This window comes from Zootoca vivipara, chromosome 17 (genome assembly GCF_963506605.1).
Source record: "Zootoca vivipara chromosome 17, rZooViv1.1, whole genome shotgun sequence".
NCBI classification, from domain to species: domain Eukaryota; kingdom Metazoa; phylum Chordata; class Lepidosauria; order Squamata; family Lacertidae; genus Zootoca; species Zootoca vivipara.
In genome coordinates this window covers 18,063,682-18,304,763 of record NC_083292.1, presented here as the reverse complement: position 1 = coordinate 18,304,763, position 241,082 = coordinate 18,063,682, and the positions used below count along the sequence as shown (strand labels likewise).

General features: G+C 47.4%; 5 protein-coding genes across 7 annotated transcripts; 4 read left to right on the top strand and 1 right to left on the bottom strand.

Annotated features, from left to right (window-relative positions):
• The first annotated feature begins 1,021 nt into the window (after window positions 1-1,021).
• OSBP2 (oxysterol binding protein 2) lies at window positions 1,022-161,807 on the top strand. Its single transcript, XM_035097530.2, has 14 exons — window positions 1,022-1,568; window positions 27,847-28,055; window positions 95,293-95,543; window positions 135,967-136,159; window positions 136,836-136,959; window positions 138,380-138,446; window positions 139,311-139,460; window positions 145,561-145,806; window positions 146,919-147,039; window positions 148,477-148,580; window positions 149,592-149,687; window positions 152,724-152,911; window positions 155,541-155,761; window positions 159,047-161,807. The coding sequence occupies exons 1-14, from the start codon at window positions 1,255-1,257 to the stop codon at window positions 159,187-159,189; spliced, it is 2,427 nt and encodes an 808-aa protein (XP_034953421.1). The 5' UTR covers window positions 1,022-1,254; the 3' UTR covers window positions 159,190-161,807.
• A 4,473-nt stretch (window positions 161,808-166,280) lies between these two features.
• LOC132591376 (uncharacterized) lies at window positions 166,281-182,762 on the top strand. The gene is made up of 11 exons (XM_060269824.1): window positions 166,281-166,352; window positions 167,426-167,552; window positions 168,217-168,320; window positions 168,899-168,980; window positions 169,782-170,663; window positions 173,693-173,747; window positions 174,797-174,947; window positions 179,447-179,539; window positions 179,682-179,794; window positions 180,890-181,001; window positions 182,355-182,762. Exons 1-11 carry the CDS (start codon window positions 166,281-166,283, stop codon window positions 182,589-182,591), a joined length of 2,028 nt encoding a protein of 675 aa, XP_060125807.1. The 3' UTR covers window positions 182,592-182,762.
• Window positions 182,763-183,345: 583 nt separating this feature from the next.
• LOC118076189 (trichohyalin-like) lies at window positions 183,346-199,315 on the top strand. Its single transcript, XM_060269823.1, has 14 exons — window positions 183,346-183,382; window positions 183,433-183,725; window positions 184,373-184,435; window positions 186,905-187,000; window positions 187,965-188,045; window positions 188,699-188,881; window positions 191,785-191,904; window positions 192,616-192,821; window positions 193,764-193,902; window positions 194,404-194,487; window positions 195,974-196,170; window positions 196,271-196,349; window positions 196,977-197,186; window positions 198,073-199,315. Exons 1-14 carry the CDS (start codon window positions 183,346-183,348, stop codon window positions 198,130-198,132), a joined length of 1,848 nt encoding a protein of 615 aa, XP_060125806.1. The 3' UTR covers window positions 198,133-199,315.
• A 511-nt stretch (window positions 199,316-199,826) lies between these two features.
• On the bottom strand, window positions 199,827-203,970 carry LSM8 (LSM8 homolog, U6 small nuclear RNA associated). The gene is made up of 5 exons (XM_035099027.2): window positions 203,442-203,970; window positions 202,697-202,879; window positions 201,956-201,996; window positions 200,933-201,060; window positions 199,827-200,088 (listed from the first exon to the last, which is right to left on the bottom strand). Exons 2-5 carry the CDS (start codon window positions 202,725-202,727, stop codon window positions 199,998-200,000), a joined length of 291 nt encoding a protein of 96 aa, XP_034954918.1. The 5' UTR covers window positions 202,728-202,879; window positions 203,442-203,970; the 3' UTR covers window positions 199,827-199,997.
• Window positions 202,901-220,571, top strand: LOC118076345 (zinc finger protein 454). Of its 3 annotated transcripts, none has more exons than XM_035099024.2 (5): window positions 202,901-203,147; window positions 210,394-210,608; window positions 211,545-211,671; window positions 215,988-216,101; window positions 217,970-220,571. In XM_035099024.2, exons 2-5 carry the CDS (start codon window positions 210,579-210,581, stop codon window positions 219,457-219,459), a joined length of 1,761 nt encoding a protein of 586 aa, XP_034954915.2. In that variant the 5' UTR covers window positions 202,901-203,147; window positions 210,394-210,578; the 3' UTR covers window positions 219,460-220,571. The 3 variants fall into 3 exon arrangements, with proteins under 3 accessions (XP_034954915.2, XP_034954914.2, XP_060125313.1); XM_035099023.2 differs by lacking the exon at window positions 202,901-203,147 and adding an exon at window positions 204,055-204,404; XM_060269330.1 differs by lacking the exon at window positions 202,901-203,147 and adding an exon at window positions 209,425-209,583.
• Window positions 220,572-241,082: the final 20,511 nt, after the last annotated feature.

Genomic DNA, 241,082 nt, shown 5'->3' with positions numbered 1-241,082 from the left:
CAACCATGTTGCCGCACCTTTGTATCTTGAGGTTTTGTGATACCAATCCTGAACTGCTTGACAAGGCCACTAAGGCAGCTTAGTGTGATTTGTTATGACTTGTGAATATTAATAAATGAATTCACTATTATAAATATTCTTAGAAATAACTGATTTTTTTGGTTTTGTTTCACCAAACATTTTTTGAGAATTAATCTGATTTTATCCATCAGTGGGCAGTTATAAAAAGATAAATGTATAATATCTATCTATTAAAAAGTGCAGAAACGTGAAAAGTTGAAAGCAATAAATTTAGAGAAACATGTTCTACACTTATGCATTTTGTCAAATAAATTACTGCCTTCCACCAACACATGGTTTTGATCTCTTTCAAGCACATTTTTCAAATATTTGATGTACGTTCTTAGAATTGTTTAAAACATGTTACTTAATTCTTTGATTATAACTATTTTAAGCACAGTACTTCTCACGTGTGATGCATTCATATTTCTGACTTTTAAAACTTATATATTTATACAAACACCAGTTTTATTTTTATCAAAACATATTTTCTTAAGCCCGCTCCTCTCTTGCACCTCGTCTTTTCTAGATTGTAACCCTGAGGGCAGCGACTGTCTTGTTTTAACTGACTGGATTTAGGGCTCTTTATATATACCGTAAGTAAATGTGTAATAAATGACATATAACGAAATAAAAATTTGGTATAAGCTTTCCCCTGTGTCGTCCTGGCCACGTCGCCAGGCGAAGCTTTTGCCGCCCTGTCACCTGAGGCAACAGCGTGGCAAAATCCTCCACCTGGACATTGAACCGTTGAGCCTCGAGCAGCTTCCCGCCTTTTTTAAAAATTCTAATCAAGCGGCGTCCGCATTTCTATTCCTTGATTCGCGCCTTGCCGGCCCCGCCCCCTTTCCATTCCCCGCCCTCCGCCTTCCACACAACTCCCGCGAGAACTCCAAACCTCCGGCAGCCCGAGGAGCCTCGTAGACAAGGCACACGTGATCCGGGAGCCGTTCGGCGCCCTCGCCGTAGGAGAGGGAAAAGAAAAGAACGCGGGGCGCCGCTGTCGTAGCGGCCGCGTCACGTCGCTCCCTCGGGTGGGGTGGCGCGTCACATGGCCAGGAGCGGAGGGGCGCGGCCTGCCACCGTCACGTGTCGCGCGGCTCCGCCCCCTCGCTAGCCCTGGCGGCGGCGCGGAGGCAAAGCAGCCAGGAGGAGGAGCGGCCGGGCGCAGCCTCAGCGGCGGGAGCGTCGCCTATGGGGAAGGCAGCCGCGCCGCTGTGCAGCGCCGGCACCCGCGGGCTGGTCTCCCTGCTCAGCGCCGTCCCTTGCCTGGCCTGCAAGCAGCCACCTCGCCGCCCTCCTCCTCCCCCCGCCCTCCTCGTCGCCATGAGCCTGGCCGGCGCCACCACCCTCGAAGGGGCTCTGCCTTCCGCCCCCGCGACAACCCCGACCTCAGCCGGCCCCGGTCCCGACACGTACAAAGGCTGGCTCTTCAAGTGGACCAACTATCTGAAGGGCTACCAGCGTCGCTGGTTCGTGCTTAGCAACGGGCTGCTCAGCTACTACAGGTACCGTGGTGCACTTTTTTTGCCCGGGTCGGCGGGCATTCCTTTTGCTAAAGTTTGTGAGTGCGCGAACTTTAGGGGCAGTGTGGTAGTTGTTGAAGGGAGGGGGGCAGGCGCTTGTCGGGCGCGCGAGTACAGTACTGTGCTGCCGCAGACTAGGGGGTAGGAGAAGTGGATGTGCCCTGTTATTAGTAGTATTACGGTAACGCTGACAGTCTCTAACTCTGATGTATAGCACTCGAGAGACCGGGTCGTGGTCGTGTGACATGGGTGCTGTGCAGCTGCTGCGATAACTCAGATGATTTCCGAATACTGCTGCTGCTTCCACCCCCAATAACACACTAGCAACAACCCACCACCCAGAGTGTATCTGTGATCCTTAGTTCGATGGTAAAGCATCTGATTTGCGTGCAAAAAGTCCCAGGTTCAAACCCTGGCATGTGTAGGTAGGACTAGGAGAGTCTAAAATCCCGGAGAGTCACTGCCGGTCAGTGCAAACAGTACTGACTTAAATGAACCAACGTGTCTGACTCATAGAATCCTAGAATTGTAGAGTTGGAAGGGACCCCGAGGGTCATCTATTTCAACCCCCTGCAATGCAGGAATCAGTATAGTGAAAGGCCATAGCTCAATGGTAGAGCAGGTAGGGCTGGGAGAGCCCCCTTTCTGAAATCTTGGAGAGCTGCTGCCACTCAGTGTAGGCAGTTCTAAGCTGTGTGGGCCAATGACCTGACTCCCTATAAAGCTGCCTTCTATGATAGGGGAAGGGTTGTAGGCAGCTCACTGTTAGAGCATGTGCTTTGCAGGCAAAAGGTCCAAGGCTCAGTCCCCAGCAGCATCTCCAGATAGGTCTGAGGATGGCCCCTGACTGAAACCAAGAGTTGCTGTCAGTCAGTGTTGACAGGACAGAGCTAGGTGATCTGATGTAGTGTAAGGCAGGCTCCTATACCTTTTTGGGAAATTGTGTTAACGCTGCGAGTGTTTGCCTGCATGCTCAGCTGCTGTCTGAATTGTGACAAATGAAGGCTGGATTAGTGCGTTTCTACAAGCAGCATGTGGTAGTGTGTCCCACCACACTGTAAAACATGCCTTCAATGTAGGTCTCGTTGTCTGTTGAATTAGTAGCTGCAGTCAAAAGTACCAGTTGTGTCAGTGGAGGGATCATCCTGAAAATTCCTGGTGTTTTTAGAGCTTCAGGTGAAGGGGGCTTTGCAATAACAGTAACAAGAAGAAACTAGTTCCTGCCTGCAGGACTTTATGGTCTAAGCTTCAGCAGCTGGGAAAACAGGGAAGGGAGGGGAGTGGCAGTGTAACAAAACAAATAAAAGAAAAAAGGGGGGAGGATACAATGAGAACAGGGAAGAAAATAGTTAGCAATATCTTTGTGCTCAATTTCCAGAGAAAGGGTAATTTTTGTTTTTGCAAAAACAGGCTTACAAGAGATCTGTGGTACAAGGCTTTTTGGGTAAAAACTCACTTGGTAAGATGCACACAGAGGAAAAATGGGTTATAAACAATGGAGATAAAGACCATGAAATGCAGATGGTAGTGATAGTTCTCTCTCTGATAAGAATAGAAGGTTCTGCAGGTAATACTTTTGCCATGCTAATTTCTTGCCTAAGAAGAGAACTGCTTTCAAGTCTTGATTCGGTTTAGATTAACCTGATTTGCTAATGAGTACAGTCCTTCCTTGGTTATTGAACAGCTTAGTTCTTGAATGTTTTGGCTCCCGAATGCTGCAAACCCGGAAGTGAATATTTCAGTCTGCAAACTATTTTTGGAGGCTGAACGTCTGAGCAGCTTCCAATTGGCTTCAGGAGCTTCCTGCAGCCCATCAGAAGCCGCACTTTGGTTTCCGAATGTTTTGGAAGTGGAACGGATTCTGTTTGACTTCCAATGTACAACTGTACCGTACTACTTAAATCAGTTTAATGCTGTATGAATTTCTGAATTCTTGTAATCTGAAAGGTTAGGCTGGAAGCTGTGGGTCCAGCTTTTGGAAACTTGGTGGAGTTGTGGTCATTTCTACACTATGGTCTTCTAGGCCTTGAGTAGAAAGTTGCAATGGCTGGAAAGGGCTCTGGAATTGTTCTGTCTTCTTAGTGTGAGAAGAATAGGCACTCTTTTGTCAGATATAAGTATTTAAATACAAGTTTGTTTCCTGTTGGCACCAATGACGGCTGCTAGGCTTCTTATACAACAGGAAGATTGTCTTCCCAGATGCATGTTGGCAGTGGTTCTCCAAAAACATCTTGAATGAAGAATGCTGCTGCTAGTTTACTTTTGTGAAATAGCCAAGTGAGTATTGTACAGTACAGGCAAAGTCTGAAAGGAAATAAATAACAAATTATTGCTTAAATATTTATATCCCGGCCTTTCAGTTCATGTAGTGCTCTTGTGGCATCCTCAACAAATGTTAAAACCGAACAGAATCAATAAAATGGTCTGCGGTCTTTGGGTTCTCTGGATAACAGGCACAGGTAAGGTTGGCTAACGTTGTCAGGTGACTTTACTCCATCTTGAAGTTGCTGCTCAAGTCAACTTACTCATTTACTCATTGCTTTGCTTCATGTGTTAGCACTTTTGGATCAGTGGGTGGATAAATATGTTGCACTTTTCTTGGCAACAATCACAGATTCTGGATTCCCACCAAACCATCCACTTTATATTGTGAAATGACAGGTTTATTAACATAGCCCAGACATTTCAACCTGCTGCTTTTATTCAGGCTTTGCTTGGTGTGGAGCAGTGGCTTATTCTGTTGATACTTATATTTTTAGTACTGTGTTGTAAGCTTCCCTAAGCCTGTTGAATGGAATAAGCAGCATTTGTAAGATGACTGCATTGAACAGTTTTATAACTTCCTGCCTTCAGGTGGCTGGTTGCTTTTTCCATATACCACTAATGGCTCTTGTTTGTGATAGAAGTCAAGGGGAATTTGCATCCCTGCACCTCTATTTTGGGGTAGAAATAGTTCTTAACAGCTACACTCTTGAATGGCTATGGGTTGTATCTGATATTAGTCCTACTTAGATTATAGAACCATTGGAATCAATGAACTTTAGGACCAAAACAAATGCAACAGGTGAAGAAGCATACAGTGGTGCCTCGCTAGACGAATTTAATTCGTTCCACAGGTCTTTTCTTATAACGAAAAATTTGTCTAGCGAATCCCATAGGAATGCCTTGAATTTTTTTTGAATTTTTTTTTGCCCATAGGAACGCATTAATTGAATTTCAATGCATTCCTATGGGAAACCGCGATTCGCTACACGAATTTTTCGTAAAACGCATTCGTCAAGCGAGGCAACCTCCGCTCGAAAAATCCTTTCGTTAAGCGGAAATTTCGTTAAGCAGGGCATTCGTTAAGCGAGGCACCACTGTATCTTTTGTCAGGATTTTAGAGGTGGAGAAGAGATGTGATGCGTAAAGTTAGTTTTTAAGCATGATTCTGCTACTATATTATTTATCTAGGTATCTCACATGAATGTGGTTTTACTGATTGTATTTCTTTTACTGCTTTTGCACCTACCGGCAGTGTAATTTGTGAGAGCATAAGATTTTGGGGAATGTTTTCTGTCTGGTAGCTTTAGGGACACCCCTGCATCAATAACAGAATAAGAGCCCTGCTGGATCAGGCCAAAGGCCCATCTAGCCCTGTAACTTGTTTTTTTAGCGGCCAACCAGTTTCTCCTCTGGAAGCCCTGCTAGCAGGACCAAATTGTAATAGCTTTCTCCCAGCTTGGGATTCCCATGAATTAATTTCCCCATGAATTATTTGTTTCAGTGAATTCATGATCTTGCTTCTTTCATAGCTGAAGTGTTTAGGTCCAGGAACATGATAGATAAAAGCAATAAAAAGTTTTTATCAGAAAGAAATATACCAATTTACCTCTATCTAGCCTTTAATAACTTCTATTGATGCTTCAGGTGAAAATCCTCGCTCTCCAGGCAGGATTCCTAGAACACAGCACAAGCTTTCATACATATTGTGTCCTGCAGGGCTTTAATATGCTTTATAGAGAAAGTGTTCCTGGTCAACACTTCAGATGCATTGGAAATCAAAAACCTCTTGTACAGAACGGTGCCCCAAGCTATTTTCCCATTTAACACACACACTAGGTGAGAGAACACTGCTTTGCTGCTAATCAAATTGCCAGTATTAAATATTGAGACTGCATACTGGTTTGAGAATGACCTTTCCCTGAGCTGAGTAGCAAATGTAAACAGGTTTGTTTCCAAAGACTTGAGAATGTCATAATAGCATAAGAAGAGCTGTGTTGAATTAAGCCAGTGGCCCATCTAGTCCAGCATCCTGTTCTCACAGTGACATATGTGGGAAACCCACAAGCAGGACCTGGGAGCAACAGCCACACTCTTCCCACACCCTTAGTTTTTCCAGCAGCTGGCATTCAGAAACCAATTGCCTCTGGCTGTGGAGGCAGAGTATGCCGGTTGTAGCTAGTAGCCATAGTTGGCTGTATCCTCCCAAGTATTCTGTATTCCTCTTTTAAAGCTGCCCAAACTGGCGGCTGCCACTATTTATTGTGGGAGCTGATTCCATGGTTAAGCTAAGTGCTACGGGAAGTAGGACTTTCTTTTGCCTGTCCTGAATCTTCCAATGTTCAACTTCATTGGATATCCACCAGTTCTAGTGCTATGAGGCAGGAAGCAATACCTTTCTCTACCCACTTTCTCCATGCATAATTTTACACACTTCTGTTTTGCAGCTTCTTGCTCATCTTTTCTATAAATAAAAATGCCACAATCTTTCCTCATAGAGGAGTTTTTCTAGCCCCTTGATCATGTTGGTCTCCTTTTTCTGAATAGGCAGAACTAGAATAGGTAGCTAGCTAAGTAAGAAAACTGTAGGAGGCCCAGAGCATTTATTCATCTTTACATTTATACCTTTGCCTCCAAACAGCGCAAAATGGATATGTGCTTCTGACTCTCCATTTTATTTTCACAACAAACTTGTGAGGTGGATTAGGCTGAGAGACAATGGTGGCCCAGGATCACCCAGGTGGCTTTATGCCTCTGTGGGGAGTTGAATCCTTGTCTCCCAGTTCCTAGTGTGACATTCTAACCACTACGCCACACTTGGCAATATCTAGAGCTTTCATTTCTAAGCAGCAGTTAACACTGCTGAATTGCAGCTGTGTGTTCCTCTTTCCTGTGTGGCTTTCTGTTGTGCTTGCTGAAAACCTTAATTCAATAATGCTTTGGGACAAGCACCCTTCTTTGGGCAGCAGGGGTGGCAAACCTGTGGCTCCCAGGTGACGTTGGGAGCAAACATGGCCAAGGGCCAGGGGTGTTTGGTGTTGTAGTTCAGCAACAGGTTAGCCACAATGATTTACAGCAAATTTGGTGCGTGGGAGGTAGAGCACCTTGTTAACAAGGAAATGCAAAAGAGTGCAGACACAGTTTATTTAACCCAATAGACCAGCTGAAATATTTCACAGTGAAGTCAATATCTCTGCAACTGATGGAGATTTTCAGAAGTCTTTCCCACTGGCCAAATGCAGGTGGGACTCCTTTATTCTTGACACCTGTCGTGTCGTCGGTGAACAGTGAATCAGGTGAACAGAAAAAAGAGAGCCTAACTAGCCGTTATATTCTCACTCAAGGAGAGTGCCGCTACTCCTCTAGCTCACCCATAGCCTACATATTCCATGGAAAGTTTCATAATGCTTTCTATTTGGGTGGGTCTTCGAGTAGTAGGGTTGCTTACAGAACAGCATCTCACACAAGCACAATGTCAGTGAACTTAGCAGCATGATTTAGAGCTCAGATAGCCATCTGAAATGAGAACCCTGATAAGCGGCACGTTGACTTTGTCTGGAACTATTTTGCATAATTCATCTTAAGAAACGTCCTTCGTGCCAAGTGCAGTCCTTGAAGGAATCCTCCAGCTGTGCCTGGCCCCGCTTAGCTAATGTCCTCAAGTGCAGCTATATTTGCCTTTGCAAAAATTCAAGAATGTGCTTCGATAGTATTTATAGCGGACAACTTGCCAAATGTTGACAAGCAAGTACATGCACTCTGGCAGCATTGCAATATGTGCTTGATACTCTACAGAAAATTGAAACAAGACCTTGGTAGAAGTGTGCATTATTAATCTGGCAAAATCTGTGACATGGCAGCAAGAGAGCAGGCAAGTCCAAGTTGGTACAACCACAAATGAGAAACATAAGCCTGGGGTAGGCTGGGAGCATGAGTGTTTCATTATTATTATTATTATTATTTAAATTTATTGGTCATTTTTTAACCAAGGTAACTCAGAATGACTTACAATATATAAACAGTGAAACACGTATATTAAAACTGGCATAAAAGAAAAAGAAAAGAAAAATCTAAAAGACAACCTTATTTTTCAGATTCTGGTTTCATTTTGAAATCTGAAACCGTAAAGTGTTAATTGTAATATGGTAAGAATAGATTGAACTAGGAATTTTGATGGATGTGAAGAATGGTATGAAATTATTGTAAATGTTAGAGTAAGGTATGTAGATTATAAAAGAAAAGGAAAATAAAAAGGATAAGTTCAGACTAGGTTGAGAAGTCGCAGGGAAGGGGTGGGTGGGAGGGGGTTGTCGAGGGAAGGAAATAAGACAATTGTAATTCTGGTATGGTTGTAATTTCTGTTTTTATTGTTTGTGATGAATTGTAATCGTTGAAATATACAATAAAGCTTTTTTTTTTATTAAAAAAGACAACCTTATTTTTAAAGGCCAGGAGTAAAACTTGCTACCTGCTCAAGGAGGCCACAGCTAATTAAGAACTGAAGGCCCGCCGAAATAAAAATGCTTTTTGGCTGGCATCTATAGCTATGTAATTGTGGTGCCATCAGGCAAGCATCCCTTGGGGAGACCATTCCACCAACAGAGAGCCACCACTGAAAAGGCCCATACTCCTGTTGCCAATCCTAGGAGTGCAGGGGGCACTATATGATGATTGCAAGGTCTGGGCCAGTTCATATGGGGAGAGGTGGTCTTTGAGGTATAAGGTTTCAGAGGTGAAAACCAGCACTTCAGATTGGTCCCAGTGCAGTCAGGCTGGGATTGGTGTTATTTGCTCAGACCATCTTGCTCTGGTGAGCAACCTGACTGCTGAATTTTGCAGTGCTTTGGAAAAATAACAATAAAGAAAAGGGAGAGTTGAAGAACCACCATGGAGGAATATGTGCTGTAAGGAGAGGCTTCCCCGTGTTCTCCCCAGAAAACACGCCCTGGAATCGTTGGAGGTGGCTGGAGTGATGGATGTCCCCCTTCCAGGGAGCCGACATTTGGAGGTGAAGCCAAGAAGCCCCCTAAAGATACCAGAGTACTATTTTCATGTCTCCCCTGTAAGGTTAGCAACAGTGGCCATGCCTGAGGTGCATGGTGAGTAGTGTTCTTGGAGCCTGGATACTGAAGTAGCCATTAACATCTGTTCATATATATTTATTAAGCCCATTTATATGCAGCTCTTAATTTAGAAAATCATGAAGTGGTTCACAAATAATATAAAATGCACAATGGAAGAACATTTAAAAATAAAACAAACATCACTGACCTTAATACAGTAGCACAATAAAACATTTCCTACAGACTATTGGCTGATCGCCGAAGAATTGATGCTTTTGAATTATGGTGCTGGAGGAGACTCTTGAGAGTCCCATGGACTGCAAAAAGATCAAACCTATCCATTCTGAAGGAAATCAGCCCTGAGTGCTCACTGGAAGGACAGATCCTGGAGCTGAGGCTCCAAGACTTTGGCCACCTCATGAGAAGAGAAGACTCCCTGGAAAAGACCCTGATGTTGGGAAAGATGGAGGGCACAAGGAGAAGGGGACGACAGAGGACGAGATGGTTAACGACTAAACGACTAAACAACAACATTCTACAAATTGAAGGTTGCCTTAACCACCCAAGTAACTGGCCATCCAGAGGCAGGGAGGTCCGTAAAGAGGGCCCCACAACCAAGAAGGCCCGCAACCCGGGACATTTTCCTTAGGGATTTCCACCTAGAAAGGCCCTAAGAAGAACCTCCTCCCATGAACTACATTAGGAGTAGCCACTGCCGTGCCCTCCATATGTTCTGGGACTGTAACTCCCATCAACCCCAGCAAGCATGGCCCATTATCAGGGATGGTGGGAATTGCAGTCCAACGTTTGACAGGCACCATGTTGGCTATACTTGACCTAAATGGTGAGGCTGATGCACTCTGTTGTGTACCTTGGGACCCCAAGGTATTAGAATTTCATAAGCCAATGACAGAAACTGGAATGGGGCTCAGAGCAGAACTTGGAGCTTGGGTTTAGACAACACGATGAGCTATGGTTTTATGGTTTGTTGCTCCTGGTGCATGGCGACCTCACCTGGCGTAGGGGAGGTGCAAAGTGGGGGACTTTTGAGCATGTTGCTCATTTGTGTTTATACCATAGGTAAACTTTATCAATTGTTTAACATGACACGTGAACCAGGTCAGTGTTTAGTCGTAGCCGCTGACTACAAAGGCAGCCACTCTGCCTGAAATGTAGTCCTGGAAACCTCCCCATTTTGGTTTCATGTGACCAGCACTTTCCTGCCAGCTGGACTGAGAAACTACAAAGGGGCTTTGTTTGTAGACTAACAATCACAGAGATATTTTAACTGTTCAGTGCCTTGTAGTGTAATTTCTAATGCTGTACCCTTGCAAAGCAATCTTTCATTTGAAACCTGCAGCGTTGCTGACCTTTATTTCTTTAAATTAGGAGTAGTCACTGTGGTGCCCTCTAGATGTTGGGCTACGACTCCCATAATCTTCGGCCATTGGTCACACTGGCAGGGACTGATGAGAGTGGGAGTCCCGCCCTAGATCAGATGTGGTTGCAGCAGTCACGTATGGGGATGTTGTGATTTGCTGTGTCCGTCTTTACTTTGCAAGGCCTGTCACTGATGTGGCAGCATGAGCAATTGTTTACTGGGGAGCCTCACATCAGGAAGTGGCCTCCTTCCAAGAGTTGCAGTTCATGATCTCCTACTGTACAGCAGAATATTTATTACACGCATGAGCTCTATCCCCTTTTGAGCAGAATGAATGGTGGTTATGGTTCAGTTAGCATGGTGTTTTTAGAGACTGAGCTTCAGTTAGCATGGTGTTTTTAGAGACTGAGCTTCAAAGGGAAACTTTGCAAGGGTTACATTGCATTGTGAATTGAATGGAGTGTGTATTAATGTGTATTAGTTGGCTTACCAATGCTAGGGTGTCTGTATCAGAAAACTGTTCTGTGAGTTACCAGTGTTATGTAATGAAACAATAACAGTCTGTACTTTTCTGTATTTCATTTTCCCCTGACCTTGCTTTTTACCATGCCATCACCCAAGTATACATTTATTTATCTGCCTCTCAAGAGAGCGCTTCATGCAACTTATGAAAAAAGTGGACTGTTGTTCATGAAAGCTTATGCCTGGCATAACAAATGTGGTGCCTCTCTGGGTATTTTTGGAATGCTAACTCACATAACCCCCAGCCAACATGGCCAACTGCTTCTTCCATCAGTGATAATGGAAGATACGCAACAGCACTTGAGAGGACTTCCGGTTGACTACTGCTGGGTACTGCCATTATAAATTGGTTAGTCTTCAAGGTGCGGACAAGACTGTGTACAATTTTAGGTGCCTCTTATTCCCTTCTGTCTCTTAAGGCAAGGACTGTATTGCTTTTGTCCTTACCAGTTCCGTACTAAAATTCATATAAAAACATGTTGCCATAGCAACTGTAATTATACACCAGGAAACTTTGCAAGATGTTTCTATGTTGCATAACTTCAACAGGGGTAAATGGTGAACTCATTCATGGGAGTACTTAGAAACACTTTTGACCTTCTTCTGTCCCAGAGTTTTCTGGTTCATTATTATTAATCTTCCCAACATGATATACCTCTGCTCAGGGGCGTAACATACGAAGCAGGGCGTAAAATGCTGAGCATGTTTTAAAGAAAGATTTGCCTGTAAATGTGAGTAAAGTAAATGCATTAAAAGTGAGTAGTTATTGCAGTCCAGCAACATCTCCGGATGGATCATAGGTTCTCACGCCTGACTTAGGAATGCAGGAAGCTGTTTTTTGTTGAGTCAGATCATTGGTCCATCTAACTCAATATTTTCTGCACTGACGGGCAGCAGCTCTTTGTTTCAGATACAAGTTTCTTACAGCCCTACCTGGAAATTGAACCTGAGACCTTATGCATGCAAAACAGATGATCCACCACCGAACTGTGTTTCTTTTTAAACAAGGCTTCATGTTGCTTTGCTTTTATAATCATAGAATCATAGAGTTGGAAGGGACCCTGAGGATCATCTAGTCCAACCCCCTGCAATGCAGGAATATGGAGCTGTTCCTTACGAGGATTGAACCTGTGACCTTGGCATTATCGGCACCATGCTCTAACCAACGGAGCTAACCAATTTTTTTAAAAAATTGTAACTGTAGGCTGACTGATCCTGGTATTCTAGGATAGAAGCCAAAGAACAACAGCTGAGTGAATCATTCATATTTACAGAAATCCTCTCCAAGAACACCACAACAATTCATTGTAACTTAAAGAAAATTAAATTTCATTTTAACAGTGATTAAAAAAAAGGTAAAGGTACCCCTGACCAGTTCCAGTTGCGGATGACTCTGGGGTTGCGGCGCTCATCTCGCTCTATAGGGCGAGGGAGCTGGCATTTGTCTGCAGACCAGCATGTGGCCAGCATGACTAAGCCGCTTCAGGTGAAACCAGAGCAGCGCACAGAAACACTGTTTACCTTCCCGCAGGAGCGGTACCTATTTATCTACTTGCACTTTGACATGCTTTCGAACTGCTAGGTGGGCAGGAGCTGGGACCAAACAACGGGAGCTCACCCCGTTGCGGGGATTCGAACCACCGACCTTCTGATCGGCAAGCCCTAGGCTCAGTGATTTAGACCACAGCACTACCCGTGTCCCTCTTTAACAGTAATAGGTAACTTAAAACAACAATTGCTTATAAGCGTGTGTATGTTAGGGCGTTGGCAGTACTTGACCAAATAGCTTTTTCGACTCTTTTTCGACTTAGTTCAGTGGTTGGGGGGAAATTGAGGTAGTGCTGCATTGGTACCCAGTACCAACAATTTCATTTCTCTCTTTTTCTTGGTCTAAGAGGAAATTTGTTTTGTTTTGTTACTTTTGCCTTTGTAATCTTTTTGAAGAAGTGAAACAAAAGTAAAAAGAGGCTGGATTGCCGTCGGTCGGGGATTCTTTAGCTGTGATTTCTGCATTGCATGGGGTTGGACTAGATGACCCTTGGTGTCCCTTCCAACCTGACAATCTTACGATTCCATGATTTGGGCAAATAATTACTCAGTAATTACTTGGAAGTTTCATGAATCTGCCATGCATATATATATTTATGTCAGAGCTACCATCCTATTCCATTAACTTCATATTCATTGAAATTAGTTAGTCCTTTTGAGCAGTGTATTGAGTGGGTGGGATTAAGTTGGCAGTTCTGGAAAACAACCTTGTTAAGTGTTCCCAAAACAGTGGACTTTCTTGTTAGCTTAAGCATAGAAATAAAACACAAGCAGACTGAATTTCAAGAATGTCTGCGTGTGTTCTGTTCCTGGTGAAGAGCAGCTTTTTCAGCCGGAGGGCCGCATTCCCTCATGGGGAACATTCCAGGGGCCACGTGAAAATGATGAACAGAGTCGGGAGCTGAAGTGGGTTTGGCAATAGATGTGACACCTTTGTACAGTAGACTTTATTCCAGCCAGAGGCTTTTACTTAAGCACACATGCTCGTATGCACATATCCCTCCTTCCACCATCCAGGCAAGGTCAAAGGCCTGGAAACGATGCCTTATGAGGAACGGCTTAGGGAGCTGGGTATGTTTAGCCTGGAGAAGAGAAAGTGAAGGGGTGACATGATAGCCATGTTCAAATATATAAAAGGATGTCATATAGAGGTGGGAGAAAGGTTGTTTTCTGCTGCTCCAGAGAAGCGGACACGGAGCAATGGATTCAAACTACAAGAAAGAAGATTCCACCTAAACATTAGGAAGAACTTCCTGACAGTAAGAGCTGTTCGACAGTGGAATTTGGTACCAAGGAGTGTGGTGGAGTCTCCTTCTTTGGAGGTCTTTAAGCAGAGGCTTGACAGGCATATGTCAAGAATGCTTTGATGGTGTTTCCTGCTCAGCAGGGGGTTGGACTGGATGGCCCTTGTGGTCTCTTCCAACTCTACGATTCTATGATTCTAGGTGTTATCAAAGGCTATCCTTGAGGTGTGACCTAGTCAAATATGGGATATTAATTATACTTCTTTAGAATGTACAATGGCTGGAGGCAGTAATGTTTATGAACACCAGTTGCTGAAAACCAAAACGGGGTGGGGTGGGGAAATGCTCTTGTGCTCTGAGGGTTTCTCATAAACATTTGGTTATGTCGCTGTGAGAACAGGATGCTGGCCTGGATGTTCTTAGAAACAATGTTAAGTATTTTTTATACTTTCTAAATGGCTTTACTATTTCAGAGTTCATAGAAGATTTTTTTTTAGAAAAAACTTTTCCATTTTCCATTTTGTTTTTACCTTGTACTGTACTGGTAAAAATGGTTTATAAGTTTGTGAAGTGGCCTGTGAAGTGGGGGCACGAATGAAGAATGGCTAGGGTCAGATGTAGAGAGCTTGAGGTTTCCCACCTTTGTATTCTACACAGCATTACGGTTCTCTGCTCAGTGGCGTTTGCTTACTTGATTCCTTATTTCTGCATTGCCAGAAACCAAGATCAATAATCTGATTGATTTTGGCAGCTCTGCTGTTGTTTGGCAGCAAACTGCGCCTACACTGTGTCAAGTTCTATGTTCAGATGGGAGTTGTGGTCCAAAACATCTGGAGTGTGTGTGTGTGCGTGTGCGTTGATGGAGGAGGCTATTCTGTATTCTCGTACTGTGGAAGCTTCATTCTGAAACGAGTAGAGACGAGTGTGCAAGGAGGACACTGTGCAATTAGAACAGTGTGTCAGTGAATTAAGTTCACTTTGTTCCCTGCATATAAGTTCTGTGCTGTGTGAGGGTGGCAATAAGAGAACGGGCTCTTTCTTCCTGATTGTGGAATGCTCCCCCCCAAAGATGTTCACCTGGCGCCATCATTTTATGCCTTTAGGCAACAGGGGAAAACATTCCTCTTTACCCAATCCTATAGCTATTAAATAATCTATGGCCTGTAAAAGTGTGGAGGAGAGGACTGTTATTATGATGACTCTTTTTTTAGGCTGTCTGTCAGTATGCTTTTTATTATGTTTTATTATCATTGATGTTCTGTAATGTGTTTTTAATGTTGCACACTGCCCTGGAATCTTTGATAAAGGGTGGTATATAAATTGAATAAAGGCAGAAGATCCCAGCTTCAGTCCCTGGCTTCTGCAGGTAAGGTGGGGAGAGAATCTTCTCTGAATCCCTGGAGAGCCATTGCCATCCTTTTTAGACAGGTGTACCCTGTGGTCTGGGACTCTCAAGACTCTTGAGAGTCCCATGGACTGCAAGACGATCCAACCTATCCATTCTTAAGGAAATCAGCCCTGAGTGCTCACTGGAAGGACAGATCGTGAAGCTGAGGCTCCAATACTTTGGCCACCTCATGAGAAGAGAAGAATCCTTGGAAAAGACCCTGATGTTGGGAAAGATTGAGGGCACTAGGAGAAGGGGAAGACAGAGGACGAGATGGTTGGACAGTGTTCTCGAAGCTACGAACATGAGTTTGACCAAACTGCGGGAGGCAGTGCAAGACAGGAGTGCCTGGCGTGCTCTGGTCCATGGGGTCACGAAGAGTCAGACACGACTAAACGACTAAACAACAACAACACCCTGTGGTCTGACTTCTCAACCTGCATCACTGGGTTTTTGCCAAAGGCTTCGTGGAAGCTTCTGAGGAGGGATTTGAAGGAAAAGGGAGGTGATACCTGGAAGTGGAGGCTAAGGAAGCAACCAGGGCTGCAGCAGCAACTGTACTTGTGCATGGTCAAATTTAGGATGAGGCTGCTGAGGCATTGCTGTGGGAAAGGTGATTTGGGCAATGGAATGCTTACATCTGTGGGCATGGAGTCACTCATGAGAAATGTGGCAACTGGTTCCTCTTACCAGAACCCTCTTCTGATGCTGCTCTCAGGGCAGCATTATAAGGCATAGGTGGAGCTGAATGTTTCTGTACTGCCTCTAGGATCACAAAGTACATTTTTATGGGCTGCTGGCAGCACACCAACCCTTAACATCACCCGTGCATGCTAAGCGACGAGTCTTCATTGCCACATGTTGATTAAAAAGGGGGAAAAAGTCATAGATCAACATGCCCTTGTCTTAATTGTTCCTTATTTATGCAAGTTTTGAAGTTGCACTGGTGCTCAGGGTTTCTGCTTGGAAATGCTTTCCTCAACATTTACAGTGGTACCTCTACTTACGAATTTAATGCGTTCTGAACGCACATTTGTAAGTCGAAAAAATTTGTAAGTCGAATCCCATAGAAATGCATTGGGAGAAAAAATTCGTAAGTCGAAGCAACCCTATCTAAAAATTTGTAAGTAGAAACTGCACCCAAGATGGCGGATGGAGCTCCATTCGTAAGTAGAAACATTCGTAAGTAGAGGTACCACTGTATTCTTATTGAAGTCCTAGAGTATAGTCCCAATGACACAAAGGAACACCGCCTTGCTGAATCTAAGTAGGTCCAGGTCTAGTCAGTGCTTGGATGGATGATTGCCTGAAAACCATGTGTAGGCCGCCATGGATTCCATGATGGGAGAAAGACGGGTTATAAATGTAAGTGAGAAAATAAATACTTTTCGGGTGAATGGTGTAATATACAGTGGTACCTCTACTTACAAATTTAATGCGTTCCGAACGCACATTTGTAAGTCAAAAAAAAATTGTAAGTCGAATCCCATAGGAATGCATTGGGAGAAAAAATTCGTAAGTCGAAGCAACCCTATCTAAAAATTCGTAAGTAGAAAAAAATCCTATCTAAACCGCAACCAAGATGGCGGACGGAGCTCCGTTCGTAAGTAGAAACATTCGTAAGTAGAGGTACTACTGTAAATACTTTTTATGAACAAACAAGAAAGAAAATGGATGAAATTCATCCTACTTACCATACATTCTTCAAATTGGCCTGCAGCCAGATGTAATAGTAGTGAGGGCTCTTTTGGTCAACAGTAGATAGTGGGAGTTGTAGCCTCAAACAGCTGCAGGCCACTTGGTTGGGCAAGGCTACCTTAAACATTGTTCCTAATTTCCACTGCTTTTTGGAGACATTGGAAGGGGCAACATTTAGGGCATCTTCCCACAACTGGGTTCTCCTTCTGAGCTCTGGTGTACAGTACAGCAGTCCTTTGTATAGGAAACTTAATTTCATATTTGAAAGTCATGATCTGTCACTTTCCATTTAATAAACCAAGTACTTGAGATGAGACAAGAAGCTTAAGCCCAGAGCTCCTGTGCTATTGGATAACCTATTTCAAATACATTAACCTGAAGATGGGTTAAGAAAATTCTTTAGGACGAATATGCTACTGCCTGCATTTTGTTTGCGAGCAACGTTTATTTTTCATTTATAGCTCTGTCCCAGAATGGGACTTTTGTCGCTGTTGCAAAAGTGGTGATATTTTTATAACAGAAGGTTTCTGCAGGTGGGTTGCAAAATGGAAAAGGTGGTGCAGGGAAAGAGTGGATTTCTCGGAAGCATCCTAAAAGTAGCCAGTGCATTGATTGTTTTTTGTGAACTGCATGTAGAAGAGGCTAGTTGCCTCCCACCCCTTTCCCCCAAGAATGTTTTGTTCTCAAGTCTCCTGCTCTGCCCATTTTTATGACTTCGTTTTGTGACTGGACAGGTGGAATTTCCCTACCATAACGTTCTACACACATGTAGAGCTCAGGCATACAGTGGCTATGAATAAAAGGCCACGCTTAAGGGCAATTCTGCACTCATTTGAATGAACAGGAAATTCCTGTCTTCACTGAGATTATGAGGACAAAAGAGCTATCAGGGAGAAGTTGATTACCGTATTTTTCGCCCCATAAGACACACCTTTTCCCTCCTAAAAAGGAAGGGCAAATGTCTGTGCATCTTATGGAGCGAAGGCACTGGAGCGGCAGCGGGATCCCTCGGCTGCCGCCGCAGTCACAAGCAGAGGGATGCCTACAAGCAGAGGGATGCCTCTGCCACTGGAGCCATGGTTCACGGCTCTTGCTCCGCTGGCTTTACAGTGAGCCGGGAGGAGGGGTCCCTTCTGTGAGCTGTGCGCAGCTCCGCTCAAGCAAACCCTCAGTGAATTGGGGACTTCCCCTGCATGCAAAGACAGGTTCTGGCGGATTGAGCTGGCAAGACCTAGAGTGGTTCCAATGGTAAAGAAGACGGTTCCTGCACAGGGAACTGAGGGGCAGATGTGGCTTGTCCTCCTCTAGGAGAAGGCAAACTCTGACCTTAAATCTCCGCTGCCTTGTGGGATATCTTTGGGAGAAGAAGAGACCAAGGAGTAAACCCTACACCAATCCAGAATGGTATCCTTAAGACGGTTGGGTGACGCCATGTACGCCTCCTTCTGGCAACTCCTGTAGCCAAGCTGGTACCAAACGTATTGCTTTCCTTTCCTTTGGACCACATCAGCGAGGTCAAAAGGAGGGACCTCCATACACACTGCCCAGGCTTGCGCCCCAAGGAAATCACGTCTGTGCTGCTAATGCAGCGGTTTGACTTCACCCCCAGGGGAACACTCCACTGTCTCTTGAGACAAATGGATGCCAACAACTTTAAAATGCATGTGAAGTAATGTATACTTAGTAAAGCACTGGCCTTACAAAATTGCATTCCAGGAATAATTGCTGCGGGGTTAGGAATAGTTCAACCCCACCTCAAAGATACTTGGGCATGTAGGTGGGCCAGCTTTTATAATAAGCATGTTGTTGTTGTTTGTTTAGTCGTTTAGTTGTGTCCGACTCTTCGTGACCCCATGGACCAGAGCACGCCAGGCACTCCTGTCTTGCACTGCCTCCCGCAGTTTGGTCAAACTCATGTTCGTAGCTTCGAGAACACTGTCCAACCATCTCATCCTCTGTCGTCCCCTTCTCCTAGTGCCCTCCATCTTTCCCAACATCAGGGTCTTTTCCAAGGATTCTTCCCTTCTCATGAGGTGGCCAAAGTATTGGAGCCTCAGCTTCACGATCTGTCCTTCCAGTGAGCACTCAGGGCTGATTTCCTTAAGAATGGATAGGTTTGATCTTCTTGCACTCCATGGGACTCTCAAGAGTGTTTTTGTAACCCCCAGCCTGAACCAGTTGCCACCAGCTCATGCATTCTTTTTATTTGGTTTGATTTTACATAATGCTTGTCTTGTATTATATTGCCCCCTTCTGAACTCTGCCACTTATTGTAATAACAGTAGCAGTAGCAGTAGCAGCAGCAGCAGCAGCAGCAGCAGCAGCAGCAGCAGCAGCAGCAGCAGCAACAACAACACTTTTTATTAAGCAAAGAACCAAGTTGTGTTTGAATATCTCTGTTCACATATAATGATAAACCGTATCCTAGGAAAACTGACTGACTAGGCTGACTATGAATGAGCAGCATGCTACCTGCTCAAATCCTGACAAACTCTTATTTTCTGGGTTGGAAGGAAACAACAGCTGTGGATCCTTAGAAAAATAAGACTTAGAGTTGTCTTGCCCCCAAATGGCAACTAGGCATTCCGTTTTGTTGACCGTAACCTTGGTTTAAGGAGCCATTTCGTGTCCATCTTATATATATGAGTTTCTAACACTGGTAGTGAGGATGTTGTGATATCAGCTAAGCTTTCTGTTATATCTCCACTGTTGGAGGCAGTATGCCTCTGAATACCAGTTGTTGGGAATCACAAGCGGGGAGAGTGCTGTTGTGCTCAGACCCTGCTTCTGGGTCTCCCACATGTATCTGGGTGGCCACTGTAAAAACAGGATGTTGGACTAGATGAACCGTTGGCCTGATCCAGGAGGGCTGTTCTTACAGTGTTTTGTTCTGATTCATAGGCAGTCCGGTGCTCAAATATTGTTTGAGTAACCACACGGTACAATTTGTTTTTAGAGGTTGCGCCTGCATTTTTCATTGCACTTGGAGAGAGGGAAACTAGGACATGCATCGCCTGTTGATGTAAGTGTATCTGAGCACCTGGCTTCTCCTCAAAGGCTATTCATCATCCTACTCTGTGGCTCTGGAGACAAAAAGATGAGTTCCATGATGCAGCATTGCTTGGAGTCCTTGAGGCATCATGTGATGCGGCTTGATCAGAAACACGGCAAAGCACTCTGCCTTGGATGCGTGGGAGTCTCAGAGAGGCAGCGCTTGGGCTCAAGGCCACTTCGGGTTGCGTGTGGGGGGGACTGAGAGAATGAAGCCACACCAGAAGTTTCTGATTTGCCTAGGACCAATGGAAGAGGAATGACATATGTAGCACAGCTTCCAAGGATGGTGTATGGTGGGTCAGATGCTTGCTGAGTGTCTTCAGAAACTGTATTATTAGGACAGTAACAGAATCACAAAATCTACTCTCTTCTGCAAGACTTGAGATTTCTAGACATAGGTGCCAAGTTCCGGATTGAAAAATCCGGGATCAGCAGCGTCGCGGCACTGGAAGTCGCTTCTATGCACTTCCGGACATGCATAGAAGCGACTTCTGGCGCTGCGGACATTTTGGAAATGGGCACAGCAGCATCGGAAGTCGCTTCTACGCATGTCCGGAAGTGTGTAGAAGCGACTTCCGGTGCCGGCACGGCACCAGAGGAACATGGCCGCCGGCAGGAGCTCCGTAATCTGGGGGACTACGGGGTATTTTGCCATTCGGGACACCTGCAGGAAACGGTAAGAAAATATGGGGGTTTCCCGGGGAAAACGGGGTACTTGGCAGCTATGTTTCTAGAAGTCCTGAGATGTTTTGCTGGCTGTGGGCTGATGGGAGTTGTAGTCCAAAACATCTGGAGGGCAGTGTTCGCAAACTCCCATTGTTCTAGGAACATTTTGTGACCGGGAATTTCATTAGCATGAGCAGTTTCTGAGTTCTGGGTGCAGTACTATGCCTAAGATTTCAGATTAAAACTGCAGAGTGGAAGGAAAGGAGGACCTTTTTCTGCCTCCCCACTTCTATCTACTCTCTGAAGACTGGTGAAGAGCCCTTCTTAAGAATAATAAGGGGGTGGGCAGGGGAAGGACTAGTAGACTATGTGAAAAATGAACATAATATTTAAGCTGCAGTTTATTCATTTTCAGCTTTGTATTGTTATACAAAAGCATGCCTAGACAGTCCATTGCAGTGGTTATAAGCTAGATTTATGTTGCCATTTAGCACCTAGCTTTCATATCTCAGTTTCTTAACACTGCTGGAGGGTTCTAAGTTGGTGAAGGCTTCTCTAGGGAATAGCAGCATGGGGTGACATGCACCTGCATCAACTCTAGGCTGGGGTTCAAGCAGCCTTCAAGTGATCAGTGTTAGAAATTAGCCAGGCGCATTTTGCACCTGGCTATTGACCACTTGCAGCCAAATGAAGATGCCTGGGCGCCAGGATGGCTGCTGACATCTCCACCATCTGGAGGTGCGTGCCTGCAGATCATTGGATCTTGACTGTTTGCGCACACTAATACCACATCCTGCAGAATCCTATCAGTTATATTTTATCCGCACAATCGGAATGAATTTCAAGAAACAAAATGCTTTTTCTGTGCAGCCTGAGCGGGAGCAGTCACCATTAAAAAATAGAGGTGGAGTAGGTCAGTATACATGTGGACTGTCCCTGGACCAAGTGTCTTTAATTCTTTAAGTTCTCAAAGATCTTAAGTCTTCTGTACTAGCCACATGTTTAACTGAGAATCAATCACAGTCAGTCCATCATTTGATAAATAAGACTTTAGACCAGGGGTCCGCGGGCTAGATGCGCCCAATTGGCCTCCCAATCCGGCCCGTGATGACCCCCGCCGCCCGCTGCCGCCACCCGCTCTTACGGCACGCAGCGCGGTGGCGCTCTTCCAGGTCGGGAAAAAGCGCCGAAAATCGTTTGTGCGCATGCGTATGGGCCTCTCCCGACCCAGAAGAGGTCATTTCTCTCCCAACCCAGAAGATCGGCGCGGGGGGCACCGGCCCAAAGCCGGGTAAGTCTGGGGACCCCTGCTTTAGACTCATCCTACCACAAAATGGCAACAAGGCATTCTGCTTTGGCAAACTGTAACTTTGATTTAAGGAGCCATTTAGTGCCTAGCTAGTTTATACAGTAAGGTATACAGTATCTATCAGAGTTTCTAACACTGTTAGCGACATACATGTTCTGCTCTTGAACTGTTTTGTACCAGGGAAACGTTGTTGCACAATAGATTCTGCAATCTGTTGCTCAACAGGTTTCCGCTACTGCAGCTGTTGTATTGGATTTTTCGGCAGAATGTTAAAGCTCAGTCATCTGCTAGCACATGACACTGGTCTCCAGGAAATTTAAAAACCCAAAGAAATTTTGACCCTTAAAACACACACACACACACACACACGGCATATAGCCAGCTTCCTTGTAGGGTGGAGTTGCAAATCCTTTTTACATCCTTTAATGAATCAACTATATTGGCTTCAGAACAGCTTCGTAGACATCGGAAACAGATGAGATCACTTCCCCAAACTTGCGAATCAGCAAAATACAGTCTGTATTGTACATTGGTGTAGACATCGGAAAGGTATTCTCGTTTAAACATGGGGTGAATATTGGGATGAAAGGCCCCATTGCCTTGGCCCAAACGCAACAAGCATGCATTGGTCACTAGACAGACAAGTCATTAAGGGTATCTGGTAATTATACCTCAGTGTTGTGACCAGAAGATATGTGAGAGTAGTTGCAGTCACCCATTTCATACAAAACTTACTCTTTGGGATGCCTTCCTCTCAGGGTTTGGAATTAGCAGGGCACCAGGTGCATTTTGCACCTAAAGATTCTCCATTTGCAAGCACCTCAAACAGTCTGGGTGGCATTTTTTGCGCCTGGCTGACACTCAAGGATTACTGAAATGTATGTGCTTTGAAGCCTCGAAGTATATGCTAAGGATAGACAAAATGTTCAGGAGTTTAACAATAAAGAGTGAGAGTGCTTTGAAAATTGAAGTATGGTACCAATATTTTTTTATTGTAAACACCAAATTAAACATGTATTTACAATTTCTGTTAAAAGTGTGATATTCACAATGTGTCACTTATGTGAATTTCATATTAGTTCATGCTTATCAAAATAATAAAGAAAAAGCCCCCCCCCAAAAAAATGACGACTAGACATTCTTTTTTGGTGCCCACAATCCAAGTCCCAGAAGCCATTTGGCTCCTAGCTTTTCTATCCCAGTTTCTAACTGCTTACTGGTTTCGTGATCACCCTGAACCTTTTGGAGACAGTATGTCCTCAGGACTAAATGAGTCTTGGAATCGTGTGCTACCACCCACAGTGATTCGGTGGACAATTCTGTCCCTTTTAATTTTTCAAATTCTTTTGACTTTGTGTCCTCTTTGATGTACTGCACATGTGCTTCTATGCTCAAGAGATAAGTGTCCCACTGGTTTTCTCCACCCTAATAGGCTTCCATTATCCTAGCAGTGCACACTTCCAGACCAATTCCATTTTGCAGGTGGGATTAAAACTGTAGTCCAGCAAATTCAGGTTGCACAACATGGATTTGGTGCTCTTGTGCAACAAACATGTTTCCAAAAATAAGAAGCCAAAAAAAAAATCAATAAGGTATAACTTCTCTGCAAAATAAAATTGGAATGTCTGCTCAGACAGGGTTGGGAAGTGACCTTAATTAATCTTTACAAACAAGCATGCTCACTTAGACTAGATAAGGTTTCAGTTTATAGCTGAGGTGGCAATTAACAGTGTATGGAGTTCTTCACATAATTTTTATTTAACCAAGTGCTAAACATTAGGTGTTTAAAACAGTGTTCCATGTGTATTTTGCATTCTTTTCTCAATTCCTTATTTAGGTGCCCTCTTGCTAATATCCTTCTGTTAATACCAGCAAAAATGACGGAAGGTTGATGTTCAGTTCTAGCATTATCTTTGTGTGTGTGTGTGTGCCTACATAGTAATCCAGAACTGTCTCTCTCCCACTCCCTCCGTACATGCTTCTTAAGGATTATCTCATATTTGAGACTGGAAACTTGCCCATGTATTTTTTTATTATTCAGTCGTTGAGATGCTAACACTGAGTAGGAAAATCTGTGGAGATACTGGGCTATTCACTCCTGAAGGGCACCTTTACGGCTCTGTGCATAGCAGTAGATGGGGAAGTGTCTGCTGAGAGCACTCTGGGAGTGTCTGCTTGCAAGTAGGGAAAATAGATTTCCATGTTATCTTTAAAAGTGATCATTAAAAAAACAAACCTCCCTTTAAAAAAACCATCCCCTTTTGAGAGTAAAGGAGCTGGTCAATGTCCTCTGGAACGCAGTCCAGCCATTTTGGTTTGTTGAATTTATCCTCTGGGAATGTGCATGTGTCTGGAAGTAATTCACGAATGACTGATTTCCAAGCAAAGTCTTGAGCAAGACACGTGCAGCTTGCTGAACGCTGTGATCCACATTGGCAGCATTGTGAACTGTGCTCATTCTGTTTGTTCCAAGTTACACCCCCCCTTCAAACACAAGTTATCTGGGTAACTTAAAATAAAGCGTTAGAAACTTCTTAAAACAGCTAATACATTAAAATAAGCTAAAAACTGCAAGTTGCTGTTTAATTGAGATTAAACCGGCCAGCATGCTAAGACATTAAAAAGTCTGGTAAAATAAAGCAGGTTTTGCTTGGTGCTGGAAAATGCATTGGAGCAGGTGAGCTTCTTGGGGAGAGCATTCTGGAACTGGGGTGCCACTAGTTGGAAAGGCCTTGTTTCCAGTAGCACCTGCACCACACCCGGGAGGACAGGGAAACCCAGAAAAAGACCTTTGAGACTCTCAAAGTATAGCAGAGGCACATAAGGAGATGGGTACTTTGGCCCCAAAACACTAAGAGTTTGTAAGTCAGGACCAGAACTTTGAACTGCTCAAAGCAGCTGATCCCAGTACAGTTGTACCTTGGTTCTAGAACAGAATGTTTTCTGGGAGTCGGTTCGACTCTCGGAACAGTTCGAAAACCAAGATGCGGCTTCCGATTGGCTGCAGGAGTGTCCTGCAGCCAATCAGAAGCCGCGCTGGACATTCGTCTTCCAAAAACCATTTGAAAACCGGAACGATCACTTCTGGGTTTTGATCGTTCGGGAGCCGATTTGTTCGGGAGCAAAGGCGTTTGAGATCCAAGATACGACTGTAGCAGCCTAGCAGCCGTATTATGAAATAACTGCAGTTTTCTGCATATCTTCCTTGCAGGTTTAAATTTGCATATGGTTTCCATGAATATGGCTTCAGATGCCAAACGGAAGCTGGTGGGTGGGTTTTATTGCTTTTAACCATCTGGGTGGGCACCTTGGACTGTTCAACCTGCACTTAAATTTAGCAGCATCTTAGCTGCTGGGATTTTACATCTTCATTTCTGATAATTTTGCATTTGCTTTGGTTGCAGCAAAATCACGATGCCTTTAGTGAAAAAAACCAGGAAGGTCTTAAGCAGCCCTACAGAGGCAGGATATTACACACGGCATGGCTTAGGCTCTGCCTAGACTAGAGCAACTTCGTTCCATTCAGAAAGTCCCAAATTAGTTCCCAATGGCATCTCCATGCAGGGATGGGAACGTGCCGTCTTGAAAACCTGGAGAGTCGCTGCCAGTCAGGGTAGACAGTACAGAGTGAGATGGAAGCAGGTTGCATAAATGTTCCAAGTGCTCCAGAATACAGTTGAATCATTCCTGTAAAATAGTGACGACCTGGAAGCTACCCAGACATAGGAAATAGGCTTGTTTTTGTCTCCCTTCTTAATATCTTTTTCAGAGTGTACTCTGAAAAGGGCAACCAAAATGTTCAAGGGGGTGGCACAACTCCCCTATGAGGAAAGGTTAGGGAACTGTGGAATTTGCTTCCACAGGAAGTAATGACAGCCACCAACTTTGATGGGCTTAAAAGGGATTCATGGAGTTTAAGGCTCTCAGTAGTTACTTGCCAGAATGACTGTGTTCTATCTCTGCTGTTGGAGGTCCAAATGTCAGCTGCTGGGAATCGGGGTGCGGGGAGAGTGTTGTTGCAGACTTCCCACGGACACCTGGTTGACCACTGTGAGAACAGGATGCTGGACTAGGTGGGCCTTTGTCCTGACCCAGCAAGGCTGCACTTATGTTCTTAGGTATAAATCTAATAATTAGATTTTGAAACTGTGGCAGGGACTGACTTGTTTTTAATATCTGTGCACTGCCCAGAACACTTGGGACTCTTCATACAGCAGGATTAGAATAATATGCAGCAATGATAGTTTATGCGGAGAAAAAGATCACTTTCCTCACAGTCTCGCCATATTCACATGCCCAGGGATTTTCCAAAGCACAACTCTGTTGTTTTTTTTGTTTTTTGTTTCAGCTGCCTTAAGTATGACTACTGCCTGGAAATTATAGTCTTACTGCTGTCAAACCTTCCAGCTATTTTCGAGGCTTAGGGACCCCACAGCAAAGTAAACAGGCTGCTACTCTTTGAATGGGCTTGTAGGAGACAGAGTTGAGTTTCCGGATAATTCTGTTTGTTCTTTGACAACTTATGAGCAAACATATGCTTTGCAACAGGACAGCAGGTACGCAGGACAATTGAAACATTTTCACAAGGAGCTTAGACTTCTTGCTTGCTTGAGGAAGAACGTGTCTCTTTTGATATATAACATTGTCAGTTGGCATTACTTAAGGCACACCCACTACTGTAGTTTCGACTGTCAAGACTAAAACACTCGGTTTCACCCAATTTGTCATGCACAGGTGACTCCCTAACAGGTGCACAGCAGCCTTCACCAACTTGGTATGCTCCAGATGTTTGGACTACAATTCTGTAGTACATACAGTACATACAGTAGCTGCCTACTGCCTGGGGCTAATGGGGGTTGTCGTCCAGAACATCTGGAAGGCACTAGGTTGGTGAAGGCTGATTTTAAGGTGCCGCTTGCTTTGAGTTAAGTTTATACAGTGGTACCTCAGTTTATGAACTTAATCCATTCCTGAAGTCCGTTCTTAAACCAAATCCATTCTTAAACCGAGGCACACTTTCCCTAATGAGGCCTCCCGCCGCCGGTGCCCTTCCATCGTTCGGTTTCCGTTCGCAGACCATGGTAAAGTTTGCAAACCGAACCTCTACTTCCGGTTTTGTGGAGTTCGTAAACCGAATAGTTCGTAAACAGGACTGGTCGTAAACCGAGGTACCACTGTACTGAAATCTAGGTTTTGATTTCTGTGTTACCAGTTTTGGTTTCAGTATATTTGCAAAACAAACGAGGCATCAGGAAGCCTTGCTGACCTTTGGCAAATTACCCAGAGATCTACAGTACTAGGTAAAGGGACCCCTGACCATTAGGTCCAGTCGTGACCGACTCTGGGGTTGCACGCTCATCTCGCATTATTGGCCGAGGGAGCCGGCGTATAGCTTCCAGGTCATGTGGCCAGCATGACAAAGCCGCTTCTGGCGAACCAGAGCAGCACATGGAAACGCCGTTTACCTTCCCGCTGTAGCGGTTCCTATTTATCTACTTGCATTTTGACGTGCTTTCGAACTGCTAGGTTGGCAGGAGCTGGGACCAAGCAACGGGAGCTCACCCCGTCACAGGGATTCGAACCGCCGGCCTTCTGATCAGCAAGCCCTAGGCTCAGTGGTTTAACCCACAGCGCCACCTGGGTCCCTTACTACAGTACTAGTAGACCCCAATTTTCCTTCTGTCCACCCCTGATCTAGGATTCCGCAGTGAAGGCACTGCGTACAGCAGAGCTTTCCAACCTTTTCATGTTGGTGACACACTTTGTAGACATGCATCATTTTGTGACACAGTAATTCAATTTTACTAGCAAACCAGAGGTTAAACTAACACCTTTGGAGCCCCGAGGGGAGCATTCACGCGACACACTTACACACTGCAGCTGACTTACTAATGTGTCGCGACACACAGTTTGGAAAGCTCTAGTGTTCAGGGTTTCCTGGCACAGTTCAAAGTTTCCTGGACCTGCTGCCTGAAGGAAGTTTTACTTAATGCAGTCATGCTGGAATCCTGCTTTCAGTGCCTAAGGGAAGTCCTGGCTGGGGAGTCCCCCCGCCCCCCTGTGCACCTTGCTAGCCTTGAAACCCAAAGCGCTTGCTTATGCTCCTTCCCTTGTTCCTTTTTGCAGGACTCAAGCTGAAATGGCTCACACCTGCCGGGGAACCATCAACTTGTCAACGGCTCACATCGACACGGAGGACTCCTGTAATATTGTGCTTTCCAACGGGGGAAGGACTTACCACCTGAAGGCTCACTCAGAAGTGGAGCGGCAGCGGTGGGTCACTGCTTTGGAGCTGGCCAAGTCCAAAGCCATCCGCATGAGGAACGACCAGTCAGGTAGAGTCCGTGCTTGGTGGGGGAGGATCTTTCTGTAGGCCCCCTCCTCTCTTGCAGAACACCCCAGTGGCGGAAGAAGTTGCAGGGGAAACTGGGGTCCGAGGAAGCATTGCACTGTCCCTTGAGAATTGCACGGCCCTTTTTTGGAGGTGCAATGTCGTAAAAGGAGCACTGAGCTAAATCTTGGCTCCTACACCAGAAAACTAAACAAATCACTAGATTCTAATCCTTAATGTGGGTGCTGCAGGGGCTGATTATGCAAGGCTCCTTAAGGTTCTGCAGCCAGAGGGAGGTGCTTTGCATGCCTGACCATCCCCTCTAAGAATTTGGATAGGTCAGCATGAATCAGCAGAGCAAGCAGCTTTTCCACACAGCTGTGAGCTTGGGCCCAAAGGAGTTCAGAAGCAGTACTTCAGCATTTTAAAACCAGAAATCCACAGGGCTCGTTATATCTTGACCAGACCTGCCACCCAGAATCTCTTTATTTTAACCGTTAATACCTTTGACACAAACACACAGTCTTAGGGTGGCGTAAAGGTCTTGCCGCTGTGTTGAGTGACGGTGATGCTAATGTTACATTTGACCGAGATGGAATGAAGAGGGCTTTCCAGGCTAGTAAATGAACTTGGGAGGTGTTGGTTTTCTGTGACACAGTCTTCAAGGCGGTGACCTTATCAGGCTCCAGGTTTGCGGGGTGGGGAGCTGCCTTGCGCAACTCGCGCTTCCCTTTCGGTAGTGTGCAAGCTGTTGGTGAAGGCCCAGGGATGCTGTGTCGCGCCTCGCCCTCCGCCACAGGTCAAGCAGTGACTACCAGCCGTGCATGCCTCACGACCAGCCAGGGACTTGGTAAGGGACGTTGTCGGCCTGTTTAAGCGAAAGAGCAGGGCAGCACCTGACAAGCCCCTGTGTGTGTGGCTGGAGATTTGAGCAAGGGTGTGGCTCGGTGGTAGAACATATGCTTTGCATGCAGTTGAAGGTTTCCAGGTTCAATCCCCGGCATCTCCAGGAGGGGCTGGGAGAGACACCTGCCTGAATTCCCAGAGAGCCTTATAGGGGTTGTGAAGGGCAGGCAAGTGTGCAGGGGGAAATGGGGATGTAAAAGTGGACAGGTTGTCCCTGTATTCTCTTCTCTTTCCTCGTCTCTGCAGTTACTAATTGGAAAGGGCAATAGCTCACTGGTTAGAGTGCCCATTTTGCATGCAGACGGTCCCAGGTTCAATCAGTCGATGTTTATTATGGCAAAGCAGCCAGCATACACCCAAGGTTCAATCTGAGAGGGTTTCTGTCTGAAACCCTGGACAGCTGCTCCCATGCGGCGTAGACAGTGTTGGGTGAAATGGACCAGTGGTCCGGCTTTGGTATTAGACCGCTTCCTGTGTTTTGGTTTGAGGGGGTCAGAGGTTGTGCAACTATGCAACCCCTTCCTCAGTCTTACTTCTCCCTTACAATTTCCAGCCACTTGAGGGTTTCTACAGGAGAACGTTTGTCTTGGTATAGTTTCAGGAGGTAAATTTGCAGCAGGTTTATTTATAGAGGAACTGTAAAATCTTTAAAAAACATATATTCGAGGCTGCAGTAAGTGGGGGGGTAGGAGGGCAGGGGGGAGCAGCTTTCCCCAGGACAGTCTTCCCCAGCCTGATACCCTACAGATTTTTATTTTTATTTTGGACTACAGCTCCCATCAGCCCCAGCCAACATGGCCAATGGCCAGGGGTGATGGCAGTTGTAGTCCAAAAGGTGCCAGGTTTGGGAAGGCTGCCCTAGGAGTAATACTGGAAGAACCTTCCTTTGGAATGAATAAAGCAGTTCTCCTAAGCCACATGCTTGAGTAATGAAAGGAAGGTGGTGGTATTATATTTTGGTACTGCTGTATGGAGATAATAAACACTTAAGATACATCAGGGCCATTTCCAGGGCTTCTAGGAATGCATCTGCAGGTGTGAAAATAGTAACGTAAGCAATGGCTCAACGTCTTAGGCGCAGCTTCCAAGGCTGTAAAGCAGGTGTGACCAGTACGGTGCCCTCCATATACTTTGGACTACAGTTCCCATAACTCCTGACCATTGGTCATGCTGATGGGAATTGTAGTCCAGCAGCATCTAGAGAGCACCACATTGGTGACCGCTTGCTATAGACATGGTTCTCAATAAATTATATGTAAACAAAGTTATTAAACTCTTTATTCCCACCCTTCCTGAACCTTTTTGCTGTCAGCCTGTCGCCATGCTATTACCTTGCCCTGAATCGCTTTCTACCAAAGATGCTTCTGCTTCTCTCCCCGCCCCCCCTCAATACATGCACACAGGTTCCTTTAGGATGTCACATTATTCTTCCTCTTTTCCCGCTAGCCCAGGCCCCCTCAGCCATGTGTTCATTAAATCCACGCCCATTAGACCCAAATTCAGTACTTTGTCATCTCGGCCAGACTTGTTTCCCCTCCGTCTGTTCGCAGGGATGGATGTATTCGCTAGCGGCTCCTTTCTGACACCCTTGACTTCAGGAAGCCCCAGTTTCATTCCACTTTGAGGGAGAGCAATGTCATAACACAGATTAAAGGGATTTTTAATCCTCTTTAGAGACCATAAAACCGCGTTTTGCCTACATCTGGCACTAAAAATAAACAAGCAGTCCACCCCAGGATTTTTTTCAGTTCTCTCTCTCTCTTTCTCTGCAAGTCTGATTAATTCCTGCTGACTTAAATGGAATAAGTATAGTGGTTCGGTATTAAAACCTGTTGAGTCTCCCCTGCAGAAGCTGGTAGGGGCTGCCCAAGGGACGTAGGAGCATGTTGCCCTTTTATGGAGGCTGCTGGGCGTCTTTTTAATTAATCATGCTCTACAAGCCCTCCTGTTATTTCTGCTTCTTTTCATCACACAGGCTGGTTGTGCTTGCTTGGGCTTAATGGGCGTGAACATTATGCAACATGAGCTGGCTGCTTGGTTGCCGGGTCACTTGGGGTTGCCACTTGCTCCTTTCTAGCCCCCTTGAATGGAGGGTCTTTTGCTCTCGTCTCTTGAGAGCTGGCACATGCTCCCCCAGCCCAATGAGCATCAGGATCTGCCCCCTCACTTCCATCAATCTAGTTCCAAAGCTTTGCGCCTGGTATAAAGGCAGGGTTGCATCATCAAGATGCCCTTTGCAAAATCACAACTGCCTCATCTGGGATAGAACAATGTTTCATTCGATCAGGAAGTTGTGTGTGTGGCTCCAGAACCTAAATCTCCTACCTGTTGCCTGAGGCTTCCTTCCTATGTCGGCTGAAGAAGAGAGTCCAGATGAGCAAAAATAATAATTTCCCCTCGTCCGTGAATCACTAGAGCGTAAATGCCATCTTCCTAAGGCTGGAGGAGAAAGGGTATGATGCTCTTTACACACTAGCGTGACTTTATTTTATTTTTTTAATAATGATTTTTATTGATTTTATAAACACAAAAGAGATAAACAAAAGATCAACAACAACTTAAAAAGCAGTAGAACACATTAAAGAACAATAACATAACAATAAAAAAGAAAGAAAACAAACATCTAGATACAAATACAGATTTCTTTAACATTGTATATAGGGACCTCCTCGAGTTCCCTCCATCTGCTCTTCATTTCATTTTTATCTTTTAGCAATTTCTAATGCATTTCTATATACATATCTTAAAATTTCAAATCTATCCTTTCTGTATACTTCACTTAGATTTTAAATCCTCAGCTTCTATACAATTCTAAATCTATTCTTGGTATACAATTTTTGCATGTTTTTTTTCAAATAGATTTTAAAGGCTTTCCACTCTTCTTCTGTCGCTTCTTCTCCCCGGTCGCGGATTCTTCCGGTCATCTCAGCCATTACACACTAGCGTGACTTTAAATGAGAATCTTTAGTGTGGCTTTAAATGAGAGCCTTTGCTGGGAATCCCTACTGTGGCACTCACTTCCTGCTTTTGGGCTTCCTGTTGGGGGCACCTGGTTGGCCGCTGTGAGAACAGGATGCTGGACTTAGATGGGCCTTTGGTGGTTCTTACATTCTTAAAACGATGTGGAGCCTTGCTCAGATGGAGATGCTGGCTTACACATCTCATACACTTGGCTGGGCTGTAATACTGACATTCACATCTGGGCCTGAGGGTTGGTACAGCTGTAGGCTGACTCTCTGCGCTTCAAGGGAGACGGACTCCTTTTGTACTGTTTACACTGCTGCATCCAGTCTGTTTTGATCCATTTGCACGCTCCCTGTCTTGCCAGCTGGCAAATCTTTCTTTCTTTTTCTTTTTCTAATAATAATTTTTATTAGTTTTATAAAGAAAAGAATAACAAAGACATACAAAAAACAATCTTGCAACAACAAAAAGGGGGAAAAAAAAATCCAAATATAACTCCAAATTCTTTTAACATTATATATAGGGACCTCCTCGGGTTCCGTCGGTCTGCGTTTCAATTCATTTTAATCTTTAGCAATTTCTTATACATTTTTATATAAATTTCATATTATATCAGATCTTTTGTCCCTCTTATTATTTCACTTATTTTCTAAATCCACAGCGTCTATAAAATTCTAAATCTCATCTTAATACACAATTTTAGCATATTTTTTCAAATATATTTTGAAATCTTTCCAATCTTCTTCAGTCGCTTCTTCTCCCCGGTCACGGATTCTCCCGGTCATCTCAGCCATCTCCATGTACTCCATCATCTTCATTTGCCAATCGTCGACTGTTGGTAGTTCTTGAGACTACCAGTTCTTGGCTAATAGTACTCTTGCCGCTGTTGTGACATACATTAAAAAATTTACATTTTTCTTGGGGATCTCTTTTCCGACTATACCCAATAGGAAGGATTCTGGTTTCTTGGTAAATGTGTTTTTCAACACTCTCTTCAGCTCATTATAAATCTTTCCCCAGAAATCTCTTACTAATGGGCAAGTCCACCACATGTGGTAAAAGGAACCTTCGTCTTTCTTACATTTCCAACACTTGTTATGCTGGCAAACCTTTCTGAACCTGGCATTTCCTGTTTGGTACTTGTGCCCTGGGAGAGGAAGGGTAGGCAGAAGAGTGTGCAAGGAAACAGTAAAAGTGCAAGTTGTGTGCGTTAGAACTCCTTAACTGCACTATAGCCTCTGCACACACCTGGGTTGCTTTGTAATATGGGGGTGCTACACCTCACTCTTTTTTCTGTTTAACTTCAGGTGTTCCTGTGGGGTTTTTTAAAAAAAACAATTCAGCACGTTCAACAGCGCAGTCTAATGAGATACATAAACCCAGTAAAAAAACAATAAAGTGGCAAACTAAGTAAATGAAACCCCATCCCAGTCGAAGTCCATTGGTTTCATGTTTTATTTACAGATTTTTAATACTGTCTAATAGCAATAAGTTCGCTGCCAGCAGGAGAGCAAGTGGGAAAGGCGGCCCTTGTGTGGCAGTGGCGACCCGTCATCATCAATCAACCATCAGTTTCTTGACCAATCTCTAGCCGCCGTGTTCCATGATCTCATTACATCCTCTGTCTGTTGATTCAATTCAGACCCTTGTGACACTCCCCACCCCCACCCCACCCGAAAGTCTTGGGTAACTGGGCAGGAACACTGTGAGTGAACACGAGATCTACAGTGGTACCTCTACTTACGAATTTAATGCATTCCGAACGCACATTCGTAAGTCGGAAAAAATTGAAAGTCGAATCCCATAGGAATGCATGGGGAGAAAAAATTCGTAAGTTGACGCAACCCTATCTAAAAAAATCGTAAGTAGAAAAAAATCCTAGCTAAACAGCATCCAAGATGGCGGACGGAGCGCCATTCGTAAGTAGAAACATTCGTAAGTCGAGTCATTCGTAAGTAGAGGTACCACTGTAGTACCCTCCAACATAATTTGGCCGAAGGACAGGTGAAAAATCTCTGCTTTTAGCAGCTCAAGATGCCACCCAGACAAGCGTGGCACCAAACTCGTGTGTGTGTGTGTGTCTGTCTTTTGTGCCTGCCTGTTGGGGGGGGCTGGGGGGGTGGTAAGCTTTTCACCCCAGGCTTTTCTGAGTGGCTGTGTATTTCCTCCTCCCTGCTGTGTCCTTGGTGCCCCCTAGTGGCAGCTGTTTTACTTACGGGATTTTCCGGGAATAAAGCTCCGAGCTTCCAAAATCTCTGCCCTCCTTCTGTGTTTTCCAGTGCTTTTTTTTCTAACCTCACACTCACCCTTGCTTTCCCCTCTCTTTCCCCTACTGCCCCGTGATGGACATCCCGGCTGTGAAAATCTCCAACTGTATCTGTTTCAAATGGAAGCATTTAGATCAAATAGTCCTCCAATGATTTGCTTGGTGAATATAAAAGACAGCAGCACCAGAGCTGTAATACTGAGCCATTACTTCAGCCATGAGGAACCTTTGGCTATTCAGACGTTGCTGAACTACGGCTCCCATCACCCCGGTCATTGGCCACACTTGCAGGGGCTGATGGGAGTTGTGGTTCAGCAACCTCTGAAGGGCCAAAGGCTCCTCATTTCTGCATTACTTGAAAGAGGTGCCATGGAATTGAAATGCATTGTCACATACAGTATTGTTCTTCCACTGCCCTGTTTGCCTGAAAAGCTTCTGTTTTGTCTAGAACATTGTGCATATTTGTGCCTGTTTGAAAACATTTTTCTTTGTTTTGTCTTTTTCCTTGATGTCCTTTTGCATTCATGTTTCCTGCCACTGTAAAACCTTTTGGTGGAGGGATGTATGTGTGTGTTCATTTCAGCTGCTGGGTTCATATATATTCACTCTCTTCCACTGTTACTGATGCCATTAATAATTGTGTCACACATTTACCATTTCCATCTTTTCTGCTGTTCATCAATAAATGTTGCATGCATATATCCTTTTGTGGCTTATTTTGTTTGTTTGCTTTCCCCCGCTTCAAATAGCAAAAACCTAAGAATTTCATTCTGTGGGCCGCACACGGTCAAGGTTTCCTTCCTATTTTCCATTTTCTTTAAGCTTTCATTTCTATATTGGGAGTGTTTGTTTAGAGCATTTGTACTCCAACTCTTCAGCCAAAAATGCTTCTAGGGTGGCATACGTGGGATTAGTTAAAACTGTCCTTACAATCTAAAAGACACGTGTCACAAGGAAAAAGGGGCAGGGAGGGAAGAGGGGTTAAAGCACACTCAAGCACCAAATTATTAAAGTTAAGCAGTAGTTTTTATAACTCCCAGAAAGTGCTTAGCAACATTTCTCAGAAGTGCACATGCATCCCATAAGTGGACACATTCTCCAGCTTGCTTTAGGCATGCATCAACCCTCCCGGTGTTCTGTGCTCCACTAGATGCTTACCACCAATTTTGTCCTGCTTTAACACCACACAATAATCTGCTTTTTTGCCCAGCTAAACTACAGAAACATGGGAGTGTGGGGTGGCAATGGGACCAGCAGTGGAAAGGGAAGTCCCCTGCTCTCTCCCATGGTTATGGGCTGGGAGGGTCAAGGCTAAGTTGGGTGTAGAAGGGGAATATTCCTGTAAACCATTGGTCTTCTGATAGATCCCTGAATCTCTTATGCCTGCCCTAAAGCAGCATTTTCAGGAAGCCTTTATGGTAGCATCTTGAGTTTTGCTTTCAACAGCAAAGGATGGTGTTGGCTCTTGATGTGTTTGAGGGTTAATTGCTGGCAAGCCAGCAGCATTCGGTTTCCTCCAAAGCAGATCCTTAGCCCCTTCTTACGGGTATGATGTATAGAGCCCAGGCTTGGATCTGCACTGATCTGGAAAAGGCTATTAAAAACACTATTAAAAAATACAGCTCCCAATGCAATTTCCCATTGGTGACAGGTTGCTGCTCTACAGCGCCCTCTGGTGTCACATTTCTATAATGCATTTTTTTAAAACGTCATAATTCACCAGTGGTAGATTAGTCCCCAGTGTGGTATAATGGGTAGAAGAGTGTCAGACGAAGACTTTGGAGAGCAGGGTTCAAATCCCCACTTAGCCATGAAATTCACAGAGCGACTTTGGGGGCCAGTCACTGCCTTTCTCGGGGTCCTTTCTGGGGGTTAAATGGGGGGGAACCATGAACTCCTTGGAGAAAATGATGGGATATAAATACAATAAAATAAATCAACAAACAAACAAACAAACAAACAAACAAACAGAGAAGAGAGGCGTTCACCTACTGATGTTGTGAGGCTCTTTGCTAAGGTAAACCCCAGCCCTGTTTGGGTCAATTTGTAGGGCTATTTGAACATTGAGATAACTTTCATTTCATTTCATTTCTATACCAACTTTATCTTCCAATGAGCTCAAGGTGGTGTACCTGGTTCTCCTTCCCATTCCATCCTCACAACAACCCTGTGAGGTAGGTCAGGCTAAGAGATGGTCACCCAGTGAGCTTCATGGCTGAGTGGGGATTTGAATCCTGGTTTCCCAGGTCTTAGCCCAACACTCTTAACAATTTCACCACACTGTCTCTAAAACAGTATGTGATCAAACTGATTAAGACTGCTCAAAGGTCGTCTTGGCACATTATTTACTTTTCTCTGAAAATTCGCTTTCACAATTCTAGCCATGGTGTCTGATTACCCTGGTTGCTTGGGCACCAAAAATATGTTGTTGGGCAAAACCACACAGAACGTGGCTTTCTCAAAAGTTGACCAACACAGATGCTAATTCAACAATTCTGCGCCACCTTTAAAGCGTAACTAACTTATTACAGTGTATGCTTTTCGTGGACTGTAGTTTAGCTCTGTAATAAATTTGTTAGGGTTGTACGCAGTGCTGGCCCTGCTCAGAGTAAAACCACTGAAATTAATGGACCTCAGCCATATCCATTAATTTCATTGGGTCTACTCTGAGCAATACTACGGTAGCACTGCATACAAAAAGACTGATGTTCTTACTGTGACAGGCTAACACAGTGACACCTCTGGAAGATGCAGAAGTCTCTCCCAATGAGGGCAACCTCTGGTGCTATACCTTGCCTGCTTGGAATGTTTCCTAATAATTATATAGCACAAATATTTCCCTGCCTCAGTTCAGCTGTTACTTGCAAATTAAGCTGGAATTTAGCAGCAGCTGCTGTGATAATTTATTTGTACTGGAGAGAAAAAATATATAACATGCAGGCAATATTACAGGATATGAAAAGGTTGTTGGACCCACCAGCTTTTTCTAGGGGTCTCGCAAGAATTACAAAGCTTACAACACATGGCTTACTGTTTCTACCGGTATGCAAGAGAGAATGTCTGGGACAGTTACTCCCTATATAGATATTTGAACATTATGCTGGTGGCCACAAGGTGGCAGTGTTGCATTTGTCTTTATTGTAGGGAATGCAGGAGGGGGAAGAGTATATTTGGTGCAATACTTTACATTGAAGGCAGTTGCATACCGCTTTAAGGAATTGTGCTTCTCCCAATGAATCCTGGGAGCTGTAGTTCATTGTTTGCTGCTGAGCGATGTTGGGAGACCCCCTATTCCTCTCACTGAACTACAACTCCCAGAATGGTTTAGCAACCAATCTCTCTTCCCAGGGAACTCTGGGAACGGTAGCTCTGTGAGGGGAACAGCGGTCTCCTAACAACTTTGAGCACCCTTAGGAAACCACTGTTCCCAGGATTCTTTGGGGGAAGCCATGGCGGTTTAAGGTGGGATGCTGCTGCTTTTAAATATTTCGTGCGGGTGGCTCCTAAATCACATGATGTCTCCCAAATGTTTTGGACGGTAGAGGTTGCTCCCAAGCTGCACCCTGTAGGACTACTGTGCTGGTTTCCAGGAAGGGAGGGGGGAGGCTGTAGAAGAAGGAAGTTGCATGCCATAAGCTGCCTGGTGACCTCGCTGACCAAGAAGCCCAGGGAAGCATTCTTAGGGGCATTAGCTAATACATACCCTCAGTTTATTGGCTAAACCTGTCGAAATAGGATTACTCCGGGAGTTCCAAGAAGCTGAGACGCAGTGTTTGGTGCCTGCAGAATTCTCCCTGTGTGAGAGAACCATCTTGCAAGCATTGGGATGTTCTCTCCCTGCGGTTCTTCAAATACAAACTTTCAGTTTCTAGAAGCTGTTTCTAGCCAGACCTGCTGAGTGATCCACATTCTCCTCTGAAGGGACCCTGCAGTTTTGGGGAGGGCGGGGGTGGGGAGGGGAGGGAGAGATCCCCTTCACATTTCTTTCCTGAGCGCAAGGAGCTAATGCCAAGGGTGCCCTCATTGATTCACGTGGCACAGTTGTGCCAGCACGGCTGCAGCTGCTGGAGCCAGGTAAGAACTATTTATAAAAGTCTATGTGGAGGGGTGGGTTGCAGCTGGGGGCCTCTGGGTAATGAAAGGAATGGGGCTTTGGTGTGTGTGTGTGTGTATACCTGTAGATGTCCCAAATGTGCCCACCCTCCTGCCAGTAAAGGCAAAGTCCAGTCCTTCCCAAACATTATAGAACATGAGACTTTAAATCTCAGCATTGAGGGCTCAAGCCCTACGTTGGGTGAAAGATTCCTGCATTGCAGGGGGGTGGACTGGATGATCCTCCTGGTCCCTTCCAACTCTGCAATTCTATGATGAAAAGAGGCAGCAAGGACAAAGACCCATGGAGCCACCTCCCAGGCAGCAGGAAAAAAAAAGATCTACCATAGGCTGATTGTGGCCTTGCTGATTCCCTGGGAGAAGGAGATTGAGCTCCTAGACAGGGTTTTATTTTGTATGTGTGTTTAAACAAAAGAACCGTTCCCCCAGTATTTCCATATTAGTGTGAAATACCAGACTAATCAATTTGCAGCCAAGGGAAAGCTAGAAGCAGCTTGGTGAGTTGTGTAATTGTTCTTGTAGGGAAGAAGCAGATATTCCACCCCCCCCCCTCCCCAAATGTAAATGGAACTATTTTGCACCTTATTAAAGAAGAATGTTTGCAAAAGGTGGGGAGAGAGCGGGGACACTTGGCTTCCCAGGAGTGCTTTGCAATAGCTAATCACATCCTGTACATGAAACTAAACGGGATAGGGGACCTGTGGTTGAATTGACTTGGCCTCCCATAATCTCTAACCATTGAGCATGATGGCTGGGACTGATAGGGGTTTGGGCTGCAGCAACATCTGGAGGGCAACAGGTTGGCTAGCTCTTGAGTTTCTGTATGGATCACAAATTGGGAGCGGATGCTAAGCCTGGATGCAACAGCAGGGGGTGACAGCGCTGCAGTAGTGGATGGGTGTTTACAAAAGCTGAGCAACAGTTGTGTGTGTTTGCAATGAAGAGCCCAGTTTTATGATGTACAAAGGCTGTCCTGTCCCTTGCTGGGTTTTAAAGTTGCAGTATTGTTGCCGTTTTTTTGGAAGTGCCACATAAACACAAATAGGGCCCTGCTGAGCTTCGTTGCTTTGTATGCCTTGCGCTCACCAAATCTGCCGTGAATCAGCAGCAAATGGATTGCAATTCTCTTTGTTTTGTTTTGTTTTTATTTAAAGGCAATTCTCTTCATTTTGAGGAGCAAATTAAAATAGAGGGAACAGCTTACAGGACTGTATGACTTGTGCTAAATTCCCAAAATGAAAACAAACAAAAACATTTAAGGAAACGGAGGAAAATAATCAACTGCATGAAAGCAAAATGAAGCTACCGCCGTTAACAAATTACCAGGCAGCTTAACGGGTTGCCTCCCACTAAGTTGGCAGCAGCGGGAGCTTTACCCCTAAGCCGAAGGAAAGGGAGGTTCCAGGACATAGCCAAAGTCACAGTGGGCTTCATTGGCACCTTTAAAAGTTGAAATGAGCAGCATAATTTGGGCTCTGCAACCACCCAGTTTCCAGCTCAGGTGTGCTTTTCCTAGCTGGCTTATTTCCCGCCCCGTCCCAAGTCTAGCTGACTCTTTGCCAGACTTTTTGAGCTGTTGCATCATGTCTTGCCACTTCTGAACCTCTCTTTCCACAAAGCAAAGTACGGTCACCTGTTTGGGTGCACCAAACCAAGTAGCGATTTATCACATCGTATGAATCTTCACACAGAATTCTGCACAGAATTCGGTTCCACTTCAGTGTAATAACATACCTACACACATAATTTTATTTAGGAAATGTTCTTGTGTTTTATCTTGTATTTTATTCTGGGATCTCTTGATGAATTGGCGGTATTTAAATTAAATAAATAACAATGATTCCCACAGTTCAAATCATGCTCAAGGTGACTGACAACATGAAAAACAACAACATTAACTGCAACATAACAAAAGTCATAATAAAATATTAAAGGATATACAGCCAAACGGAACAATTTCCACATAAATCACAACAAGAGTGAAAATAAAGATACAAAAAACCAACAGCAACCCCCCCCCCGGAACAACACCCCAGCCCAAGAGCATGTAACAAGACCTGTACTAGTAGGGGCAGGCAATGCACATTAAAAAAATAATATATATGGGGGCTTTCAATCCCATTTAGAGTAGGTGTATTGAGTGCTCCCCTGTCCTCTTGGCAAATGCAACACTACTTTATTTTTAAGTAAGGCAGCGATGGCACCCACCCCACAAGCCTACTTGCTGTAAACTAAAATTAATATTCACAGCCAATGAGAGGAGGTGGGGGTGGGGGCAGGGGAAAGAACGAGGCAGCAATAAAAATCCACTTTATTATTTCCCCCGCTGGGCAGTAATGGGAGTACAAACTGCTGACTGAGGAAGCTCCATATTTGAGCGATGTGGTGAGATTTAACTTTTGCCACCCCAGGAACAAAGCAGGGTGTGGATGTCGCTAGCTCAGAAAGCAAAATAAAGCAAGGCACTGTTTCTGGGAGTGGGGAGAAAAGTGCTCAGTTTGGGGTCCATATCTCTCTCCCCACACAGGCCTTCCTGCGGTGCTTTTGCAGACCTGACAGTCTCTTGCAATCCATTGCTGTCCTTCTTTTCTGAAGCTGAGGAAGATGCCTGGTGCTGGATCCAGGCACCTGGAGGTGGAGAACCGTGGGCTCAGGGGCCAAATGTGGGGCTACCCTAGGGGGCATAGTCCAGAAACCCCAGCTGGTGCAAAACACTGCAGTTAGAAGAGGAAGAGTTTGAATTTGATATCCCGCTTTATCACTACCCAAAGGAGTCTCAAAGCGGCTAACATTCTCCTTTCCCTTCCTCCCCCACAACAAACACTCTGTGAGGTGAGTGGGGCTGAGAGACTTCAGAGAAGTGTGACTAGCCCAAGGTCACCCAGCAGCTGCATGTGGAGGAGTGGAGACATGAACCCGGTTCCTCAGATTATGAGTCTACTGCTCTTAACCACTACACCACACTGGCTCTGTAGAGTTACACTGTAGATGGGTACAGACCAGGCTTCCTCAACCTCGGCCCTCCAGATCTTTTTGCCCTATACAACTCCCATGATCCCTAGCTAGCAGGACCAGTGGTCAGGGATGATGGGAATTGTAACCTCAAAACATCTGGAGGGACGAGGTTTGAGGAACCCTGGTACAAACTATTGCCAGCACAGAATTCAGGAGCTCAGAACTCTGCACTGGCATGCCCTTGTGCTACTGGGCCAGATTCAAAGGTGTTGCATTAATATACATGGCCCTTGACAATTTGGGCCCAGGATACCTCAAGGACCTCCTAACCCCTCATATCCTTGCTTAAGGGATGAGATCTTTGAGGGATCCATTATCAGTGGTCCCCCATGGATGGGATGCACGGCTTGTATCTGTCAGGAGTCGTGTGTTTAGTATTGAGGGCCAATTTTCTGGAACTCCCTTGCATTTGAACTACCTTAGTATTTACGGAAGTTTGTTTAAAAATAAATAAATTCCAGCAGGCATTTTAATTAAAGGTTGATTTTATCATTTTAATTAATTTTTTTGTTTTTGTTGTTATTGTTATTGTGTCTCTGTAAACCACTTAGAGCAGTGTTTCCCAACCAGTGTGCCTCCAGATGTTTTGGGACTACAACTCCCATCATTCCTGGCCACTGGTCTTGCTAGCTAGGGATGATGGGAGTTGTAGTCCCAAAACATCTGGAGGCACACTGGTTGGGAAACACTGACTTAGAGACTATTGCAATTAAGCAATATATTGCTGTCAACGACTGGTTGGATGCGGAGGGATGGGGGAGGGAAGGAACCAGCTGGGGAGCCCCCAAGGGAAGAAGACTCAGGGCCAGAGGATTCGTGGTGAGATGACGATGAGTGATCTGAGGGGCAAGACCTGCTTGAGATTAGTTGCTGTGCTCATGAGGCCTAACACTCCTGTTCAGAGATGCTACACTCCAGTTTTTGCTAATAAAGAGTTAACTCCAATTTGCTTGGTGTGATTTACTGCTGGCTCCCTTCTGTCAATTGCTTAAATAGATTTCCAGCCTTTCCTGGTTATTGGGGATCGAACCTGCTACCTTCTGCATGCAAAGTGGGTGCTCCACCAACTGAGCTATGGATGGTTCCTGTTGCCCCCCCCATTCTTCCTCATTGCCAGCCCTTCTGTCCATTCTCCTAGGCTCAGCTGCACTGCCTCCTTTCCACCCGTGACTTGCCCCGCCTCAACTGTGATACCGCCAAGGCCATGGCTTCAGTCTAATTACTTTGAAATATATCACTTGCAGATTGCAGCTTTAGGCACCTGGAGTGCCCGTCTGCATACTTTATTTGTCTCATCAGTGTAGCAGCCCGTCAAAGAAAGGGCTTACTGCAATTTGTCCTGGTGACACTCCTGAGTGTATTTAAAATGTGGCGGTGAACATAGAATGTCCCATGCATCATTGTCCCTTAATCAAGAGCCCATCGCTAATGGAGATGGAGAAAACTCGGGTCGCTTGCTGAGAGATTGGTTAACATCCTTTCTGCTGCAAACAGTCGCTCAGCCAGGGGGAGACCCCCCCCTGCCATGGCTGCTCTTTCTATACCTTCACGAGAGCAGGGGTGATCCTTGCGGGATCAGGGCAGTGGCTCAGCTAGCCCAGCATCTTGTTCTCACAGTGGCCAACCAGATGCATGTGGGAAACTCGCAAACAGGACCTGAGCACAAGAGCTCTCTCTCCTCCTGCGACTTCCAGCAACTGGTATTCAGAAGCAGTAAAGGTAAAGGTAAAGGGACCCCTGACCATTAGGTCCAGTTGTGACCGACTCTGGGGTTGCGCGCTCATCTCGCGTTATTGGCCGAGAAAGCCGGCGTACAGCTTCCAGGACATGTGGCCAGCATGACAAAGCCGTTTCTGGGGAACCAGAGCAGCACCCGGAAACGCCGTTTACCTTCCCGCCGGAGCAGTACCTATTTATCTACTTGCACTTTGACGTGCTTTCGAACTGCTAGGTTGGCAAGAGCTGGGACCGAGCAACGGGAGCTCACCCCGTCACGGGGATTCGAACCGCCGACCTTCTGATCGGCAAGCCCTAGGCTCTGTGGTTTAACCCACAGCGCCACCCGCGTCCCTATTCTTATTATATAACAACCTAAACATGCAAAACACAGCCACTCATACAGCAATGTTCACTGTCACAGAAACAACCACTATTTTACAGCACTTTCTCCTCAAAAGACAAGAATAGAAATGATCCCTTTTAGTGGCAGTAAAAGGTAAAGGTAAAGGGACCCCTGACCATTAGGTCCAGTCGTGACCGACTCTGGGGTTGTGGCGCTCATCTCGCGTTACTGGCCAAGGGAGCTGACGTACAGCTTCCAGGTCATGTGGCCAGCATGACAAAGCCGCTTCTGGAAAACCAGAGCAGCACATGGAAACGCCGTTTACCTTCCCGCTGTAGCGGTTCCTATTTATCTACTTGCATTTTGATGTGCTTTCGAACTGCTAGGTTGGCAGGAGCTGGGACCGAGCAACGGGAGCTCACCCCGTCACAGGGATTCGAACCGTTGACCTTCTGATCAGCAAGCCCTATTCAGAAGCATTACTGCCTCCAATTTTTTGAGCCACAGCAGAGCCATCATAGCTAGTAACCATTGAGAGCTTTCCCATTCATGAATTTGGCCAGTCCTCTTTTTAAAACCATCCGAGTTGGTGGCTATCACTGCCTCTTGGGGGAGCAAGTTGCACGGTTTAACTCGGCTTCCTTGGATGTCCATGACATCTAGTGTTATGAGAGAGGGAGGGAAGCTTTTTCTCTATCCATTGCCTCCGTGATAAGCATTATTTTATAAGCTTCTATCATCATGTCTCCTCTTACTCAGTTTACTTGTTGGAGTAGCTCAATCTTCCAACCAGTGGATATATTTTCAATGGCAGGTTAGGATAAAGAGTGAGGAAGTTGCCCTTTAGCGAGGTTGGTGAGATGAAATAATGTTTAGTGAAGGAAGCAGAAAGGAACCAGGGAAGAGTGTGGTTAAATTGTGTTCAGCTGTGTTCAGTTCACCGGATGGAGTTCTTTGTGGAGCTTTCATGATTCTACCCAATGATGACACCAAATTGGGAGGGGTGGCTAATACCCCAGAGGACAGGATCACACTTCAAAATGACCTTAACAGATTAGACAACTGGGCCAAAGCAAACAAGATGAATTTTAACAAGGAGAAATGTAAAGTACTACACTTGGGCAAAAAAAATGAAAGGCACAAATACAGGATGGGTGACACCTGGCTTGAGAGCGGTACATGTGAAAAGGATCTAGGAGTCTTGGTAGACCACAGACTTGACATGAGTCAGCAGTGTGATGCAGCAGCTAAAAAAGCCAATGCAATTCTGGGCTGCATCAATAGGAGTGTAGCATCTAGATCAAGGGAAGTAATAGTACCACTGTATTCTGCTCTGGTCAGACCTCACCTGGAGTACTGTGTCCAGTTCTGGGCACCACAGTTCAAGAAGGATACTGACAAGCTGGAACGTGTCCAGAAGAGGGCAACCAAAATGGTCAAAGACCTGGATACGATGCCTTATGAGGAACGGCTTAGGGAGCTGGTTATGTTTAGCCTGGAGAAGAGAAGGTTAAGGGGTGATATGATAGCCATGTTCAAATATATAAAAGGATGTCATATGGAGGAGGGAGAAAGGTTGTTTTCTGCTGCTGCAGAGAAGCGGACACGGAGCAATGGATTCAAACTACAAGAAAGAAGATTCCACCTAAACATTAGGAAGAACTTCCTGACAGTAAGAGCTGTTCGGCAGTGGAATTTGCTACCAAGGAGTGTGGTGGAGTCTCCTTCTTTGGAGGTCTTTAAGCAGAGGCTTGACAGGCATATGTCAAGAATGCTTTGATGGTGTTTCCTGCTTGGCAGGGGGTTGGACTTGATGGCCCTTGTGGTCTCTTCCAACTCTACGATTATGATTCTACCCTCTCAATCATCATCTTTTTTAAAAAAATGAAAAGTTAGGTCATTCATGGCTCCGCAACACAACTTTTTTTTTGTACTGAAGTGGACTTGGGGTTTTTTGTTTGTTTTTTAGTAACCAATCTCCCCCAAATGAGGATGCCCCAATTTTATCAACATAGAAAGCCTTAATTGGATTTTATAATGAATAATAAATCCCTATAATTTAAATGTAATTCCTCCCAGTAAGGTTGAAGTCTATGCTACAGCAAAAAAAACTAAATGATCAATCTATTGAGTGGACCCCCAAATGTAAAAAAATAATTTGGGGGAGGGCTCGTGAAATCAATTACGAAAAGAGAGAATAGTTCATGATACATCATTAACTTTTACTTCTGCTGCTGAATGAGCAACTGGACATGCTCTGAGCTTTCCTGGTGGTTGCCATTGTTGTACAAAACCAATTAATTTCATCACGTTGGTGAAATTCCAGGTTGAACTTGTACCAGCAGGTGCAACAAGTGTGGGCGTGAAACTCTTTTTCCCTGTTCCACCGCGAGAAGTCGTTTTATTTTATTTTATTTTAAGCATTTGTAACCTGCTCCTCAGCCAAAAAGAGTCCCAGAGTGGCTTGCAACAAATGATCAATCAAAGCAATACAATCCCTTCTTGCCCACAGGCTTACCATCTAAATAAAACCCCACACCACACAAGGGGGAGGGGAGGGGAAGAGAAACACAAGCACCAGTTCTTAAACAATGGTTATTCTAGTGACCAGCTTGCATAGTTCAGAGGTAAAGGTACCCCTGACTGTTAGGTCCGGTCATGGACGACTCTGGGGTTGTGGTGTTCATCTCGCTTTACTGGCCGAGGGAGCCGACATTTGTCTGCAGACAGCTTCTGGGTCATGTGGCCAGCATGACTAAGCTGCTTCTGGCGAACCAGAGCAGCACACAGAAATGCCGTTTACCTTCCCGCCAGAGTGGTACCTATTTATCTACTTGCACTTTGACGTGCTTTCGAACTGCTAGGTGGACAGGAGAGCTGGGACCGAACAGCGGGAGCTCACCCCGTCACGGGGATTCAAACTGCCAACCTTCTGATCAGCAAGCCCTAGGCTCAGTGGTTCAGAGGTAGGAGGTGCCTAATGGAACTGGGCTTTGGGCAAAGCAGATGGATTGATCCTTCTACTTTCTTTCTCTCTCCTATTGAGGCAATCTGATGGAATGGCTATCCCAGGTGTCAGTTGAGGGAAGAGGAGGCCCAATGGGGTTGGCCTGGCACAGCAGGGCAGATGGAGGGAGCCCTCTTCCCACCTCTCCTACAATTTAAAATATTTATTTAAAAGATTTATACACCACTTAGGCATGTAAAGCATGTCTGGGGTCTTTGCAACAATAATATAATGATATAGTAAAAGCCAAATATTATATAAAACAGTGGACAAGAACACATATTTTTAATGGTTATTTGCTTCCCATAAAGCTGCAATTATTATTATTATTATTAATTTAAGTAATTACCTGCTCTTCACCAGCAAGTCCCCAGGGTGTGTTGCAACAATTAAAAATTCAGAATTAAAAACAGTTAAAGCATATGCAATATAATAAGAGATACAAAACAGTTACATGTGTGTTTAAAAAAACCTAAGAAATCACAAATTTTAACTGTTTTTATGTATTTTGTTTTTAAAATGACAGTGGCAAGGACATAAAATCAATTCACATCAAAGACAGATATCAACAGGGATAAAGATTTTAGCAGGTTTGTTGAAAGAGGAATGCATTTAGCAGGTACCAAAAAGCTAATAGAGAAGACACCTGTCTGTTATGCAGTGGGAGGGAGTTCCAAAGGATTTAATTGCTACCACATTAAAGTTCTGGTTCTGACATCATGCAGAACAGACTTTGGACAGCACCTGTGGGATGCCCTCTCTTGCAGAACACTGTGATTGGTTGAGTATGTCAATCACATGCTTTGGTGAAAAAGCCTTTTAGCCTGTGCCTGAACTGCAAGAGAGTCAGTGCCTGGTTGTATTTCTTAGCAAAATGGATGTAAATTCAGTGTCCAATTGATATGCAACCCGAGTCAAGTAGGCCAAACCAAGATATCGTTTGGTGCAAATGTTTCGCTGCTTCCCTCCGGCAACTCTCCGTTTTAGAAACGCAAAGACTCCCTTCGGAAGCTCACCTCCAGGTATTTCTTCGATGCAAGTGGATATTTTCAGCAGACTTGCCTGTCAGTTGAAATGGTCTCACAAAATGCCTTGATGATGCGTCCAGATGGTAGCTTGTTCTGTTCTGGAAAAAAACATTTAAAAAAACCCGTCGCACGGAGGAGGTGGCCAGCCAGCCTCAGCCTGAAAGCGTACATATGAAGTCCCACTTGCTCTGGTTTCAAAACCTTAGAGAGATCACCAAGTTGAGTTGGTGCTTTTTAACCTCCTTACTTTGTGGACTGTGGGGAAGGGAAGAAAGAACTGAGCGGCCAGCAGCACGGTGGCTTGATCAGTTTGTCACACCCCAGATTTGTGAAGGGGAGGGAGGAGATGTTCCAAGAGCCAGAAAGGGAGAATTGGGAGTGGGTGGGGCCGCCCAGCACCCGGCAGAACACATGACTGCCCAATAAGTCTCCTCTCCTTCTCCTTGAGTGTGTGCGGGTGGCTTTTTGGGAGACCCATCCATCCGGCGGCTGTCCATGGTGCTGATCAGATCGCTGCCCTAGGCAGCCTCGGCGGCGGCGGCGGCATCAGCGGCAGCACCAACAGCTGCGGCTCCCCTCCTGGGTGGAGATTGACGAGAACTCCTTGCGGATCCCCAATCCGGAGATTTCACTTGCCGGTATTTATTTGTTTTCGCCTGCCTTTCTCGGCAACCGAGAGGAGGGAGGGGCTGAAGACAGATGGGCTGAGGTGGGAAAGGAAACGCGCCAGAGTGGAAAGACCACTATAAACCCCACGCGCAGCCCACCCCACGTTTAAGGAAGACTTTGTCCTTTGTCTCTGTAGCTGCTGTGAGGGGAAGACTTGGCAGGGTGAGTAAGGGAGGGTTGGGGAGATCGGGGAGTGTAGCCTTCTCCCCCCCCCCCCATTGCTGGACTGGCAAAGCAGAGCAAAAGGGGAGCGGGGTCTTCCCTCCTGTTCCTCTCACACACGCAGCTCCACTCCTTAGCCCGTTCTCCGGCTGTATGGAAATGGCACCTAAGGGTGGGGCATCCGTCCAGGGTGAGAACTGGGAAAGACACAGAGGTATAAATGGGGGGGGGGAGAGTTTGAACTGCTTGGCTTTGATGAGCACTGTGGGTGGACCCACGTTCTGGCAAGGAACAGCAGCCCCCCAGCCTAATATTTTTAGGTGAACCCTCCCATCTATTGCTTCTAATATGAAAATATACAAAGTGGAAAGTGGCGGTGGAGAAAGGAAATCCAGTGGTTTTGGGATTATTATTATTATTATTATTATTATTGCAACTCTTAAGGATTCTTGTGAAAACGCTGTAGCTGAGCAGGGCTACCTCTCCCCGATCTCTCAGGTTGGGGGTGGCAGAAGAGTAAGGAGCCCAAGTCGTGGGGGGGGGAGGGTAGGGGGCTGATTCATGAGAGATGCTACATTTCCCTGCCAGGACCCCTGGTCTCTTTCTCACTCCCCCCCCTTCCGTAGAGGCGATCTCTGCTTCTTCTCTCCCCCCCCCTTTGCCTGGGCAGTGCCTCTCTGAGTAAGCACTTGGTTCCCAGTCTCTCCGCGAAGCTGGACTGCACAAGAAGCCTTGGTTCCCCCTCCCCCCCTAAGCCTCCCCTCTCCTGCCAGCTCTCCATGGGGGAAATGTGCCTTAACCTTATGGGTCACCTCTGCTTGCGGCCCCATCAGAGTGAGGTCTCCGTCACGTGGCAAGGTCAGAGAAGCATAGGAGCAAAGCTGGGGAGGGGTGATGGGCTGGGGTGGGGTGGGGTGGGGTGGGGGGCAAAGAAGGCTCCTGCTGCCCAAACCGAGACTTGCTTATCATGCCGGATAAGGTGGCAGCTTGGAAGCGGGTGGCGGCAGCGAATGCTGGCTCTTTTACAGGCAAGGCACTGGGAATTTTGATACTCCCTGCAGTGTGTGGGGGAGAATCACCTGTGTATTGTAACTTCTCGCTTCCAGAAAGCTGTCCCCTTGTTTAGATCAGGTTGCTTTAAACAAAAACAGAAACCCTCCATGAATTTGTACGGCTCTGGATAAAACCCTGCCGGTTCCCCTGGGAGGGTTGGTGAAGCCCAGTATTGATTCTCTGTTAGTCAGAGAGAGAAGCACTGCAATACTGGCAGGATACAGTTTTGCTGGTTGGAAGTGCTGTGTCAAAGCATCCTTCAGAGGGGAGGGGAGGGGGCAGTTTACCTAAGACAGGCTTGTCCTCCTATAGCAGCATTTCCCAACCTGTGGGTCATGACCCGCAAGCGGGTGGCAGGCGCACGGGGAAGCCAAGGGAGGGGCCTGGCTTCTGACAGTGACACCCACCCTCCCTGGTGATGCAGCACTTGAACCTGGGTAGCTTCAGGTGAGCCTCCTCTGGTCTGGCATCACTTGGTCAGCATTGAGCTAAGATTTCAGCCACCCTAGGAATTTGCTTAACTTCCCTGTAGACGTGCATAGGCTGTAAATCTCTCTTGGTTAATTCAATGGGGCATTTTACCATAACGTTTTAACAGAAATGCTTAACTGTGTGCAACTGTTACTAAATTAGTAGTAATCAGAGTGAATGATCTAATAAGTTAATAATAATTAAAGGGGAAGGTTTAATCACTACAATAACGTATTCTCTTTAGCCATGCTTAAAGTTAGCATTTAATTGATAGAGGGTGTGATCCAGCCAGAATATATACACTTTCAATCCCTATGGGTTCCAGTGGGAGGTTCACATTACATCTGTTAGAGCTTTCCCATTGAAATCAATAGAATGTGCAGCCAGTTTAATTCAGAAGTATCAGTGAGTTCCATGGGACTCACTCCCAGGTAAGCATGCTTGGGATAGCAGCCATAACATGTTTCGCTTTGAGTGGATCGTGCCCATATCAGAACATGATTTACTAATTGCAAAAGCTCATCATTAGGAAATAACTGAGCACCCTGGTTTGACAATGTATCCCACTACAAGCTATCTACTATGAAGAATACACAGATTCCTCCGTAGTAGCTCACCGTTTTCGCTTCTGGGTGAGAAATGTACAATCTCTCCTTACAATTGCCCTTTTTTCGTGCATCTTTCCCCACCAACAGATGGGGTTCATACATAGCCTTAAACAAAAATGTGAATAACTTTGTAGGTATAATTCTTTCAACAAATTCTGCATCAATGGGGATGTTGAGTAAAGAATTTCATGGGATGCCTCAAGGAATTGTTAACAAAAGAGGCAGTTGAGTTGCAGTTAAAATGCACAAAACAGACTGCTCCAGAAGACCCAACGTCCCAAATTCATACATCAATAAATTGTCATTGCAAGGAAATTTGGGCTTGTGGGATCACCATACCAAAAAGTTTGGGAACCACCACTATGTAGGACCAAAAAAATGGTGGTGAGTCAGGCTGGTTGCTGCAAATGAGGTTTTAAAACACATACTAAATGCCAGAATTGAGGTATGATACCAGGCATCTTATTGCCTTTTATTTTTATTTCTTGGATTTATGATTTGATATTGAGGTGGCTGATTTGGAGGCTGAGAAATTAGTAAGAGCAGCAATGCACTTTATTATGTGTAACGAGGTTTTGAAGTAGAGAAATGATGCATCATGGCTTCGCTGTTTTAGTATAATCACAGTCTATTCACCTTCCTTAGCACCCTTTAAAAAGAAAAGAAAAATTAAGCTAATCAGAATGTTGCTGTTAACTAAACAAACATTATATGGGGAAAATAAGAATGTTGCCATTGAAATATGTGCTGCTTGCTTTGGGAAACCGGACTTTAGATGAGCTACTGCACTAGACCAGTCGTTAGAGCATGAGCCTATTAATCTCAGGGTTGTGGGTTCAAGGTCCTCATTGGACGAAAGATTGCATTGTGGGGGGTGGACTAGATGATCCTTGTGCTCCCTTCCATCTCTTATGATTCTATGATTTCCATGCAATCCAGACTATGGGGTTTGCTTTGTGAGAGCCCCAGTTAACTTATTCAGTAGCGTTGCATTTCCCTCTATCCCCCCTCTCCCTCCGAATCTTCTTTGGCACTTTGTAGAACTTGAGAGGAAACAACTAGTACATTAAGTTTGACCTGGGAGATAAATCCAGTTCTAGTGCTTTGGAATTTGGTGCAAATAGAACCACGTTCCATTTCCCATCCTCTAGAGGAATATCAGGGGAGTGATAAACTCTTGTTGTCAAGAGCTAAGTGCACATGGAAACAAAACAAGAGTGGCTTGCGAGCTTAATATGCTGCTTCTGAAAACAGAAACGGACTGCTGGGGCAGGTTCTGAACAGCTTGTTTTGCCTGAATGAGATGACGAGTTGATGTGGAATATAGAATTCTTGCGTTGCTTTTGGAGGGCATTGATAGCCAAGGCCCAATTGACATTTCACTCGCTTTTCAAGCCCCCTTAAGTCTCTAATTTTCCACGTTGTCGTTATGCCCATCTGAAACACGGGTAGCTTTGGGGGATAATGACTGGAGTCTGAAGGCCCGAGTGTGGCAGCATTAAGACTGCTTTCAGTGAACTGCATGTATGAAAATAAAGATTTCTTTGCCAATAGGTGCTTCCTGGCCTTCAGGGAAAACCTTTTATGTTTATGAATGTGATCCAATTTTCACAGTATGAATATTTGCAAGTCTGTAAATATCAGAGGAAAATGAGATTGGAGAGTTCAGGTTTTGAATGTGTTTTTTTCCTCCAATCTTGAATAACCATGGGACTTGTGCATGGTGTTCACCCTCCTACAACACAGCCTTTCAGAATCAGCACAGCTTCTGAAGTACAAACTGTGTGCTAATTCTGAAAGGCTGCTTATTCAAGGTTGTAAACACATTTACAAACCGAATTCTGTTCAGATCTTACGTTTTCACTGAGAAGGTGAATGAGTCAAAATTACAGTATCAAGTTGAATGCTTGATACTCTCTGACCTGTCAATCTTTGCTGATGAAGAATTGTCGAAACAGGGCCTTGTCCTGATTTTTACTGGAATTTATCTTTCTTTGCCTTCAATACTGGGATTGACTCCTATTTGAACTCCTCATCACACAAATAAAACCTTGTGAAGATTTATTTGAAATCCATTTTTCTTCTGGCCTGAGTTCTTGCAATTTACTGTTTATTTCTAAATGCATGATGGGGCAAGGTTATCAGTGGTTACTAGTCACAATGACTATACCAGGCATCCCCAAACTTCGGCCCTCCAGATGTTTTGTACTACAATTCCCATTTCCCCCGACCACTGGTCCTGTTAGCTAGGGATCATGGGAGTTGTAGGCCAAAACATCTGGAGGGCCGCAGTTTGGGGATGCCTGGACTATACTCTGCCTCTGAATACCAATTACTGAATACCAATTACTGGAAGCCACAGGAAGGAAGAGTGTGGCTGTTAGGTCAGATCCTGCTTGGCGTTTTCCCTTGGACATCTGGTTGGCCACTTTGAGAATGGATACTGAACTACGGTCGGCCATAGGGTGATTCTTAAGTTCAAAACATTTAATGAATGGAAATATATATATATGGAAAAAAGGAAATACTGTAATTTCATTAAGAGCAAGTGTTTATATACAGAATAAGCAACACCATAACAGTTTGGGGTGGTGGTGGTCTTTTTATCATATGTGGAGGATGTGTTCAGTTGCGAACAGGTTCAGGAGTAAAATTGAAACCGCTGTAGAAAAGCTGAGCCATATGATGCCGCGTATCCTTTGCTACTTCTCCTGAATTATATAAAGAAATTACTTTTAAACTGATGCAGCATTATCCATGTATGTGATTATAGTCACTAGGATTTGAGACATGAAGTTAATGGACAATACTCCCAGGAATGACAGAATGGGAAAGTAGAGCGCGATGGCATTGTTATGTTTAAATGAGCCAGCTATACAAGAGGGGAGGGGAGGAAAAGAGTGTTATAGCTTCTTTGAAAATCAGGAATCGTTCCTAAGTCATTGGCAAATTGAAACATTTGCTTGCGCCCGATGGTGTGAACACTGAAACCTTTGACTTGAAATAACTTGTTCCTTTGGTATGCTATGAAATATGGCTGCTTTCATTATTTCTGTTATTCTTTGTAGTAATTCACTCTGTCTTTTAAAAAAGAAAGATTGCTCTCGGGGCACAGTGAACACTTCCCCCTCCCCACAATTCATCTACCCCTCAAAAGAGTGTGCGATGATGACCCCTCCCCTCCCCTCCCTCCCTCCCTCCTTCTTCTCCACTTCTCTTTTCCCCCAGCCCTTCCATCCATTGCCCTGCCTTGAGTAACAATTTGTTCCCAGTGGGGACTTCCCACCCCACCCCACCCGCATTGCTGCACTGGGGGTTGGGGTGCATCAGAGCTGGGAAGGGAAAGAAAGGGATAGCTCTTCCTATATGTTTTGACGGTTGCAAATCCCCCCTTCAACAATTAGATTGAGGAAAAAAGCTTCCATTGGTACCAATGGGAGCTTCCTCCACCCCCTAGCTATAATAGGCATGTGGTGGACAGGGCCAAGGATGAGAGGCTGCTTGCCGGATTCAAGAGACACAGTGGGCTGCGCCTGGCTCATAGACTCGTCATTCCTTACCCCAGTGTTTCCTCACCCCCTAATTTATAGCGTGGGATGAAGTTGGGGTAGAAGGTGAATCTGAAAGTTGGCGGTTCGAGCCCGTCCAGGGACAGCTGTGGCAGGATACTACCTTTTCCACCAGTATCAAACTTTTAAATTGTTTGCTTTTGAATGTTGATGTCAGCTCTCTAGCTCTGTTCATTAGATGTGCAAGGAAGGCCTAGTGCTCTGTGCATCTTTGTTGTCTGCAAAAAATAAAAAATAAACAGGTTTACCACTCCTACCAGCCCATCACCCATTCCCACCCACCCCCACCACCCTCTGAATATACATAAGGGTCTGGCTCTTCTGTTTCAGTGTATCTGAAGAAGTGTGCATGCACACGAAAGCTCATACCAAAATAAAAACTTAGTTGGTCTTTAAGGTGCTACTGAAGAATTTTTTTTTATTTTGCTTCGACTCAGACCAACACAGCTACCTACCTGTAACTTTGTTGTCTGCAGTTAGATTAGCAGTTTCAAAGAGCAAGGCATTGGGGGGGGGGGTGGCGGCACCACTTCTGATCAACACCCCCGCCCTACACAAGGCCCACTTCACCAATCTGGTGCCCTCCACATGCTTGGGACTACATCAGAGGCAGAGGGCCTTCTCGGTAGTGGCGCCCACCTTGTGGAATGCCCTCCCATCAGATGTTAAGGAGGTGAGAAATTATATAACATTTAGGCAACATCTGAAGGCAGCCCTGTATAGGGAAGCTGTTTTAGGCTTAATGTTTTATTATGTCTTTATATTTGCTGGAAGTCGGCCAGAGCGGCTGGGGCAACCAGTCAGATGGGCAAGGTACAAATAAATATCACCATCATCATCATCACCCATCAGCCTCAGCTATCTCAGATGTGCCTGTTGGGGCTGTTAGTTGAGAACATCTGGCGTTCAGGCTTTCAGGCAGCGTTAGAAGACTGGCTTCCATTCTTTAAATGCATTAGTACTTTAGCAGGAGGCTGGGAGACAGCTGGGCCCTTGGATGACAAGGGAATCAAAGGTGTGCTAAAGGAGGATACAAACATTGCAGAGAAACTCTATGAATTCTTTGCATCTGTCTTCAGAACGGAAGAGAAAAGGGTCCCGGACTAGATGGGCCATTGACCTTATCTGGCTCTTCTTATCTTCTAGATAACAGTTCTCATTTCACCGTACCAGTGCAAACTTGGAAATGTACGCTGTTTTCTTTCTATTGTATAATTAGAAGGGGTAGAATCGTAGCGTTGGAAGGGACCCTGAGGATCATCTAGTGTCAGAACCCCCTGCAATGCAGGAATATGCAGCTGTCCCTGATGGGGATCGAACCTGCAACCTTGGCATTACCAGCATCACACACTCTAAGCCCAGGACTGTGGGCTTCTTTTATTGTTGTGGGTCCTTCCTGGCACTCTCCAATTCCTTTATTGGGGGGGGGAGAAGTGGGACATAAATAAAATAAAGCTAAAAACACAGGCCTTTCAGAAGTCAGCATGAAGTCTTTTGCTGGTGCAACAGAATACAGAGGTTTGTCCCTGGGTTGTTGGCAAAGGGTGGGGTTGAAGAATGGAAGAAAGAGGGTGGGTGGGAGGAAGCAAGCAAGCTGGGAGACAAGGCTGGCAATCGAACGAGTATTGCACGAGGAAATCAATCCCCCTGCAAGGATCTTGGGTGTATTCAGGAGCTAATTATAAAGCTGTCAATATGCACATTTATTATTAATAACGACTAATAAAAGCCCAGCCAGATGGAGCCACAGACTTATTTCAGGCTTTTTCTGATAATATTAATGGTAGGATCTTCCTGTTTCTCATCCCTCAACCCCCAGATTTTTGCATGCAGATCTAAATAGAAGCTCTGTTTAAAAGATGGTTTCAGCAGCTGATGCAAGAGAATGTAGTAGTTTATACAGTATATCCCTGTGATGTTTCAGGATGTGCCTGTCTATGGTTGCCCCTGCTTCTTGCTGCAGCCACTAGTCCCCCCCCACCTGCTCATTCACCCCTCGTGACTGCAGATGCTCTGCCAGTTTTTGGTCCTCTCAAAGCATGCTCAGCCAAGCCACTCAAATTCTCTCCAACTCTCTCCTTCGTGTCAGGATCATTATTCCTCCATCTCACACCATTTTCAAGCAGCCATTAACATTTTTGCAAAGAGGGGGGAAAGCATCCGTGTTTCAATCTCCTTAGCCTTTGGTACAACCTGAGATGTTTCTGCATCGAGTACCGCCTAATCTAATTTAGCTGGCATCCCACCTCCCGCAGTCCATTTAAAAATTATTAGGCGGAATAAGATGATTTCGTTTTCGTATTGCCTAGCAATACCTCTGGCAAATTCACAAGCTCATCCTCCTCTTTGTGGATTTTTGGTCGGTCTTAATGACTCTATTGCCCTACTGTGACTTTTGGATGCTTTCCTTAATAAACCAAGATAAGAGAGCTGGTTTGTACATAACTCTAAGCCAAACTATGGTTTATTGGGAACGCAGTAGCAAGAGGGTTCCCGCAGAGGCAATGCCGGCTGCTTCCTGCTTCCTCTGGTCCTTGTATTGGTTCAGCTGAATCTGGGCTTATGGTTTGTCCAGAGCAGAATCTCCTCTCCTGGAGCCCACAAATGCTTGAGCATTGGTGCTAAGCCATAGTTTATGGCTGAGCGACTGGCCGTTTTGTCTCTGACCATAGGGACACTGCCTCCTCCTGTTGGCTGTTAAGGGAAGTGTACTTTAACTACTGTTTGGAAAGACGGGGCACTCAACAAGCCTTGTAGCTTGTTAGAAGCCACTTATCCCAAGGGATGCTACAGACTGGGCTGTGCATGTGAACTAGTTTCAGTGTGACTGCTCTGAGTAGGACTAGCATTGGCTACAAGGGACGCAGGTGGCGCTGTGGGTTAAACCACAGAGCCTAGGGCTTGCCGATCAGAAGGTCGGCGGTTCGAATCCCTGCGACGGGGTGAGCTCCTGTTGCTCGGTCCCAGCTCCTGCCAACCTAGCAGTTCGAAAGCACATCAAAGTGCAAGTAGATAAATAGGGACCGCTACAGCGGGAAGGTAAACGGCGTTTCCGTGTGCTGCTCTGGTTCGCCAGAAGCGGCTTTTTCATGCTGGCCACATGACCTAGAAGCTGTACGCCGGCTTCCTTGGCCAATAATGCAAGATGAGCGCGCAACCTCAGAGTCGGTCATGACTGGACCTAATGGTCAGGGGTCCCTTTACCTTTACCTTTATACCACCCACTAGCTCAGTATTGTTTACACTGACTGGCAGCAGACCTCCCACGTTTCAGACATGGAATCTCTTCCTAGGGGAACAACTCTGGGATCTTCTGCATGCTAAGCAGTTGCTCTCTCACCAAGCTGCAACCGCTCCCCGGAACGAGAATGTGTGCAGTTAGTCTATACATTTTCTTCTTACTCTGAGCACTGAATCTTTCCTTTGTGGTCCGACAGACCTTAGGATTTCCCCCTAAAGGTTGCAAGAACTGGGAATAATAAAATAAAATGCTTGTAGGCATTCAGAGGTGGTTTCCCCATTTTCCCTCTTCTCTTCCAGTTCCTATTCGGCAGCAAACACCCTTTCCATAGCGAGGTTATTGTAGCTCACACCTAACAGGAATTTATCCAGCATTTTCTCTCTCGTTCTTGCCAAATTCCTTCTGTGGGGTAGAGTGTGGGGTGGGGAAGCTGCATATTCAGTTTTGGGGCAAGCCCGAATTTCTCCTGCAGTAGAGGGGTGAGAAACCTTTATTTTGGGGGCGAATACAGAATTTTTCATTTTCTGAATGTAGTTTTTAGGTCATTTTGTTGTTTAACAGAATGTAGAAAACACTATTCCAAGTGTGCTCTCTCTCTCTCTCTCTCTTTCTCTCTCTCTCTCTCTGTGTGTGTGTGTGTGTTTAAGCTCCGATGCATATTCCAGCAAATGTCCTAAAAACAACCTCTAGCGAGCATTTAAAGGGACAGGGCTTTTTCCCAATTACCTTCCCAGATCGCCTTTGTCAGCTTCCTGTGGCCCATGTGACTTTGCAAAGCGCATGTTCCATAAAGGGGAAGCAGCAAGCCGGCAATGCAGCTGATGCCTTTCATACGCGGCTCTCCCCTTCCCTGTTCCATTCCCCTTTTACTTTCCGAGAGAACTCCTGTCTCCCCAGCAGGGATGGAGTTAAGCGTTGCCTTATTGCTCCCAAAGAGAGGCTGTGGTGCATTGTGGTATAATGAGGCGGCTTTCATGGTTGCCGGGAGATCCATGGGGCTAAACTGCATGGAGAGAGAGGAATCGCATGTGGCCAGAATCTGTAATGTGGGATGTGCTTCCTCTGAGAGCAGTGATGCGGCAGGCCACCACCTCCCTCCTGAATCAGGATGTTTCTTAAATATTAGTGTCTTCCATTTTTATTTTTTTATAAACAACCTCGGGCAATGCCCCGAGCTGGAGCTTCCGCCAGACCCCTCTGACGGCGGGAATGAAGGGGAGGGGCTGCTGGGAGTCAGGATCCGGCCGCTCCTTCTGCAACTCGGGCTGCCTGAATAAAATTAAGAAGGGTTAGTTGGCCTTCTCTGGACTTCTCTCTCCCCCCCCCATCCCACCCCCTTTCCAGAGGCCTTCGGTTATCTATGGGCCCTTCTGGCTTCCACCGACTGGTATATTCATTGCATGATCAATTCATGGGGATATTTGTGTACTTTAAAAAGAAAAGGGGGGGAAAGTGCTGTGCCTTATGGGGGGGAGGTTGCCTTGCCAATGCATCTTGCATCTGGGAAAAATGTGTTAATCTCAAGCGGAATGAAAGGGAGCAGCAGCAATAGAACACCAACTTATGTCTGCACAGAACTTAATTCTCCTTCTCTTGGCAGCCTTGGAGAGTGTGAAATTGTCACGGATCAGAGTGGGGGAAATCCATGTTTTTCATAAACATGGAGAATGTGGCTTAGTACTTAGTTTCTCTTTTGTAGCCGGTAGACTACATCCTATTTATAAGTACAACACTGTAGTCCCGTCCAGTCTCTTCCCCCCCACAAACCTATCTCTGTGATTCAAACTACAAGAAAGAAGATTCCACCTAAACATTAGAAAGAACTTCCTGACAGTAAGAGCTGTTCGGCAGTGGAATTTGCTGCCAAGGAGTGTGGTGGAGTCTCCTTCTTTGGAGGTCTTTAAGCAGAGGCTTGACAGGCATATGTCAAGAATGCATTGATGGTGTTTCCTGCTCAGCAGGGGGTTGGACTGGATGGCCCTTGTGGTCTCTTCCAACTCTATGATTCTATGATTCTACCAAACTTAACTCCCAACACTTCTGATCACCTGCAACTCTGCCTGTTTTAACCGGCACGAGGTGGTGAGTTCTTGAAGAACTGGATCTTGCATAACTCTAGCATGCTCCGAATTTTGGAAGGTGAAAAAACATTTCCCGAAGCCACAAAATATGTGGGCGGTATAATTTAAATGTGAAAAGTGGTATTTTAAGGTTTTTGTAGCAAAATATATATACCTTGAGGCAAACATATGGGAAAGGTTCTGTCTCCTTATCTTTGCCTTCAGGAACCTGGTACCTTCCAGATGTTTTGGACTACAACACCCATCAGTACGAACTGGCGGGGGCGGATGGGAGTTGTAGTTGACAATCTCTGGAGGGGGCCCCAGCTTGGCAAAAATCTTCCTTATATGATAGAATAATGCTTAGTGTTGATGGGGTGCTTGATAAGAGTGCTTCATGGCATTGCATGTGGAATACTTTCGGTGGGTTAGGTCCAACTGCGCCCTCCCGCACACAGAAGTAACTTTCCATCACAGCGGAGCTGCCTCACGGCGATACTTGAACATTGCAGAGGAATCCAAGTGGGTTCTGCTGCTTTCCCACAAGGGAGGATGTGAATGACCTATCCTGGATTTTACACCTGCACAAACTTTGTGGAACAAGGTGCTAGTGTCTTGTTTCCTTCTACTTCCCGGCTCTTTGGATCTAATCCACCCTCTTCACAATAATTGCATTAGCATTATAAATCAGGTCAGTACTATTATTGACCTATTTCTGATGTGGGCCTAGTACAAATATATAGTGCCTTGCTTGAGGGCGCCTGATGGCCTGGTTTCGACATCATGGTAAACTGTAGTTTAGTATGGACTGCCATTCTCTGTATGAACCAGCCCAGACTCTGCTGTTTTTTATCACAGGTTCTTCTCTGTGTGGCCCACCTATGGGAAGTGTGGAGGATGGCCGCATGAGAATGCTCCTTTTCAGTGGTGGCCCCCCATCTGAAACGCTCTTCCCAGCGAGATGCACCTGGCCCCATCCTTGTCAGTCTTTAATCACTAGACTAAGGCTATTTTGTTTCCCCAGACCTTTGGCTAATTAGATTGCCTCCTGTGGTAGTGTTCATCCTTTAGTGGCATGGGTAAGACTTGTCCTTATGAATAGGTTGCTGGGTGAGTATTTAATGCATCCGTATTGTTCATTTTCTCATGGTTCTAATTGCTGTTATCTGTTGTATTTGCTGCTGCTAAGTTGCTTTGAGGTTTCTTTTCCTTGTGTAAAGTGATTGATAAATGTAATTGATATTAACAGCAATCATTAAACTGTGGCTTAACGCGCACAAACAGAATGTGCGAACTACGGTAGGTTTAACCCTTGTTTTCCAATTGTGGTTTGCTTGGAGAGAAGCAAAAGCCACAAATGCCGGTTCCCACGTAATGCAAAGCAGGCTTCCTGTTTGATTTCTTCTCCAACATGTCAGAGAAAAGAAAGAGTGGGGTGCGGCAGGGACAGATGAGCAGCGAGCACCAACACATGCTGCTCGTTCGTGTTAACTGTGACATCTGAACCCAGCCAATGAGTTTGTTGTGACATGTAGATCTTACACTGGGACTTCTGATTGACAGTTGCAGTCTTTTAGCCACTGTTACCAGTTAGGCCCCTAAATTATAGGCAATTGCACTTAGGCCGTTTCCAATAATCGGAGGCCTGAGAGATTCCGTTTACCTTATTGCTATTAAAAATAGAACAACCGCACTCTTTCTTTCTTTAATCATTAAAGGTCAACGTTTAAATATTTGAATATATTAATGTTTACGTATCTGGAAGTTTTGCATGCTGATGATTGGCGTTTGGAGAGTGTGATGTGTTTGTATATCACAGTTATGGTTATCTGGGCCCCAGGTATGAATTCCACCCTTTCCATTTTATTCAGTACATTGCTGTTGCGTGCAGTTCAAATTGAAATAGGAAGTGTGTCTGGTCCAGTGGCACATACATGTACTGTGGTTGTTGTTGTTGTTGTTTAGTCGTGTCCGACTCTTCGTGACCCCATGGACCAGACCAGAGCATGCCAGGCACTCCTGTCTTCCACTGCCTCCCGCAGTTTGGTCAGACTCATGTTGGTGGCTTCAAGAACACTGTCCAACCATCTCGTCCTCTGTCGTCCCCTTCTCCTTGTGCCCTCAATCTTTCCCAACATCAGTGTCTTTTCCAGGGAGTTTTCTCTTCTCATGAGGTGGCCAAAGTATTGGAGCCTCAGCTTCAGGATCTGTCCTTCCAGTGAGCACTCAGGGCTGATTTCCTTCAGAATGGATAGGTTTGATCTTCTTGCAGTCCATGGGACTCTCAAGAGCTGGCATCCCCAAACTGCGGCCCTCCAGATGTTTTGGCCTACAACTCCCATGATCCCTAGCTAAGAGGATCAGTGGTCATGGATGATGGGAATTGTGGTCCAAAACATCTGGAGGGCTGAAGTTTGGGGATGCCTGCTCAAGTCTCCTCCAGTACCATACTGTACTGTGGTGGCTGGTGCCAATTGGGGCTGGTTGGGTGGTAGGCATGGAGCCTAACAGTAGGTGGCGCCAGAGACAATGACAGGCAGTGGCAACTGATTCTAGTTTTGCCCCCATCCTCTTCCCTACAAGGGCAGCATCGAGACTAAGGAACAAGAAGCTGGTTTTCAGTGCCATCCTCTGGACTGATTGTGAGAACATAAGAAGCTGCCTTTGCAGGCTAGCTCAGGATTAACTACAATGACTGGCTCTCTAGGATTTTCTCCCAGACCTACCTGCAGTTGCTAAGGATTGAACCTGGCACCTTCTGCATGTAAAGCAGATACATGAAGGCTGGCTACAGGCAGACTGAGGTTGGTGGAACAGTGCCCTAATGGACCAGCCTCCCCTGTACAGTGGTACCTACTCAATTCGTTCCGGAAGTCTGTACTTAACCTGATGCGTACTTAACCTGAAGCGAACTTTCCCATTGAAAGTAATGGAAAGTGGATTAATCCGTTCCAGACGGGTCCGCAGAGTACTTAAATTGAAAGTACTCAACCTGAAGCGTACTTAACCCGAGGTATGACTGTAAAATGTGTTTCCCCCCTACCTGCAGATTTCCTGTCCCTCTTAAGCAGCTCAGCCACATGCTCACATATGCTGTTTTCTCTGAATAGCAATGTTGAAAGGCTGCAGATGGGCCTCCACCCTATTCCATCCCCATACATTTCTCATGTAAGGAGGAGGTAATGCATCTTCTGTCTTGGTGCCTGCTCCAACTACCAAAAAGCAAAGTTCAAGTTTTGCTTTGGGAATTCAACACACACACACACCCCGCTTAATGGACTAAAACTCATATGATTTTAATGAATGGGCTTACAGCAGTAGAAGTTCATCTGGCCCAAGTTTAAACAATTGATTTTGTATTTTTCCTCTATGAGCAACGCGGCTTGGATTTCTGTTGCATCTGCAGAAGGTTCTGGCCCACAAATGCCTGGGCTGAAATAACAGCGTCCGCTGTTTGGATGCTGCAGTGGGCCAGCGCAGACACCTTTTGGGGGAATCTGCTTCCCTTTTTTAAATTACTTATTTATTTCATAAAATTTATACACTGCTTGAATGTTAAAACAACAACAACATTGCAGAGCAGTGTACAGTGGGACCTCGACTTATGAGCTACTCGACATCCGACGTTTTTGACTGGCGAGCGGAAAAAGTGGCCGCGCGCTTATGATTTTTTCGACATCCGAACGGAAAACCCGTTCGCGGCTAGATGCGGTTTCCTCGACTTACGGATTTTTCTGTTTCCAATACATTCCTATGGGAAACCGCTTTTCCTATGGGAAACTCGACTTACGAAGTTTTCGACCTACGAGTGTGCATTCGGAACAGATTAAATTCGTACGTCGAGGTCCCACTGTACAGTAAAATTATCAATAGGAAAACTGAACAAGAATAATTTAAGACTTTTGAAAAGTTAAAATAACAATAGGCTAAAAACAGATTAAGGCTTGCATCAAGTTCTGAAACATCTGGGTAGGCTTACCTAAACAAAAAATACTTTTAGCAGGTGCTTAAAAGAGTACAGTGATGGAAACTGCCTTCCATCCTAGGGTTCAGCTGGCTTGATCATTTCCCCCTCTTGGTGATGTGGTGGTCAGGTGCTATTTTTATCCCACCATTACATAATTGTGCATATACACATATACATGCAATCTGTGCGTTATATAATTAGAACTTACTCTTGCTTTTTTTTTGGTCATGCATAAAAGAGGACATTGCTCTTAACGGTTTTAATTTTCACCCATGTTTAAAATTTTGAATGTGTAGTTGGACCATAGAGGCGTGGAGGCTCAGACTTCAAGGTGTTTGAGGTTTTCCCAGAGACATTTGGTTGGCCCATGTGGGAAAGAGAATACAGAATCGGTTGTAGGAGCTTTAAAGATTGCAGGCTGCTCTCCCAAGGTGGTGGAGCTAATGGAAGGCAAAACCCTAGCAGTGTTCTTAAGCCTTTGGGCAATGCTGCTCCTTGGTTGAGACAACATCTTCCCCACCTTGTGTGAGACGCCTTGTTCCCAGGCCTGCCTTGGCCAGGCTGGAAATGACTTCTGCTTCCCCTGAAGACCCCACACAATAAGTGGAAGCTCTGGGGTGCCAGAGGTCAGCAGTTGGCTATACTCTTGCGGCCTCTAGCAGCAAAGACCCAGGGGTTTGGGACTGTAATCTCACCCAACATTAAAGGGACCAACTTATTTCCATCATCATCACTGGTGGTCTGTGTCGGGAGACAATGGAGGAGTGAGACTATGGGGGTGAGATCAAGCTGTTGGAAGGTTGCAGCGCCTGCTATGGCTGTAGAGGTAGATGCGGAAGAGACATGTTTTGTTGCAGCTGGGGCAGATGAAGGTTTCCGGTTGTGCTGACGTTTCTTCTTCTCTGCAGTCCTCCCAGTGGTCATTTCTCCTCTGGTCACTACTATGGATGTACAACTTGTCTGCAGTTTCCAGGCACAGTGGTCGCCTGCAAGGGATGCCCACATGGCAGGGTTGGTGGTGGCTGCATCCAACCTACTTAGAGTAGATCCATGGAACTAAATGAGTCATGTCCATTAATTTCAAATGGTCTGCTCTTGAGTATGCCTAATATTAGATACAACCCATTATATCCCAGTGTGGTTATGTCAAGAAGGTCATGTCAAGGTTATGTCAAGAAGATCTAGCATCTAGATCAAGGAAAGTAATAGCACCACTGTATTCTGCTCTGGTCAGACCTCACCTGGAGTACTGTGTCCAGTTCTGGGCACCACAGTTCAAGAAGGATACTGACAAGCTGGAACGTGTCCAGAGGAGGGCAACCAAAATGGTCAGAGGCATGGAAACGATGCCTTATGAGGAACGGCTTAGGGAGCTGGGCATGTTTAGCCTGGAGAAGAGAAGGTTAAGGGGTGATGTGATAGCAATGTTCGTATATATAAAAGGATGTCATATAGAGGAGGGAGAAAGGTTGTTTTCTGCTGCTCCAGAGAAGCGGACACGGAGCAATGGATTCAAACTACAAGAAAGAAGATTCCACCTCAACATTAGGAAGAACTTCCTGACAGTAAGAGCTGTTCGACAGTGGAATTTGCTGCCAAGGAGTGTGGTGGAGTCTCCTTCTTTGGAGGTCTTTAAGCAGAGGCTTGACAGGCATATGTCAAGAATGCTTTGATGGTGTTTCCTGCTCGGCAGGGGGTTGGACTGGATGGCCCTTGTGGTCTCTTCCAACTCTATGATTCTATGAAATGCATTGCAACTGAAAACCAGCTCACTTGCCTGCCTTCCGAGGCAACTTTCCACAAATTCTTAACTCCTTTCCTCCCTGCTGTACTTGCATTATCATTTAGGGAAGTTTTGGCAGGGAGTTTTATAACAACTCCCAAGAGCAGTGAACTGAAGGGAGCCTGCACGATCTTTTTCTGTGTTGTTTTTAAACGGCTGAAATAGCTTGATGCTCAACAAAAAGAGTCCCAAGCTTGTTACCAGGGCCACGTCCTCCCCGCATCTCCTCTTTCTCCCAGCCCCTTGGGAAAAGTGTGAAAGAGGGTCAGTCTGTTCTTGCATCCTTCTCTTCCTGTGAGATGGCGAAACCCTAGAATGTCCTGAGGGTGGAAAATGTATTTAAATTATGATTAAAAATTTATTTTCGGTGACACGTTTAGAAAAGAGAGAGAGAGAAAGAAAGAGAGAGAGAGAGAGATTGCCTTTATCTGCCTACTGGGAAATTATATCCGTGGGGGAGCTTGCAAGTGAGCTGAGATGTGCCCCAGTTAGTGAGACGGACCTGACTCCAAATGACATCCTGGAACTGGTGTTGCTTACAGACCTCGGGGCTCCTGTTCTGCCTCGCCAGCATTAATCTATCCCCCAGACACGGATGTTGCACCGGGCTTGTGCAAATCAACTGTGTTTTGCCCTATGGTGGTTTAATTGGGAAAGAGCAGTACTACTACAATGAGAAGTAGCTAAATGGGTTTACCTCCCAGCAGTCACTACAGGTTGCAGTGTGTGTTTAAAGTGATGTTCAGGTTGCCTGTGCTGTATCTTATCTGCTCCAGCATTCTGCTTCCAGCAGAGGGCAGCCACATGCCCTGGGAAGCTCAGAAGCATTGGTCCATTCTGTCCACTGTCAGAGAGGCAGTATGCTGCCCCCCCCCCCGTGTGTGTGTGTGTGTGTGAGAGAGAGAGAGAGAGAGAGAGAGCTTTTTTCTGGGAGTACGCAGGGGTACGCATACCCCTAAACATTTTGTGAATCTAAGTTTGGCCTCATTGAGGGGCAGTATTTCAGTATGAGTAGGAAAATGAGAGTACCCCTAAACATTTTTAAGAAAAGAGAGAGAGAGAGAGAGAGAGTGTAATTCTGATGATATGCAGAGTAGCTTACAGCTAGGAAGCTAAATAACTATTCTGGGTGATTGATAACTTCTTTGTAAAGACTATAATAATAATAATAATAATAATAATAATAATAATAATAATAATAATAAATTTTTATTTATACCCCGCCCTCCCCAGTCAAAAACCGGGCTCAGGGCGGCTGACACCAACAGAACCACAATAAAACATAAAAACAATTAATTAAAATACAGATTAAAATACAGTATTAAAATTTAAAGTGCAGCCTCATTTCAAGTAGGCCATAAATCCAAGCCATGAGGGAGAAAAACACAGGGGTCAGGCTGAGTCTAACCCAAAGGCCAGGCGGAACAGCTCTGTCTTGCAGGCCCTGCGGAAAGATGACAAATCCCGCAGGGCCCTGGTCTCCTGGGAAAGAGCGTTCCACCAGGTTGGGGCCAGTACTGAAAAGGCCCTGGCTCTAGTAGAGGCCAATCTAGCCATCTTATGACTCGGGATCTCCAGAATATTATTATTTGTGGACCTTAAGGTCCTCCGCGGGGCATACCAGGAGAGGCGGTCCCGTATACAATGTCCAGACTCTTTATATTCAAAAAGAACTTTGCTTTCATAAACATATAACTGAGAATATATTTACAATCTAGCTCCTGCACAGATTTCACTATCCTATACCTGCAGGTCTTAGGGCAGTTCACAGGACATTAATGTTTAGGGATCGTCCTCTGTTTTACTTCAGACAGATCACAGTATCCTCAGCAGTATCTTGATGTGAGAAGTCCCTTACGTGGACTTGCAATCAGACAAGGAGACACCGAAGTGAGTCTTACCAGTTCCTCTTTATTGTAACGCGTTTGCAAAGGCGGGCTCCTCGACCTGAGTGGTACGAAGAGCCCTGAGCAATGTACAGGCTCAAGCTTATATCCGTCCCTACTGCTGCCGCCCCTCTTTTAGAGGCTTGGCTTACAATCTATCTGAGTAAGACACATTTCTATACATTAACCAATCTACGCTCGCTATTTTAAAGTTTAACCTTATTAGGAAGCAAGCAGGGGCTATACTTCCTTATCTATACCCTAACTTAGCTGACATAGCACCCTCTAACTTTAGCTGACGTGGCACCCTGGAACTTTCCACTGAGTTTTGAGACACATCCTGTCTTAGTCTTTCTCACAATCCCCCCTCTTTTTGTATCTTGTCTCAAACTCACAGAGTAGTTCGTGGCCTAGCCCACTTTCCTCATCTTCCTCTAGACTACCTTCTGGCGCACTTATTGGGAGGGGCTTATAAGCCTGCATTAGCATCATTATGCGAGGGGGAACAGTCCTATCCATCATTCTTTCCATCATTGTCTGTAAACATCGTAGCAAGCAGGGCATACAAAAGCAGAAAAGGATTAAAATCACAAGGGGTCCCGCTAATGTAAGGAGGATCCCCCTCAACCATCCACTGGGTAAAAACTTCTCTAACCAGGACATGTCCCACCCTTCCCAGGTCTGTACTGGGACATGTGCTGTTTTTTGGATTTTATCCGCTAGGTCTCTTATGGCTTGTCCGTGGTTGGAGATGTTAAAACAACACGCCTCTCCGGTCAAATTAAGGGCTCTACAGAAGCCCCCTTCCTTCGCCAGAACAAAGTCCAGTCCCAATTTCAATTTCATTACAACTGTTCTTGTCTCGTCAAGCTGGGTGGCGACCAGCCGAAGTGCCTCGGCGGTGGCATTTGCTACTATTTCTACCACAGCCTGTAGCCGAATTATACGATTCAGATTGTAGATGGGTTCCCTTGCTCCCGCTATTGGCTCATGCTGATTCCATGAGGCTGGGTCATAATGGGCCACTATTCTTTCAGGGGGCCATGCTGACCCCCAATTCTGGGTGCTACCACCTGCCACACTGAATTTACTAGTATCCACGCTGATGCTTCTTCGGCTGCGTCTGGTGGGGCTACCGGGCAGGACCCACATGGGTGGTACCAGGAACGCAGGGAAACAGGACCCATACCACGTCGGTGGTAGGGTCGTATACGCGGTTTTCCCGCATACCCAATAAAGGCCCACTTTTGCCTGCGTGACACGCGTGACACCCCTCCCTGCGAAATTCAGCACTATTCGGTTTAAAAGCTCGACCAATGATTGGCACTTCCCATCACATCCACTATAAGTAACTTTGCTATTCGCGACTGTCACATCGCCGTCGTCACAGGAACAATTACAATGAGATTGGCCCACAAAGATGGACTGAGTGGTCCATCTCCGTCGGTGGACACACAGGTGCCCTCGGACCTCAAGAACCCTCAAGGGGGACGGGTGCTGCCATGTTGGCCAAAGCTCGGAATCTGGGAGCCTGGAAAAGTTGTGAATGGATGACTGATTAAATGGTAGTGGGAGGAATGGCATTCCCGCTTGTGCGTCTGTTGGGCCAAGGGTACATACCAGGCACATAGTTTTGTTAACCGTTTGTGCCACTATTTCAGCCACTTGTAGCCATTTATTATAGGGGTTCCTGGCCCCCCACTCATGCATTCGTTCCGTGATGTTATAGAGGGAAATCTTGCCCCCTGACCTTATGTTCCCAGCGCATTCTGCTGTGAGGCAAAGGGCAAGCACCCCCAATGGTATTGCGGTACCACGTCGCCTCCCACATATCCGGTATCTTTCATGCCAACAAAAATAAGTGACCATATATATTATTAATGCAGCGCACACCACCCCTACCCACCACCACCAATGGTTCCAGGGTTCTTCCCACATGTCCGTCATTTCTCTTTGTGAGGTATAAAGGAATAGGCTCTCCCAGAGGACAATGATTCTAATGCCTGTATCACTGTTGGGCTTTCTAATAATTCACACTGAATTTCCCCTCCTAATTTAACTCTGCAATGTTGAGTTATAACATCTTCAATAAAAACTATGTTGCATTCCTCAGTGCAATGTACACACAGCACACACCCCTCACAATGCGCACAGCAACAGCATTCCAAGAAACACTCACACGTGCAGAACAGACACATTTACGGTCTAGGAATGTTCTGCTGGATTCTGGTTCCTGATTTTGTAAGAGTCACTCTTAGCGGGTTATCTGGACTGGCCGTTGCCGTCCAACTCTCCGGCGGGGCTTTCTTCACCCGGTGGTAGTGGGTCCATCCATGCTCTCTGGTCCGTACTGCTGACTCAGTGGTGAGTAGGACTTGGTATGGGCCCTCCCAACTCGGGGTGAGTTTCTCCGACCGCCACGCCTTTATCAGGACCAGGTCTCCAGGTTGGAAGCTGTGCTGTTGCTCCAAGAGTGGGGGTCTCTGTGCTAGTATGCCTTGCCTGTGAAAGGATAACAAAGACTGGGACAGTGACTGCAGGTATTTCCGGGTGAACTGATCCCTAAATTCAATCTGAGGGTTTCCTAGGGGAGCTAGATAGGGGTGGCCCATCATCATTTCAAAAGGGGACAGTCCAGTGTCCTTCCGAGGAGCCACCCTCATTCTCAATAAGGCCAAGGGGAGATTCTTTGTCCAGGGCAACCCATTCTCTAGATACAGCTTGGTCAAATGTTTCTTGATTTCTCCATTTGCCCGTTCCACTTTCCCACTACTCTCAGGATGCCAGGGGGTGTGAAAGTTCCATGTGATTCCCACCGCCCTCATCACCTCTTGCATTGCCAATTGGGTGAAATGGGTCCCCCTGTCTGAGTCTATTGCTTCCGTTATCCCATAGCGAGGAAGAATATGCTCCAGGATGGCTTTTCCAACCACTTGGGCCGTGGCTCTGCGGCTGGGAAAAGCCTCAACCCACCCTGTGAGATGATCCTTAAACACCAACAAATACTTTTGCCCCCCTCTTTCTGGCAACTCAGTAAAATCTACTTGTATCCTTTGGAATGGCCACACCGCTAACGGTCGCCCGCCTCTTTCTGTCTTCCTGGCTCGGGCCTTATTAACCTTCTGACATATTAAACATTTCCATGCAATAGCGTGCGCCATGGGCCACATGTCCCTGCTCCAATACAGGGGTTTCACCAGATTAATCATTCCCTCAGTGCCCAAGTGGCTCCCCCCATGTATTTTCTCTAAAATGCTTAGCATCACCGATTTAGGAAGGACCATCTGTCTCTCTGGGGTTTCCCAACCATCTCCTTTCTTTTCCCACCCCTCCTTTTCCATATATTCCTTTTCCTTTTGAGTAAATACTAAATCTTTCAGGTCCTGCGGATCTATCACCGGAACCCGTAGGACACATTGCCTAATTACTTCGTCTCTGGGCTCTCCCTCAGCTGCTTCTCGCGCCCTGACGTCTGCCCATGCATTTCCCTGCTCCTCTGGACTATGTCCTTTGGTATGAGCTAAAATATGCACAATCCCTACTTTCCGTGGTTCCATCAGAGATTCTAGCAACCGTTCTAACAGGGCTACGTGCTCAATCTGTTTCCCATCTGCCTTAATAAAGCCTCTCTCTCTCCATGTCCTGCCAAAAGTATGAACCACTCCCCACGCGTATCTTGAATCTGTCCATATGGTTACATCCAACCCTTTCGCTAATTCTAGGGCGCGAGTCAATGCCATCACTTCACATTTTTGAGCTGACCAAGTGTTGGGGAGCGCCCCGCTTTCTATAGTCTCCCCATCTTCCCTTACCACTGCATATCCTGACCTCCTTTTACCTTCCTTGACGTAGCTGGACCCATCCACAAACCACCTTTCTCCTTCCTTCAATGGCACTTCACTCAGATCTTCCCTTACTTTTGCCATCAATTCTATATCTCTCAGGCAGTCATGCTCATTTGGCTCCCATTCCTTCCTTTCTCCCCTAAGAAATTCCGCGGGATTCAAGTTCCTGTCTGTCCCAATAGTGATGTCTGAGCCTGTTCTCAGAATTCCCTCATATTGTACCAGACGTCTATCCGTCATCCAGGTCGGAGCGGCTCCTGTCATGACCGCCCCGATCTGGTGAGGGCTGTGTACAATCAAGGCCCCCCCGAAAGTCAGTTTTCGGCTTTCTAGTACTAGTTCGGCTGCTGCTGCTACTGCTTGTATGCACGCTGGCCACCCTCTAACCACTGGTTCTAATGTTGTACTCAAATAAGCCACCGGCTGGTATCTTCCTCCCCTTTTCTGAGCTAGCACCCCCACTGCGGTTTGGGATGCCACTGTCACATAGAGGTGGAAGGGTTGTTGTAAATTGGGTAGGGCCAATGCCGGACTGGCGATTAGGGTTCTCTTAATTTCTTCCCATCTTTCCCTGTCTCCTTCATCCCACAATACTTCCTCTTCCTTCCCCGTCAGCTTCTTATTTAAGAATTGGGTTAGTTTTGAATATTGGTCTATCCATAATCTGCAATATCCCAGCAATCCCAACATTCTTCGCACATCAGTCCTAGTTCTCGGGGGTCTCAATTCCATGATACCTCTTACCCTGTCTGGATCCAATTGTCTGGTTCCCCCATCCAATATGTGCCCTAGGTATCTTACTCTCCTTTCTGTGAACTGCAGTTTTTCCCTTGATACCTTGACCCCCAGATCGCCCAGCCAATTCAACAATCGTATGGAATCCAATTTAACTTCTTTTTCCTTTTCTCCAATTAATAACACGTCATCAACATATGACAAGATTTTATTGGGTTTGGTGGGTCTAAACTCCTTCAGCCTTTCCCCCAATGCCTGTCCAAACAACAGAGGACTCTCAGTATATCCCTGGGGCAAGACTGTCCATCTATATTGTCTCTTTTGACCAGTCTCCACGTCCTCCCACTCGAAAGCAAACAGATCTCGACTCCCTTCATCCAGTGGGCATGCCCAGAAGGCGTCTTTTAAATCAATAACTGTGTACCATCGAGTGGAAGGAGGTATCCTACTTAACAGGGTGTAAGGATCTGGCACTGTGGGAAATCGGGGTACGACTATCCTGTTGATATTCCTCAAATCCTCCACCATCCTAAATTTGCCGTCTTTCTTTTGAACTGCCAGGATCGGGGAGTTAAAAGGTGACATTGTGGGCTCTAGGAGCCCCTGACTCAAAAGGGCGTTTACTACTGGTTGCAGACCTATCCTTCCTGCTCTCTTCATAGGATATTGTGGGGTCCAGAGATGAGTAATTCCGGGCTTGACCATAATTTTTATAGGTTCCATATCTATTCTTCCCATAGTTTTCCCATCCACCCACACTTTGGGGTTAATCTGTTGTTCAGTCTCTGTTTGGAGCACATACATTGGTGTCCCTTGTTCTTCATCCATTAATCTAAACCCCAGGGGAACCATTAGATCCCTTCCCAGTAAATTTACCCCTGATTCTGGTATAAACAAAAGGGAACTTTCAACCCCCCATTTTCCTCGGGTGATTCTGCTTGGTTCTAACTGCTGTACTTCAGTTGGTTTCCCACTTACTCCCACAACCTTAATCGTTTTGGATGTTTTACTTACTCCCGGTATATTTACACAGACTGAGGATCGGGCTGCCCCAGAATCCACCAGAAACACAATAGGTTTCTGGGAGGGACCCACAAATAGATTCACCAATGGCTCATTCCGGGTCCCGGGGCCTGAGCCGGAGAGTCCCTATTCATCATACAAACTGTACAATTCAGCCCCCACTTCCCCCATTGTCCGGGTGGTCTGTGGCTGTTCCTGTCTCTGTCTAGGCACATCAGGTATTTGCTCCCGTGGTGTCCTACAATCCCTAGCAAAATGACCTATCCTTTGGCACCGGTAGCACATTATTCCCCCAGGCCTGGGTCCCACTCCCCTAGTTGGGCCATAGGAGCCTCTCCCTCTATATCCTCCTCTGCCCCGATATCCTTCTGTCATCCTCTGTTCCTTATTTTCTGTCCGTTCCTCTGACTTCTTTCCCCCTTCCCCCGCCTTCTGTATGGCTGCTACCATCATCTGACACTTCTGCTTTTGTTTCACAACATCCCTATTTACAAAAACCTGCTGCGCAGTTCTCACTAGTTCACTTATTGTGGCATTTTGCCAATCCATCTTTTGCAGCTTCTTCTGAATATCCGGCCAAGCTTTGGTAACAAACTGCATTTTCAATAAGTTATCAAAAGCTGGCGAGTCTGGTCCCACTCCAGAATATTTGGTCAGATGTTCCCTGATCCTTTGTACAAAATCTCCAGGTGACTCTTCTTTAGTCTGACTTACCTCAAATGCTTTAGTGAGATTCGTGCTTTGTGGCACTGCAGTCTTAATTCCTTCTATAATCATTTCTTTTAAATCTTTCATGTGTGTCCTGTGATCATTATTATTAGGGTCCCAATTGGGATCCGTCATTGGATATTTCACATCAGGTGCTACTACTGGGTGGGCGGGCTGCAGTGCATGTTGCCGGGTTTCCCAGTATGCCATTGCTGCCCTTCTAATCATAGCCCTTTCCTCTGGGGTGAAGAGGTGCCCCAGAATGTACATTAATTCAGTGTAGGTATATAGGTGAGGTCCCATCCACATCTGTAGCAGGCTTGCTACTTCTTGACTATTCTCATGTAATTTTGGTAGGGTTTGCTTAAGTTCCCTCAATTCCGAGGGTTTGATGGGACTCACTACATATACCATCACTGGATTTCCTGCCGCGGTCAGTCCTCCTGGGGCCTCTCGCAAGGGGTAGTTATGAATCTCTGATGGTTCAGAATTACTCCGTCTCCTATTGCTTCTAGGGGTCCCACCAGGAAGTGGAAAATCTACCACGTCCTGCTTACACTGTTGCAATTCCCGTTGCAATCTTGGATTCTTTAATTTCCTTGTTATTTTATCTATTTGTTCCACTAAAGGACTTAAGAGATTGTCAATATCATTCTCATAGGGCGGCGCCGTGGCCCCTGCACCTGGGGGAGGCGAGGCAGGAATATCTAGTTGATTGTAATCCGGGGGCTGTCCCCCAGGCAGAGGAGGCGCAGGCGGCGGCTGTGGCACCGGACCTGGCGGCCCGGGAAACGCCGCTGGAGGTGGCAGAGATATCTCCCCTTCATCTGACTCCTGTTCCTTTTCTTTTAAAGGAAATTGTCTCAAGGGTGGCGGATCTGGTCCGAAGAAAGTTATATGGGACCAGAATTCTATGTATGGTTTTTCCTTATTCTTCTTGAACTTAATTAAATAATATTGCAGCTGTTTTATCCAATATGGATCTGTTTCTCCGTTGGGGTTCCAATTAAATTCCCCTCCTGGCCCTATAGGATATTCTGGCCATATTATCCGGCAGAAGTTTATCATAGTTGCCTTAGATAGTCCCTGGCTGTATGGCTTGATTTCCTTTTCATCCCACTGTAACAGTACTTGTCCCAACGGGCTATTGGGGTCAATGGGATCCTTGTCCCTTGTCCCTGACGTTCTTCTACACGTACTCTGTGCCTTCCCCATAGCAAAATGTCTCTCAATCACTCACACAAACGCACGGAATCGCCTGGCCGTTCCCCTCGCGGGAAGACGGAACCGCAAGCTAATCCTCTCGCCGGGTCCCGGGCCCCGGTCCACACTCACGCGTCCGTTTGGAACCTCTCTTTCACACAGAGACTTCACACATACACAACCCTCCTTCTCCCAAGTCTTTTCCTTCTCAGGAAATCACACAATACTCACCCCTTTCAGTCCAGTGCCTCCTTCTCGGTGACTGGTGAACTGGCAGGCGTCCCTGCAGGGCAAGGCAGTCCCTGACTGCAACGGTCCCTGACCACTTCCTTTCTCTTATCTCCCTTAGACACACTTAAATCGGTTCCCCGTCGTCCAGCCCTCGGGATCTGTCACCACGGGGTCCGGACAGTGGGTCTCTCCGAAAAGAACGGAGTGCCGGCCGACCCTCTTCCGAGATTCCCGCCGTGCAGACCGTCGAGGGCCCCACGTTGGGCGCCAAATTGTGAGAAGTCCCTTACGTGGACTTGCAATCAGACAAGGAGACACCGAAGTGAGTCTTACCAGTTCCTCTTTATTGTAACGCGTTTGCAAAGGCGGGCTCCTCGACCTGAGTGGTACGAAGAGCCCTGAGCAATGTACAGGCTCAAGCTTATATCCGTCCCTACTGCTGCCGCCCCTCTTTTAGAGGCTTGGCTTACAATCTATCTGAGTAAGACACATTTCTATACATTAACCAATCTACGCTCGCTATTTTAAAGTTTAACCTTATTAGGAAGCAAGCAGGGGCTATACTTCCTTATCTATACCCTAACTTAGCTGACATAGCACCCTCTAACTTTAGCTGACGTGGCACCCTGGAACTTTCCACTGAGTTTTGAGACACATCCTGTCTTAGTCTTTCTCACATTGAGAAGCCTCTCTCAGCAGCCATTCCCCCTCATACAGAGGGAGCGAGTGAGCAGAAAGGAGTAAAAAACAACAGTTACTGGAATAACAGTCACAACAGAATGGAATGTGACTCTCTCATGTGACTCACAGTCAGCCAATCACATGACAGCTACTGCCAAAGGATAAACCCCATGCTAAAAATACACAGTAACCCAACATAAGTAAACATCCCCATTTCGGGAAATTAAACCATTATCCTTAACATTCAGGTAACGTATCAGTTGCTGAGAATTGCAGGTTGACAGAGTGCTGTTGCGATCAGCCTGAGGAGAGTTCTGAGGGCCAGATGAAGACGTCTAAAGGGCCACATTTCTCCCCCTAGTCCTGAGGCTCTCCACCCCTGAAATGCAACCTCATATCCAGAAACAGGCTGTTCTGTCCAGTTTCACTTCATGGTTGCTAAGCCCAAGCAAGACCACCCATACATCTCTGGGAGGGTGCCCTACCTGTTTATGAAAACCCCTCTCATCCAGATATATAAATAACTTCCTTTACAGGAGAGAACGAGTCTCTTCTTTTGTTTTTCTAACAATGCGCTTGGCTTGTTTTATATTTGGGCCTCATTATGTTTCCTGCTGATTTCTCTGGCTGTTCTCTGGGTCAGCTTTGTAGCTATTGAGTTCCCGATGTTGGCTTTTCTCTTTGACGTGTTACCTGAGCTGCCTGTGACCTTTCCTTTATTGTGGAGAGAATTGCAGCTTGTTCATGGATATGGGACAATAAAGCCAGAATTTGCAGTTGGAAGCTATTCTTGCCACCTATTCTTGCTGAAGGGCTAATAATTTTGTGGCAGAAAGGACAGATTTGTGGCTGCACTGCCGGATATGTGAGCAGTAGTCTAGTGGCCAATCCAGAAGTGCAAGGTCCCTCCATGATAGTCACAGCTGTGACCCTTCTAAGATTATACAGCTTTCAAAGATTATACAATACTAATAATTCAGGATACATTGCATTGATGAATGCCAATCTCCATGTGTTTTGGCCAGATCTACTATTTTTGTGCATGTAGATGGGCAAATGATTCCAAGTGATTCAATATAATCTTTTGGGGCGACTAAAGTTGTGTTTTCTGTGAAGTTCCATTGTACATAGCCGAACGTGCGTGCCCTTCTCGTGAAACTGAAGCACCTGGTGTTTTCACTGTTCCTAAATGCTTAGCTTTGGAGGATACAGAACAGATCCGTCCTGCTGTTCTTCCTGTGTTCCTTCTCCAGAAGGACCCTATAAGCCCATCTTCACTGGCTGGCTCACTTCCTTTCCCTCTGATTGGGCAGCTTTAGGACACTAGAGGCAGTCAGGGACCCTGACGGAACCTTGCTGCAAAAATAGCAGCAGGTCTTAGGACACCACACCCTGCAACCCACAGCTGTATATGAGCCCCCCACCCTTCGGTTGATCTTTGCCAGGCATAGGCAAACTCAGCCTTCCAGATGTTTTGGGACTACAACTCCCATCATCCCTGACCACTGGTTCCTGTTAGCTAGGGATGATGGGAGTTGTGTTTTATCTTTGTGTTTTATCTTGTGTTTTATTCTGGGATCTCTTGATGAATTGGCGGTATTTAAATTAAATGAATAACAATGATTCCCACAGTTCGAATCATGCTCAAGGTGACTGACAACATGAAAAACAACCACGTAACTGCAAGGTAACAAAAGTCATAATAAAATATTAAAGGATATACAGCCAAACGGAACAATTTCCACATAAATCACAACAAGAGTGAAAATAAAGATACAAAAAACCAACAGCAACCCCCCCCCCCCAAGAACAACACCCCAGCCCAAGAGCATGTAACAAGACCTGTACTAGTAGGGGGCAATGCACATTAAAAATAATAATATATATATGGGCTTTCAATCCCATTTAGAGTAGGTGTAGATCAGGCATTGCCAACCTTCGGCCCTCCAGATGTTTTGGACTACAATTCCCACCATCCCTGACCACTGGTCCTGTTAGCTAGGGATCATGGGAGTTGTAGGCCAAAACATCTGGAGGGCCGCAGTTTGCCTATGCCTGATCTTTGCAATCTAATGTGTATGGTCCACACAGTCTCTGTATTAGGGGCTTAGATCAGCCTTCTCCAATCCAGTCAGGGAACACTTATTTGGGCAACTGAAAAGCTCAATTGGTTAGAGCATGCTGCTGATAACGCCAAGGTTGCAGATTCGATCCCCATATGGGACAGCTATATAGTCCCCTTGGGTCCCTTCCAGCTTCATGATTCTATGCTTCTACGGTATTAACCTGGCAACCTCCATATCTTTAGGGCTGAAACTCCCATCAGCCCCAGCCTGCCAGGAGCCAATCGCCTCTGTGAGGGTGCTGCTGAAAGTGGGAAATTTTGAAGCTGGCCAGGTAAAAAAAACATGGACTCGTTTCCCCAAGAATCCTGCTTTCAGCAAAGCCACGACATTGCGGGGCCAGCCGGCTGGGCCATCCCTCCCCCACCTCTGCAGGAGTCCCATCCATTCCGTGCTCAAGCTGCCCCTGGCCGTTCTGCTGAGCTATCCAGGTTGATGTGAACTGGCTTGGATTGGAAGGAAGAAATAACATGGGCTGAAGAAGAAGTGGAGCTTGATATGGGCAAGAGATATGGGCAGCCCTTCGTTAGCCCCTGCATAGAAATTAAGGTTTTTAGGGCAGGGGTTGGTGGCCAGATGACACACCTGTGTGGTGCCTATGTGGATGAGGCTGGTGGCCCAAGACCTACTTGTTACTCAAAGTAGGTCTTGCTAGGCTGCTTAAGTGATGAGTCCTGCATTTCAGCCTTCTCAGAAAAGAATGTATTGAATTTTCTGGCTTGACTTGGGGTGGGGGGAGAAAGACGGATTGCGGACTGCCTTCTGGGACCTTGCTTGGATCTGCTGGACTTGACACTCTGGTTGCGCTTGGAGCGAAGCCTCCCACTGTGGCAGGGACAGCTCAGATGATAACAGCAGCTGCACCACCTCGGAGAAAATCATCCTCCTGCCCTGCCCTGCCTTGCAGAGCAGTTGGTTCTGGAAGGGGAGGGACCAAGACAGTGGAGCTAGGGGAAGATTTTGCCTGCTGCATCGCCTTTTCCTCACGGGGCCATTGGTTCTGATGGCCTCTGTGAAGGTGCTGGTGAAAGCAACAGCTAGTGGGGATAGTGAAGCCGTCCACCCCCCCCCCCAAAAATACCAAAACCACAGACTCATTTCCCTACGGACCATGCTTTTCACTGCACAAGCAAGGACAGCGAGGAGCCATCTGGCTGGGCTGTGCATCTCCCGCTGGGGCTAGGGTCCCATCTGTGCCGTGGTCAGGCTAGCCTTGCCCTCCCCTTTTCGGCTGAGCTGACCACATCCTTTCCCGTTTCCGCTGTGCTCAGAAGCGCTGACTTTTAAGAGCCGTCTCACGACAGCCACGAGAGATCGCTCTTTATTTTTGCGTGCAATCCATTTGTGCCAAATGCTATAAGTATGCATTAACTCTGAAAAGCGGGAGGTTGTGGTAAGGGGAGTAGAGTGGGGTGTCTTCTGCTTGCGGTGTTGTAACGGCGAAGGAATTGTTTAATTTTGCCGTCGCCAATTTGCGTTCCACGTTGTCGGTTTCGTTAAATTGCAAATTTTGAGGAACTGAAAGGATTGCCCACCTCTGCCTTTTATTTGTGGTTTCTATTAAAAACAAGGCAGCTGTTTCAAATATATAAGCTAGAAGGCCATTAAATATGAACGAGGCATTCTGTTTAATATTCATAGCTATTAAAACGAGGTGAAAAACAATTGAGATTCCCTCCACCCCCCCATTAGAAAAATGCCCAATGCTCCTCCTTCGCAGACAAGTGGGAGACGAAAGGGATGTGGGTAAGGACAGAATGAAAGAGATTAAGTTTCTTTGTGGGACAGGAGCTGGGTTAGCATTCCACATTGGAGCTATGCAGATACGGCAACATATATTAATAGCTGTCATTTTGCATTATGTTGCAATTCCTGTGGGCTATGTGGCGGAGGCAGAATGTTGACCGAAATGCATTGATCTATTGGGTATGTAGTTGTCTTACCACACATACGAACACTTGTCAATTTTGATCGGCAGAACTAGCACCGTTATAGGTGCCACAGCTCTACATTTGTGAGAACTCAAATCTTTTAGCGTGGCAGCAACGGCACTCTGGAACTCCCTGCCTTTTGACATCAGGCCTATGCTGTGCTTATTTTGCCAATGAAACAATATAAAGTGTTGGTATATTGACGAACGTGGGGGTGGGGGTTCAAAGTGACGATATTAATTTATGTTTAAATTTAAATTTAGATCAACCAGAGTGAGCCAAATGCTGATTTGTGTGATTTTTGTGTGTGTGTGTGTGTGTGTGTGTGTGTGTGTGTGTGTGTGTTGTTCATTTTCTGGAATGCTGACATATGTTATGAAATTAAACCACACTGGGGTGAAGCCGTCTTTCTTAATCTGTCCACATGTCGGCTGTAGTTTATTTGTTAACCTTTCAAGGAGGGCTGTTTCCCAAACTGATTTGTACCTATTGTTTACCGTTGTACCAAAAAGGTATTTCCCTTGTCTGGTTATGTTAAGGTGTCTTGTTATAATTATTCCTAAATATCCACGTTTTATGTGACAAAGTCTAATGCCTTTGAGGTTTGTGAATGCATTTTGGATCTTAGGTGGTACGTTGAAGAAGAAAGCTTCATATTTTGAGAAAACCTGCAGGCCTGATAGCGTTGCAAAGTTGTTATGCTCTCTAAAGTACTGTTGCTCCCGTGTTCAGCGGGTCAGGTGTCATAATCATTAAATCGTCAGCACATAACCTGATTATATAGTTTTGTTTTCCAGTTTGGACTCCCTTGATGTCTGGTGTTGTTCTGAGGTATATAGCTAACGGTTCTAAAGCTAGGATGAACAAAAAAGGGAGAGAGTAGAAATCCTTGATTTGTTCCTTGCCAATTTCCCACTAGGGATGAATTTATATTGTTTGTTCTTAGTGTAGCGGAAGCTTTGGATTATTGTTGTTGTTGTTTAGTCGTTTAGTCGTGTCCGACTCTTCGTGACCCCATGGACCAGAGCACGCCAGGCATTCCTGTCTTCCACTGCCTCCTGCAGTTTGGTCGAAATGCATGTTGGTAGCTTCGAGAACACTGTCCAACCATCTCGTCCTCTGTCGTCCCCTTCTGCTTGTGCCCTCCATCTTTCCCAACATCAGGGTATTTTCCAGGGAGTCTTCTCTTCTCATGAGGTGGCCAAAGTATTGGAGCCTCAGCTTCAGGATCTGTCCTTCCAGTGAGCACTCAGGGCTGATTTCCTTCAGAATGGATAGGTTTGATCTTCTTGCAGTCCAAGGGAACTCTCAAGAGTCTCCTCCAGCACCATAATTCAAAAGCATCAATTCTCCGGCGTTTATATTAATTTCAAAAGCTGTATGAATTTGGGCTCAAATTGCGTTTTAGATAGGACTGTTAGCTTGGCTAATTTCGAACACTGGATGGAGGATCTTATAGTTGGAGTCAGCTGCTGTTCTTTGAGTGTGCAAAGCACAATCTGCAATAGGGATTGGTGGGAAGGACCATGTGGTGTAGTTTCAGAGGAGACCTCTGAAGAACAGGATCTGGTCCCTTTTGGTAATAGATTTCAGGCGTAGGAAATTTCAGGCTGCCTTTTTGTCTTCTATGTCCAATACATTGCCCCCTTGAGAATGCAAGAACAGGATCCTAGCTCAGGGCTAAGCAATCTGTGGCCTCCCAATGCTGCTGCACTGCAGCTCCCATCATCCCTGGCTGTTGGCCATGCTGACTGGGGCTGATGGGAGCTGAAGTCCAGCAACATCTGGGAAGCCACTGGTCCCTCATCTCTACTTGATCTTTGCTTGTGTTTGGGGTTAATTAGCATCTGTGCTTCCATCCATCCATCCATCCATCCATCCATCCATCCATCCATATCTGTCTCCCTCTCCCTCTCTCTGACTGCTACGGGCTCATCATCACCTATAGGTGAAATGATTTGAAATTGGCAACAGCAACTGGTCTCCTCATTCCTTGCAACTTGCACAGCAGCTAATTAAAATCCAGACGATGCCATTTTTGATTCAGCGTTGCTGCTTTGACAGGCCAAAGCCATGCCAGGAATGTCAAATTGCAATGGCTTGGGCCGTGAAGGCTGCTTGAAACATCATTTTTAGGCCAAGAACAGGCTGTACTCTTATAACCACAGGAGCCCCCTAAATGCCTTGGTTTCTTCTCAATTACCTGCCCTCTTCGCGTATGAACTGCAACATTTATTTCAGTAGGTTCTTCCTTTTATTTCGCCTATTTATCTCTGCGTCTCCTAAGCAGTGTACATAAAAAGAGCTAAAAAGCACAAAGTGGATAAAATCAGTTAAAACGAACAATAAATACCGTAGTTACAAGTTACAAGAAAGGAGATTGCGACTAAACATCAAGAAGAACTTTCTGCTGGTAAAAGCTGTTTGACAGTGGAATGAGGACTCCCTTGGGAGACTGTGGACTCTCCTTCATTGGAGGTTTCCAAGTAGAGATTGGATGGCCATCTGTCATAGATGCTTTAGTTGAGATTCCTACATTGCAGGGGGTTGGACTAGATGACCCTCAGGGTCCCTTCCAACTCTACAATTATATGGGGAAAACCCAGGAAGCTTTCTTAAAATGCCTGGAATAGAAAGGCATTTGTTAAGGAACGGAGTGTGCAAAACGGAGAGAACATTGAAAGCATTCCTTCCATTTACGAAACTGGGTTATTTGGTATTTAACAAAGACACACAGAGACCCAGAGCTTGTTCCTTTTGTGTCCATGGGATAAGATGATACATGAATTTGTCTAGGATTATCCATCAAGACAGGGGATTGAGCAATGTATTTTTGCAGAGACATAAGAATCCATAGTTTGCAGCAAGTAGGGCTGGAGAGGATGGTTTAAAAATAGAATTTGCAGTCCTTTCTGCCAATAGCCTGGCTTGTGCCCACGCCATGGTTTCCTGAGCCGAGATGTGCTCAGTGGTGCTCCTCAGACAGCAGGCTGGAGATGCATCTCACAGGAGGTTAGGGCCAGTAGCTTCTGAGGCACAGTACGCCAGAGACTATCATAGCGTCAGGTGTCTAAGAATAGCAGCCTCGGCTTTCCGTGAGGCAAGCAGTTCCTATGGCAACCGGCTCATTTGTAAGTGTCCTACCGATCAAAACCAAAACACCCATCGCCTGTCAAAGATATCATAATAGCAAGGGGAATGACAGGCAAGTGTGTTTTGGGTTTGCATGTGGAGCTTGGCTCAAGTACATGTTAAGCATGCCAAAACAACCAAACAACAGCAGCTTGGTCTTCCATTTAAATGTACAGGGAGTAAATAATAAAAGAGGCGTTTGTACACCTCTGCTAATAACTTGGTGTTCTGACGTTGTGTTTGATCTGGTGTAGAATCACCTGCGGTTTTTATTCTCCCCCTTCTAAACATTGCAAACGCATGGCTCCCCGACACGCACAGAATCTGCGCCAATTTATTCTTAGCGGTTTTTTCCCCATCGGCGTTCAGCTCACGGTGAGAATGGCTCCCTGCGAAAGCATTTGCTGGCCTCAGTTGATGCCTTCTGGGGAGGCAAGTGGTGGGTTGGGTTCTCCTGCAGATGTGCATGACGTTGTAAAGGAGGCAGTGATGCAGTTGGACTGTGCAGAGTCCAGAGCTATTTTGCAGGTTGGATCCCCCGTACGGGACAGCTGCATATTCCTGCATTGCAGGGGGTTGGACTAGATGATCCTCAGGGCCCTTCCAGTTCTATAGTTCTATAAGGGGAGCTGTTCCTGGCCCACTGGTTGACCTCTGGAACATCAGGAAGGAGGGTCTGAGGTTATGGGTGAAAGAACCCAGGCGGCACTCAGTGGCTCTTTGGAATAAAAATGCTGGGGACACACATTTTCAATAAATATATGGTGCTTCTTCATGCAGCGCATAAAACTATGGAGCCTGCTCTCACAGGAGGCAGTGCTGGCCAACAACTCAGATGCTTTAAAAAAGGATTGTACGAATTCATGAAGGATTAGGCTGTCAGTGGCTACTAGCCGTGATAGCTGAGCTCTGTCTCCATGGTTGGAGACAGCAATGCTTTCGAATCCCAGTTGCTCTTGTGCTCAGGTCCTGCTGGTGGGTTTCCTGCAAGCATCTAGTTGCCCCCTGTAAAAGGTAAAGGACCCCTGGGTGGTTGAGTCCAGTCAAGGCGACTCTGGGGTTGCGGCGTTCATCTCACTTTTGGGCCGAGGGAGCCGGCATTTGTCCACAGACAGCTTTCCGGGTCATGTGGCCAGCAGGACTAAACCGCTTCTGGCACAATGGGACAACGTGATGGAAACCAGAGCGCATGGAAATGCCATTTATCTTTCCGCCACAGCGGTACCTATTTATCTACTTGCACTGGCGTGCTTTCGAACTGCTAGGTTGGCAGGAGCTGGGACAGAGCAATGGGAGCTCACCCCCATCGTAGGGATTCGAACCGCTTACCTTCCATTCGGCAAGCCCAAAGAGGCTCAGTGGTTTAGACCGCAGCACCATCCGCGTCCCTGTAAGAACAGGATGCTGGATTAGACAGGCCATTGGCCTCATCCAGCAGGCTCTTCTCATGTTCCTATCTTGATGTTTGGCACTGACTGTATAGATTTAAAGCATGTCCTTGCATCTCCTCCCCCCCCCCCGAATCCTGGGAGTTCTAGTTTAAGGGGGCTGGGAATTATAACTGTGAGTGGTAAACTACAGTTCCCAGAATTCAGATGGGGAATGCTTTCAATGTGTGGAGTGTACACAGCCACGGAGCTGGATGTCATGAAAGGCAGCCTTCTCTATCCTGGCACCCTCTAGATCTTTAGTGCTACAGTTCCCATCAACATGGCTCGGCTGGTTGCAGGTCCCATTAGCCCTAACCAGCACAGCCATGCTGATGGGAACTGTAGCCCAGAGAATTTGGAGGGCACCAGGTTGGAGAAGGCTAATGTACGGTTATCTCTGATTTCCCCATTTGAAAGTCTGGAAGCAAATCCATATGCGTGTGTTTATTTCCCAAACATAACTCACGTGAGACACCTCTGGGAAATAATGTAGCTTTTCCTTCATGGTTTTCCTTGCCATCCTTGTTGTCAGGTACCTCTGCTGGTTGGTGCAGGATAGTGGCACTCAGTTGGCAGCTTTGATTTGCAAGGACAAGAAGTTTGTGTGCACTCAGTTTTTGTAAGTGTCACTTATTTTTGAGCATGATAAAACAGTGGTTAATATGGGAGTTGCTGCAAAAACCTGAGCAAAGCCCAAACTGTGTTACTACTTAGCTCTGTTTATCCTTCTCCATCTGTCTGTCCTGTCTGTTTAGATCAACTTGTTTGGCATTGAGAAGCCCTTCGGAAATGCATCAGTTGTTTAAGGGCTGCTTCTTTTTGCAGTTGGCCGATTAATGGAAATCCATGTGGCCCATCGCATTAACCGCCCAGAGTGTCTTGTTACTTAGGCCTTCATTTTTCTTGCAGATAGAGAACCACAAGAGACTTTGGTCTTTTGCTTGCTGCATGATCTCGGAGTAAAAGGAACTGTTCCAGACAGAATTCAAGACCAGCTTCGATCTAATGAAATCGGGAAAGGCCCAGTAGTTAACGTTGCTAAACATTAGGAGCTGTATCTGTTGTCTTTCTGGCAACCACTGAATATCTTCCTCTTCTCACAAGCCTTTTAAGTCGAGCTCTTTCCCGATCAGCACCTGCATTTGAATTGTTTAAAAGGTGTTATTCATATGTTTTTGCTTTTTTTATCACTTGTTGTTTGCTTCCCTGGGCTGCTTTGGGAGGAAGGATGGGATATTAATTTAATTTAATTAAATTAAAAGAAAAAACTGTAAGCCACTTTGAGATGCAGGGAAATGGGGCAGAAATAAGCTAGCAGGCTGTTGTTGCCGTTCCCCCATGCTAGCACAGGAACCCTGCAGGATCTGGCCAGTGGCCCATTTGGTCCATCACCCTGTTCTCCCAGGGGCCAGCCAGATGCAGCTGGATAGCACATTTGGTTACGTTAGAGTGTGGCGTTGATAACACCAGGGTCGCAGGTTCAATCCCCATAAGGGATAGCTGCATATTCCTGCGTTGCAGGGGTTTGGACTAAATGATCCGCAGGGTCTCATCCAACTCTGTGGTTCTACGATCCTATGGAACCTGCAAGCAAGACCTGAGTGCGAGAGCCCTCCCCGCCTCCTGCAGTTTCCAGCAACTGGGATTCAGAAGCATGACTGTCTCTTGACTGTGAAGGCATTAATGGCAGAGCCTTACCCTCCATGAATGTGGCTCCATTCCAAGCTAATCTGATAATATAGAAGTGCCACAGCTCAAAGGGGGGGGGGATATCACAATGATTAGAGCATCTGTTCTGCATGCCGAAGGTCCCAGCTGCTTCTCCCGGATAGGAGCCCTTTCCTGAGACCCCGAGGAGCTGCTGCCATTCAGTGTCGATACCACTGAGCTAGATAGACCCAGCCGCCTCGCACTATAAGGCAGCTTCCTACGGCCCCCGGAAATGCAGAAGCCATATGGGAGAGGGGCAGGATCACGTGGGGAGAATTTTGCCCACTGCTACTACACCAGACTTCCTGTCCAGACTTCCTAATAAAGGCGTCTTTCAGTGTGACCCTGTTCCCTGCCATAGGCCTTCGCACCTTTACCAGGGCAGCTTGCTACGACAGCAGAGGAGCTTTTGCAAAACGAACTTGAATGGAGCATCCCTTATAAACCCAGAAGTTTCATATTGCTACATCAGTTGAAATTGGTCCAGCAAATACGGCTCCAATTTGGTGCCTGGTGTTTCTTGACACACTTGGCAACCGTTTCAGAACTGGAGGGTGTGTGTGTGTGTGTGTGTGTGTGTGTGTGTGTGTGTACAGAGGTGTGCTTTTTCATTTGTTTTCAGTTCCTTAAGATTTAGTCACGTTCTGGAGATTTTTTGTGTGTCTTAATAATAGCAGCAGCAGCAGCTGCTCCCAATGCCGGTGGCTTGTTTTCACCAAAAGAAAGAAATAAAGGCTTCCTCTCTGAAATCATACTGTAAACTCCGCACACCCCTTTCAAAGGAATTCATAGGTTGAATGCCTGTAATGACAGCCCTTGGAATATAAAAGAGGAGAAGCTTGGGGAGGAATTGTAGCGTTGAGCATCGAGAAAACCGATTAGGGGTTTGTGGGTGGGGTAGGGAGAATCAAATCCCGATGTTCAGAACTGCCTGTTGGTTAAATCTATCTCTAAGGAAATAGAATGTCCACAAGCCCTTCAAAACAGACAGAAATATTTTGACCGGCAGCCTTTCCACTGAGCAGGGCTCACAAAGTTGTGTTGTTGTTTTTAATCGCTGCAAAGAGTTGCTGATGCACCTGCAAATTCCATATTCTTTCATAAGCCACCTTCTGTTGAGCCTCTGAGCTTGGGGAGGAGTGTTTGGTAGCTGAGAGTTCCTGCAAGCTGCAGCTGTTATGTAAGCCTCCCTGTTAAAAGGACTTTGTCCTCATTTGAACTAGCCGAGACTGAGCGAGCTGGCACTGTTGGGATCCCCGTGCCAAGGCTGTCCTCTTCCTTGGGCTGCTCATTATGCCCATGGAGTCAGCAGCAATGGAAATGGAAATGGAAATGATTAGTGTGTTGGGGGGGGGGTTGCCGGGGGGGGTGGGGAGAGGTCAGGAGCTAACTTCCAACCCTCCTCCAAAAGGCAGCTATAGAAAACCTGGAAATTGGGCATCCGTTTTAAAATTTCTTAATGAAACATTCGTTTCCTAATGATTTGGCTTTGAGCCCCACGTTGGGCAAAAGCTTCCTGCGTTTTGCAGGGAGTTGGACTCAATGACCCTCGCGGTCCCTTCTAACTGTACAATTCTATGATCTGTGATTACTGAAGTTGTGTTCCTATATTGGGGCTTTGTTTCTGAATTCTTCAGCGACACACTTTTTGTCTGTGTGGTGAGCATGAGATCTACATGCTTACCACCCGTATCAGAGTCATAGAATCATAGAGTTAGAAGGGACCCCGAGGATCATCTAGTCCAACCCCCTGCAATGCAGGAATATCCAGCTGTCCCATACAGGGAATCGAACCTGGAACCTTGATGCTCTATTATTATTAGTCCAAAACAATAACAAGCAACACCCAGAGTGTCTCTTGCAACAACAGCAAGACAACATATTTAGCAAGATGTTAAACATCGGGATAATTGCAAGCATTTCAGAAGAACACCAGCGGCTTTTGTCTTCTGCATTTTGTTTTGTTTGTCATTGCTGTTTTCATATCAATGCCAGGGGATACAGCAGCTTTCAGCCCTCTTTGCCCCTGGGCATGGTTTGGCATTGCAGGAATAAATCTGTTTAAATTGTTCCCCAAGAATGGATCACATTTAATTTCTCCTCAAACCCATCCCATCACCTGAAAACACTTTTTACTGCTGGTTTAACTTCTGATCTGTAAACGTAACATGCGGAGCATAATCTTAGTTATTTCTGTCTTATATTGCTTTCCTTCTTTGTCTCAAGGACTGTGCTTGATGTATCATCTTGACAGCATCCTTGTGAGGTAGGCTGTATAAATCTCTATCCAAATCTTCCTGTTAAACCTCATGGTAGACCTGGCAAGTAGAGCAGGCCTTTTCATTGTTGGCTTGTGGAATACTTTCTCCAGGGAGGTATGCCTGGCATTTTTATTTTTAGACACCAGGCAATAACTCCTTTTTACCTGGGCTTTTGGTCCTTAATTTGAAGAGTTTCAGTGGCCTTTTTTATTGGTTACAGGTAGGTAGCCGTGTTGGTCTGGGTCGAAGTAAAATAAAAAAATTCCTTCAGTAGCACCTTAAAGACCAACTAAGTTTTTATTTTGGTATAAGCTTTCGTGTGCTGTGCATGCACACTTCTTCAGAAGTTCTGAAGAAGTGTGCATGCACACGAAAGCTTATACCAAAATAAAAACTTAGTTGGTCTTTAAGGTGCTACTGAAGGAATTTTTTTATCTTTTTAATTGGGTCAGCATCCTATAAGCGCTGTATTTTATTTGCTTTTAAAAGTGTTTATTAGTTGCTGTATTTGGTTTTAGTGTTTACATCGTGTTTGTGAGATGCTTTGGGTCACTCTTGTGGGGAAAACAGCTAATAAATATTAATAAATAAATATTAATAAATGAATTGGGCTGTGATCTCCACTTTTGGAGGCTATCTGAAAGTGTGTTGGACTGCGGTAAAAACGCAACACTAATTATGTTGAGTAGAAGATGATGATGATGAAGAAGAAGAAATGTTTGACGGTGTTTCTACACAGCAGTTTATTATGGACTCTGTGCTGCTTATGCATGCATAAAGCATTTGCACTGATGTGCAGAGAAATGTTTGATCCTCGGCGGAGTCATTAAACCTCTTCCCAATAGGAAACTGCATTCTCATTTAGCTTTCTGCTATGCTATACCTTGTTTGCTTGACTTTGCCAACTGAGCTGGCACCAGTGGACAAGAGAATGAGAGGCTTTTTGCAAGGTGAACATATCCCCTTAATTGGAACTTTTTCAGAACAGCTGCACCTTACCTTTCTACCACCCAGGGCCGTCTAATGAATCTCATACCTCCTGAAGCTTGTTTCATTTCCCTTCTCATCTGGGTCTACTCCTCCAATCAGTGTGCATTCATCTATTTCCGTGACTTTTCCCCAGTGAAGCTGTGGTTCTGTTTTTAGCTTTGCCTTCTCTTAAAAAGTGTGTGTTTTGAGTGTGTTTACATTCACATCAAAACGCTTTGCAAAGGTACAATTGAAGCAGAACCAGGTGATGATATTCAGATGGAACTCTGGGGCCTTTTATCGCCTGAAATCCTACTGTCTTGTTTGATGGAGAACAGTGGTCCAGCATAGCCTTCCCATCACTGTGTTGCGATGAGGGCCAGTGTAGTCTCTGATTCCGACTTTGCTTCTGTAACGTAGCCAGCAGGTAACATGAGGCAAGCTGGTCTCTTGGGGCCACCCCATCAGCTGGCAACCATCCCAAAGAAGATAATACTGGCCTGCTTTACAGAGCACATGAAGAGCTTTTCTGCTGCATCATGCCAACGGGGGCCCATCGAGTTCAGCATCCTCTTCCATTTAGGTTTGCGCAATTAAAATGGATTCAAGCCCTAGCGCCACGAATCACTTTACATAAAGAAACAGGTGGGGCTTCTGTCATTAAATGTGGAATGAATGGGTGATTGAAGGAAAGATGTGCAAACACAGCAAATCAGGATGAATCCTCATTGTCTTTTTTTTTTTAATGCATGCCACCTTTCCACAGTTCAAATCATGCTCAAGGCGACTGACAACATGAAAAAATTCATAACAAAAGTAGTCATAAACAATAAATGAAACATCCAAAAAAGTACACAGCCAAGTGGAAAAATTTCCACATCCTATATAATAAAGTGCAAGTGTCTCTGCGTCCAGATTCCCTGTGTCCGCGCTACTGCGCATGTGCCCCACGGACACAGGGATTGGACGCAGAGACTTGACGCACACACACACATGCATGCTCTCCCCAACCCCACCCCTCTGCCTACCGTTTCCCTCGCAGTCCTCAGAAGAATCGCGGCCTTCTCCTGGGTGCCCGCCGGCCAGCTGGGCTCAGCGGAGCGCCCCGACGAAACGGCGGCCGTGGGAGGGGCCAACTGCCCCCCACGCGCTGCCACCAAAAAAGGCTGAATGCTCTAGCGCCCGTTTATTAAACAGGCTGAATGACACTAGTAAATCATAATAAAGATACAAAATATAATACCAGTAACAGCAACAAAAACCCCTAAGCAATACCCCAATATATTCACCCCACAAACCAATCAGAAAAAATGCTCACTGCAGACCAGATGTATTCTAACCTCCGCGTAAGCTTTGTGCAACAAATCAGTACGAATGCTCAATAAATAGGTTGCCTGGAAGAACCCTCATTTCTCTCATGGAGGCTGCACCTGATGCAGTGGGAGAAAACCAGTGTGGTTAGGATCTGGGAGACCAGGGTTCAAATCCCCCCTCAGCCATGAAGTTCACTGGGTGACCTTGACCCAGCAACTCAGCCTGAGAAGATAAAATGGGTTTTGGGGGAGAATTGGCACACACCACCTTCAGCTCCTTGGAGGAAAGGTGGGGTGCAAATGCAAGAAACAAGCAAACAAACAAATGTCCAGTGTCACGGTGCCTAGATAAGGGCTTGTCCATCGGCTTTGATCGCACAGTGAGGCTGTTGTTGCCTTTGAAACAAAAACACAACTTCATAACAAACGCAGCTTGGATTCCTTTGTTGTGCGTTCGGTGGCGTCACTGGCCCAGAAGCTGGGGAGCGCTGGAGCCTCTTCCCTCCTTGGCTCTTTGTCCTTCTCTGTCTTGTTGTAAACATAAAGTGTCCTCAGCTGCTGCTTCTTCCGTCTGCCGCCCTTCTAGAGGGGCAGAGATTTGGCCTCGGCGCTGCAAACCGTAACGTGAGCGTCATGGCAGCCCAGCCGTTTGCCTGTGTCCTTGTGCCACTGCCAGCTGCCATTCCTGGCCACCTGAAGCCTGACTAATTGGCCTTCAAGGTTGGCATTTTCATTCCGTCTTCCTTCCTTCCTTTGTGGGATCAGAGGCCAGGATTGGGTGCCTGCCTTTGCCCCCTCTCCACCTCTGAAGTCATCGCACCTTCTGTCTTTAATTACTTCTGAACACAGAGCATCTGCCTCCGTGTCCTCTGGGCACAGGGATGTATTTGACTGTGAGATTGGTTTGTACTGTTTGCAGTGCATAGACACATATGCACATGTTCTTCTCGGGGCGCATATGCACACACCTTGTGGTGATGTTCTGTTTCCTGCAGTTAGGAAAAGCAGGCATTTCCCAATCTGCTCTCAAGGGGAAGGGCATAGTTAGAACTGTGGGCCTTGATCCCACAGGAAGCAGCAACGGCCACCGCCATAGATGACTTAAAAAGAGAACTGGGCAAATTCATGGAGGAGAGGGCTATTGATGGCTCTGCTCTGCCCCTATGGTCAGAGGCGGCAATGATTCTGGATCCCAGTTGCTGGAAACCACAGGAGAGAAGAGTTGCTCTTGTGCTCGGTTCCTGCTTGAATGTTTCCCACAGGTATCTGGTTGGCCACCGTGAAAACAGTTTGCTACTGGCGCAGGCGCAATTGCCTTGAGGTTTCTGGGCGCCAAGGTTGGCGACCACAGACCTTAGTTCATAGTTCACAGACCTTTTCCATTTCCACTGTCTGTGTGTTTCTCCTCCTTGCATTCCGAGACATAGAATTGTAGCATCGGGAGGGGTCTGTAACCTAGATTTCAGGTGCTAGCTTATGTATCTTGAGTTTCCAGCACTGAGTGTTAGTTCATGTGTTTTGGGGGGGAAAGGTTCCTGTAACTGGCAAAATGTGCGACTGAATTGTTAAATATATTAACGTTGACAATGTACATGATTCATTTTTTATATATATTTTCCAACCTTGGAAGAAGAAAAAAATGAGCCTAGACCAGGCATCCCCAAACTGCGGCCCTCCAGATGTTTTGGCCTACAACTCCCATGATCCCTAGCTAACAGGACCAGTGGTCAGGGATGATGGGAATTGTAGTCCAAAACATCTGGAGGGCCGAAGTTTGGGGATGCCTGGCCTAGACATTCCGTTGTGGCTACCACAACCTCAGTTTAAGGTGCCACTTGGCGAATAGCTTACACATCTGAGTTTCTAACACTGAAAGTTGATGCCATATCTCTAACCCAGTTGCTTCTGCATGAGCAGGTTTCTGCATTTGATGTTGGTGGGTGGGTGTACTCTGTCTGCAGCTGGCAAGGCAATTTCTTCAGTTGCTGGAAAACTGTTTAATTGCTGGGACCTTAATTAGTTTACCCTGAGATGTCCGTCTTCTCCTCAGCTCCAAAAAAAAAGAAAGAAAGAAAGAAAAAGGATGGTTTTCGCTCCTCCTGCTTCTCATTTCAGTCCATAAATGGAGTTTTGAAATAGAAGCATCAGAGATACACACACACACACACACACACACACACACACACACACACACCTTACTCATTTGGATAATGTGCTAATTCTATCAGTGTGTGTATTCTGGAAAGCAAAAAGGCATAAGTGACTGCCTTGCAGCTGATGATATTTCCAGATGGGTCCTTGATCCTGGAAAAAAACAAACTACCTGCCTCTGGTCTAAATGCTGTGACATTTCGGACACATGTTCCATGCACCCTCCAGCCCAGCCTGCCCTATGCTAATAAAGGCTGAAGCCACACAAGCTTGCAGCAGCTTGTGCTGTTAGTTGAGCTTCCATAAGTAAAGGACGGAGAACCTTTCTCAGTCTGAGGGCTGCATTCCTTTCTGGGCAGGTTTCCGAGGGCCGCATGCCAATAATTGGCAGGGTCAGAAGCAAAGGTTGGTGGAGCAATGAATGGAAATTCCACTTTTCTACAGTGGTCTTATTTCTACACACACCTCTCTCTATCCTCCATCCCAGTGTTCGAAATTAGCCAGGTGCATTTTGCACCTGACTTTCGATCACTTGCGACCAAGTAAAGATGCCTGGGCCTGGGATGGCCCTTGACACCTCCACCGTCTGGGGATCATTGGATCTGGACTGTTTTCACACACTTTAACCCCATCCTGTAGAATTCTATCAGTTATATTTTATCCACACAATCAGAATGAATTTCTGGATCCAGATTGCTTTTTCTGAGCAGCCTGAGCAGGAGCAGTCACCATTAAGAAAAAGAGGTCAGAATAGGCCAATATATATATGTAGACTGTCCCTGGATCAAGTGACTTTTCTTCTTTAGGTTCTCAAAGCTCTTGACCTAGGCTCAAGGTTGTCATCTGAACTAGCCAGATGTTTAACTGAGAATCAATCACAGTCAGGCCATCTTTTAAAAAATAAGACTTTAGAGCCACCTTGCCCCCAGATAGCAACTAGACATTCCATTTTGGTGACTGCAACCTTGGTTTAAGGACCCATTTGGCGCCTAGCTTTTTTATATGAGTTTCTAACACTGCGGCAAGCAAGAAATATTTCCAAAGTTCAAGGATATATTCCAGCCAGGCAGCAGCACCCAGGGAGGGTACATAGAAGGGTCAGCAGGGATGTGGCCCTTGGGAATCTTGAGGGCCAGACAACAGGAATTGGAGGCCACATTGTGGCCCTGGGTTGATGTTTTCCACCCCTGCGTTGGCACTTAAAGATGTTAATGTCCACATTTCCTTATTCTCTTTCGGGGTTCTGCTGTGTTACTTCGCTGCCATTAAATCCAGGACTTTTCAGTTTGTTTCCGCAACCCTTGAGCGAGATGAAAACCAGTAGTCCCTTCTGGAACAATAAGCTGAACATCAGTCTTAACTAAGCCGGCGCTGCCTTGAAAGCACTTGAATGTGCATTTTCAGACTAGGGGAGGAAATCAGCATCACGCTCTTCCGATCGTTCCATCAATTGAAGCATTTCTGCTGGCCAGATGGAACAATCCTTCTCTCCTCCCTGCCTCCCACAGTGCTGTTCTGGGGGTTCCCCTGGCTCTCCAGAGGTGATTTGGGGATGCCCTGTTACACCAGCAGGAGCTTTTGCGTTGACATCTGCTTGCCTACTGGGCTGGTTGAATCTGGGCCTTGCCGTTTTAAAAGTTAGGTCAGGCATTGGAGACAGGTGGAATCACAGGTGGAGACAGGTGGAATCACCACGAGGGCCGTGCAGTCCAACCCCCTCCCCCGGAAAGCAGGAATCTTTTCGCCCAACGTGGGGCAGGAATCTTTTTGCCCAATGTGGGGCTCGAACCCACGTCCCTGGGAGTAACAGCCTCATGCTCTACCAACTGAGCTATCCTTTCTTCTAGTGAATACATGGAGGCTGCCATTACCAAGGGGCTGCAGTACTCCTTAGTGCAGGGGTCAGCAAACTTTTTCAGCAGGGGGCCAGTCCACTGTACCTCAGACCTTGTGGGGGGCCGGACTATATTTTGGAAAAAAATATGAATGAATTCCTATGCCCCACAAATAACCCAGAGATGCATTTTAAATAAAAGGAACACATTCTACTCATGTAAAAACATGCTGATTCCCGGACCATCTGTGGGCCGGATTTAGAAGGCGATTGGGCCGCATCCGGCCCCCGGGCCTTAGTTTGGGAACCCCTGCCTTAGTGCAATTGACCCTTGCCTAAAGCAGGGCTTGAAGTCAGCTCCTTTTGGATCGGAGCTTGAAAGCAAGCCACGCCCCAAAGGGGGGAAAAACAGGCCGCATGACAACATGTCAGGTGATGGACAGGTGGGGCCCACTGGAGGTGGAGGAACCCAGGATCTAGCCTGCTGAGTGGAAGAGATTCCCCACCCTGTCTTAGAGAATAAAGCTGTCGACAGCTACCAGCCACTGTGGCTGTGCTTTCAGGGTCAGAGTCAGTAATGCTTCTGAATACCAGTTGCTGGAAACTGCAGGAGGAGAGAGGGCTCTTGTGCTCGGATCCTGCTTACGAGCTTTCCATTGGGGCATTTGGTTGGCCACTGTGAGAGCAGGATGCTGGACTAGATGGGCCATTGGGGCAGGTGCTGCTTCCTCTGGCCTGATCCAAACTGCAATGTAGATGTTGACAGTAGTCTGTTGTCCTAAACACAATTACTTAGAAGTCAGCTCCCTTGAAAACCAATAGGGCTTTCTTTTCAAAGCCCTGTGTTTCTGGATTTACACTTGCTGGAGAGAAGGAATAAAATAAAATAAAATCCCCCTAGGGATTCTGCACAGAGGGGGAATCGTTCAGGAGAAAATCAGTGTGTTCTCTGGGCTGTGACTTTTCTGAACCTAAGGATAAGTCGGAGATTTGGCGCCTTGTGCAAACAGAGGTCTTCTCTTCGCTTCTCGCTGCACAAACCGCCGCTCTGTTTTCGTTGCAGTCCGGCCGGTAACCATGGAAACCATTTTTGTCTTCCCCTCCCTCCTTTTTTGCCATTCCCCTCTACAGATGACTCTGGTGATGAGGAGCCAGCCTCGCAGTCTGACAAGAGCGAACTGCACGGCACTCTGAAAAGCCTCTCGAGTAAGCTGGAGGATCTCAGCACTTGCAACGACCTCATCGCCAAGCATGGGGCAGCCCTCCAGAGGTCCCTGAGTGAGCTGGAGAACCTCAAGCTGCCCGCCGAGAGCGGGGAGAAGATCAAGGCGGTCAACGAGAGAGCCACCCTCTTCAGGATCACCTCCAATGCTATGATAAATGTAAGTGGGGCACAGGTCCTGGCTGGAGAGGCTGGCGGCAGGTGCGGAACGCCCTCTCCTACCTATCGCAGGATTTCTGCAGGCAGGCAGTCGTAGCAGTGAGCAGCTAAGTGTCATAGGAGCCTGCAAGGATTGACATGCCCCCAAGACGCCTTCTCCAGCCCGGACGTTTACCTGTGAAAAGTGAAAGGTTTGAGCACATCTCGAGAGGAGAGTTTTCTCTTCTGTCTAAGCCCCTGGTAGTGTTTGATACAGTTCAAGGTCAGGTGTGTTGCTGTGGTTTTCTGTTTGCAAGACTAGGTTGTAAGGGTCTGATTTAATATTAGTATGGCTTTATTTTTATTTTTAAAATCTGTTTAGTTTCTGTGTGCTGCCCTGGGATCCTATGGACAAAAGGTGGCCAGTAAATGGAATGAACAAATCAAAAAAAGGCGTCCACGCAATCTAGAGTAGTAGCTGAAAGAGGATATGAGACACGCTGGCAAAATGCATTGTGTGTTAAAAGTACCAGAAGACTGGTGAATTTTTGACTTTGTGGTGCTAAATTTTCTAAGGGCTTTTAAGCTCAATGTTAATTATTTGAGAGTGTCAGTTCCTTCCTTGGTCCTCCTTGCCTGTTGCTACCAGTTAGACATGCCTAAGAGGACTGGGCCCTGGCTGATTTAGGGGTTGTTGCTGGGGGACGACATTTATTACAGAATAAGATTTAGTGTCTTTGGATTGTGTTTCTGTATTTCTGTTGCCAGGCCTTCGTAGCAGTTATTAGCGGATTGTTTAACCTTACTGTATTTTTTATTCATATGAAAAATCTGCTTGGGCTATTGATATTTGTATGGCTTTCTTTGCTAACTTGCTAGCCGTCACACATACACAAAAAATAATTCTTGAAATGCTGCTGTAGTTTGTTACGTAAACTTTGTGAGCAGCTTTGAACATGGTTTAACCATGAGGCAGAGGAGGGGGGATGAACTGATGAGGACACCAAGTTGCTGGAGACTTCAAATTGCAGGTGGTTCAAGCTGGGATGCCAACAGCACATGCCACGATCTTCCTGGTTCTGATTCTGGAAGGGGCCATCATGTACCACTGCCAGCTGTAAATAATAATAATAATAATAATAATAATAATAATAATAAATTATTTATACCCCGCCCTTCTGGCTGGGTTTCCCCAGCCACTCTGGGCGGCTTCCAACAGAAATATTAGAATACACTAATTTCTTAAAGATTAAAAGCTTCCCTAAACAGGGCTGCCTTCAGATGTCCTCTAAAAGTCTAGTAGTTATTTTTCTTTTTGACATCTGATGGGAGGGCGTTCCATAGGGCAGGTGCCACTACCAAGAAGGCCCTCGGCGCTGGACCTCAGTGTCCGGGCAGAGCAATGGAGGTGGAGACGCTCCTTCAGGTATACTGGACCGAGGCAGTTTAGGGCTTTAAAGGTCAGCACCAACACTTTGATTTGTGCTTGGAAACAACTACCACCAAGATCTGTTGTGGGGCAACTAATTGCCATGGGAATTGCTAGGGGAGCGGTAACCAACATGGTGCCCTCCACCACCAGCCAGTATGGCCAGTTGTCAGGAATGATGCGACTTGTAGTCCAGCGCATCTGGAGGGCCACCACACGGACCGTCCCTGCACTAGGGTATCTCTGCACCAGTCTCCCCACAACCACTTTCTCCCCCCGCAGTGGTAGAGAGTCGAATCTTGCTAACGCTTGGACCTGATCATTTCTTACATGGATTTGCTGACTCATAGCAACATTGGAAGCTTATTTATGCAGAGTCATTGGTCCATCTAGCAGATTGTTGCCTGTGTTGACTCTCTAGGGTTTCAGGTAGGGGTTTCTCCCAGCCCTTACCTGGAGATGCTTGGGGATTTCACCTGTGACCTTCTGCATGCAAGGCAGATGCTTTGCCACTGAGCTTTGACCCCACCCCACCCTTTCATCGTAAGCTGTGGGGAAAGTCAGACCATTGGTCCATCTAGCTCAGTATTGTCTACATCAGGCATGTCAAACCTGCAGCCCTCCAGATGTTTTGGCCTACAACTCCCATGATCCCTAGCTAGCAGGACCAGTGGTTGGGGAAGATGGGAATTGTAGTCCAAAACATCTGGAGGGCCGCAGGTTTGACATGCCTGGTCTACATGGACTGGAAGTGGCTCTTCAGGGTTTCAGGCAAGGGACTTCCCTGCCCTACCTGGAGATGCCACAATCTGGGTGTGACCTGCATGCAAAGCAGAGGCCATGGCGCTGAGATACAGCCCTTCTTGTGCTTGTCTCTAACCTCCTTCCGGTCAAGGGCCTGGAAACAATGCCTTATGAGGAACGGCTTAGGGAGCTGGGTATGTTTAGCCTGGAGAAGAGAAGGTGAAGGGGTGATATGATAGCCACGTTCAAATATATAAAAGGATGTCATATAGAGGAGGGAGAAAGGTTGTTTTCTGCTGCTCCAGAGAAGCGGACACGGAGCAATGGATTCAAACTACAAGAAAGAAGATTCCACCTAAACATTAGGAAGAACTTCCTGACAGTAAGAGCTGTTCGGCAGTGGAATTTGCTGCCAAGGAGTGTGGTGGAGTCTCCTTCTTTGGAGGTCTTTAAGCAGAGGCTTGACAGGCATATGTCAAGAATGCTTTGATGGTGTTTCCTGCTTGGCAGGGGGTTGGACTGGATGGCCCTTGTGATCTCTTCCAACTCTATGATTCTATGATTCCTTCACCCTACTGTTCTCATTGCCTTCTTATTTCTTTCCATGCCTCAATGCTTTCCTCACAAATCAGAACCAATTCAGCCGGCTTTTTTTTTTTTTGCTTCCAATTATCCTTGGTATTGGGGCTCTGAAGGGCTGGAGTTCAGCTGAAATGTTAATACTTTCTTACTCTGCTCACACCCCAGTTTTTTTTTTAAAAAAGAAAGAGAAACAAAGAGGGTTCTTCCTCCGAAAGGCATGTCAGAGATGTGAGTGGGCTGACCTGGTCTATATGGGATGGGCTAACTTTGCTTCGATCAACTTGGGAGACCGTGCTCACGTTCAGAGGCTGGCACTGCAAGGGAGAAGAGGCTTCTTAACTCTAAAACAGACTTGCTGTGAGTGGGGTTGTGTGTGAGAAGGGGGGTGGGTGATGTGCGTCTCTGTGTGTTTCATTAATGCAAAGTCATCTGTGCTTTATTCCTATCCCGCATTCGTGATCCAATTATGCAAATACCACAAAGCAGAGATTTGAAAAATCGGAAGTAAAAAGGGCCATGCATCCTAAGATAACTCAGCTGTAATTTCTGGATTAAATTTGTAACCGAGAGCAGAATTTGGATCGCTTTATTCCACCCCCGCTGAAAACGATGGGCAGGGCAGCTCAGCATTGTACATGGACTTCATTTGCGAGGCATGTAGCAAAGTTCTCATGCCAGGCTGGGCAGATTTCAAGTTTACAGGATCAACTCTGTTGGCTGTTTTTTTATTTTTTTAAAAAAATCCACTAGAATCCCAATAATCTACTAACTAAAGGCTAGTGCAAAATATATATACTTGGAATTAAAGAATTCTAAACCCAGGAATATTCCCAAAACAGAGAGCTATAAAAAAACACACCAATCCACTCCTGTTTACTCCAAACTTTCTTCATTTCAGCAGAATAAAAATTAGGGTGGGGGGGGGAGTCATTTTTGTCACTGCTATTGTTAAACATTTCAGAGTCAGCAGTCCTTGCCGATTCTACTGCAAATCACTCAGAGATCTGCCTGCAGGTCCAGACCTGTCTTCTTTCCCGCCTGATGACTTCATTAGGATAATCTTGATTAGAAAACGCAAATGTAGTGGATGCATCCCAGGTCTTTGTGTATGCTGCAGCAATTTTGTAAAAAAAAAAAAACCCAATGTGTTGCGATGTCTGTGCACTAACCCATCACTGCGGTAGCCAAGTATCTCATGTTAATTGGCTAGCGGTGTAAAAGTCTTGATGTTTCTCTGAGCATCAAAGACCCAAAGCGCTGTGATAGATTTTAAACAAAATCGAAACCCTACCTTGCAGATATGTAGCTTCCTTCAGAAATTGGAATATATAAAGCCTCCATTCTCACCTGCATTTCCACATCTCTGTACCTATCACCCATGCCCAGTTATTCCAGTTTCCCGAAGCTACTGATTTTGTAATGGAATTCTTTCTAGAAGAATCAGCGTTGTTCCCTTTCGGAGTGACGTACTCCGTGTTTTTTTGCCACCATGCTTCGTCCTAAGAAAGGGCCTATTCTCTCACAGATGTCAACGTATAAAATCCTGGCATATTTATTTTATTCCTTTATATGATCACACACACACACACACACACACACACACACACACACACACACACACCGGAAGGTGGCTCAACATAACATGATTAAAAATGCAATATTATTCTTTTTATTTATTCATTTATGTACTGCCAACTCATATAAGATATATCTATCTATCTCAATGTGGCGTACAGAATCTCAATTAAAACCAAAACGGCATAAAAACAAAGCATAATAAATTGAAGAAGTAGAAAAATGGGTCATCTTCTAAGAAGGTTATAAAAGCAATAAATCATTCTCGGCAGGCTCTCTGAGAGGCTTGCGTACAACAAAACTTATGACAAAAAGATGGCGGAGCTTAAAACTGTACAGTGGAACCTCGGTTTATGAATGCAATCCGTTCCACGGAGGCGTTCGTAAACAGAGGCATTTGCTCCCCGAAGGCACACTTCTGCATGTGCGCGAAACACCGATAGAGCGCTTCTGTGCACGCGCACGCTGCACAGATCGCTTCTGCACACGTGCACGCTGCGCAGACCGCTTCTGTGCATGCGCGATCTGCGCATCCGACGCCGCGGAATCTGGATGTAAACACTTCCGGGTCCGCGGCGTTTGTAAACGGAGGCATTCATAAACAGAGGTAGGTGTAAATCGAGGTTCCACTGTAATCTAACACACATTACAGAACAGCATAACAGATTGATAAAACAGTGACAGCACACATTTTAAAAATGAAAACACATTTTTAAATGTCGAGGGTCAAAGAGCAGCTGTGAAGCACTATACTGTCTGTAGTTTTATACCTTTTCACTTCAAAGTTTGCTCTAGGGTGGATCTACACACAGGAATAAACCGCTGTGAATAAGTCAGAAATTAAATCGTTAAAAAAACACACCATGGAAAATCAGTTAGAATTTTCTTTTGCTCTCTGGCGCCCTCTGGTGCTGCATGTTTATAATACATTCAAAATGCTTTTTCTTGACTAATGTAGCTGAGACCATAGTAATGTTTTTCTTCCCCATACCCCTTTCCAGTTTCCAGTTGCAGCTTCTCAAAACTTTGGTTGCCCAGAGATTGCCAGGATGTTTATATGAAAGAAATAGACTCATTCGTTTAACGTTGGAGCAACATTAATTTTTTTTGGGGGGGGGCAGCGCAACACTTGGCCCAATGCAGAGGTTCCCTACTTCTAGAACAGAAAATAGTGATCAAAATGGAATCATTGTTATCTTCATAAACATACTTGGGATTACGGTATAAATCAGGGTTTCTCAGACTTCTGAGTTGATTGACCCCTTGATGAGCTTATAAAGTTGTCGCCGACCCCATTCTAAATCCTTGAGAATGTAAATAACATAAAGGTCAAGAAATATGAACACGTGATCAACTTTTTATTAATCATCAGTTACCTTTACTAGGAATCACAACATGTCGAAAATTAATATATACACGAAGCAAAAGTGCACCTTTATACCCTCCTTTTTTAAAAAAGCAATAAAGCAGCATGGTCTGGGAATGCCGCGATATTGCGGACTTGCCTTATTAAATACAGGGGTTCCTCATTGGCAAGGGACGAAGGTGCACTCTGTACATGCCCGTGTTCTTTATTTTTGAGGCTTTTTTTGCACTATACCTTTCCACCCTGAAGAGCCCTTCCCCACCCCCTTTCAGCCCCATAGTCTTTATTCACAGTCCCATCGTGCGCCCCCCCCGGGGGGGGGATCATCACCAGCAGCTTTGGGAAACCCTGGTCTAAATTAAGCAGGAGAAGTTAAGCGCTACTGGACCGAGCCCAAGAGAAGCAGGAGCCGCCGAGATGGAAATAAATGCCAATCTGGTGCAGAGGTGGCGTGGGAGGTGTTTGCCAATATGGAGGAACCGATGTAAAGGGTAAATTACACAGAGGATTCCAACGAGCCCAGAAGAATCCCCTTGGGTGTCTTAGTAGGCAGAAGGCACGCAGAGACGTCGCTGGATCACAGCAGATGAAGCCGGTTTGGAAGTTTGTTGCAAAGGCTTATCAAAAGTGCTGTGGGTGGTGCTGGAAATAGATTTTGGGGTGGGGTGAATTACTCTGCTGCTGCAGACAGCAGCGGAATGGGCAGGAGGGTTGTGGGTTGTACATGTCCTGGGGGGGGGGCAGTTTCTGTGCCCCCCTTTCACACACACACACACACACACACACACACACACTGCCAGAAGGGTTTGCTTTTGTGTTACGTTGGCTGGGTTTCGTAGCTCTTGTGCTTGTGGAGATGAATTCACAGGTAAAAATTTGTACCAGCAAAGTAGGGTATTATGGAGAATTTTGAATGGGGGGGACGGGACTTTTCCAATTCTGTTTGTTTGTCGCAGTGAGGGAACCCTCTGCCGGTTCCCTCACTGTGAGAAGCGAGATTACAGGGAACCAGGCAGAGGGCCTTCTTGGTGGCGGCGCCCACCCTGTGGAACGCCCTCTCAACAGATGTCAAGGAAATAAGCAACTATCTGGCTTTTAGAAGACATCTGAAGGCAGCCCGGTTTAATGTTTTATTGTGTTTTTTTAGTATTCTGTTGGGAGCTGCCCAGAGTGGCTGAGGAAACCGGATGGGCGGGGTATAAGTAATAAGTTGTTATTGTTGTTGTTATTTGTTTTTTGCCCTTCTTGGAACCCTCATATCACTGGTAACCTGTCTTTGGAAGTAATAGGGTACTTTTTGTTGGAAAAAAATGTTATGGAGTGTGTGGTATTTGGAGACATTTGCTGCTTTTGATATTGCTACTGATAGCCCCACCCTGCATGAATTTGCCCAATCCCCTTTTTGAAAGCAGCCCAAGCTGGTGGCCATCGCTACATCTTATGGTGGCAAATACTACAGTCTTAACAATGTGCTTTGTGAAGATATACTTAATATTAAAGGTAAAGGGACCCTGACCATTAGGTCCAGTCGTGACTGACTCTGGGGTTGCGCGCTCATCTCGCATTATTGGCCAAGGGAGCTGGCGTATAGCTTCCAGGTCATGTGGCCAGCATGACAAAGCCGCTTCTGGCAAACCAGAGCAGCACATGGAAACGCCGTTTACCTTCCCGCTGTAGCGGTTCCTATTTATCTACTTGCATTTTGACGTGCTTTCGAACTGCTAGGTTGGCAGGAGCTGGGACCAAGCAACAGGAGCTCACCCCGTCGCAGGGATTCGAACCGCCGACCTTCTGATCAGCAAGCCCTAGGCTCAGTGGTTTAATCCACAGCGCCACCTGGGTCCCCCATACTTAATATTGCCTCTCCCGAATCTACACCATTCTGTTTCGTCAAATAACCCTGAATATTGAATTGAATAATATGAGAGAAGGATGGAAATATCTTCCAATTCACCTCCTCTGCAGCACGCAAAATTCTTCACTCCTATACAGTGCTCCCCCCCCAAGAGGTACCGGTACTCATCATGAAGTTGTTACAGTAAGTCTCACACTTTTTAGCAATAACCAAAAAGAAAGGGGGGCACTGGTACTGCGTACACTTGAGTATCCCCCCCCCGTGGGGGAAAGCGCCTCAGAGCCCTCTATCATGCCCCTCTTTATTCCCCTGCTTTTCTAAATTAGAAAAAGTGCCCCATATGCCAATTGGGCTACCAATTACCTGCCCAGGTACTGATTCTTGTACAGCCCTGTGCATCTTGGGACCAGGATACCTCAAAGATCGCCTCGCCCCATATATAGCCGACCAATCACTGTGCTTTGCTGGTGAGCGCCTCCTGCAGATACCGGACTCAGCTACATTAGTAAAGAAAAAGTGTTTAAAAAGCGTTATAACACTTTGACACCAGATGGCGCCGCAGAGTTCCATCTTTTACCAACGTGATTTCCCCATTATGAGGTTTACAACATGTTTTCCGGAAACGGTTTTTAAAAAAATGTGTGTCAACATTCAGCCACCGTCTTATTGGGAGTTCCATTCCGCACAATTCAAGAATCAGGCTTTTAGTGTTGTGGCACCTGCCCCTTGGAATTCCTTCCCCTTAAATATCCATCTCAGTTGTCTTTTTGGAGCCAACCAAAGACCTTCCTCTTCCAGCAAGCCTCTCCAGTTGCGAGCTTTCCCAAAACGCATCTACATTGGAATTGTTTTAAAGACATTTTTACTGTTTTGTCCCTTGTCCCTTGCCGCCCTGGGCTCCTTTAGGAAGGAAGAACAGGATAAAAATAAAGTAAGGGTGGATGTTACAGCCGTCCCTTGTCATTTCATCCCTTTGATCATTTTGGTTGCCCTTTTCTGCATCTTTCCCAGCTCTACAGTATCCTTTTCGAGGTGACCAGAACTGTACACTGTGTTCCATCCCTCATTTTGTGATACTTCTGTTAACGTACACTAAAAATAGCAGGGCTTGCTTTCCTTTCCCCTCCTGTAGCATCAGTTTATTGGTTTCTTTTAAGGCACAGGGAAGGTTTTAGCTGTGCTACCATCTCACCAACCATCTCCTATTTCTACTTGCCTCTGTGTAATGGCCAAAAAATGAGGCTGGTATTAAGTAAAAAAATGTTCTGTGTGTGCAATGATCCCAATTGAGAAATGCAATGCAAGACAAGATTCCCCCCACTTCCAGGTTTGCTTCTGTTCCATAAATGTTTTAAGAACCAGCTTTTGTCAGGTTTCCCGAAGGTGATGCAGGCAGGGAATCCGAAACGGAGGTTAGGAAGGTTGTGAGTGGGTGCAAGATTGCCTACCAGACAAATCATTTTGTACAAGGAAGAACATTGGCAGATTTGCTTCTCAGCAGGAGAACCATGGGAGAATCTTGCGCCTATTAAAATTCAACTTTCTATCTACCTGTTTAAAGCACCGAAGATGGTCTTCAGTGGGAATCAACAGCCTTGGAAAGAAAGGAGACCAGCTTAGGCAAAGGTAATGGTTAGGATTTTGTCACTTAAGGCATGTCCTCACTCTCTTGTCTTGAAGAGAGATGGTTGGAGAGCAAAGAGTCCTTTCATAAGAACATCTCCTACGACCCTTACTGGCAGATGATGACTAACTGTGTCTTAGTGAATGCTGGAACAGTCAGTGCTCAGCAGGGCTTATATCAGTTCCTTTCACACCTGGGAACCCTACCGGTAACAATGGAAGAGGAAGATGTGATCTAATCAGATGTTCATCACTGGTGCCCTCGTTGTCATCAATGATCGATCAGCTTTGCATTCAGTAAGCGGCTCTCGAAGTTGGTTTGTGCAAAGAATAGCCAGCTCCTCTTACCCAGATCGTTTTGCCCGCTGTATGGCCTCCCTCACCCTTCTACCATATATTGTATAAAATCTGCTACTTGGTGCCCTGACAACCTCAGGTTTTTTATTTGAAAATCAATGCTCTGATTCTGTTGACGGTGAAAAGCACAAACAATATCTGGCAACTTCTCAGAGTCCACGAAAGGGAGTCTCTGGCATTCTAGCGGCTAGGCCAGCTCTTGCCTGCCTTGCTGGGGCTGATGGGAATTGTAGTCCAAAACACTAGCAGGCTGGCAAAGACTGGTGCAGGTACTGTTGTTTCAGTGCCTTGAACAGTACTGGGGCAGTACATAGGAAAATGGGAGACTGCCCTATACTGAGTCAGACCGTTATCCACACTGACTGGCAGGAGCAGCTTTTCAGGCTTTCAAGGAAGGGAGTCTTTCCCAGTCTTATGTGGATTTGACCGATGCGAGTTGTAGCTCAGCAACATCTGGAGGGCCACAAGTTCCCCATCACTGGCTTACAACTTCCTTACAAAATGTCATTGTCAAAATTTATACACTCCACTTGTTTTTCTCTTTGGTTCTTGGCTTGCCTCCTTCCTTGGGGCAGAGTTCAGCAAAGCACACCATGTGGATGTCTCCAAACTTAAAAATGTAAAGCGTAATGCTGGTGGTCAACAAAAGAGGTTCAAAGACTCTCTCAAGGCAAATCTTGAAAAATGTAGTATAAACACCGGCAACTGGGGAAACACTGGCCTGCGAGCGCTCCAATTGGAGAACAGCCTTTCCCAAAGGTGTCATGGACTTTGAAGACGCTGAAACTTAGGACGAAAGGAAGAAACAAGCTAAGAGGAAGGCATGCTTGGCAAATCCTCACCGTGATCAACTCCCATCCAGGGACCTTTGTCCCCACTGTGGAAGACTGTGTGGATCCAGAATTGGCCTCCACACCCCCATATGGACTCACTGTTAAGACCGTGTTCATGGAGGACAATCTTACTTGGCTATGTTGTTGTTGTTGTTGTTGTTGTTGTTGTTGTTTAGTCGTTTAGTCATGTCCGACTCTTCGTGACCCCATGGACCAGAGCACGCCAGGCACTCCTGTCTTCCACTGCCTCCTGCAGTTTGGTCAAACTCATGTTAGTAGCTTCGAGAACACTGTCCAACCATCTCGTCCTCTGTCGTCCCCTTCTCCTAGTGCCTTCCATCTTTCCCAACATCAGGGTCTTTTCCAGGGAGTCTTCTCTTCTCATGAGGTGGCCAAAGTATTGGAGCCTCAGCTTCAGGATCTGTCCTTCCAATGAGTGAGCACTCAGGGCTGATTTCCTTCAGAATGGATAGGTTTGATCTTGTGTAGCAATGTCCCTCCCTCCCCAGGGAATAAAACACAGGAGAAATAAAACACCGGACACAATGAATTAGATTTAAGTGGGCGAAAAGGGCCACAACTTTATTGGTTTCGGATGTTGAGCGGTATTGGCTTAGGCATTGGAACCTAACAGACTATATCCGACTGTAACCCGTGTGTTACAGTCTGGGAGAAATTAGCCACCAGGAAGGAGCCCCAATGATGCAAATCCACTGAGACACCCCCTGTGGCCACCGTTGGGGGGTGCCATCAGGCCCTGACCTCCGTAGGCCCAGGACAAAGCAACCGCCCCCGGAACCCCTTTAACGGGGTTAAATCTCCAAATTGCGGGCAGAGGATGACGCAATCTGCCCCCCCAAATCCCTTATGCAAATTTCCAATGCCTAACCGCAAAACCAAGTTGTGACGAATTGCCATGAGGTAGGCGAAAAAACCAGTTTGGCTAGTCCAAGTGGAAAAAGTCCTACCCGGCCCCCCGGCCAACCGAGGCGACCGACCGAAATCCACAGCAGCGTCGGCCTAACCTGCCTGACCTGCCTAGCCTAAAGGGCGGGAGGGTGGGTGAACCTTTCTCTGTGGGATCCGGGGCGAAAGAGGAAGTGTTCCCGCCCCGTCCCGGTTTAAATAGAAGGAAGCCCCGCCCCGGCTGACCCGATTGGTCAGCCTGCTTATGACGTGGCGGGGATTCCCCTTTCTCGCGAGAGGGCTGAATCTCAGCCCCGTCGCGAGAGTTCAGTCGGGCCAGGCCCACAACCCCACCTCCGTGTCAGCGGAAGTGGTTTTGTGTAGCAATGTCCCTCCCTCCCCAGGGAATAAAACACAGGAGAAATAAAACACCGGACACAATGAATTAGATTTAAGTGGGCGAAAAGGGCCACAACTTTATTGGTTTCGGATGTTGAGCGGTATTGGCTTAGGCATTGGAACCTAACAGACTATATCCGACTGTAACCCGTGTGTTACAGTCTGGGAGAAATTAGCCACCAGGAAGGAGCCCCAATGATGCAAATCCACTGAGACACCCCCTGTGGCCACCGTTGGGGGGTGCCATCAGGCCCTGACCTCCGTAGGCCCAGGACAAAGCAACCGCCCCCGGAACCCCTTTAACGGGGTTAAATCTCCAAATTGCGGGCAGAGGATGACGCAATCTGCCCCCCCCAAATCCCTTATGCAAATTTCCAATGCCTAACCGCCAATCGAGCCCCAAAGGCTCGCCGCCAATACCCTCACACCCGCAACCAATGCTCTAAGCCCCTAACTAGGTCCCCCAACCAAATATCGTTTCCCATTGGTGATAAATGTACCCCGTCCTCTCGATAAAGGGCTGCTTCAGTGCGTATCAATCTCGGGTGATCAATTATCTGACCGTTAAGGTCCAACACCCTGCGCATCACAAGCGAATTCAGAAGCCTCCTGGATTTGTTCAAAGCTTTAGGGCAGTGCCCGTCACGCCAAACACGTCTCTGCAACAGGCAGGACCACAGCAGCGTCATCCCAGGGAAGGAAGCCAGCAACCTATCAAAGTCCTTAAGAATGCTCAATTTCAAGTCCACGGCGTTCCTGTATGCCAAATCATTCTCCCCCAGCTGTATGACCAGCGCGTTGGGGGGCCCAACTGAAGCAGCCCTGGCCTGGATTGCTGGCAAAAGTTCGCTCCATCGCATCCCCCTCCGGGAAATCCACGAAACTTTCACATTTCCTGGGAGGCCAAGACCGCTCCCCAGGCCCGTTTCAACCGCCCTTTTCTGCGCCCAATGGACGATGCTGTGACCCGCTATCCACACCGAGGTGTGGTGCCCACCTGAAAAGGAAAATGACAGGCGGGGATCAGTTTGGGGAGAAGGCTAAGGGGCGGGGCGCAGGTAGCCCTTGTAAGCGTTCGATTTCCACCTCCCCAGGTCCTGAATCCTTTCAGACGACAAACCCATGTGCATAGCGGAGGTGGCTGCCCCGATACGAAAGGAATGTGCAGAGAATTGGCTGGGTTCCAGGCCGCAAGCCGTTATGGCTTTACGAAGAACCCGAGTGAACTGGGCACGCGTGAGTTTGGACTTGTCTTCATGAACCAACAGAGGGTCGGTGCCAGCTGGCCTCAGGGAAAGGAAACGCCTTAGATCTAGCACCGGACATGGGCCGCGACCGCCAGTTGCTGGTAGGCGAATGGTGGCGCCCAATCCCCGCTGGTCAGTCTTTGATCGTCGAATGTGGACGACCGCTAAGGAATTGGACAAGGATACATCCTGCATCCTGATCCCCCGGGAGAGACCATTGGGGTGGTCTTCGCACACTACCTCTCCTACCCTTAGGGCTCCGAAAAATGCTAAGGAAAAGGCTGCTGCAAAGAGGCTAGACTCGTATTCGGACCAGCATAGGGCGCGCAGGTGGGTGTGAATTTGACACAGCAGATCAAACGTGATGGGCCTTCTTGAGTCGCGAGCCGGCGGTTGCAACCTGCGCCATCCTTCCATGGCCCTGCGAAGATGGAAATTATCGCAGGGGTCCCTGGAGTATAGCGACTTGCAAAAGAATGATATGGCTGCCGTGTGCAAATTTAGTGTTTTTGCTGCGCGACCCAGCTCCCTGAGGTGAACCACATATTGCATGACCTCCCTTTCTGAAGGGGGGTCAAGCGGTGCGGGAACGGGACCTTTACGTCTGAAACTTAAAAATTCGTTCCACGCGCGCCTATATGAGCTCAACGTGGAGGGGGCAACAGACGCAAATACTCCCTTCAAGATTTCTCGCTCCCAAGGCTCCATAGGGACTCCGGGAATGGCTCTGGCAACTGCTGTGCCTCCGGTGCCAGCGAGCGGAAGCGGTCCATCTGGAAACGAGATAATGCATCCGCGATATCGTTATTTACCCCTGGAACGAACTTTGCTGTGAAATGCATGTTCAATTCTAAGCTGCGCAGGACAAAAGCCCGAAGAAGAGCAGAGACTCTGCCGGAACGGGATGATTGCCGTGTAAGGACACTAACTACCGCCTGGTTGTCGGTTCTAAAGCAGACCCGGCGGTTCCTGAATTCCTCAGCCCACAAGTGCACCGCGGCAACTATTGGAAAGAATTCTAAGAAAGTTAGATCACGTGTGATGTCTGAGTCGTGCCAACTAGCTGGCCAAGGCTGAGCGCACCATCTGCCCTTAAAGTAAACCCCAAAACCCAGGGAACCTGCTGCGTCCGACTGCACTTGGAAGTCAGAACTCAAGCTCAGATTGCCCTGCCAAAGGGACACCCCGTTGAAATGGTCCAGAAAGGTCAGCCAGGTGTCAAGGTCGGCTCTTACCCCCTTGGGCAAGCGGACTCTATGGTATGGCCTTTTGAGACCTACAGTCAGCCTGGCTAGACGACGACAGAAAGGGCGTCCCGGCGAAATGACCCTGCATGCGAAGTTAAGGTGGCCAAGCAGGGATTGAATTTGTTTAAGGGTAACCTTTTTGAGGAGGATGAGCTGCGAGATTAGTTCCTTAAGGGCAGTGAGCTTATCCATGGGTAAGCGCGAAGTTTGCGCCACGGTGTCCAATTCTATCCCTAAATAAGTTAATCTGACCACTGGCCCTTCGGTTTTATCAGCCGCCAGGGGCACCCCAAGTTCCTGAGTAAGGGCAGCAAAGGCCTGCATAAGGCCTGCGCAGTCCGCGTTATCTCCCTTACCCACGAAGAGGAAATCGTCCAAGTAATGTGTGACGCCCGCTAATCCTGTTCTATAGCGGAGGGCCCAGTCCAGAAACGTGCTGAAAGCCTCAAATGCTGCGCACGCAACCGAACAGCCCATGGGCATGGCTTTGTCTATGAAATACGCCCCCTCAAACCGGAAGCCCAACCATTTGAAGTCCTGAGGGTGCACTGGCAGAAGGCGAAAGGCCGACTCTATATCGCATTTGGCCATCAAGGCCCCTTTTCCAAATTGTCTTACCAACTTAACGGCTTGGTCAAAGGAAGCGTATTTCACGGTACAAAGCTCCTGCGGGATTCCATCGTTTACCGATTTACCAATAGGGAAAGAGAGGTTGTGAATGAGCCTGAATTCACCCGGTGTCTTTTTTGGGACAATACCTAGGGGGGAAATGTGAAGTCCAGGGATGGGTGGTGCTTCAAAGGGGCCCGCCACCCGACCAGCAGCTATTTCCTTATTGATTTTCTTTACCGCTATGTCCGGCCTCTCCCGCAGAGACTTTTGGTTGGGCGGGTCGCCTGACAAAGGCGGGGAAAGTACCGGGATTCTGAAGCCTTGAGAAAAACCCTCCCAGATGTAGGTGGACGCACTGCTGTTGGGGTAGATGTCAAGGAGTGAACGCAGGGGGGGGAGCTTTATGGGGGAGCGTGCTAACGTTAGGGATGTGTTAGTATCTATTTTGGCCCGGAGCTGGTCCTTGCGCGGCTCCCTGAGGGTTCCTGGAACCCTGGTTGGAGCCGCCGCCTCTTCCCCCCCGAAAGGGCTGCCTCCCCTTGAAGCAAGATACCCCAGGGTGCTGCCCGAGACACTTTTCGCACTCATGCGCGTACTTACAATTGGGCCTCTGGCAAAGGCCCCTGTTAAATTCCCAGCAGACCCTACGACGGGGGTCCTTCCTGGGTTCCAACCTGAGAGACTTTTGAGGCTCCGCCTGTTTCTTTTCAACATAGGGGACCACGTGGTTGCTCCAGAAATGTTGATTCCTCTGGTCCCAGCGAGTCTTTGAGTTTTGAGAGGCGTTTCTACGAAAATCTTCATCATAGTTTAGTGCCGCCGCCTCCCCAGCCATTGAATAGGCCAACCTGACGTCCGCTATGTAAGCCATCAAATGCATGGCCCTCTTGGGGTACGCTGCCGAAATCACAGCCACCCAGATATGTATGCCCTCGTGCCAGTTTTCAAAAGTACGCTCAGCGCGCGGGGTTCTAAACTTGCGCCTGCCATACTGCTTCCTCTTCTCCCCCTTGCCCAACATGTGCGACAAGGGTAGGAGAGTGAAGACATCTATGAAGTCCCCGTTCAGTATCTTTTCCCGCTTACGGTTTGAAAGGTGGGACCCCAGAACAATATCAGTGTCCGAACAGGTGGAGACCTTCACTTCGGGAACCACAGCACCTCCCCGACACTCTATCGTACCATTAAAGGACTTCCGATGGGAGCTAGCCCTCCTCCTATGCACCCAGGCCGGGAGGCCCATCTGGTCCTCAGCCACCCCCCAATAATCCTCCATGGGAATGTCCGCGTCTGAGTCGGAAGACGTACCTGATTCATCATCGGAGTCGTCCTTCCGGCTGCGCTTCCGCTTGTCGGTCTTCTTCTTTGCTTTCCCGCCTTGATGTCCCTCCTCAGTGGCTGGGGCCACACTGGCGGTCCCGGGCCCCGTGGCACTGGCCTCTGGTGCCAAGCTTGAACCTGCAGCCGCCTGAGACCTGAGGAGATCTGAAACAGATTGAGCAGACAGGAGGGGGGACGGTGGGGGACGACCTAAGTCCTGTGAGGAGTCACGTGGACCTTGGTGGGAGATGTGAGCACCTGCTTGCGCTGCCTGCGCCGCGTTGGCAACCTGCTGAGAATTAAGGATGAAGGAAGGTGAACCCTGGGAGACACCAACCTGCTGAGGAGGCTGCACTAAGAGCTGGATCTGATGCGGGTTAGCCATGAAGGAGGCTCCCTGAGCCTGCCGCGAAGGCTGCGCTGTAGCCTGAACCTGGAGAGGGTTAGGCATGAAGGAGGCAGCTGCAGCCTGGACCTGATGAGAATTGAGCATGCCGGAGGCCGATGAGCCTCCTCGTACCTCCGTGTCCTGCCGCTGACTAGGGAACAAAGCGGCAGACCCGCTGATAGCATCCGCACCACTGGCCTGAGCACTAAGTTGGGAAAGGTTATTCGCGAAAGACGCAGAAGTGCCTGGGCGGGCATCGTCGTCCTGTTGCGTGCTGGTCAGCAAGGGGCCAGGAGCTCCCCCACTGCTAGTCTGAGAACTAAGAAGGGAGAGATTAGAGGAGCTAGATGCCTGACTACTTTCCAGGGGGGTCTCGAGGACACAGGCCTGGGAGCTGGCAACACTATTCTGTGACGCCCTGTTCGCAGAGGCGAGAGAGACACACAAAGGGGCCAAAGTACTGCACAATGGGCCTAGCTGATTACAGATATTCTGCAAATTAGAAGCCACCTGGGCCAAGGCCTCGGGGTTGAAAGCCGGGGCATTGTTGGCAGGGGGGGCAGCGCCCTTAGATTTGTTGCGCAGGCTGCGGCCAGCCATGGTCCTGTTAGATATAGTTGGCCCAACTAAAGCGCTATACGTATGCGCGCAGCAACGCCTTCCCAGCTAGCACCCTTCCCAAAGCAGCAGTCAACTGCAGTCAAATGACGGCAAGGCAAAAGATAAATGCTGAGATAGAGGGTATATAGCTCAGGAAAACCCGCTAATACAGACTGAGCCCAGATGCGACACCCCAAGCTTGAATAGGGGGATGACTGCCAGAGGTAATAGTAATAGGCGGAGTCGGAAATCGGCAGTAAGAAAATCGGCAGTAAGAAAATAATGTGGAAGGCGCAAAACAAATAGGTATTGGCTTACTGCGTGCGTTAATTAACACCCACGCAGCCCCCAAAAACGTTTAGGCAAGGCCCAGATGTTAGCAGGGTCCCCCAAGCAAGGTTATTATGCTAAGATCCCTGAATCAGCTCCGTATTGACGCAAATCAGAACAGTAATTATTAATAAGGCAATGCTAGTGAGCAATATGCTGCCGCAAAGGGAAGAGTGAGCAGAAAAGGACACTCAAAATGGCCGCTCCACTTGGACACGTGGGCCCCCCAAGATGGCCGCTGGGCCTGCAACTGATGCAAATCAAGGAACAGTAAATATTAACAAGGTAAGGCTAGTGAAAATTATGCTGCCGGTAAGGGAAGAGTGAGCGGGAACAAAGGACACCCAAAATGGCCGCCCCACCCAGACACGTGGGCCTTCTAAAATGGCCGCTGGGCCTGCAACTGATGGGCCCTTCCCAAAATGGCCGCACGGGAAGTACACGTGGCCACACTCTTAATGGCGACCAAGCGGCAGCAATTAACCAGACGCCCACCGGGGAATCGCCAACAAAGCGGTTTGCTCGTACTCACTGCGACCCACAAACAAGCCTGGAAGGGGCCCCCGGCCAGCTCTGAAGCGGAGCGGGGCGATCAGCTGTGCGGCGGTGCGACCTCAGATCAAGAGCGACCCGGAGACGGCTGCGGCGGTGAGAGCGCTACCAGCTACCAGCTTCGCGGAAGGAGGATCAGCTGGGGTGCTCTCCTTACCGCCTAGAAGACACAGATGAGGACGCTGCAAGAGCCGCAGGCCCGCCAAAGGCGCCGTCGACGGCTGCAGCAGCAGGTCAAGGAGCCGGCGAAGGAGAGCTCGCCCGTTGCGCGCACCGCGGGAGCCTGCCGGGGATGTCGGGGGCGGCGGCGATGCTAGTGGGCGTCCGGAGGCGGCGGCGGCGGCGGCGGCGGCGGAGGTAGCCGCAGCGGCGGATCGCGCGCTAGTGGGCGTCCGGCGGCGATCGTGCGGTCCAGGAAGCCCGGCGGTCCAGGGGCTCGTGCACGACGAGGTCCAACGACGAGGTCCAAGGTAGAACTGGAGAGGGAGGATTAACCGATCCACGACGAGGTCCAACGACGAGGTCCGAAGGTAGAACCTTTCTCTGTGGGATCCGGGGCGAAAGAGGAAGTGTTCCCGCCCCGTCCCGGTTTAAATAGAAGGAAGCCCCGCCCCGGCTGACCCGATTGGTCAGCCTGCTTATGACGTGGCGGGGATTCCCCTTTCTCGCGAGAGGGCTGAATCTCAGCCCCGTCGCGAGAGTTCAGTCGGGCCAGGCCCACAACCCCACCTCCGTGTCAGCGGAAGTGGTTTTCTTGCAGTCCGTGGGACTCTCAGGAGTCTCCTCCAGCACCATAATTCAAAAGCATCAATTCTCGCCTATGAGTGATCACCAAAGAAGAAGATAGGTGGTGCCAGCAGGGAGCAGCCTTCCCATCACTCCATACATTTGCAATTCAGGATCCACTTGAGCCCCAGGGAAGCAAGTGGCCCAGTGGAATTGTAAACACCCGAAAGCAGTCCAAAACGCTGGCATGAGGGAAATTGCTGAGGTTAGCTCGGTCCCATTTGTGCAAATGCAATCAGCCATGTATTCCTTTCATTATTGGGAGAGGAAGGGGAGTCAGCAGTTCCTAATGGGAGATTAAGGACCGCTTACGACTGGTGCAGACAATTAAAACTGCCGCCTTTCTAAACAACACTCCAGTGTGTACAGTTGTGATTGCATTGGGCTAAAGGACAATGAGCTGCCAGCCTGTGCATAGCAGCACATAAGGCTTCTGTTTGAGGTTGCACACTGAGGGTGGATCCCAATTAATCCTGTTGCCTGCTTTGTCACAGCCCTGCCGAGTGGCACCAGGCTTGGGTGTCAATGAGATGTGATGTGTGCTAAGAAGAGGAAAGACGGGGACAAGGCCCTCTCATAAGTCTTCTGTTCCTGCATCCAGGCACCTTTCTTTCCTCATTGAACTGGAATGAGTCGTGGCTACCTTCTAAGGTTTTTTTTTTATTATAAAAAAATTAACAGTAATTCTTTATGCTTTCCCCACTGAGCACATTGCTTAGTCTGTGTTGGTGGGAAGAGTCGCCACAATTTGGTAAGAGTGAATAGGTTGGGGGCGATTCCTACAAGCTGCCGAGGGGCCAGGAGGTTGTGAGTGGTTGTTGCAGATTGATAAAGGGTTAATAGGTTCAGGCTGTAAATGTCATCTCCTAACATAAGATGTGCATTGATAAAATGGCCCGGGAAAATCTGGACTTCTGTTTCAGGTTCTGCTCCTGTTCCAGTTTTCAATTGTCATTTTATGAAAAATCATTCACACTCCTAACTATTTGTGTGTGTGTGTGCCATTCTTCAAAAACACTGCTGGGATTTCAGCAGCCCCTGGATTTCTTTCGCACTGTCTATTTGGTGAATGTCTCACCACAGATTCCTAGCCTGTGAAAATCAGATTTCCTGCTGTGAAAATCCCAACCCCTGGATATCACAACTTCTCTACTTGGCACAAATAACTTCAACGTAATAGGGTGCTATCCAACCAAGTCATATTCAGAGCAGAACTGTTGATTTCATTGGGCCTGCTCTGAGGAAAGAGTCCCTGTTTTCCAGGGACAATCCTGGATTTGAAGAAGCCATCCCCGTTTCTGATTTGATCCCAGTGTCCCGCTTTCCCTTAGGACATCCCTATTTTCGTTGGAGAAATGTCGGAGGGTATGGAGTTATGTGACCCCCCCCTCCAAGCCAAGGTGATAAGTATACAGCATTGAGAAGACATGTGTAGGCAGCCCTGTATAGGGAAATTTTGTAATGTTTAATGTTTTACAGTGGTGCCTCGACTTACGATTTTAATCCGTTCCGAAGGCACCTTCGTAGGTTGAAAAATTCGAAAAATGCCATTGGAAATGTGATTTCCCATAGGAATGCATTGGAAATGGAAAAATTTGTTAGTCGAAATCTAAAAATTCATAAGTCGAAAAATCCCTATCTAAAACCGCCGCGGTTTCCTTTCGGATGTTGAGACATTTCGTAAGTCAAAAAATTTGATTGTCGAGTCGTTTGTAAGTCGAGGTACCACTGTATTGTGTTTTTATATATGTTTGAAGCTACCTAGAGCAGGCATCCCCAAACTTCGGCCCTCCAGATGTTTTTGACTACAATTCCCATCTTCCCCGACCACTGGTCCTGTTAGCTAGGGATCATGGGATTTGTAGGCCAAAACATCTGGAGGGCCGCAGTTTGGGGATGCCTGACCTAGAGTATCTGGGGCAACCTAGTCAGGTGGGTGGGCTGTAAATAATAAAATCATCATCATCCTTATGGAGTAGGAAATCTCTATTTTCATTGGAGAAATGTTGCGGAGTATGCTCTTACGTTAAACATTGACTATTCCCAAAGAATCAGACTCTTTCAAACGTATCATACCATTAAAGGTCGGCTTGTTGAAATAACCTTATTTTGCAGTTTTGTTGACTCCTCTGAAAGCCACTTTGGCATATGTACTGAAAATGCCTCTTGTTTAAGGAGAGTGAACCGTTTAAATTGCCCCATTGCCTTCTCTGCCTTTCCTTTTTCCGGCAGTCAGTGAGATTTAAAGCATTGGTGCCTTGCTATCTCCTAATGAGTACGCGGGAACCATCCTTCAGGCCTTTTAAAACGCTCGCTACTGCCAGCCGGTTGCTGCTGCCCTAGCTGTACCCCGGTAGCATCTTCTAAAATGAATTGTTTATCTGTTTATCAGGGAAGGTGGGCTGCTAAAAAGAGCTTTGCCACGACTGATTTTTGAACACCCAAGGCAGGAGAGGGGAACTTCTTCCATTCTGAGGCCCACTTTATCTTCTGCACAGCCATCCAAAGGCCACATGCCACTCGTGGGTAGAGCCAGCGGCAAAAGTGGGTGGAGCAACCAATGTAAATTTTACCTGCATGCACTAGTTCCTTCATACATCCCTCTTTATCCTCCATTCAGGTAAACAAGAGGTCTTAGCAGAATTCAAGGGCAAAGTCCAGCCAGGCAAAGCAGGGCCAAGGAGGAGGTGTGGCCTGGGGGGGGCAGTTTGACCCTGGAGCAAGAGGTTCTCCCCATTTGCTGTCCAGGCCATTTTAAGCGAAAGACACCTGGGGTGGGGCAGGGCGAAGGGAAAACACTGGTCTAGGCATTTTGTGGAGGCAAAATCTGCATTTTTAACAGTCTAAAGACACAGTGCAGGAGGTAGAGTACAAAGACCTCATTCTGGAGGTCTTAAGGCCTCCCTATATGAGCCTCCCTGGGCTTTGAGATCTTCTGCGGAAGAGGCCTTTCTGTCCTGCCACCCTCACAGGCATGTTTGGTGAGAAAAAAAGAGAGGGCCTTCTTGGTGATTGCTCCCAGATTGTGGAACTCCCATGGGAAGTTCCCTCTCTGCTTACTTTTTGCTGGCAGGCCTTTGGCCACTGACTGGCTATTGTGGCAGCATCTTCAGAGGGTAGGTTTTGTAATTTCTGGTCTCAGGTTGGGTTACAAAAAAGAATCACCATTTTAAAGCAAGTAGGAATTCTGTTAAAATCATAACAACGACACCACTCTTGGCCAAGAAACAACAGCGTTGTTGTCTTTTTAACCTAAAAATATAAAAGCCAGCTGTTAACTTGGATCTCTCTCAAAGGCAAGTGAGAGGCACAGGGTTGAAGGAGGGGCAGGTGAAAAAGTCATCATATTGTCAACGCCGGAGAATAATTTTAGCTGACTGTCGCAAGGAGCCAAACTGAGGAGTGTTACCTTGTGGTCGAAGGGTCCTAATTTAGGCAACCAATTCTAGCAGCACCTGTAATCTTAGCTTTCGTTTTTGGTTTTTAATGGCCCAATGTGGTTGCCTGTGATTTTGAAGTTAGCTCAGCTGCAGAAATCATGACTATTCTTTGCTCTTTTGCTGTAGAGCAGCGCCATTTCTTAGCAGAGGGCTGGAGAACAGAGCTGCAGTTTGACATTCTCTGAGTTGAAGTGGGGTTGGGAGAAGGGGCGGGGGGAGCCAGGAACCTTGTGGGATTATTCTGTCCCTTCGTTGATAATCTAGTTTAATCAACCACCCACCGACACAGTAATTGTAGCAGAGCAGAGACGGGCGTGCTGGAAGAGACTTGTTTTGCAAATAAGATCACGGTGCAGCCCCATTGCCCCTCCCTCCCTGGAAGAAGATGTTCCACCACAGCAACACCCACCTCCTCAGCCATCCCATATGTTTTGGGGGGTGGAGTGTGTGTGCATGTGTCCTTTTGGCAGCTAAATTTGTAGCTCACTAATGAATGTACTTCTCCCCCCCCTTTTAATCACACTGCAGTTTATTTTTATAAGGGCCCCCCCCCGCCCCCGCCCTCATTGCAGCCAACACCATGTATTGAAAGACGAGATTAAAACAGCGCTGGTTAACATAAGCCGAGGGAAAGGGATTGTCTATTGTTTCTTGGATAATCCTCCATTTCTGTATGGAGCAATTGTGGGATAACACCCCCTCCCCCGCCCCCAAACAAAAATTACTTCTCGCCCAAAACATTTGCCTGCGGCAGAATTCTCACCAGGGAGCTGAGATCACCCCAGCCATAAGGCTGTTAGTTTTCGTGGGTGTGCCCAGAGCTTTTTCCCAACAAAATATGCCTACCCTACCCACCTCATTCCATTCTTAATTTATATGTAATAAAAATAAATCTCCTGGTTGTGTGTATTGGCTGTAGGGAAGCTGCTTTTATTAGAAGATGGAGCTGGATGGGACTCCCTAATCCTGAACAATAATTTAACGCAGGGTGGGAGCATTTTTCAGACTGAGGGTCTCATTCCTTCTTGGGGATCCTTGCAGAGGGCACATGCAAGCAGTGGGCAGGGGCGGAGGCAAAAGAGGGGTTGGTCTTCCTTTCCTAGTGCAGACTCCATTCCAGCCATGCTAAAGTCAGAGGTGTCTACATATACAAACGATTATACACACCTCTTTCCGTGCAGGCAGCCAAGGGACACGATCGCAGTTCAGAAAGTACATTCCAGCAGGGCAAAAGCACTCAAGGAGAGCCCGGAGCAGGACTAGTGAGGGGTGTGGCCTTGTACCCAATTAGCCAACACGGCTCCCTCCAGATGTTGCTGGACTACAACTCCCATCATACCTTGCTGGAGAGGCAGATGGGAGTTGGAGTCAAACACCCAGAAGACACCACGTTGGCTAACCCTGGCCTAGCGAATGTTCTGAGGGCCAGATAAGAGAGTCCTGGAAGGGGCCACGTTCTAGGTGTCCATTGCCTGAGGCTTCTAATCTTTGCTTTATTGTATGGTACATTGCGGCAGGGAGGAAGGGATTGTCTCTGAGATGTCTCGCCAACAGACATCTTGTGGAGTGGACAGAAGACACACGGCTAGCATGCTTCGTTCTGCTTTCGTTTCACAACCTGTTCTTTGCTCCAGCCTCGGTAGAAGTTTGCATTGAATAATTCATATATATATATTCATGAGAGGCATCGGGTGGGGAACAGTGATAGAGCACAATTTGTCATCTCACTTCCCTTGTGAGGTTGCTGGGAAGAAGAGGAGAAATTATTCTGTTGTGCAGCCCAAAATAGCTGTAATTGGGACCACGGCTCCTCCGAAAGCATCATACAGTATACCTCCCAGGGCACCATGTTCTGAACTTGCAGTTTAATTTGTGCCGGTGGATGCTTGCGTATTTCTATGGGGCCAACTCTGTCAAGGGGGCTGAGAGATGTAGTTCCTGGATGGGGGAAGATGGAGCTTCCCTAAGGATTCTCTGGCAGTTGCTCTGTGTGTGTGTGTGTGTGTGTGTGTGTGTGTGTGTGTGTGTGTGTGTGTGTGTGTAAGAGAGAGAGAGAGCGTGCACACCCTATTGGCCATAAAGTTAGACTACTAAATTCATTCTCAAAAGGACAGGGCCTGCACTGCATCTCTTTGAGGTCATTTGCAGCAAACAAGGGAGCAATAGAGCAGTGTTTCTCAACCAGTGTGCCTCCAGATGTTTTGGGAGTACAACTCCCATCATTCCTGACCACTGGTCTTGCTAGCTAGGGATGATGGGAGTTGTAGTCCCAAAACATCTGGAGGCACACTGGTTGAGAAACACTGCAATAGAGGACTGGCAATAACACATATCGGCTAGTTCAGGCACCCCCCAAACTGCGGCCCTCCAGATGTTTTGGCCTACAACTCCCATGATCCCTAGCTAACAGGACCAGTGGTCAGGGATGCTGGGAATTGTAGTCCAAAACATCTGGAGGGCCGAAGTTTGGGGGTGCCTGGGCTAGATTGTCAGAGCCTCAGTGTCTCTGAGACAGAGATCATAACGATCAATAAAGGGCTTTTATTGTTTCGCTTGCTAGATGTTGAATATCAGGGAAATTGCCCCCAAACGAAAAGAGAGAGACACAATAGAGACCCGTGGGGGCTCCAGATAGAAAAGCACCTCCATCGAGACACCGTACAGCCTAGTTTCATCTAATGCAGGCACGTCCAACAGGTAGATCGTGATCTACCGGTGGATCACTGGACATCTGCAGTAGATCACTGGTAGATCATTGGCTCCCCCCAAAGAAGATGAACAACTGTGGCTCCCCTAAAAAAAAAGCTCAACATTTTACCTCCTCCCTGAGAAAACTCAACAACTTTGACCCCAAACCCCCCCCAAAAAATGGGCCTTCCACCTTCCTAAAAGGGGTAGATCACTGTCAGTTTTTAACTCTGTGAGTAGATCGCAGTCTCTTGGGAGTTGGCCACCCCTGATCTAATGTAAAACTAAACAAAAAAAAGATGGAGGCGATACCTTTTTCTCCATGCATGTAATGGTGGCCGCATCTTGGGAATGTGAGCTCAACTTGTGGTCGGTCACCTGTTGAGATGCACAGAAATCCCTTCACACAGGTAAGAAAGGTGTTTTCTCTGTGCATATCTCAGGGGCCACAGGTTGAGCTGATGTTCCCACGTTGCGTCCACCTGCTGATATGCATAGAAATCTCTTTCGCAGGTAAGAATGGTCTTACCTTCCGTGGAAAAGGCCCCAGGGACAGCTAGGGAGGACTCCTGCCTGACTTCCTTGGGCATTGGGTATATGCCTCTCCCCTAATAATTTGCCCATCCTAGACTTTTCAATGCTGCTTTCCTAACTACAGGAAGTCTTGTTTCTTTTGGGGAGGGAAAGGCGCATACTGCTGTTCTCCTGTTTGTTTGCATCAACAGATGTGGAATAACCTGGGATGGTCGCTGTACATTGCTTGAGAATTGTAATGCTGTTTCTGTTAAACTCTTGGCAACCCATGAAATCTGCTCTATTTGCTGTGACTAGCCTGTGAAATTTGCTAGCATGTTTTGCGCCTGTTGGTGTTGTGGTATTCTTCCCCTTCTTCCCCCCGCCCTTTTCCTTATTAAAAGCAGAGCTGGTGTGGTGAAAAGAGTGTTGGACTTGCCTCAGGGGGTTCTGGGTTCAAATCTCATTTTCTTCTTAAAAAAACAAAAGTAGGCTTGTGATATGAAGTCAACTTGGTGGTGGTGAGCACTAGGAAGGTGTGTGTGTGTGTGTGTGTGTGTGTGTGGTGTGGTGGTTGCCTTGTTGTGGTTCGATGCCAGATCTCATGGAGAAGGCAGCAAGTCAGATCAGGAGTTGCAGGACCAAGTACAGCTCCAGGTGAGAACAGGCTGAGCCTTTTATAACCTCTGCCCCCTTGTGGCCAGCTTGAAGGATGAACCTGTTGTTGTTGTTGTTGTTGTTGTTGTTGTTGTTGTTGTTGTTGTTGTTCCTCTTCCTCCTTCATTCCCTAGCCTCCTGCCTGCTACACTCCGTGTACTGCTGGACCAGTGAGCTTCTGTGCAAGGCATTTTGTTCCTACAGGAACTTAATTATGGTGCCAGGCAGATAAAACGGAACAGCCTTGTGTACAGCAAACTGAGTTTCTTGAATGATGATTAATTTTCCTCCCCATATGCAAGAGTGGGAGGGTTCTGTGTGTTCATGTCTCTCATTCCTCCAGTACCAACTCGTATGAAAAGGGAAAGTCTTCGTCCTTCTCTTTCATGGAGCTGTTTAGGGAAGTTTTTAATGTTTGATGTTTTATTGTATTTTTAATATTCTGTTGGGAGCTGCCCGGAGTGGCTGGATAATTTAGTATTATAAATAAATTAATAGTAATAGTAATATTTTTGCGGGAAATCACAGGCTGCTGCTCTTTCAACTGCCTGTCGCTCCAGAGAAAATATAAATGAGAAATCACATGGCTTTTCCTAGGTCTGCAGCACCTTTTGTTTCTGTTGGTGTACAACTCTGCTCCTTTTTAATCCTACAAGCCACGAGCAAGTGACCAGATCTTAGGAATGTAGTTAGCTGCCTAATAATGAGTCAGACCATCTAGATCAGTATTGCCTACACCAGGCATAGGCAAACTCGGCCCTCCAGATGTTTTGGGACTACATTTCCCATCCTCCCTGACCACTGGTCCTGTTAGCTAGGGATGATGGGAGTTGTAGTCCCAAAACATCTGGAGGGCCGAGTTTGCCTATGCCTGGTCTACACTGACCGGCAGCAGCTCTTCCATGAGTTCAGACAGGGAGGCTTTCCCAGCCCCACCTGGAGATCCCGGGGATTGAACCTGCGACCTTTCGCTCGCAAAGCCAATGCCCTACCGCTGAGCTAGGACTCTTTCTTAAATGCCCACTGCTGAGATCAGAACTGTGAGTCTGTGTGTATCGCGCTGCTTCCCTACCCAGATCACTGCCGTCGAGTGTGTCCGGCTGCTGTTTTCTGTCTGTTCAATCTGCAGTTACTTCTATTAATCCTGCAGCACAACATTAGTTTAGAGAAGGGATTTATTTATCGCCTCTGTTGCTGCGAAGCATCTGCCATGTGTTGAACGGTCCTCTCGCTGGCTGAGAATCCCAGAGTAGGAGTTCCTGCCTGGTCTGTTTCAGGAGGTTTCCTGGTCCTCTCTCCCACTGCTTCCCACAAAGAGGAGTGGAACAGGGTTGGCAGCTGTCCTGTGTTCTCAAGTGCACCAGAACCCACAAACCATTCAATGCTTGGATTATTACCTCGTCCCCCTCAAGAGTGCTGGTCATCACCTCGCACTGCAAATAACCTGGCTAAATCTGTGTAATTCGCAACAGGGGTAAGGCAAATTATTATCCGTGTTCAAGTGCAGGTGGAAATGCAGCAATACTTGTTGCTCCTCTCCTGTGCTGTTATTTGTCCCTTATCCCACCCCCACCCACACACAAAAAAACATTTTGCGGCTGCAGACATACCTCACTTGCCTACCCTCTCAGCTTAATCCCATCAGTGCTGCTTCTGCCTTCTGTTTTATGCTGACCCTGTGGCTTGTATGAGCTCTGACCCCATTTGAATGTCCCTGTTTGTTTCCCCATAGAATTATCTGAGAAGAGTAATTGTTTTTCCTCTGCAATGCTAGGGTCTCCCAAGGATGCTTCTCACCAGGTTATCTGTTTCTAGGAGCCATCTCCTATTTTCTGCATTTTGTTTCCTTCTGACCTTAGTTTTTCCCAACCCTATTCACCCTCCCCCCCCAATACCCCTCTGTGCGTGTGTAGTTTGTATATCCTCACGCTGCAACTTATGATAACACGCCATACATCTGATGAAGTGGGTGTCCACAAATGCTTATTATGCCCGGCCTTCCCAACCTGCTACCCTCTGGGTTGTTGTGAACTACAGTTCCTCTCATCTCATGTGGATGATGGAAGTTGTGGTCCAACACCGGCTGTGCTGGCCAGGACTGATGGGAACTGTGGCCCAAAACATCTGGAAGGCACCGATGTTGGGGAAGGCTGGCTTTTATCCTTTAATAAATTGTTGTTGTTTAGACGTTTAGTCGTGTCCGACTCTTCGTGACTCCGTGGACCATAGCACTCCAGGCACTCCTGTCTTCCACTGCCTCCCGCAGTTTGGTCAAACTCATGTTCGTAGCTTCGAGAACACTGTCCAACCATCTCATCCTCTGTCGTCCCCTTCTTCATGTGCCCTCCATCTTTCCCAACATCAAGGTCTTTTCCAGGGAGTCTTCTCTTCTCATGAGGTGGCCAAAGTATTGGAGCCTCAGCTTCACGATCTGTCCTTCCAGTGAGCACTCAGGGCTGATTTCCTGAAGAATGGATAGGTTTGATCTTCTTGCAGTCCATGGGACTCTCAAGAGTCTCCTCCAGCACCATAATTCAAAAGCATCAATTCTTCGGCGATCAGCCTTCTTTATGGTCCAGCTCTCACTTCCATACACCACTACTGGGACAACCATAGCTTTAACTATACGGACCTTGGTCGGCAAGGTGATGTCTCTGCTTTTTAAGATGCTGTCTAGGTTTGTCATTGCTTTTCTCCCAAGAAGCAGGCGTCTTTTAATTTTGTGACTGCTGTCACCATCTGCAGTGATCAAGGAGCCCAAGAAAGTAAAATCTCTCACTAAATTAGCTAGCCCTTTAAAGTTGGCACAAAGCTCTTGTGTTATTCTGCAGCACCACTAACACGGCTGCCCCTCTGGAATTTTTTTCTGGTTCATACAGAACACCCTAGAATTCTAGTCATAAAGTTTCCCGGGGGTCAGCGTTGGGCAGGCTTTGTGAATGAGTGCGGGAGGCAATATGGAAAGAGAACTTGCAGCCATTGAACTGTAACAATAGAGGGCACGTGTGCTTGTTCTCAAATTGCTTTGAGAGAAAGAGAGTATTAGTTATCTGCTAAAGAATGAATGACTTGTATCAGTGGCTGATGAGGGGTAGATTGTATTGCCTTGAAAAGGGAGCAAAGTAAGGCCCCATCTCTTCCGGCATCCTGTTTCCCACAGCAGCCAATCAGATGCCTCCGAGAACCCCACTAGCATGGCACATGCCCAGCACATGCCCAGCTGTTGTTCCCCAGCGACTAGCATCCAGAAGCAGGCTGCAACTGATCCTGGAGGTTGCACGCAGCCAGCTTGACTGGTAGCCATTGATAGTCTTATGAAAGGTGAGTCAGGGGTAGCTTTATCCTCTGTGAAAGGTGAGAGTCAGTGTGGTTAGAGTGTCAGACTAGGACCTGAGTGGCCCAGTGTTCAAATCCCTACTTGGCCATGAAGCTCACTGGGTGACCTTGCGCCAGTCACTGCCTCTCAGCCTAACCTTCCTCACAGGGTTGTCGTGGGGATTTAATGAGGATGGGGGAGAACCTTGTACGCCACCTTGAGCACCTTGGAGGAAACGGTGGGGTGTAAATACAAAATTCGAGGTGAGTTAGGAGTGGCCGTTGATAGTCTTGTGAAAATTGGGGTGGGAGTCGTCTTTATCCTCCATTAAAGGTGAGGAGTAGGGGTGGAGAGGGAATTTGAGTCAGTACACATTGAAAGCCAAATCGGATCACAGCCAAGCTTTCCAAAACAATATGCAAACCGAAACACAGCTGTATGTTGAAATTTGCACTTATCTGAATTTTGCAGTGCAGTTCTCTAGTCTGTTTGTAAAAACACATGGATCAAGGAAGGATGTGTATATAAATTGAGGTATCGGTCAAAAGAACATACACAAACACGTTGCATTAGAGAAAATTGCTGCCAAAAATATGTACTGTGCATTAGTATAAACTGCATGAAAAATGTATTCGGAGAAATTTGCACTAAAATGCTTCCAAGTTTTCATGAACTTTATTATTATCATTGCAAATTGCCACAACATTTAGAGAACAGCATTTTAGATTGGGGAGAAAATGTGAAACTCAAAGAACCGAACTGGATAGATATTTCCAATCCTAATTTAGGAGTGTCCAACCTTCTCCAGAGGAGTGCTAATATACTTCAGCAGGAAGCATCTCTTTGCTGGATTATACAGGGTGAGTCCTTTAAAAGAGGCCCCTTGGATACAGAGTACACATGTTCCACGGGGCCTCTTTTAAAAGATTCACCCTGTAGTTGCTCTGTTAGAAGATGAGGTCAATAACCAGAGAATCAGACAGGCCCCCCCTCCTTTTGCAAATGCCCCTCCCTTTCCCCCCTCCAGGACTGTTGTTCCGATCTGGACTGCCTCTTTCTCCCAAGCTGTAAAACAAACAAAATATGCTACTGCAGTATAATAATAATAATAATAATAATAATAATAATAATAATAATAATAATAATTTATTTATACCCTGCCCATCTGGCTGGGGTTCCCCAGCCACTCTGGGCGGCTTCCAATAGAAATATTAAAGTACACTAATTTCTTAAAGATTAAAAGCTTCCCTAAACAGGGCTGCCTTCAGATGTCCTCTAAAAGTCTGGTAGTTGTTTTTCTTTTTGACATCTGATGGGAGGGTGTTCCACAGGGCGGGCGCCACTACCGAGAAGGCCCTCTGCCTGGTTCCCTGCAACTTGGCTTCTCGCAGCGAGGGAACCGCCAGAAGGCCCTCGGCACTGGACCTCAGTGTCCGGGCAGAGCGATGGAGGTGGAGACGCTCCTTCAGGTATACTGGACCGAGGCCGTTTAGGGCTTTAAAGGTCAGCACCAACACTTTGAATTGTGCTCGGAAACGTACTGGGAGCCAATGTAGGTCTTTCAATGTGGTCTCGGCGGCTGCTCCCAGTCACCAGTCTAGCTGCCGCATGCAATGAGACCATCTGGGATAGGGAACTGGGTGGGAAGGAACTCCGGGACAATATACTCTGCTAAACTTTGCATATCAAATAAGACCCCCGTGAGCATGAGCAGGCCTCTCCCAGTACACAGAAATATACAGTCGTACCTTGGTTCTCAAATGCCTTGGTCCTCATACGTTTTGGCTCTCGAACGCTGCAAACCAGGAAGTGAGTGTTCCGGTTTGCAAACGTTCTTTGGAACCCAAACGTCCAACACTGCTTCCGTGGCTTCTGATTGAGTGCAAGAAGCTCCTGCAGCCAATTGGAAGCCACGCCTTGGTTTTGGAACATTTTTGGAAGTCAAGCAGACTTCTGGAACAGATTCCGTTCGAGAACCAAGGTACGACTGTACAGCTAAAATGTACCATGGGTTACTTCATGCAACACAAGTTGGCTAGATTTTTTTGTTGTCAGTCGCTCTGAGTTGCTTTGGGCAAGATAAAATGAATAATAATAATAATAATAATAATAATAATAATAATAATAATAATAAAATACCAGAAGGGCCCTGCCTGCCATAGTATTTTAAAAAAGGGAGATGCAAGGAGCTGGGAGGCTGCAGGTGTAGTGAAAGTTTTTGTCTGCTAAATCACTGCATCCAGTGGAGGCTGTCTCACGAGCCTCAATCTGCTAGCTCCCACCTGCCTGTCTTCTTATGACACCCCCCCCCCCTGTCTCGGTGCTGTCCTTTTGCAACTCAGCATGGCGGCAGACAAAACTAGAGTTAGTTGGCTCCGCCTCTTGTTGACTGGCTCCGCCTACTGTTGGTCTCCCAGCCTTCTGCCCTCCCAGTCCCGTGGAGCACGTCCTGTCAGTGTGTGTGTGTTTCGGGCCGCACAGCCAAAGGGGCTGCCTTCACACCGCAGGGGCCCTTGTGCTCTGCCGCTGTGTGAGATTTGCAAAGGCAAGCTGGCTGCTTTCTCCTGCCCTCCCCCCAAAACTGATCCATATTACGAAGCTGAAGACCAAACGTCAAAGGCGGTTAGCCTCAAAATGGTTGTGTGCTAGATGAAAAGTCTTGTTGAAGCAAGGCCAGCGACTCTCGGGCGCTGTTCTACTGACATGGTTCCTTCTGCAAAGAGCTGGCAATTAATGCAAGAGTTGCCAGCCCAGATCAGCTGAGCTGCCCTGCCTCAGCCTGACAGCGGTCGGCTACCTGGAGAAATATGCAGGAGCTACCTGTGAGACAGATTGAACTTCTGCAGGGAGCTGTGTCCCGCCAGTCTTGCCTCTTGCGCTGCTTAGGATTCCACCTCCTGGCTTAATGGTTCCTCTGCAGGCAAATACGATTGTATGATTGTGCCTGTCTGCTTTTGACTGCTCTGCACCCATCAACTGTCTTCCTTTTCTCGCACAATTTCGCCTCCCTGTTACTTGCTTTCAAAATGTTTATTCTCTAGCTCAGACTTGCCCTCCAGAAGATATTACGGACTGCATCTTTCATCAGCCCCAAGAACAGTGCTGTACTGGCAGGGGCTGATGGGTATTGAGAGCTAGGGTGGTGTAGCAGTTGGGGTGTTGGACTAGGACCTGGGAGACCAGGGTTCAAATCCCCACGCAGCCATGAAGCTGACTGGGTGACTTTAGACCGATCACTCACTCTCACTCTCAGCCTAATCTACCTCACAGGGTTGTTGTGAGGGAGGGCTCCTTGGAGGAAAAGGTTAGGTATAAAAACAAATAAAATGTTTGTAGTCCAAAACATATGGCAAATGCCACTCTAGCTTCTGCTTATTCTCTTTCTTGTCTATTACATTTACATTACATTTTCCTTCCTAAAGAGCTCAAGGTGACACACACACAGTTCTCTGTCCTGTATTTTATCCTCTCTACATCCCTTTGAGGTAGGTTAGGCTGAGAAATAGTAACCAGCCAGAGGCCATCACCCAGGGAGCAACCATTCTTATCCTTTGTTTAGAGAAATGCTTTTAAGCAGTGGTGTAGCATGGGTTGCCGGTGCCCAGGGCAGGGCGAATGTTGCTCCCCTGCTGGACTGGGGTGGAGGTGCAAGGAGCCCGTGAGGCACATGGCCAGACATCCCCAAACTGTGGCCCTCCAGATGTTTTGGCCTACAACTCCCATGATCCCTAGCTAACAGGACCAGTGGTCGGGGAAGATGGGAACTGTAGTCCAAAACATCTGGAGGGCCAAAGTTTGGGGATACCTGCACATGGCTCTGGGTTCTGCTGCTGCTGGCAGTGGCCTTGCAACTTCTCGGCTTGCCGGCTCTGCTGCCTCCTGGCTCAGGGCATCCCTTTGCTGGCCAGGAGGAGGAGGAGGAGGCGCTGCCCCAGCCCCGAAGGACTCCCTCCCCATGGCTCCAGAAGGCGGCAAGAGCTCAGGCACACAGCCTCGTAGGGGCCCCTTCTCTCAGAATTTTGCACCCAGGGCCACCACCCCTTTGCCCCCTCATGCTGCACCAGTGCCTTTAAGACTCATTTATTTCAGCTAGCCTGTCTTGTTGTGTTGGGCCTTGTTTGGATGGCCTTGGTTTACTTATTTTTATCCCCATAATCATATGACTATATTGCAGTTGCATACAAAGTGCCAAATTTAAAACCAGTGCAAAATATAGCGGACAAATCGATTCAGGAAACACAGCAAAGTTTTGTGCTTTTTTTTCCTGTTTAAATTACAGTGATACCTCAGTTGCTGAACGGCTTGGCTCCCAAACAAATTGGCTCCCAAACGCCGCAAACCCAGAAGTGAGTGTTCCGGTTTGGAACGTTTTTGGAAGCCGAACTTCCATTGTGGCTTATGCGGCTTCCGATTGAGTGCAGGAAGTTCCTGCAGCCAATCAGAGGCCACGCCTTGGTTTTAGAATGGTTCCAGGAGTCGAATGGACTCCCGGAACGGAATAAGTTTGAGAACCAAGATACCACTGTGGTGGCTCATCTAGTCCAGCATCCTGTTCTCACAGTGGCCAACTAGAAACCTTTCCATAGAAGCCTGGAAACAAGACCTGAGTGCAATAGTACTGCTGCCTCGACTCAAGACGCCCAGCAAAAGTGGTAGTCAGAAGGATTGCTGCCCCTGACTGGGAAGGAAGAGCATATCCATTGTGGCTAGTAGCTGTGGATAACCTTCTCCTCCTCTTTTTAAGAGAGTTATCCCCACACCTCATGGGAGAAAATTCCACAGCGGAAGTCATACAACTGCAGAGTTGGAAGGGATCTCCAAGGGTCATCTAGTCCAACCCCCTGCAATGCAGGGATCTCAGATAAAAGCATCCAGGACAGGTGGCCATCCAACCTCTGCTTAAAAACCTCCAGGCTGACCTCCGAGTTTTAAGCTGGCATCTGTAAACAAAAACCTCCGAGTTTTAAGCTGGCATCTGTAAACAAAAATGCAAAGCTTTTATTCTAAGTTTAAATTGGATTGTATATCCAATGGGCAAGGTTGCATTGGACAGTTTTAGAGGCAATACTGCTTCTGAGTACCAGTTGCTGGAAACAGCAAGAGGGGGAGAGCGCTGTTGTGCTTGGGTCCTGCACATCCCCAATAAATCACAAGACAGTAATCTTGTTAACAATAAATTGATGCTGTAAATAGGATTCACAACCCCCCCTCGCAGAACCAGTCTGCCTGCCAAAAATCACTTGCCAGAGCCTTAATGTGGAAAATGCCTACTGTCCCCCAGTAGCGAGGAAAGGAATATTTTTCATGTAATGCGTTTTGAGAACATCACCTGTAATTACACAACTCCCTTTTAAGAGCTTCGAAAGACTCTTGCAGCAAAATGGCCATTACAGTGCCATCGAGTGTTAAGAGAGCAAAGGAGATGATTGCAAACTGGCTTTAGAGATGCTTGCCACAATGCACACATTTTAAACCACGTTTGGAGATTCTGGATGCAAGCGTAAGGAGCTGGTGGAAAGGAACATTGGCATGAATTATAAAGGAGTCCAGGTGGTGTTCCTTGGAAGGATCCTGAACATAGGTGCCACCTCCCAGGTTGAAAAATCCGGGATCGGCGCAGTGTGGCACCGGAAGTCGCGGTGTGGCCATTTTGGAACTGGGCAGAGCAGCACCGGAAGTCGCTTCTACGCATGCTCTGCCCATTTCCAAAATGGCCGCAGTGCCGGAAGTCGCGTTGCGGCCATTTTGGAACTGGGCAGAGCAGCACCGGAAGTCGCTTCTACGCATGCTCTGCCCATTTCCAAAATGGCTGCAGCGCCAGAAATCGCTTCTGCGCATGTCCAGAGACTCCAGACATGCGAAGAAGGAGCCTCCCCAGGCCGGTAAGAATCCGGGGGATTTACGGGGGTTTCTTAAATCCGGGCTGCCAGCAGGAAACGGCTGGAAAAACAGGGGTTTCCTGGGGAATACGGGAGACTTGGCAGCTATGATCCTGAATCTTTCCAGCTATCAGGGTAGCAACAGTTGAGAGGAGCAATGCAGAAATGATACTATGAAATCTATTTTATTCCCCTTCCTTCCCCTCTTTTGCGCTCTCTTCTTTGACCTTGTTGCTGGTCTCCTGCTTCAGGTCCCCCCCCCCCCACAAAACAACCACCTATTCCAGCCTTGGAAACAAAACATGGCTTGTGTAATATCCAGAAGGACATCAAGAACGAAGCCCAACTGAGCAGCTGTCAACTGGTGTGGGGTGTGTGTGTGTGTGTGTGTGTGTGTGTGGTTTGTTCCAGCCCGTTTGAGTAATGTTGCTGATCCAGAGGGGTGCTTGACAATAGGAAAGCCATATATTTGACACTGTAGATCAGGCATCCTCAAACTTCGGCCCTCCAGATGTTTTGGACTACAATTCCCATCTTCCCCAACCACTGGTCCTGTTAGCTAGGGATCATGGGAGTTAGCTAGGGATCATGGGAGTTGTAGGCCAAAACCTCTGGAGGGCCACAGTTTGGGGGTGCCTGCTGTAGATTAAGGTTTAGGCACTGGCAGCCGGTGGGCCAAATCAGGTCCATGGAGTGATAGCTGTCATGAAATTCTATTCAATATTGATCCAGAGCAGAACTTCAACATATAGTTAGCAAAGTAAAGACTTAAACACGTTGCAGGATTCCCCAAAAGTAGACCAGGGGCCATTGTATTTCATCCAGCAGAGCTTTACTGCTATTGAAGGCAAATGAGCATAATGGCCACAAATCCAATACATTCAGGATTGGCACTGTCCATAAGAAATCCAGTTGCAGCAGACTTAACTTAACTTAAACTTACAATAACTTACAATAAGTCTAAAACTTAACACTAAGCATGCAATGTACAGAACGCCACACCAGAAGGAAAGAGAGAGAAAAAAGAGCAAAACCCAGGCTCCCTCTGGCCTTATTCTTATTATAGTCAGCATGACCTTGACAGAAAGAGATAACAATCAGTTTAAACCAGCTGTGCTCAGCTTCTCTGAGGGAATAACCCAAACATCATGAACCTTCTGCTTGCTTCTTTCACACATAGAAGCTTCCAGAAGCTTCCGGAACCCTCTTGAATTAATTGGAATAGGAACGATCTCTACACATCAGATCAACTCTTTCTGCACTAAGAAATGCAAACTGACAATAGCATCTATACCAGAGGTTGTTAACTTGCAGTCCATAGGCCATGTCCACCACCCAAAAGGGGTTTTTGTGAGCCTCCAAAAGCTGTCATTAATTAGGGTTTTTGTTTTAAGTATTGACAGCTCCATGGGTTCACACCCCCTGTGATGCCAAAACTTTGTTTTGCATGGCCCCCCAAAAACTGCCAATTTCTTTAATTCAATCATTGATTGATTTTTGAATGTATTCTTTAAGTTTTATCTTTACTAACTGCTCCTATAGCTTCCCCAGCGTTTTTTTCAAAAGGGATATGGTGCTCCCCAAGTCCCCACCTTTCAAAACCAGCCCTCACTTGTTCTGAAATTAACCATGAATCATTAAAAAAAACCGATTTAAAATAGTAGAAGACTCTATAAAGACTTGCTGAATAGGAAGCAAATACGAAATAGCCTGCCTTTAGTCACCTTTTGGTGCCACACACAAACTCTCTCAAGGGAGAGAGAGACCTTGTTTAACAGAAATGTCTTTCAAAGATGTTGTTATCTGTGCTGTTTTTCAGTTTGCTGCGGTTAAATTTGAAACTATGGTTTTCATTTTATGTTGTGTTTCTTTGCTTCTCTCTCTCTCTCTCTCTCTTTCTCTCTCTCTCTCTCTCTCTCTCTCTCTCTCTCTCTCTCTCTCTCTCTGTGTGTGTGTGTGTGTGTGTGTGTGTGTTAGAAATTTAGAAATAGGCTAACAGTTGTTTAGGAGCCCATCTTACAAAATTCAGCCCGGATTGTGAATTCCGACACTGAGCATTCGGCACTAGAAACGCTTGTTAGAGAGCTCTGCTTAGCACATCTGTGTTTTCCCCAGGAGTCTGACCTGTCCTTGCTCCACCTGCAAAAAAGCAAGGCTTTGAAGCTGTCTGGAGCATCTTGCCGTATTGTGCCTTTAATTGCTACACAGGGGATTGCCTGTCTTGTCTGAACTCCTCTTGACTAAGAATAGGAAAAGAAGGCTAGCCATTCTGCCTGGCTTCAGAGGGAAAGGAGAATGGGAAGGAATTTGCAGTGCCAGATTTATATATAAGCTAAACAAGCTATATCTTAGGGCCTCACCCTCCAAAAAAATTTAAAGGAAAAAACCCTGGATGTACATTTCCAAAATATAAGATAAAAAACAAATAAAATAAAACAGTGTTTTGTGTTGTTTAGGCTCCTATGATGTAAGTCACGGGCCCCGCCTGCTAGCCTGCTCCCTAAAATATCACTGGTTTGCTCATTTCTATATATAGGTGTGTCTACATTCTGCATGCGCAAATGGCTTTACATATCTGCTAGGTCCACAAATTACCATATAGCATATATTCAACGCAAAAAACAGCGACAATTTGTTGTTGACAAAGGACAGCTGGACATATAAAGGGCCCCGTTACCTTCAGTAGCTTAGGGCCTCATCAAACCTAAATCCGGCCCTGGAGGGGCTCACTCTCTGCTTCAAATGCCACAATCTGAACACACACACACACACACACACACACACACACACACACACCAGTTGTGCAGCTGCAGATATTGAATAAAGTATGTGAACTAAACAGGGATATGAGCTCAGTTTGCATGACTGTTTCCATTTAGGGGTTTGTGGCTGCAGATTTAGGATTGCGGAGTGGGGAGTCAGAGCACTAAATAGCATGTACTGTGATGGAATGCGAATTATCAGAGAGCTATTTTTTGCAACAACAGCCTTGGACTCTCTCTCTCTCTCTGTACATATGTGTGTGTATGTCCCCATCCGGACTGGTCCCTTTATTTACTCCTGGAGCACAAGTTAACATGTTGTCCCCACCCCCCACCCCAGGTCCCACATACTCTCTGCTAGAAACCTTGACAATTCTCTACCCTGGCAATACAAATCCTACGGCAACCACACCACCACCACCACAACCTCCCCCCCCCCTAAAAAAGGAGGGGATCCTGACTTCTGCTACCTGTATAAATTATGAAAACAGAGCAAATGTACATAGGTTGTTTTATTTTGCATGGTTTTTCAAATCTAGTTTTGCTAGAACCTCCACAACTCCTGAAAATCTTATTCCTCCACGTATCTCTGGCTTGGCAGGTTTCATTGGGTGTTGCCTGTATTCACAGATAAGACTCAAAGGAATAAAGGTAAAGGTAAAGGGACCCCTGACCATTAGGTCCAGTCGTGACCGACTCTGGGGTTGCGGGTTGCGGCGCTCATCTCGCGTTATTGGCTGAGGGAGCCGGCGTACAGCTTCCGGGTCATGTGGCCAGCATGACAAAGCTGCTTCTTGCGAACCAGAGTAGCACACGGAAACGCCGTTTACCTTCCTGCTGTAGCGGTTCCTATTTATCTACTTGCTATGCTTGCTACTTTTGCTGTGCTTTCGAACTGCTAGGTTGGCAGGAGCTGGGACTGAGCAACGGGAGCTCACCCTGTCGCGGGGATTCGAACCGCCGATCTTCCAATCGGCAAGCCCTAGGCTCCGTGGTTTAACCCACAGCGCCACCCGCGTCTTCGCAGCCTAAAGAGCTAGTAACCAGCTTTTAAAAGGAAAGGAAAGCAAGCAACTTGAAATCCTCTGGAAGTTGAATTCTAGACCCATTACCGTTTTCTAGGTTCTTGTGGAATCTGAACATACCCATATAAAACCTCTCGTGGGTTAATGTCCCATTAAGTGGATTAATACCCCATTAGGATTCCCATTAGGGGTCTTCTAACCTCCTATGAGGGACCACTTAATTGTTTTAGCTGTGTGTTTCGGCTCCTGATGATGCCCCAACCTTTTTTAGTGCCTGCCCGGCAGGTGTTACAGCCTCTTCCTCTTCAGACTTGCCAAAAGCAAGAGGCGCTTGGATCAACTCGGTATCTTTCTGTGTAGGTTCACTTTTGGGGAGCAGATTTTAAGTTTTTGGAGAGGCTACCCACATGTACTGGGGCATTTCCCGGGGGCCGCAGAGCTGCTGGCAGTGATTGGCTGAGCAGCCCCAGTGTCAGAGAGAGGTAGAGCATGCAGCAAAAGGACCTCTGGCTGCCATTGGCTGAACTGTTCAGGTCCTGGGGAGGAAGGAAAGACGGGGAGGAGCAGAGGGTGGGGGGCTATTCCCAGGTCTGCGCTCTATGGAGCAGTTGCAGCAACAGGGGGCACTTCTCCACCAGTTTATGTAGCTGCCCCCGACAAGCTGTGCACACGCAGCGGGAGACTACGCTTGCATGGAAACTGCCTATGCTCTTCCCTCTTCATTCCCCTCCTGGTTCTGGGTGACAGGTGCAGGAGAGGGTTGGGAAGCACTCGGCCCTTCACTTGCCTGGCCTGCCTCTTCCTCCAGTGCTCCACCCTCCAGCTCTGAAGCTTCCCCTTCCTCTGTCTCTTGCCTCCTGGCTGGTACAGGTCCCCACAAATCACTGCCCCCCTCTCCCAAAAACTGCCCCCCCTCTCCAGCAACTATTAAAAGCCCTTTCCTTAAAAAACAAACAAATAGTCAATTCCCAAAGGCATTCTCAGAATAAAACAGCCTTCACTTTTCTCTGGGAGCCCAGCAAGGAGGGAGCCAGTCTCTGGCTTCTCTAGGGAGTTCCAAAGCCTGGGAGCTGCCACCGAGAAGGCCCTGTCCTGCGTCCCAACCAAGCGTGCCTATGAGGGTGGCGGGAGCAAGAGAAGTCATTTCCCCGAAGATTTCAGAGCCTGGGCAGGTTCAAATGGGAGAATACAGTCCTCCAGATGGCCACAGAGTGCTGACCCTCCTAGAATCATAGAGTTGGAAGAGACCACGAGAACCATCTCGTCCAACCCCCTGCAGTGCAGGGATCTTTCACCCAAGGTGGGGCTCAAACCCATAACCCTGAGATTAAGAATGTCATGCTCTACCGACTGAGCTATCCCTGGGCTCCTGCAGCTCTCCCCTACTGACCCCTTTCCTTCTCTCTGCTTCCAGGCCTGCCGCGACTTCCTGGATTTAGCCGAGACCCACAGTCGCAAATGGCAGCGGGCGCTCCAGTATGAGCGGGAGCAGCGGACCCGCCTGGAGGAAACCATTGAGCAGCTAGCCAAGCAGCACAACAACTTGGAGAGAGCCTGCCGAGGGGCCCCCTCCCTCTCTACGAACACCAGCACCCGTGCGTCCAAAGGTGAGGAGGCCCGCTGCCACCACCGCTTCCATATTTGACAAGCAGCTCTTGCCCTGCACCTTAGCTGACTAGGGCCTTTCGCGGGGAAGGGCCGTAGCTCAATGTTAGAGCATGCAGAAGGTCCCAGGTTTGATTCCCAGCAGCACCTCCAGGGAGGGCTGCAAGTCAATATAGGCAATAATGAGCTGCGTGGATCAAACGTCTGACTCGGCATAAGGCAGCCCTCCTATGTTCCTGCTTCATTCGGCTCTTTTCTTAGAACCTTGGGGACTAGGAACTTAACTCTTTTTAAGGGGAAGGGCCAGAGGCAGAGCACCTGCTTTGCATGCAGAAGGTCCCTGATTCAATTCCCAGCAGCATCTCCAGGGAGAGACCCTGAAATCCCGGAGAGCTGCTGCCAATCAGTGCAGGCCGCAATGAGCTAGGCAGACCAATGCTGCGAATCAGTTCAAGGCAGCTTCCTGCGTTCCACTAACTCGGGGGCTCTTGCTTTCCCCAGCAAGGTGGCATGGCAGATGGGGGCTGAAGCAGAGTCTCTGGGGCCTGCATTGCAGGGGGTTGGACTAGATGATCCTCGGGGGGCCCTTCCAAGTCTACAATTCCATGATTCTAACTCCCATCAGCCTCAGCCAAGCCAGCGGATTTGCTCACCTGGGTATTATTGCCTCCCTGCCAGGAGGGAGCGTACAGAGCGTGAAAGCGGAAGCCAGTGATGAAGATGAGGAGACGCAGTACTTTGATGCCATGGAGGACGCACAAGCTTTCATCACAGTAGCTGCGGATCCATCGAAGCACCACCGGTAGGTATGGCACCTGCTCCCTGGGAGCCTCAAGGTAGTCGGAAACCCTAGCATAACAAAATCCACCTTAAAAAGAAGAAAGAAACTGACCTTCTGCAGTTAGGGAAGTGACAGGGAATTGCATTCAAAAGAGTTGGAATGGATGCGTGATTAGCGGGAAGTTGCATAAACAGCCCCCAAGCAAATAAGAATGAAGGACCGTTGTTGTATAACCTCCCCACAAACAAATCAGAGTAAATGTTTAGATATAATCTACCAAGATGATCAAGGGTCTGGGAATCCAAGCCTGCTGAGGAATGGTTGAAGGAGCTGGGTATGTTTAGCCTGGAAAAGAGACCGAGAGGAGATATGACAGCCATCTTCAAATATCTTAAGGGCTGTCATGTGGGAAATGGAGCAAGTTTGTTTTCTCCTGCTCTGGAGGGTAGGAGGTTGTGGACTCTCCTTCCTTGGAGGTTTTTAAGCGGAGGTTGGATGGCCATCTGTCATGGATGCTTTAGCTGAGATTCCTGCATTGCAGGGGGTTGGACTAGATGACCCTTAGAGTCCCTTCCATCTCTACAGTTCTGTGATTCTAACCTCTGCGCAAGCTTTGTGCAGGCAGATCAGGATGAATGCAGAACAAATAGGTTGTGTGAAAGAGGCCATGCCCTCTCTTCAGAGCACTTGCCAATGGATAGTAGGCCTCTTTTAGTTCTTGCCCATTTTCAACAGACAAGTTTGGCTTTTTGCTAGATGCTCAGAAGGCCACCCCTAATGAGTGGGCCAGTTGCATTCAACTTGGAAGTGGGGGAAAGAAACCCCCTTTCCTTCAGTGCCTCCAGCCTGTTCAGTGAAAGAACAGATAAAAGAAAGGTTTTTTTTAATTAAAAAAACCCGTGGAACTCACTGCCACATGAGGCAGTGAGGGCCACCAACTTGAATGCTTTAAAAGAGGATTGGACAAATTCGTGGAGGAGAGGGATACCACAATGGCTATGCTCTGCCTCCACAGTCAGTGAGGCAGCAATGATTCTGAATACCAGGTTGCTGGGAACCTCGGGAGAGAAGAGGGCTCTTTGTGTTCGAATCCTGCTTGTGGGTTTCCTGCAGGCATCTGGTTGGCCACCGCAAGAACAGGATGCTGGACTAGATGGACCACTGGCCTGATCCAGCAGCCTCTTCTTCTGTCCCTGTCCCCAGTTCACTCTTCTCACCTGCCTGCCCAGAAAATCTTGCCTTTGGGGCTTCGCACAAGCTGGCAGCTTGGTAGGAATGTGAAGCCGTGCATTTGCATATCAGAACCCCCCATTTGTGACACTGTCTCTCAAGGGCATGTTCTGCAGCAGAGGCTTCCATTGTGGATGGGTAACGCTCGCTCGCAGCTCCGGGTTTCTATGCGCCGCCTCACTCGCCGCTGCCCCCTGTGTTTTCTCTGCAGGCGTGCCGGCAGCAACATTAGCGGGACCAGCGAAGGCCGAGGGGAGGGCTGGAACCTGGACGACAACGTAAGCGCATTTTGCAAAGTTTGAAATGGGAAATGCGCGCGCACACACACACACACACACACCCCGGTGGCACCATTCCTCCCCATAATAATAATAATTTTATTATTTGTACCCCGCCCACCTGATTGGGTTGCCCCAGCCACCCTGGGTGGCTCCCTACAAAATATTAAAAAAATAACACCTAACATTAAAGACTTCCTCATACAGGGCCTGCCTTCAGTAGGGTTGCCAGACTCAATAGAGGACAGGACTTCTGTGCCTTTAATTGCCCTGCTCTCTTTTGAGTCTGGAAACCTTAAAGAGAAACCAGCAGACCCTTTGTTTAATTTCCAAGCAAAGGGTCTGCTGGTTTCTCTTTAAGGTTTCCAGACTCAAAAGAGAGCAGGGCAATTAAAGGCACAGAAGTCCCGTCCTCTATTGAGTCCGGCAACCCTAGCCTTCAGATGTCTTCTCAAAGTGGTCTAGTTCTTTATCTTCTTCACGTTTGATGGGAGGGCTTTCCATAGGGGAGGTGCCACTACCAAGAAGGCCCTCTGCCAGTGAGGGAACTGCCCAAAGGCCCTCAATGGTAGATCTCACTGTAGGGGCTGAACAATGGGGGTTGAGATGCTCCTTTATCAATATAATGATAGATATTTATTTGTATCAGCTGCTAGCCTTTGCCATTCGGGTGCAAGCATATAACAGCACAGCCAAGCATCTAAAATTAACAAGCTGAATTAAAGACAGCAGCCATTGCGATTTTGTGCTACTGGGGAGATCACTTTCCCGCATGCAGAGGTGGGCGGGGAGCTGAAAGTCTCAAGGTGTGTTGCTGGCTGACCGGCCCCTTGAACTCTCCCTCCTGCTCTGCTTCCTCCCCAGGTGTTCGACAGCTCTGAGGGTTCAGGCAAAGATGGCATTCACAAGAAGAAGAGGCGGACCCGTGTCCCGGACAAGCCCAACTACAGCCTTAACCTCTGGAGCATAATGAAGAATTGCATTGGCAAAGAATTGTCCAAGATTCCCATGCCTGTATGTGATTTCCCCACTGCCCCATGTTCTGGTTCCGGGGGTGGTGGTGGGGCATTTCCAGGCCACGTTCCCTTTCTGGGTGGCCTTCCCGGAGGCCGCGTGCCACTGTTGGGCGGGGCCAGAGAGAAAAGAGGGAGAAGAAATTGACGCGAACGTTACCTTCGTACAGTATGCTAGTTCAGACAAACACAATGCGATAAGGGTTTCTGTCTTGCATTTAAGTCCAACCGGTAGGGCATCTGTAGGAAGTGCTCCTCTTTACCCTGAAATCTGACTCTTGAGATGTACAGTGCTACCTCTCGAGTTACAAACGCCTCAGGTTACAAACGCTTCAGGTTACAAACTCCGCTAACCTGGAAGAGTTACCTCGAGTTGAGAACTTTGCCCCAGGATGAGAACAGAAATCGTGTGCCGGCTGCGCAGTGGCAGCAAGAGGCCCCATTAGTGAAAGCACGCCTCTAGTTAAGAACAGTTTCAGGTTAAGAACGGACCTCCGGAACGAATTAAGTTCGTAACTAGAGGTACCACTGTATACTTTTGGGACCCACCTTATTCCTGTGACAGTAAGTCGTTTCAAACTGCTTTTAACATTGCGATTTTTGCGACTTGCCCTGGGACTTTAGGGGGAAAGTGGGGATAAGCAATCACCATCTAGCTAGCTAAGTCAGGGATATTTCCCAAACGTTGAGGCTCTTATGACAGCAATTTGCTTTGAGCGGCACTGATAGAGGAATCCTTTTCTCTCCTCCCCACTTCCCCTGAAACAAAATACAGTCGTACCTCCGCTTACGTATCCCTCCGGTTACGTAAACTTTGGGATATGTAAGCGGCAACTCCGGAAGTGTATTTCCAGGTTTTTGCCGTGCGTTCATGCGCAGAAGCGGTCTCTCCAGTTGCAGAAACCTCGGGATCTGGCCAGACCTCCAGAACGGATCCTGTCTGCAACCGGAGGTACCACTGTACTAGTTTCAGGGTTGCGGCAGGGGAGAAAAGGGTTAAATTCCATCTTCATATTTGCCCACAACCTGTCAATTTATCAGCCCCCTCCCCTGCAACACCCACTTCTCCCTTACTGGCATTTCAAGAAACCCAATTGTTAGATGCAAAGGCTCATTTAATGCTGCTTACAATTGACCCTATAACAGGCATCCCCCAACTGCGGCCCTCCAGATGTTTTGGCCTACAACTCCCATGATCCCTAGCTAACAGGACCAATGGTCAGGGAAGATGGGAATTGTAGTCCAAAACATCTGGAGGGCACAAGTTTGGGGATGCCTGCCCTATAAGATAGCAAGGAGAGGGAGGGAGGGAGGGAGGGAGAGAATGGGGCATTTGGCAATAGAAAAAAGGGCTAAAACAGTTTCACATCCCAGCCTTTTGTTTTCCCATTGGTGACAAGGCTGGTTGGCCGGTGGTGGTGAAGATTTGTGGCTAAGGTGGCTTGTGGGGCTGAGCAAGTCCGTCTCTGTTGTGGGGAGTTGTTGGTGGGAAGAGGGAAGGTTGAAACTCTGCCTTCAAAGGCAAGAAAGCCACCTACATGCTCTGCTCAGGAGTGCCTGGAAAGCTAGCCGGGGCTGGCAGCGGCCCAGCAGCACACAAGCCTCTGGCAGTGCCTGCTTTTGAAATAATCAGATATGTTTAATCAGGAAGTAATTGAATGCTTGTTGCATTTCCAGAGCTGCTTCCTGATCGGGCCCACGCAGGGCAGGTGCTGCTGCCGCCGATGCTCTCCATAGCAGAGATGCTCTTGCAGTTCTTCCTTTTGCAGATTGTCATAGTCAATATATTTATAGCCTGCATTTCTCACAAGTAAATTTGCGCCTAAAGTGGTTCGCATTAAAGAAAATAAATGTCTACACAATAACAATACATAATAGGACATATGATATTCCTTCAACGTAACACTAAAAAATAAAAATAAAAATTCCTTCCAGTAGCACCTTAGAGACCAACTAAGTAGGTCATAGGTATGAGCTTTCGTGTGCATGCACACTTCTTCAGATACACTGAAACAGAAGTCACCAGACCGTTATATATAGTGAGAGCGTGGGGAGGGGTATTACTCAGAAGGGTGGTGGGAATGGGTGATTGGCTGATAGGAGTTGTACGCCTGTTGACTGTTGACAACTGAATTGCAACTCATTACCAATCTTAAAACCATGGAGAGACCTGGTCTGAATAAGGACATTGGATTCTTATCTCATTATACATGATAAAGCTTTCTTTAGCCATCTCACCCCTTGCTTTTTCCTGCAAGACCAATTGCAGTCGTTAACAGTCGTTAATAGGTTTACCACTCCTATCAGCCAATCACCCATTCCCACCACCCTTCTGAGTAATACCCCTCCCCACCCTCTGACTATACCATAAGGGTCTGGTGACTTCTGCTTCAGTGTATCTGAAGAAGCGTGCATGCACACGAAAGTTCATACCTATGACAAACTTAATTGGTCTCTAAGGTGCTACTGGAAGGATTTTTTATTTTTATTTTAACTGCGTCAGACCAACACGGCTACCTACCTGTGTAACTACTAAAAAATTAATAATCAGCAGCTGAACCAGTGTTTCTCAAACTAGGATCTCCAGCTGTTGTTGGACTGCAATTCCCATCATCCCTGAGCTAGGGAGGATGGGAACTGTAGTCGCAACAACAGCCAGAGACCCAAGTTTGAGAAACCACAAAGTTTAAACAGTTCATTTGACATATACATACAGCTTACCAATAGGTCAAGTCCAAGTATCCCGTTAAGAAATTCATTTAGAAAGGTCCAGGGGTTAGACTGTGGGGCAAGGCAGGTGGGAAAATCTGTCCCCCGATGGTCAACATGGAATCCCCAATGCCCAACTGAGGTGCAGATACCCTTGTGTGTGTTTTTAAGTTCAACGCAAATGAAGCACATTTAAATTTAATAAAGTAGGCCTTCATACCTCCTGGTTATCCCAGTCCGTGTAGGAACATTGGAAGCTGCCTTTTACTGAAGTCAGACAATTGGTCCGTCTAACTTAGGGCAGTCCGCACTGACTGGCAGAGGAGATTCCCAGCCCTCCCTGGGGATTGAACCTGGGACCTTCTGCATGGGGAGCAGATGCTTTTCCACTGAGCTACAGCCTTTCCCCAACACACGACAGGTATTCGCCTCTTTCCCCCAGCTTCCCACCCTCGGTGAAGGGGATCTGCTTAAGCCTCGAGTATCTAACGCCAGCATTTCCCCCTTTTGCTGGAGAGGGTCTTGCTGTTCCAAAATCTTAGGCCCCTTTCCTTCCCTCCCACCCTTAGCTGTCAAGTTTTCCCTTTTCTCGCGAGGAAGCCTATTCAGCATACGGGAATTTCCCTTCAAAAAAAGGGAGAACTTGACAGCTATGCTCCCACCCCCCCAGTGGGTAGCAGAGAAAGAGGGTGGGTAGGGGGCTTGCTCACAGCAGAGCCTGGTCTTTGTACAGTGTCTCCGCTCCCCCTTTGAGTCAACAGGGAGTCTTTCCCCTTCAATTACGCAGGAACGTGACCCTGGCGAAGGACACAGAGGCCCCTTAATAGCCCTGGCAGCATTGCGATGTATAAATAATCCCTGCATCCATTACACACAACCCGTAAAATCGCAGCAGTGGGCCAAATGGAACGATCCAGCGAGGGAGCCCTTAAATCAGTCATTGCCACTCCTTGCGGCAGCAAAGAGATTAAAGTTCACACAACAAAGCCACCCTGGGAGAGAATTGGAAATGTAATATCCTTTTGGCATGACGGTAAATCTTCCTCCTTCGCGGGGAGCTTTTTGTGTGGATGACAAAGGACTTCAGATACAGACACATACACTTGCAATTATATAGGTAAAGGTAAAGGGACCCCTGACCATTAGGTCCAGTCGTGACCAACTCTGGGGTTGCGCGCTCATCTCGCATTATTGGCCGAGGGAGCCGGCGTATAGCTTCCAGGTCATGTGGCCAGCATGACAAAGCTGCTTCTGGCAAACCAGAGCAGCATATGGAAACGCTGTTTACCTTCCCGCTGTAGCGGTTCCTATTTATCTACTTGCATTTTGACATGCTTTCGAACTGCTAGGTTGGCAGGAGCTGGGACCGAGCAACGGGAGCTCACCCCGTCACAGGGATTCGAACCGCCGACCTTCTGATCAGCAAGCCCTAGGCTCAGTGGTTTAACCACAGCGCCACCTGCAATTATATATGCATATATATATTATATATATTACATGCATATATATATTACATGCTCCTTTATGGGTTTCCTAGCCAAGCTGCTAATCCTACTCGCTCAGCTGCAACATGACATTCACTCCCCTCCCTTTTTAAAATAAAATAGGAAGATGCTTGCTGTTTCCTCATCCATATATCCCAGGCACAGGCAAACTCGGCCCTCCAGATATTTTGAGACAACAATTCCCAACATCCCTGACCACTGGTCCTGTTAGCTAGGGATGATGGGAGTTGTAGTCCCAAAACATCTGGAGGGCCGAGTTTGCCTATGCCTGATATATCCCTTCTCGCCTCATAAATAGCAACAGAAGAGTCCAGTAGCAGGATCAGACCAAGGGCCCATCTAGTCCAGCATCATCTTCCCACAGTGGCCAGCCAGGTGCCTCTTGGACTTGAGCGCAACAGCTCTCCCTCTCCCCCATTTGCAGCCCCCAACAGCGGAGGCAGTTTCCTATTCGTACAGCAAAGGAGATCATCTGGAAGGCTTTGGGAGTGGTTGCTCGAGGACATTTAAACCGCTGAGTAGCTCAGTCGGTACAACATGAGCCTCGTAGTCTCAGGGTTGTGGGTTTGAGCACCAGGTTGGGCAAAAGGATCCCTGCATTGCAGGAGGTTGAACCAGAGGATCCTCGTGGTCCCTTCCCACTCTACAATTCTATGGTTTTTCGTGTGTGTGACAGCGGATAGATCTCCCCCCCCCCGGTCCCAACTTGCAAAAGTAACCCAGACCACTCACTGACTTTCTGCAACCATCAAAGGGTTTGCATTTGGCAGGGAGGAATCCGGTAGGACTGGAGCATAAGGTGCCCGCTCCCTTGCTGCTGCGTGGATATTTTTTTTTCTACCCCCCCTCCCCCCCTCCCCTACTTCCAGCCATTCCTATATATTGAGTTATTCTGTTCTTGATTGATGCATCCTTATTTTCAATTTCTCTTTTTCTTTAATTTCCTCACCCTTCATAAATCTGCCACAAGATTCGCTTTTTCTACCTTATTTTTTAGATATATCTCAAAGGACTTCCAGTCTTTCCCTGCTTTCTCCTTCCCTATTCCTTTTGAAATCCTATATTTTATAGCCAAATTTTTATATCCCATTAATTTCATTTGCCAATCTTCTATCTTTGGAGTCTTTTCGCTTTTACAATTTTGTGCAATTAGGATTCTAGCGGCTACTGTAACAATAACACACATCTATTTTTTTTTCTTAATTTCTTCATTTAACATGCTTAGGAGAAAAATTTCTGGTTCCTTCCTGAATGATATTCTAACTATTATACATGTATATACAAAGGAAGTAACAACATTTGCTGGAGATGTAATGAAGAAATTGGAACTTTTATGCATATTTGGTGGTGGTGTACAAAAATAAGGAATTTTTGGGACGAAGTCTACAGAGAGTTAAAGAAAATGCTGCGTGGAGATTTTTGAAATACTGGTATATAATGGGACGCGGGTGGCGCTGTGGTCTAAACCACAGAGCCTAGGGCTTGCCGATCGGAATCCCCGGGACGGGGTGAGCTCCCGTTGCTCGGTCCCAGTTCCTGCCAACCTAGCAGTTTGAAAGCACGTCAAAGTGCAAGTAGATAAATAGGTACCGCTCCGGCGGAAAGGTAAATGGCGTTTCCGTGCGCTGCTCTGGTTCGCCAGAAGCGGATTTGTCATGCTGGTCACATGACCCGGAAGCTGTCTGTGCACAAACACCGACTCCCTCGGCCTATAGAGCGAGATGAGCGCCGCAACCCCAGAGTCATCCGCGACTGGACCTTATGGTCAGCGGTCCCTTTACCTTTAAGTGGTATATAAATGCCTTCAAATTAAAAAAAATGAGAGAGAAAGAGAGCGATTCCCTTCCTCCCCATGGGTTAGCAACCGACCTCTCTGGCTTTCTTCAGGTGAACTTCAATGAGCCGCTCTCCATGCTGCAGAGACTGACAGAGGACCTCGAGTACCACGAACTGCTTGACAAAGCTGTCAAGTGCGAGAGCTCCATTGAGCAGATGTGCTTTGTGGCTGCTTTCTCCGTGTCTTCCTACTCGACGACAGTCCACCGGACGGCGAAGCCATTCAATCCGCTCCTGGGCGAGACCTACGAGCTGGACCGGCTAGATGAGCTGGGTTTTCGCTCTCTCTGCGAGCAGGTGAGGAAAAGGGGAGGGGAGCTGGCATGCTGTTGTGGCTGGGCCCACGTGGGGTTTGGGCCACGGAGACCTCGGTTGACATCCTCTGCCTGGGCCTGCCATTCTCTTTCAGCTCAGACCCAGATTACTTGCATCTGTTATTCTGTTTCTTTGTTCCTTTTTAAATGTTCAGAACTTTGCTGTAAAGGTAAAATAGCAATCCAATAAGAAACAGAAAAGGGAAAAGGAAGGAAGGGAAACTTTACAGAGCAAAAAACAAAACAAAACTGGGCTCGCAACCATTACCTCCTAATAGATTTAGTGTTTACAGCAGGCCTGCAACTTAACGCCTATCTTTCTTATGCGACTGCAACTTTAGACGGATCCTATATAATAAAGTCCAAGTGTCTCTGCGTCCAGTCCCTGTGTCCGTGGGATTGCGCTACTGCGCATGTGCCCCACGGACAGCCATTGGGACTTGGAGCGCAGAGACGGAGCGAGTTGGCCGGCGCGTAAGAGAGCTCAGCCTCTCGGCGTTCGGAGCAGCTCTCGTAAGAGAATCCAGAGGACGCGCGAGATAGCCCCATGCTCGCGAGCAAGCACACTCTGTCTCCACGCAGGCGCACTCGCAAGGCCGTTTATTTCTCGCGTGGACTTACTTCTAAGCAGCAGCGGCCGTTGCAAGTGGCGGCGGGCAAGCAATGTCAGCTCTGCGCATGTCTCCGAGGTTGCTAGAGCAACAGGTCTGTTCTAGCACCCGTTAATTTAACGGGCTTCATGATACTAGTTGTGAATAAAGAAATTGAAAGGGAGCAGGAGACTGTTGGATACTGAGATCTCGCGAGATTTTGTGGGACCTCCACAGGATTTTCCTTTGCAGAAAAAGCTTTTGAAGCCCAGTACCTTGCTTGCAGGGCTCTGGGACAGTTGGGCAAGATCTCACAGGGCTGTCTGCGATCTCAGATGACGGGGGTGGTTCCAGGGATCCTTCTGACTTTGTGCAATTTTGCTTTTGTGCACTGACCCCTGGAACATAACCCTTGCATAAGTTGTGGGCCTGCTGAACTGTTATGCAACCACTTAGACCTAACACCATTGGGGTTTGTTTCTCCTTGGGTCTCCCCTCACTCCAGGTGAGTCATCACCCTCCGGCCGCAGCCCATCATGTCTATTCCAAGCGAGGCTGGACACTGTGGCAGGAAATCACCATTGCCAGCAAGTTCCGAGGCAAATACCTCTCCATCATGCCACTGGGTAAGCACTCTGCTCCCCAGGTAGAACGTTCTGTGTCTTCGGCAGCTAATCATTCCTTGGCATCGATCATAGAATCATAGGGTTGGAAGGGACCCTAAGGATCATCTAGTCCAAGCTTCGTCAAACTCGGCCATCCAGATGTTTTGAGGCTACAATTCCCATCATCCCTGACCACTTGTCCTGCTAGCTAGGGATCATGGGAGTTGTAGGCCTGATCTAGTCCAACCCCCTACAATGCAGGAATATGCAGCTGTCAATTACGTGGATCGAACCTGCAACCTTGGCATTATCAGCACCACGCTCGGACCAAGAAAGCTATACACAGTGGCTTAGGCCCGTTGTTGTTGGGGAATTCCTTGTATCTCTAAGGCAGGGTTTCCCGAACTGTTTTTGGACTACAACTTCCATCATCCCTAGCTAGCAGGACCAGTGGTCAGGGATGGTGGGAATTGTAATCCAAAAACAACTGGAGACCCAAGTTGGGGAAACCTTGATCTAAGAGATCTCCTCCTCTATTTAAGAGCACCAAATCAACCTTTTTTTCCTTTTTTTTGCCGACTACTGACTGAATCCCATATGAAAATAGTGACAGTCTAGGAGTGCCCTTACACTGCCTTGAAGTTCTCCAAAGGTCTTTCCATGTGCATGGCAGGCAGCAATACAGCAGGTCGTGGAACTGATTCTAAACCTGATAGAGGAGCTGACAACCTCAGCAGTGGGAGTCGGCTGGTAGAGAAAGGGATGCTCTGAGCCGCCCCCCTCCTCTCCCTCTAATGGTCCCAGCGATGGCTGCTAGAATATTTGAGAAAGAGCAGAAAGACCCCTTTCTAGACTGGCTTATGCTGCCATTTCAAAGTTGGAACATGTTGGAATCTTTGGCATCCCTGTGGCATAGGGATGGAGCATTTGCAATGCATGCAGAAGGTCCCAAGTTCAGGCCCTGGCATCTCCAGGTAGGGCTGGGAATGTCCTGCCCCAAACCCTGGGATACTGCTTCCAGTCAGTGGGTCCACAGATGATGTTGGGACTTTTTTAAATTACCAAAGTTAGACACACACACACCCAGGAAATGTAAATCTGGATCAAATTGGGGATAGATGGGTGGGCTGGCATTTTGATGCCAACCATGTTGTGTGGACCCTGCCCAAAAAATGTGCCTTCATGAGGATCCTATAAGAAACACCCTTCCAGAACCCCCCTTTGTCCCTTTTTTCCTGTTACGTGAATCCTGCTGCCCAGGCACGATGGAATATTTAGTCCATCTTCATGGTGGGCAGTGAGGAAGCTCATGATCTTCATCAGAAACCCCACCCCTTAATGAGAGGCCTTTGAAGAGCCTGTTGCCTGGATTAGATCAGAAGTCCATCTAGCCCAGCATCCTGTTCCCACTGTGGCCCACGGGGAGCCCACAAGCAGGACCTCTTTCCTTCCCTGCAGGTTACATCCACTTGGAATTCCACTCCAGCGGCAACCACTACGTCTGGCAGAAGGTGACCTCCACCGTTCACAACATCATCGTGGGCAAGCTCTGGATCGACCAGGTCAGCTGAGCAAGAACTCCTCCCCTAGCGGTCACGGGTGGTGGGGGAATTAACGGAAGAAGACAAGAAGAGCTCACTGGATCAAGCCAATAGCCCCTTTGGTCCAGCATCCTGTTCTCCCTGTGGCCAACTGGATGCCCCAGTGGGCAGGATTTGAGCACAAGAGCTCTCTCCCCTGCTGTGGTTTCCAGCAACCATTAGCAAGGAGCACTGCGCTCTCCTGCTGTCGGGGCAGAGCATAGGCATTGTGGCTAGTACCCACTTCTCTTCCATGAATTGGTCCAGTCCTCTTTGAAAGCCATCCAACCTGATGGCGATCCCTGGTGCCTCCCTGCAGGAGTGAGTTCCATAGTTTTAACTATGTACCACACTGAGAATGGAGCCCATACTAGGGACAGCGGGTGGGCCTCCTTATACATTACTGAGGGCTTCCTGTGAGCCTTCTCACACATTGCGCATTCATGTGCTCCCCTGAAGGTGTAAAGAGTGAAAGCAGCAGCACACATTTGCAAGTGAGCGACAGAACAGGTACGCTCTTTGGCAAGCTGAGATAGGGCACAGTGACTCCCTTCCGACTTCACCTTCGCTGGCGAGCCCAGACTTGCTGCCATCAAGTGTGTGAAATGGCCCAATAGACTTCCCATCCCGCAAGACAAATGTTTGTTACATCTGAGTAATTGGCCTCTATGTAGGAATGATTAAATATTTGCGGAAACAACCCTGTTGCAAGTTGATATATTATTGCTTTTAACCTAATAGGTTTTTCATGCACATCCCTGTGTTTTAAATAGTTGCATTCAATCTTATTTTGGCACGTGTTTGGCATTGCTTAAAAAAGGCATGATTTAAAGCCCTTTTGTGGTTTAGAATAATGCACATGGAGCTCTGAGGATACACAGAGGTTACCCCCATATTATTTTGAGAGTTAAGAAATCTCTCCTGCATTGCTGGAGAAATGTAGAACTAATCTTTTTTGCATTTTCTGTCTTCTTTCTCTCTCTTTTTCCCTAGTCTGGTGACATAGAAATAATCAACTACAAATCAAAAGACAAATGCCAACTGAAATTCACTCCCTACAGCTATTTCTCCAGAGATGTCCCCCGAAAGGTAGGCACCCCGAGAGATGCAGGGCTACTCTGCCTTTATACTGGGGGTGACTAATCTGTGGCCTTCTAGAAGTTGTTGGACTTGGAACATCCACACATGGTGGCAGAATGTATGGGCAATTGCTTTGTCTGAAAAACAGACAAAAAGGGATGCCTGCTCTGAACAGCACATGTGACTTCATTGAAATACGGTGCCCTTTTATAAGATTCTCAAAGAACATTTCAATGACTAGCACCCACCGAATTGACCAAACAAGTTTATGGCAAGACTTGATGAACGGATCGTCTGTTCTGGGAGAGAGGGAGGGAAACTTTTATGTTCAGTTTCCTGAAAATTAAATAAAAAGTTCTATTTTTAAAAGGAAAAACAACAACAACAACAACAGAGAGCATAAGTTAGTTGAAACAGGGTTGGCCAACATGGTGCCTTCCGGGTGTTGTGTTGGACTATAACTCCCATCATCCCTGACCACTGGCCCCATGCTGTTGGGATTTGATGGGTGTTATAGTTCAGCGACATGTGGAGGGCACCACATAACGTCTGAACAAAAGCATATACATGTATTACAATAATAAAATTGAATCATCCGTTTTATAATTGCAATGGTCATTTCATGGCCAAAGACTCATCTGTTCCAAGATACCCACAGGCTTAACCCCTATAAAGTCCTTTATGGTCACCATGAATCTTTTCTCCATAGGTAACCAAAGTCCGTTGGACAGTGCTAAGTGCTAGCAGAGTAGCTAAATTGCAGCTAGGAAGCCAAATCCTGTGCAATACTGACTCTCTTCTTGAAATTAGAACAATGTCCAAACACCTGTTGATCTATTCAAAAGCTTTTACAGTGGTAGCTTGGTTGTTGAACTTAATCCATTCCGGGAGTCCGTTCGACTCCCAGAACCATTCGAAAACCAAGGTGCGGCTTCCGATTGGCTGCAGGACCTAAAGAAGAATATATGCAAATTATTTACATTCACATGCTTATTCAAGCATGGGCTTAGTTTTTCTTAGTTGAAGATTACAGCTCCTTCTTTAAAGATTCAAACAAGCTGTGTCTTTCTCTCTTTCCAATACTTGCACTCAGCCTTAGGTCCATTGCCCAGCTAGGCCATGCAGTTCCATCTGAGAGGTTTCCACTTTCTCCTTCCGGCAGACTTGTCCTTATTGCTTCTTTGGGAGAACATCAACTTCTGTACAGTGGTACCTCGCTAGACGAATGCCTCACAAGACGTAAAACTCACAAAACGAAAGCGTTTTGTGATTTCAATGGAGACTCGCAAGACGAAGTTTCCTATGGCGTGCTTCGCAAGACGATTTTTTTCGTCCCATAGGGTGCCTCGCAAGACGAATTTTTTCCCCCATCTTGCGAGGCACCCTACGGGAAACCGCACTTCAATGTGTTCCTATGGGAGCCGCTTCACGAAACTAATTTTTCGCTGTACGAAGCGACTCGCGGGACGAATTAAATTCGTCTTGCGAGGCACCACTGTACCTCTTTCTGTCACAATCACACAGAAACATCATCACTCGTCTGCCCTATTGCGTTTAGAGAGAGTTACCGGTATCTGATTTACCAGTATTCTTCAGTGTTCAGGGAGATGCAGCAGTTACAGTCAAGTCACTCACAAAACAAAACGGAGAATGTAATAGGATGCCGCCCATGTGGCCAAAATTAGCCAATCACACGAGAGTTGCTGGGGAACGTTCCAGAATTACACACACAGTGATGACATTCAAGCATTCAATAAAAACGTAAAATCCCAATTGCCCATTTAGTCCTGCTTCCTCACACTGGGCAACCAGAAGCCCCCATGGGAAGCCCTGACATGAATTCTACTCAATATTGATCCAGAGCAGATTCCAACATATAGTTAGCAGAGTAAACACGTTGCAGGATTCCCAAAAAATAAGACCAGAGGCAATTAATATTTCATCCAGCAGAGCTTTACTGCTACTGAAGGCAAATGAGCATAATGGTCTCAAATCCAATACATTCAGGATTGGCACTGTCCATAAGAAATCCAGTGGCAGCAGACTTAACTTAAACTTACAATAACTTAAAGGTAAAGGTAAAGGGACCCCTGACCATTAGGTCCAGTTGTGACCGACTCTGAGGTTGCACGCTCATCTCTCATTATTGGCCGAGGGAGCCAGCGTACAGCTTCCAGGTCATGTGGCCAGCATGACAAAGCCACTTCTGGCGAACCAGAGCAGCACACGGAAACGCTGTTTACCTTCCCGCCAGAGCGGTCCCTATTTATCTACTTGCATTTTGACGTGCTTTCGAACTGCTAGGTTGGCAGGAGCTGGGACCGAGCAACGGGAGCTCACCCCGTCACAGGGATTCGAACCGCCGACCTTCTGATCAGCAAGCCCTAGGCTCAGTGGTTTAACCCACAGCGCCACCTGGGTCCCTTTTTACAATAACTTACAATAAATCTAAACCTTAACACTAAGCATGCAATGTACAGAACACCACACCAGAAGGAAAGAGAGAGAGAAAAGAGTGAAACCCAGGCTCCTTCTGGCCTTATTCTTATTATAGTCAGCAGGACCTTGACAGAAAGAGATAGTAGAACCAGTTTAAGCCAGTTGTACTCAGCTTCTCTGAAGGGATAACCCAAACATCATGAACCTTCTGCTTGTTTCTTTCACACAGAGAAGCTTCCAGAAGCCTCTTGAATTAATTAGACTAGGAACGATCTCTACACATCAGATCAGTACTTTCTGTACCAAGAAATGCAAACTGTCAAGTCCGCCGGCAGGACAAGGGCTTTTAGGAACACCCTCGCTCTAAGAAAGCCTTCTCCAACCCTGTGCCCTCCAGATGTTGCTGGATTCTAACATCAATCAGCCCTAGCCAGCTTGTCTAATGGTCAGGGATGAAGGAAGTTGTGCTTTTAAGCATCTGGAGGGAACCAGATTGAGGAAGGGCGCTCTAGGACTTTGTGAAGACCGCGAGCTGGGTGGGATGCGGCCGCTGGCAGACGTTGCATTTCTACGGAGGGGCTTTGACTCCTCAATGTTCCTTCCTAGGTGACAGGCCTAGTCATGGATGCGGAGGGCACAAGTCACTATGTCATGTCCGGCACATGGGACGAGAAGATGGAGTGTTCCAAAATCGTGCAGAGCACCCAAGGAAACGGCAGCTCAGAGGGCAAGGTGCCCAAAACCGTCTACCAGACGCTGTCCCCCAAGGTCCTGTGGCAGAAATACCCTCTTCCGTGAGTCCGCCCAACAGGGCTCGGGTGTCGCCAAGCCCACGTGCCTGCATATTTTAGGGGCTGGTATAAGAATCACGTTTCCGTGGCTAATGGGTCTGACGAACAGCAAGCGATCTTGTGTGCGGCGGGTGCCTCTCCAGATGTTGCCGAACGGCAGCTCCCATCAGCCCCTGCAACCTATGGCCAGGGATGATGGGAGTCGTAGTTCGGCAACACCTGGATGACCCCGGGCTGACCACACCTCTAATGCTGAGTCAGGCCATTAGTCTTGTCTCTGTCGCTGCTGCTCCCTAATCTGGCTGACGGTGGTTCTGGGAGGTCGCTGGTTGAGGTCATCCTTTTCAAAGACAAAGACCCAGAATTTAAGCCTGGACCTGCTTGCGTTCTGCCGCTGCGGGGCAGGGGAGGGAGGGAGGGTGTAACAGGCGCAGAAATCCAAATGGCAGCCTCCCTGCCTGCCTTCTTACTCGTTTCAACCTTCTGAAGTTGCATTTACATCCCACCTCTCCTCCGAGGAGTTGCAAGGCGGTGGGCCTGGGTTTCCCTCTCCGTGTTTTTTTCCCTCACAACCACCTTGCGAGGTAGGCACCCTTTTGGTAATTCCCCAAGAGTTCTGTGGCAACCCCTGTGGAATTCTCTCTTGGCGAGAGGTGCTTCTTGAACATTACAGAGCTTTTGTCATAAGCTGATGGACCTTTGACACATACACATAAAGAATATATATATATCCCATCCTATTTGTCTGATTGTAAATTGTTTCAGCCAATTTCAAATATTGTATTTTTATAATGTTGTCACTTTCCCCCCTGGACCTCATGGTGAAGGGCCAGTAAGAAAACCAGGAAAGATTAGTAAGCAGCTGTATAGGCCAAGAGGCAATGACTGGCCCAAGGTCAACTACCAGAGAGCTTTGTGGTTTAGTGTGTGTTTGAACCCTTGCCCCTCGTGGCCTAAGTCCCATGCCCTAGGGGACTCTAGTCACTACTAAGTATATTAGTTGGAGTTTTTGCCATGGCCACTCAAAGTGACTTAGAGTATTTTAAGCAATATAAAAATAAAAAACCCCACATACATACATACATACATACATACATACATACATACATACATACATGAAAACCAGCATTTAAAAAATCTAAAACATAATCTTGTTTTAGTTACAGGTAGGTAGCCGTGTTGGTCTGAGTAGAAGCAAAATAAAAAAATTCCTTCAGTAGCACCTTAAAGACCAACTAAGTTTATATTTTGGTATGAGCTTTCGTGTGCATGCACACTTCTTCAGATAACACTTCTTCAGATAGTGTATCTGACGAAGTGTGCATGCACACGAAAGCTCATACCAAAATAAAAACTTAGTTGGTCTTTAAGGTGCTGCTGAAGGAATTTTTTTATAATCTTGTTTGTTTGCTTTTAACTACATTAAAGCATCCCGCCTGTGCAAAAACGCCATAGATAATTAAAAGCCAAGGTCTGATGAAAAGAGAATGCTTTTGTCTGGTGGCTAAGGATATGTAGCAGTGGCGCCCAGTGAGCCTCCCTGGGGAGAGCACAAGAGGGAAGCCACATTGAAACGGCCCGTTTTTGTGTTTCCACACTATGCTCATAACTATCTTGGCACGATTGCGCTCCACTGGGGGCTGATCCCTTGGGAAGTTATTTCTGTGTCAGTTGAAATGCAGCTGCATGTGACCAGTTAATCGCGTGCAAAAATGCCACCACGTGTTTTTATTTTATTTTATTTTATTTTAATATTGATTGATTGATTTTATATACCGCCCTGTACCCAGAGGTCTCGGGGCGGTTCACAGAAAAGATCACAATATATATAATAAAAATAAAAGCAATACCCCCTCCCCCGAAAAAGAGTCACATTTTTAAAAGGGTATAGGACAGGCATCCCCAAACTGCGGCCCTCCAGATGTTTTGGCCTACAACTCCCATGATCCCTAGCTAACAGGACCAGTGGTCAGGGATGATGGGAATTGTAGTCCAAAACATCTGGAGGGCCAAAGTTTGGGGGTGCCTGGTATAGGATGTCCATCAGGTCAACCAAAGGCCTGGTTAAAAAGGAACGTTTTTGCCTGGCGCCTAAAGGTGTATAATGAAGGTGCCAGGTGAACTACCCTGGGGAGAGAATTCCACAGACGGGGAGCCACTGCAGGAAAGGCTCGTTCTCATGTTGCCACACTCCAGACCTCAGAATATGATTTCAGCGTCTGGGTAGGTTCATATGGAAAGAGGCGGTCCTTGAGGTCTTGCGGTCCTGAGCCATTTAAGGCTTTATAGGTCAAAACCAGCACTTTGAATTGGGCCCGGAAACAAATCGGTCGCCAGTGCAGTCGGACCAGGATCAGCGTAATATGCTCAAACGGTCTTGCTCCGGCGAGCAACCGTCTTGCTGAGTTCTGCACTCGCTGAAGTTTCTGAACCATCTTCAGACGCAGCCCTACATATAACACATTGCAGTAATCTGACTTTGAAGTTACCAGAGCATAGACAGCAGTAGTTCAGCTATCCCTGCTATGATCTTAGCCATGGGAAGGGGACTTCAGATGGCCAAACACCTAGGCCCATTCATGCAATGGACACACGCTCTTTCTTAAACCAGCCGTGGGTCTTCCTCCTGCAGGGAGAACGCTGAAAACATGTACTTCTTCTCCACCCTGGCTTTGACGCTGAACGAGCCCGAGGATAGGATAGCCCCCACGGACAGCCGCCAGAGGCCTGACCAGCGGCTCATGGAGAACGGCAAGTGGGACGAAGCCAACGCGGAGAAGCAGCGGCTGGAAGAGAAGCAGCGGGCCGTGCGGCGCAAGCGGGAGGCAGAGGCGGCGGAGGCCCTGGAGGAAGGTACGGGTCCAAGGCCACATCCACGCCATACATTTAAAGCAGTATGATACCCCTTTAAATAGTCGTGGCTTCCCCCAGAGAATCCTGGGAGCTGTAGTTTGCTACAGGTGCGGAGAGTTTGTGAGGAGAGACTCCTATTCCCCTCCCAGGGCTACAGTTCCTAGAGTGGCTTGACAATTATTATTAATGGCATTTTTGCCGCACCTTTTCCGCCAAGCAGCCCAAGGTGGCGTGCAGAGTTCTCCGCATGTTGTCCTCACAAGAACCCTGCAAGGTAGGTTAGGCTGAGCGAGTGACTGGCCCAGGCTTACACCCAGGGAGCTTCAGGGCCGAGTGGGGATTCGAACCCTGGTCTTCCAGGTCCTAGTCCAAGACTCTAACCACTACATCACCACCGGCTCTCTCTCAACCCATCCCTCTTCCCAGGGAACTCTGGGAATTTTAGCTCCAGGGGAGGAATAAGGGTCTCCCCGCAACTCTTCAAGGGAGAGACCTGACTGTTTTGGGGGGGGGGCATTGTAGCACTTTAAATGTGTGCTGCGGTTGTGGCCAAAGTACAACAGGAAGAGTTCTGAGGCCAACGAGTTGCCTGGGGACCCCTCCTGCTAGAGCTGAGCTTTCCATGTTGGCGACACACTTTTTAGACATGCATAATTTTGCAATACGGTACGGTAATTCAGTTTTACTAGGAAACCGGGAGTTAAAGCTAACCCCTTTCTAGCCCCAGGAGCAGTGTGTGGAGAGCATTCGCATGACTACACACTAAGGCAGGCTTCCTCAACCTCTGCCATCCAGATGTTTTGAGACTACAATTCCCATCATCCCTGACCACTGGTCCTGCTAGCTAGGGATCATGGGAGTTGTAGGCCAAAAACATCTGGAGGGCCAAGGTTGAGGAAGCCTGCACTAAGGTGTCACGACACACAGTTTGGAAAGCTCTGTGTTAGAGCAAGTAGTCTGTCTACTCAAGATGCTGAAGCTGATAATGATAATAGATTTATTTTTATTATTTTATTATTTGTACCCTGCCCATCTGACTGGGTTTCTCCAGCCACTCTGGGTGGCTTCCAGCACATATAAAAACATAATAAAACATGAAATATTTTTTTAAAAACCTTACCTATACAGGGCTGCATTCAGATGTTTCCTAAATGTTACATAATTAGTTGCCTCCTTAATATCTGATGGGGGAAGAAGAGTTTGGATTTGATATCCCGCTTTATCATTACCCGAAGGAGTCTCAAAGTGGCTAGCATTTTCCTTTCCCTTCCTCTCCCACAACAAACACTCTGTGAGGTGAGTGGGGCTGAGAGACTTCAAAGAAGTGTGACTAGCCCAAGGTCACCCAGCAGCTGCATGTGGAGGAGCGGAGACGCGAACCCGGTTCCCCAGATTACGAGTCTACCGCTCTTAACCACTATACCACACTGGCTCTCTGTGGACATTCCACAGGGTGGGTGCCACTACTGAGAAGGCCCTCTGCCTGTAGCTTCACTTCTCGCAGTGAGGGAACCACCAGAAGGCCCTCAGAGCTGGACCTCAGTGTCCGGGCTGAACAATGGGGGTGGAGACGCTCCTTCAGGTATACTGAGCTGAGGCCATTTAGGGCTTTAAAGGTCACCACAAACACTTTGAATTGTGCTCGGAAACATACTAGGAGCCAATGTAGGTCTTTCAGGACCGGTGTTATGTGGTCTCGGCGGCCGCTCCCAGTCACCAGTCTAGCTGCCGCATTCTGGATTAGCTGTAGATTCCGGGTCACCTTCAAAGGTAGCCCTACGTAGAGCACATTGCAGTAGTCCAAGCGGGAGATAACCAGAGTTTGCACCCCTCTAGCAAGACAGTGCACAGGCAAATTCTTTGGACTACAAGTCCCATGGGCCTCAGCCATGCATCAACCGGTCATGCTGGCCAGGGAAGCTGGCAGCTGGTAATCCAAAACATTTGGAGGGTGCCAGGTTGGTACTAATGGAAGACTCACATAGCAAGCAGCCGTGGAAAAAATGGGCAACACATATAGAAAGGAATTGAGGAACCCAAGGATTAGATTGCATCACAAGCCAATGTCCCAAGTCTTCATCACGGGTTGGCCTGTCTGCTGCGTTGGGTACACCACCTTCTGATTCTCCTCTCTCAAATCACAGAGCACATGTCGTCATCCTGTGAAACCCTTTAGAATCCTAGTGCATTTGTGCGATGAACGGGGAACAGCTCGGTGCCAGTGAAGCTGAACGTTGGAAGATGCAGGACAGATAAAAGAGAAAGTTGTCTTTTAAGCAGCGCATAGTTGAAACTGTGGAACTCCCTCCCGCAGGAGGCAGGGATAGCCCTCAACGTGGATGCCTTTAAAAGAGGATTGGACAAATTCGTGGAGGAGGGGACTGTTGGTGGCTCCTAGCCAGTGCTTTTTTTTTCCTAAAAAAATATTTAGGGGTACTCTCATTTTGACTCAAGAAAACCACCATTTTATAGTTCAAATCAGGAAAAATAAAGACAGTACATGGACAAAAGTACAAAGAACATGCATTACCTCATATTACACAGCCGACAGCTCACAGCAACTTCCACATTTGGCATGAAGTTGTGTGCACTAACATCTTCATGATTCCTCTGCTTGCTGTTGGTGTCCGTCGCCAAATGCCGTCCTTTCAAAAACCATGAATTTTCATACACTGAAGGCTTAAACAAACTCAAAGGGGAGGGCCTGCCAATTTTATAAACGTTAAGTTGGCTACAGTGTCTAAATCAGGCATCCCCAAACTGCGGCCCTCCAGGTGTTTCGGCCTACAACTCCCATGATCCCTAGCTAACAGGACCAGTGGTCGGGGAAGATGGGAATTGTAGTCCAAAACATCTGGAGGACCAAAGTTTGGGATGCCTGGTCTAAATGCATTCCACACTGCTTCACACATTAAACGCTCGCTTCCGTCCGAGACTCAGGAAACACCATGACAGAAAATGAGGCCGCCATCGGACGTGGCAACGGAACTGACGATTCACCGTGCTAGAGAAGAAACTAAAAATTTGTTGTTTTTTAGTATCTTCTCCTCACCCCCCCCACCCCCGAAAAAAGCACTGCTCCTACCCATGATGGACGTCCTCTGCCCCCACAGATGGAGGCAGCGATGCTTCTGAATACCAGTTGCTGGAGACCACAAGAAGGGAAATTGTGCTCAGGTCCCGGCTTCCCGCAAGCACCTGGTTGGCCACTGCGAGAACAGGACTCTTCTTGCGTAAATTCCAAGACCGCTGTGTTAACCTCTTCCCTCTTCCTTTTCTTTGCAGGCAAGGACTACAGAGGCTACAGCCCGCTGTGGTTTGAGCGGAAGGTTGACCCGGCCACCGGGGAGCTGATGTGCGTTTACAAAGGTGGATATTGGGAAGCGAAGGACCAGCAGCAGTGGAGTTTATGCCCCAATATATTCTGAGCGGCTTCTGAGCTGGACTGGCGTCTCCCGGGGCGGGAGGGGAGCCTCTCCCCCCCCCCATCCTGCCCACAGGAAAGAGGAGCTGGTAGCAGAAGCACTCCGGGCAGCGTCCCGCTGGTCAACACACACTTCAAAGAAACACACAAGAGTTTAAATAAAATGCAGATTTTTTTAAGAGAAAAGAGAAAAGCTGCAAGACAAAAACCAAACAGGGAATTCCAAACCTATTTTTATGCACTAATGAAATGGCATTTGGGGTTTTGTTTTGTTTTTTTAAGTGACTTTTTAAAGCTACCAATTAGGATTGAGAGATGATGGATCTTTTTTTTCTTTTTCTTTTTTTCTTTTCTTTTTAAGCCTGGCCTATTTATTGCTGCATCAGGAGATGCAGCTTCCTTATATATTTTGAGCTTCCGGTTCTCTTAACCAAAGCTCTGACACTTCCAAAGATGCACGTATTTGTGGGGGAATGATGTATGTTTGATTAATTTTTTTTCCTTTCTCATTTGTGTGTTGGGGACTTGAAATATCTTTATATATATATATATATAAAATAGTATACATATAATTCAGGTTCTTTTTCTAAAGATGCAGCAACTCCCTAACCCATGTCCCAGGTGGGTCTTAAATTCCAGGGAGAAAGTGCGGTGTCTTGGGGGCGGGGGAGTTAACAAGCCAATAACTTTCCCCAACCCCATTTAGAGTTTTGCATCTTTGGGAGAAGGGTTGGAGGAGCGTTCTGACAACTGTGGTTTAAGTTCTCTCCCATACTGTCAACAGGCAATATTTTGGGTATTTTGTCTTTAAAAGATCAAGTCTCTGGACAGCTTTGAGTTTTGGGGCGTGTACGGCCATTTAATTTTGGTTCTGTAATCAACCCCTTGGTAGAGAAGTCCCCCCTTTGCCATTCTCCAGCTGGTTGTTCTTTTCCAAAAAGGACTTTCCCAGTGCGGCTAGGCTTGGGGAGAGCTGGAGTTGAACCCTGACACACCTCGATGCCATCTTGCTAGTTCCCACCCCCCTCAACTTTGAGATTTTGGCACAGGAGCTGGGTGCAAACCCAGGCAGGGTGGATCCGAAGGCTCCCCCCCCCAATCTATCTGGTTAGAAACAGCACCCTCCTCCTCCTCCATCACACACCCAGAAGGCTGCTCTTTCACACAGCCAGGAAGTCACAACAAACTGCCGAGCCCTGGGTGCTGTCGATTAATGTGACGCTGGTGGCGAGACGCATCTGGGCAGCTCTCTCTCCTTGCGCAAACAGACACCCCTGTGGGCCTCGCTGGCGCCATCTTTGTAGGAAGCACACATGGACACTCCCTCTCCTTGCTTGCTGTCCTCTTCATCAGAGGCCTGGTGACTCTGGAGGATGCAGAGAGCGGAGCTGCCGGGGGGGGGGCACTGCCCTCTGCTGCAGTCGAGGGGAAAGTGGGTTTTCCAAGGACAAACGCCTTCATCCCAGATGCCTCACAAGTAGCAAGTCAAAATGTGCTCTCTCTCTGTCTTTCTCAGACATTCTCTCTCCCGCCTTCGTTTGTCATTCAAGGCCAGCCACTGAGCTGCCGGCAAACCCACGTTCTCTGAAATCTGTGCCGCAGAGGCATTGATCCCCTTTTGCCAGCTGTTCTTAAATTGCCCGACTGACTCGCCTTCCTCCCCTGGCCAGAACTTGCACAAGCAGGCTCTCTAGTTTCAGCCCTAGTTCTGGTTTTCCGGGGGGGAGTTCCAGGGAAGTTCTGCCTGGCACCTGGATTTCCACGTCCCTCTTTCAAGCCGGCTGGTTTGCCGATGCCGAAGGCCTGGCTGCCTGGTGTGTTTCCCTGCGAAAGAATGGTGCTTGGGACAAATGTCTCTTACGTCCAATGGGATGGGTGGCTCGTTTTGAGAACTGGACAGGGTCCATAAGGCCTTTTTGCCTTTGGAAAAGATAAACAGAGCCGCCCAGTCCTCTGGCTCACAAAATCACATCTTGTCAGATGCAGGAACCAGCAGATTTCTTGTGGCCAGGCACATTTATGTGGGGCGGCGGGGAGAAAACGAGCAATAACCAACTTCAGGGCTTCACTCTCTGCCCCCAGAATGCAAAGGGGAGGAGGTCTTCGGTCAGGTTACCCCCAAGAGGGATTTCCAAAACCCTTTCCCTCACAGCACCTGTAGGAGCTGATATTTACTCTCTGCGTCTGCAAGTATATATGTATATACATGCACACACACACCTTTGCACAGTATATTTATATATTTATACAAATCTACATAACCTGTGCAAATACACACAAACACAAACACGCATATACACACCGTACAATGTAACTGTAGTGACTGAACATCAGTATGTATGCCAACAGCTGATTTCAGTGTAATTATTTATTTGCTTCTAATTTATATATATTATATATATAAATATATATATATAATTATTTTTGTTTAAATTTATATGGTACATAAAGTAGAGAAGGGGGGGATAATAATGAAGACGGATGTGTGCCTCTGTCTGAATTTTCTTTTTATGGTGCAAATTACATGTACGGTAAATCTTGATTCCTCTTTTCAGGGTAGGTGTCCTCCGTCTTTCTTTCTTAACAAGAAAAAATAAAAGTGTTGAGGTTAGAGGCACCCCATCCATGCTGAGCACCTGTTCATTTCGACGGCTTGCGCAGGAAAGCGGTCTCCAGGGTTGTGCCCCAGACCATTGATTTATATATAACGTTTGCTGCAAAGCCGCAGGCTGAATAGATTCAGCAGGCCGGGTGTGCGCCGGCTTCCTCTTGAGCAAGTTCGTTTCTCCCAGCGGGTGTTTAAAATGAGATACTTCCAAGTGTCCTGCTTGCTCGGCCTCCCCCCAAACCTGTGAGCTCCCAGGTGTTTTGGACTACTCCTGGGGAAGGCTGATCCATATCCAGTGTGGGGGAGCTTTGGCCCTCCAGATGTTGCTGAAATGCAATTCCCATCGTCCCCAGCCATGGGCCATGCTTGCTGGATCTGATGCGAGTTTGGGGAGCCAAAGGTTCCCCCTTACCCAAATCTAGAAGAAGTAACTATCCTTTTCTAAAGAAAACAACACATTTCCTGTTCCTGAAAATTCCCATCGAGCCAAAACAGTAGCTTCTGGTGTTCCTCCTGTGTTTTACTTGAAAAAAAAATTACTCAAGGTACTACCACTTTTGGGGTGCTTCTTATAGATTTGTTTCCCCTCGCTCCTGTATGCTGGCGGGGGGTGGGAATGTAAATGTGTCCGTCTGAATTTTTATTTTTTAAAAGTCAAAACCTGCTGCAGCAGTGTTGCCAAAGTCCACCACGAACTGCTGTTTTAAATATATAAAAACGTATATATAGATAACGTTTCGATCGAGTCAGCATTATGTCTTCGACAAGGGTAGTTTTTCTTAGGTAACAACGACGACATGCAGCAAAATGCCTGGGCAGAAGCGAAAGAAGTTTGATGCCATTCTTGAAAATCTGGTGTGTGGGTGTGTGTGTGTGTGTGTGTGTAGAACAGTTGTACTACAAATGAATTGAGAGAGACTTTTAATCTGGATAAATTATTTCTTTCAAACACACTTTTTGAAAATTGACGTTCCCCTGTTCATATATACAGCCTAGCGTGGAGGCAGTTTTGTGAGTTCTGGGGCTGCGGACGGTGGTCGTGTTTTTCCAGAATCGAAAGGGGAAACGACAGAGCCGTTGTTCCACCGACGTGGGCACAGAAACTTTTTTTTTTGCACATCCATTACCTGTACGAGTGTGGCATGGTTTGTTTTTAATGCTTGAAAAACCCACCAACCTATTTGGCCTGAAGTCATAGTGGGACAGGAAAGGATATCTCCCTCCAGGGATTAGATTACATTTCTTCAGCTCCTTTTACTTTCTGCAGCTGGAGACAGTTCTGCAATGTGGAGGTCTCGTCCCCCCCCTTTTTTCCAGACAGCTAATGCACCATCTTCAGAAATGGGAATGGCTTGCTGGAGAATTAAAACAGATCCGTTGCATTGTGAGGACCTGCTTTCCAATAGTTGCGGGCGGTGGGTGTCTGGCTTTTTGCCAGGCTGACTCTTTCCCCTTCCACAAACTAGCATTTTCCCATAATACTTCCAAGCCAATGTGATCCAGTCTGCTGGACCGCCTCAGATGTGATTATTCCGGACGAGCTTTTCCTAACCTGGTTTCCTCCCAGTGTTTTGGACCACAGCTCCCATCAGCCCCCAATATCACTTCGCCATGCTGGCTGGGGCTGATGGGAGTTGTAGTCTAAAACATCTGGAAAGCACCAGGTAAGAGGGGGGAGGTTGCTGAAGACACCTGGGTGCCCCTCTTCCTAAGATGCTCTTTTACCTAGAGACGGAACAACCGAGCAAGCAGTGGTTTTCAACTCTTTGTACACTCTTTCTCAGTTCAGTTTTTAATGCTGTAAAAAATAAAAGACGCAGGGGTTTCTTGCTTTGCTTTTGTTTTCACTTTAAAGGCCTAATTCAGTTTCATTTTTTTAAAAAATAAAACGGACTGGGAATCACAGCTCTTTCTAATGCCTTATTGTCTGTGCTTACTTGACTGTGAGTCTTAGCAAAGCAGTGTGTCACTTTCCCTCGTATCTTCAACTCGGCGGTAACAAGGTCTCGTTGCCGTTTAAATAAATGAAACCTGACAAGTGCAGGCTAGGCTCCTCAGGCGTCGGCACCTGAATGTCCAGGGATTGGAGCAGGAAAGGGACATCCCATTCCCAAAGCAGAATATACTGCTCAACAGACCAAGCCAAAGAGCTGAGCATTGGGCCCGAACCCTGAGCAAATGGCGGCTTGACTAGAGATGGCACAACTCCACCGTCTGCCTTTAAGAAATAAAACAGGGAGAACATGGGAAGAAATGTTAAAATGCCATGCTCTGTAAGAGTGTTATATTGCAGGGGAAATGTCATACCGCTTGTATGTGAACACTGGCTGGGATGTTTGTGGGCTTCCATTCCTTTCCTTTGAACACACTTCCTGGCATCACTGGAGAAGGTGCAGAAATGTCCTCGGAAGCTTTGCAGCCAGGCACGGCACCCAAATTTGGGGGGTTTGATCGCAGCAGGGGAGTCACTCGGCAAAGCAGCCCCTTTAACCAAGCGCCTCTTCCTGCCCTCCCTGCATGACGACGACACTTAACAAGAGCACCGTCTTCCTGGCCGTCTTCCTGGCCTTTCCTACTTTTGTCCCACCAGAGGATTTTAATGTCATCCTACTGTTGGGAAAGATTGAGGGTGTTGGGAAAGATTGAGGGCACTAGGAGAAGGGGACGACAGAGGACAAGATGGTTGGACAGTGTTCTCGAAGCTACGAACATGAGTTTGACCAAACTGCGGGAGGCAGTGCAAGACGAGTGCCTGGCGTGCTATGGTCCATGGGGTCACGAAGAGTCGGACACGACTAAACGACTAAACAACAACAACAACAACTGTAAATGCTGTTTGTAATACTTTCGAACAAATATTATTGTGAGTGATCCCTCTTTGCTTACACGGTAATAATAATAAACAATGGATTCAGGAGTTTTAAACCTTAAACTGTGCTGAGTCAGACCCATCGCTTCTGCCCAAAGGTGGGGGATAATATAGTTAGGGAGGTTGGGCTGTTTCTTGGTTTGGAAGCAGCATTGGGAAGCTCTGTAGTTGCTGGACTACAACTCCCATCACCCCTCTTAACCATTGGCTGTGCTAACAGGCCAATGGGGAGTCAAAAAGCATCCAGGGGGCCACCAGTTCCTCATCCCCGGCTTGGAGAACCATTGCCTGATAGCTGAGAATATCACCATTAGTGGTGAATGTGTAAACACAAAAGTTCAGGGGCTCAAGGGACTCTGTTCATCTACCTGCGAGGTCCGTTGGCTTTGGAAGGAACAACACACTGCATGTGCTCAGAGGCATGCTGCTTTGTATTATAACTTCCCATTTTCCCATCTGGATTTGGCAAAAGCTTCTGGGTCTTGGATCTTGGTCGAATTAAGTTGCAGGTGGTAATGTGTGTGTGGGGGGGGTGCTACCCAGTGCCTGAGGGCCTTGATTAGCTGGAAATATGGGTAGGAAAGGCCTCTGAAGACACACACACACCAATTTTCTTTGAAGCCAAAAGAAGCACCATGAAGCCCAGCCTAATCACAATGATAGGCAGTGAACTGTTTCTTAAGGAAACTTCACTGCATCCCTGCAATTGCCTGAGTGGCCCCTTATCATTCCAGTGGATTCCAGGGCAGCTTGTTTGCTTCTCCACTAGCAGCTGAAGCTAGGGGGCTCCACCCCATGTACCAGTTCCTCCAACCTGTGATGGGCATCACAGCTTCTAGAGCTGTCTCTGCAACCTACTAGTGCCCTCCAATTGGTTTTGGACTGTGGCGTGCTAGTTGGTTGTAGTCCAAAACAGCTGGAAGGCACCAGGTTGGAGAAACGGCTGTGTCAGGGGAAGGCAGTTTCTCTCGGGCTCCATCCATCGCCACCAGTTTTGAAAAAAGGGTGTAGTGAATGCAGTCAGGCTTTGGGGTTTGCCAATAGCTTTTGCCAGAGGCATCTGTTATTTAAAGGGTTTTTCCCTTGCCTAGTATTAGATTTTGATTATGGACCATTTTAGTGGGGTGCTTTTAAAACTATTTTGTTTTCTTTTTATCCTGCCCTCCATTGTGGAACTGAAGGTGGTGCACATTTATTTATAAAATACATTCATCCTACAATTGCATTAGAAAAAAAACCAAAGCAGTGTACAACACATACACACACACACAAAATCACATAAAAAGTGTGATTGCAGATCATCAACCAGCTGTTAGAGGTGTTTTTCTTAATTTTCAGCATAAGCCTGGCAGCATAAAAAAAACACGTTTGAAGGCTATTCGGAAGGCGCACCTCCTGAATCTCTTGGAAGAGCATTCCAGAGGCCCCGGGCCAATGACACTAAAGGCTTGGTTTTGTGTCAATGTCAAATGAATCTCACCAATTTGGGGGATGACAAGTGAAGCGTTACCTGGGACCTTTTCCTTTTGCAGGGGCCTTGATCTTCTATGAAGGCCTGTGCAGGACTCAAATGAAATAAACACAGTCTGTGCAGCAACCACCATTCATTTCAGGGCTCATGGCCTCCCTTTTCAGGCCCCTGCAGTTGGTGGCGGTGGTGCAACAGGAAGGAGCCAAGTACTTGTGGCAGGTGTGCGTGTGCAGGACTTCTGGTCTCCACCTACACAAAAATCCCTTGCGCTGTGGTTAAACCACTGAGCCTAGGGCTTGCTGATCAGAAGGTCGGCGGTTCGAATCCCTGTGACGGGGTGAGCTCCTGTTGCTTGGTCCCAGCTCCTGCCAACCTAGCAGTTCGAAAGCACGTCAAAATGCAAGTAGATAAATAGGAACCGCTACAGCGGGAAGGTAAACGGCGTTTCCATGTGCTGTTCTGGTTTGCCAGAAGCGGCTTTGTCATGCTGGCCACATGACCTGGAAGCTATACGCCGGCTCCCTCGGCCAATAATGCGAGATGAGCGCGCAACCCCAGAGTCGGACACGACTGGACCTAATGGTCAGGGGTCCCTTTACGGTACCTTTACCTTTTACATTGCATTATAGCTGTAAAAAGGTTCAGATGGGAGGTGCGCTTGCAAAATGGTTGTGGTCCCAGGAGAAAGCTGGGTGGAGTTATAAGACCAACAGTGCCCCCTTGTGGCGCATTTGCCCCTTTATTTACAGATCATAGTTGACGCTTGGATCTAGCTGTCGCTTGGATCTAGCCTTATACTCATGGGCGTAGCCAGGATTTTTGTTAGGCAGCCAAAGATTTCTTTTAGGAGCTTTTTTAAAGGAGATCCCGCCACCTCAAGTAGTCGTTGCGATTTTTTGGGAGGTGGAAAGTCACGGGTTAAAAAGACGACATTACGGGAAGCAAGCTTCCGTATGGCGAGGGGGAAGGCAGGCATCTGCTAGGGGGTAGTAATTGAGAACTTTCAATACTTTTTGTGGATCTGCCTGCCCCCCTCCCTTGGCTATGCCCATGCTTACAGCCTTGCTTTCCCTTAATGCTAAAGATTCGGGGGGTTGCCGTGGAGAAACGATGTGCACTTGCACAATGGCACCCTTTACCATTAATGCCTGCGCTACACTCCCCCCCACCCCGGCCCCAATGGTGGGTCTCTGCAGCGCGACTGAGACGCACCCCCGCTGCCTTCCCGCCGCCTCTTGCAACTTTCCGCCCAGCCGCGTTGTTTGGCAACGGGCACGACTCCCCACCAATAGGAGCGCTCCGGCCGCCCAGCGTTCCATGGTTGCCTGGCAACCCTGGCCGGGGACGTTCCACGGTTGCAGAGGCGGCTCCACGCTGGGGCGCAGCGGAGGGATGTTCGGCGCGGCCTCGGGGCCACGGGTGAGTCGTGATCGCCCGGCTGGGGAGTGATGCGGAGCCCCGAGCTGCCGTGAGTGACCCTCGGACGGAGCCCGGAGCTTCCACCCGGCCCACACTTCCTCCCAAGGAGGAGCCCCGCAGGCAGAAACTTTTATTCAACTCCATCGCGCAGGAGGAAAGAGCGAGACTTCCGCCCCATCGCCCCCATAAAGTTGAAAACTCTAGTTCGTTTGGGAGCCCGGTTTATACTTTTGCACAGACGTAGTCAGATGCCATTTGACGGGGCTTTGCAATAAGAGCATCGGATGAGCTCTGCAGCTGGATCATGGCACCAGCATCCTGTTCTCACAGGGACTGCCCACATGCCTCCTGGAAGAGGGGCCGAGGACAACAGCATTCTCCCCACTTGTGATCGGCAGCAACTTCATTTCCTAGGATTCTTTGGCAGGCTGCTTAAAGCAGCACGATACGGGGCCTTGTTTTAAACACCTGACTTTACTGGTAATTTTAATGTCTTATTTCATGTAGAGGTGTTAATGATTAAGCAGTACATTAATCCTGATCAATAAAATAAAAATAAACAAATCTGTCCCCCCAGCGCCTGGATGTTGGGTTGCTTTGTAGCGCCAAGGGAGCCTCATTGCCCCTGTGGGCCCAGATTCATTGCCTTTTGTCCCCTTCCTAGGAGTGATAAAAATGGCTTCCGTTCCTGAGAGACCAGGACCTTGGTTGAAGGATCATTGTGATTACCTGCTAGATTCTATTGATGCTCAACTCAGCCAACTCCAGGTAAGTAGGTAGGGAAGGGATGGGCTTTTCTGGAGTTGTTTGTTGGGCAATGCTGGGTTTACTGAAAGATACCCTGGATTATAAAGGGAGACTTTTCCAAGGTGAGACCTATTATCCATGGCAGTCCCGGTGCTGTCCTGCTGATTCCTGCACTTAGCTCAGTGGGTAGAGCATCCGCTTTGCATGCAGAAGGTCCCAGCTTCAATCCCTGGCTTCTCCAAGTAGGACTGAGAGTGTCCCTTTGCCTGAAATCCTGGAAGAGCTGCTGCCAGTCAGTGTAGACAGCATTGAGCTAGATGGACCAGCTGGTCTGACTCCATATAAGACCGCCTTCTGTGATAGGCGAGGGGCCATTGCTCAGTGGCAGAGCATCTGCTTTGCATGCAGAAGGTCTCAGGTTCAATCCCTGGCTGGGAATAACCCTGGTCTGAAACCCTGGAGAGCTGCTGCCAGTCAGTGCAGACAATACTCAACAAGATGGGCCAGTGGTCTCACACAGTATAAGGCATCTTCTTGCATCGCTCCCTATCCAAGACCAACAAAATAAATGTGTTTTTCCTCTCCACCCCTATGTTCAGGAACCCAGCGGAATAATCAAGGGCAGCAATGACAGTGGGAAGGCTTCTCTCAAGAAAACTGGGGGCACTAATGCCACGGCAGGTAAGACCTACCCTCTCCGCAGGCTGACCTTTAACCATGTCCTAAGCCTCTTTTCCTCAGTCTTCCCTTCTGCAAACTGGGCACAATTTACTTATTGGTCTGTATGTCTTAGATGTAAGACTTAAGCCATGGAGAGACCTGGTCACAAATCCCCATTCAGTGATGAAGGCCAGCTTCCTTTCAGTCTAGTCTACCTGGCAGGGTTGGTTTGAGGATAAAATAGGAAAACCTTGTGATTCACCAAGTTCAGCTCTTGGGAGGAAGGGTGTGGGGTGGGAGGGCAGTGTATATGTAAGTAGTCTGGCCTGTGTAGGACATTCAAATTTGGAAAATAACCCATTGAAACGCTAAAATAATCTGCATTGGAGGGAGGAGAAAACCCCCATCACGTTGAATTTTTTTGCTGCCAGGCCAGACAACAATTATGGTAGCCTGGATCGGTGCCTTCTTCTGCCTCCCTGCTGCAAAGAGTTTCTGCATCAGACAGAGTTTCATTTTACCGATGAAGATAATCATACCCTTTGAATGAAGCATTGTGCATCAATAAACGGACGTTTCATTTCTGGTCCTGAATCTGTGGGGTTTTTGGTCACTGGCTGTGCTCTGCTCCTTCACCTGCTGGGCAAATCTGAACCCTGGTTAGATGGCCAAATAAACAAGCTCCATTCACTTCGTGGCCCTGGCAAGATCTTCTACCGGAGTAGAAACTTGCCTCCTTGCTGGGAGAGATTTCGCAGGTATGAATTCTGATCCAGGCGGAAGCTCACTGCTCTCTCTCCATTTGCTTTCTCCTCCGTGCAGATCTGGGCGGATGCTCTGGGGTCAGGGACAGAGAGCCCTCTCCGGGGGAAGACCCGTCCTCTTGGGAAGAGGATTGTGCCTGGTGGCCTGTGTGTTTCCTCGACTTGGGGGCCGCCCTAGGAGACAGGAGCAGATCGGACTCTGTTTGCACGGAAGACTTTGCGGCCAAGTTTAACGAGGTCCTGGTGGATCCCCTGCCCGGCTCTAAAGAGGAGAGCAGCGCCTTGGCTCTTGACTCGGGGCCTCTAAAACGCGCTGCTCGAAATCCGGTTAATACTTCTTCGCCTTTTGCGGACTGCGAAGCGGCCTCGGATTCTCTCTCGGTAGATTCAGCAAGAAAGCGAGGAATCGCCCAGTTGCCTAAGGGAGGGTCTGAGGAGGAATGGGACCAGGAGAAGGATTTGGCCGGCAGATCGAGAGATGCTCCACTGTTGTGTATTCCGTGCAGAATTAAGAGCGCAGAGTCTCTAGGAGAGCAGGTCTCATGGCTTAGTCGGAAGTGGTCCATGGATGAGACATGGAAGAGGGTTTTTCAGCTCAGGCCTCTGAGTTCTGGGGAGGGGTCTCTGGGCTCGGAGATCTCTCCACGAAGCATCTTCCTGGGGCCACAGCAGGAGCAAAGGGGTTCAGAGGACTCCTTTGAGTGGGTTCAGGATGCTCACGAAAATACAGAGAGCCCGTTGCTCCTTGAAGACTTGAGGCCTTCTCAGCTGCTCCCAGCGTTTAACGTAACAACTGTTTTGGATGGTGGGTCCCCATCTGTAGGGACAGCGGGATGCGGTCACCCCGAGGAGCGGTCCAGCTGCTCAAGGGGTTCGTTGGATGTGGCCTGCCCGTGCACCATCAGAGCATCTTTGGTACCCTCTAATGAAGAGGATGGAGGTAGATCAAAAACCCTTTTGTGTCTTTATCCACAGGGAGCCTGGGGCTCTGGTAAAACGCAGAGGCTGGCTCTGTCCGGGATCGGCATGGACAGTGGTGCCACTCGGGCTCCTGTGTATTCCCATAAGTCTCCAGGCTCAGCCAGTGGGATGCAGAAAGGAAAGGATGCCCATTGCACAGATGGGCATAATGAGGCTCTGGAATCAAAGGAGTGTGAGTTGGAGCAGGATCGTTCCCTTGCATCATTTAGGTTAGGGTTGGGGAGCCTGTGTCCCTCCAGATATTGTAGGACTCCAAATCCCATCAGACCCAGCAGCTAGAATGGTCAGGAATGATGGGAGTTGTAGTCCAACAATACCCGCATGGCCTCAGCCGTGATTTGTGTGTGTGTGTGTTTTAAGGGTTCTGCCATTTTTATAACAACTCTGGTTGTTATAACAAATCAGGTCACTCTGCCTTTTAACTAATGAGGGGAAACTGAGGCTGAAAGTGTTGGGTGACATGAGCAGCACCACAGAGTGTCTGTGGCAGACGAGGGAATCGAACTCAGGTCCGGCTGCGATAAGAGCCAACATTTTCATGCTCTTTGTGTGCCCAAGATTTGTGGTTCCAAGGATGATTTGATAAGCTAGCTGCTGTTTTACGGCCAATCCACATTAGCAATTTACCGTGTTTCCCCTTTTTTAAGACGTAGTCATAATATAAGCCATGGCAGGGTTTTTATGCATTCGCGAAATATAAGACATACCCCGAAAATAAGCCGTACCTTGTTGCTTCCCTTTGGAGCCTCAGAGAGGCTTGAGACCAGATGGGAGGGGGCCCGAGGCAGAGCAGCAGCGGGGCGACTGGCGGCGGCGGTGGGAGCCACACTGCCAGAACGTTGTGGGCCGCATGGCCCGAAGCAGAGCGGCGGCGGGAGGCAGAGCGGCGGCAGAAGCCCTGCTGCTGGAACATTGTGGGCCGCATGGCCCGAGGCAGAGCGGCAGCAGGGCGACTGACGGCGGCGGGAGCTGCAGCAGAGCGGCGGCGGGAGGCAGAGCGGCAGCAGAAGCTGTGCTGCCAGAACATTGTGGGCCGCATGGCTGAGGCAGAGCGGCAGCGGGGCGACTGACGGCGGCGGGAGCTGTGCCGCCGGAACATTATGGGCCGCACGGCCCGAAGCAGAGCAGCGGCGGGAGGCAGAGCGGCGGCAGAAGCCCCGCCGCCAGAACATTGTGTGCGGCATGGCCTGAGGCAAAGCAGTGGCTGGAGGCCTGCTAGCCCTCCCACATGATTCCGGAGGCTTTTCTGCAGCGTAGGTGACGGCCCACTGTTTCTCTGGGCCGTCAGGCTGCAATTTCACCGAGCCCCACCAAGCCTAGACGGCGGCGGCATTGGCAGTTCTTTAGGAACTCGCAGATCTGGATCTCGCAGTGCTTTAGGAACTCGCAGAACCAGATTGGGCAAAACCTGGCACGCAGCGCAGGCGCGGGATGAGGGACACGATCCAGCCTAGGCAGCCCTAGCGACGGCGAGGGGGGAGTTGCGAGCCTGCCGCTGGATGAAGCAGCCCCACCCCACCCCCTGCAGTGTCTCTGGAGCCAGATCCCTCGGCAGGATCACTTCCCGCCCCCACTGCTTAAGAGGAGCTGCCGGTGGAGCGCAGGGAGCCTGGAGGGGTGGCGAGGAGGGCAACCTGTCCGTCTGCCCGCATCCCTCTCTTAACTGCTGTACAGTAACTTGGCAAAGAGGTTTCCCACCTCATCGTCCCTGCAGGCAGGCAGCCACGTTAGAGGGGAGAAGGGCAAGGGGGAGGGAGTTCATTAATGTTTCGAGAGTCAGCTCAGGAAGGGGACAAAGGGAAGGCTTTAAAAGCGTCGCGAACGGGGAGATATTCCCAATGCAACGGCTTGAGTATCTCCTCTTTTACATTGCAATCTGCGTCAGCTTTTGCAACAGATAGGGCTGCAGCGCCGGCGCCCAGAGCAGATCTATCCATAGACAGTTCTTGCTTCACAAAACCCAAGTCTTGTGGCACCGTTAAAAAAAAAAAAGACACCCCCTGAAAATAAGACACCGTGTGTTTTTTTGAGGAAAAAAAGTTATAAGACGGTGTCTTTAAAAAGGGGAAACACGGTATGTCTGTACTCTGCTGATGCAATAATCCAGAACGGGTTTGGGGTTGTTTTTTCTGCAGGAGAGAGAAGGTGTGAGAATGCATGCCTAAACTTTAGTTTGAGAGTGGATTGGCAAAGTGACATTGTCATCTGGCTCCACTGGTGGTTTGAGGGAAAGAATCTGCTGTATTGATCTTGAATCTTCTGTTCACAACCTTCTGTTGTGATGTTTATATTCCACCATTCCTGCAAGCAGCTCTCAAGCTGGCGTAGATGGCTCTATGTCCTCCATTTTATCCTCGCAACAACCCTGTAGAGTAGGCTGAGGCACAGTGACTAGCCCAAAGTCACCCAGTGGACTTTGTGGCTGTTTGAGGGTTATTGAACCTGGGTCTCCCAGGGCCTCATCCGACACCCTAGCCCAGGAGTGCAGGCTCCACAGCCCTCCACATCTGGCTGGACTGCGTTTGCCATTCCTCTGACTGTTATCCATACCAGCTAGAGCTGATGGGAGCTGGGAGCTCAGCAGCACCCAGAAGCCCCCAGGACCCTCACTCATGCTCTGACCACTGCACTGTACTACTCTGGGTAAATTAATCCTCTGAAAAGAGAGAGAGAGAGAGCATTTCTTAGGACTCTCATAGCCAGGCCACTTTGAAACTTCTCTGACGCGTTCCTTTCGGTCCTCTCTTTAGGTGGCAGTTTGGGGGCTCAGCACCATGAGCCCCATTCTGGGCTGAGCAAGGGCTGGATAGAGCCCTTTCAGGGCAAATGTGGGGCAGGTGAGGTTACCTGGAGCCAGGAAGGGCTGTTTCAGTATTTGCATTAGCGGAAAATGCTGGATTTGGGGCTGGGGGATACAAGGTGGTGCTTTCCCTCTCCCCGTTGTGTCTGAAAACCTGGGACCAAGTGCTTTTCTTGTCTTCTGAACAGCCACCGGCCTCAGTGTCGAGAAGAGCCTCTTGCCGCCGCAGCGGGATTTGCTGAGGTAAATATATTGATGAGCCTTGGGCTATTGAGATTGTTTGTTGTTGTTTAGTCGTTTAGTCGTGTCTGACTCTTCGTGACCCCATGGACCATAGCACGCCAGGCACTCCTGTCTTGCACTGCCTCCCGCAGTTTGGTCAAACTCATGTTCGTAGCTTCGAGAACACTGTCCAACCATCTTGTCCTCTGTCGTCCCCTTCTCCTAGTGCCCTCAATCTTTCCCAACATCAGGGTCTTTTCCAAGGATTCTTCTCTTCTCATGAGGTGGCCAAAGTATTGGAGCCTCAGCTTCACGATCTGTCCTTCCAGGGAGCACTCAGGGCTGATTTCCTCAAGAATGGATAGGTTTGATCTTCTTGCAGTCCATGGCACTCTCAAGAGTCTCAAGAAGGGCTATTGAGATAAAGGTGGCCAAATATGTCCATTTTAGGGTCTTTCTCAGTTTCTCGTTTTTCCAGCCTCGAGTTCAGTTCTTCCCATTTCCACATCTTGTGAAACTGAACTTTCACTTTGTTAAATCGTTTCTTCTGGAGACCAAGGCACTAGCCCTCATGGTGGCGAAAGCCTACGGACGATGCCTGCTGGGATCGCAAAAGGTGGGGAGGTGGCTGGATAAGTTGCTGGCAGCTGGGGGCAGGAGGACTTCAGTATCCCTGCTCCTCCCGCAAACTAGCGAAACCTTAATAAATTACGCAAATGTGTGCCCAATTTGCATGATTCACGCAGGTCACAGAACCCGCCTTTTCTCAATGCAGGAATTTAAACGGTGTGCGTAAATAAAACACGGAGCAAAGAAGCCTTACCTATATAACCTTTCAGGCAGTAGGAAATAAAGTGGCGTTTATTAAGCATCCTTGCAGTGCATGCTGGCCAGGAGTGTGTGTCCATCTTACCTGCTGGGCCCAAATCCTCCCACCTGGGGTTCTGAGCTCTGGATAAATCACACAACAAATGTTGTGGCCCTTAATTCTGCTTTCACTCTCTGGTGTGCTTTCTGGGGCAAGGCAGGAAGGTGACCACAGTGCTCCTTGCTCTTCTGTGGCCTTTCAGGTCCCCCGGTTGCAGTGATGGAGGCAGCAAAGAGGAAGATGAGGAGTTTGCCGGGTTATGTGGGGCCAGCGAGTCATGGACGTGGGATCCGAGCAGAGGATCAGAACCTGGTCGGAAGAGAGCTGAGCTAGGAGGCTACAGAAACTTTGAGGTAACTCCTGGTAGATGCAGAACATCACAGAGGTGGAAGGGGCTCTCTACTGAGGTATGTGCAGCTGGGAAGGGAGAGGTGTGACGAAAAACTTGGTTTTGCTGGACAGATTGGAACAATAAGTGTTTCTTTTTTCTTTCTTTCCCTGCCAGCATATGGTTAATGAACAGCAGCCTCTGATTGGCCGTGGTCCCAGGAGGGAGACCATAAAAGGAGAGGATTTGAGGAGAGACAGTGAGTTAAGGGGTTAGGAGTTAAGAGAGTAAGAGGGTTGGAATTGAGGGAGACAGGTTAGGAGACAGGTTGAGGTATAAAGAGTGAATAATAATAATAATAATAATAATAATAATAATAATAATAATAATTTATTTATACCCCGCCCATCTGGCTGGGCTTTCCCAGCCACTCTGGGTGGCTTCCAACAGAATATTAAAATACAATAATCTATTAAACATTAAAAGCTTCCCTAAACAGGGCTGCCTTCAGATGTCTTCTAAAAGTCTGGTACAGTGGTGCCTCGCTTAACGAATGCCCTGCTTAACGAAATTTCCGCTTAACGAAAGGATTTTTCGAGCAGAGGTTGCCTCGCTAGACAAATTCGTTTTATGAAAAATTCATCTAGCGAATCGCGGTTTCCCATAGGAATGCATTGAAATCCAATTAATGCGTTCCTATGGGCAAAAAATTTTTTTTTAAAAAAATTCAATTCATTCCTATGGGATTCGCTAGACGAATTTTTCGTTATAAGAAAAGACCCGTGGAACAAATTAAATTCGTCTAGCGAGGCACCACTGTAGTTGTTTTTTCTCTTCGACATCTGATGGGAGGGCGTTCCACAGGGCGGGTGCCACTACCGAGAAGGCCCTCTGCCTGGTTCCCTGTAACTTGGCTTCTCGCAGCGAGGGAACCGCCAGAAGGCCCTCGGAACTGGACCTCAGTGTCTGGGCAGAACGATGGGGGTGGAGACGCTCCTTCAGGTATACTGGGTATACTGAGAGAAAGAGTTGGTTCTGGACAAACAACTTCTGCTCTGAGCGTATTGTGAAGGACAGAGTGTGGTGTCCTGTAGAAGGAATAGACCAGAATTTTACTGGGAGGCAGAGGTTGAGCCAGGAAAAGTAGGAACTGGAAAGGAACAGCCTACTTGGGACTCAAATCTAGTCTGGAGGGGAGAGATTCTTCTAAGGAAAAGAAGAAACTCCCAAGCTCAGAGAGAGGGTGTGGAGAGCCCTTTCGTCTATTACTTAAAGTACCTCAGGAGCAGGATTGTTAAACAGGGTGGATAACTGAAAGAACATATCAACGTATAAAGGAACCAAACCTATAACGCAAAACAACTGAGGACGAATCTCACTGTATTCCTGAAGTAACCTAAGTTTAATCCATTTGTGTTATATACTATCTTGCCTTAAATAAATCTTTATTGTTTATTTAAAGAAAACCTGTCTGAGACTCCAACTTACTAGTTATCCCCTCACAAAGGTCCACTGCAGGATACTCTGGGCTAGAATTCTAAGAGGGAAGGAAAAGAAACCTTCGGGTAAAGGGTTGTTCAGTAAGGTGAGGGCAATTTATCTGAGTGCGAGCGGGCCCAACGACGTGAGGGGAAAAAGTGTTGACGCGCCCATCCCAAGAGGTGGGTCTGCTCTGGGCTACGGTGGACGACGGGGATCGCTCGTCCTGAGCGACCCAATTGCTGCGAGGAGGCGGCAAGGGAGTGCGGGCAAAGCACCTTCTCTAAAAAATCCAAAAGGAAAATTCGGGTTCCGAAGGGTCCAGTGTGTCGGAGAATGCTCTCTAGGTGCCCCCAAAGCCCCAGAGGGAGTCGTGGGAGCTCTGAGATTGAGCGTAGACATAAGTCATGATCGAGACCTCACAGCAAATTGACTCAAGAGCCGCCGTTAAAGCAGCGACTTCTCTATAAGTAAAAGGAATTTGGACAAGGTAAAAAAAAAATCTAAAAATATTGAATAAGAATATATTAATTGGATCCACGCCAGGGAGGTAAAGAGGAGGAGGTTCCCCCTCCTCCACCGCCAGAAGCAGGTATCGATCTGCATGGAATAAAATCTGCAGGGTCTAAGAGAATAATAAATAAAATTCCCGCTAATGATTTTTCTTTTTAAGCAGTCCGGTGGATGAATCGAATTAACATTGTGATTTGAGCCAATACTGGATGCATAAGTTTAAGACTTTATAGTTCTTTTCCGGCAAGCTTGCCAAACTGCAAATGAGTTTTAGACATTGGGGTGGTAAGAGAAGACGTGAACTTTGTGGATTGTCGATCTTAATACTTTAAGGAACATATTAATTTCCTTTGGCCCTTTTTATGAACTAAAAAGAGACAGACACCGTATGTATGGATTTAAAATTTAATTATTAAATCGGGACTAGCTTGGAAATATTTTTAGAGCACGTCATAAATGTGCAGTTAAATATTTTATTATTGTTGTTGTTAATATTATTTGGGTCCGATAGAGACCAGAAAGAATTTGAAGGTGGGGTAATAACCCCACCCCGAACCTTGTGCATGTAATTTGGATTTATTGGTGGGCTTTTTGAAGAAGCAGAAGAAAAGGGAAAGGGAGACTTGGTACAAAAAGATCTTCCAAGAAGTACAAGTTGGAGGTAAGAGAGACCAATACTGAGCCAAGAGAAGATTAAAGAAGATATTGAAGCAGTGAAATTGCTTCATGAACAGGCTCTGGATGAGACAGTGGTTTTGGAATTAAATAAAGACTTGGTTCTTCGACTGAGAGGCGTTCCAGAGGATGTGACGTTGGAATTAAGTGAAAAAATAATAAAAGAATTTGCGAACCTGATTGAGTTGAAAGAAGAATTTTTTAGCATGGCAGTGGATAAAATTTCCCACATAAAATCTAGATATGCTAAGCAAAAAAAACTGCCGGGCAACTGTTTGGTGTGTTTTTTAATTTGAAGAGAGTTAAGGATACAGATACACCACCAGAAAAACATCCAGATTGATGAGCAGAAAAAAATAATTTTGAAAGATATCCCGATGAAATTGTTACAGAAAACAGTAAATTATAAATATTTGACGGGTGCACTGAGATATAACAAAATTCCTTATCGCTGAGAATATCCTGAAGGAGTATATTTTACACATAAAGGAAGAAAATAGGGACGCAGGTGGCGCTGTGGTCTTGCCAATCAGAAGGTTGGTGGTTCGAATCCCCGTGACAGGGTGAGTTCCTGTTGCTCTGTCCCAGCTCCTGCCAACCTAGCAGTTTGAAAGCACGCCAGTACAAGTGGATAAATAGGTATATGCTTTAGATATGCTTTAAATCTATACAGTCAGTGCCAAACATCAAGATAGGAACATGAGAAGAGCCTGCTGGATGAGGCCAATGGCCTGTCTAATCCAGCATCCTGTTCTTACAGGGACGCGGATGGTGCTGCGGTCTAAACCACTGAGCCTCTTTGGGCTTGCCGAATGGAAGGTAAGCGGTTCGAATCCCTACGATGGGGGTGAGCTCCCATTGCTCTGTCCCAGCTCCTGCCAACCTAGCAGTTTGAAAGCACGCCAGTACAAGTGGATAAATAGGTACTGCTGTGGCGGAAAGGTAAACGGCGTTTCCGTGCGCTCTGGTTTCCGTCATGGTGTCCCGTTGTGCTAGAAGCGGTTTAGTCATGCTGGCCACATGACCCAGAAAAGCTGTCTGTGGACAAATGCCGTCTCCCTCGGCCTGAAAGCGAGATGAGCGCCACACCCCATAGTCACCTTGGACTGGACTTAACCATCCAGGGGTCCTTTACCTTTGCCTAAAGGAAGAAAATAAAGATGTTGGGATCCCAATGAAGCAGACCAATTCTGGAGAAAATAATGGAAAATAATTAGCAGGAGAAAGGGCGTTTGGTTTGGAAGAAGAAGAATCAACAAAGGTTGAGACGAGAGACAAATAAATAAAGAAAAAGATGGCATTGAAAATCTTAACTTGGAATGTAAATGGACTTAATAATAAAACCCAATGGAACAAGATTGAACATGTGGTAAAAAAAATTAAATTTTGAAGTGATTCGCCTCCAGGAAATACATGTTGCGAAGAAACACAGAAGGGTTTTGATTAATAAAACATTGGGAAAGGACTTTGTAGCCTCTGGTGTAATAAAGAAGAGAGGAGTGGTAATGTATTTAAACCCAAACTGGATCCAAAGCAACTATTTGAAGACGAGCTAGGAAGAATATTGATAATTCAGAAAACATCACAAGGAGAAAAAAAATATTGCTAATAGGTGTGATGATAAAAATCAGTTTAAGGAACTGCAGAAAGAGGAGGAAGGAAGTCAAGTTTTGAAATGTTAAAATGACTGGAGGGCGCTGAGTTGGGTAAGACTGCAAAGTACGGACGAAGTACGGATGAAGGTGTGATCAAAAGAAACCCAACATTTAGGGCGGGACTTATGGGTTTGCTTGCTTTTTGTAGGACAGGCAAACTGGCTTAAAAACAATAATGATAAAAAAAGCCTTTGTCCAACAGGAGTTGGAATTGGAAGAAGAAAAATTGTCGCAGAAAAGGGCCCAGATCCGTGAAGCTGACATGTCCCTGCAGAGCGTCCTCCAGCAGAAAAAGGTACAGGGCCAAAACTTTAGTGGGAGGGAGTCCCACAGGCAAAGGACATGGTCTAACCACTGCACAGCCTGCTCTAAACTACCCATGACCTGGAGGTTGGACGGCAGAGGAGCGAAACCCACGACTTTCCTCCTCTTTCTAGCATGTCGCCCTGGAGCTGGAGACTTTTCGGGAGGCCCTGGAGAAGAGCCAGAGGGAGGCGAAGAAACTGCAACTGCACATGGAAGAGAAGCGGAGCCAAGCGGATCAAGCCAGGTATGTGGGGCAGGGGTGGCTAGGGCAGGGCTATAGCTAATGAGGTTTGGGGTCGGGTCTAGCTGGGGTCTCAGACCCGGGTGAAGCCTCTAGAGGGGCGCCACTGAGGCTCCCAGCTTGCCAGGTAGGGAGGGGGCTTCCTCCAAGTACGGGCCCAGAGTCCAGCTGCTGACTCCAGAGTCCAGCTGCTGAGCACTGGAGGGGTGCTGATCTGCAAGTGGAAGCAGGAAAACCTGGAAAGCGATCCTCCTTCCCCTTTCCCCCCTTTCTGTTTTTGGAACTGTGTGCGAAAGAGAAATCCTGGAGAAGGTTGCTCTCCGAGCAAAAGTTGAGGACGTGAAGTTTTGTTGCTTTCATGTTTTGCTTCCTTCAAAGAAGATAGGGGGCGGCAAAGGGGGAGAAATAAACAGCACCCTGGAAAACAGGGTGGGAAGTCGATAAAAATCAAAAGAAAAGCTTATTATGTATTGGAGTGTACACGTGAAACTTTTGAAATTTAATAGAAGATAACTTGCGGGGGGGGAGTGGGGAACCATTGACTCCCCCCCAAAACCTCAGTGATCACGTAGAGGTGTAAGGAGTCAAGAGTCAATAAGGGACCACGAGGGTCATCCAGGCTCTGCAATGCAGGAATCTTCTCCTTGTTTCAGTTGTTATGGTTATCCTTGCCATTATTAATTTCCTGTGTCGGGTCTTGAAGTGGTTTCACAATCAAAGCCCTATATGAGACAGTTGCATCTGTTAAAATAGAGCCAGTGTGGTGTAGTGGTTAAGAGCGGTGGACTCGTAATCTGGTGAACCGGGTTCGCTTCCCCGCTCCTCCACATGCAGCTGCTGGGTGACCTTGGGCTAGTCACACTTCTCTGAAGTCTCTCAGCCCCACTCACCTCACAGAGTGTTTGTGGTGGGGGAGGAAGGGAAAGGAGAATGTTAGCCGCTTTGGGAGTCCTAAAGAAGAAATCATTAGAAAGGTACTTCAGAATGCTGAGCCCTCTTCTGTTGCTGACCTGAGGCCACAAGGTCCTTCTCCCTCCCCACCTCTCCTTCCCACCCCTGGCATTTCCCCCACCTGACCTGCTGCTCTCTGTGACTCAGGGCTGATCTGTTGCTGCTGGAGTACAAGCGGGAAGCCTGCTTGAGGGACTTGCTGGCGCTGGGGCAGGAGCTGAGCATGCTGAGGAGCCAGCATGGGGCTGCCCAGGCAGATGTGAGTAGCAAGGCTTGCAAAGCCTCTTCCATCGGCATCAAGCAAAGACACAATTCAAGTATTCGGACTGCTCCTTGTGGGAATCTCTTTAGCGAGGGTTGGGAAGCTTTCTTCCAGCCTGAGGGCCGTGCTTCTTCAAGGGCAGCTTTCTGGAGGGGGCCTGGTGCCAAGGGGCGGGGCCAAAGGCAAAACCGGGCGGGGCCTTGGCTGTGCCCATACCTGTTCTGCAGTGTGTGGCAGTCGAGCCATGCAGATGTTTCTGTGCACGCCATTCTTAATGCAAGCAAACAAGAGCATCGTTGGTACACTTGCCTGTTTACTGTACGGCTTTTTCAGCAGGGAGTGTTTTCCATCTTCTTCTTCTTTGGCGATCACTCGTAGCCGAGTAAGATTGTCTTCCATAAACATGGTTTTAACAGGGAGTCCGTAAGTGGAATAATAATAATAATAATAATAATAATAATTTATTATTTATACCCCGCCCATCTGGCCGGGTTCCCCCAGCCACTCTGGGCGGCTTCCAACAAAACAGAAATTCTAAAATACAGAAATCCATCAAACATTAAAATACAGAAATCCATTAAACATTGGAAGGCAATTCTGGATCCACACGCCCTTCCACAGTGGAGACATAGATTTCCTGATCACGGTGAGGGTTTGCCAAGCATGCCTTCCTCTTAGCACATTTCTCCCTTTCGTCCTGAGTTTGAGCGTCTTCAAAGCCCATGACACCTTTGGTAAAGGCTGTTCTCCACTTGGAGTGCTCGCAGGCCAGTTTTCCCCAGTCGTCGGTGTTATACTACATTTTTAAAGATTTGCCTTGAGAGAATCTTTGAATCTCTTTTGTTGGCCACCAGCATTTTTAAGATCGGAATAGAGTACAGTGGTACCTCTACTTACGAATAACTCTACTTACGAATGTTTCTACTGTACTTATGAATGGAGCTCCGTCCGCCATCTTGGATGCGGTTTAGATAGGATTTTTTTCTACTTACGAATTTTTAGATAGGGTTGCTTCTACTTACGATTTTTTTCTATGGGATTCGACTTACAATTTTTTTTTGACTTACAAATGTGCGTTCGGAACGCATTAAATTCGTAAGTAGAGGTACCACTGTAGTTGCTTCAGAAGATGATAATCAGGCATCCGCAAAACATGACCAGTCCAACGAAGTTGATGTTGCTTCAACATTGGGGGGTGTGGGTTGTCCCATAAGTCCAGTTTCACCAGTGAGAAAGCCACCACAAGCCTGCAACGTCCAGCCAGGCTGTGGGTAAGCCTAGCCAGTTTGTGGACCTGAATACCCTTAGCAGGCAACGGGCCTCTTGAACTCTTGCTGTCTCCTCCAACAGGTGTCTCGGTTAGCCACTGAGAGGGCGGAGCTGAAGTTGCAGGTGAGCCAACTGGAAGGCAAGCTGTCTTCTTTGAAGCATCAGCTGAATTCCTCTACAGTAGAGCTTGCCTCTGTGAAGGAAACCCCAGGGCAAGGAGCAGAACCACTGCAGGAGGTAGGAACGCTTGGCAGGCTCTGGGCTCATGCCATTGGACCTTGGCAGCCATCTTTAAGGCCCAGTCACCGGGGTTGCTAAGCTAGGGTTGCCATACGTCTGGAATTTCCCAGGCATATTCAAAATACTGCAGTCGGAAGCAGTATTTCCAGGCGGAAACCCTCAAAATGTCCGGGAAATCTGGACCTATGGCAACCTATGTCGGACATGTCGTTTTGGGCGTTTTCCCTTAAAAATAGCCCAAAACAATATGGTTGCAACCTGATTTTTTTAAAAAAAAATAAATTGTAATAAATTAAAGTAATTTGTTTTTATTTGTAATAATTTGGAAAACTAATAAAAACAAATTGAAGGAAAAATAGCTCAAACTGAGCTTTTTTGGCAAAATAAAAAAAATTCCTTCAGTAGCACCTTAAAGACCAACTAAGTTTATATTTTGGTATGAGCTTTCGTGTGCATGCACACTTCTTCAGATGTGTGTATCTGAAGAAGTGTGCATGCACACGAAAGCTCATACCAAAATATAAACTTAGTTGGTCTTTAAGGTGCTACTGAAGGAATTTTTTTATTTTGCTTCGACTCAGACCAACACGGCTACCTACCTGTAACTTTTTTGGCAAAGTTGTTGAGTTTTTCTTTTGGGGGGGGAGGGGGACTATTTTGAGCTATTTTAAAGGAAATCCCCCCCCCAAAAAATCAACACTTCTGACATGGGTTGCCATACATCCGGGTTTCCCCAGATATTTTTAGCAGTTTTCAGAAATTCCGCCCAGGCGCTATTTCCAACAGGCAAATCCTGGCTATATCTGGGAAATCCCGGGCGTATGGCAGCCCTATGGTTGGCTATGCATCTGGGGAAGGGCGGCAGCTGCGTAAATCGCCCCCCCCCCCGGTCTTATCTGCCATGTGTCAATCTTCCCAGGGGTGTTCAGCACCAGCTTTGCGGCCTGCTCACACCAAGAGAGGCCACTGTTGTGTGACTTCCTCCAAGCACAGGTAGCTGCAGGAGCCAGTGAGGCAGGCGTGCGGCGGGTGCAGGGACTGGAGCGGAGGATCTCGGCTCTGCAAGCAAGCCTTGGGGAGAAGGAGCTGGAGCTCTCGAGGCTGCGCCAGACCATCTCTGCCTTGGAGGCTGAAAAGGCGTCTTGGAGCGTCACTGCGGAGAGCCTGGCAGAAGAGCACAAGAAGCAGCTGGGCTCGTTGCAGCAACAGAAGGTGGCTTTTTTGTGACTTTCTTGGCTCAGTCTAACTATGGAACTCCCTGCTGCAGGAGGCGCGCTTTGCCATAGAAAGTAATGCAAAACGGATTAATCCGTTCCAGACTTTTAAAAACAACCCCTAAAACACCAAATTAACATGAATTTTACTATCTAACGAGACCATTGGTCTGTAAAATAAAAGCAATAATCAATGTACTGTACTATTAAAATAAATAAGGCAGTATTGTAGATGATAAAAATTAAAATTATTTTTTTCTTACCTGCACTGATGATAGTCATTGTTTGGATCGGGGGGGGGGGGCTTTTATCCACTTCCACAGTCACAAAAACAAATGAATCGAAAAAGCCTAAAAACCACACAAAATAAATAGCAAAAACAAAAGCATGGAACTTAATCCGTTCCGGAAGTCGGTTTGACTTCTGAAATGTTCGAAAACCAAGGCACAGCTTCTGATTGGCGGAGGCGCCCTGGAAACAATAACCAACAGCCGCATCAGACGTTCGGCTTCCGAAAAACGTTCAAAAACCGGAACACTTGAGAATCAAGGTACCACTGTAGATGCAAAAGGGCAGTACCGCCACCTGTGCGTTGGGGAACCTCTCACTAGAAAGCTGTGAAGGCATTTTTCTGTTCACCTGCAGGAGGAAGAACTTACGCAGCTGCGGGAAGAGTTGGAGGGCAAAAAGCAGCAAGCCCTGCGAGAGGTAGGCACGGCAGCTCCCCTTGGCTCCTTCCCCGCGAGAATTTCCCTTTCGCGAGTCCCACTGCAAGGAGGAAACGGGCTGAGCTTCACTGCCTTTGCTGTAATTGGGGTTTGGTTTGGTCCGTGGCTGTTCTGCAACCACAAAACCCAAATCCTCCTTTGGATTAAGCCGTTGTTAATTCTTATTTTATATAACGCAAATTATATGCTGCTTGGTTGTAAATAGAACTTGGTTTATTTATAAGAAAAAACCATTAAAATTATCCATAAATTACAAAGTTAAAAACAGACATTTAAACATTTCTAAATATAGCAGCTGCCTGTTTGTATCGTGCAACATTTTTGGTATTGCCAGGTGTTTGGGGGCGGTTCATTGTAGGCTGAGAGTCATGCCCAGAGTTTTTCTCTACAGTCCTTAGAGCTAGGAAGTTGCTTTTGCTTCTTATTTTCTGCAAATAATAAAGTTGGCTTCCCCCCTCCCCAAGTGCCATGTTCTGCCCAGCATGAATTTGCTGGCCCCGCTACTGCCTTTGCTAACCATCTTTTCGTGGGTGCTGCTGGTGGGAAGAGCAGGGCATCTGCTTGGCTTGCAGAAGGTTCCAGGTTCCATTCCTGGCAGTGTCCCCCGTCCAAAACCCTGGAGAGCTGCTGCTCGTCAGTGTAGGCAGTACTGGGCTAGACAGGCTAATGGTCTGACTCAGCGTAAGGAAGCTTCTGATTTTAATCATCCCTTTAATTCAGAACTTTGAGGACTGGGAACTTATTTTATTTTGAAGGAAGGGCTGTAGCTCAGCGACAGAGTACCTGCTTTGCATGCAGAAGGTCTCAGGTTCGATATCCAGCATATTCAGGGACGTTTCTGCCTGAAAATCTGGAATCTAGAGCAGGGGTCCCCAAATCTAGAGCAGGGGTTCCCAAACTTACCCGGCTTCGGGCCGGTTCCTCTGGCACTGATTGCGCGGCGGGCCGGAGGGCGGGGGAACTCCCTCCCATACGCGCATGCACTCACTTTTTCTGGCGCAGCGCAGCGCCGGAAATACCTTCTGTGTGTGCGCAGACGTCATTTCAGGTGCACTTCCGGGTTGGTGCGGCACCAGAAATAGCTTGTGCGCATGCGTATGGGAGCGTGTTCCCCCGCCCTCCGGCCCGCGCATGCGCACAAGCTATTTCTGGCGCTACGCCGACCCGGAGATGGGCAACTGCACCACGGCGCGCTGATATGAGTGTCTCCACCCCCACCATTCAGCCCGGACACTGAGATCCAGCACCGAGGGCCTTCTGGCGGTTCCCTCATTGCGAGAAGTGAGGTTACAGGGAACCAGACAGAGGGCCTTCTCGGTAGTGGCGCCCGCCCTCCCAGCAGATGTCAAGGCAACAAGCAACTATTTTACTTTTAGAAGACAACTGAAGGTGGCCCTGTTTAGGGAAGTTTTTAATGTTTGATGCTGTAATGTTTTTAATTTTCGGTTGGAAGCCGCCCAGAGTGGCTGGGGAAACCCAGCCAGATGGGCGGGGTATAAATAATAAATTATTATTATTATTATTATTATATGAGCAGGCGGCGGGGTTTGTCGGGTGCCGCACAATTGGCTCTCGCGGGCCGCATCCAGGCTGTAGTTTGAGGACCCCTGATCTAGAGAGCTGCTGGCAGCCAGTATAGGCACTACTGAGTTAATTGGATTAATGATTTGACTCATTATAAACCCCCATCATTCACCCTGGACACTGAGGTCCATCTCCGAGGGCCTTCTGGCGGTTCCCTCACTGTGAGAAGTTACAGGGAGCCAGGCAAAGGGCCTTCTCAGTTGTGGCACCCTCCTATCAGATGTCAATGAGATAAACAACTAATTGAATTTTAGGAGACATCTGAAGGTAACCCTGTTTAGGGAAGTTTTTCATGTTTGATGTTTTCTCGTGTTTTTAATATTGTGTTGGGAGCCGCCCAGAGTGGCTGGGGAAACCCAGTCGGGTGGGCAGGGTATAAATAATAAATTACGATGGTGATTATTATGTTTCCATCCACAAGGAGTAACCAACCACCCAGTAGTGGCACCCACCCTGTGGAACACCCTCTCATCAGGTATCGAGGAAATAAACAACTATCTGACTTTTAGGAAACATCTGAAGGCAACCCTGTTTAGGGAAGTTTAAAATGTTTGATGTCGTTTTTGTTTTAATTTGTTGGAAGCCACCCAGAGTGGCAAATTTTTCATTTTTATTTCTTGTTGTTGTTGTATTTTTGTATTGTGTATTATTGTGTTTTAATATTTTGCTGGAAGCCGCCCAGATGGGTAGGGTATAAATAATAAATTGTTGTTGTTGTTGTTGATGGGTATAAATAATAAATTGTTGTTGTTGTTCTGTTGCTGCTGCTGCTGCTGTTGTTATTTTGCAGTGGCTCTTTGAGTGACCAAAAGCAGGGTGAAATATGGCATGTTCTGACTGATTTTCGTCTCTCTCTCTCTCTCAGCTTGCAGAGAGCCTGAAGCAGGCAAATGCCAGAGCCCTCCAGGAACAAGTGGCCAAATTTCAGAAAGAAACAGAAGACCTTCGCGAGACCATAAAGGTGGCTATTACCCACGATGCCTTGAGGCATGGGCTGCTACTGGGCTACTCCTGTGCTAGCAATTACATTTGTATCCCAAACTTCCCCCCCCCAAGGGGTTAACTTGGAAGGTTGGTGGGGTGTCTTCCCTTTTACCCCAACAACCTTATGACTGTGCAGTACCGAGCTCGATGGACCATAAGCCTGACTCGGTCCGAACTGGCGCTCAGGTCAAGCCATCTTGCTCTGCCCACTTTTGCTCTCACCCCGCCCACCGCTCACATGCGACACGCCCACATAGAGATGCTTCTCTCGTTTTAATTTTTTTTTTGCTTTTTATTAGGCTTTTTTACTTGATGATCAAACGCAGACAACAAAATAACCAAAATAGTAAAATGACAACATCAAACAAAAAAGGAAAAGGAAAAAAAACATACAAAAAGCACACATACAACCATAAATCCATAAGTTCTTACATATGGATTTATGTCACCCTATTCTTTAATCCCATTTGCTTTTCTTCTCTAATAGGCTTCCGTCCTCCTCAACGCGGGTCTGTTTTATCTATTTTCTAAACTGCTCCTTTTATCCTTTCTTCATTTCTACTGTTTTAGCATATAAGAATATTCTCTTTTTTCCATTTGGGATATCCGAATTTAAGATGCCCAAAAGGAAAGCTTCTGGTTTCTTTATAAAGGTTTGCATAAACATTTTTTTCAACTCCTCATATATAATATCCCAGAAGTTCTTAATTTCTTTGTAACTCCACCACATGTGGAACAGCGTCCCTTCTGCCTGTTTACACCTCCAGCAAGCGTTAGATCTCGTTTTATACATTTTGGATAGTTTGCTGGGAGTTATATACCACCTGTAGAACATCTTCAAAAGCGATGCATCCCTCAGGCTGACAAAGACTTCTCGACCCTGTCCTAAGTTTAACCGCCGGTCTGCTTTTATTCTGTGGGCTCTGCCGCTTTCTTCCCAGGAGCGAAATGCTGAAATTGCCCAGCAGCGGAAAGCTATGGAACAGCAAGCCAAGGAGCTAAAGCAGGAAGCTCAGGAAATGGTAGGGGCACATTATTATTATTATTATTAGCCCATTCTTCCTCCTCATGGCAAATGGTAGGGGGTCATTCATGGCAAATGGAAAGGAAGCAAGAACATTTCAAAACAGTTTGAAACATTTGAAAAACAACTACAATTCAAATATTCCAAAACATCTAACCTTAGCTGCCAAGTATCCCGTTTTTAGCTGCCAAGTATCCCGTTTTTCGCGGGAAACCCCCGGATTTTAATCCGTTTCCCGCTGTTCTCCCGAATGGAGAAAATCCCCCAAATTTCCTACTTGCCAGAGAGCCTCCATTTTGGGTGCTGCTCTGCCCATGTGTGGCCACCGGAAATAGGGCAGAGCGGCACCAGAAGTCACTTCTACACATGCCCGGCGGCCATATTGCTGCACATTTTTCAGCGGGAGACTTTGCAGGTATGCATCTAACGCGTTTCTTGACTGTCTTTTGGGCGAAAATCCACATTGTTGATGGTGAATAAAGTCCTGTAGTTTAACGTTTTAGCTTTGATTTTTTTTTAAAGGGTGCTGATAGTTGTTAGGAGAGGCCCTCTGTTCCCCTCGCAGAACTACAATCCCCAGAGTTCTCTGGGAAGAGGGAGCGATGTTTGAAAACGGCTCTGGGGATCATAGCTCCACCCTGTTCTTCTCAGGCTCAGAACTCGCTGCTCCAGGAACGGAAGAGCCGGGAGGCCGAGACGAGGGCCGCCCTCCAGATGCAGCGCAAGGCCCTGGAGGAGCAGGAGCGGAAGACGCGGGGCAAACTCCAGGAAGCCCTGGAGAAGGAGAGGAAACTCAGCCTGGCCTTGCAGGACGAAGCAGCCGACCTCCGCAAGGTAGCTGTTGAGAGAGAAGAGCGATTCTGTTATCTCCGTGACAGCCGGGGCCGTCTTTAGCAGATGCGGCGCCGGAGTGCAAATATCTGCTCAGCGCCCCCAAATTACCATGGGTAGTTGGGGGGGGGAAGCTGCGCACTGCCAGCCGTGGGGGTGGGTGGGTACGTGCAACTCTCCCCCATGCCGCTGCGGGAGAGCAATCCCCACAGAGGCTTGGGAGGGAAGCGGCACGCCTGCCAGCCATATAGTTGGTGGGGCGCAGCTTCCATCCCAAGCCTGTGCAGGGATCGCTCTGCTCCCACGGAGGCTTGGGAGGGAAGCTGCATGCCCACCAGCCTTATGGTTGGCAGGGCACAGCTGGCAGGCATGCAGGGATAGGGGAGGCCGCTGGCAAAGCCACGGTGCTCCCCCACTCGCTAGGGCGCCCCTGAGAGGCTGCGCCCTGGCGCAACACACCATTAAGCCATGTGGGAAAGGTGGCTCTGGTGACAATCCGCTGGCAGAAGGAGTGGGATGGAGGGAAGAGGATGCACATGGACCAGGTGGGAATAAACGTCTGCAGCCTTGAGGGGCACATTCCTTTCTATGGTGCATTTGGGGGCTGCATGCCAGTGGGGGACAGAAGAGCAGTACCTTCGTTCTGTAGGCAACACTGCAGCCGTGCAAAAGGTTACCCTATGCACACACATCTTCATCCAGGCCACCAAGAGGCATTACCAATTAAAAGGATAAAAGAGTATTGGGAAATAATTTATAATGAATTGGGGGGGGAGTTTAAAAGCACCTTTCCAAAAAACAACAAGACCCAGAGTCTTTTTTGTTGGGGATAATTCAGACTGAAATTCCCAGGTGTCAAAAAAGGTTATTTATGTACGCCACTATGGCAGCCCGTCTTTCGTTAGCCCAAAAATGGAGAACGGGCGAGGTCCCAACCAAAGAAGAATGGCAACTTTAAACTGTTGGATAGATGCACAGCTTGCGGATCTAACTTAGAGAATAAGGAAACAAGAAGAACATTCGTTTATTGGAAAATGATTATTGAATATATGGGGGATAATTGTGTACACTTGAAAACGTGGCAGCGTTAAGATAAATTCAACAGGGTAAATAAGTTTTGATGGAAGAAACCATGGAATGCTGAATGGCAGGGACAACCAGCTTCCAAGAGACTGCGAATCTACTCACACAATTAAAAACTGGCAGTGATCTACCCCTTTGGGGCAGGTTCAGGTCAAAGTTGTAGAGTTTTTTAGGGAGGAAAGCCCCATTTTTTGGGGGGGGGGATCAGGGTGAAGAAACAAATAGAAACAGTTGCTTTTGAGCAAGAGATGCAGAACAATTAAATCAAGAACAAATAGATTTAAAAACAGTTTTTATCCAAGAGCTATAACCATCTTAAATGCTGTAACTGAATCAGTGGTACCTCGGTTTATGAACACAATTGGTTCCGGAAGTATGTTCATAAACTGAAGCGTTCATAAACTGAAGCGAACTTTCCCATTGAAAGTAATGGAAAGTGGATTAATCCGTTCCAGACAGGTCCGCGGAGTACTCAACCTGAAGCGTACTTAACCCAAAGCATGGGTGTAATTGGTTCCGGAAGTGTGTTCATAAACTGAAGCGAACTTTCCCATTGAAAGTAATGGAAAGTGAATTAATCCGTTCCAGATGGGTCCGCGGCGTTCGTAAACCGAAAATTCGTAAACTGAGGTGTTCATAAACCGAGGTTCCACTGTACTGTAATATGATCTTGGGGAATTGCGATGTGTGTGTATGTGTGGCTGTAATTGTGTTTTTGTTTTTATGGGGTGGCATTCAATTTCATTGTACTATGTACAATGACAATAAAGTACCTACCTACCTACCTACCTACCTACCTACCTACCAAGAGATCGTTAATGAAACAGTCAGCCTCACAGTGAGAGCTCCGTCTTCTGGTATAGCATTCTAGAGGGCGGGATGAGGGGCCAGGGCCAGATGGAGGAGCCAGTGATCGACTGCGATCCAACAAAACCTCTCAGGGATCGACCAGTAGATCGCAATCGACCTGTTGGACATCCCTGCTGATTGGTTTAGTTTATATAAAATATGCTGGGATTTATTGCTATGTAAAATAAAACCATGGAAAGAGAAGAAGGCAAGTCATTGATATTTTAAGGTGGTCTAAATGAATATTCTAAATTGTAAAACAGAAAGTTTAATTAAAATAGATATATTATTTTTATCATTCACCCCACAGATGGGATAGCTCAGTTGGTTAGAGTGTGATGTTGACAACACCAAGGTCACAGGTTCGATCCCCCAAAGGACAGCTGCATATTCCTGCATTGCAAGGGGGTCGGACAAGTCTATGGCCGGGAGAGTAGCAAATGTGGCCCTCCAAGGCTTTCTTTCTGGCCCTTGAAAGATGCCACACCTCTCTCTGGCCCTGCTTTTCGCCCTCCTTGAGTGAATCAAGAAGACATCTGAAGGCAGCCCTGTTTAGGGAGGCTTTTAATGTTTAATAGATCACTGTGTTTTATTTTTCTGTTGGAAGCCGCCCAGTGTGGCTGGGGAAACCCAGGCAGATGGGCGGGGTATAAATAATATATTATTATTATATAATTTGTAAGCAGTGATTTTATTTAAAATTGTGGGGGGGGGGGAGAGCTGCAGAACCCCTGGTTTGTGCATGGCCTAATTTCCAAAGATAAGCGTCTTTGCTCCACCCACTTTTTTGCCTTCTGCCCCGCCCTCTAGTGGCACATGACCCCGGAAGCGTTGTCCACAAAGGGCTGCAGCCCTAGGGTTGATCTCCTTGGGCTGAAGCAGGGTCCCCACCCCTGAGAGGGGAGAAGGAGCGAGTAGGACAGGGAGGTTTGAATTAAAACCGCTTCTCCTGGTGTGTTTTTTTCCTGCCCTAGAGGATCCAGGTGTTGGAGGGCGAGGCTCGGGAGAAGAAGGGGGCCATGGAAGACCTCCGGGCTCTGCTGCAGGCAGAGAAGGCAGAAACCCTGAAGAGGCTGCGAGAGGAACTGGAGTTGGTGAGCGGGGAAGAAGCAACCCCTTCGTGCATTCTGGGATCCCCCTTCCCACAGAAACAAGAGTTGTAGCTTCAGAATTGAAAAAAAAAATGTGTAAAAGTACTCCTCACCCCCCCCCCAAAAAAAACCCAGAGTCCTTTTTGTTGGGGATAATTCAGACTGAAATTCCCAGGTGTCGAAAAAAGGTTATTTATGTATGCTACTACTGCAGCCTGTGTTTTGTTAGCTCAAAAAATGGAAAACTAAAGAAGACTGGCAAGTTAAGTTGACAGAATATGCGCAGCTTGCAGACTTAACATATAGAATAAAAAGAACAAGAAGTATATACTTTTAGAGAAGATTGGAAAACATTTGTTGGAAAATATGGGAAATAAGTGTGTACAGCTGAAAACGCTGGCAGCAATTAAGATAAAGTCAACAGTGTAAATAAGTTATGATGGGTGTAATAATGTTATACTGAATGGTATATTTTCCGTAAAACATGCAGGGATTTATGATATGTAAAATGAACCATGGAAAGAGAAGAAGTGACTGATATCTTAAGGATGTAAAAATGAGTACTTTAAATGGTAAAGAATCTGGGACCTTTTAGCATGTGCAGCGATGCCTTTCCACACAGATACTGTGTAAATGTTAGCCGTGACAAGCCTGGGGTACACCAGCGATATGTGATCAAGACAACGTGGTTTCTGTGTGTCTCTCTCTGCCTAGGAAAAGCTTCGGGAGAAGGAAAAGTGGCAAATGCAGTTGCAGCGGATGGAGGAAGAGCAGCGCCTCCTGCTGGCCGAGCAGCGCAAGGCGTCCCAGGCACAGAGTGCAAGGGCTGACGGCTCTCTGGCCAGGGAGGTTGCCTTAGCATGCCAGAGACTCCGGGACCTGCTACCCCAAAAGGCCGGCCTGCCCCAGACGCTGCAAGGGTACAAGTTGGATTCAGTGGGGACGGGGCTGAAGGGCATTGCTTGTTGCAGAAACACAGAACCCAGTGCTGTTCCTGGGTTGAAATTAGTTCTTCACATTTTATCTCGCCTCTACCAGTCCTAGCCACTTTCTAGCTTCCTAGCTTTCCTGGAATCATAGAATGGCAGAGTCGGAAGGGACCCCTGAGGGTCATCTAGTCCAACCCCCGCAATGCGGGAATCTCAGCACATGGTTCCCCCCATCACCTTTGTCTTTGTTTTTGTTTTAGCTCTGCAGCCTGATTTCAGGGAGTGGGCAGGCTTTGCTTTTATTTCTCCAAAATAGCTTCACACCTTCCTGTCCTCCGCATATACAGTTTTAATTCTGGTCTTTTTGGTGTTTTTAAAAAAGTGGTGTGTTTTTTTTAACTACAATCCTCAATGACTGGAGTGAGGGCAAACCTCAGGTCCAGGGGGCCAAATCCGGTTTTGAAGTCCTTAAAATATTATTTGTTGCTATCAGAGAGTTGGCATCTTATCTATGGCCCGTGTTTAGTTTGCCCATTTCCCCTCCCCCCAAGGAGTTCAGGCACACAGTTCCCCCCACCACCACCCAACATGTTATCCTCACAACAACCCTGTGAGGTAGGCTGGGACAGTTGTGTTCTCTCTTTCAGCCGATGGGCCACCCAGTGATTTTCACAGCCAGGTGGGGATGAGTCCAACAGCCCAGTCGCTAAACCACGGGAGTACCTTGTCCCCCCCCCCCCAAGGTTCATGTTGGCCTGTGGCTTTGCGGCCTGTTCGTGCGTTGCATTTACATGGAGGAAGGGATTGTGTGATTTTTTTTTATTTATTTTTTGTGGGGGGTGACCTGCCAAGTGACTGCACTTTCCCCCAAAGACCCGGGAAGTCCTGGTCACTATCTCAGGCTACCTCTCTTCACCCCCCCACCCCCCCAAGGAAGCCAGCCCTCCTCTCCTCCAGCCATGCCCTCCGCGCCTTGCAAGAGGTGACAGAAGAAACTCAACGCTACCTTCGAGAACTAAAGCACGAGGCAGAGGCACAGAGACACCAGGCCCTTCAGATCCAGAGGAAGAAGGTAAATGGGGTTGAGCTGCCATCTCTTGCCTGGGGGTGGGGGGGTGGGATATAACTTAGGCAGTCTGGGGGCCTCAGTCCCCTGAGCAAGGAGGGTTTGGAATCAAACAGGTTTGCTCCATTAATGATGGGAGAGAAATTGGCTGCCAGTAGGGTTGCCAGACTCAGTAGAGGACAGGACTTCTGTGCCTTTAATTGCCCTGCTATCTTTTGAGTCTGGAAACCTTAAAGAGAAACCAGCAGACCCTTTGCTTGGAAATTATAACAAAGGGTCTGCTGGTTTCTCTTTAAAGTTTCCAGACTCAAAAGAGAGCAGGGAAATTATAGGCACAGAAGTCCTGTCCTCTATTGAGCCTGACAACCCTAGCTGCCAGCCCAGAGCCCAGAACACTATAGTGGAGTATGTAACCCCAGCTCAGTAGGAGGCCAATTTTTATACCTCCATTCCAAGCGCAGTCCTTTAATTGTCTGTCCAACTGCCGTGACTTTTCTGCCATGTCAGGAGCGGGAGCTGAGGCAACAGCAGGAGAAGCTTCACCTGGAGAACCAGTCGGCTCTAGACACTCTGAAGGAGAAACTAGTCCAGGTGAGCAAAAAAAAACCCCCACCCCATTAGCTCTGCACAACTCTGGCTGCCTTCCGCTTGATTTTGACCATTGCATTTCATGCAATGTCAGAGGACCCGGGTTTAAAAGAGTACCTACCCACAGCTGCAAATGTAAAGAAGAAGAAAATGTTCAGCACACACAGCATTTCTTAAAATTATAAAATAGTGAATTAAAGCTACTCTTCTATAATGCTAGAACTGGTGGGAGCAGGTTCCGTAGTTCTAACTATGCACAGGTAGAAAACATTTTCTCTTTTCTACCTGGAAACTTTCCAACTTCATTGGTGGCCCTGAAGCAGGGATGGCCACCAATTTGGATGGCTGAGCCTAGAGCTTGTCGATCAGAAGGTCGGCGGTTCGCATGGGCGTAGGCAGGGGGGGCAGGAGGGGGCAATTGCCCCCCTAGAAGCAAAAGGCTGAGGGGCGCAGCGTGGCAGCACCAGGCTCCCGCTCCCGGCGCGAAGCTCCAGAGGCGCGCGGGGAGTGTAAGCTGAGGAGCGCTAAGTGGGAGTGGGGAGCATAAGCGGAGGAGGCAGCCACAGGCTCACGTTCCCCGCGCGCCTCTGGAGCTTCGCACCGGGAGCGGGAGCCTGGGGCCGCCTACTTGGAAGACCTGGGAGGCACAGGCCACGTAGCCCCACCCACATTCCCACTGTGGCCCCTCCCCTCTTGCCCCCGCCCCTTGCACCCCTAATTTTGATTCTGGGTACGCCCCTGGCGGTTCAAATCCCCGCGACGGGGTGAGCTCCCGTTGCTCGGTCCCAGCTCCTGCCAACCTAGCAGTTTGAAAGCATGTCAAAGTGCAAGTAGATAAATAGGTATCGCTCCAGCGGGAAGGTAAACGGCGTTTCCGTGCGCTGCTCTGGTTCGCCAGAAGCGGCTTTGTCATGCTGGCCACATGACCTGGAAGCTGTACACCGGCTCCTTCGGCCAATAACACGAGATGAGCGCCGCAACCCCAGAGTCAGTCACGACTGGACCTAATGGTCAGGGGTCCCTTTACCTTTAAAAGAGGATTAGGCAAATTAATGGAGGAGAGGGTTATCCATGGCTACTAGCCAGGATGGCTCCACGGTCAGGAGGAAAGGAGCAGGAGGGGAGAGGTGCTGTTGTTTGGTGGGGCTGAACACATCTATGTAAGCTGTTGGGAATCTCATTCCAAAGTCCAGAAAGCCATTCCTAGCTATCAGGAGCCCAGTTCCTGTCCCATTGATGGAACACCAGTCAACCATTCCGGACAAAGTTCAGCCACCATCTGTGGTGACGTGGAGCAGGTTTGATGTTGGGCAGTGAAAATGTTTGCCAAGCCTGCGAGTTCTTCTGGGGACCTAGGAAGCTGCCTTCTACTGAGTCAGACCGTTGGCAGCTCTCCAGAGTTTCAGGCAGGGGGTCATTCCTGATCTCCTAGCACCCTTCTTTATGAAAAGCTCTGCCACTGAGCCAGGGCGATCCGGTTCCCCTTCAGGACCACCTGGAAGACATTGCCACCTTGCAGAGCAGCTGGGTGAAGGAGACAGCGGGCAAGGAAGACGCATCGCTGCGCCAGCAGCTGCAGAAGGACGACGAGCAGCAAAGCCAGATAAATGTGGCCTCTTGGAAGGGCAGGACATCCTGCCAGCTGGCCAGTGAGTTTAAGGAGGAGCTGGAGGCGGAGGTGGAGAGGTGAGGACCCCAGGAGCTATCTGAACGTACACGTCACTTGGGAGAACAGGTGACACCATGGCGAGATGTTTTGTGGCTTTCTCTCTCTCTCCCCTTGCAGGCGCCTGTCCAGGGACAAGCCCGTGGATTTTCACAGGCACCTGGAGGCATCCGGTTCGGAATTCAGACAGTTCTGCATGGTAAAGGGGAAACGGCGCTTGGGAGGCGTTTGGCAAAGGCCTTTGGGCAGTGTGGGAGTTGGGACCCCTGCTCTGTACACACTAAGTCACTGCCTCCATGCACCTCTCTTGTCCAGCAAGGCTGCAGTCCAGTGCTAGAGCATCAGGGAAGGGATGTGGTTCAGTGGCAGAGCCATCTGCCTTGCATGCAAAAGGTCCCTAGTTCAATCCCAGGTAGGGACTCCATCTGAAATCCTGCAGAGCTGCTGCCAGTCAGTGTAGATGATTCCAATCTAGATGGGCCACTTGTCTGACTTGATATGAAGTCTAGGCAACAATCTTGGGGGCCACATGCCAGTGGTGGGCGGAGCCCAAGGCAAAAGTGGGCGGGGCAACACTTGAGGGTTTTTTAAACCTTTGTATGGTAGGTTAGTTTTCACAAACACTCTCTGCCCTCCACCCAAGGGACACAATTGCAGCACAGACTCGCCAGACAAAAGCACTTGAGGGGGGTGTATCCTGGGGAGAGTCTGGCAGGTCAGACTGAGACCTGGAGGGTCTCACCCCACCTGAGGTTTGTCTCCCCTAGTTGATGACCTCAGTCCTTTCTGCTGCTTTTCCTTCCTCTCTCCAACCTGCTTTCTGCAGGGCCGAAATGAATACCTGCAGCCCGGCCCACTCTGTTCTCTAGCGCTGAAAGCAGACCCTTTCTCCAGCCAGCGGCTCTTCAGCACCCCAAGGCTGCTGCAGCACCTGCAGAGACGAATCCGAGAACTGAGGGCAGAGAATGCCATGTATTGCAGAGGCAACGCAAGTAGCTGTGGCCATCTGCGGGGGGATCTCGCCTACAGAAGCAAGGTAGGGGAGTAGAAAGGGCAAGGTCTTAATTCCGCAGGAGCACTTGGTGTGTGTGGGGGGGAACCTACTGAGAATTATTTGGCTTACTGAGAAGCTGTTTCAGTTTTTTAGGTATATGAAGAAGTGTGCATGCACACAAAAGCTCATACCAATGAAAAACTTAGTTGGTCTCTAAGGTGCTACCGGAAGGATTTTTTTTATTTTCCCAGGAGACCAGGGCCCTGCGGGATTTGTCATCTTTCCGCAGGGCCTGCAAGACAGAGCTGTTCCGCCTGGCCTTTGGGTTAGACTCAGCCTGACCCCTGTGTTTTCCTCCCTCATGGCTTGGATTTATGGACTACTTGAAATGAGGCTGCACTTTAAATTTTAATACTGTATTTTAATCTGTATTTTAATTAATTGTTTTTATGTTTTATTGTAATTCTGTTGTTGTGAGCCGCCCTGAGCCCAGTTTTTGACTGGGGAGGGCGGGGTATAAATAAATTATTATTATTATTATTATTATTATTATTATTATTATTATTATTTTGTTTCAAATTTTTAAGGCAAGTTTCTAGTCCATATGTGGGAGACGATATGCTTGAAAGTGGCCTGTGGAGAGCTGAGAAACTGAAGATTTTGAATGGCTGTCCACAGCATTTCCCTGCTCTCGATGGCGAGCAAATGACGAGCAAAACAAAAATTATGCATTTATTTATATTTTGCGGAGTGTATTATTTTACATGTGTGTGTGTGTAGTATATTGCATTTTCCTGTATTTTCCATCATTCCACCTCATTGACTGGCCCCGAATTCTAGCAATACAAGAGTTTTCTGCCTGATCCACTTTCTCCACATATGCATCATCTTACACATCCTGTATCCCACGCCCCTTCCTGCATTTCAGAGGCACCTGACATCGGAGCTCTCCTCCTCTCAGCTGCACAGTAAGAGCAGCTGGAAGTAGGTTCGAGTGGGATGGAGGAGGAGTCACAACAGCGAGGAAGTCGGAAAAGCTTCACCCAGTAATGGTGCTTTGTGCGGAGTACAGCAGAGGAAGGAATAACCATGACCGGAAGAGATTTCAAAGCCGCTGGTTTGAGGACATCACAAGAGCTCTGAAGCTGGAGGTCCAACTCGCCCAGCATCTTGTTCTCACACTGGGCAACTAGATGTCTCTGGTGGACAGTTAGATGTCTCTGGGAAGCCTAAAAGCCGGACCAGAGATATTAGTCTCTTGCAGCAAAGAATCCTGTAGCACTTTAAAGACTAACACACGTATTCTTGCACAAACTTTCATAGGCTATAGACTGCTCCGCAAACACATGTGCCATCTACAAGTAGTACAGTAGTACCTCTACTTACGAATGTTTCTACTTATGAATGTTACTACTTACGAACGGAGCTTTGTCCGCCATCTTGGATGTGGTTTAGATAGGGTTTTTTCTACTTACGAATTTTTAGATAGGGTTGCTTCTACTTACGAATTTTTTCTCCCAATGCATTCCTATGGGATTTGGCTTACAATTATTTTCGACTTACAAATGTGCGTTCGGAACGCATTAAATTCGCAAGTAGAGGTACCACTGTAAATTCCTTTTTATAATACTAAACAGAGCGCCAGCGTGGTACAGTGGTTAGTGTCAGACCTGGGAGAACCAAGGATTTTAATCCCTGCTGACCCATGAACCTCCCTGCCTATCACTAACTCTCAAGCTAACCTACCTCACAGGGTTGTTGTGAGGGAAAAAATGGGGGGGGGGTCAAAGCGTTCACGCAGCACTGAGGTCCTTTGAAGAAAGGTGGGATATAAATGTAACATAAAATGATGCGATAGGGAACTTTTTTTAAAAAAATAAAAAGTGCTGAGTTTGGGCAGCCGTTTGCGGCTAATCTGGTCAGTCGTGTGATTGTGGCTATAATTGTGCTATGACTCTTTCGTAGCAGGGCAGAGGTTTAAAGGGAAGAGTAGCTATTGTACCTTTGGGGGGGGGGGAAATGGCAACCAAGAATGGCAAAGGGTCCCTAAAATATTCCTAGCAAGTGGTGATAAATTTGTCAGAATAAGCCTTTATCTTTTTTTTAAAAAAAGGATTTCTAATCAAATTTTTGAAATGGAAGTAAAAGTTCAAATTGATGATGCTGAACAAGAACTAGACGGTAAGAACTGTTGGATAGTGGAACAGTATCCCTCAGAAGGTGGTGGAATCTCCTTCATTGGAGGTTTTTAGCAAAGATGGGGGGCACCTGTCAGGGATTTTCTTTAGCTGCAATTCCTGCATTGCAGGGGGTTGGACTAGATGACCCTTGGGGTCCTTTCCAATGATTCAGTTCTATGATTCTAACTGATAAGAGGCCTGGAGATGTTGGCAAAACAAGAATCATCCCTATAATGCAGGGATAGGGAACCCTTTTCTCCCCCAGTCTGAGTTTTAGTCACAGTGAGATAAGCAGAGTGTGTTGTTGCGTTTTATTTCAGGCTTTGCCAACCTGGTGTCCTTCGGATGTTTCGGACTACAACTCCCATAAGCCCCAGCCAGGACACACACCAGGTGCATGCTTACTTTACGGAGTCAGAAATGTAGCACAAGACTGCTTTAAAGGTTACTATTATTTTAATGTCATGGGTTGTTGTTTTTTTCAAAAAAAAGTTCACAAGGCTTCAATAAAATGTAGACTTTATTATACATATCAAACCATAAGACTCAAAATTAAAAAGTGTAAACTATTCAGGTTTTTACCCTCAACTTGTAAGAAAAGTAGCCATGCCTTCCTATAAATAGTTTTGTACAGCCAGATATTTCTGAAGTCCTTTTATACACTCTTCTTTCTTCAGTGTACAACTGAGTTCAGAGGTTCTGCTCGGATATTCCCCAAGTCAAGGGCTGAATCCGTCTCTTCATCAATTTCTCCAATTACAGCCCTATAAGAAAAGTACTATATTGTAACTGCTGCAGGTGAAATGCTTCACCTCTGAAACAAAGTTGATATGCTGAAAGAATATTTATTCCACTCAGTATTTTTCCGTCTATAAGACGCCCCCATGTATAAGACACCCCAATTTAAGAAAAATGGGGGGAGGTACTATCCATGTATAAGAAGAGCCCAGATTTTGAACATTATTTTAGAGTAAAAAAACATAGACTTATACACGAAAAAGTATGGTATCTTTTTATCCTAACATATAGCACAGAAAAACAGGTTATTTCAATTGGTCTACTCTGGACATGATTTTGTTGGATATATAATCTATTGCTATAGTTACTTATGAACTATAAAACAGAGACATCAAAAGGGAGACTTTCTGAAATAATGTCAAGCTACAGTAGCTGGGATAGCTCAGTAGGTAAGAGCATGAGGCTCTTAATCTCGGGGTTGTGGGTTGAAGCCCCACGTTGAGCAAAAGATTCCTGCATTGCAGGGGGTTGGACTAGATGACCCTCATGGTCCTTTCCAACTCTGATTCTCTGGGAAAAAATGGACTGCAGTTTCATCAGACATGTAAGGTCCTTGACTTCTTTTTGCCAGGTGGAACAATAACCCCATGTGCTGTTTTGGGGTTCTCCTCACCCCCTCAGAGCCAACCTGGGGGACAGAAGGAGGACAAGTGTGTGAATGTATGTTGTGCTGGTGGGACTACTTGCGCTGGACCTAACTAGCACAACTGTTTAGTTGAAGCTGGCCCCTTGAGAGCTAAGCAAATGCTTCGCTACTTTAGCTCATATTACACTACCTTATTAAAAAAAAAGAGGGTGAGGCAAACTTACACGTTATCACCTCTTACAATGTACAATCCCAATACTACTTGTTCCACTCCTTGTGAAGAACTGAACACTCTTTCATGGCTTTCATCCAAAATCAAGTTGATGGTCTGATCAAAACCTTTGAGAGTTCCCTTTAAGAAATAAAAATGAAAATTGAAAAACAAGGAAGTACTCCAAATTCTCAATATTTATCTCGATTCATAAACACATCCTAAACACAACATTACACTACTTACTATGAGAAAGCTTTAATGATTAAAAGATTTTTTACGTAACCCTTCAGAGGAACTCCCTACACTAAGTGATTTTAAATTATCAATTCAATTAATTTCTCCATGGGTTCTTTTATTTCCCAAACAGCAGCCTTAAAAAGTAGGAAGATAAGGCTTTTGAGAACAGTGGTCACTGATTTGCAACTTGCTGTCATTGATAATATATATATATGTATATATAATCTCCTGCAAAATTTTCATCTGTTCAACTCTCAGACAGTTTCGATAGGATAGGCATATTTTGCAGAAGGAATATTAAGTTATTTACAGCAAGGATCTGAGCAAAATACTCATTTCTGGTAAACTGCCTATAACCACATAGCACTAAGGTCAGTGGCACCTAATTCAGAACAGATTTACTTGAAATGTCTGATGAATTGTAATACAATTAAACTTGCAGTCCAGCAAAAGCCAAGATATGTGTGCAGCCTAAGCATCTACTTCAAAGTCTGAGGGAGCATCTGTTTGAATGCAGAAAAGCCCACATTCTATCCCTGTCATCTTCAGGTAGGGCTGGGAGAGAGACCCTTGCCAGAAACCCTGGAGAACCACTGCTGGTCAGTAGAGGCAGTACTGAGCTAGATGGACCAATGGTTTTACTAGAAGGCAGCTTCCTATGTTCCTAAGTGCCACTCTGCCTACAGAACTGCTTGTGTATTCCTGTAAATACAACTCAACCGCCTTTAAAAGATATAATCCAATCATTTAAATATTTAAAAACAGGGTAATATTTATATTTGCGGGCAATTCTTACCACGATCATTCGGCCGTCTGAAGTAATTACAGCAACAGTACCTGAGATACAAGTTAAAGAAATATTTCGAAACAACATATATATAAACAAAAGGAAAATGAGTTTCCTCTGGATTTAGTGCCTTTTAAGAAGCTGAGTGTGAGGTTGGAAAGGTGTGTAGACCAGGGGGGCATAGAACACAAAAGAACTGAGGAAAGAGAGAGAAATTCAACCTCTTGCAATCATCAAAGCTGATAGAAAAGGTTTCCCATGCCCCACCTGTTTTAAGGGAAAAAATTTTTTGTGGGGGTGTCATTGAGGACTCTTGCTGTTGAGATGCAAATCTTGGACTACAATTCCCAATGACCCCGAGCTCGAGCAGCCATCTTGGATCATTAACTAGCAATGGCTGATGGGAGTTGTGGTCCAAAACAGCTCCCTCTTTGTGTCGATCGGGAAGTACCAGTATCCCAAACCTTCTGGAGGGGAGAAGATTGATGGAGGCTGGTTTCAAAAGGTTAAAAACCATTTTTTTTATAAAAAAGAAGAAGAGCAGCGGAAGTGGCTGCGTGCATCCCACCCAAGGCAACCCACCCAGCCCACAAGGCGATGGAAATTCTCGCGTGTAACTGAGGAAAGCAGGAGCGTTAACGCGCACGCGCAGAATTCCGCTTCAAACCAGTATCACCCCCCCCCGCGCCCGGTCTCATGATGCAGCCCCCCCCGCCCCCACCGACAGACAGACCGCCCGCGGAAGGATACGGTTAATGTAGTTCTCCAGCGCGGACGTCATGGCGGCAATCCTTCCCGGCTCCCGCTGAATCCAGCTCCCGCGAGACTTCCCGGTATCTCGCGCGAAAGTGAGCGGAGGCGGCCCCTGAAGCAAAGCAACATCCGGGGCTCAAGGGGCGCATGCGTAGAGACGCTTTTGTGTGTATAGAGATACTATAGATAGAAGAAGAAAAAATGGATAAGCAACGCCTTCTGCCGGAGACGGAACTTCCTGGTTCCTTCTGGAGCTTCTCCATGACAGCCCCAATAGAAAACTATGATGAGTGGCAGAGAATCGTGTGTATGTGTTGGGGGGCTGTCTTTGCACCAACTATGATAGGATAATAGCACCGTGTCTTGCCCCCTTCCCGAACCCACAAATATTAGAAGCAAAGGCGGGGCGTAGAGATAGGAAAAGGAAAGAGCACTGCTGTTTTGCGAGGTAAGTGCAGCCACCCATTTATTTATTATAGTAGTGTTTCTACACCGCCCTTCGTCAGCGGGCTGTTTCAACACACAACACATTCGTACTGCATAAAATATTACCTAGGCCACGGGAAAATAATAATAATAATAATATTTTAAAAAATGCACTGTTCTGCCCGAATTCTGGTAGCAGCAACAGCATAAAAAGAGGAGAAAATCAGCAAAGGGGTACCTGAAATACAAAGCCAGAACACTAATGCAGAATTAACTTAAAAGTGTGACCCCCTCCCTTGAATTCAGTAAGACTTACCTCTGAGTAGGCATGGTCAGGAGTCTGCTGAAAGTAATGGACCTAAATAAGTCACGCGTGCATCGATTTCCATGGGTCTGCTCAGATTTGGGTGGGACTAAGCTCGGATGCAATCCTTCCTTGGGAGGTTTGGGTGTCTCTCTCCCAGTTTAGCAGCAGAGCAGGACTTGTCTTTGACTGGTTTCCTATATGGAGAGCCTGGCTGCTGGATCAGACCATCTAGCCCAGCATCCTGTTCCCACGGTGCCCAAAGCAGATGCCCCAAAGGGAAGCAACACAAGCAGAAAATGAACACAACAGCAACTGTCCCCACTTGTGGGTGATTTTCCAGCAAAAAATGACATTTTGTTTGCGTTATTGTCTCCGGCCCTTATGCATTTTTTTTTGCCTCTGGACTTGAATGATCTCATCCTGACCTAAACCCCACTTAGACAGGTAACGGGTACAACTTCGCACCCTTCCCAACAATGCAAGCCGGATTTGCTGCTGCTGCGCTTGGGGCGCCTCTCCTGCTCGGGAGAAGGGGCTGCCGGCCAGGGGGTGGCGGTGTGCCGGATCTCCCTCCTGCCTGCCTGCCTACCGGAGTGCTGCTGCTGCCGCCGCCGCCGGGGAGGGAGGGGTTAAAGCACTGTGCGCTTTGCGGAAAACCCCCGCCGCCTTTTCACTCTGAACCTGCACTGCCGGGGAGACGGAGGAGCGAACGGGAGCGGTATTTACGCCGCCTGCTTCCTCTGGTCTGCTATAATTTTAGAAGGGCTGGTCGGGATTCCAATCCGGATTGGGCCAAGCGGTGCGAACGCAATCACTCCCCTTTTTTTATATATAGTTACCACTTTTTGCAAAAAGCGTTTAAGACAACCGCTGGCATAGCAGCAGCAGCAGCAGCAGCGGGTTGCAAGCCACAGCGGCCCCGATCCGCAAAAGGGGATGATGCTTTTCCTCGCGCAATGGGACCACTCGTGGGTAAGTGCTGATCATTTCAGCTGGCAGACCGGGAAGGCCCCAGTTTACAGCAAAGGTGGGCTTTTTATAAAAAATAAAAAAAATCAAAGGAAACGAAATGAAAAGTCTCGCTGAGTCCAGTTGGGCTTGCTCCTGAGAAAGCCTGCATCTGACTGAAGCTGTAAGTGTAGGCGAGTTTGGGTGGTCTCTGGGTTTACTCTCAGAGAGATGGAGTGGAGATAGTCCACTCCAAAAAAACTCTCTGAGTTAGGCGTCCCACCAAAATGGGAGAAATCTCTAACATTCCCGGACATGAAAAGCAAACCTGGTTTAATTTTCCTTTAAAAAAAATAAATCTTAAATTTCGGTAGGTGTCTAAAGACTCACTCACTTGCCCACCTACAAATTCGTTTACAAATTGCAGCTATAGCTCTGATATGGGGGAAAGTATGTGGTTTACTTGAGTGGCTTTAATTTTACAGTGTCTTGACTCTCTCCCCCCCCCCACTTTAAAAATTACATCCCACTTATGGGAATGTGATAGTTGTCCCTTGTTGGCAGCTGGTCTTTGGGAACAAATTCTGTAGCTCTATCGGCTGCAGTTGTCCACTGTGGTGCAGCGGTTAGTTAGAGTGTTGGACTCTGAGAGACCACAGTTCAAATCCCCACTTAGCCATGAAAATCACTGGATGACTCCAGGCCAGTCACTATCTCTTAGCTGCACCTACTTCACAGGGTTGTTGTGGGAACTGAAGAGGGGGAGAACTATGGGCACCAGCTTGAGCTCCTTGGAAGAGAAGGTGGGGTCTAAATGCAGTCAAAACTCAACTAGGTGTTACTCCTGAGTAAGCACCGGCTGGGGCTGATGAGAGTTGTCTTTCAAAACATCTAGAGCAGGCATCCCCACACTTCGGCCCTCCAGATGTTTTAGACTACAATTCCCATCTTCCCCGACCACTGGTCCTGTTAGCTAGGGATCATGGGAGTTGTAGGCCAAAACATCTGGAGGGCCGCAGTTTGGGGGTGCCTGTTCTAGAGGGCGCCAGGTTGATGAAGCCTGGCTCTTAGCATCTGTCTGCATGTTGACATGCTACTTTGGGATATCTGGCATTCAGGGTTACTGTGGGTTAAACCACAGAGCCTAGGGCTTGCCGATCAGAAGGTCGACGGGGTGAGCTCCCGTTGCTCGGTCCCAGCTCCTGCCAACCTAGCAGTTCGAAAGCACATCAAAGTGCAAGTAGATAAATAGGTACCGCTCCCGTGGGAAGGTAAACGGCGTTTTCGTGTGCTGCTCTGGTTCACCAGAAGCGGCTTTGTCATGCTGGCCACATGACCTGGAAGCTGTACGCCAGCTCCCTTGGCCAAAAATGCGAGATGAGCACTGCAACCCCACAGTCGGTCACGACTGGACCTAATGGTCAGGGGTCCCTTTACTATTAGGGCAGTTCATTATTTATTTTGAGATATGTATCTTGCTATTCTGCTCCAGAATGAATAACACCGTATTTCAAAAAGAAATTATGAATTAAAAAGAAAGAACCAGAAGAACCACAGAAAACTTGCAAAGGGAAAAGATGGATTGCATTGTATGAAGTTATTTGTCACTTTGCCATAAATGAGCAATGCTTTGCGTGAAAAGCATCCTTTTGTCTGCCTGCTTGGAACAGTATTGCTCCCAAACTTGGGGCTGTAGCTGTTTTTGGACTACAGCTCCCATCATCCCTAGGTAGCAAGACCAGTGGTCAGGGATGATTGGAATTGGAGTCCAAAACCAGCTGGATACCCAAGTTTGGGAAGCACTGGCCTAGAACAACCTTCCCCAACCTGGTGCCCTCCAGACATTTTGGACTACAGCTCCCACAAGCTCCAGCCAGTTTATTTTCCCTTGGTTGAGCTATATGATGTAGCATCATGAAAACTACAACATATAGTCCACCCAAGATTATATATCAGTAATCTTATTGATATACTCTCTCATAAAGTGATAAACTTCTCACATGTGGCCCCTTAGTTCTCTAGCTGTGAACATCCAACAAAGTTGAATGCTGGAAAATTCAGGCCAGACAAATGAAAGCACTTCTCCACTCAGCACATAGTTAAACTGTGGAACTCACTCCCACAGGAGGCAGTGATGGCCACCAGGTTGGATGGTTTTAAAAGAGGATCGGACAAATTCATGGAGGGGGCGGCTATCCATGACTGCTAGCCACAGGGGCTATGCTGTGTCTCCAGGTCCTGGTAGCAGTTGCTGGAAACTACAGGAAGGGAGAAGGTTGTTGTGTTTGAGTTCTGCTGGATGGCTTCTGTAATGGTGTTGTTGCGGCTACTTTTGAGTAAGGACGCCCAAGTCCACTCTGTTTTTAAGTTTTATTGTGCATAGTATTTACAGTGCAGAGATAGCAGAAAACATGACCTCTCAGTCACTCGCAGAATTCGGGAGTGGACGTTTCTGGCTACGGGACCAGCATAAGAGTTTGGGCACCCCAAAACACCTCCTCCCAACCTTACATTTAGGTGGCGCACCGTAATTCAGGCACCGGAAGGGGCTGCCTGTTCCCCTCCACCTCTTGGTCAAGGCAGTGCAAGGGCTCTTTAACAACGCTCTATCCCGCTAACTTCCTGATTCCCCTCACCTGACCCACTGCTGCTGCTCTCACTGGGCGAAGTGCTGGTCAACAGGAGAGGCAGAGGCTCCCTTTATGGAGGTCCCCTGACAGCTTCCCATCCAGGCATCTGGGTGGTGCCTGTGAGAACAGGATGCTGGACTAGATGGGCCACTGGTCTGATCCAGCAGACTCTTCTTATGGAATGGACCACAGATTTAAATTGTTTTGAGATTCATGGGTATTGCAGCTTGAGGAGGGTGTTGCAAACTCAAGTTGGAGATTACACCCCCCTCTCCCAATACAGTGCTACAATTCCCAGGCCCTGAGGCAGTTATTAAGCTTCAGGATCTTAAGATGTGCATATTGTTCCGAAATATTCCAAGTTTCCAGCCTTTTCATAATATTAATTTTGGGGCTCAGCGTTTCTCGAACCTGGTGCAAGTTTCTGGCTGATGCTGATGGCGGTTATCGTCCAAAACATCTGAAAGGCACCAGATGAACAAAGCCTGGTTTAAGGAAATGTCACACTTCTAGCAATCCTAAGCAGGTTTACTCAGAAACAACTCCCGCTGAGCTCAGCGGGGCTTAATCCCCAGTACCTGCGATTCTGCAGCCCCTTTCGATGATGTGAATGTGTGGGTTTTGCCAGCCTTACCCAAAATAGCAAGATGGGAAGGAGAACTCAGTGGCCGTTTATTTGCATATGTTAATTCATTTAAATGTATGCACATTTTAAAAACAGCCTATTGTCTAAGACTGGGACTTGCGACGTTGTCCAGAGAAAGAGAGAGGGAGGCAGACGCTGCTGTTTGCATAGAACATGTAAATGGGTGCATATTTTGTTGGCATAGAACATTTAAATGGGTGCATATTTACATTTCCCCGAACAAGGATGCTGAGATGGGCAAGCAGAGGAGAGAAAAGGTGGGGAGGAGAGGAAGGGAAGGGAAGGGACCCTATCAGGCAGGTTTGAAGCACAGCTGGTCCTGATTTTGTCTAGGTTCTGGGAGTACCTGGAGTGGATGTGCTTTTTAGCTGCCTTCGGGAGTGTTAGGGTGATGGTGGGCAGGATGTCAGATAAGGCACCAGAGAGTCAGGGGGGCTTCTTTAGTACAGGGGTCAGCAACCTTTTTCAGCCGTGGGCCGGTCCACTGTCCCTCAGACCATGCAGTGGGCCGGACTATATTTTTTTGGTGGGGGGGGGATTAACGAATACCTATGCCCCACAAATAACCCAGAGATGCATTTTAAATAAAAGGACAAATTCTACTCATGTAAAAATATGCTGATTCCCGGACCGTCCGTGAGCCGGATTGAGAAGGCAATTGGGCCGCACCCAGCCCCCGAGCCTTAGGTTGCCTATCCCTGCTTAAGTAAATGGAAGAAGGCAGCTCTTGACTTCTGATTGCATCCTAGGGGTCATTGCTTCTACTTTCCGTTCAGGGATTATCAGCACAGTTCTCTCCTGATGTTGTGGAGTCCATCTTCCAGTGATGGCCAGCTGACCGGCTACACATGGAGGAAGGCCGCCATGGAAATGCTTTGGCAGCCAGAGAGCTGTGGCTTATTTGCATGCTTCATCTTGTACATTGCTCATGCTGTTTTGTGTGCAATTTGCATGAATGAGCTGGACATAGGGCCTGGCTTTTGAAACGCCTACTGGTTGCGTGAGGCTGGTTTTTGCAGCTTTTTCTAGGATGGAAGCTTGGTTTGTTTTTGTATAAAAAGGGCAACCTATTTAAGATGCCTTAGAACAGGCATCCCCAAACTTCGGCCCTCCAGATTTTTGGACTACAATTCCCATCATCCCTGACCACTGGTCCTCTTAGCTAGGGATCATGGGAGTTGTAGGCCAAAACATCTGGAGGGCCGCAGTTTGGGGATGCCTGCCTTAGAAACAGGTCTATTAAAATGAAGACATCTTCACCTCGCTTATGCTATAAAGGGGCAGTGGCAAGCAGACTCACAATTTAGGATTGCCTGTTCTCCATCTGTTGCCCTGTAAGGACATGCACTATATTCAGACTATATAAGCGCTGTAATGCTGTTTTCAACACTCATGGCTTCCATCAAAGAATTCTGAGAGCTGTAGTTTGTTAAAGGTGCTGAAGATTGTTAGGAGACCCCAATTTCCCTCTCTGGGTGAATTACAAATGTCCATCAATAGACAGTCCCTGCTTTACATTCGGAATAAAGGTAAAGTCACCCCTGACCATTAGGTCCAGTTGTGACCGACTCTGAGGTTGCGGCGCTCATCTCGTGTTATTGGCTGAGGGAGCCGGCGTACAGCTTCCAGGTCATGTGGCCAGCATGACAAAGCCGCTTCTGGCGAACCAGAGCAGCGCACGGAAACGTCGTTTACCTTCCCGCTGTAGCAGTACCTATTTATCTACTTGCACTTTGATGTGCTTTCGAACTGCTATGTGGGCAGGAGCTGGGACCGAGCAACGGGAGCTCACCCCGTCGCGGGGATTCGAACCGCCGACCTTCTGATCGGCAAGCCCTAGGCTCAGTGGTTTAACCCACAGCGCCACCCGCGTCCCATACATTCGGAAAACCAGGACACAAAAGGGAAATGGATTCAAAGGAAGAAGGTAAAAAGCATACTTATGCACCATTTCTCTGTACATTTATTTATCTTACAGCCTGATAGAATGACTCCTGTAGACATCTCATATGCTGGTGCCCTGACAGTTCAAAGCTAACACGGACCAGTCATGGATTCCCCCAAAGAATTCTGGGAACTGTCGTTTGCTAAGGGTGCTGGGAGACCTCGGTTTCCCTTGCAGAACTACAATTTCCAGAGTGGCTTAACAATCAATCTCTCTTCCAAGGAACTCTTATATAATTGTAGCTCTGGGGAGGGGAATGGGCACCTCCCCAGAGCCTGAGGCGGCTGGTTGCTGATGCCAGGCCAGCCAGGGGGCCCTGTGACTAGTAGAAGCTGAGCTTTGGTGGGCTAGCAAAGATCACGGAGTGTGTTAACTCGCCTGGGGTTAGGAGCCGGTTCTTCCTGGGGGTCCTTCTCGACTCAAGTGGCCTCCCTCTCAACAAGCTCCCACTGCAAGTAGAAAGAGCCAGGCCCCGGCATCCCTGCTGTGGGGCTGCGTGCCAGGAACGGGTCTCCATCTGCTTCCTTCCGCCCCATTGCAGAATCATTTCGATGCAGCGACAGAGAGAACACACGTGATGCAAACGAAGCATTTGCAAATTCCCTTTATGCAAACGAGTTCTTCTTCCTCCCGGAGCAAAGGCGCGATTTGCATAAGCTTCATGCAAATTTATTCAAAGCCACCAACTGCCTTTGAGTTTCTGAAACTTGCAATTTGCAGTCATGCCTGCCTCTTTTCCCCCGCCCTCCCTCCCCTCTGTTTTCTCTCTCCCCCCCCCCCGTCCACCCCCAGGTATCAAAACTAAAATTGGAGCCCTCCTCTTGACACTAGCCTCTGCTACTGAAGGACCTCCCGCAGAAATGGATCCATCTAGCCGTAAGCAGCCTCGGTGCTGACTCCACCCAAGACCTCCCCACGGTTTTTTTGAGGCAGGTAAACCGTTGGCCGCCCTGTTCAGAGGAGCGTCGACTTCAGAGATGGCTGGAGCTGCTGGGACCGCACTTTGGGTAAGAGGCTCTTGCCCTTTTGTGTAAAAGCTTCCGTCAGTTCTGCATATTATCAGTTAGGGATGTCTGTAGTGCCATCATTGTTATTGGAAGCCAAAAACGGACAGGTCCCTGCCTCAAGGGGAGCATGCAGTCAATGTTCTCATCGACTGAGCTTCATACAAGTGGGGCGTCACTTTCACATCTGTTTTTGGTGTCAAGAGACCCCAACATTGTGTGTGTTTGTGTGTGTGTGTGTGTGTGTGTGTGTGTGTGTAAAATCCACACCTCAACATTTTTTAGAAAATACCTGGATTATCACAGAACCATAGAATTGTAGAGTTGGAAGGGACCGTGAGGATCCTCTAGTCCAGGCATCCCCAAACTTCGGCCCTCCAGATGTTTTGGACTACAATTCCCATCTTCCCCGACCACTGGTCCTCTTAGCTAGGGATCATGGGAGTTGTAGGCCAAAACATCTGGAGGGCCGCAGTTTGGGGATGCCTGCTTTAGCCCAATCTGAGGCTCAAACCCACAACCCTGAGACTCTTGAGCCACAGAGACGTGGAGCATGGCTTGACACTGCTTTGAGAGCCAGTGTGGCATAGTGGTTAGAGCAGGCATCCCCAAACTGCGGCCCTCCAGATGTTTTGGCCTACAACTCCCATGATCCCTAGCTAACAGGACCAGTGGTTGGTGAAGATGGGAATTGTAGTCCAAAACATCTGGAGGGCCGAAGTTTGGGGATGCCTAGGTTAGAGTGTCTGAGAGTCCAGGGTTCAAATCCCCCACTGAGCCATGAAGCTGACTCTCAGCTTAACTTAACCTTTCAAGGTTGTTGTGAGGAATTAAGTGAGAAGATGGAAGACCAGCTATTGCCGCCTTGAGCTCCTTGAAGAAAGAGGTAGGATATCGATGCAGCAAATAAAGCAATAAATGAATGAATTCCTCTTTCAGGACCCAGTGACTTTTGACGAAGTGGCCATCTACTTTTCCCCAGAGGAATGGGCGGAGCTGGCGGATTGGCAGAAAAGTCTCTATAAGGATGTGACGAGAGCCAGCTACGAGATGCTGGTTTCATTAGGTAAGCTATTTGCTGTTTGTTGGATGGCTCACGGGTTGTGCTCACCCGGTGAATTTGGAGGGCTCCAAAAGGCAAGAGGTTGTTTTGCTTCAGTTATAATTAATATCCCACTTTGGACCTTGAAAGCTTTGGGCCTCCAGATGTTGCTGGGCTACAACTCCCATCATCCCTGACCATTGGCCATGTTGGTTGGGACTGATGGGATTTGGCATCAAACCTCTCAGAGCTGCCATAAGTCTGTGTATCTCTGGAGCAGTCAAAAGTTGTGCTGTTGTAGTTTTGCGGCTCTTACAACAGCTCACAACAGCCCTGACCATTGGCCCTGCTGACTGGGGATGGCAGGAGTTCAGCAGCACGCAGAGGACTCTGCATTGGCTACTCCTGCTGTAGACCATACCCAGCTAGACCAGGGATCCCCAAATCGCCTTCTAAATCCAGCCCCCGGACGGTTCGGGAATCAGCATGTTTTTACATGAGTAGAATGTGTTCTTTTATTTAAAATGCATCTCTGGGTTATCTGTGGGGCATAGGAATTCATTCATATTTTCATTCAAAATATAGTCTGGCCCCATACAAGGGCTGAGGAACAGTGGACCGGCCCCCTGCTGAAAAAGTTTGCTGACCCCTGAGCTAGACTGACCAATGAGAGCCCATGTGGTGTGGTGGATAGAGTGTTGGACTAGAACCTGGGAGACCAGGGTTCAAATCCCCACCCAGCCCCAAAACCCTTGGGCCAGTCACTCTCTCTTAGCCTGACCTACCTCACAAGGTTGTTGTGAGGGTAAAATGGAGAGGGAGAGAAGTGGTTCCACCACTTTGAGCTCCTTAGAGGAAAGGTGGGAGGAAAGGTGGGATGTTGTTGTTGTTGTTGTTGTTGTTGTTGTTGTTACTATTATCGTTATTATACCCCACTCATCTGACTGGTTTGCCCCAGCCACTCTGGGTGGCTGCTGACATATATAAGATATATATAAGACATATATAACATTGCACATTAAAAGGCTTCCCTATACAGAGCTGCCTTCAAATGTCTTCTTCTGATGGGAGGGCGTTCCACAGGGTGGGTGCCACTACCAAAAAGGCTCTTTGCCTGTTTCCATATAGCTTCACTTCTCACAGTGAAATATAACAAAACAAAACAAACAAAGAAAGAAAGAAAGAAAGAAAGAAAGAAAGAAAGAAAGAAAGAAAGAAAGAAAGAAAGAAACGGAACCTAGGATCTGAACCAGAAGCATTGGAAGTTGCTTTATACTAGTTTCCTGACAGGAACTGTAAGGAAAGGGGAATAATTTCATCAAGTGTGTGGGAAGGGAAGAAGGGACAGTGATTTGGCCTGCTCAAAATCCTAGAAAGGTTAGGCAGTTAACTACCACAGGCCGTGAGACACAGTGAGGCATCTTTTAACAATTGTTCAACTATCGTTAAAAGTTGCAAAAACAAAGAAGCACAGGACTGAATGAGGAAGAAGTTTTTGGAGTAACATCAGGATATCAGTTACAGGTAGGTAGCCGTGTTGGTCTGAGTCGAAGCAAAATAAAAAAATTCCTTCAGTAGCACCTTAAAGACCAACTAAGTTTATTGAAGGGGGTTCTTAATTCTAAGACCCTTAGGAACAATATCCAGGTTCTTGCATCTGGTCAGAAATATTATGTCAGTTTGTACCTGTGCCAGTTTCTTGGTGAGGTGATGGACTTCCATTTCATGCGGCTCAATGTGGTGCCTTCCATAGTTCTAGTTACAGGTAGGTAGCCGTGTTGGTCTGAGTCGAAGCAAAATAAAAAAATTCCTTCAGTAGCACCTTAAGTAGCAACTTAGTTGGTCTTTAAGGTGCTACTGAAGGAATTTTTTTATTTTGCTTCGACTCAGACCAACACGGCTACCTACCTGTAACTAGAACTATGGAAGGCACCACATTGAGCCGCATGAAATGGAAGTCCATCAACCTCACCAAGAAACTGGCACAGGTACAAACTGACATAATATTTCTGACCAGATGCAAGAACCTGGATATTGTTCCTAAGGGTCTTAGAATTAAGAACCCCCTTCAATCAACTTAGTTGGTCTTTAAGGTGCTACTGAAGGAATTTTTTTATTTTATCAGGATATCAGGTCCATGCAAGGCATAACAGACAGCAGCAACAACCAGGGAAAGATAAACATAATAGTTTACAAAAGCAGGAAGAAACAATATGGACAGAATAAATGTCACACACAGGAAGAACAAGGACACCGTGTGAGAACTTCCCTTGTAGTCTTCTAAATCATTTAACGTGTTAACAGTTATAAATACTGCAGCTGTTGTATAAGGGATTGCTATTATGACTGGACTGTGATTGAAATTAATAAGATTTTGGAATGCAGAAATAAAGTAAATCATCAAACCATCAATTTTAGCACGCCTAAAGTCTAGCCACTTAAATTATATAATTTGGTATTTTAATGATTGGTATTAGGAATCCTATATAATAATGTCCATGTTGTCCCTGCGTCCAGTTGTCCCGTGTGTCCCTGGGGTACTGCGCATGTACCCCAGAGACACGGGGATTGGACGGAGGGACAACGGCCAACCGCCGCTCCGCCAACCGCCGCTCCGAAGCCCAGTCTCATGCTGGAGGTGCGCGGCGAGGCGGCGGGGGAAAGAAGCGCTCCCCCCGGCAGCCTTGCCGCGCACCTCCGGCATGGGACGGCGCTTCCTCGGCCGAAGCGGCAGCGGGCGCCGAGGGAAGCCGGCTTTGGCTTGGCGGCGGCGGGAAGAAGAGGAGGAATTCCTCCTCTTTTTCCCGCCGCCGCCAAGCCAGTCCCCAAGCCGAAGTGCGGCGCGGCGGGGGCTTTTCGCCGTTTGACTTCCCGGAGTGAAGGGGGAGGCAAACGGCGAAAAGCACCCGCCGCGCCGCACTTCGGCTCGGGGACTGGCTTGGCAGCGGCGGGAAGAAGGGGAGGAATTCCTCCCCTTCTTCCCGCCACCGCCAAGCCAGTCCCGGAGCCGAAGTATGGCGTGGCGGGGTTTTTCGCCGTTTGCCTCCCCCTGGGGGGAAGGCAAACGGTGAGAAGCCCCCGCTGCGGGGTTGCTGGCTCTGTCGGGTGGGGGGGAGGGAGAAGCAGAAGATCTGATCGGTCTTCGGCTTCTCCCTTCCCCTGCCCAACAGAGCCGGCATTTGGCTCTGTCAGGTGGGGGAAGGGAGAAGCAGAGGATCGGATTGCTTCTCCCTCCCCCCACCCGACAGAGCCGGCAACCCCGGGATCTGTGCTTTCTGTCGGCGGTGGTGGGAGGGGAACGAACGGAGAGAAAGGGCTGCTTTCTCTCCGTTCGTTCCTCTCCCCTCACCACCAACAGAAAGGGCTGGCGGCGGCGGAGGGAGAGGAAGGAAGGAGGAGAAAGGGCTGCTTTCTCCTCCTTTGTTCCTGTCCCTCTGCCGCCGACAGCAAGGACAGGTCCGCGGCGAGGCGGGGGGGGGTGAGAAGCGGGGGGGTGCTTTGGAGACCTCCGAAGCTCCGGCGCTGCACGAGAGCAGCGTTCTAGCGCCCGTTTCTAAACGGGCTGAATTCCACTAGTTGTATTATAATTTGGCATTGATATAATGAGGCTCTTATTGGATTATTGTACAGTGGTGCCTCGCTAGACGAATTTAATTCGTTCCACGGATCTTTTCTTATAACGAAAAATTCGTCTAGCGAATCCCATAGGAATGCATTGAATTTTTTTTAAAAAAAATTTTGCCCATAGGAACGCATTAATTGAATTTCAATGCATTCCTATGGGAAACTGCGATTCGCTAGACAAATTTTTCATAAAACGAATTCGTGTAGCGAGGCAACCTCCACTCGAAAAATCCTTTCGTTAAGCGGAAATTTCGTTAAGCAGGGCATTCGTTAAGCGAGACACCACTGTAATGGAAAACTAATAAAAATTATTATATTAAAAAAAGAAACAATAGTTATACAGTGGTACCTCGGTTTATGAACTTAATCCGTTCTGGAAGTCCGTTCTTAAACCGAAACCGTTCTTAAACCGAGACACACTTTTCCTAATGAGGCCTCCCGCCGCCAGCGCCCTTCCACTGTTCGGATTCCATTCGTAGACCGAGGTACAGTTTGCAAACCAGGATACTACTTCCGGTTTTGCAGAGATCGCAAACCGAATTGTTCGTAAACAGGACTGTTCTTAAACTGAGGTTCCACTGTACTTTAAAAATAGAGAGAGAGAGACAGTGAGGCAGGGGCAAAAAATGAGGGGGGGTGCCATCTTGTTCTTTGCCTCAGGTTACATAATGTCTTGGGCTGGTCCTCAAGTGCCCTATCGATCTCCACTTTACTAGGCCTCACCTTGCAGAAGCCCGACATCATTTTGAGAATTGAGCGAGGGGAGGAGCCATGCGTTGGGAGACTCCAGACCTCGAAGGCAAGAAAGGTTGCACACCACAGCCTCTTTGGTGAGTCCCAAGCTCATAGATCAGAATATTGGGAGCTTCTGATTGCTCTGAAGATGGCCGTCAAATCTGGTGTGCCAGCACGGCGAGAGATCTGCTCTATATTGCATGCTTGCATGGTGTTACGGGAAAGGAAAGTGTACTGAAGATTTCCTTGTCTCTATAAGCAAATGAGGGCTCTGTGGTGTTGCAGGCTAAATGTTTTATTTTGCTTAAAAGGAGGACGGGGACCCCTTTCCGGCTCAAGGGCCAGAGAGAGCAGCTTTCCAGGGGCCACATGCCGGAACGGGTGGAGGAGAAATTGGCGTTGCCTCAAAAGGGGAACCCTTCCGAATTTGTGTTCTTTGCAACAATACACAAACCAAATCACAGGTCCTGCCCCTCAAAATTCGCACGTCTCTGAATTTTGCAATGTGATGTGTACAAAAATACATATACAGTGGTGCCTTGCTTAATGAATGCCCTGCTTAACGAAATTTCCGCTTAACAAAAGGATTTTTCGAGCGGAGGTTGCCTCGCTAGACGAATTCGTTTTATGAAAAATTCGTCTAGCGAATCGCGGTTTCCCATAGGAATGCATTGAAATTCAATTAATGCGTTCCTATGGGGGGGGGAAATTAAAAAAAAAAATAAATTCGTCTAGCGAGGCACCACTGTATTGGGGTTAAGTACTTGTATAGGTGCATGCCTTAGTGAAAACAACATTATATCCAGGGAACATCACTGTTACTATTTCTGCAGCAGGACCCCCGTCTCCAGGGCCCTAGAGCTGCCTAATTAGCATGAAGTCTTCACACCCTTTCTGCTGATTGGAGCCAATCAGAGTGTAAGGAGGTGGGTCAGCCACTGAGGATTGGCTCCTAGGGTCACTCTGGAGAAGGTGTGCAATAATAATAATAATAATTAATAATAATAAATTCATTCATTCATCTACTCTGCGCAACTTCCAACAAAATAAAGGGGGTGGGGGTGGGAACCAGAAGAAAAAATCACATCAAACGTTAAACGTTTCCTGAAACAGGGCTGCCTTCGAATGTCCACGAAAAGTCATTTAGTTGTTTAAGCTCTGAGGAGAAATAGTTCTGTACAGTGGTACCTCAGTTTATGAACACAACTGGTTCCGGAAGTCTGTTCATAAACTGAAGCGTTCGTAAACTGAAGCGAACTTTCCCATTGAAAGTAATGGAAAGTGAATTAATCCGTTCCAGATGGGTCTGCAGCGTTTGTAAACCGAAAATTTGTAAACTGAGGTGTTCATAAACCGAGGTTCCACTGTATGTTTATTATGATTTTATTATTTATTACTTATGCCCCTCCCATCTGGGTGGGTTTCCCCCGCCACTCTGGGCGGCTTCCAACAAATTCCAAAATACATTAAAATATCACAGATTAAAAACTTCCCTAAACTAAGCTAAGCATGTAGGAACCTTGAAAACACAAGGGGCCTTCACTTTCAAGAGAATGGTGTGCCAGGGTCACCATTCAAACTTGAAAATTCCGGTAATATCCAGGGGATGGGGGCTAATTTGGTCCCTGCTGTCTGCAGGGATCCATCGCACCAGGGCACCAGAGGTGCTTAAGACGGCCCTGATGGCAACCCTAAATTAGAAGTTTATTGTATAACCTTAGAAAAGGACTTGAGTGTGAGGAGGAGTTGCTGTGGCTATTATGAAGGGCCTTTGCACTTCTGGATTTGCTGCTATGCTACTGTAACATGGTCTCCAAGGCTGGACGTCTCCACACTGGGTGGTGGTAACAAGGCAGATTTTTAACCGTTCGTGATCAAAACATAGTCAGGTCTTCTGTTGTGATCTCACCAATTTTCTGTTGGCTCACATACAACCTTTCGCTCCTGTCTCCTGTCGTTGCAGATGGCCAAATCCTGATTAAGAAAGAACCCTGCCTCGAGGAGCGGCCACCATGCTGTGTGGAGCACCCAGAGGTGCTGAAGGCAGGCCCGAACAACGGGACCTTCAGTGAATTTTCCACTTGGCCAGGGAGCCACCTCGGGGCCAACTCAGCTGGGACTGGAATGGCCGCTCTGCCACCTTGGTCCACCAAGCACCAGTGGCAGAATGTGCAGGTGCCCCCCGTGAAATTTCAGGTGGGGCACCCAGGGGTCTCTGGCAGCACTTTCTGGCCTGGTTGTGTAACGGTGCCCACACCTAGCACCCACGAGGAGACGCTGCTCATCTGCACCCAGTGTCAGAAATGTTTCCCTGCCCGCTCAGCTCACGGCGCCCCCTCCGTTGGAGAAGCGACGCAAGTCTGCCCCGAGTGCGAGAGCAGCAGTGGCCACAAGGGCGCTCCCGCCGCGGCAGACCCGCGAAGCCACAACACAGTGACGCAGCCCTGCTCTTGCAGCCACTGTTTGGGCCTCGGCGCCCGACAGAGAATCCCTAAGGAGGAGCGGCCCTACAAGTGTGGGAAGTGTGAGAAGAGCTTCCGCTTCGTCCACGAATACACGTGGCACCAGAAGGTCCACGCCGGAGAGAAGATCTACAAGTGCAGTGTGTGCGAGAAGGTCTTCCGCCACAAGCAGGAGCTGATGTGGCACCAGCGGGCACACACAGCCGAGTGGCCCCACAAGTGCGGGGTGTGTGGGAAGAACTTCCGCTTCAAGCAGGAGCTGACCTGGCACCAGAAGACGCACTCGGTGGAGCGCCCCTACAAGTGCGCCGAGTGCGAGAAGAGCTTCCGCTTCAAGCAGGAGTTCATGTGGCACCAGCGGGCGCACGTCGGGGATCGCCCCTACAAGTGCACCGAGTGCGAGAAGAGCTTCCGCTTCAAGCAGGAGTTCAGCTGGCACCAGAGGAGCCACGCCGGGGAGAAGACCTACAAGTGCCCCGGGTGCGACAAGAGCTTCCGCTACAAGCAAGAGTTCTACTGGCACCAGAGGATCCACACGGGCGAGCAGCCCTACCCCTGCGCTTCTTGCGACTCCACCTTCACCTGCCGGCAGGAATACATGCGCCACCAGAGGCTACACGACGGCGAGAAGCCCTACCAGTGCCCACACTGCGATAAGACCTTCCGGCGAGGGTCCACCCTGATCAGGCACCGGCGGATCCACATGGGAGAGGGGCCGTTCAAGTGCTCCCACTGCGACAGGACCTTTGGCCAGAGTGCCAACCTCATCAAGCACCAGAGGATCCACACGATGAAGGACGAGCCTGTGGAGAACGCCCACGGAGAATGGGGCCCTTGTTTGCAGGGCGCGGGGGTCCCCTCTCTCCAGCCCGAGGCCGTCAGTGTGCTGAGCCTGAAGACGGTTTCTGTGGGGGCACTTCTCTTGCTGAACCTCCAGGAGCCGAAGCAGGAGAAAGATCCAGCGGGGAATTCTTGGGAACCCCAAATGTGACCTCGGGGTTTTTTTTTTACAGGACCCCCTGAAAAAAAAGAAGGGGAATTGGGCTTTGTAGAGGGGAGAACAGAGAGAGGTTGATTCCTCACTGGTAGGTTTGGGCCGATCGGTCGATCTCCAGAGTTTTGGGGGCAGATAGCCAAATGGCAGACATTACAAATGATAAAGTAACTCTGAAGTGTGGAGGGAGGGGGAAAGGGACCCCCATCAAATCCCAAGGAAGAGGCAAATTCTGTGGGTGAGGCCTCTTTGGAATATGTGAAGGCAGCGCTGCCCCAAGCTGAGCTGTAAACGGGAGCGATGCGTTGAAGGAAGTGGCTGAGGCTCTCGCTTCCACATAGACCAGCAGCATGGTGGCCTCTAGGTGTTTGGGACTACAAGTCCCATCAGCCCCAGCCCGCACGGTTGTGTGAGCTGAGGTTGATGGGAGTTGTAGTTGAAAACAGCCCTGTCAGCTGGGGCTGATGGGAGTCGTAGTCCAAAGCGGCCACATTGACCAGGGCTGATGGGAGTTGTAGTCCAAAACAGCGGCATTGGCCGGGGCTGATGGGAGTCGTAGTTCCCCAAACCGCCTGAAGGGCACCGGGTTGGATGAAGTCTCTGCGTTCACAGCCTCTGATGGTTAATTTATCACCGCCGTAGTGCGAGATGTGATTTATTTATTTTTGCCAGGCTCTTCTTGGGAGACAAGGCCGGTGATAGATCTGGAACCCTGCTTATTCATCCCTTCTGTCTCAACCTGCTTTGCACCCAGAAAAAAAAACAAAACCCTCCTGGCTCCCAGGCAGACACTTCAAACTGTTGGCCAAAAGCTTATTGCCGGGCCGGAGGTAGGGGGTTCTATTCCAAGTGCAGACTGAGAATACCTAAATGAGAAAGCAAAATAGCCCCTTGAGGGTGAGCTCTTGCACCTGCCCCAAAGAAGACTTGCAGGTGTTCCCCACATACCTGCCAAGTTGCTGTCGGAGAAATAAGGGACCAGGCGGAAGTAGCAGACCGGAAGTAGCGCTGCCGCCATTTTTGGAACTGGGCAGAGCAGCATCAAAAGTCGCTTCTGAGCATGCTCCGCCCAGTTCCAAAATGGCCGCCGTGCCAGAATAAACCGGGGGGGGGGGAACAAAAAAATTCCGTTTTTTCAGGTAGGAACAGCTGGAAAAACGGGGATTTCCCGGGGAATACGGGAGACTTGGCAGCTATGGTTCCCCATCAGAATTTGGAAACGGCAAGGAACAGACACCCACCCTCTCCTCTCAGAATCTCTGCATCGTTACAGTTGCTCTGAGCCTCAGTTTCCCCAACGCTCGGATTTAAGCTGGTTGGACATTTTCTCTCCTGCTCTCCCTTTTGCCACCCAAGAAGCTTTTGCCTAAAACTTCCTTGCTTTGACTTCAGCGCTGTCCCTTTTGAGCGTTGGCACGGAGAGGTCCTTGCTTGGGAGTGATCTGCACGTTGTAAGGTTCTTGCTTTGGGAAATCCAAACAAGCGCCTGAAAATTAGAAGCTCTGTTGTCCGGGATGTTTTCCTTTATGTGAACAGAAGACCTTTGCACCGCCCCTGCCTTGTTCAGTGTGTCTTGCGGAGGAAGTCGTCCTGGCTGACCGTTCCGAATTTGGTGGCCTGTCTCTGCCTTTCATAGCCATGTCCCATGGTGGCTTGGAGGGGTGGGCTCTGTAGTTACGACAATACCTGAGCGCTGATGGTGTCTGCACATTGAAGCAAAAAGGCAGCAATGTAGCTACCCTGGGACTTCACTTACACAGCCCAGTTCTGTGACAGATCCTCTTATTCCGAACAGGCAGCCTCCAGCACCGTTTTTAATCTCCTCCTGGTTAATGCTGTCTTGCCGTCCTTGTGAGTTTCCGTGAAATCCACCTGGCTGCTATTTTCTTACTTAAACGAGTATTTTAATGTTGAATTGTGTTTGGATAATGTGTCATGAAATATGCAGTTTTTTTAAGGGTGGGAAGGGAAGGGGGTGCGATACTATTTGGGGTGCAGAGGTGCCAGCATTTTCTTCCTCAAAGGGCTCTTATGTCTTTACAAGCGGCCTGATAATCAGAAGCGAGACTGTGGCAAGGCAGAGGTAGGCCAGTTGCCATGGATACCCTGTTTATTGCGGAAGCTGCTCCGCCAGGGCTCACTTCCTTGTTGCAGGGAGTGGCGGGGAAGGTTGTTGGGGTTTTTTTTAGTCTGAGGGCCACATTCCCTCACAGGGAACCTTCTGGGGGCCACATGCCAGTGGTGGGCAGGGCCAGAGACAAAAGTGGGTGGGGGAATGGGTTTGGCCTATCTGCAATGGGCTACATCGGAAGCCAAGGTTTTGACACACACATCTCCATCCTCCAGCCAGCCAGGTGAGCAAGAGAGATGATCGCAGGTCAAGGAATCATCCCAGCCGGAAAAAGCACTTGAGGAAGACTTGAGGAGGAGGAACAATCTGGGGAGTCGTAGGTTTGAGCCCCATGTTGGGCAAAAGTTTCCTAAATTGCAGGGGGTTGGACTAGATGACCCATGGGGGTCCCTTCCAATTCTGTGATTCTAAGTACCCCAGGGCTTTCCTCTATCACAGCACACTGTAATTGGGTTACCCTGGTGCTCAGATCCCACCCCAGCCACCTCTCAATGCAAGACAGCTGCCCCAAGCAATGGAGGAAAAGGAGGAACAGCCACCAAGAGCCTTGGCTGGAGAGATTCGGTAGCCTTGATTTGGATATTGAAATAATAAATAATAATAATTAATAATAATAATAATAATAGTAATAATATATTTATACCCCATCCATCAGGATGGGTTTCCCCTGCCACTCTGGGCAGCTCCCAACAGAATATTAAAAACACAATCAAACATCAAACATTAAAAACTTCCCTAAACAGGGCTGCCTTCAGATGTCTCTTAAAAGTCAAATAGTTGTTTATTTCCTTGACATCTGATGGGAGGGCGTTCCACAAGGCAGGCGCCGCTACTGAGAATGCCCTCTGCCTGGTTCCCTGTAGCTTCAGTTCTCGCAGTGAGGGAACCGCCAGAAGGCCCTCGGCGCTGGACCTCAGTGTCCAGGCAGAACGATGTGGGTGGAGATGCTCCTTCAGGTAAACTGGGCCAAGGTCGTTTAGGGCTTTAAAGGTCAGCACCAGCACTTTGAATTGTTCTCAGAAATGTACCGGGAGCCAATGTAGGTCTTTCAAGACCGGTTTTATGTGGTCTCGGTGGCCACTCCCAATCACCAGTCTAGCTGCCACATTCTGGATTAGTTGTAGTTTCCGGGTCACCTTCAAAGGTAGCCCCACGTAGAGCACATTGCAGTAGTCCAAACGAGAGATAACTAGAGCATGCACCACTCTGGCGAGACAGTCCGCAGGCAGGTAGGGTCTCAGCCTGCGTACCAGATGGAGCTGGTAGACAGCCGCCCTGGACACAGACTTGGCCTACGCCTCCATGGACAGCTGTGAGTCCAAAATGACTCCTAGGCTCCTCCCTCCCTTCTGCCCCCCACACCCCTTTTGTTTCTACTCTTAGCACCCTGTGGTTGTGACACCCAACCATTTGTGTTGCGATTGTACGCCAGCTCAGATGGGGACCTTTCGTCTTTTGGGGTGGGTTGGTTTGCCTGCAGAAGTGCCTCATGCGATCCTGAACCAACATTGATATTCAAAACGAATGAATAAATCAAAATTCTGGGGTGGGGATTTAAAAAATAAAGCACTGTCCTATGTGTGAATTGCATCATGACTGACAACTGCGGAGGTCACAGAATTTTCCACAACAGTGAGTTGCTGTTAAGTAAGCGATACACCCTTCTAGGTTTGCAGAGACCCATTGCACTCCAGCAGTGGTTGGCTGCTATTAACTGGATGGGGAGCGGAAGGCCTTCTGTGCATGCTCATAAACCCACCTTTCTAGCCAGCTACTGCATTTAAGGACAATTTGCTGGCAACTGCCAGTATTTTGGGGGCATGGTCTGGGAAAGTCCCTGAGGGCCTGATAGTGGGGTTTGGAGGGCCACATCCAGTCCTGGCACTTGAGGACCTCCACCCCGAGCGTAAAGGCAAGCCTCTGTTGGAGACAAATGTCTTTGGTGCTTAAAGGTGAGGGCCAGCAGGTGGAATCTCAGGTGGGGCTAGGTCAGGGGTCCCCAAACTAAAGCCCGGGGGTGGGATGCAGCCCAATCACCTTCTAAATCCCAATCCATGACCTATCCCGTCCCCTCCTGCCCCCAACCCACACCCGGGCAAGTCCCCACCTCCATTCGGCCTAGTCTGTAAAGGCGAGCCTCCATTCGGCCTAGTAGCTACAATACCAGTGTAGCCTCCGATAGAGGGCCAAGGTTTTCTAGCTGTAGTACCAGTGAATCCGCCGCTAGAGGGCGCTGAGTTGCAACCTCTTCTGCCTTCTATTTCCCAGGTTCCCCGGCTCTCTTAAGTTCAGGGTTCCAAACCAGTGGGTTTTACCTGGTTTTCGTGGCACAGGTGTGATATGTGGCCAATCTATGTGCATGGAAACACTCGGATATCCCCATGTGACGCTGTGGCCAAATTTGAACGCGATTGGGCAAGCGGTTTTGGAGAACGTCGCGGCCTAACAAACATGGACCTTCTACATTTTTATATATATAGATGCATCTCTGGGTTATTTGTGGGGCCTGCCTGGTGTTTTTACATGAGTAGAATATGTGCTTTTATTTAAAATGTATCTCTGGGTTATTTGTGGGGCATAGGAATTCATTCATTATTATTTTTTTCAAAATATAGTCCGGCCCCCCACAAGGTCTGAGGGACAGTGGACCGGCCCCCTGCTGAAAAAGTTTGCTGACCCCTGGGCTAGGTTTTTAAACTAGTCCCACATCTATCCAAGCAATGCCACTTTCCACCAGATGATGACACTCTATCCTTTTCAGCTGAAGAGTCATCTTTCCACTTTGTCCATGAAGGGGCAACAATCAGAAGGGATTCCTGCTAAGGAGCTGTTTATGGCAGCTTCCAAAATTATACACCTTCTGCCCGCATGTTAGATAAATCAGGTGTGGGGAAGTGCCCAGACAACAATCACAGGAGAGTATATATGGCTTTATTATGGTGCAAATAAGAGACCCACCTCTTGCAATTTTCCTGGAGGAGTAATTTCCTGGCGGTTTTGCCTCCTTTATATAACACAGAAGTTTCTTGCCTTGCAAAGGTGTGTTTCGGCCCACATTTTAAATACGAACCTGCCAAATTCACACTACCCAAAGCACCAAAACACAGCTATCTTTGGGAACCTGCACTTCTCCAAATTTTATGATGCAGCTCTTCCAATCAAACAAATGTGTGCAAATATACATATGTTAGGAGACAGTGTGCATTTAAAAACTCACACATCAGTGAAAACAACATCCCTAATGGCATTCTGCTCCGGGGAAGTTACGTGCAAAACGTGTCTATTAGGCAAAACTGCAAATTACAAGACTGATAAATGTGTGCTGAAATGCCAATGAATTTCAAACGCACACACAGAAATTGATGCAGAGAATGTGGAGAACGTGGCTTAAGCATGGGAAATGAGAAACAGAGAGACTCTGGGATAGCTCAGTCGGCAGAGCACGAGACTCTTCATCTCGGGGTCGTGGGTTTGAGCCCCACTTTGGATGAAAGATTCCTGCATTGCAGGACTAGATGACTCTCGGGACCCCTTCCAACTCTGCAGTTCTGAAACTGGCAGGTTTCATTCAACCTTGCTCAGAAGTAAGTTCCATTATGTTCAATGGGATTACTCCCCAGGGAAGCGCACGCAGAATCGCTGCCTCCATCCATTAAGCATCTGGGTTCACATGTCCCTTGGCCTAGACCCCTGGGCACTTCACATGAGAGGTACTGATATATATTTTAACATGAGACCGTAAGAGCAGCCCTGTTGGATCAGGCCGATGGCATCCTGTTCTCACAGTGGCCACCCAGAAACCTTAATTGGAAACCCTCAAGGAGGACTTGGGCCCTAGAACAACTCTTCCCAGTCATGTGGCTTCCAGGAACTGATCATTTTTATTTCTTTAGATCCTGGTGGGCCGTGTTGTGACCATGGAGGACGCCCCATGGGGGGGGGTAGTGGAGTGGGATGCAGGTTTTGCTTGTTGATGGAGCACATGTGCTAATCAAAAAGAAAATACAGCCTTCCCAGGACTGTGTCTTGAGTCCATCCAATTAGCCTTCATCAATGCTATTTTAAACCCTGGGTGGACCCCCGATCTGCTTCCTTTTTGGTACTGCCGCTTGGCCCTGAGTTGATTCCCAACGCGCCTGGGCACACCACCCCTCCCTCCTGTTGTTGACCGGAGCTGCTCTGGGCCAAGAAGCATTTGGGGGGAAAAGGAGAGAACTCGGCACAATTTTCCCAGCCGCTTAAGCTATAAATAATCAGGGGAAAGGGCATGTTGACAAGAAGAAAGTAAGGGAGAGCCAGACTTTCCCCTCCTTTGCAGCATTCCATAATAAGGGAACTTCGACGGGTTCAGCTCTCGGGGACAAATCGAGGAAAGGGGAGATTACCTATGAGTATGTGCAGAGTGCATTTCTCATTTGGTTTGCCCTATCCAGCTCACGTGCTCTTTGGGTTTTGCAAAGGGACTGTTACTTTAAATCCCTCCGCTGAAGCGATGGGACGATACCAGCGAGAGAATTGTCAGTCCCACTCCTCTCCTGGCCCCCAAAGCACGTTGAGAGCAGCCTGAGGGCCAGCCAAGGCCGGCCCAAGACATTTTGCCACCGGAGGAAAAGGGAAAGATGGCACCTCCCATTATACCACAAGCATAAGCTGAACCAGACCAGGAGTTGGATCTTACACTAGCATCCTGCACTGCACCTCAGCAACACACACACACACACACACACACACACAGGCCTGCCTCCTGAGGCACCTGCCTCCCCCTGTCTCACGGTAGGGCTAGCCCCAGGTCAGCAGAGGAGAGGGTTGCTGGCTAGCTGTGTGTGCAATTGGGCTGGAGAGGAGAGGAGAGGGCTCTGAAGAAGTCCTGTGGGATCTGTAGTAACCTAGGACGTTGTGGCTTCTTCTTTGGAGGTTTTGCTTTAGTTGAGATTCCTGCATTGCAAGGGGTTGGACTAGATGACCCCCAGGGTCCCTTCCAAGTCTACAATTTTATGATTCTGCCACTGAGCCTTGGAATCTCGAGGTTGACACACTTTTAAGACCACCTGCCAAAACACCGTTTTATTGATTTCCTCAGTAAAAACTAGTCAGGGTAGGGTTCTTTTTGGGGTGGGGACTGCCTCTTATGACGTGCCCTTGAGATTTCCAGTGCTGAGTTGAGGGTTTTCAGGGGAGGAAAGCAGCTGATGTTTCAGAATCAATCGCAGGCATTTCCTGAGAGTCTTCTGCAAGGTTATGGACCTATCCCTGGAGACTCTTCCATCAGTGGTTGGGGAAAGTGGACGACGACTGGGTGGTCCTTTGGGAAGGGAATTGAGGAGATGGAGATGGAGTGAGACTTGCTGTTTCGCTCCAGGATGAAAGGCACAATTGTTCTAGAGTTGCCAATTTGCAAGCATCTATCGCAGACAATGGTGGAATAAAACCAGGGGGGAATTCAAGAAAAGTAACAAGTTTATGAGAGGGTAGGATAGGTTTATTCCTTAGCAAGAGTTTGTTAAAAGTCTTGGGCTAAGGGATGAAGCAGAAAATATGCCCCCGGTCCCCAAATTCAAGCATTACAGTTTAAATAGTTGCAGAGTATTTGCTTCATTTCAGCACTTCTAATGGTTTTGGTAAAAGGTAAAGGTAAAAAACCACTGGATGGTTAAGTTCAGTCAAAGGCAACTATGGGTCATCTCGCTTTCAGGCCGAGGGAGCCTGCGTTTGTCCACAGACAGTTTTCTGGGTCATGTGGCCAGCATGACTAAACCGCTTCTGGTGCAACAGAACACCGTGACGTAAGCCAGAGTGCATGGAAACGTCATTTACCTTCCCACCGTGGTGATACATATTTATCTACTTGCACTGGCGTGCTTTTGATCTGCTACGTTGGCAGGCGCTGGGACAGAGCAACGGGAGCTCACTCCATCACAGGGATTCGAACTGCCGACCTTCTGATCAGCAAGCCCAAGAGGCTCAGTGGTTTAGACCACGGCGCCACCTGCATCCCATTGACAGCTTTATAAACACACTGTTAGACTCAAAGCAGACTTGTTGAAATTGGGGGCTGGCAAACTAGGCCCAAACTAACTAAAAGAATTTCAACAGGGACAGATGTGAGGTTCTGCACTTAGCCAGGAATAAGCAACTGCACAGATATAAGGTGGGAGACACCTGGCTTGCCAGAACTACTTGTGAAAAGTATCCGGGGGTTGAGGGTCGGGTCTTAGTAGAGTAGACAATAAACTGAACTTGAGTCAACAGTGTGATGCAGTGGCAAAAACCCCCAAAGTTTATTCTATTCTAGGCTGCATCCACCGAAGTCAAGTCTCCACGCCAAAGGATGTAATAACACTGCTCACTTTTACTTTGGTCAGACCCCATCTGGAGTCCAGTTCTAGGCATTACAATTCAAGGTGGCTATTGACAAGCTGGAAGGTGTGCAGAGGAGGGCAACCAAGATGATCAAGGGCCTAGAAACCAAGCCTTATGAGGAACAGTTGAAGTAGTTGGGTATGTTTAGTCTGGAGAAGAGGAGACTGAGAGATGTTATGAGAGCCATTTTCAAATATCTAAAGCAAGCTTGTTCCCAGCTGCACATACCAATGTAAATAAAGGTTACTGCATCCCCAGCTTTCGAAAAAGCTGTGGAAAAATATCCAGGGTGGCCTCCTTTGGGAGTGAAGAGATTGACCGGTCCCAAGAAGTCCCTGTTTGATCCTGATGTTTGACATTCATTGTGAAAATTAAATCCTCTGCTTTTTGCATACTCGTTGAAGTCAGCAGCGCCTGGCTTGGGAAAATAGAGCTCTGGAGCTAAGCTGATGCTCCTGCTTGTCACAGACATTTATTTTTTGGGTTTTTTTTAAAGACATTGGCTGGAAGTCCAAAGGAAGCATCTTAAGTGTTTGTGCAGCTCCATCCTCTCCTTAACCCCCCCCCCTTCATTACACAATGGGAGGAAGCAACAGGGGTGGGTGTGCTGGATCCTGTTATTCTCTCCGAGTATCTAACCTGTGTCTCTTTCCCTCTGCTCCTTCTTTGGCAAGGAGCATTAATTCAGCTCCTTTTATCTGCTCCCCAAAACATTTACAATTAAAAGTAGAGCAGTCAAATTTACCTCCCACTCCCCATTCATCTTAGGCAGCAAAACACTCCAGGGCAGCTCAAGCACATTTTTGCCTTAAAAACACCCTCTTGGGGCAAGCAATTCCCCCTAATGCAATGCCTTTCGCGTGTTACTTTCGCTGATCTATACATATCTAGGCACACTTTCCTAGCCTAACGCATGCATTTATTGCAAACGCCGTTTTGGGTAGCCTTGCAAAATTCCGAGAAGCGCATATTTCAATGCACATATCATTTTTGGGTAGTGGGAATTATGCAGGTCTGCGTCGACGTGCAAACTGAACTGATTTTTTGCTCCCTCGCGGCCCTCTTTGTCAACATGCCTTTTAAAAACGGAGTCATCTGATGCCTCCCAGCTCCATCTGCCTCACAAAAAATAGGCCTAATTCCCACATTTTGACTTCCCACCGAGAGATTGGAAATGGGCTTCGTCAGCCTCTGAAAAGTTGCGTTTGTGTGTCTGCTGTCTAGGGTGCCGGGCTCCCCCTGCCTTTCCCAGACCCCTGCCCTGCTCCTGCCATCCTGAACATCAGTAGCTTTTATTGGCTTGGACCAGGGAGTTAAAAATGCCAAGATGACGCTAAACAAGGCCGACTCTCTCACCTGGCAGGCTCAGGGAGCGGATCCGCTCATGGGAATCTCTCCCAGCTCCATTCCCAGCTCCATTTTTGCTTTGGCAGTCGGGGTGGGGGGGAGTGTTTGAAGACATCAGGCAAAACAGCTGGCTATTTGGGTCTGCAGATAAACACGGCCATCCCATCGAGGGATCAGCCCATGTTTGTTGCCACTCACTCACACCCTCCCCTGGCATTCCTGGGGGAGGCCAGAAAAAAAGCAGATCACTCCTTGGAATAAGAGCTGAGTGTTGGAGGGAGCAGAGCAGCCTCTCACAATCTGAGACCCACCAGAAAGTTTCGGGCTACTACAGCTCAGGTCAACCCTGGGCGGCAGCACCACCCCTGCCCATTCTGGAGGCTTCATCAGGCATTACCTCTACCTCATGAGGACTAGAAACCTGCTTTTAAAAGGTGCATGCAGCTTCTTGGGATGCCAAATCCCGCACCTAATCCTCTGTGCTGCACTCGGGATGGAGGGCTCAGTGGTGCTGGAAATGCAGTCTGCACACACTATGGGGTATTTTTCAACTCGTCTCACTTCAAGCGTCTCAGGATTGATATTAATGGATGAAAGTGCCCTAAGGTGTGCTTGGGCTTGTGGGTGTTTTAAATGTCACATTCATGGAAGCATAGAATCATAGAATTGCGAGAGTTAGAATCATAGAGTTGGAAGAGACCACAAGGGCCATCCAGTCCAACCCCCTGCCAAGCAGGAAACACCATAAAAGCATTCTTGACATATGCCTGTCAAGCCTCTGCTTAAAGACCTCCAAAGAAGGAGACTCCACCACACTCCTTGGTAGCAAATTCCACTGCCGAACAGCTCTTACTGTCAGGAAGTTCTTCCTAATGTTTAGGTGGAATCTTCTTTCTTGAAGTTTGAATCCATTGCTCCGTGTCCGCTTCTCTGGAGCAGCAGAAAATAATCTTTCTCCCTCCTTGGAAGGGAGAAGGGAAATTGGAAGGGACCCCAAGGGTCGTCTAGTCCATCAATGCAGGAATCTTAGCTAAAGCACCCATGACAGATGACCATCTGACCTCTGTGTTAAAAATCTCCAGTGAATGAGAATTCACAGTCTCCGTTGTTGAACAGCTCTTACGGTCAGAAAGTTTCCCCTGGTTTTTAGTTTCCTTTCTTGTAACTTGAAGCCATTGGTTTGAGTCCCAGCTTCCAGAGCAGGGTCCCAAGTCTTATAGGGTTGGAGACAAAAGCAGTAGTTATGAGCACAAAATTCATTCTGGGTGAAATACTTTCCCTATCACAGATTGGATGGATGGCTAGATAGATAGATAGATAGATAGATAGATAGATAGATAGAGGGCTGGCCTGGCCCTATGGCCAGGCTGGGTAGCGCAGGGCCGCCGGGGGGGGGGTGCCACACTGCTGCGCCCACGGCAGCCGTGCTGCGCGCTGTGCCCGCCAGACAGCCGCGCTGAGAAACGGGGCGCGGGGGTGCCAGAGGGATTGTCACACCACGACGCCAGATATGATATGCTTAAGACGGCCCTAGATAGATAGATAGATAGATAGATAGATAGATAGATAGATAGATAGATAGATGATAGATAGATAGATAGATAGATAGATAGATAGATAGATAGATAGATAGATAGATAGATAGAGGTTCAGAGAGCTGGAAGTACAGTGGTGCCTCGGTTTTCGAACCTAATCCGTTCCGGAAGACCGTTTGAATTCTGAAACATTCGAAATCCAAGAATTCAATAACCGACAGCTAGGCCCCAGGATCTTGCAAGAATCAGTTCGACTTCCGAGGCATGTTCGAAAACCAAAGCATTTACTTATGGGCAGTGCTTTCCCCCCTAAATAACATGTTTAGGGGTACAGTACTCTCATTTTCCTACTCATATTGAAATACTGCCCCTCAATGAAGCCAAACTTAGATTCACAAAATGTTTAGGGGTATGCGTACCCCCAGGAAAAAAGCACTGCTTCCGGGTCTATGGCGTTCGAAAACCGAAATGTTTGTCAACGCAAACGTTTGAAAACCGAGGTACCACTGTATATAATACTTCACATCATGTAAACATAGTCACACACACAAATTCCTCGCCCCCTGCTCTTGCCTGAGGTCAGGCCACGTCATCTGGGCAGCACTGACTGAGCAGACAACAAGCGATGTGTCTGCTTCCAGCATTATTACAATTCCAGGAGGAGTCCTGGAATCATAGGATTGGAGGGGAACCCCAAGGGTCATGGATTAGAATTGCAGTGCAGGAATCTCAGCTATGAATCCTTGACAGAAGGCCACCCAGCCTCTCCTTAAAAACCTCCAACGAAGCAGCGTTCACCACCTTCCAAGGGAGTCCGTCCCACTATCAAATGGCTCTTGCCATCAGAAAGTTCTCCCTAAAGTTCAGTCAGGTTCTCCTTTCTTGTCATTCGAATCCATCGGTTCTGGTCCTCCCCTCCAGAGGAACAGAAAACAAGATTGCTCCACCTTCCATGTGACAGCCCTTCAGATATTTGAGGATGGAATTTGAACGCATTCCTGTTTACCCTTGTGCATTTGGTGGCCAAAAAATACTGTTCTGGCAACCTCGAGGTGACTGGACAGATGGATGGTTTTTTATTTATTTATTGTTATTGTTGTTGTTGTTTAGTCGTTTAGTCGTGTCCGACTCTTCGTGACCCCATGGACCAGAGCACGCCAGGCACTCCTGTCTTGCACTGCCTACCGCAGTTTGGTCAAACTCATGTTCGTAGCTTCAAGAACACTGTCCAACCATCTCGTCCTCTGTCTTCCCCTTCTCCTAGTGCCCTCAATCTTTCCCAACATCAGGGTCTTTCCCAAGGATTCTTCTCTTCTCATGAGGTGGCCAAAGTATTGGAGCCTCAGCTTCATGATCTGTCCTTCCAGTGAGCACTCAGGGCTGATTTCCTTAAGAATTGATAGGTTTGATCTTCTTGCAGTCCATGGGACTCTCAAGAGTCTCCTCCAGCACCATAATTCAAAAGCATCAATTCTTTGGCGATCAGCCTTCTTGATGGTCCAGCTCTCACTTCCATACATCACTACTGGGAAAACCATAGCTTTAACTATACGGACCTTTGTAGGCAAGGTGATGTCTCTGCTTTTTAAGATGCTGTCTAGGTTTGTGATTGCTTTTCTCCCAAGAAGCAGGCGTCTTTTAATTTCGTGACTGCTGTCACCATCTGCAGTGATCAAAGAGCCCAAGAAAGTAAAATCTCTCACTGCCTCCATTTCTTCCCCTTATTTATTGTAATTTCCTTTAATAGTTTTGAGCTGGTTTTGTTTTTAAAATCTGTTTGCCATCCTTGGCTCCTTGGGGAGGAAGGTTGGGATAGGATAAAAAAAAATGATAAATAAAACAATAGCAAATAAAAGGCCCTGGGCCTCAGTATCCCTACTGTAGCATCAGAAGGAGATGAGCAAACTCCTGCTGGGAAAGAGCATTGTTTTAATGGGAGGGCATCTTCCTTTCAGGTGGGGGTGGGAGGGATGTTTTGCACCAAGACGGGGACTGTTTTGGCTGCTGCGCCGGAGTCACCTTGATGCAGAGGCCAAGTGGGTAACGGCCCCCGTTGGCTGCAGCCCAGCAAACAGGAAAGAGCCTGGCTAATGCCACTTTCCGTTCCTCCGTCCTTAAGAAGATGCCCTTGGAAAAAGAAGCAATCAAGGATAAAAATGGCACAGCGCAGTCAGAGGAAGACACACTGCGATCAGTGAACTCTCTGTGGAAGGCAAAGGAGGAAGCCTAGGATATGAACCAGCAAGGGGCATTTGAAGGAAAACACACGGGCAAATCTCTGACTCACGTAGAGGGACAAATTTACGTAAGAGCCTGCTGGATCAGGCCAGTGGCCTGTCTAGTCCAGCATGCTCTCTTCACAAACAGATGCCTGTGGGCAACCCTCAAGCAAGACACCAACACAAGAGCCCTCTCCCCTCCTGCGGTTTCCAACAAGCACAGTTACCTCCAACTATGGAGGCAGAGCGGAACCATCATTGCTACCATAGTAGCCATGAATAGCCTTCCTGATGAATTTGCCCAGTCCTCTTTTAAAGCCATCCAAGTTGGTGGCAATCACCTACCTCCTGTGGCAGTGAGTTCCACAGTTTAAAAGAAGTCATTTCTTTGATCTGTCCTGAATCTTCCAACATTCAGCTTCCTTGGATGCCCCCGAGTTATGAGAGAGGGAAAATAAAAATTCTCTATCGGCTTTCTCCATGCTGTGCATCATGTCACCTCTTACTCGCCTTTGTGCTAAACTGAAAATCCCAAAATACTGCAGCCTTTCCTCAAACGGAAGATAGAACATTTCACCCACCAGCAACCTATGACTCATTTTCTGAAGGGACTCTCTGGTTCTTGTCTCATAATTTTACGTTGCATCCTTTTCTTGGCCCTGCATCCAATTATAAAACATTGAGCTGGGATTGGCCCTGACATGGCCTTTTTAGTGGTGGTTCCCCAGTTGTGAAATGCCCTCCCTGCTGAGACATATCCATTACTATTAACTTCCTGGAGGGATTTGAAGATGTTCTTGTTTACCCAGGTACATCTGTTGGCTGAAGAATACTATTTCTGGAAACCTCAAGGTCATTGGATGGAAGGATGTCGTTGTTTCTCATCGCTTTTAGAATGTTTTAATTGTTTTAGAATGTTTTGGCTTTGTTTGTGGTTTTTAAATGGTATATGCCACCCAGGGTTCCTTGGGAAGGAAAGGCAGGATATAAATTCAATAGGTAAAATTATTATTATTACTATTATTATTATTAGTCTTCAAGGAGGCAAGGGTTGTGCGTGGGAGGAGGGGGGAGAATAAATTTGAAAGCGAATCTCCTTGTCACTTCCCGGAACAATACCCAAACTGAAATGCCGCTCTCTTTAAAACCTTCTCCAGATTTTGCAATGCAGATATATCACAATGCAGATATATTCCCAACAACCAGAAAACACAATGCAGATATATTCCCAACAACCAGAAAAATTAGACTGACCCATGCACAAGCATTCAGCAACTGATGTCGACTTCGTTGGACTGATCATCAGGGCCGTCCTAGCCATAGAGGCTAGTGGCGCGGAGAACCACGGCGCCGGGCGCTGGAAGGGCGCCAAGTGAGCACAGGGTTCCGGCGATCTGGCCAGGACTGCGCTCCTTCTCCGAGAACTCCACGCTGTGCCTCCTTCTTGCTGGTCCTACGGTGCGCGCGCTGGTGGCGAAGCTTGACTGAGCGGAACCCAGCGCTGGGGAAACGAGAAGGAGGTGCAGCGCGGAGTCCTCGGAGGTGGCCTCCCGCTGCTGCCGCGGTCTGCTTGGAACTCCCGGGCCCTTGGAGAGGCGCTGGAGGGGGGGCGCTGGAGGGACCTAGCGCCATGGCGCTGGGTGGGCTTAAGACGGCCCTGCTGATCATGTTGTTTAGCTGCCTGATTATCGTCTTCCAAAGCAACTACGTACTCTATTCCGAACGTGAAAATGGAAAGCGTAATGCTGGGGGTCAACAAAAGAAGTTTAAAGACTCTCTCAAGGCAAATATTTTAAAAATGTGGTATAAACACCGGCAACTGGGAAACACTGGCCTGCAAGCGCTCCAGTTGGAGAACAGTCTTTACCAAAGGTGTCATGGACTTTGAAGTCGCTTGAACTCAGGACGAAAGGGAGAAATGTGCTAAGAGGAAGGCATGCTTGGCAAACCCTCACTGTGATCGACTCCCACCCAGAAACCTATGTCCCCACTGTGGAAGGACGTGTGGGTCCAGAATTGGCCTCCACAGTCACTTACGGACTCGATGTTAAGACCATGTTCATGGAAGACAATCTTACTTGGCTAGGAGTGATAGAAGAAGAAGAAGAAGAAGAAGAAGAAGAAGAAGAAGAAGAAGAAGAAGAAGAAGAAGAAGAAGAAGAAGAAGAAGAAGAAGAAGAAGCTATATACTTGGCCTATTTCCACATGACCTGGAAGGGCAGGACCTGACTGACTCCAGCTCCAAAGGCTTGATATGCGTGGTGTGTGTGTGTGTGTGTGTGTGTGTGTGTACCATTTAGGGCTTATTGCTGGGGTCAAGATTTAAGTAGCTCAGCAGCAGAGCATCTGTTTTGCATGCAGGTCCCAGGCCCATTCTTCAGGATCTCCCAGTTCGGCTTGGAATGTCTCTCTCAGAGATCCTGGAACAGCTGCTGCCAACCAGTGAAGGCTGCGCAGAGCTAGATGGAGGAATGGTCTGACTCAGAGCAGAGCGGCTTGCTCATGTTCCTAAATGGAACAAAATTGCTTCAGAATGTGTTTATTTTTGCAGGGAGGTTTCCTAAACCATCTGACCTGCAATTAAGAGATCAGGCAAGATAAAATTTGCAAGAACTGAGCTTCGAGATTAAAAACAAAACACACCTACTTGACAATAGTGAAATTGACCAGAGCTCCTTTTCCCAGTTAATTCCAGCCTTCAGATAATCTCCCAAAGGGTTGGGCTGTTCGATCAAACCACACAAATGATGACGTTTGCCAGAGCTCCTTGAACAAGCTTCTCTGAGAGATAAGTTACATTCAGAAATTGAAGGGACACTTAAAGCACAAGGAATCTTGGGGACTGTACTTTACCCCTAACAGAGCTACAATTGCCAGCACCCTTGAGAAATTATAGCTCCCTGTATTATTTGGGGGAATGAATGGTGTGGATCTGACCCTTGTCTGAGGAAAGTAGAGGTAGAAAGGGGAGAAGGGGGGGGCACATCAAGAGATGGTCTTCAACTTTCCTCTCGTCAACCATGAAGACCATATTTTGAAACAATTCAGTAAATGTGCCTGATTATAAAATTAATGAAAGTAAAATCCGCATGGGTGGCATTTAATATGCAAAATAGAATTGAGGAACCAGTTTAACATCAGGGATTAACATTAATGGAAAGTGCTGATAGAATCATAGAATCGTAGAGTTGGAAGTGATCCCAAAGGTGATCTAGTCCAGTCCCTGCATTGCAGGAATCCCAGCTAAAGAATCCCTCATTTTAACACCTCCAATGAAGGGGAGTCCACCATCTTCTGAGGGAGTCTGTGTCACCATCAAACAGCTCTTGCCATCAGAAAGTTATTATGAATATTTAATCAGAATCTCCTTTCTCGTCAATTGATTCCATTGGCTTAGGACTTGCTCTCCGGAGCGGCAGAAAACAAGCTTGCTCCATCTTCCGCGTGGCAACCCTTTAGATGTCTGAAGATGGCTATCATATCACCTCTCAGCCTTCTCTTCTCCACGCTAAACATGCCCAACTCCCTCAACTGTTGATCATAAGGCTCGGTTTCCAGACCCTCCCTCATCTTGGTCACCCTTCCCTGAACACATTCATACAAGCATACATAATTTCATTTGTATGCCACTTTTTCACAGTTCAAACCATGCTCAAGGCAGTTTACAAAACAGGAAAAAAATATCACATGGTTACAAACATAACCCAAAGTAGTCATGAACAATAAATAAAACGTCAAAAAGTGCACAGCCACATTAAATGTTTTTAACATGAAGATGCAAATAAATAATATCAATCACACCAGCAATCCCCACTCCAACAAAAACCTCTAAGCAATGCCCCAACTCAAGCATCTGCCTTGTCAATATCCGTCTTGTGCTTTAATTTTTCTGTTTTACAATTTAGAATATTCACTTATAAAACCTTAAAATGTCAGTGACTTCTCTTCTCTTTCCATGGTTCATTTTGCATAAACTAAACCATTCAGTAATCCATTCTTACATCCATCAAAACGTGTTTACACTGTTGAATTTATCTTAATGCTGCCAACATTTTCAAGTGTACACAACCCCCCCCCCATATATTCAATAAACATTATCCAATCTTCTTTAAATGTATGTTCTTCTTGTTCTCTTATTCTATATATTAGGTCCGCAAGCTGCACACATTCCATCAGTTTACGTTGCCATACTTCTTTAGTTGGGACCTCGCTCGTTTTCCATTTTTGGGCTAACAGAACATGGGCTGCAATAGTGGCATACATCAGTGTTTCTCAACCTTTTTTGGGCCACGGCACACTTGTTCCGTGAAAAAAATCACGAGGCACACCACCATTAAAAAAGTTAAAAAATTTAACTCTGTGCCTCCCTATATTATAATTATGACTGTAAGAAACACTTGCCAAATATTGCTTTCCGGCGAGTTAGTGTTGAGTATTGGCGGCCGCCAGGCTCGTTTGCATTGAGCTTTGGGAAAGAGGAGGAGAAATCTTGCTTTCCGGCGGGTCAGTGCTGTGTATTGGCGGCCGCCAAGCACGTGACGTTGCAAATCGCCCTTCTCGTCGCCGCACGTCGCCACACACCAGCCAGCGTCTCGCGGCACACTAGTGTGCCGCGGAACAGCGGTTGAGAAACGCTGGCATACATAAATAACCTTTTTTGACACCTGGGAATTTCCGTCTGAATTTTCCCCAACAAAAAGGACTCTATCAATATCTTTCTTGAATTGTGGTGTCCAGAACTGGACAGAGGACTCCAGGTGGGGGTCTGACCAAGGCAGAACAGAGTGGTACTATTATTCTCCTTGATCCGGACACTCTACTTCTGTCAACACAGCCCAGAAATGCATTAGCTTTTTCACTGCTTCATCAGACTGTTGTTGAGCTTGCAGCCTAGTTCCTTTTTACATGTACAGGGGTACCTCAGGTTAAGTACTTAATTGGTCCAGAAGTCTGTACTTAAACTGAAGCGTACTTAACCTGAAGTGAACTTTCCCATTGAAAGTAATGGAAAGTGGATTAATCTGTTCCAGACGATGAAAAACACCCCCTAAAACAGCAATATAACACAAATTTTACTGTCTAACGCAGGCATCCCCAAACTTCAGCCCTCCAGATGTTTTGGACTACAATTCCCATCATCCCTGACCACTGGTCCTGTTAGCTAGGGATCATGGGAGTTGTGGGCCAAAACATCTGGAGGGCTGCAGTTTGGGGATGCCTGAGACCATTGATCCATAAAATGAAGGCAATAATCAATGTACTGTACTATAAAATAAATAAGACAGTATTGTAGATGAAAAAAACCAACATTTACAGTGGTTGTTGTTGTTGTTTAGTCGTTTAGTCGTGTCCGACTCTTCGTGACCCCATGGACCAGAGCACGCCAGGCACTCCTGTCTTGCACTGCCTCCCGCACTTTGGTCAAACTCATGTTCGTAGCTTCGAGAACACTGTCCAACCATCTCGTCCTCTGTCGTCCCCTTCTCCTAGTGCCCTCAATCTTTCCCAACATCAGGGTCTTTCCCAAGGATTCTTCTCTTCTCATGAGGTGGCCAAAGTATTGGAGCCTCAGCTTCACGATCTGTCCTTCCAGTGAGCACTCAGGGCTGATTTCCTTCAGAATGGATAGATGTGATCTTCTTGCAGTCCATGGGACTCTCAAGAGTCTCCTCCAGCACCATAATTCAAAAGCATCAATTCTTCGGCGATCAGCCTTCTTTATGGTCCAGCTCTCACTTCCATACATCACTACTGGGAAAACCATAGCTTTAACTATACGGACCTTTGTCGGCAAGGTGATGTCTCTGCTTTTTAAGATGCTGTCTAGGTTTGTGATTGCTTTTCTCCCAAGAAGCAGGCGTCTTTTAATTTCGTGACTGCTGTCACCATCTGCAGTGATCAAGGAGCCCAAGAAAGTAAAATCTCTCACTGCCTCCATTTCTTCCCCTTCTACTTGCCAGGAGGTGATGGGACCTCGGGTTAAGTACTTAATTGGTTTTGCACCCTGAAAAGTACTTAACCTGGTGATAGCGCGCGTGCGCGAAGCACCGATAGAGCGCTTCTGCGCATACATGAAGCACGCAGAATGCTTCTGTGCATGCACGCGGGGCGGAACCTGGAAGTAAACACTTCTTGGTCTGCGGAGTACTTAACCTGAAAGTACTAAACCTGTAGCGTACTTAACCCGAGGTATGACTGTATACTGCTGTCAAGCCAGATGCCTCCCACCCTATATCAGTGCATCAGATGTTTTAATTATTTTATGTTCATCTCTTGTTAGTTACCAGTTCTGATAGATAAAGCTTTTGGGGGGGGGAGTATTTTTCTTTTTTTAATCAATGGAAAGTTAGTCCAGTCAAATATCTAGGAGTCTGCATACAACCCAGAATTGGAAACATTTGTGCAATCATAAAAATAAAAATCCATCGAAAAAGACATCGGGAACTGGACCTCCTTAGAAATGTACTGGCTAAGGAGAATGGCGACTATCACAATGAAGCTCTTTCAAAAAGAAAAGGGGGAAAATCACTTCTGCTTTATCAACATCCCACTCTCAGAAAGCCTGCTGGTTTTTACTGTCTGCTAGAAAATGAACAGGGAGATTTTTCTCCCTCACTTGGAATACCAGAACCCAACAGGGACATCATTTGATGTTTGAAGCGCCAAGACAAACAAAAGGAAAGGCTTGGCACATGGTTAAACTCTGGCATTTTCTCCTGAGAGAGGTAGTGATGTCCACCAATTTGGATGGCTTTGAGACAGGATTAGCTCCACCACTAACTCTCAAACAGCTGTAGTGCCTCTTATAATGAGATGACAAGCACTGATAGATGCGGGGAAGGGGCATAGCTCAGTGGGCGGAAAACATCTGCTTTGCATGCAGAACTTCATGGGCTCAATCCCTAAGAGCGTCCAGGTAGGGTGTGAAAAGACCCCTTGTCCCAAATCCTGTAGAGCTGCTGCCAGTTAGTGCAGACAATACTGAGCTAAAATATAAGTTTCACTAACAAGGTTGGAGCTGATGGGACATATAAAGGTAAAAGGTAAAGGGACCCCTGACCATCAGGTCCAGTCGTGACCGACTCTGGGGTTGCGCGCTCATCTCGCATTATTGGCCGAGGGAGCCAGCGTATAGCTTCCAGGTCATGTGGCCAGCATGACAAAGCCGCTTCTGGCAAACCAGAGCAGCACATGGAAACGCCGTTTACCTTCCCGCTGTAGCGGTTCCTATTTATCTACTTGCATTTTGACGTGCTTTCGAACTGCTAGGTTGGCAGGAGCTGGGACCAAGCAACGGGAGCTCACCCCGTCACAGGGATTCGAACCGCCGACCTTCTGATCAGCAAGCCCTAGGCTCAGTGGTTTAACCACAGCGCCACCTGGGACATATAGTCTACTCCAAAACCTCAGGAAGCCAGAAGGTTGGCAGAGGCTGGCTTAAATGTATGAAGTTGGGGTATAGTATAATTATAAGTAAAGAGGAAGAAAAACTTTGTCCATACTCAGCACTTTATTGGTCTGGAGGTCCAAGCCATGGTTCTGAACATTACCATGAGAGCCAGTGTGGTGTAGTGGTTAAGAGCGGTAGACTCGTAATCTGGGGAACCGGGTTTGCGCCTGCGCTCCTCCACATGAAGCTGCTGGGTGACCTTGGGCTAGTCACACTTCTCTGAAGTCTCTCAGCCCCACTCACCTCATAGAATGTTTGTTGTGGGGGCCGACGGGAAAGGAGAATGTTAGCCGCTTTGAGACTCCTTCGGGTAGTGATAAAGCGGGATATCAAATCCAAACTACTACTACTCCTCCTCCTCCTCCTTCTTCTTCTTCTTCTTCTTCTTCTTCTTCTTCTTCTTCTTCTTCTTCTTCTTCTTCTTCTTCTTCTTCTTCTTCTTCGATGTAGTGTTTAGAGTGTCAGAATAGGACGTGGGAGGCCAGGGTTCGAATCCTCCCACTCAAGCATGAAGCTCACTGAGTAACCTGCCTTTCAGCCTAACCTACCTCACAAGGTTGTTGTTGTTGGGATTGAAA

Bases quoted from the DNA above. Each gene is read 5' to 3' on its own strand.
- OSBP2 (XM_035097530.2), top strand. From the start codon at position 1,255: ATGGGGAAGGCAGCCGCGCCGCTGTGCAGCGCCGGCACCCGCGGGCTG. The intron at 148,581-149,591 runs GTCAGCTGAGCA...CTTTTTCCCTAG, and splicing joins GCAAGCTCTGGATCGACCAG to TCTGGTGACATAGAAATAAT. The intron at 149,688-152,723 runs GTAGGCACCCCG...GTTCCTTCCTAG, and splicing joins CCAGAGATGTCCCCCGAAAG to GTGACAGGCCTAGTCATGGA.
- LOC132591376 (XM_060269824.1), top strand. From the start codon at position 166,281: ATGGCCTCCCTTTTCAGGCCCCTGCAGTTGGTGGCGGTGGTGCAACAG. The intron at 167,553-168,216 runs GTGAGTCGTGAT...TCCCCTTCCTAG, and splicing joins GCGCGGCCTCGGGGCCACGG to GAGTGATAAAAATGGCTTCC. The intron at 168,321-168,898 runs GTAAGTAGGTAG...CCCTATGTTCAG, and splicing joins CTCAACTCAGCCAACTCCAG to GAACCCAGCGGAATAATCAA.
- LOC118076189 (XM_060269823.1), top strand. From the start codon at position 183,346: ATGGTTGGCTATGCATCTGGGGAAGGGCGGCAGCTGC. The intron at 183,383-183,432 runs GTAAATCGCCCC...CAATCTTCCCAG, and splicing joins TGGGGAAGGGCGGCAGCTGC to GGGTGTTCAGCACCAGCTTT. The intron at 193,903-194,403 runs GTAAATGGGGTT...CTGCCATGTCAG, and splicing joins TTCAGATCCAGAGGAAGAAG to GAGCGGGAGCTGAGGCAACA.
- LSM8 (XM_035099027.2), bottom strand. From the start codon at position 202,727: ATGACGTCCGCGCTGGAGAACTACATTAACC. The intron at 201,061-201,955 runs GTAAGAATTGCC...TATTTCTTAAAG, and splicing joins CAGACGGCCGAATGATCGTG to GGAACTCTCAAAGGTTTTGA. The intron at 200,089-200,932 runs GTAAGTTTGCCT...CTTTTCTTATAG, and splicing joins ATTGTAAGAGGTGATAACGT to GGCTGTAATTGGAGAAATTG.
- LOC118076345 (XM_035099024.2), top strand. From the start codon at position 210,579: ATGGCTGGAGCTGCTGGGACCGCACTTTGG. The intron at 210,609-211,544 runs GTAAGAGGCTCT...TTCCTCTTTCAG, and splicing joins CTGCTGGGACCGCACTTTGG to GACCCAGTGACTTTTGACGA. The intron at 211,672-215,987 runs GTAAGCTATTTG...CCACTTTACTAG, and splicing joins CGAGATGCTGGTTTCATTAG to GCCTCACCTTGCAGAAGCCC.